Here is a 272,850-nt window from a genome sequence, read left to right as displayed (position 1 = left end):
GGACGTTGCTTGGAAAGAAGGTTTATTGATGAAGAGGATCACATGGCTTGAAAAGCTTGGCAAAAAAAAGGGAAGAGATGCCGAGTGTGCCTGGGTTTTATGCCCTCTCTGGGCTTTTGAATTTGAGCTTGTATTCTGATTGGTTGTCAGACTCCCATGGGGCCATGCAGGGGCAACTCTGTAGACTGTCCTGAGTCCCAAATTTGGTTGACTCTTCCTGGGTGATGATGTAATGAAAGGGCTTTCTTTTATGGCTTTGCCTGAAGGAGGTACATCTTTGTTATGTGGAATTGACCGGCAGAGGCCTTAATGGCCCATTACCAAAGGTGGAGAGGGGGCTGAGTTTCTGCTTCCCTTTTAAGGGAAATATTCTGCCCTTTTAATATTTCCTAAAATATTTCATTTTTCTAGGAGAGGGGTGGGTACCAACTTCCTACAGAACAATGCATATTCTTCTATTTATCCTATTTATTCTACTGGAATTCATCTGAACACCTAAAAAACAGGTTCCAGATTTCCTGGAACTATGTGTTAAATAGAAAAAATGTGTTTAGGCAAAAAATATCATCAGTGTTTACACTATTTCATCTGAAATAATTACTGTCTCTTTGTTCAGTGCACATAATCACTATTGTGGGGAAAATATCACCTTTACTTATAATCATGGCCAATTAAAGATGTGCACGGTTCACAAAATTTACCTTGAATTCAGAAGATAGCCCAATTTAACTCAGAGGTCACCCAATTCAATCTGGGGCTGCAGCAAAAATGAAATTTGTCAATCTGAAGTTTCATATCTCCCATTGCACCAAAGGGAAACTATAAAATAGCTATAATTTGATTATTTGTTTAGATTGGACAGACTTTGCAAATATAGTAGAACTTACTTAAGGGATAAATCTGCTATATTTCAGAAAATAGGATTTGGTGCTAGGTTTCTTCTGATTTATTTAAAAAGAAAGTCTTTATATTCCTTTTTGACAGAAATAGATTATACTTGCGGTTTCAATGTTTATTGTGTGCTGATAATTGATAATACATATAGACCTATGTAGGGAGGATTTTATGGAGGAGAAAATTTTTTGGTGTTAAATTAAGCTTTAACTTTAGTATTATTTCAGGAAGCAATTTCTATAAAATAAGCAGGTTCGTCTTGGTATGACTTCCACCAAATCAGTGGAGTTTTCCAGATGAAAACTGGTATCAGGACTTCAAAGTAACGACCATTAAAACCTGTTTTAATATTGGCAGAAAATAGAGCTACTACTGTGCCTGTTGAAAAGACTTGAAGGGTCAGTTTGGGAATAAACCTTCCCAGAGAAAATTTCTCTGTACCATATAGAGAACACCAACATCAACACCAACTTGATACATAATCATCAATCACATACACTAAGAGCTAGATTGAAACAAAGATATGCAGAAAAGGTTAACTCTTTCCATGCAATGGCTATACTTATTACTGTGCTTGAAGCAGACAACTCTGAACAACTTGCTTCCTACATATGTACATGGACACATGTCCATGTGACCGGTAGCCACATATGTACATGTAGTTGTATTTTTATATTATACTAAAGGCATGGCTTGTTTTAATCATTTACATAAAAATAAGAGGAAGCCTTATTGACAAACTATATATATTTATAAACTAAGGTAGCTTTAATCAATTCTTAATCAAGTTCTTACCTTTTCAGTTGCTTTTGTGTAGATTTCCAGAATTGATTAAAAAGTTTGATCAGGGCAGAAAAACAAATAAAGAATAGCCTAGAACTCATAAACTGAAATCATAAACTCTGCAAAATTATTATGTGGGCAAAGCTGGGATTTTTTCTCTCTCCATTTATTACAATATGCTCTTATGTGTTTTGTGTCTGCAAATGACAAGAAACTACACCATGTATTTGCAATGACATACTGGTAGTGAGAGAGGGCTCTGATCAGGGGTGAAATTCAGCAGGTTCTGATAGGTTCTGGAGACCCGGTAAGGGAAATTTTGAGTAGTTTGGAGAACCGACAAATACCATCTCTGGCTGGCCCCAGAGTGGGGTGGGAATGGGGATTTTGCAGTATCCTTCCCTTGCCACGCCCACCAAGCCATGCCAACAGAACCGGTAGTAAAAAAAATTGAATTTCACCACTGGCTCTGATGGATCGTGGGGAAAGGGGGGGGGTAAATTGAAGGTGAAAAGCTTGGTCACTGGCTACTGCTTTGAAACTAAATTGGAAAGGGAAAGTAAAACACAGTTTTTAAGAGAATGAAGAATAATGTGGTTTCTTACAGGTAGAAAAATGTATAGGGCACAAGATGTTTTAACTGCACACTTAAGCAATATAGAGATAAGAACTTAGGAGGAATATCTTTTGGAACTACCTTTTCCAATTAACAAATATTATTTAAAAGCCTACAGCATCCTGAGTTGAAGTGACCTGGCTGGACTGATCTGATCTAAGATTTAGATTGGGAAAAGGGGAGGGAAGAGAGATTGGTTTATATGAGGCAGATTGCTAGTATTTTATCAATTGACAATCATGTTTGTTGAAAACTTCTGATATTGCCTGAAACCTTTTGATGTATGCGAGTTTAGCAATTTTTCACTTTTCACTGATGGTGCTTTTAAAGTCCTGTTTTTCCAAAACCATCACCTTGAGGTCTGACATAGAGGGACCTGGAAGATTGAACTGCTTTGATTTTACTTTTTGAGTTGATTAGTTTTATTGCACAAAATTTGCCCTCTATAGAATCTAAAAGGGCATTTCTGACAGATGATGGTATATAATCATATGGAAGCACCTCTGATCTTGTGCCTCTATAATACAGTATACTTGCTGGTGCCTCTGATGGTGTTACTGGTGTAGATGTGGAGGGTTGATTTTATCTTTGTCTTTAAGATGCAAGGGCTATCAAACCACTAGATGGCAGAAGAATTATGTACAACGCTTTACCGCCATCTAGTGGTCATCTAGATATTTCAGTACAGCTCTGATTTTCTCTTTTGTGGGGTCCTTGGTGTTCTCTGAGATTGGTGGTTTTCTTGCATATGTTTCATTCCAAAATAAGTAACACCATCAGTGCACTAGTTGGTAATAAAATGTCTGCAAGCTTCCAAAGGAAGCACTAAGGACCCCACAGTTCAAACCTGAGCTACAAATATTCTGTTGTATTGGTACATTGCTTTTATTGTCACAGCTAACTAATAGAACTAACTACTTGTTTAAATTATTTTTAGAGCTGTTGCTTGCTAGTAAATTATCAAATACATTCTAGTTGCATTATTCAAAAATCAGTCATAGAAACACAGTCATGCAATTTTATGGCAGATGTGCTCACCTTGGAACCCAATGAACTATTTCTTCTGATCCAAATGCAATAACATTCCAGATCTGATTAGCTGTCATTCATCTGTAATGAGCTCTATTCAACATAGCTGGTCACATGGTCAAATTGTAGCTACAAAAGGATAAACATTCCTCCCAGAAAACAGAGGGAACATTTTAACTATTGGAAGATATGAATATCTATTAATTCTGAGATATACATCAGGAAGCTTGACTCACTGCAACCAACAGAGGATGTAGGGGTCTGTTACCTGTAGTCAAAATTTTATTATTCTTTATATTACTTATCATTTATCTGTTTTCTAAAAGAATCTTAATATTGTTTCTTTTCAAGAGAGGTCTCTATTCCCATTTATTCCATTTCCATTGAATCATTGCTTTTACCGTATTTGATTAAGAGATGTGGTGATGCAGTGGTTAGAATGCAGTACTGCAGGCTAATTCTGCTGACTGCCAGTTGCTAATGGGTCGGTAGTTCAAGTCTCACTGGCTCAAGGTTGACTCAGCCTTCCATCATTCCAAGGTCAGTAAAATGAGGACTGAAATTGGTGGGGGCAATATGCTAATTCTGTAAACTGCTTAGAGAGGGCTGTAATGCACAGTGAAGTGATATATAAGTCTATATGCAAATTGCTAAGTACTATTATTGTTGTTACATAATTGTAATTCATATGTTACGTGGCTTTCACCGCCAGTTGTATGAATTGTACACTATTTCTGTTATTGTTCGGAAAATCTATTGTAATGATGAAAATGATCTTATTTCAGCAGGTAATATTTTCAATTCAGCTTTTAGCCTCACAATAAGTGACAATTCACAGATTGAAATGTGGCCTGATGCCTGATGAAACTCATGACACATGTGTTACCGTTTGTCACTTCAGACATCCAGTGGTTTTTATTTTACTTTATTTTACTTTTTCTGTACTTAATTTTTGTATCTCAAATGTTTGCCTTTGCTAGTATATGTCAGAGGACTAACAAAACAGCAGAAGAGAAAACATTGCACATGAGATGTTGTCTTAAATTCCATCAGCCTTGACTTTGATCTTGGTAGCTAGAGCTAATTTGTGGTGCCCTAGAGAATATGGGTGTCCTCAGCTCAAGCACTGGAACAAGATGGGACAGTGGAAATAAGGGAGACATTTTCATTAAACATATGGAAGCAATTCCAAAGTTTGTTGAAGTGTTGAAGAATTTTAACTTTTTTAGCTTTTCCAAATTAACCACCAGACAAAAGACAAACAAGAAAATGCCATAAGGATTTTTCAGCTGGATTGCTTGCTCTCTAGCCTGGCTTGAGAGAAAAGAAATATGTGCAAAGGGGAAAACTTATTTTCCCCTCTTTCCTAATATAGGAAAAGCAGCAGTAAAACAAACAACCCAGAAGCTTGATTATACAACTTGCGCAAAAACAATTTTTCTCAGGAAATAATAAAACTATAGAATATGTACAGTGGTGGGTTCCAGATCCTGTTCCAACTGGTACAGTTGGAATGGGCCTGGTGGTGTCCACATGGATGTGTGCAGTGCGCGTGCACATGCACGCAGTTCATGCGTGTGTCTTATTGTCCAGCAATGCCTCCACGATGCTCCAGCTGCTCAGTGGAGCGTCATGCAGGCACTGTATGCATCATGGGTGTGCATGGAAGCGCCGAAGACTTTAAAGAGAGGTAAGGAGTGCGGGTGGGCGGGCGGGTCCTCCAGAGCACCGTACCAGAATGGTACCCGGTACTCCGGGCACATACCAGGGCGTACCGTTTGCAACCTAGCACTGAATATGTAACAAAATATAGTAAAGCTAAAGACACATTCTAGAGCAGTGGGTCTCAACCCTTCTAATGCGGCGACCCTTTAATACAGTTCCTCATGCTGTGGTGACCCCCAACCATAAAATTATTTTATGTTTTCTGTATTTTTTTGAAAATATGTGTTTTCCGATGGCCTTAGGCAACCCCTGTGAAAGGGTCGTTCGACCCCCAAAGGGGTCCCGACTCACAGGTTGAGAACCACTGTTCTAGAGAATAGTAGCATTATTACTGAGGTCATTGTTCGGATTTGCATGTTGCATTAAGCGATACCATAAGTTGCTTAGCTATAATTAATTTTTTAAATCATGATGGTTTGCATTTACAACACAGCCAGGATCATGGTTTCTAAACTAAAGTGTTGTCTGGAATCACAAGTATGAAGGATTTCATTAACTACTATGAAGACAAAACAACGAAAGTATACTGTGATGCTGTTTGACTTTGCCTGTTTAATTATAGTCAGTAACATTCTTGAACTGAACTCCCTTCAATTTGATATCCAGAATGGTGGATCATAATCATATTGTTCTGTGCTTAACATATAAGTAATACCTTTGTACTCTGCCAGGAAGTATAAATTAAACGACATATGAATATTATGCAAAGAACAGGTTGTATGTTTAGAAACAATGTGTTTAACAACTAAATTTCCATATGAGTAAAAAAGTTTTGATGCAAGAAACACACTTTAATTGTATATAGATTATGCTATTTATTTTAAACGAGCCATTTTTCCTATGGAAAAGGAGAAATTCTCTTAATCTAACGTTTAAAAGCCCTGTTTACATTTTAAATAAATGAATACTGATTATATTTTGTGCCCTTAAAATATATATAATAGGAAAGAGACTATACTTTTATTGCACATTTGTTTCACAAAATTCTAGGAATTCTAACCACACCCTGCAAAATTTGGTACTAAGAATTACGTCATTAGACATTGTCTAACTGCCAAATCAAGATTTTTAATTTAAATTTTCATGCGTACATGACAGTGGTGGGTTTCAAAAATTGTTCGAACCTACTCTGTGGGTGTGGCCCCCTTTGTGGGAGTGGCTTGCTGCCCATGTCACTGGATGGGTGTGGCTTGCCACCCATGTGACCAGATGGGAGTGGCTTGCCGTCCATGTGACCGGATATGAAGATGCCGACGACACTTGTCAGAACCACCTTAAATTATCTCACACACAGCACTGGCATGCATAAGAATATGATGTAAACTTGTTTTTTAAAAAACAAGGCATCTTTGGTTTGCATTAAAACAACTTCAACACACGCAATGTTCTGATTGCACCACAAACGCAGTAGTCATCCTTACCTTTCACAGAGGCACTGAGTTTTATAAATATGAGCATGATAGTGTAGAATAATCATATCCAAGGACCAGTGGTGGGTTTCAAAAAAGTTTGGAACCTCTTCTGTAGGTGTAGTCCACTGGTGGAACCTCTTCTAACTGGTTCGGTAGATTTGACGAACCGGTTCTACCGAATAGGTGAGAACTGGTAGGAACCCACCTCTGGTACATGATATATAAACCTTACTTTTCCATGCCACAACTATAGTTCCTAAGAACTACTATGTATGCAGTATATATAAATGTAATTTTGCGTACTGAGTATCAAAATAGGTTGCTAAGTAAGCAAAAACACAGTAGAAGTTATCTGTGGTTTCTGCCTACAGTTCACTCTAAGAATCTTGAAATAGTGAATCCTTCACTGTAAGATATGCTCACCAGCACAGTGTGATTGCTAGAACAGTTTTATTTTTAAATCAGACGTACATTGCTAAATTTTCATGTTTTCACATGTTCACTGGGGATTGGTTGCTCAAACCCCGGGAAGTTTAAACAACTGTCATTGACTGGCTGGTCTGCCGGAGCTCCTTAAAAGGCGAGCTCCAGCAGCCCAGCCAGCAGAGCGCAGTCACTTACTCTTGAAATAAAAAAGTGCTGGAGGGAAGATGGAAAGTTGGAGGGGGGGCGAAAGAAAGGGTGTATGGAGGGTCAAAGAGGTACATTGGCTTTCTATTTTTGGGGGTATTGTTGACAAGAGGAATGGCTGTGTTTATTGTTTAATGTTATATGGCCCTGGTTATGCACAGTATATATGTGACTGTACGAAAATGAAATGGAAAATAAAAACACATTTACGTTAAAAAAAGTGCTGAAACTCACTTACCCCCCCCCCCCATGGTACTGATGATCGACATCGACCCAGTCAGCCCGGTCACCACCAGGGACATCGCCGAACACACACAAAATGACAAGGGGGTGTGAAAGGTTCTGAACTGGGTATTGAGGGGGTGGCCACAGGAGAAGCTTAGGAGGAGTTCCAGAGCTACCAGAGTAAGCAGGCAGAACTATCAACTAGCAAGGGTTGCTTGTTGTGGGGCGAGAGAGTCATCATACCCCAGAGGCTGCAAAGGCGAGCCATGGAAGCCCTCCATGAGGGTCACCCAGGGATAGTACGGATGAAGGCACTAGTCTGGAGCTACATCTGGTGGCCCAATATGGATAAGGACATCACGGAGTGAGTAGCCACTTGCAGACCCTGCCAGGAGACACGACCAGCCCTCACCGTGGGCACCCAGGCGAGAGTGGGAAGCAGCCAAAGGACTGTGGTCATGCATCCACATTGACTTTGCAGGACCAGTGGAAGGGCAGACGTTCCTGATCGTGGTGTATGCTTACTCCAAATGGCTGGGGGTCATTATCATGCAATCAACCACAGCAGAAGCCATCATCAAAGTTCTCCGGAATCTTTTCATGACCCACGCCCTACCCAACACCCTGGTCTCTGACACTGGCCCACAACTGACCGCCAAGACAATGGAGGCATTCTTCACACAGCAAGGGATCCGGCATGTTCTCATTGCCCCATTCAATCCGGTGAGCAATGGACAGGCCGAGCTAATGGTGAGGCTCACAAAATAAACCCTCACCTGAATGGGACCAGGAAGCTGGCAGGAAAAGATCGACCAATTCCTTTTCACCCAATACATCACCCCCCATGCGACCACCAACAAGAGCCCAGCAGAGCTGTTGATGGGAGAAGACTGAGGTCCAGACTCGACCGGTACCACCCGGATTACCTTCCAGAGAACCCCCTGGATTCTGCTCAACCAACCTGGGAATTCAACATAAATGACCAGGTATTCACCCACAACTACACCGACTTGGCTGATGGGTCGAATTGTGGCCATCACGGGGCCAAAGTCGTACCAAGTGGAGCTAGAGGATGGACAAATCTGAGACACATCGACCAGCTCTGACACCGCCTGGGGGACACTGAATTGAGGAACCAGGGCGATTAGACTGCACCCACCAGCTCAGAACAACTCCTGGAGAACCCCAGGTCTCTGCCCTGCAGAGCATGCTCAACCACCAGCTGGGAAGCAGACAGACAGGAACAGGCCCCACCAAGCCAAGAGATCGAGGGATGACCATCCAACCCAAGCTGTGAACACATAGCTACGTCCGAAGTCATCCCCCAAAGAAATGGCATCTCAGGAGCTGAAGGAACCAAGCAGGAACTCGATTCGTGGGCCAAGGAGCTCTAGAAGGTTCCTTCCCAGGCAGCCAGAGGAACAGCAGGCTCAACCGCACCAACCGAGCTCCCAGGGACAAGTGAACTGTGCAGGTCAAGTAGGAGACCGGCTCGCCCCACCTACCTGAAAGACTATGTCACCTATGTAGGCTGGGGATTGGATATTGTTCATTCTAGGAGGGGAGGGGTGTTACGTACGGACGTACATTGTTAAATTTACATGTTTTCACATGCTCACCTGGGATTGGTTGCCCAAACTCCGGGAAGTTTAAACAGCTGTCATTGGCCGGCTGGTGCTCCGGAGTTCCTTAAAAGGCGAGCTCTGGCAGCCCAGCCGGCAGAGCACAGTCACTTACTCTTGAAATAAAAAAGTGCTGAAAATGACTTGTACCTCTCGCCTGCTGCTTCTCACTGATCTAACACATTACCATTTACCAACCATTTCATCATTCCTGACCAATCTTGGCAACCTTTAGCCAAAATAATATTTATTTTCAATTTTAGCCAAAATATTCTTTATTTGTACATGGGTTAATTCCTTTACCTTATCCTTGCTATTAAAAAATTAACTTATTAAATGAATGAATTAAACTGTCAATTAAATGGGATTCAGATATATTTTTCTCATAAGAACAGAGCAATTTGGAATGTTTTTTCATCAGCAGCTAGTATTACCAATCTCTAAGATGTGTGTAATTTCCTTTTCTCCGCTAAAGTACGCTTAAAAAAACACAAATAGTATATCTGTATCTCTTCTTCTGTTGTAGGGATGAGTCTTACCTGCTTGCATAAATACAGTGGCAGTTTCATACATGATATATAATTTGATTTGTTTGGTTTGGGCTTAATGCAATGTGTGTACCCAGGTTTTGGGTTTGTAAACTACAATTTATGTTTTTGCAGGATGTCTGAACTCAGCCAGGTGTGGATTATTCAAAGCATGGTAAAATAAACCATGGCAGCATCATATGTAAACCTAGGCAATAACTTTGAAGATGGAAACAAATATAAAGGTAAATTCTTATTAGGATTTCCAGCAAATGTTGTTTTCTAAGCATCTTATACTTTGGTCCTAGGCCTGAAGCAGTGGTGGGTTCTGGATTCTGCTCCAACCAGTATGGTACGGTTGGAATGGCCCCGGTGTCATCCACATGGATGCGTGCAGCATGTGCACACACCCGGGCAGCATGCGCATGCGCCATACTTGCCTTTGATGCTTCCGCAAGCCTCTGTGATGCTCCAGCTGCTCTGCGGAGTGTTGTGCAGGGGCCGTACATGCCATGCACATGTGCAGAAGCGCCAAAGGCTTAAAGCACAGGTAAGGAGCTCGGGCGGATGGGTGGGCCCTCTGGAGCACCGTACCGAAATGGTAACCGGTGCTCTGGGCAGGATCCGGTACGCCTGTACCAGGGTATACCCCCTGCAATCCACCACTGGCCTGAAGCCACATCCAACTCTCTTAGCAGATTCATCAGTCTCTTGTTTAATGAAGTTGTTTTGTTTAATTGGTATAAGCTTCTGAAATGCCTTCCTTCCTTAATCATTTTTATAAGATGAAAATCATTTCAGTTGGATGAGCTATCAAAAGAAGATGAGAAGGCTACACTCAGTATAGAACTGAAAGTAAGTATATGCTTCATTAACAATGTAGGAATAGTGATTTTTAAATCCTCTGAAGCAAGATCCCAAATCTTGATTTTTTCAAAAATCTGGGCAGCATAGGTTCCTTGCAAAAGGTAGCTAGATTTAAGCAAGCAATCCAAGCAAGATACTTTAAATGTTGTTTACAAGTGCAAAATTCTTTGGAGCTTGAGATGATTGGTATTTTGGGAGAATCCTTTGAATACATCAGATATCAATATGAGCAGCACAATTCAGTTGATTACCATCCACAAACCTCTTGCTAGAAGCAGCATCTCAGTCTGTCTCCAGACACCATTGTTTTGAAAAAGGGATTCAAGAACTTAGATATCATGGATATGTTACCTTCACTGCTTGTGTAATATAGCTGGAAAAAATTCAAGATAAAAGTTTATTAGCATCAAAATAAAGGCTCCATCAAACTTGCTTTCTAGGTTGTACTGTAGCAATTGGGAAATAAATCACTCTGCTTTTCATCATAACAGAGGAAGAGGAAATAGAAATGTATATATTTTTGTATTTAGAAGTTTTTATGGGATTTTTTGCATCAAATCCTTAAATAATTTTCTATATATTTATATATTTTAAATAAAAAATTAATAACTGTTTTAAACCAACATACCCTTATTATATATTTATAGTTGCTGTAATTTTACAAGAAACTAATTTTAAAAAGCACAAGCTTTTACCAATCCACTTGGAACTAAATAAAGTCAATAATATCTTGCAATTTCTTTCTGCAGTGCTTAATTTATGTAGCTTCCACTGCTGGACATACTTTTAGGAACAATGTAATTGGTTCCCCCACTGGACAGCTTTTGCAATCTTTCTAATGCTATTCTGTCTTTGTCAAAATAAAATAAAATTGAACAGTTTTATCCCGTCTCTTCCTGATTTTCTGCAAGATCAGCAATCTTTTCCAAGGCTTCTCAAGTAGGAACCATAAGTCCAAGAAGATATCAAATATATGAACCTATTATGAACCCTTCCATCCAAAGACAGCATTTGAATTGAACTTAAAGAGGTCAGTCACCAACAAACAAGAACTCAGTATTCCTGAAATTAATTTTGAACTTGTTTTAACACATCATAGTCTATATAACCTTCATGCACTTGGGCATCATTTCAATAACATTGAAATGCTATTATAGTATTGCACCTTGGGTTGGTAGCAGATAAGTGAATATAACGAATGTATAGATGATATCTCACCTGAAACTAATGTATGTCCTTTCCTAGAGGTTTCAAGTATATGTTGCACCTGCAAAAAGACTACCTTCCATGGGGACAGATAAGTCACTCACAAGCCCCGCTTTCCTCATTCTTATTTATAGAAAACTCACGAAGATAAAAATGGGGCAAGTATATGCCATTTAATATATTTTTAACATTTTAGTTGAGCTTTCCAAAGCTGATGTTTCCTAGAACTTTTGATAATGCAACTCAAGGATTTTCAACTGGCAGGACTATTAGCTAGTAATTTAGAAAATTGTAGTTCTAACACATATGGAAGTGCCAAATGAAGGAAGGCTGCTTTAGACACTTTAGACACTGTTTTAGATACTAATGGACTGAAGTACAATTTTAACATATTCTAACATATATTAATCTCAATTCTCCAGTATATGTCATCCATATTAGCAGACCTGAGAATATATCATCCAAACACAACATGTATAGCAATGCAAAATAATGTCTGGGATACAGAACTATAGAGTGAGAAATCTTAACTGCTGAACATGAATAGAATGTCAGCATTCAGGAAGCAGGGATAGAATGAATGGAAGAAGATTTAGCTGATTGGATAGATATATCTCTGAATAGAAATACATAATTTGCCTATCCCACTTTCTATATTTAAACAGTATCATGAATGTTCAACCAAAGAGGGATCCTTGGCTTTAATTCTATATGACAGCCTTCCTGAAGGTAACTCCTTCCAGATGTGCTCAAAAAGGCTAATCATATTTGGGATAAAAAAAACTCCAGGAGACAGAGAAAACTGTTTTTGCTTCCATTTCCTTCCATTTCTTTGTCATCCATATGACATATGCAGCCCAAATATTATTATCCTACTGGACTATAGTGTATTTTGTTTCCAGCAGCAAGCAAACCACACATCTGGGGAAGCCAATTTTGGGAAAGCTGATCAGGTGGTTGAGAGTATAATTTGTGAGCCAGAAAGAAATCAGATTAAATCTGAACTGCCAGAAATGTAGCAGAGGATTTTGGCAAACTTATATTTTGTTACTTTCATTTCTCCAGAGCATAATGAAATTGACCAGCAGAGGTTTACAATATTATGGAAATAACATACTGTATATGAAACACTTGGAATAATCTATGTCTTAAATAAAACAATCTTTTTTCTGAAGTTAGGTACATAAAGCTATATTATCAAACTGTGCTTTATTTTAATCATAGTTTGTAAATACACTACAACTACAGAGTTTACACCAAATGCTAAGTAAAACGAAATAAGCCACATAGTGTACAGCACTCTTCGGTACACAAGTTAAAAGCTCTGATGATTCAGAATCCAGGTTTTCTCCAGACGTTTTGAAGCATTTCTCCCACAATTTCTGGCCACTAGTCACAAAGCTGATCAAAGCTGTATTCCAAAACATTTGGAGGGCAACCAGTTGGAGGGAAATGATGAAGAAAAGACATGCTATTTTGTCTGTATGCCCCAATCACAGTATTTTGAGTCAGCATTGGCAGGCATTTGGTGAATGATTTTGTCTTCTGCCAAAGTCACCATGAACAACAGCAGATGTGTGTGTGTGAGAGAGGGTGGGAGAGGGATGGAAGGAGAGAGGGAGAAAATAAACCAAGAGGGAAAACTTTGGTTTACAAAATGCTTGCTGCTATTAGAGTTTAATTGAATATCTAGTAACATGCTTCATGGCAAAGATTATAGCTGTTCTAAGAAGGAAAACATGCCCAGGAAACATCTTTTTAAATTATATTTTTCACATCTCATGCTAAGCACATAATCACTTTTTAAATAGAAATACCTTGTTACCAATGTTTCCCAAAAGGAATTTAAGATACTCTTGTTTACTATCCTGAGATTTTATTCTCATACTGCAGTCTTCTTTCTTTTCTAAGAAACTTCGTAGTCAATGAGCTACAAGTTAGACATTATGTTTTATTTTTATTTATATATTCCCTATGAAAATGTCAGATCAGATGACCAGAACATTTGATTCTGAATATTGGATAGTCACAAGATCACAATGAAGCAGGCTTATTCTTTCATTGGCCTTCTCCTAGTCCTGCATCTTTATTCCCAAAATTGATAATTGTAACAGAAATACTTTCATTTCAGTCTAATGAGGAAGAAAGGTTTTAGAGCCACGGTGGCATAGTGGTTAGCTTGCAGTACTGCAAGCTATTTCTGCTAATCACCGGTTGCCAGCAGTTTGGCAGATCAAATCTCACTGGCTCAAGGTTGACTCAGCCTTCCATCCTTCCAAGATGGGTAAAATGAGGATCCAGATTGTTGGGGGCAATAGGCTGACTCTGTAAACCGCTTAGAAAGGGCTGTAAAAGCACTATGAAGTGGTATATAAGTCTGCTATTGCTATTGGAAGAGAGTTCTTATACTACAGTCAAAAGGAGAAGAATGATCATGCTTTTTGTTGCTAATCCTCTGCTTTGGTTTTCCTTCAGTTGCATGTCCCATTCCCTGGGGAAAAATCCTCAGGATTTAGCAAAAATATTGTATGAATTTAAATAATTATGCTGGCATTTCATCAACCCCCGCAGCTTCACTTTCCAGAATGTCTGGTTCTCTCCAGTGATCAAAACTTTGTATGCAACTATTATTTTTGTATAGTTCTTCTGGGCTACCTTTTCATTATATTTCATTTCTCCAGTAGATCCTTGTGTATTTTGTCTGTTATCAATAACAATAACAGCACCTTTTATTACAACCATTTCCCAATCAGTAAATATAATAAAATCCATGCCAACACCAGATTTTGAATAAATAAAATCAGCTTCACAAAAGGGAACAATTTTTTAAATACTTTTACCTTAATATTTAAAAAAAACTTTGCCACCATTTTAGTCATATAAAATATTTTATGGAAACTTTAGTGCTTGTGAACCTATAAGTTTCTTCCTGTTATCTCATAGAGTGTGCAGTTTATCATGGTTTTCAAGGCACCAGAATCCCAGAGGAAAATACCACTGGATACTTTGAGAATCTCTTTGTTTGTATTTTATCAGGCTTTGTATTAAATGTTTCTGTTGCTTTGATTTTTCAAAATAAAACTCTTATCCTTCCCATTTGGTTGTTATCCACAATTACCCTGTATTACTTATTTATATGCAACTCCTGTCTGTTCTTCTCTGGAATGCAAAGTTTAGTTGGGCAAATGTTACTCTGTTGCCTTTTGTATCCTATCTTTCTTTAAATATTTTGACCCCATTTTGCCTTCTTTTGCATTTGGGGATATTTTTGTTTCATCTTTAATAATGTTATGGACTTCCATTCAGACTTCTTCAGGCACTCCATTGAGCAACTCTCGCTCATTCATTTATTCTTTATCGTCACAGCACAATCATATGTAGCGCTGCACAGGTTGTAGCTTGCTAGTCTAACAATTTTGTCTTCTTTCATTTAAACTGTAATTCTGCAAAATCTGATTTCCGCTAAACATCAGGTCAATAGAAATCCTCTATTTTGGCATGCAAATTATACAGTCAACGAGTTCGGTCTTTAGTAATGTCCATATGTAGAGTTGTCTTTTAAGTTGTTGAAAGCTGGTATTTATTATAAGCATTGGTTTTTCTTGGTAGAACTCTGTGTCCTCTTTGTTTGGATACCAAGGCCAAATCTTTGCATTATTCCAGATGCATTCTATTCTCCTACAATTAATAAGATGCCTCTTTTGATGTTGTGTCAACAAAGTATTGCGAATCACCATAAAACTATTAAACTTCTGCTTTGAGTGTGGGATAGACATGAAACACAATAAGTCAGTTGGCTTGCTGTGAATTTCAATTAACATAATTGGGGGGGGGTGTTTGCACATGACTTCTAACTTTGTGTTTTTTTAATTGATGAGGATAGCTACTCCATTTCAAACTTCAAAGTTTTGAACTTTTCTTTTGTCTTTAGATACCTCAGCAGCTCAATGACTTTTCAGCTTTAATCCAGCCATATCAGAAGTACTGTGACCCGTCAAAACCGCGGTAGACAAAACCGCGCTTGACGAAAGCGCGTACCTGACGTCATCATCAGCGCGATGAAAAAAATTAAAAATAAATTAAATTGAAATTAAAATAAAATTAAAGCAAGCCGATTCACATAAAGGTAAGGGTTAGGTTTAGGGTTAGGGTTAGGTTAAGGGTTAGGGTTAGGTTTAGGGTTACGTTAAGCGTTAGGGTTAGGTTTAGCGTTAGGTTAAGGGTTAGCGTTAGGTTTAGCGTTAGGTTAAGGGTTAGGTTTAGGGTTAGGTTTAGGGTTAGGTTTAGGGTTAGGTTTAGGGTTAGGTTTGGGGGGGTTAGGGTAAGGTTTTCGCTTTAATTTTAAATTTACCGCTCACAGCGCGATGTTTTCGTCGCACTGTGATGATGTCACATACGCGCTTTCGTCGAGTGCACTTTTGTCTACCGCGGTTTTGTGGTGGAACCCAGAAGTACTTGTGGCCTAATTGTATTTGTTTTTCTGGTCTTTCCCAGTACACACTGCATACCTTCCAACTTGATGTGGGTTCATTGTCTAGTATAGGTAATCCTTACACAGTTCGTGTAGTGACCGTTTGAAGTTATATGGCACTGAAAAAAAGTGATTTAAGACTGTTTTTCACACTTATGACTGTTGCAGCATCCATTTTCAGACACTTGGCAACAGAGTGACGTTTATGATGGCTGCAGTTTCCCAGAGTCACGTGATCTCCTTTTGCAACCTTCTGACAAGCAAAGTCAATGGGAAAGTCAGATTCACTTAACAACTGTTACTAACTTAACAACTGGAATGATTCACTTAACAACTGTGGCAAGAAAGATCATAAAATGGGGCAAAACTCACACAACAACTGTCTTGCTTAGCAACTGACATTTGGGGGCAAGTAGTGCTCATAAATCAAGAACTGCCTGTATTATGTTCATTATGATTTTTAAAAATCCTCTCTCCCTCTGATTGGGGAACCTGACCTCTGAGTTGAACTAAAATCCTAGCTTTTGATGTGAAGCAAGGAAAAATTGTTGATGATCCCAGATTTAGTCATAGGCATTTTCCAGACATCTTTTCTAGTTTATTAACTAAATACTGTACCTTGCCTCCTGGGAGTTTTCATGATGCAGAAATCATCCCAGCTCTAATGTAAAAGACAGACAGTAAAAATGAGAAAGCATTTTCACCTTTAAAATTGGCAATTTACTATCCCAGCTAATACATGGAGTGTTTAGCTGTCTCTTTGCGGTCTATGCTGGGTTCTCCCACTGTCCTTGGATTCACAATTTCATTTCCATGGGAAAGTAGTGTAATTGGCCTTAAATAACTTGGCATGTATAAATTCATTCATTAGAGAGATTTTATTTCTCCCAAATCCCCCCTTTTTTCCAATAACAAGAATGCTATGGTAACTGTCATTCAGAAAGACAAGGCTTTTGAATATACATTTGCCATCATATTGGCTGCACAATTCAGGCTTAAATTGGAACTATTCAGTATGTGCTTGCAGCTATGGCAACTACACAGCCACTTAGAAATGCAGCCATTTACAATTTTACACTCAATCTCACCTACCACTGTGGCTTTTTGAGAGGGCTTCTTTCTCAAACCATTAGACGAATTTACTGATGATTGCAATCCATAATATAAGCTACAGTAAAATTATGCAAAAGAAATAATTTAAATTTTGTTCATCATAATAATAACCTTAAAGAACAAAGGAGGTAGCCAAGCTATAGATGCTGTTCTATTGTGACAGTAAAACAATAGTTTTTCACTTACAGCCAAGGACTGACTACTGTCAGTGAAAAGCTAATTAAGTTGTGGTGAAACCATATTCAAAAAAATCCTGTCATTGATGTCAAAAGGAATATAGCTGGCTGAGGAATTCTGGGTGTTGAAGTCCAAAAGTTTTAAAGTCGAGTCCCCTGCCTTAAAGGAAAGAGTGTCACAGTACTTCAAAATAATCCAAGCAGAAGTTACTAGAGCATAGGATGATGATCCATTCAAATACTGGACCAGGCACAGATGTAGAGAGTTTATTGAAACACTTTGTTGTTGTTAATTGCAAAGTCATGTCCGACCCATTGTGACCCCATGGACAACATTCCTCCAGGCAGTGTCCTCTACCATTCTCTGGAGTCCATTTAAGCTCAGCCTGCCACCTCATTGTCTGTCATCCCCTTCTTCTTTTGCCCTCAATTTTTTCCAGCATTAGGTTCTTCTCCAGTGAATCCTTCCTTCTCATTAGATGGCCAAAGTATTTGAGTTTCATCTTCAAGATCTGGCCTTCTAAAAAGCAGTCAGAGTTGGAAACTTTAGGGTCATTAAATCCCATACCATGTCTCCAGAGACAAAAGATAACTTTATGTTGCCTATGAACTTTAGATATATCTTAGATGAAAATAAAGGCAAAAGAAGTTGCTTTCTTAGACATATCTGTAGGGCAAGCAAGATGGCAGTATTTTGTTTACAACTCATTTAATTTAAATGATTCTGGACTAAGACTTTAAACACAAAGAATTAAAGGCAGTGAATAAATCCTGTAGGCAGACAGAGAACACAACTCAATGTTTGTGTATGGGGAGGGGGAGCAGAATTGGGTAGGTGGTTGCATGTGCTAAATACTAGGAGCCCTGACAGAATGACTCCACAGTGGTGCCATACGCAAAGCCTGAGTGGCAGCACTAATTACTTAAAGGTAAGAGGAAGGAAGCAAAATTAAAGGGGAAAACTCAGACAGTGACATCTTTTTTGCAAAGATGGCTCCCCTAATTACATCTCTACTGAACATCAGCAGCACCTCACATTCCTGCAGGCCCTGGCAGTCTCCCAGGAGGCACTGTGCCCAGTGGAGCCCCTCTGCCTGAGAGGAAGAGAGATCTTCATTCTGTGCATGAAGAGTTAGGGCGCACCTCCAGTATAGGAAATCTGGCAAGATCGGGAGACAGTCATTTTCTCATCTTGTTCCTTTCAAACAATTGCCAACACATCTCATCTGACCTCCTTTGTGCAGCAGGTTGTAATTTATATCATACCACAAAACTAAAGGAAACAAAACATAACAAAATAGTTTTGAAAAGATCTGTGTTCACTGCCTACCAACCCACACTGGACATTTCTATAGCTTGGTTAATTTATGGACAAATGCTTTTCTCATCTGTAATACACAATATCCCCATTGATTGGGATTTTGTAGTAACATTAGGCGGAAAGATGAGTACAACTCATAGCAAATGTCTGAAGTGGTGTAGGGTTTCCTGCCTAAGCAGGGGGTTGGACTAGAATATCTCCAAGGTCTCTTCCAACTCTGTTATTCTATTCTATTCTATTCTATTCAATAATAAAAGGAAACCTATTGCATGTGCGCTAACAATGATATTTCCAATAATCTGACAACTTTATGAGGCTTGAAACTATATTTAACTGCAGAATGTGCATCTGTTTCTTTAGCTCTGTTTGTACAACACATCTGATTAAGTCAGACACTGTCGCAGTATAAAGACTTTGCAGTGCGTGGTTGCCAATGAATCAGTCTACCAGAAAGGAGGTTAAGAAACTTATCTGATTGGTTGTTATGCCATCCAGACTAGGAAAAAGTGGGTAAAAATGCATAGAAGTGCACAAAATCCATGTCAGTGCAAGTAAAGGCAGAGTTGGGGGAGTTTCTCTTCCCATCCCTTTCTATCTTTCATCTTTGGTCCCACAAGGCCTTAAACTAAAGTAAGCACAAAGATAAAATATTTAAACCTGAGTGTATATCGACAGACTGCATACAACTTTGGTTGGTGCATGTGGGCCACAGTATATTGGTTTTCAAGATAATATTTAGAGATTGTAACTCAAATAGAATGGTATGCAGGCTTGGCATAGATTGGGATATTGTTGCATTTGAGGCATCCTGACTGAAATGCGACACTGATAGATTTTATCCTTGCTATTAAGGAATACTGTACATGGCATGGTACAACTATGACTGATAACCTAATCTTGCATTCTATGAAAACCTTGATTGACCAAAATCATGATAGGTGACAAAGATCAACCACTGTGGATCCATCTACTCATAACAAGGCACACTGAAGAGTGTGATTTTAAATATATGAGGAATCAATGGCAAATAAAAGAAAAAATAGATTATGGTAAGTATCTGTGAAACTAAAAGGGAAAAAATATCAGTCTTAATGAAAATAGTCTATCTTTTGGAGAAAACTAATTACTGTAAATGCACCAAAATGAAATATAAGTTTAATTGTTAATGAAAAAGCAAAAAAGTAAATGTCAGAAAGTATAAATTAGTCTCCTTTAAGTTCCTGAGAGGGTAAGAAAGTAAAAGAATCCAAAGGCTCATGATAGCTGCATGTGAATGGTGATAATGAAAGAACTAAGTTATGTTTGGGAGGAAATCATGCAATTTTATGTATAAATTAAACTGGAAGGAGGGGTGAATATTCCACTAGAAGTCATAAATGTCTGGGTGAGAATCAGAACAGGGAATATAGAAGGAACTGAAAGATTCCGAAATGCATGAACATAGTGACTGGTGAATATCCCTTTGGAAAAAAGGTATACATATGTAGTATAAGCATCAACAAGCCTAAACAATTAATTAATAACAATAACAATAATAGTTCAAATCCAGTCTGAACATCTGGCTGACTGTGCAACAGTCCATAATACTTCCAGTCAAATGGCAAAGAAATGAATATCAATTTGAAAACAGAATGCATTTGATTCCTTATGATGAAAGAGTAAATGAACAAGTGAAGGATGCTAGGATTATGAATGGTTTTTCTAAAGTTGGACAAATAAAGCATTTTCTCCCTGAGTAGATGTCAAGTAGATGTTAAGTAAAACTGAGCATTAAAGAAAAGGAGTGAATGAAATATGAATGAAAATGGAACAATTGTAGGAAAAATAAGTACAAGTGTTATATGAAAAGAAATTTGGAGATAGATCAATTTCCCACAGAATTGATGGAAAACTGTTGCAAAGAAAGAGGAACTGATAGCTGTCTACAACAGTTGAATGTAACTTTCACTGTTAACTAAAAATCAATTTAACCCCTACCTAATATCTTTCAATATTGTATTGGAATTTTTCTTTTGGCCAGCTCTCTTCAGCTGACATAGCCCACCTCCCTCTCATCTCTAAATCAGAAGCAATCCCTTCCTACAGTTCTTACAAGTACAGGGCGGGGCATAACCTTTTCCTAGGGGGTCACAGCAACACTTGTAATAACAACACAAATAATTCATACACCATTTGAAAGCCCATCAAAAACTGAGTTTATTGACACGATTTAATAGTCAGTATGACCACCATTAGCCCTTCGAACAGCATTCAAACGAGGTAGATAAGAACACAACAAATCTTCAAACAGTTCCGTTCGATTTTCCAGATTTTCAACACAGTTTCCAAATTCATTCTCAAAGTTTCAACCGAATATCGATTTTGACCTTGCTCCTGAATCATCAGAGCTTCCACTTCATCCTTAATTATGGCCCCAATGTTCTCTGCCGGATTGAGATCTGGCGAATTTCCCGGCCAGACGTCATTGCCCCAAAATTCGACATTGTTGTTGCTCCAGCATCGCGAGCCTCTCGAAAGGCAATGCATTTTATTCTGTCAATGATCCTTTGTTCTTCCGAATCGAATTTTCCAGCCATTCTTAAAGCAAATTTAACATTTAATAGCTCATTCAATTCAGTTTTTTATGGGCTTTAAAATGAGGTGTCGCGGAAGTTGTAAACTGCTGTCGATCTTGCTGTGACCCCCTAGGAAAAGGTTATGCCCCACCCTGTAGAATAAGCTATAATTGTCCCTGAAAAGCATCTGCACACTGCTGGGTAAACCAGGCTATGTAAAATTATCTAAAATGATAATTTGCAAGAAAGCTAGGTACCAACAAATAAGAACTTCTATGGAAGTCACAGCTTGGGCATAGTTCAATTTCCCATCGTCTCCTTTTCCCATTTTAAATAAAACAATCATTATAGCTGCTGTATGATTTTCTGTAGCCCCTTGGAATGAGCAGAAAAATAATTCATACCTTCCATTTAGTAAGTGGATGAAAAAAAAAACCTGAAATGCCTAATCCTATGTGTATATTTTTAAGCAAACATCTTGTCATTTGCATGTACACATGGGTTAAGCAAATCCATCGGCACGTAAATATATTTGCTATCTGCTGTCACAAATCCTGTATTTTAAGCCCTTTCTCTTTAGAGGGCAACCTAATATGCATAAACAAGTCTCAATATTTCACTATTCAGTGTTTTACTGAGGCCATCAAAAGAAAGATGCTGTAGTACACGCTGTTCTCACTGTTTTGGCTTTGTTATTCCTATTAATTCAGGCACAGTAGTTTTATCTATGTCTGGTAGAGCTGCAAACTTCTGTAGAGAAGCTAACCAAAATAGAATTTAGAGATGACAGAAATAGAGTAAAAAAGGTAAAGGGTTCCCTGTCCCAGGCCCTAGATTCTAGGGCACAGTACTCATCTGCATTTCTTGGCTGAGGGAGCCAGTGTTGTCTGAAGACATTTCTGTGGTCATATTGCCAGCATGGCTATATACCAAAGGCACACAGAACACAGAGCACTTCCCATTGAAGTGGTACCTATTAATTTACTTGCATTTGCACGCATTTGAGCTCCTAGGTGGGCAGAAATATATTTCAGATAGATAGATAGATAGATAGATAGATAGATAGATAGATAGATAGATAGATAGATAGATAGATAGATAGATAGATAGATAGATAGATAGATGATAGATCTTTTGACGATCATCAATAATAAATTCAAGAATAGATAATGCATGCTGTTTCCCAACTTGGTGACCTCTAGAAGTGCTGGTCTACAATTTCCTTCATGGCTTCCAGCTGAGAATCAGAGGGAGTGGACTCAGTACTCAAGAAAACTATTTAGTCAGCATATGCAGGGAAATCCAGCTGACTGGCTTAATAGGAATTCTGTACGTCATATATTCAGCAGTCATCAGCAGGCCCTTCATGGAAACAATGCAGTCATGAAAATAACATGCTAAAAAGCCATTCTTTTTTTACATGACATTTAGATCCCTGTATATATTTTCTGATGGATGCAGTGGCTCAGTGGCTAAGACGCTGAGCTTGTTCATTAGAAAGGTCGGGAGTTCGAATTTCTAGCGCCTCGTAACGGAGTGAGCTCCCGTTACTTGTCCCAGCTTCTGTCAACCTAGCAGTTCGAAAGCATGTAAAAATGCAAGTAGAAAAATAGGGATCATTTTGGTGGGAAGGTAACAGAGTTCCGTGCGCCTTCGGCCTTTAGTCATGCCAGCCACATGACCACAGAAACATCTTCGGACAGCGCTGGCTCTTCGGCTTTGAAATGGAGATGAACACTTTCCCCTAGAGTTGGAAATGACTAGCACATATGTGCGAGGAGAACCTTTACCTTTACCTTATATGTTTTGTGTTCTTAAAATGATTAAGAATTGGAAATATAAGGAGCCCTTCTTTTTCCTCAGAAACAGGCTAACCTGAATATGAAAATAAGGCTCCTGGGACCCAGACTCCAAGTGAACTACTCAAGTCTGCCTTCACATACCCTTTTAAATTGTAATGTTGATGATTGATATTGCTTTAGAGAACACTGCAAAACTAGTCATTGTGATTTATAAACCACAGTTTAATGGTTTACTGCCATGCATGAATCGTCCAGAGGTGCCTTATTCAGTCAATCATGGTGCATTATCATGGTGTGAATCTCTCAGCCCTCCCATGTTCTTCTATTGAACAGCTGAGGTTGCTTGCCATTTGTTTTAATCCTTTGGAGGCCTTTCCCCACTTGCTCCACAAGAAAAGAAGTCAGCCAAAGGCCGATCTTTTGTCTGTACTTTTATTTGGAAGTGCAAAAGATTAGCACCTAGAGGCACCGACTGGGGCTTGGCAGTGACTCATGCTTAGAAGTAGGACCATGGATTGATGTTGCTATTATGGTGGATTCCCTACCATGAGGGCAATTTGATTGACACATCTGCTGAATAGGGGCAGACGAATTAAGGCAGGAATTCCCCAAGCACACCTTCCCTTGAAGAGGAATGAACTTCATCACCCCTACCAATACACAGGGCATAAATCATTGACTTGTGAGCAGCCATACATTTCACACCAGGAAAAAAAAGTACTACACTGAACTCTATAACTAAATTAAAATATCACAGAGTCCCTGGTATTGCTCTGCCTTGCCAGAGCCTATTTTTCTATTGGTCTCCATACCCTGTTTCCCTGAAAATAAGACCACTCTGGATTATAAACCCAATGGGGCCCTTGAGCACATGCACTAAAATAAGCCCTCCCCCAAAAATAAGCCCTCTCTGAAAATATTACAACACAGCAGCAGCCATGATGTGACCACCGTCGCCGGCTCCTGCACCTGAAAAATAAAAAGACCACCCTGAAAATAAGGCCAAGTGCTTATTTCAGGGGTCAAAAGAAAATAAGACCCTGTCTTACTTTTGGGAAAACACAGTATCTACCTATCTTTTCCAATGAGTACAATTCCCAAAATTCAAGCTCATATATGAGATTAGAGAGTGATGCAAGGAGATACCTCTCTTCTCTATGAAGGTTAACGAGGATTCATGAAGATAGAAGAGTCATTGGAGTGTTCAATCTTGTGAATCTGTCTGAATTGAGAGCTTGCAGAACCATGTAAGAAATCCCAGAAAACTAAGTCTTCTGAGTTTTAGTGGGGCAAGAAAACTTGACCAAAATATTCAGTCCTGCTATCATCCATCTACAACCCAAAATGGTTCTGTTCAAAGTCATATTTATCTCCTTATCAGATTATTGTGAGACTTAAGTTTTAGAGTCATCTATCAGGACACTGAATAATGCTTTGGGAAGGGATGTCTATGCTAATCTTCTTTAAGTCTTTTCTCTCTCTTTTTCTCACTCAAAACATGCAAGTTAATGGATGCTTAGCAAAGTGGATGAAACATCTGAAGAGTTATAGGCCTGTCTTGATGCGGAATTTCTTCTTTGGGTGAAGCGTAGGCTTCCAGCCAGCCAAGTCCCTTAACGTGGAAAGAGGATACCCCTGAGAAGAGGTCAGCAGCCAGTAGAGGTAGACAGGAAGTGCCTCTGGCCCCTGGATGGAGACAGACAGATGAGGGCCCTGAAATTTCAGCTCTGCCCCAGACCTGTTGAAACATGCTGCAGGAATGTTCTTAGAGTGCCAGCAACCAGCAGGACCTCAATGCTGGGATCGTTCCTGCTCTCATGTCAGACTGATGAAGACCAGCAGTCAAAGGAAGAAGCCACATAAAGTAAAAAGTGTGACTGATATTCCTCCTCTAGTCTGCCTTCCTTACAAAACCTAGTGGCAGGGAGGTAGTTTTTTTTGTTTTTGGTCTTTTGAGGATATTTGTAGGAAGAAAAGAATTCATGCTGGAATTCATGAGGTAAACATTGTCTTTTGGCCTCAAAGTCTCTTAGGATGAAATTCATGCTTGTAAAGACATCAGTGGAATAGAAGTTTCCAAGACACTCAACTTCCCTCCCTGGAGGCTTTTGATCTAAAGCCAAACCATTCTCCCAGACAATACCGGCCTGCTGTAATGGTTCCAGACTCATTATATCCCCTGAGATCTAAAACATAAAGCTTCCATTTTACAAGGCCTGGACTCTTTCCTCCTCCACAACAGATGTGATGATTTCCAAGATCACTTTATATAATTGAACAAGATGTAATTGAGAGCTAGTCATCACAAGAGTACTGTTCCATCCAGTAGTTTCTGAGATGTGATAAAACCTGGATTGATTACAATTATCACAGTGTAAGAAATCTAGGGCTACTCTACCTGGCCTACAAAACCCAAGCTGGTCACTAGATGGCAGCAAAGAGATACAGAAAACTCTCTTTGCTGCCATCTGCTGTGATTCTTTGCTCCAATCTTACTATTTCTGTTTTCCAGATGTATAGTAGCCCAAATTATGGCTCATCACAATACCAGGAATGGTGAGCAACCACAATTGGTTCATCATGATAGGTGATCCAGCCTTTTGATCTGGATATAGCACAAACAGATGAGAAGAAAATTAGGGTTCCGATCAGCCCAGTCTGGCTCCCTCCCAATATGTGGATTTCAACTTCTGAAATTTTGAGCAATGGCCATGCTGACTGGGCAAATCTCGGAAACTGACTCAATACATCTGGAGGCCAGATTGTGAAAGGCTCTTTTAGATTTCCTGACGTCTGTTTTGAGCAGTTCCAAAAGGACAAATTAATAGTTTCCTTGATTCAAGTAAGCACTCCAGATCTTTGGAACATGTGCTGCAAAAAACATTCCTTTGCCGTCCACAGCTGGAAATTAGCTCCTGGATTAAATGGGTGCCCACTGGTCAGACCCAAGTGGACTCTTTTGCATAAGGAAAGCTAATAATAGTTAATAATTGCCCTGCTTTTCCAGACAAAAGAAAATGATCTTTCAAAATCTGCGAAAGCTTCTGATTGCTTAAAGACCAGGCCCATTCTGCAGAGTGCAGATTTCAAACAGTAGGTGGTTCTTTGTTCAGACACAAGTGGTTCATAGCAGCTGCACAATTAGGGTGCCATTTGCTCCGAGAAGACATAGAAAAGGGGTTCTCACTTGAGCACCTGGTTTCCGAGCAATTCCTCGACCTGACGTAACTGCAGGTGAATGCCCTGTGGTGCAGTTCTTGGACAGTTAAGTCACCTTCTGATTTCCAACCAGCGAAGGCATTGTGTCCTCCATCGTGTCCCCCACAAAAGTTCTTTAAGGAACCACTCAGCCTAGAGAGAGAGAGGGAGAGAGGGAGGGAGGGAGGGAGGGAGGGAGAGGGAGAGGGAGAGGGAGAGGGAGAGGGAGAGGGAGAGGGAGAGGGAGAGAGAGAGAGAGAGAGAGAGAGAGAGAGAGAGAGAGAGAGAGAGATTGATTGATTGATTCTCAAAGGTGGGAAAGGAAAGCAGCTGCTGCAGTACGGGGTCCAAACAGGTTGCTGTGTAAAATGAGGAACTTTTTCACTGGGCGACCCTCCTGCATGTCTGAACAGAGACCTCCCGAATCCTGAAACACCAACTCAATTAACAGCCAAAACAAGAAGCTGGCTTCCCTCTCCCACACACGTTCCAGCTTCTCTTGTTTTTGTTTCTCTACGTCTTCCCGCAGGAGATGGGCACCCATCACTTCGTTCCCCGCAGCAAGCCTCTGAAGCAACCAAAAAGAAGGTGCGAAATGTGGCAGAGGGGAACGTTTCACTGAGGCAGCCCCAGTGGTGTATTAACCATTAAGCAGAGTAAGCACATGCTTAACGCACTAGGCCCAAGGGGGGGGGCACCACAAAGTTGAGAAAGAAAAAAAACACTCAATGAAGATTTGTACAGTATGTATAAAGGAGGGAGGCACCAAGATTTGTCAGTGCTTAGGGCACCAGTGAGCCCTAATCTGCTACTGGGCAGCCTTTGTGGGGCCTCTGTGGATGTTGGGGAAGAGGGAGAGCGAGGAGGGGCGGGAAATCAAGTGGTGTCGAGGAGCTTTCCTCCTGGGCCTGAGGCTCAAAGGACCATACGAAACCCTTTATGGGCAATTTCCAGCTAGACACAGGTTCCGAAAATAGGCAGTAGGCTATAGACTTCCCGTTGCAAGTAGTCCTCGACTTACAACACTGTTCTGCCCAAATTTTTGTTGCTGAGACATTTGTTGGGTGAATTGTGCCCCACTTTGCGACTCTTCTTGGCATAGTCGCTAAGTTAGTAACATGGTTTGTTAAGTGAATCCGGCTTTCCCATTGATTTTACTTGTTGGGAAGTTGCAAAAAATGATTGCATGACCCACGGACACTGCGACGGTCATAAATATGAGTCAGTTGCTTAGCTTCTGAGATTTGGTCGCATGACCATGGGGATGCTGCACCGGTCACAAGTGGGACAAATGGTCATAAGTCACTTTTTCAGTGCCGTTTGAAGTTAACGATTTGAATGGTCGCTAAATGAACTGGTGTAAGTGGAGGACTACCTGTATCGTACACTGAAGCAGGAGACACAAGTTAAATTTCTCCTCCCCAAAAGTCTCCCTTCTGTTATGTGACCCAAAATATTGCCCCTTTCTGCAATATGCACTCGGCCTGAGTTGCATACAATATGTTGTCTTGCAGAAGCACTTCAGCCAATCAGTGTGGGAGGCCAATATTTGTAAATTGTCCTTGTTTGGCAATTGTAAATAAGCCTGAATGGGCAGAGGTAAGTTTACTATTGCAAGCAGGATCGCAGAGGTCAGGAAAGTGGGTGTTTGACTCTTTATCTCTTCACTGCATGTCCAATTTATAATCATTTTTTACTCGAATTTTCTTTTTACTCGGGGAGTGCTGGCAGAAGTGGATGGGAAAGGAAAATCATTCTTTTCAGCATTTTGCTCAAGGAGGGAGAACTTGCAGCCTGCCAGATGTTGTTGAATAATGACTTCCACCAATATATGTTTCTGAATAATGACTTCCTCCAGTAGTATCTGGAGGACAGTATATTTAGCATATGATGAAACAGCCCTGCGATTACTACACTATATGGTGCCTGCAAGTTCTGCAAAACTATCACATTGAACTGCATGTCTCTATGGGAAATCCTGATTGTTTACTGAGCCAAGTGAAGGATGACATGTAATTCCACAGCTTATGCAGGAGGTCCCCTGTCTTTCAGGCTGTTCTGGGCATGCTATTTGGGTCCCTTGGGGTGGATTCTGGGGGCAAATGTTTGTGCCTTCAATAGAGGAAGGAGAGCGACAGGTCCCTCTGCTCTACCTCTTCTCAATGCACTCTGCAAATTGACAGGTTCTGGTGAGCCGCCTCTGACTAACTGTATGCTGTCTACGTGCTGTTCTTGACAGGGTGGCTCAGTCTCAGCAGGTGGAGTCAGGTCTGCAGTGGGTGGGAGGCAGGCAGGTTACTGAATTGCTTGGTCTTATGTGAGCAGGAGCAGCTGGGCAAAGTACCAGCAGATGCTTCTGGACCTGTTGTGAAGATGACTAATGCAGTTCTTATCAAAATGTGTAACAAGGAAATTCCATACTTCTTCAGCTTAATTATTCGCCCCTGGAGGTTACTTTGGTTATAGATGGTAAAGCAATTAAATCATTTCACCCTGTTCTTGTTTTATTTCTTTACTTTTTTATTGGGGGGGGGGATTAAATGGTTTGCACCTTTTTTCTGAAAGAGAGAAAACTTCAAATGTAAGATGGCAGCGTTGTACGTAGGAATCGGCCTTGTGTGCCATCCCTTGCTGTACCGAACGTGAGATTGGTAGAGTTGTATGTTGTCCTTATGCAGGAGCCATATAAAATGTTCTCTGTACTGCTCCCATTTAATTATATAAGCCACCGAAACAATCTGTCATGAAAGGGGTCACTAGGGTTGATTCATTTGATCTCTCTAGCTAGGGGAAGCGTTGTCTTCCTTTCTGGCTCGATATACATCCCACACAAATGCCATGCTTGGTGGATGAGAATGATCAGATGGATCTTCTTATTCTTGAGCCATGGGCATATGAGCAATACGGTCTAAGTTGTAAAGGGCAGGTATGATCAGTCTTCAAGTTGAACCTACTTAATGGACAAATCCATGTAGTTTTCTTGCACCATGAAAATTCAGCCTGCAGTTTTGGCATTTCTGGTGATCTTCCATCCAGGTGCTAGTTGGATTCAACTATGTTGGCTTTTGAGAACAGCCAAGATATGTAAACTATTGCTACTTAGCAGATATACAAAGAGATTAAAAAAGTGTCACACATAGTCTGTGAATTTGTTGACCTATAGTGCATTTCTTTCTACAATAAGCACAATCATAAGAAAAAAATTGTGAATGTGAACATGAGTTCATACATGCCTATCTATATATATTTATCTGGCCACTGAGGGAATTGCCTTTCATATGTGTTTGAAGAAATTGTCAGCTGTTAAAGAATACATTTTCCAGAGGATACACATTCTACTGGATCTTATTCTAATTGGTTTGGGATAAAATTAAAATGGCACTTAAACTGCCAAAGCTGAGGAACAATGGCACCAAAATAAGGATAAAAATGAGTGACACAATAAAGCAAAATATATACCTGTCAAATATGTAGAGACGCCCATTTAGAAACAATTACTCATAGCATCATCCAAGCCATCTATATATCAATTTAATAGTAATGAGGAGAGGCTTTACAGCACTGATTGGGCGATGTTTTGAAGGTGCAGTAAATTGCTAGGAGGAGATTTTTGTATATAATACCATGTTGCCCCGAAAATAAGACAGGATCTTATTTTCTTTTGACCTCAAAATAAGCGCTGTCCTTGTTTTTGGAGAGGTATTATTATTATTATTATTATTATTATTATTATTATTATTATTATTATTTTAATAAATGTTTTTTAATTTTAATTTAAAACAGGTACAGCATCTTTCTTTACATCTGTAGAAAATGTGTCAATCAATTACAAATAAGTTTTGGTGCATCTCCTCCACAGTCAACCAACATAACTCATATTAACTCAAGCAATTATTATATATCCATTTTCATTTAACTGTAATTATTATTTAGAAATATTAATAAAAGTAATAATCTTGAACAATACCTGCCCACACCGGTGGGGGAAAAAAAAGGGCAAATAAAAATAAAAAATAAAAAATAAAAATAATACAAAAAAAGACAAAAACGACAAGAGACAAGGCAGGAAAACAAAACAAAACACAGGTGTCTATTATAAAAAAAAAAAAGAAGTATATCAACTGGTTACAACATGCTTTGGTGCTTCTCTTCCATTAACTCATATTAATTCAAATATCTTAACTCAAATATTTACCATATCAACATCATTATACCTCCAGTTTTAATTACCTATAGTTATTTAAACATCCTTCATCCTTAGCTATGCCAAAGAATTAATCCATAACACATGCTGACATTTCATTCACTTATTTGTAAAATCCTCTATTATCATCAAATCCTCATGTCCTATTTTAGCTGAGCATCCATAATATTTAATTATATCATATATCATAACATTTTCCCAGTATTGATTAACATTTGATTGTATGTATTTTATTTAGTTTTTTTAATAGTGATAATTATTGTAGTTAATACTCTTTATGTATAATCTAAAAATGTTTTCTCATATTGTTAGTTATCATATCAACTCCACATTATATACATTACTATCAATATCAATTATTATTCAACTATATCTGTTACAAAAAAGAGCAATTAGGTTTAGCTAGTTTTCAATTGTATTCTTCAGTCTATCAGCCAGTTCCAAATTATATATATTACTATCCATATCAGTCATTATTCAGCTATATCTATTACACATTAAGGTAATCAGATTTAGCTAATTTTAAATTGCGTTCTTCCATCTGTCAGCCAGTGTCTCTCCAATAGCAAAATCTTCTCAAACCAATTGCCACGCATTGGATAAATTTACCAAATGTTTTCATAAGCAAATCCAGACAAAGATATCTTCGCACCTTTAGACTCTGAATATCGGTGATGAAATAATAATGTTGTCCCGGGCTTGTAAAATTTTCCAAATTAACTTTAATTCTCAAGGGTGGATTTTCCATTCCTCCTGCACTCTGTCTCTTTAAATGAGTCTTCTTTATAGCTCCCCCCATCCTTTCTTCCTCTGAGATAGACCAGACACCATTTCTCACATTTTCCATTTGTATTTCAGGAACATTTAAACATTCAACGATCTCAGTTTTTACTTCATATTTTAAAATCAGATGATCCAATTTTCTTTCCAGCCTCTGATAAGAGTCAAAGAGCTCTCTACATGCGGAAAAAAGAATCTGAAATGAAATCTTAGAGGTATTTTGAAACACCATGATGTGTCGCAGTTAAAAATTGCAAGCTCTTTTTTTTTCACAGACTTCGAAGCACTTTTCTTAGTCTCTTGCAGGCTGTGCAATCTTATCTGATCGTAAACAGAGCCAAGTAATAAAGTAATAAAAATGTTGAATCGTGATGGGCTAATTAGTAGGAAATAAATTTTACGATCCACTTAGGGAGAGTCAGAGGGGGGAGAATGTCGAGGAGTTTCTTGAAGCATTTAAGAAGTAAAGTAGCCACCAGCCATAAATCCATTAAAAAAAACCAATTCGCCGCTAAATTTTTTTATTCTTTGGTTTCAGTTAGCTTAAGCTTTTAACGCGAACAGTCTCTCTTGGATAATAAAATCAGCTTACCAGATGACATCACTTCTACCATTCTTAGGGGCAACCTGCAGTTTCAGTTAGCACGCAGCTAATCCAGAAAGGAATTGGCACGAGGAGTTAATACACCCCCAGAGACTTGCGGGTGTCTCTGAGGTCCAGGGTCTCTCCTCACCTTCACTGTCGTCTCCGGGACAGCTAGAGTTCAAAGAACCCATCCAAAAATCCTTCGGTATAGAGGAATTTCAGGAGTAGCCTGAAACTCCATCTTTTCACTGCTAAGCCCCGCCTTCTTTTCCTAGAGGTCTTATTATTTTTGAGGTACAGGAGGCAGCGAGCAAAGTCATCTTATGGCTACTGCTGTGTTGCAATATTTTGGGGAGGGCTTATTTTGGGGGGAGGGTTTATTTTAGTGCATGCGCTCAAAATCCAATTGGGCTTATTATCCGGGGAGGTCTTACTTTCATGGAAAATAGGGCAACGAGAAGCATGTGGATCATAGTTGCCCAACCTTTTGGCTTGCCTGGGCTACACTGAATGAAGAGGCATCTTGGGTTGCATATAAAATATACCGAATAATTAGATAATGTACTATATATAAATAATACACTTCCTTTATATGTATGCTTTTATTATCTTGCAGGGTCACATTACTAGCTTGGTCCAGGGTCACATGTGGCCCATGGGGTGTTGGGTTGGACATGCCTGATGTAGAGTCAGAGCAGTGGTGGGTTTCAAAAATTGTTCGAACCTACTCTGTGGGTGTGGCTTCCTTTGTGGGAGTGGCTTGCCACCCATGTGACCGGATGGGAGTGGCTTGCCGCCCATGTGACCAGATATGAAGATGCCAACGACACTTGTCAGACCCACCTTAAATTACCTCACACACAGCACTTGCATGCATAAGAATATGATGTAAACTTGTTTTTTTAAAAGGCATCTTTGGTTTGCGTTAAAACAACTTCAACACACACAATGTTCTGATTGCACCACAAACGCAGTAGTCATCCTTACCTTTCACAGAGGCACTGAGTTTTATAAATATGAGCATGATAGTATAGAATAATCATATCCAAGGACCAGCAGTGGGTTTCAAAAATTTTTGGAACCTCTTCTGTAGGTGTGGCTTGCTTTCCGGGTCCACTGGTGGAACCTCTTCTAACCGGTTCGGTAGATTTGACGAACCAGTTCTACCGAATAGGTGCGAACTGGTAGGAACCCACCTCTGAGTCAGAGGCTTCAGGTTGCAGGAAATCTAAAAGTTCTCCCAAAGCAGTTGTTTATTCATCCAAGCATGAATTTTTTCATCCTGTCTTAATTCCATTCGACTTAGGTGATATATGATAAAATTCAGTAATAGCTATAGAGTATGAAATCATAGAACACAAAAGAACAGAAGAGAACATCACAATAAAACTCATCCAAGAGTCCATGTCTCTGCAATCAGTTCCCAAAGACTCTCTGGAAAAGCCAGACCTTTACAAATATCCAGAAGGCTATGAGAGTTGGGCAGTGGTGGGATCCTGCCAGTTTAACAACTGGTTCGATGATTGTGTGTTTCATGCGCAGGTGCAGTTTTACCAAAACTTACCTTCCACATTACTTCTTGGGGAGTAACACAGCTGAGGCCCGGCAATCAACTCTGCCAGGCTAATCAGCTGAGATGATACAGGTAAGTAAAGTGCAAGGGGGGCTCCACCTGATCATCAGAGTGAACCTGTTCGCTCTCAACTGATTGTTGGAGGTACCAGTTCACCTGAACCGGCTGAATCCCACCCCTAGAGTTGGGCGTTCTCTCACCATGATAAGGAAGAACCTTAGCAAGATCTCTAAGGCAAGCCGGCAGGTTCTATCTTACCTCAAGCCTGGTTACCACCAAGTTGTAATTATTATGTGACCAATTATTAAATATGGTGTTTTAAATAATAAAAATATTATATAATTTTAAAAAAGCCAGTTTGAAGGCGCTGGCTTAGAAATCAGGAGATGGTGAGTTTTAGGCCTCCCTTAGACATGAAAACCAACTGGATAACAGTCTTAAAAAATTGTTCATTTACTACAAAATATGAATTTCTTGATAAGTTTTTATTAGGCCCCCATCACTTAAGGCAGTGGTTCCCAAACTTGGCAACTTTAAGACTTGTGGACTTCAACTCTCAGAATTCTCCAGCCAGCAGAACTTCTGACTTAAGGATTGCCTGATTTTAAAATATGGGACATCAGATTCATATTTTTAAATAAGGAAGGAAAAGTAAGTACTGTAGATGGAAAACCTAAAACACTGAACGAGAACCTGAAGAAAATACAATATTGTTGCCTTTTTTTTTTGTTGCAACCTAAAAGTGACTCACTGGGCTGGAAGAAAAAATACTCAAAATTTGGCCCTTTCTCTGGATTGAATTGGCATTGCTTTCTGATGGCACATGGACCAATGGCCATACATTAGCTTTTTAACATGTTATGCCGTCCTGGTGAATCCCCCTCAGTCATAACCAATGTGACTAATAGTTATGTTATACGTTGGAATTGATGAAAGCTGTAATTCACCCCATCAGATTGCCAGAAAATTAGCAAGAGGAAAGGAAGAGAGATATCATCTCTGAATTGCTTCAGAGTGGCTGCATTCAGCTTCTTTGATCTCTTTCCATATGAAATCCTTTCATTGTTCATTCAGGTTTGGGTGGGCTGTGACTGGGCATCTGCAAGCTGATTCAAAACTTCTCAGATCATGTCAGAACACCAGTGTCCCACCAGCAGCAGGTCTATGAAGATGACTTAGCAGTCTCCTCTGAACCAGCTGTGCATCTTGAGGTGGGCTTATTCTTTTCACTCTATTACATTGTGCAGGCTGTTTTTCCTTTAAATCAGGGGTGTCAAACTGGGTTTCTTCGAGGGCCGGATCAGCATTGTAGTTCTCAGCAGCAGAGTGGCAGGGAGGGTGGGAAGGGGGAGACGGGATGGACGTCTCCTACAGCACCCTGCCAGCCAAAACAGGGCACGTGGAGGCTCTGTGAGGCTCCCTTGGGGCCCGTTTTTGGCTTGATCCGGCCTGTGGGCCTTGAGTTTGATACCCCTGCTCTAAATCCTCACTGACCCGGTTTGGCCCTCATACTGAGACTACAGTTCCATGCAAAGTGAATGAATGTATCTCCCTCCTCCTTCAGTCTGTACTAAAATCTAACTAGATTTCACATGAGGAAATTAAAAACTTGCACATTTTTAGTGATTCAATGAGGTGTTGCCTTTAAAAAAAATGAAATTTACATGTTTACATTTTTTTTATTTAGCCTAGGAGTTCCACATCATTGCTGGAGCCACTGCTGTGACTAGACCAAGAAATTACCATTAATTTTATTGTTTCTGACTTCACCAAAGATAGATAACAATTACAGCCTAACCTTGGACAATGCACAATAGTGTTGCTAATATAAATGTCAGCCTCTTCTTTGCTACTGCTTCGGCTGCCATTGAAATGGGGAGGGGGGGGCATGGTATTTGGGAGGGGAATCATTGTTGTGCTGGAGGAAGATTCTAGATTTTGAACTGACCACCTTACTGCGCATGTGGAGGAGGAGTGTTTCCTGCCAAGGCCAACGGCCCAGCATTCCATCCTGGTGATGCCTTTCGACGTTATCTCACACCTGACATTTGGGAGAATTATGATTGGACTGTATACGGGATGCCAAGGGGAGGGGAATGAATTATACAATATATTATTCGCTTTCACGCCTAAATAATCAGACTTAGCTTAGCTTCTATTCATTTATAATTAGTAAAAGTACACTTGATTTGGAGTCTGGTGGTTTTCTTTCCTGATTTGTGAATGAAGAAGGGCTGACAATAAAAGTAGACATTTTTATTTTTATTTTTCATGAATATCTTAGATTCTTAACACTTGCCAAGTTTCACTGAAACCCTCCTCATTGGTCACGTGAAATCTGAACTTGGCCTTTCTGGAAGATTCACAAAAAGCAGAACTCACATTGAACAATTTTAAAAAAACCATCTCATTTGCAGATATCTGAGCATTATTGCAGCTCTTCTGTTCACTTTCAAGAAACACCAAACATAGAAGTAAAAAGGAAAGGATGATAACATGCTTTTTAAAAAATGTAGGTCTAAAATAGATGAAGTGGTGAAAGAGGGTAACAGATCCACCCTTACTAACAGGCAGAAGAAGAATAGTGGTTGCTGTGTAGCAGTTGGAAGCACAGTATTGAGGTTAATAAAACTGTACCATTCAGTTCGTCTTGAAACCTCCATTAGTTTGAGCCCTCAAGTGTTGAAGTTGACATTTGGATCAAATGGTGTATGAGGAATGAAGATAAGGGGATTGACACAATCTTGATTTTCTCCTGTCTAACAAAATGTCATAGGGTAATTTGGGAAAGGGGTAGCATAATTTCCCCAACTCTGTTTGAAGAAATGCCATAATTTCTTACCAGTAGTCCATATTTACTGGTTCTTCATATTTGTGTCTATATTTCAATCCTCTTTATTTTCTCCCCAGGATGCCTCATTTTACCAATAAAGAGAATATCTAGCCCAGGTCAGGGTTGAACTGCGGAGTCCTTGGAGCTCTCTGAGCTTGGTTGTTCTCTTGCAGATGTTTCATTACCTGGCTGAGTAACATATTCAGTGCTAGAAGGGAGTGGTGTTTCTAAAATTAGAAGTGTTAACCGCCTTCTAACACTGATTTTACCTAAGGTTAAAGAGGACTCAGGATTCCACATGCCTTATTTTTATCACTCTGTAAATGCAAGCATCTTTAATGGTTACACTCTGCTGAAGATGTCCTTCCTTCTGAACCCTATGACATGAGGGGTTATACCTTTCCTTCTGAACCCCATGAATAGTTAACCTGTATTGGCAAGAAGAGCATGTGCAATAAACAGAACATACAAGCAGGGATCATCCACAGCAGATGTTTGTTAGACACCAGTAACACATTTTGTTAAGCAGATCCAGATGGTTCAAATACAGGAGCCAGCCAAGTATTACAACGAAGGAAATAAAGCTGTAGCCGATCTTGCCAGCTGCTGTACTTAATTTGTGGAGATTTTATTTCTGGTCCACAATATAGTAATTCCCTCTAAGCTTTGGAACCATTTGATGCCACTCCTGATTACTTCATCTCAGAGGTGCTCACTTTTTTTTCTCCTTTAGCCCTTCAGTCTCCAGGGAATCCACAAACAAAAGTTCTTTCTCTGGCACCGGAGAAAATCCTTTCCTTTCCCAGATTTGTAATGAAAGCAGGCTGAACTGGAGGTTGCTTTGGGCAATCATAGCATTAGTAGCAGTGGAGATTGCAGATAAATGGAGAAGACAGTTGCACTGCATTAAGGAAGCAGCTAAGCTGTGTCAGAGAGAGGGGTTTCTTTACTTGGGGCTCAGGAGAATGATCTGAGGGGGCTGTGGGGTGTGAAGACCTTGGCAAACAGTTCAAGAATTCCTGCTTTGAACAGGCAGGAAGGAAGGATTCTGCATCTGGCCGTGGGGTGACTCAAGATTTCTCTATCTTTAAAGTTAGGAACAGTAGGTCAGCTTGTATTTATGCTGTATGAGTCAAATCTGCATCCCTGTCTCCAAGAACACTTTACCATATGGTAGTGTTATAAACTCAGCTACAGCTAAAATCAAACAGAAACAGACCTCCCTATGTGGAGATCCGCACACACTTAGACCTGTACAGGCACTTTGTGCCTATCCTGATCAGTGGTGAAATTCAAATTTTTTACTACCGGTTCTGTGGGCGTGGCTTGGTGGGCGTGGCAGGGGAAGGATACTGCAGAATCTCAATTCCCTCCCCGCTCCAGGGGAAGGATACTGCAAAATCCCCATTCTTTCCCCACTCAGGGGCTATCCAGAGGTGGTATTTGCTGGTTCTCCGAACTGCTCAAAATTTCCTCTCCAGAACCTGTCAGAACCTGCTGAATTTCACCCCTGATCCTGATCCTCATAAATTCTTCTCCATGAGATTCCGGAACTTCTACCTGTTGTTAACCTTTTCCCAACCCTTATAAACTCCCTTGTTCCCAACCTGCTAATCATGTTGGATTGGGCTGATGGAACCAGCCTTCTAACAACTTCAGCCGAGTCAGGTCAGAAGGTTCACACCTATTCATCTATTGAAGTTTCTACAATTTTGGTAATATTAATGAAGCAAAATAGGTCAGTCCAGCATTTTTCCTTAGGCAGAATGGAAAGCTAATTATATATATATAGGTTTTTCAACTTTATTCCATGTTTCCTTGGGGAGTTCAAAATACCACAGCTGGTTCTCCCCCATTCTCCTCCCACAAACAACTCTCTGAGGTAGGCTCAGCTGAGAAACAGTGATTGACCAAAGGAAGGCTGTTAATATTCTTTCCTTCATTGTTTCTGACAGGTTTTCTGCTTCTTTTCTTCCTTCCATTTAGCCATGTAGGCAATGGGATAAAAAAGACTTGGGAAATCCTGCTTTCAGAGAATTAACAACCTCTCTCAACCTTTTTTACACAACCCAGCTGAAAAACTGCAGGCCAAGATTAAGTGGTATTGCTTAATTTTCAGTTAGTTGTACATGTTCTGGTCATCACATAATAATAGCCTTGCTTGACTCAATTAAAAATATATTATTTTTTTAATGGCTTGCAACCTGGATTGCTCTGAGCCAAATCTAATCTTTAAACCATTACAGCACCCTGGCTCTCTTGGTAAAGACCCCAAATCAAGATCCTCTAAATATATGTGTGACTGTCATACACACATATACATACACATATACATGCATACACACACACACACATATACATATAGTTGTGCATGTGTGTGTATGTTCCAGCATAACTCTAGAATGCCTTGAGCAATTTCAACCAAACTTGGTATACATATGACTTATTCTCTGAAAACAAATACTGTGGGGGTAAGCCACCCCTAAAATGCCTCAGGGTGTGTGTTCTGTTAGGATACAGCCTGTTGTGCCTTAAAATGGCTTCTATTGTACAAGTAGTGGAGTTGCCATGGTAACGGCTTCACAGTACTCCACAAGGGTACTCCACAAGGGTACTCCACAGTACTCTCTATGGTAAGGGGAAAAATCCAACATTAGAAATTACATTTTGTCCAGACATTTTTCTCCTATAAATAAATATCTGGGCAATGCTGTGTTATTGGCTAGTAGGCTGATAAAAGGCACAAAGAAGTCTTCTGAAAGGAAGGGGATTAGAGAGTCTTACAACAAAAAGGGAAATGAAGGTGGTTTGCAGTAGTTTAAATGTCTGCTGAGCTATCTTTCACTTATATTGGGAATCTGAACTATTCCTCAAATAGTGCTCATTTCCTTATTTGAAGAAAATGATCTCGGGCTATTTATACCTGCTGACATGACCTAGCCTGCTTTTCAGATGTGATGGCTATGCCCTGGCAAATCCCTAGACTGGAATGGAAGATTATGCTAAGTACGATTCATGTTAATAGATTTCAGCAGGCAGTCTGCACACCATTGGATTTCTTCTTGGCACTGCTATGAGGAAGGTGCCCAAGTTTTAAAGCCCTGGTCCCAGCCCTTCTCTTAGTAGCGATGGCATCAAGGTTTCTGCTTCATAAATGCAGAGTTAACTGGGAGAGGGGTCGTACCATTTGCTTGCAGGCCTTATTCTGAGCTCAGCTCCTCCACGGATTCATCTGAGAATGTAACTTTTTGAGGCACAAAATGGAAAATCCAATTTTTTTCATGCAGCTGTGGGAAACATATACTTCCCATTCCCATAATTTTCCAGTGCGTTACACATAAATGTTTTAAATGTCACTACTACAATCCAGATGTCATGTATGCAACTTGTTATCCAGCATTGGAAAGAAAGAGAAAGACAATCCAGCCCCCCCCCCCATTTATCGGATGTTTCTACTTGTATAGTTTGAAGTTACTAATTATCAGCACCAGGTTATTTTTGTTCCTTGGGAATAACACATGACTCATGCCTTGTCTGGTTTCCTACAGTGTTATTTATTATTTTGTTTGCTTATAGTAGACATATACATCTCCCTTTTTGAAACGTTCTCAGGGCATCTAGCAAAAGATTTAAATGATTGCAAAAATGTGTTTTTTAAAAAAAGATTGTCTATAATTAGGAACATTCTTACCAATTACCTTACATGCATCAAATCCTGGGCTTGTCTACTCAAATTCAATGGGACCTACTCCTAGAAAACAAGTAGTTTTTCCCAACATAACTATAGTGACTATATATATATATATTTGTTATATTTATGCTGATAAATAAATAAAGGGAGACTAGTATAGATCTATTTCAAGCTATTTAGCTCTCATCAGCTAGCCACACCCGTGTTGGGAATCGAACCTGTGCTCTATTGCCTCTTAGGCAGATGTGTTAACCATTGAGCTACACAGCTCGACTCCTTATCAGCCAGCCAGGGTGAGAGGTATATATTTAAAGTCACAACCCCTGGTATGCCCAAATATGGGAGGAAGGTCACACTTCCACTCTCTGTCTTCGGCTCGTCACAAGAGACCATCCAGACAGAAACCCAATATTTTTTACTGTTGCCTTTTTGTTACATTTGTTATATTTATGCTGATAAATAAATAAAGGGAGACTAGTATAGATCTATTTCAAGCTATTTAGCTCTCATCAGCAAGCCACACCCTTGTTATATATATTGTTGTTAAATATGTATATATATATGTATATGTATATGTATATGTATATGTATATGTATATGTATATGTATATGTATATGTATATATGTATATATGTATATATATATGTGTGTGTGTGTGTGTGTGTGTGTGCGCGCGCGTGTGCGCGTGCGCGTGTGTGTGTGCTGGTTTTGTTGTATTCGGGTCTTTTCCCATGTAAGATTAAGATTGTCTTGGCAACATTTCGGCGAGGTCTCACTCGCCATCTTCAGGCTGGTGTTTTCGGCTTTGTGTTTCATCCAAACATGAACCTTAATCTTATATATATATATATAACTAGCACCTGTTCCGCCACCAGCAGGCATGCTTCCTAGCCTCAACATGTCCAGGGCCAGCTCTCCCTGCAGCAGCCTCCGCCACTGCGCTCCGAGCATAATGTCTTCTCCGGTTCCAAACTCCAAAACTCGGCTGCCGAGTCTTCCAGCAGCAGCCGCTCTAGGAATGCGCTTTATGGTTGTGGGCTGGCTGCTGGAAGACTCTCTGTCCAGAAGACTCTCTTACAGAGAGTTCCAGCAGCCAGCGGGCAGAGCGCCACATGGCTTGGCGCCTTATGGATACCCTCTAGGTCAGTGAATGGTGCTCAGCCTGGAGAGGGGGGTTTGCCGGGGGGTTGCTCATAAGCATGGTCACTTCATGGCTGCTTTGCCTCTGAGGCTGTGCCCAGCTTTTTGGGAGCCAGTTCGCAAGGGAGCAGCCACCTGGCAACTCCCCCCTTCGGCCAGGTAGAATGCCACTCCCCAACTAAGCGGTATCCCGTGCCAAGCAATGTGAGCGCCTTTCTCCCCTTGACGCCTTCAGGATACCGCTATGTCGGTGAGCGGTGCTCTGCCTGGCTGGAGAGGGTGGGGTTGTCCAGAGGGTTTATTTTCAGGAGTGGGCTTATATTTTTGCCCATGCGAAAAATGTTGCAAGGCTTTAGTTTCAGGACAGGTCGTATTTTCGTGGAAACACAGTAGCAGTTCGAAAGCATGTAAAAATGCAAGTAGAAAAATAGGGACCACCTTTCGTGGGAAGGTAACAGCGTTCTGTGCCTCTTCGGTGTTTAGTCATGCCAGCCACATGACCACAGAGACATCTTTGGACAGCGCTGGCTCTTCGGCTTTGAAACGGAGATGAGTCAGGAACGACTAGCACATACGTGCAAGGGGAACATTTACCTTTTACCTAACTATAGTGACTCCACAGCCTGTGACTTGAGAATTATTTAGGCTGAAATATATGGATACAGTAGTGATTTAATTGGTAGAGAATCCTTCTAGAGCTGAATAGGCTCCTTACAGGTAATCTTCGTTTAACTATGGTAATTGGGACCAGAATTTCCACTACTAAGTGATGCATTTATAAAACACGATGCCATATCACTGAGCTATGGCAATTGCAACAGTCCCTAGTTACCACTGTTAAGTGAATCCCCAGGGGTCGTTAAGCAAGGAGCTCATGTAACTATATCTTGCAACCTTCCCTACTGGTTGCTCATTGATTTTGCTTGTGGGAAGCTGGCAAGGAAGTCACAATCATATGACCTAGGATTCTGCAACAGTCAGTACGTAGAGGGCTGGTTGTAAGTACCGCTCTTTCATTGCCCTTATCCATTTTAATGGACACAGTCCTTGTTAACTGAGGACTACTTGTGTTAGACTGAATCGTCTTCCCCGTATGCTAATCTGTTCTGTAAGGTTGAGAGAGTCTTCAGAATTCATTTAAGGGGCATCTGGAAGAACTGTTGGAGGAAAGAAGGTAAAGATAAGCTTCCTTCAAGCAACAAAAACTCTGCTTGCCTAAAGTTGAGGGTGTGTAAAGTTATCCCCACCCCAACCCCAACCCCATTCATTACTTATCTGGGAAATCTTATATTTCCTTCCTGGCAGGCAAAACATCCCCCTCCCCCCCATTAAAAAAAAATGTGTAAAGGAGATTTATCTTGGTTCAGTTGAGTATAACATGTAAATTAACTTGGAAGCCTGTAAACTACAGGCTTCTACATGCTATATCTGATAGCAAAAGTATGTAAACACGGAGTTGCTAAAGCAATAAGACATTTAGTTGTTTGCTGGTTCCATTCGTAAAGAAGATGTAAAGAGTAACTAGAGTAACTAGAATGCAATACAGGGAAAGCAAGCAAGATGTCCTACAGATGTTTGGGGACTCCATAGCTCATGAGGCAGGAATTTTCTCCTCTGAGGCAGAGACCGGCAAGTGGCTCAGAAGTGGGTTCTGACATGTTCTGGAGAACTGGTAGAGGAAATTTTGAGTAGTTCAGAGAACCTGTAGTGGAAATTTTGAGTAGTTTGGAGAACCAGCAAATTCCACCTCTGGCTGGCCCTAGGGTGGTGTGGGAATGAAGATTTTGCAATATCCTTCCCCCAGGAGTGGGGAGGGAATGGGAATTTTGCAGTATCCTTCCCCTGCCATGCCCACCAAGCCACGCCCACCAAGTCACACCACGCCCACCAAGCCACGCCCACCAAGCCACATCCACCAAGCCACACCATGCTCACCAAGCCACGCCCACAGAACCAGTAGTAAAAAAAATTGAATTTCACCACTGGTCAGAAGCTGCAATTTGGAGTATAATATCGTGGTTGGCTAAATCTTTCTCTCTTGCCCTCTGTGCCAAGTATTTGTTGCAGGCAGCCCCTTTCTGGTAAGTTAAGGACAATGCTGACACATGCCGTAGATTCCTTTCTTGCAGAACAATTTTGTCAGGTCCTGGCAGCAGCTCCCAGCATCACCTTTCCAAACCAATTCTTTTATTTGTTTACCTAACAATGTGCAGGGTCCCTGCTGCTTCCATTGCCATTTCCCCTCATTATGTGACACCATTTTCCACACCAGTTCTCAGCTCTGAGCTCCAGACTCTCTGTCTCCTCATGAGCAAAATTTTACCTGACCAACCTGGACATAACTTGATGCATAAAAGCTAACTAAATACACCTTCTTTTAATGGCGTAGGAAACCAAATGCAAAAACTCTTGCAGCAACTCTTGTGTGTGTAGCTGGCATGATACAGCTCGTCCTGGGTGTTCTCTTTTATTTGGCATATTTTGGATGAAAGCCTGCTCTAGAAAGAGAACAGACCAGATACAGCACCCACCCTGCTCTTCCAAGGTGAATTATTATCTGTTGCCATGGGAACCCTTCCCTATAAAGTCCCACACAGGCTGACTTCATATCTCTCCAAAATAGGTAGACTGCGCCACCCTTCAGCTGCTACCCATCTGCTTTCATAGGTTGGATGCGGGCATTTGGAATGTGGTTTTCTTATTCTTGTGAAATGCAATGATATTTGCTATGGGAAGCTGCTGCTCACAATATCTTGCCTTTCTAGTTGCTTCACACAGAACCTATCTCTCGAGCAAACAAATATTTTGGGTTTGGCAATCTCAATTTAGGTTTGTTTAAACAAATGCAAATAAAAAGTTTTTTTGGTGGCAGCTCCATTTTTTTTTGTCCTCCAACAAGGAAATAGACACAACTCCAATTTTGCTAGCCATTGGGAGACTTGTAAAAACATCTTTGTTCTAGACTACATAATTGGGGTTAATCTGCTCTGCTTTTCATTATGCTTTAGCCTGCCTTTCTTTTTTGATGTTTTCAAAATTTATATTTTGAAAATTGCTTTTGTTTTTATGTACTGTTAAACTATAATCTTTCTGACAGATGGCCTGGCAACTTTCTGGCATGTTTTAACCCTGCAAGAAAGCTATACATAGATTACACTAAAGTTATGCAAAGGGATGTTTAGATTTTACATACTTCATTGCCAGACCATGCACATTTGAAGACTACACACCACACACACACACACACACACACGAAAAAGTAAAGTAAGAGTGACTATTTGTCAAGACAGAGGAATATGCACTATCAGTAAGAAGCCTAGGTTGGTTTTTCTCTCTGTTACAATGCTGTCATCGTGTTAATATTGATGCATATTTTGGCATTAGTAGCAGAGAAACCAAAGGTGAAGCATATGGCCACAGCTCATAGAGCTGCCTTTAAAAACAAAACACCCAGGGATTACTGTAGTACTTTGGGGACGAGGAAAAATAAGCTCAACAAGTCTTAACTGCTCAGAATATTTTGAGAAGATGGAATTCGGAAATTCCACTAGGCATAAAAATGCAGATAGGGAACTTTCTACCAAGTTAGCATAACTTACTTATGTTCAGTTTTTAACATGTAACTTTTCAGTAACTTTTCTTCCAGGTTTTCAAGAATAATTCAAGCATGATGAATAACATCATATAAGTGATAAAAAGTAGCACAATCAAAACACATAAATAAATCACATTCAGTTGAAAATTCTGGAAAATGATTGATCCTTAACTATGTGCAAATAATATTAAAGTTGGCATCAGAAGAGCTGCTCTGGAGGATGTTTTTCATGGACAGGAAGCAATAACTAAAGTGTAAATGTTATAGGAGGAGAACTATGTTATTCCAGGGTTTCCAGCCCTGAAACCTATTAAAAGCTGAAATTAGGTCTATAAATGGAATTGTTCTAATCTTTAAGGAAAGGTCATTTGAAAGCAAGCAAACAAAGAAAAATTAACTCCAGTAGGTCTTCTTGGCTTCTAGCAGCTCTCTAAAGAAGACAGAGCTTTCTGAAAAGTGCTGTGACTAAATAGCAGTGGGAAATGATGGTGGGTAGTGATGGTACAGATTCAACAGTTCTCCCTTCCTCTTAACTTTATGGATTTAGGGATAAACACAGAAGTGCATGGCAGTGCCTTAAAATGCCTTAAGTGTTTGCTTGGAGAATAGAGGGGAGGGAAGGAAGGGATGCCAAGGAGTATCTTTAACCATTGCTTTGTGTGCTATTTTTATTCATTTTTCTTTATAAGACACAATAAAGCAACGGATTTTAAAATAAAATATCAGTGCTTATTTCCTTTTTACAAAATGTATCTTCTTGTTCCCGGTTTCCCCATATTTCTTTTACAACTGTTAACTTTTTTCATTATTGGTGCTAAGCACAAATGTTTTTCCATGTTGAGTATACCTAAGATTGATAGGCTACAAATTAATGTACTTATTTTGTACATTAATTTGTAGCATATCAATACTCAATATCTACATTATAGGTGTAGTACCTAAGTTTGATAGTTGATCCATTTTTCTTGATAGTCTGTCCTTTTTGCTGCACATTTTGTGTATTTCTACAAAAATGGAGAGTTGCTAAACACATTCATTTTGGCCATCTTAATTCTCAACTTTTTTTAAGGTCTGTTTCTGGCAGCCCTTCTCCAAATGAGTTTGTTATCAGAAAGATTTATAATAAATTAGAGTACAGATTTGCATAACATGTTGGTCATACTGATAAATTATAATTTGTACCTGTATATCCCATACAAATATTATATATACAGGGCAGGCTTCATAAATAATTTTTTTCACTATGAAGTGATAACTTTTAAAATATCTCTTTCATATCTCTGACAGAAAGAATACCATTAAATCTAAATATTTATTACGGTATGTAAAGGTCTCCTCAAAAAAATTCCTTCTCCCAATGTTTAGGGTTCACCTGATTTTTTAAAAAGAGTGACACATTATTCCAAAGGAATCATTTGTACAGGCTTAATTTGTAAAGTTTCAGATACACAATTTGAGCTCTAGATATTTTACTGGATTGGAAAAAGTTGCACTAATCACAGGGTAATCTAGCCTAATGGCATTCTTTTACTAGCAGTCCAGACAGTGGTGAATAGATGAGAGATGAGAGATGACAAACTTATTTCTCATTCTATATACAGTATTCATTGCCCAAGATCCTAATCAGAGGACCATTTAGAAATTTGGACCATTGTTTATATTTTATATGTTTAATTTCCTGCTTTTTCTATTGTTATGTAAAATGTTTCTGATAAAATGGCAGAAGGTAAATATATTCATAATACCAGTTATCAAAATGACGAGTATAAAAGGGACATGTGCTTTTTCCTTTTCTCCATTTTTTTTTAAAAAATATCTTTTTTTCATAGGCAAATAAAACAATCCTATCAGGCAAAATGTTCACTCGGCACCTGCTATTAACTGAAACTGCTGCCCCACATGCTGAAACTTGATGAGAAGTGCGTTAATTTGCAGCAGAACAATATTAATGTGTAGGCAACTGGTGATGGTGAGGAGTTCCTCCCTCCCCACCTGTGTTTCCCACCAGCAAGTAGCAATCTCCAGCAGGATCCCTAAGACTGGATTTCAAGCTCTTTCCCCATGCCACAAGGATCCTGTCCAAGGGCTCTGCTTCCCAGCTGCTCTTGTAATCTTCGTAACATGAGTTAAACCCTTTGCTTCCCGCAGAGTTACAAATACAGCCCTGTGTGCCTACAGTCTGTGAGCATGTAAATAAGCCAGCATAGACTGAAAGGGATCGGAGCCTTCTGGAATCCTAGATCTAGGCAGGGCTGGGAGCCAGGCGAAGCTCCCCTGGACTCATCCCAAAATGAACCTATAGAAATTAAGAAGGAGCACTGACATCCTTTCTGGTTGAAAGGTTTTTTGAGGACAAGCAGGGCTTTGTGCCTCTCCTTAGCATGGAGGGGGGCAGTAATTTAGTGCAGGTGAGGCAATTACAGTCAATTGGCTGCTACAGCATGTCCCTTGGCAAGAGAAGTAAATTCCAACCAAGGGCTTCTCATATATCAAAGGAGTGAGCTTGTTCCAAAAGTAAAATACTCCCTGCTCCGCAAGGCCGACAACCTCTAGGCTGGGAGCAGAGAGTAATTCAGTTCCAGTGGAAAACCATTTACTTTGAAACAAGTTGAAACAAAAGCTGCTTTTGAGATTTCCAACTTGCCCAGATGGCCAGGTTTCCTTCCCTGACTTATTCCGGGTCCTTTGCTCTTGGCAGAGAGGAGACAGGAGAGTCAATTGAAGCCATAGAGCCACCCAGGAGGTAATGAACAACAAAGAAGCAAACTGATTGTATAAGAGGCCCAAGGATTCACATGTAGAGAGCGGTGGGAAAGCTGTCGCTAGATGTATGCAAATGACTTCTATCATATGCTGGGAGATATCCAAGTGTTATTGGGGATGCGGTGGCTCAGTAGTTAAGACGCTGACCTTGTCGATCAGAAAGGTCAGCAGTTCGGTGGTTCGAAACCCTAGCGCCGCGTAACGGAGTGAGCTCCCGTTACTTGTCCCAGCTTCTGCCAACCTAGCAGTTCGAAAGCATGTAAAAATGCAAGAAGAAAAATAGGAACCACCTTTGGTGGGAAGGTAACAGCGTTCCATGTGCCTTCAGTGTTTAGTCATGCCAGCCACACGACCAAGGAGATGTCTTCGGACAGCGCTGGCTCTTCGGCTTTGAAACGGAGATGAGCACCGCCCTCTAGAGTTGAAACAACTAGCACATATGTGCGAGGGGAACCTTTACCTTTTTATGCAAGCATTGGACAAAAAAAAAGTCTGAACTATTATTCAATCAGAAAGTCTGTGTTTAGAGAAATCAGCTTAGGGAACTAGCTAAGTTCAGAGCTCCACTAACTTTAGGAGAGAAAGATGGAACTAGTCAATAAAAGAGCCTGTTATAAGTGAAATGGTCCTTCTGCTGTAAAGCACATTTACTCTTATGGCTTTACCACAGATGTACGACTGTAGGTGAGAAACGAAAGAAAAAGTGGGCAGGAGAGAGCAGGTGGCCTCGTGTTTTCTGAGTAGCAGTGTGCAAGATAACATAGTCAGGCAAGGATATGTCTTTTTCCAGATGGAAGATTTGCTTGGATAAAAAGCTGCTCTTGAATGAATGGTGGAGCTGATCTGGGCTGCTAATTTAGCAGTGGCTTTGTGCCAGCTGGTTTCATCTTTCATGTCTTCCAGGCAGGCAGTTCTTGAGCCAGCATTGCAAGTACATGGCAACCCAGTGACTCAGCAACCCACTAAAATACGATCAAACTACAAGCTCTTTGTAAAGCTCCAGGCAGAATTCCATTACAGTTCCATTTCTACACCTTTAGCAACTTCTCTATGGCCCTAGTCAGATTCTAGTTCATATATGCGGAACATATATGTTCATATATCTAGAAGAATTCCTATAATGCTATTTCCAGAAATCCAGCAATTCAAGGTGCTGGTTGTCACCTTTAGACAGAGGTGGGTTCCTACCAGTTCGCACCTATTCGGTAGAACCGGTTCGTCAAATCTACCGAACCGGTTAGAAGAGTTTCCACCAGTGGACCCGGAAAGCAGGCCACACCTACAGAAGAGGTTCCAAAATTTTTTGAAACCCACCACTGGTCCTTGGATATGATTATTCTACACTATCATGTTCATATTTATAAAACTCAGTGCCTCTGTGAAAGGTAAGGATGACTACTGTGTTTGTGGTGCAATCAGAACATTGCGTGTGTTGAAGTTGTTTTAACGCAAACCAAAGATGCCTTTTAAAAAACAAGTTTACATCATATTCTTATGCATGCCAGTGCTGTGTGTGAGGTAATTTAAGGTGGTTCTGATAAGTGTCATCGGCATCTTCATATCCGGTCACACGGGCGGCAAGCCACTCCCATCTGGTCACATGGGCAGCAAGCCACTCCCACAAAGGAGGCCACACCCACAGAGTAGGTTCGAACAATTTTTGAAGCCCACCACTGCTTTAGAGCTCTTCATGGCTTGGGACCAGGTTATCTGAGGGACCGTCTCTCGCTGGTCACATCTACCCGACTCATCAGAGTGGGAAGGCAGGGAATGTTGTGGGTCCCATCCCCTAGGGAGACACACCTCGTGGGACCAGAAAAAGGGCCTTCTCCGTGGTGGCGCCCTCTCTCTGGAACATCATTCCCCCAGAGATTAGAATGGCCCCCACTCTTAACATTCTTCCAGAAGGCACTGAAGAACTGGTTCTGCCAGCAAGCCTGGGGAACTCAGAGCGGGATTAAATGGCTTGTATGATGTGCTGTCGCCGGGGTGGGGGGGTAATTTTATTATATTATTATATTAATTTATTTGTTTCTTTTTTACTTTTTTATTAGTTTTATTGTTTTAAAAGAAGTTTTACATTCTGTAAGCTGCCTTGAGTCACCATGTGCGAATAGGCGGCAATATAAATTCAATAAATAAATAAATATACTCTCAGTATGTCAATATATTGCACATATTACTAGTTGATGGAATATGGCCAATATGTTGGCTTCCAAATTCGTCTATGAATTAGAGATCCTGATGTGAAAGAACAGGGTAAGTTTGGGGTAAAAATGGGATATACCATATTTTTCAGAATATAAGATGCACCTTCCCCCCCCTCCCCCAAAGAGGGTGAAAATCTGGGTGTGTCTTATACACTGAATACAGCATTTTTAGCCTCCTGAAACCCTACTCCCTTTGCAAAAATATCCGTGCATAGCCTTTAGGAGGCTTCCAGAGTGCTCCTGAGGGCTGGGGAGGGCAAAAATGAGTGAAAAACAGATTTTTTTGCTTGTTTTTGCCCCCCCCCAGCCCCTAGGAGCACTCTATAAGCCTCCTAAAGGCTATGCATGCCATTTTTTTAATATAAAAAACAGGCCCGTTTTTGTGACAAACGGGCTGTTTTTGGGAGGTCTGCAGAGTGCAAAAACTTTTTGAAAAAAATTTGCCTCTTCAAAATCTTGGTGCATCTTATACTCCGGTGCGTCGTATACTCTGAAAAATACAGTAGTTGCATTAGGGCATATTGGCCACAATTTACCAAAGGCTACCTACTTTTGTTTCCATAACATTAGCAGGCACTAAGGCTGGTAATCTAATCATTTTGTCTATATCTTACTAAAATATTAATTGAAAGACTTCTCAGCAAAGCCATGCTGGGTGATGGCAGTTAATATTCATGGCCATCTATTAACCATCATTGTATATGAAAGATATATTCTTTTCCACTGTCCAGCCATCAGTTTCCATGCAATAGCTATGCATTTTCAAAGAAAATTATACAGTATGTCTGAAATATCAAGGCCTGTTATTAATTAATGTTTATGGCTCCCATCTCAAATGCATGACTTTAGGTGGCCAACAATAAAAACAGAACAAAAACATCGTAAAAGCTACCAAAATTAAAAACAACAGAAATAACAATGCATCAGTTGGGAACACTTATTTAACGATCATGACCAGGAAACAGGCTTACTGTATATACTCGAGTATAAGCCTAGTTTTTCAGCCCACTTTTTGGGCTGAAAAAAGCCGCCTCAGCTTATACTCGAGTCAGTGAAAAATTTGCCCGAAATGGAGGAGAAAAAGGGGCGGGGCCATGCCGCTGGGTGACACTCGTGAATGGCCCAGTGCCCCTGTGAGTTTCCCCTCCCTCTGTGTCAGTTTGCCGCGCAGCGCGCACCGCACCATCCCCCCTCCTCACGTTCTAATGTAATGCAGGGCTGTCTTACGATTCCCCTTCCTCCCCCTCCTGCCGCTCTGCAACGATGTCCCACCTCCTCCTTGTTATGGCAAGCAGCCACATAGCGATGTCCCACCTCCTCTGGTACAGTGATCCAATGATAGGAATCACTGTGCCGTGTGTCATAGGAGGCGGGACATCGCTCCCGCGGCTGCACGGGACATCATCATCACAGCGGGACATCAGCATCATGAGGTGAGTGAAGTATTTCATTGAATACACCGCTAGTTTACTGTTTTTCTTTGAAATAAATATTCAAAAACATTATTGGTATCTATTTTTATTTTTGAAATTTACCGGTAGCTGCTGCATTTCCCACCCTAGGCTTATACTCGAGTCAATAACTTTTCCAGTTTTTTGTGGTAAAATTAGGTGCCTCGGCTTATATTCGGGTCGGCCTATACTCGAGTATATACGGTACTTGTGCTATGAGGGACCCAGGCTTGATGGGAAAAAATAACGGGTTTCTAATGTCTTGCAAAAGCCAGCAAGGTTCAGGCAAGTGAGATCTCTGGGAGAATGCCAGAGGGTGGGTACCACAGCAGAAAAGGCTGTTCCTGTACCCATCAGATGGAACTCTCTTGTGGACAGGAATCGGATCATGCTACTCCCGCTAGATCTAACAGGATGGGTAGACACCACAGGGGACAGATGATTCTAAAGGTTAATACTTCTTCCCAGCAATTAACATCTTTAGGATGTTACAAAACAAATGCTTTAACGAACCATTATTGTTATGTCAAATAACACAGATTTACTCACCTGTTTTGTATTTAAACAGGACAGGATGCAGTAAGTTTGAAATATGAATATGGTCTGATATTACCGAATGAAGCTGATGAAGGTAATCACAGGAAATGAAAGTTTAGGTGTAATTCTAAACAATAAGATCAAAATCATTAGGCGCATATTTGTGTCATTTAGGCTGTTGTGGGTGTTTGGGAGAAGTGTATGGCAAAAATGAGCAAAATCTGGCAAATGCAGTGTGAGACAGGGGTGGTACAGATAAAAATTTTGTTTTTTGGTAATCACTACAATATTTATGAATGTGAGAACATTTACTGTAGATTTGATAATTCAGAGAAAGCATATGATAAAGTAAATAGGCTTGAATTTTGGAGTGTGTTGTAAAATATGTTAAAAGTTGCTTGCTAAATAGCATAAATATGACATATAATTCACATAAGTAAAGAATTTGTAATAAATGAATGCTTTTTAAATGGTTCCATACTCAGCAGGGAATAGAATAAGGATGGCTGATGTCCCTTTGGCTGTTTACTGTCTGTATGGATCAAGACATAATATAATCCATTAAGACATATGTTTCTGTAATAGAAGTTAAGAATGATGGAAAAATGGAAACTTGAATGAAATAATTGGTTGGCCCATAAATATTCAGATAGAATGGAAGCTTATATTTGGAAGTTCAGTGGAGATTCAACAAGCCAGAGAACCAGCTTCATTACAAATTACAGCAAAAAACTTGTTTCAAATGTTTGTAATATCCTATATGTTCAGACATTCTGTAAATGAAAACTCAGATTCAGAATAAATGGCTTTATATACTGAATTAATCTAAAGCCCTCTGACTAATTCCTGAAACTTTGGCTATTATTTCAAAGTTTCTTGAATGTATAACCCAGGGTTTATATGCACAAAAATAGATTTTGAAATACTCAGGATGGAGGAATAGCTGATGAAAATGACAGAATTAGCAGAGATGGCAAAATTGACTTTCTTGATTAGAGAAAGGATCAGAGGTGGGCTGCTGGTTCAGGTGAACTGGTAATTCAAACCAGCGGCTGGACCTGCCCATTTGCCCTGGCGCTAATCCATCTTTATATCATTGCTGTGTCTTTGAAGCCGTGCACATGCTCACGTTTTCAGTTCTGGGCGAACTGGTTGTTACATTATGTGACACCCATCTCTGGAAAGGATCATTGTATTTATTAGGGACTAGAAAGTTCTTATGGACTTTTGTTGAAAAAAGAAAATGAACTTGTGATTTATGGGTTTGATGATTACAAAGGATGGACTATAGAAAGATGGATTATAGGAAGATGGAAATTATATTATAATCTTAGAGAGAAAGTTCAATTTAAAGGAACTGTTTGTAGCTGCTAAGATTGGAAGCCACTACTTTACAATTTTTTTGTTTTCTTTCTTCTTACAATTTCTTTTATTTCTTATTCACTATTTTTGTGTTTTATTTCTTTTTCTAAAATGTGTATTGTTATTTATCTTGCTAAAGACCTTTTTAATAAAAATTGCATTGCAAATAGACAGAATTTGGAGTATAGCCACCTATAGCTGGCATCTTCTTTAAACTACTGCCATCTTGTGGGGAAATTTTTTTGGGCCATATTCACAATGTAGGTTTAAAAAGCACAATGTAGCACAGGCTTGAGCTTTTTAAATGTGATAATAGTGGTAGTCCTCAATTTACCACAGTTCATTTAGTGTCTGTTCAAAGTTACAATGGCACTGAAAAAAGTGACTTATGACCATTTTTCAGTTACCATCTTTGTAGCATCCCCATGATCAATTTCAGAAGCTTAGCAACTGATTCATATTTATGACTTGCTGTGATCATCTTTTGAGACTTTCTCACAAACAGTCAATGGGGAAGCCAGATTCACTTAAAAACCAGGTACTAACTTATCAACTGCAGTGATTCTTACAACAGAGGCAAGATTGGTAGTAAAATGGGGCAAAACTCACTTAACAAATGTCTCATTTAATAACAGAAATGTTAGGCTCAGTTGTGGTCAAGGACTACTTGTATATTCCAAATGGACTATAGAACTTTGTCCTTTATTTCTATTTGAAAGCTTTTAATGCATGCACCTCCACATACACTATATTGCCAAAAGTATTCGCTCAGCCATCCACATAATCAGAAGCAGTTGTAAGCGAATACTTTTGGCAATATAGTGTATATTTGAAAAACCACAAATAAAAATCGCTCAAGAGCTCCACCAAAAAAGGAATTCTCAGGATTCTTCTATTTACAAAGCTTGCTTTACTATTACTATTAATCTTCTCATCATTCCCATCATCCATCTCCTCCCACTTATGACTGTAACTTTGTTGCTTGTATCCTTACGATTTATATTGTTTCCTAATATGATTTGATTGCTTACTTGCACCCTTACTTGTACCCTATGACTATCATTAAGCCTTGTACCTTATGACTCGTGATGAATGTATCTTTTCTTTTATGTATAGAGAGCACATGCACCAAAGGCAAATTCCTTGTGTGTCCAATCACACTTGGGCAATAAAGAATTCAATTCAATTCATTTCAGTTCAATTAAATTCAATTTTCCACTTCCCAAATTCAAAAGTATCAAATTTCTCTCCTAGCTTCTTCGCAACCAAACTTTTATTTCTACAGTGCATCACAGGAAAAATCCACTGACTATATAATTTTGATCTTTATAGCTCTAGATGTATCAAGGCATCCAAACATATTTGCCGGGGTGTTCATTGCTACTCTACTCAGTGCTAGCCTTTTGACTTCAAAGAACATCTTTGTCAGGCAGTGTTAATCTAAAACAGATTCTGTAAAACAAATGGTCAAAAAAATGATCAAAAAAATGGAGAGTGAAATAAAACATAGGCAGGGTTTTTAAAGTTTATATTGGAAATGGAATTATAATTAGAAAAAAAAACCCAATATGGATCAGAAATAGATTTGTCCATCCCCCCCGAGAACTCTACATAGTATTTCACAAGAGACTCTGTTATTTAAGTCATTGCACATCTTACTTATTTATATGATTTACCCCCAACAGTCAGAAGAACTTGCCATATCAATCTATCAATTCTATAGTGATGTAGAACAAAATCATGGTGTAGCAGAGTCATTCCATGCTTATTTCTAAGAAAAGAATCTGGGTTATTCATTATTGGACATATGGTACAAGGACTTCTGCCCACTATTATCAGAAGCTTGTAATTATATTACATTAGAGGGCAGTATAAAAAAAAATGAAGAAACCCAACTACTGCTGCTCCACGCTTTCTAGGGATTCTTTCCTTTCTCTTCCAGTTTCTCTTAAAGCCTGCTTCACAAGCAGATTGCAGGTATCCTGTATGCAACTACTTGCAAAAATAATTAAACCTTGTGCCCAGTTCTGTTCCACCACTGACCTGCTAAGGTTTACATAAAGAGCATGCACATCTTTCAGGGATGGGGAATCTTTAATGGAACCTCCCACTAAATAAAAGGGCAAAACAAACCAATTTCATTTGTTGGTTCCTACCGCAGTTGCTGTTGTGGGTATTGCTTTTGTCTAGAGTCTGAAAGTAGATGTAGGTCCTCTGGCTACAGACAAATGGTGTGTGTGTGTGTGTGTGTGTATATATATATATATATATATATGAATGTATATAGTCCTTGAATTAACTGGTCACTTAGCTACCATTTGAAATTACAACGCCCCCCTCCCCCAAAAGGTACTTATGACCAGTTTCTGGCATTCCCACAGCTGTGCCCCCATGGTCACATGACTGCATTTCAGGTGGTTGGCAGTCAGGCCACATTTATGGCCATCTGCAGGTGGCCATAAATGTTACATGAATGGATTTGCATTTTTTACCAAAATCTAGTGTTTGCTTCCGGTTTCTGGCCATAGCGAATGTGTTGAATAAAGACAACAGTGTTAACTTGACCATGACAAAAGTAGACTTGGGTCACTCCTGTAATGACTCACTTTAGGAGTGTCACAATGTATGGCCATGTTGTCAGGCTTAATTATGATTCTAAGTCGAGATAGTACATTAGATACATTAAAAAAAGTATTCTCCATTAGAAACATCTGCTTAGTATTCTGTAATCTTAAAAAGTTAATGCAACAGAGTTCTAGGGGCAGATGGCAAGACCAACCTGGCTCAATGAAGCAGTGTTATTTACCAATGCAAAATTGAGAGATATCTCTAGTTGTTTAAAACTCCTTTTGTATTTCATTTTAAATTAAGGCTATTGGAAGGCCAAGGTAAATATGCAGTTCTCTATTAAAGAATTGAATATCTATAAAGGTAAAGGTTTTCCTCGCACATATGTGTTAGTTGTTCCCGACTCTAGGGGGAGGTGCTCATCTCCGTTTCAAAGCCGAAGAGTTAGCGCTGTCCAAGATGTCTCCATGGTCATGTGGCCGGCATGACTAAACACTGAAGGCGCATGGAACACTGTTGCATTTTTACATGCTTTCGAACTTCTAGATTGGCAGAAGCTGGGACAAGTAACGGGAGCTCACTCCGTCATGCGGCGCTAGGGATTCGAACCGCCAACTGCCAACCTCTGATTGACAAGCTCAGCATCTAAGCAACTCTGCAAAAAAAGTTGCAAGCATAATTCCTCGATCCCCAACATTCACTTTTATTCCCTCATTAACATAAATACTGGATACCAACTCATTTAAATTTATTTTGCTCTCTGATATCACTTACATAGTTATAAAGCATTTTATACAGAATGTATGGGATCCATTTTGCCACTGGGACACAAAAGACCACAAGAAAATCTAGATGACCCAGAGGCTTTCCATCTTGCATTGGACTGTCTAGTAACGGTTCAAATATGTCCAAGTGCGGTTGTAGTTGTAATCCAGAAGTTGCTCAACAGGTCCTGAAAAAGAACCAATTTGTTTGAGATACTGTAAAGAAACCCGTGGCATTTACTTGATAAGCTTGAAAAGAAGAGCTAGATAGAAGTTTTATTGGTTTTCTATGAACCATTGTCAGATCAAATGTAACAATACTTCTCTGTTCAATGTTTCAAGTAGCCTAAACCTTTTGAATATAAATTAGATTCAATAATGTATCAAAATTCAAGTCAGGCATTTTGAGAAAAGTTGGTGTTTGAGGGCGAGGAAGATTTTATCTCCTATTTCTTTGGAAACTGCTTTCAAAGAGCTTTGCTTAAAAGTTTCAGACAGAATCTTAACAATTGCACTGGATGATGGGGGAAATCACCAGTGGTTCTAAATCATCTATCTGTTCAGGCAAGTTTCAAGAGAAAGCTTTCCTGGGCTGACAGGTAAACATTGAAAGGTACAACTACAAGCAGATAATTCATGTCGTAGGATAAATTTGATCTCAGAAATAACATATTCACAAACATTCTTGGTGTCCAATTTCATTATGGCTGTCTTAGAATGGGATTGTAAGAATGGTGGCATGCAGATCTGGTATTATACTGAATTCAGTTTTGTCATAAATAACCAGAACATGATTTGGGAAAGTTAATCTGAAGCATTTTTAACACACCAAAATAGACAATAGATTGTTTCCTCCTTCCTTAGCAATCAGAACTCAAAGCCTATCAACTTACCAACTCCTGCAACAACTGGACATTTGTCATATACGTATTTACTGCAGACATCCTGAACCATTTTGGTATTAATTTCCTAGAAGACAGAAAAAATTAGATGTACTTTCAGAAGAAAATTAGACAATTTGCTAATTACATACACTGACTACCAACCAAAACTGAACGTCATTAGCAAAACTCAAATTGATATTGCTCTCATCTACTTGAGTGTGTTCTAAGAATACAATATTCTCTTCAAAAATACAGAACACCTTCATAGATTACTTCCTTCAGTGATTACCTGAATCAGAAACCAGCACCCCAACAAATTAGAACTCCATGAACTTCATGAGAAACACCTCAAATTTTCTAAGGATTTTTACATGTTGCCAGATAGGCTCCAGAATTGTAGAAAACTGACATACCATCCTTGATATTGTAGTACTGAGTAGAATGCCATGTCTTAACACTTATCAAATAGTAATGCAAACACTAAACAGCACCAGTTCGATTGGAGCAATACAAAAATAATTGGCCATGCTACCATTGCCACACTTCTGAGTTCATCAAAACCTGGCACTCCACAAGCAATTCCATCAAGAGACACACTGACCTACAACCAGCCTATGAACTGCTCAGAATCCAAATCAACCACACAGAGACACCACCAATCCTCAACCAACGCATGCAACCCTCCCCCGCAGTTCATTCCCTAATGGCTCTGATGTAATCTCCTTATTACATCCACCACAAGACTCACTGCTGACTCACAGCTGACCCATCACAAGACCCTCACTTGACACACCCACACCTGAAGCTCTTATAAACAGAAGAACACTGACACTGATATGCCCTAAACTCTGCTGAAGATATTACCTAGTCTAGTTACGAAACATTTGGAAGCCAATCCACAAGCTCTCAGAATGAACCTTCACCCTCATCTTATACCTGAGCTACAGATATTCACCATTATTGCAAAATAATGCAAATAACTACTGTTTCAGTTATAATCTAGTAATGCAAGAAGATTAGTGAAATTAAGCTTCCTCTTTCATCAAACAAAACAATAATACTTACAGAAATTCTGGCATCCCATTCTGCCAAAGGTATCCGACGACCATAGCTCAGCATCTGGGTGGCAATACTCTCACACATTGGAGTAGTACCTGAAAAATAATAGTGGATTGTCAATGGAGTCATTAAGTATCTTTTCAAGAAGTGAAGCAGATTCCACAATACACAAACAATTATATATTATTATTTCTTCAACCTGCAGCTAATGAATACCATTCAAAAATTCTTGTAGTCAGGTATTTCATATAGGGCGTTACTAGTATGCAAGCTTTGAAGTTCTTCATCATCAATATTACCAAAAAAGCAGAAGATGAGGAAGAGCTGATGTTTGGGCCAGATGTTTGAGTCAACCACCTGCCTTTGAAAGCTAGTCTCAAAACATAAATTGTGGACTGAATATTTTTTAGAGGTAGAAATTATTAGTATCAGGCTACACCTAGCATGGAGGGATAAAGGCAGTGGTTGCTTCCAACTCTAAAAATACACCCTGTCTCTTGTTCATGGGAAAATGCACAGAGGGAAGTAACAATGAAATACTTTTCATAGTAACTTTGTCTTACCCTACCAATGCAAAAAGAAACTGTGTAGATAAACAGTTAACTAAATCAAATTGGTCTACAGTTTATTGCTTAATAGAGAGTGTCAAACTTTAAAATTATTTCTTCACCCTGCAGCATACTATGCATAATCGAGCACCAATGATGCCTGCCGTTTATTATTATTGTTATTACTATTATTGTTACTATTATATTTTCTATTTGGAGATTTAATTTCATTGCTAAAATAGTAAGCTTAGAAAAATAAGATTAGATGTAGTAAATGAGACATGTTTGCATTATTTGTGTAGTCACATTGTTATACACATGTTATAAATTTCCACAATAACATGCTTATCTTCTGCAGAATGGTCAATTTAGACATTAGAATGTGCTGGGTGGCACAGAAGAAAGACTAGTAAACATTTTAAATAGAGAGGAATTCAGGAAAAATGTTACTTTCATTACACTTTTCACAAGAAAGAAAAACCTGCTCGGGAGGTGTTAAAATTAAAACTGCATTAGGAGACATACCATCTAGTTGGGCCACCAAGTTCCTTCGAAGAACTTTTTTGCCTCTCTCCAAGTCGTGTTCAGGCAAGTCAGTGCAAATGCGCATCCTAAATAACCAAGAGAGTTGAAGAAAGATATTAACCAAATGTAATACATCTTTAAATGACAATTCCCTTCCAATTTAGGAAACTTATGCTTGTTGATAGCAAGGAAACTAGGTTTGTTATCCTACATCAGGGATGTCAGACTGGATTTTCTTTGAGGGCCGGATCAGCATTGTACTTCTCCTCCGTAGGCTGGCTTGGAGGGCGGGGGGGGGGGGGCAGACAGGACAGATGCCTCTTGCAGTACCCTGCCAGTCAAAACAGGCCACGGGGGGAGGGGGAGAGCACACGGCCCACTGTGCCCCATTTTGGCTGCCAGAGGCACCAGAGGCCAATCCTTTGCTATTTCCAGGCTGGCCCCTGGAAATAGATTTGAATACCCCACGGTTGAGTTTGACACCCCTCTTCTACATAAAAGCTGAAGGAAGAAGATCATCACAACAGAAACATATAGACAGATGAAACAGAAAGAGTAGTATACACTTGAGCTAATATTTAAATCAGAACTCTCTCATAGAGGCATAACAAATACAATTAGATTCTGATATAGACGCTGCAATGCACTATATCACACTAGAATCTTTCAGAACAGGTTTTGAGACTATTTTGCTTCTGCTTTATTTTCCCATTTGCAAATATTTCTTTCCATTAATCCTTGGAAAGCTATTTCCTGAAGTCCATTTACAGACCCATATAGCACCATTTTCTTACAAAATAAAAATAACAAAATAGAAATGAAACCATCCTTACCATTCATATCTCCCCCAATCACTTGAGTGTAAAATATTGAAACGACCACTGACAAAATAAAAACCAAAAAGTCCTGTATCAGAGTAGGAAAGGTTGAAGGTCTGGAAACTTTGACAGAGGTCATGCTCCGCAAAATCAGCAGCCATTTTGCTATACAGATTCTGTAAACAGATAGTTAAGATTTACTATGCAAAAATGAAGACATAGCTCATTACTAACAAATTATTCATTCACAGTAATTAACCTTGAAATAGCCATTATTCAGTTATATCAGTACATTAATCACCTAAGCCAGACAAGTGATGAAGCCTAACAAAGTCATTAGAGAATTTCTTAAACTTAACAAGAAAAAAAATCCTTGCCACAGAATTTAAATACCATAATGCAAATCAGCACCTGTCCGACAAAATTGAATTCCTAGAAAAAATAAACTGAATGCAAAAAGGGACTTTACTTAAACCAGAATATTAGCTATGCTGTTCATCTGTAACATTAGGGAAATTAAATCAGCAGTAGGTAAGTGTTCCCGATCAGAATGGCTTGTTGGGAGTTCGAACAAGGAATTCTCCAAGTTGGCAAAGATTCCTGAAAATTTCAGGCACGGTCAAGAAATGAATCATTATACAAGCCAACTCAGAGTTCTCACTCAAGGCATAAAATATCAAGTACTTTGGATACATTATGTAAAAACCCAGCTTTCTGGAAAAGGCTCTAGTGCAGGGAAAGATGGTAGATAAGAGAAGAAGATGACCAATAGCAAGATGGATGGATTTAGTTACAATGGACATGGGTGCACTAAAGAAGACTTAAAGGACCAGATTAGGGACAGATTGTCATAGAGGAAATGTATCTATGTGGTTGCTAAGTGTCAACATTGACATCATAATCGATCAAAACAACATGCCAATCACGATGCCTTACCTTACTTCCACCAAAGGTAAGGTCATAGCGTCCTATGATTGAATTAATTAACAGAAGGACAAGGTTGTCTGGGCTACCCCAGCCAGGCCCCTCCACTGCGAAAGCAACATGAGCCAAAGGTAATTCATCATCTCTGACTGTGACCTAAAAGGTGTATGAAGCAAGAAAAGAGAATAAAAAGTCCAGTCTTATCTTTTTGCAGATAACATTTCCCTTTTTATTTATTAAACCAAAACCAAAACAGAGAATTCATCTTTTATTTTTAAAATATTTTCATCCCACTTTTTTAAAAAAAATAGTGTATCTTGTATTGAGAACTTGAGAGTGGCTGTGATAAACATGAACATTCAGCCTTCTTACTGCTGTGATAGCCAAGAAAAGTAGGCAAGGAATTTAACTGAAGAAGTGAACATAGCAATAGCAATAGCAGTTAGACATATACCGCTTCATAGGGCTTTCAGCCCTCTCTAAGCGGTTTACAGAGTCAGCATATTGCCCCCAACAACAATCCGGGTCCTCATTTTACCCTCCTCGGAAGGATGGAAGGCTGAGTCAACCCTGAGCCGGTGAGATTTGAACAGCCGAACTGCAGTCAGCTGAAGTAGCCTGCAGTGCTGCATTTAACCACTGCACCACCTCGGCTCTTTAAGAAAGGGCCAATATTAATACCTTAACCTGCTTCAACATTAAATGTATTTCAGATGTAAAATAAGTAGCTACTTCGCAGGGAAGTGTTGAGTTGCTAAAAATAGCTATACTATGCGAGGAGAATATTCAAGGCCAGATACACATTTATTTAAATGATTTATATGGCCGCTCACCTCACAACAGTGACTCTGGGCTGTGTACAAGAAATAAAGTAAGAGCTACAATCAGTAAACCACGATGCACAAGATAAAGCAATATAACTTAATGACAAAAACCTACATCAGCAGCAGAGCTTGCTTAACTTTCTGGCCAAAAGACCTGTGTGTATGTGTGTGTGTGTGTGGGGGGGGGGGGAAGAGGGTAAGGGCTATCAGAATTGCCAGAGGGAAGCTCTTCACTACCATTTATTATGGTATATACTACAATAAATAGTATACGACTGTAGAGGGGCCCAACAAGATGACACCATTCAATAGAGAAGATCCACAGCATACTCTGATAGATCTGGTAGGCCGAGCAAAAACAATGGAACAGCTGGTCCAACAAAGACCTTGGCCTATGCCATGTAGAGCTTTAGAGATCTGACTTCCCCAAACTTTCTGGCTTTGCAGACCAGTGTGTGGGATGAGAGTGGATGGTTCTGTGCGAGCAGCGGGCACACATGCCCACCGCTTGTGCAAATGGAGCGCCCACAGCTGTGAGTGGGGATTCATATGTGTGTGCTCACCCAGCACTTCCATGGCCTGGTTCCAAAGGGCTCAAGGCCTGGTAGTGGACCATGGCCCGGGGACGTTACAGATGATAAGCCTATAGGTGATAAGCAACACCATGAATGAATAAATACCATATTTTTTGGAGTATAAGACGCTCCGAAGTATAAGCTAGGTATAATAATAATACCTAGCTTTTGGGGAGGAAAACAAGAGAAAAATATCTGCCTCTGCCTCCCAGCAATTTTCCTCCTTGCAACAAACAGCAAACAGTACAGACAATATAAACGTGTTACATTTCAGACTATACTTGTACAGATGCTGTTAAAATTGATGTGGCTTTCTGGAAGTATAGTTATTCTCTGCTATTTAAAAGAAGATACAATAGCACTGGGCCTCTTCAGATCAAGCATTTATTTTAAAAAGCTTCTTCATTTTGTTATGCTGTCTAGAACAATAATAAAGCAGTCTTTAAAAAATAAGTCTAATAATTTGAGCATTCTATAGGCACTTATAGTTATTGACTTACCTCCTTGCAGCAAACAGCCTGATCAGCACAAGAAAAGAAAAACTATCTCTGCCTCCCAGCAATTTGCCATTTGGAGCAAACAGCAAGTTTCACTTTCAATTTCTCTTGATCATCAGCTGTTTGAGGCTGCAGGGATTACTATAGCCTCTTGCAGCCTTGCAAACCCCCCAACCCCCCCCTTGCTGCAAGGAGCTAAATTGCTGGAAGGCAGAGGCTGGTGGGTGGGTGGGGCTACATTCAGTGTATAAGACATACCCAAATTTTCACCCTTTTAAAGGGGGGGAAGGTGCGCCTTATACTCTGAAAAATACGTATTCAGAAGCCTATTTTCTTTGCCACTGCATTCTGGGAAGTCCCATATAGAAGGCATTACATTAATCAAAATGGGAGGTGACAAAAGCAATAGTCACCATGGGCAAGGAACACAGTAGTGATTGTCACAGCCTCATCAAACAAGATCTGTCAATCTAGGCAGTGTTAAAGATAGAAAATATCCAGAGCAGCAAATCAGTCTTGTCAGGATTGAGCCAAAGCTTTTCTCCCCATTCAGACCCTCATAGCCTCCAGGCACTGGGAAAGCACTCAGTGTCATTGCTTGGTGAGTTGAGGGTGGAGATGTACACCTGGGCATTATCACCATACTCATATTCAAGAAGCCAGTTTAAGAAAAAAACGATCTACCGTGTTTCCCCGAAATTACGACATGTCCTGATAATAAAACCATGCTACATTTTTCATGTGGGCAAAAATATACCCCCTCCCCCAATAATAAGCCCCCTGGACAACCCCCCCTTCAGCCAGGCAGAGCACCACTCACCAACCTAATGATATCCCGAAGGTGCAAAGCCCCAGAAGCCGGGGGGGGGGGGGGGGGGGCAAAGGTGCTCACATTGCTTGACGCCTTTGGGATACTGCTAGGTTGGTGGGTGGCGCTGTGCTCAGCTGGAGCAGGGGGGTTGCCGGGCAGCTGCTCACAAGCAGCTGCCCGGCAATGCCTTTCCAGTCGGGCAGAACACCACTCACCGACCCACTAATATCCCAAAGGTGATAAGCCGCGTGGCGCTCTGCCCAGCTGGAAAGAGGTTGCGTGAGCACTTGTTCTGCCTCCAGCTCGTGTGCCTCCCAGCCTCACCGTGCCCAGCTCTCCCTGCAGGGCTGGGCCAGGGTGCCGCCGCTGCTGTGGCCCCGCCACCGCTGCCACCATGCTCCGAGCATAACTGGCTTCCAAACTCTGGAGATCCGCTGCCGCTCTGGGACTACGCTCTACGGTTGTGGGCTGGCTGTTGGAAGACTCTGGTGGGACAGAGTCTTCCCGCAGCCAGCCCACAACCATAGAGCATAGTCTCAGAGTGGACGCTGCTGGAACACTCAGCAGCAGATCTCCGCAGTTTGGAAGCCGGTTATGCTCGGAGCTTGGTGGCGGAGGCAGCAGGGCGGTGGTGGCGCACTGGCCCAGCCCTGTAGGGAGAGCTGGGCATAGTGAGGCTGGGAGTCACGTGAGCTGGAGGCAGAACAAGTGCTCGCGCAACCCCTCTTTCCAGCCGGGCAGAGCGCCACGTGGCTTAGCGCCTTTGGGATATTACTGGGTCAGTGAGTGGTGCTCTGCCTGGCTAGAAAGGGGGGTTGCTGGGCGGCTGCTCATGAACTTGGTCACCTCAAGGCGGCTTTGTTGCGCTGCTGCGACAGTGCAACACAGCCGTTTGCCCCTGATGCTGTGCCTGGCTCTTCGGGTGCCCGCTTGCAAGAGAGCAGCCACCCGGAAACCCAAAACCAATAAGCCTCCCCCCGATAATAAGGCCCAAGCAAAAAAATTTTTTTTGGGGGGGGGGAGTCAAAAGAAAATATGACCCTGTCTTATTATCGGGGAAACACGATAAGTCAAATTTCTATTGCATTTATTTCCATGCACATTTTATTTTATGATAATGCCAGGCCAGGAAGACTCTTACCTGACTTCCACTGAAACGACTTTTGGATAAAACAGGTATGTTATCACCTTTGTAATTAGAAGGAACATTGCCGAAATGCTGCTGGGCAAGATCCACCAGCTCTTTATGACCAACATCTATTAAAAAACAAGGCCATATGAATATTGTTTCTTCCAACAGGAGCTGCTAAAAGAGAAATCTTTGCTAAGCAGCTGCAAACTATTCTTCAAATTGATATAAAATTAAAACATCCCCACTCATGACTTTTTCTGAACATATCCAGTGAAATCTCTCTGGATGACAGCCCATTTAACAGAATCTACAACTTAGATCGTGGCTACAGGCAGTAGTAGCAAAATCTTAAACGTCTATTTTTACTCTCCTCCCTCTTAGACCCCAGCAAATAACAGTACATCCAGTCTGAGCTTCTTTCGCATTCTGTTTCTTGGGCTTAATGCATTTTCTATCATTATTTCTGCATAGTTTCTGAAAGTCAAGCTCTGTGGCTCTCTATACTAGGCCTTTGGCTCTATTAGAAATGGTGGGAAATATTTGTAGCTCGGGTGGTAGATGTTGGTGGTGGTTTTTTTCTCCGAGCTTGTTTAGAAATTAAATAACAAGCTTGGAGAACAAACTACCACTAACTCATTGGTTCTATTGTCTATTCCTAGTGATAGCATTTTTTTATTGCCTTCCTATAATTTCAGTCCATTATTTGGGGTTCCTCAGTAGAGCATTTTGATTCATGCACAGAATGAAGATATTCTAGATAGAAATTATCAGGGGAAGGGGGGAGATAAGGGAGAGAACAGTGAAAACGCCAAAGATGTCAGTGGTAGAGGAAGAGGCCACTCCTCTTACAACAGCCTATTTCCCAGAGAAGTCCATCCCAAACTTTTCCAGTGCTTTGCTTCTGCCACAATAGAAATGTGTATATTCCTCTTAGTTTAATTTTTAAGGGTTGGATCTGACTCGATGTCCTTCATTAGTCTAAACATACATCTTTGCTTGTATCATAGAGTCGTAATTACACTCCTATAGCATTAGAGCTTATTTATAAAAGATGACATTAAAAGAAAACCAGCTTACACTAACCTCCAGCAGCTACTAGGACCATGCGAGGTGCTTTGATATGAGTTCCCATGTATTCTGCTATATCTGAACGAGTCAATTTCCTAGAAGAAATAAAATACTTTTAATAATTTACAATTTGAAACAAGTATGGTTTTGTGTTGAATGTGATCTCTGTGAGCTTAGAAACCTACTGTCTTTTCATTTTTTAAAAACATATATGTTATTTAGTATAATCTAGGGCTGGGCACCATATTAAAATCGAAAGGGGCAAAAATCTTTTTGAATGTCCGAGAGGACTCTTCAAACGAACTGTTTTCCTTGGATGGCTCTGCATCTGTGTAGAGAAGCCATGAAAACACTGAAAAAGACACAATAACTTTATGTGCCATCTTGACACACTGCAGCTGGAACTGGAGTTGATTTTACAAATTGGGAAAGGTTTCAACTTTGTATTATGTTGGTTCTAATATTGGATTTACTATTTTGCCTTTTTTATGTATGCTAACTCTTTGCTCCAATAGGATTTTTCAACTTAAATGTGTCTGACAAACATTTTACAAAAGCCATCAGGTGTCTCTTTTGTTTTATACCAACTTCAGCAGTATGAGGATAATACTGAACTAATTTCAGAAATACTAAGTGAAGAAAAAAAAAACAGATTTAAAACAAAGTTCAAAGATCTTCCTCACATATTCTCTCTGAATTTGATGCATATGTATGTTGTGCATACACCAGACATTTCCACAGATGTACACGGAATCTGAGTAATTAATTTAAAAAGTAATCATGCCTGGAGAAGACCAGTTTCCTGCAAAGCTCTTTTATCTCATTTTGCAGAAGGAACTGAGACGGAGGAGAAAAGATGGAGGGATATGAGTTTGCAATGAGCAAAGAACTGCAATTGTGCGACTGTGTACTTCTGTTTGTGTGATGGGGAAATGTCAGCTGGTCTTACCTGAACTGTATGTCTCAAAGGTGGCATGGGAGTAGTCACAGCTGGGTATTAACACGGCCCATTTGCCTGGAGACTGAGGTACCTCTGCTCCTCCTCCTGACTCCCCCAGATTAGCCAATGGTCTCGTTGAAGAGACGCCTGGGAAGTAAGGGAACAGCGCGCGCGCACACACACACACACCTCCCTTCCCGGTCCCTGACTGACCCGAACTAATTACTCAGGCTCCTAGGCGCAGAGCACACCTAACGGGTGGGAAGTGACTACTCCTACACCACCTTCGAGACATGCAGTTCAGGTAAGACCAACTGACAGTCTCTGAAGTGGGGCATGGGAGGAGTCACAGCTGGGACATATCAAAGCAAGATGTCCATGGGAGGGATCATTGGGCTGAGTCCCCCGAGAGTCCAGGACTCCCTGCAGAACCCTCCTCCCGAAGGCAGCCTCTGCAGAGGCATCCAGCCGGTAGTGTCTGATGAATGGTGAGGGCGACGACCAGGCAGCTGCTCTGCAGATCTCCTTGATGGGTGCCTGGGTGGCCCAGGCCACGGAGGTGGCCGCACTCCTGGTGGAATACACAGTGATGCCCTCTGGTACCTGGAGCCCTCGCGCCTCATAGTCCTTGGAGATGGCCAGTCTGATCCATTTGCTGATGGTGGCCGGAGAGACCTTAGCTCCTCAGGTTGAAGGTTGGAAGGAGACAAAGAGCGCCTCCGACCGCCTGAAGGCCACCGTGCGTTTCAGATATATGCGCAGGGCCCGTCTTACATCCAGATGGTGCCAGGACTTTTCCCTTCCCCTGGAGGGGTTCGGACAGAAGTCCGAAAGAACTATCTCCTGAGCCCTATGAAAGGGAGAGTTGACCTTGGGCATGAAGGCAGGGTCGAGTCTGAGGATGACCCGGTTGTCGTGGAAGGAACAGAGATCCGCCCTGCTGGAAAGAGTTTTAAGCTCGGACACCCTCCTGGCCGAGGAGATTGCTACAAGGAAGACCACCTTGAGGGTCAGGAACTGTAGGCTGACCTCCCTCAAGGGTTCGAAAGGCGCCTCCAGCAGTGCCTGGAGCACCGTGGGAAGGTTCCAGGTGGGAAAGCGGTGGAAAGGGGGTCGAAGGTTCACTGCCCCTCTGAGGAATCGTCTTATGACCGGGTTCTGGGACAAGGAACGGAAACCCACCTCCCCAAAAAACTGTGGCTAAGATTGAGACCTGCCTCCTGAGGGTACTGTGGGCCAACCCATTCTCTAGGCCATCCTGGAGGAAGTCCAGTACCTGAGGCATGGAGGCAGAGGTTGGGTCTATCCCCGCAGCCCGGCACCAGGTCGCAAAGGCGGCCCAGGACACATTGTAGATGCGGGTGGTGGAACCCTGTCTGGAAGCCTCAATGGTCCTGATGACCCTGGTGGAGAAGTGGGCTTCCCTTAGCTGCTCCCGCTCAAGCGCCAGGTGGTCAGATGGAGCCACTCTGGATATGGGTGTTCCAGAGTCCCCTGGCACAGGGCCACCTCCCCCTGTGGGATCCTCCAGTGGGGTAGCTTCGACATGTCCACCAGATCTGCGAACCAGGGACGACGGGGCCAATAGGGGCCAGTAGGACAACCTCTGCCCTCTCTACTACTAGCTTCCTCAGGATCCTGGGGAGGAGGGGAAGGCGTAGAGGAGGCCCGCCGGCCATCTGCAGCATAGGGCGTTGGTGTCCACTGCTCCTCGAGACGGGAACCTTGATTTACCTCAGTCTCCGGGCAAATGAGCCGTGTTAATACCTAGCTGTGACTCATCCCACGTCCCACTTCAGAGACTGAAAAGTATAAAATACAAGGCTGGAAGTGAGAGAGGATCTTATCCTAGTGAGTCTGGATTGGGAAAGAGGGTCAAAAGCAACTAAGTGTTTTAAGCTGTAGATTTTTAAGAGCGGTTTCTGAGTGCTTAAGGCAAAGTTTGAGAACCCCTGTTTTAAAGGATTGTACTAATAAAGATTTAGCTGTAGTATGTAACAGCGAAAACTTATTTCACCACTGTATATGACACACACACAAAAACATTCAAGCACTACTAGTGACTTACTGGCTTTCTTAAAAAAAGCTGGTGAAAGAAGCCAAGCAACAGCTCATTAAGGGTCATAGCTTCTTTTGTAGTATGTGTGTATATGTGCACGTATGAGTTATCTACAGGCAATATTTTATAATTATGCCTTAGCCATGTGGGTATTAGCATAAGAGCTAATACATTGGATTTGAATTAAGACACGATCTTCCATCCAGGACATGGCATATAAGCAATGCTTGACCAGGGTCTGGGATGCTACACATCCTCTCCCTGACCAGTTTTCTTTGTTACTTTCTGGGAGGAGGCTTTGCAGAACCCGAAGCAGAACAAGTAGATACTGTAATAGCTTTATACCCATATAGTAGCAACCTTGCTAACTCTTTTTTCTGCTATGTATTCTAAATAGTCTGTGATTAATAATATGTTTGTGTACAGCATATGTATGTGCATGTATATGTACAGTATGTGATCATGAAACACCAGGCAAGATCTTCTACGAATCTTCTTTTTCAGCCTCTCCCAAGTTAAATAAAAATACTTGTTTATTTTTTAAATAAAATATTTTTAAATATTTTGAATTATGTTCTAGAATTTTTAAAAAATCGAACTGTCACTGTTTTTTCCTTTTCAATCTATTTCCCCACCCCACTAGTCATAGTTTATGTAGACAATATTTTTGAATACATAGAACACATACACATTTACATTAACTACTAAGAGATATTTCCTTAGAAGCCAAAAAAAAAACAACAAAAAAAAAACCCAGTAAGCAAGTAGAACTGTGTATTTCAGATCTGTATCATAATGCTTGCACCAGGTTGATATTGCTAGAGCAGGAAAGGCAAACCTTTCAGGCTTGGCATGTCAAAAATTCAGAATATGCCTAACCTGACTCTTTTGGACCTCAATTTGTCCTGGTGCTACCGCTGCCACTCAAAAAGGCCACCTCATGCTGTTCCTCAAGGGGTACAAACCTTGGAAATTGGTGCAATTGCCCCATGGCTCAGAGCTTCCCAAAATTGTGTGAGAACTGAACGTTCTTTTGACAATCATTGTTCTCAGATGTTGGTAAATGTTGGCTGGTCATCCCAAAAGTGGTGGTGTATCACCTTTGGCATGTGTATAATAGGTTCACCATCACTGGTATAGATTCTTTAACTGTAACTCCCAACACTCAGTTTCTCTAATGTATATTGTAGTAATTAAGATAAATGGCTGTTTTTTGTGTGTGCAAATTGTTGTTTAGACATCTGCAATTTAAATGAGACTTGTATTTATCTCACTCTTTATTTCAATTAACTAACTAAAATCTGTGTGTCTTAATCATGTCACTTCTGTTCAACTCACTTTATATTTGCTGTTGTCCCTTCAGCAGTCTGGGCCAAAGATGTGCCTTGATAAGCCGAAGCATGAAGATAATTGAAGAGGACAGCAGACAGACAAGAATCGGATTCTTTCATCTCCTGAAGGATGACATTCCGCTCCTTTTCAACCTGAGAATCTTCCAAGCTGCAGTTTTGTGTTATATCAGCCAGAATCTCAATTGCTAAAAAAGACATGCTATTGAATCATCAAGTCAAATTAAATTAAAAAGTTACCATGACATTCCAAAATGAGAAAAAAACAAAAACAAAACTAGAGAACATTTATGGCATTGCAAGCCACAGCCAATGTCAACCCTTTTGTATTTGTATTTATTATACTTGTATGCCCCCCTATTCCCGGGGGGACTCAGGGCGGCGAACAAACACATGGGGAAGGGGGCCATACAAAAACAAACGAGACAAACAGGATACAAAGACAAATTAAAAACAACACAACAATCAGCAATTCGAGTGGGGCTGGGAATTCATCAGCCCCAGGCCTGCCAGAACAGCCAGGTCTTGAAGGCTTTGCGGAAAGCCTGAAGGGTGGTGAGGGTCCGAATCTCCACGGGGAGATCTCCTGCCCCTAAATGTATTCCTCTCCTAGCCTACTAATTGTCGTCTTCTGCAAATCTTTTAACTTCAAGAACCCATCTCCTTTGCTTCAGATGCCAATTGCTGAGGAAGTATAAATTATTATTACAATTTATGGAATAACAATAGTAATAAAAGAGAATAATAGTATTACTACTATTGTTCAATGAAAGTAAACCTGCAAACAAAGCAATTTTGTCAAACTCACAGACAATTGTATTACCTTTTGGCAGATCTTTGGGTAGAATTTTCATGTAGAAGGCTGTCTTTTCACGAGAGTAGTAGCTGTCAAGATGTGCACCAATGCCTTCCACTTCCTTTTCAAATTGGGCGTGAGGGTATTTACCTGTGCCCTAATAAAACATCAATAATCAATGCTGTGTTTAGTGCTTGCAGCAATTTCAGTATTTACGAAGTTCATATTATTACAAGGATTTTCTTTCTATAGGGTCTGTGGCCACATCAACTAAGTTAGAATACATGCTCTGGTTTAAATGAAGACTATCTTGCAGTGGCAAAGGGTGAGATGGTCTTACATTCATCTTAATAGACACATTCAAAGAATCAAAATTCTAGTTTTCAGCCAATAAGATGTCCCAGAAAGCTAATGAGCTTCTTCATTAGCTCATGAGAAAATAGGGAGAGGAATATGAGTTTGTCAGGAAGTTCAAGAAGACATCCCTAACAAATATTACCCCCAGGTGTCATAGCTAGATTGAGCAGAAAACAAGAAATGAAAACTTTTCTAAATGCATTTAAGAAGCAGAAGTGAAGGAACATGATTCTGCAGTCCTGATCTGCTGTGGCAGGTTCGTGTTCTTACACAGAGAAAGTTAGAAAGGCCAAAGCTCAAAATGAACCATACTTGGTAAAGGATGCTAGAACTACTGTGTTTCCCCAAAAATAGGACATGTCCTGATACTAAGCCCAATTGGTATTTTCAGGGCATGGTCTAAAATAAGCCCCCCCCCCCCAAATCACAGCAAAAAAAGCACCTGTCCTGCCTTGCACCCCACCTGCCACATGATGTAAAAAAACACTGGAAAGACAAGCTTTTCTTCCCTCCCTTCTGTGTCTGTCTCACTCTGAAATCTGGAAGTGAAGCTTGGGAGGGAGTCGGAAGTGCTTTCTCTTCATGTTGGGAGAAGAACTCGATCCAGGCCGCAGGCAGGCAGATAAGAGAAGGCCTTTCCTTTGAGTCCAAGTCATCTTGGATGGTCTTAGCCTGGGTATCCACTCTCTCCTCCCAGCGCACGGCTGATGTGCATGAAGATGGGGTAGATTTTCTACCCTGACTCCTTTTTCTCCAGCTACAGCCAGGACTACAAGGCACTGAAGTCGAGCATGGCTTTGAATTTGTCGGCTGAATCGTTCCACAGCCTGAAGTCCCAGCTTCCCCATTACCTTCATGGCCAACAAGACAGTCCCACTGGCTACTTCCCGGGCTCACTTCAGCAACAATTGGCTGAAGCAGTGAGCTCTTCACTTAAGCTAGCTGCCTCTGAGTTGGAGCGCCTTAACGTTCAGAACAGCAACGGTGTGATCACCACCACTTCCACGCCACCGGGACAATGCTACTATCCATGGGAAGCAGGAAGGCTTCACTGATGGTTTCATCAAGACGCTGAACAAACTCCATAAGATGAACCACATGCCACCTCCCAATGTCTCGAATGGTAGCAGCTTCATTGGCCAGCAGTGGCTACGGTGCCTCCCTTCCCCAAGAACCATCTCCTATCTACACCAACCTGACCAGCTATAACTGGCGCCCTGAGTACCATGTCCAGCTTCCCCAGTGCCACCCTATGCTACATGCCACAGCCTCACGGCCTCGCTTTACCCCACCCCACACGGGGCTTCAAAGTGGAACCCCAAACGGTGCCGGATGTGCAAAGCCCGCCCATGTCTCCCATTAACATGGAAGACCAGGAGTGCATCAAGGTGGAGGGAAAAGGCTTCGCAACCGCCTGGGCGTCACCAAATGAAGGAAGAGGAAGCTGGAGTGCATCGCTCGGCTGGAGGACAAGGTGAAGAGTTTAAAGAATGAGAATGTGGGATTGTTTAATGCTCCCCACCCACCCTGCCCCATCTGCTACCCCCCAAATTGTTCCCAAGTGTGAGATGCGTGTCTTACCCTTCCAGCTCCATCGCGTCTCTCGGCCTGTCTGTGCAGGGAAACATGTTGTTGAAAACCTTCTTACCGCGCATCTTACTGGAGACTGGCAGCACTGTTGTGTCCAGTAAAAAAAACCCTCCCGCGAGAAGTTTGATTGAACTCATGAGGTTTTTTTTTACGTGTTTCCCTGAACACAACAGTGAGGAACATGACAGAGCTGGAAAGATAAGACACGTGTCTCGCCCACCTCACCTGTCAGAAAATAAGCCCCCCGCAATAATAAGGCCAAGGCCATATTTCGGGGGTCAAAAGAAAATAAGCGACTACCTTGTCTAGGTACTTTTTTTACAATATCTCTATTTTCTTTCAATTCATACATATAATGAATCCTATTGGATAAAATCATTTATATATATTTTTGTTAACTGAAAATGATACAAGAATTTTAGTTCCTTTAATTTTTTTTAAAAAGCTGTAAGCTGAACAAATATTATCTATATAATAGTATTTGTTCCTTAATCTTTTTCATTTAAATATAATTCAACTCATACTCATTAGAGGGACATACATTTAAATTTCAGAGTATCACGGCATACAAGTGCACTAATGATGTTACCTAGTTTGGTAAAGAAATGTCTACAAGAAAACCACCAAGTTCAGACAGGACCAAGACTCCACACAGAGAAATTTCTTAGGAGTAAAAATGCCCTAAATAAATTTAAATCATACTGGCAAGTGACATAATAATGACTAAAAGTCTGTTTCTGAAATATGGAAAGCCTTTTAAAGTTTCTCTGGATTCAGAGCAGTAGATAGCACAAATGTAGGAAACAATACAATTCAATCATATTCAGCTCACCTTGAACGCCAGGTGTTCCATAAAGTTCCCAACTCCATTATTCTTCTCAGTTTCATAACGACTTCCTATGTTAATCCATACTCCAACCTGATTAAAAAAAGAATTTATTAAATATATTAAATATCAGCTTCATAGGAAATAATCTGATAATGTATTTACATTTTTGTACCATTGCTTTTTTCTAATTTTGTTTGATAGCCAGTGTCAATGAGTTGGGCAGACATACAAATTGAATGAATTATAATAAACTACTGAAAGCAAGAGCTTCAACTACATAGAGAATAATCACCCTTAAATCCCTATTGTTGTATATAATCTTGCCATTTAAGTAACTTTCCTTAATTTGCCTAGAAATATAGAAACTGTATGTGTCAGTACCAAGACAGGCTTCTTTTCGGTCAACAAATCAAAATCTATATTGATTTGTTGACCAGTATTTGGCCTAAAAACCAAAGGGAGGACAATCCTATGCTGAGGTACATGAGGTTTCAGTAAGCTCCCAAAATGTGCGTGCGACAGACTGACCTTCCTCTTGACCAATTCCATGTGGAAAATTTCCCTTCCATATCAAGAGTATGGCAAGTCATTGAGAAGGTTTCAGATCCCAAGTTCCATCTCTGAATATTGCTGAATTGTATCTCATAGCTACCCCAGTTAACATGGCCAATGCATTCAACAAATCCTATCAAATCCCAGTCATTCAACAAATCCTAATGCAGTCCTGAACCTGCATTCCTTCTAATACTTTTAGATCTTGTATGATTACTATGCCTTTTAAAATATTTTTTTTACATTAACTATAGCTGCACTATATTATAAGCATACTTCGTTGATATTGTGGATTGAGTTCCAGACCACTGTAATAAGGTGAGTATCACAATAAAGCAAGTCAAAGAATTTTTTTTGTTTCCCAGTGCATATAAAAGATATGATTACACTATACTATAGTCTAAGTGTGCAATAGCCATACCTTAAAAAGATACATATCACAGAGATGCAAAAAAAAAGAGAAAAGAAAAACAGGGGAAGAAGAGGGGAAGAGGAAAAAGTGCAAGAGAAGAAAAGCACCGACTCTGATTCTTTTTGGTGCAGTAAAATAAGGTAATAACATACAACCTCAATTTGTTACTTTTACATAATAATATATATTAGCCATTTTAATAACAACCTAGCTAATTAGCAAAATGCAAAATCAAGTTTCATTTTTTTCCCTATCTCAAGAACAAAGTAAAAAAGTGATTTCCAAATAGAAATGAAATTAATTGTATTCGTTAATCAAAACAATCAATTTAGCCATCTCTGCTAACTTCATCAATGTTTGCAGCCATTCAACCATTGAAGGAATCAAAGTATCCTTCCAGTTTTGTGCATAGTCTTTCTGGTATCAGCATATACAGTATAACATCATAGCTCCATTTTTTTCAACTTCTTTATCCATTAAGTGAAAAAGAAAAGTTTTATCTTTATATTCACTTTGAGTATTAAGATGTGAATACTACACAGTAGTACATTCACATTTCCAACATTCATTTGAAGTATCTTTATAGATTCTTAACAATTTATTTGGCGTTAGAATAAGCAGTTTGAATGTTACTGAAATGGTATTAATGTAAATTTTAAACCTGTCCACATGGAAAAACATTTTTCTCATTGTTCAAGCATTGTATTATATCCAAAATTCTTTGCCCACTGAATCATACAATGCTTCATATACTCATTCTCCAAGTTCAATTTCAATAGCAATTTATTAAGCTTAACAATAATATGTTCAACAGACTTTCCAATAAAATATTGGAAATTTTGATATTCTGCACTGAAAGAATTCTACCAAAGAAGACCTGTGCTAGCAGAAATTTCAAAGTAACCTAAAGCATGCTACAAATTCACAACATGAAATTGCAAGTCTAGCTGAGCTTTGTAACTGCTCTATCTGAATTGAAAATTAATTATAGAATACACTCACTAGTTAGACATTAAGAAAATAAAAGCAGGAATTGTAGCCATCTACAGGATAATGACCAAGCTCAGAGAACTCCATAGTGATCATGTTTCAAAAATCTTTCTGCTATCTTGGCTTTTCTACTGTGGAATCTCTGACTTCTCTAGAATAAAAAGTATAGATTATATTTCTCTGAATAGCTTGGAAGCAATAAAAGATTCACCTGGGACTCTGCTATTCGTTAAGTTGGTTTTAGAACTTTCAGTTTAAGGGAAAGTTATTTTATTTTGGAAATATATAAATGTAATCAGTCTAGCCACTCTATGCATCTGATGAAATGAGCTGCAGCTTAAGAAAACATACCTTTTAATAAAAGGTTTTACTAATTTCCTCCCATTAAAAATATCAAGCCTGAATTGAGTATAGACCCAATTGAAAAAACAGGAATTCCAACATTAAAAAAAAAAACTTACTGTACATGTAGGGTGGTTTGACTTTTCTGATGCTATTTGTAAGCCATTGTCTAAAGTAGTAACTTCTGTCTCAGGAAGATTGGCTAGCACATTAGCATAGGTTGCAGTACTTCCTCTTTTCACCAAGCCCTGCAAGGATATCTAAAAAAATATTTATTAATTAATACAATATAAAAGAACAAACATATATATTAAAATTATAGAATACCTATAACAAATTATATTTTATTCTGGGATTATATATTTCAACCACAGTGTCTTATGCGTAAAGTTATGACACAAATCAAAAGAGTAAGAAAAGGTTTTTTTTTAAAAATTCAGGCACCAAAGTCTATGGAAAAGGAATACATTAACTAAACATTAATAGCACACAAATATATGAGACTTCAGAAGCTATACAATAAACTGCAATTATACTAAAAAGTCATAATTATTAAGAATGACTTTGAGAAGAAAATTAATGAATATTTGAACACAATCTTGTATTTCTCTCTGATGAACAAAGGACAATTGGAAAATAATTTTAGTACATATCCTCCTGAAGCAAACCAAAATAAAATTCACCTTACAATGCAGAATAATTTGCAGAATAATAATTTAATGCAAGAATATTCACTAAAAGTAATCCTTTCAAAACAAAGATCTATATTTCCAAATTGACACAAAAATATAAATATATTATTCAAAAATATGAACACTATATGGCACAAATATATGAACATAAACAAATTTGCACATTTCAGATTTTTTTATATAATTGCTCTGATACTTTCCAAATTAAATAATCTAATAATCTAATCTAATGTAGGATAAAATATTAACAAAGCCTATATGATTGAGTTTGGGTTCATGCAATGTGCTAAAACCTTGCTCATTCATTTATTTGAATGACTAAAGCCACCTTGGGTAGATTCAAAACCAAACGTACAGATTATACCTTACAGTATGTTGTATGTTTGTACAGTACAAATAGTTCTAAGATTCCCTAACAAGATTCATATCCCAATTTTCAAATCAATAACATATCCATATATTCCTTAATACCTCCTTGATAATAGCTGCAACTTTTTCCAGACCGAACTGTCTGACCAGTAAAGGCTGAATTAAAAGGGGCAGAGATTTTATTATCATCCATTCCTTCTGCTATTGCTGACTGCTGGCTGCCAGCAGTTTGGCAGTTCAAATCTCACAGGCTGAAGGTTGACTCAGTCTTCAATCCTTCCGAGGTGGATTAAAATGAGGACCCAGATTATTGGGGGCAATATGTTGACTCTAGAAACCCATTAGAGAGGGCTATAAAGCACCATGAAGTCTAAGTGCTATTGCTACTTCAAAATTTCTACTTACTGTATCTTTTCAAACAGGTCTTCGGCTAGAAATATGTGGCAATTAGGCCTGAATTCAACAGTGGAACAAAATAAGGCAGCATATAGAGAAACATTAGCCTTAAGAAATAATGTCCCTTGGCTGTTTCCTCCTATGTCCAACTCACCCACTTGAGCTTTTATTTCCATATTCTTGGAATTGTAACACCAGCAGAAACTTAAATTGTCCTATAATGTACAGACAACAGAAACCTGCTTGAAACACAATAGCTGTGTTGCGGCAACTGCTTTTCCCTTGCCTTTTTTGCATCCCCAATAGCCTAATAGATTTGAGCTGCAGTCACTATGATTTTCACAGCCCGGCTTTAATATTACTATCCCATGCTAGGATATAAATGAACAATAATAGTGATGAGCTGGTCTGCAGGCTAAGGGGGTGAAAACTGCCCCCTTTCAACATTTGGAAACAAGTCCTAATGTCCCCATTTATTCGAATCCATTTCATGAATTCATAACCATGTTTATACTTATATCTGTTATCTTATACATGCTTGACAAATAAATAAATAAATAAATAAATAAACACTACTCCTCAGCTGCAAAAACAAGCTGCCCCACATGCTGGAGAGGGAAGGTGGGATGCTTCATCCTTAAACGGGGCCAAGGAACTTGGCCGTCTGTCCAGTGGCTCTCATTTACCACGATCTGCTTGGCCAAGGAAAAGCTAAAACGTACAAGGAAAGGCTCGTCCCAAAAGGTGCCATTTTTGGTCCCAAAGCACCTTTGGGACACCCTGGATGGCTGAGAATCTCCATAGAGATGCTGAACTTGTCGATCAAAGGTCGCCAATTCGAATCCCTAGTACAGGCCTCCTGCATGAGCAAGGGGTTGGACTAGATGACCTCCAAAGTCCCTTCCAACTCTGTTACTGTTTACGTTAAGGAAAGGCTCGTCGCATTACCGCCCAAAGGGTAAACGCTGGAGCAGAATGGCTCAAAGGGCTTAAATATCTGCCCGTATTTTATTTTTATCCGGAGAATGCCCGTTATTCGGACCGAGGAAGCATTTCTCCCGACCGCCCTTTCCTTCCTGTGACCTTCGCGGACGATGAAGGAGGCGACGCAGACCCTGGCGGACTCCGCCCGTCTTCCCCGATCGGCTTGCTTCCCCCTTAGGCACCCCTCCTCGCCCCTTTGCCAGGGATCCAACCGGGCACCGACTCACCGGTGCGCAAGAGCCCCGAAGGAGAGCCCGGCTAGCAACACAGCCCAGAGCCCGGTACACCGACCTCGCCGCCATCTTGCCCCTGACAGGAAGGCCAACCGCGCCTGCGTACTGCGTGAGGGCCAGGGAAGCGCAAGCGCAAGTTCCAAAGGTGGGGGGAGGTGGGCGGTCCCTAAGAGGAGGAAGAAGCCTCTTGTGCTAAGGCAGAGGTCTTCAAACTTGCCAACTTTAAGACTTGTGGACTTCAACTCCCAGAATTCTCCAGCCATCATCATCATCATCATCATCATCATCATTAGAAGCGCGAGTCTGTGAATGGTTATAATTCTATCATGCTGTAGCTCCTCCTGACCTTGGTGACCCATGAGATCGTTGACATTTTTGAATGAGAAAAACAAAGTGGATTCAATGTTAAATCAGAACTGTTGATAAAATCTAGGATAAAACTATTGATAAAATCCCCCTCAAAACAAAACAAAAAACAGAAAAAACATCAAAGTCAGCGAAGACATGATTGGTCACTCTTGCTAGCCCAGTCTATATTTTCTATGATTTTTTTAAAAAAATATTCTTCCTTGTTATTTATATGCATAGATTTTAAAAAAATATGAGTTACTTTATCTGGGCTGTGCTAATATTTCACATAATCTTTTTTTTAAGAACTTGTCTACCTTTTATTACAGAGGTTTTCAACCTTGTCAACGTTTTAAAAAAATATTTTATTTTATTTTTATATAAACAATCCATTTCCCATTAAACAGTGTGTTGTCTGGGTACAAATATTTTGTGCCAACATTTAAAATTTACAATCATATTCATTATTTAATCTGTTCTCAGCTTAATTTCCAATATCTTAAATGTCTTATACTATAACAATCCTCATCATGATTTATTTAAAATCTCTTAATTATATTAACTGTTAATACATTTTCTATACGCAACTTCTTTTACTATGTACTTCACATGAGCTTGATAGTATTTCTCTGCTGATGCAACCTAAGAATGCATTTCCTTTTTTGCAGCAAACGGCTGGCTCATATTTATTTGGTTGTCCACTAGGACTTTTAGATTCCTGTCACAGTTATGTACTACGGTTAAACCAGGTACCACCTATTCTATACCTTTGCATTTGGTTTTTCTTGCCTAAGTGTAAAACCTTACTTTGATTGCCACTGAATATTTTCAAAAAAAAATTAACATAGAAGCTTCTTCACAGACTGCATCCTTCACCACAAACTACCAGTCAAGCAAATAATAATTTGTCTTCCAGAGCCTTGGGGAAAAACAGTGACATTATAATTAATTGTAACCCTCCCAGAATGCCTTCAAGGCGAGATGGACAGAAAACAAATTTAATAATAAAAAAATAAGGAGAAACAACGGTCATGGTTTGGAATGATGAAGAATCTAAGAAGAATGTAAGAGTCCATCTTATTCATTATCAATATTTTAGATTACAATAGTCTTGAGCGAAAAATCTCCTACAGATTTGCAGAATTAACTCAGTATACCATATGTATATCTTACACACCAGGAATCTTATTTTTTCTGGAATCTGTGTGATTATAGTTGGTGTATATAAATTCCATTTTGTCAACACATGGCAGTGTCATTCTCAGGTTTGAAAAGCTACAGTACTCCTTATTTAGTGGCCACAATTGAGACCAGCAACTTGGTCCTTGAATGAAGCAAATGCTAAATGAAACTGTCTGAACCAATAATACGTCAGCTTACCTTTGCTTTACAGACCTGTGAAGATTGTAATTGCAAAGATTGGTTGTAAAGTTATTTTTTTCATCACTGTTGTAACTGAACGGTTGCTACACAAAATAGTCACTCAATGATGAGTACCTCTATTGACTTCTGGGATAATGAAGAGTTCATTGTGAGCAACAGACAAGTGGTGTTACACCGGTATATCAAGGCATACCCATTACTGGACTAACTGAAGCTTCTGGGTCATTTTCAAGGGCAGCCCCATATACTATGGTATCAGTGGTGGGATTCATTGTTTTTTTACTATGGGTTCTGTGGGCGTGGCTTGGTGGGGATGGCAAGGGAAGGATACCGTAAAATCTCCATTCCCACCCCACTCCAATGGAAAGTTACTGCAAAATCCCCGGATCAGCTGGGACTTGGGAGGCAGAGAATAGATGGGGGCGGGGCCAGCCAGAGGTGGTATTTACTGGTTCTCCGAACTACTCAACATTTCTGCTACCGGTTCTCCAGAACTGGTCAGAACCTGCTGAATACCACCTCTGTATGGTATCCATTACAGTAGTCACACTGTGTGATGACTAGGGTTTAAGTGTTTGTCTAAAGCAGGGGTAGTCAACCTTTTTATACCTACCCCCCACTTTTGTATCTCTGTTAGTAGTAAAATTTTCTAACCGCTCATTAGTTCCACAGTAATCGTGATTTATAAAGTAGGGAAGTAACTTTACTTTATAAAATTTATAAAGCAGAGTTACAGCAAACCCCTACCGCCTACCATGAGAGCTGAATGGCCACTAGTGGGCGGTAGGGACCAGAAAACCACTGGAAAGTGCACCTGATCTAGGAAAGGGCTATACATTTTATATATAATCTGGTAATCATATTTTATTCCTTGTTTATAGATCTTTATTGGTAGGCATGTATTTGAGCATAAGCAAGCTGGCTGCCCACATGAAAACAGCTCCTTATCATCAACCACAGGCCTATGTAACAAATCCAAAGCTATACGGGAAATAAACCTAGTAGTCCTTGCAGTTGCCAACTCATTTCTCATATCTATTATGGCAATGCTGTGACAAGACCTAATAATGCAGTCCATTGCATTAGGGTTTCATGCTCCATGCTCCTAATATGAGATAGATAGCAGATACAAAGTTACTAATAAGGGAGAACATTTGTAGCTCATGAGGAGTCCTTGGTGCTTTTCTTTCATTTCTTTCATTACCCAAACTAGGTAATGTCATCAGTGCTAGTGTATCAGTATAGCACTGAGGATGTTATCTAATTTGGGTAATGAAACATCTGCAATAAAACAGGCAAGCTCACCAAGGACCCCTCGGAAACAAAATTATTCATCAGCAATAATGTAACCAGTCAGTTCTACACATATATGCATACACACAAAAAATGGGGCAATTCTTGGCATCAGAAATGACAATTTTCAAAAACATTTGGAGAACCTTGCACCTTCAGAACTGTCTGTTACTGATTTGTACATGTATTCATCCTCTCATCAGACCAGTAACCATGTTTCTTCAGGGCCCCTGCTCACAGAATGCTAGAAGATATGAGTGGGAAGGTGAAGGGTCTCCTCTTGCAAGCCTTTCAGAAAAGTGTAAAATCCGATCATAGCTCTCCTTGGTCTTCTCATTTGTAAGCTTATCAAGAAAAGAGAGAACAATCCTTAATAAAAGAAGGAAACCCCCAAGTTTGGTTTTATATTTCCCCACATCCAGCCACAGATGAGTAAGTGTGCGTGTGTGTGTGTGTCTGTTGGTCTTCGCTGACAACTATTGCTGTTATAGAATCATGTGAAGTGTTATTACCTCTTTATAATCAGAGGTGCCGAGGTGGCGCAGTGGTTAGGGTGCAGTACTGCAGACCACTTCAGCTGACTGTTATCTGCAGTTCAGCGGTTCTAATCTCACCGGCTCAAGGTTGACTCAGCCTTCCATCCTTCCGAGGTGGGTGAAATGAGGACCCAGACTGTGGGGGCGATATGCTGATTCTGTAAACCGCTTAGAGAGGGCTGAAAGCCCTATGAAGCGGTATATAAGTCTAACTGCTATTGCTAACTGCTATTGCTATAATGCCTTGGTGAAGACCACACTTGGAATTCTGCATCCAGTTTTGTTCACCACAATATAAAAAAGATGACTCTGGAAAGAGTGCAGAGAAGAGCAGCAAAGATGATTAGGAGACTGGAGGCTAAAACATATGAAGAACGGTTGCAGGAACTGGATATGTCTAGTTTAATGAGACATACCCAAGGGTGACACGATAGTAGTGTTCCAGTATCTAAAGTGTTGCCACAAAGAAGAGGGGGGTCAACCTATTCTCCAAAGCACCTGAAGGCAGGAGAAAAAGCAATGGATGGAAACTAATCAAGGAGAGAAGCAAACCTAGAGCTAAAGACAACTTTTCTGACAGAACAATTATCAGTGAAACAACTTGCCTCCAAAAGCTGTGGATACTCCAAAGCTGCAGATTTTAAACAAGAGATTGGATAGCCCTTTGTCTGAGATGATACAGGTTTCCTGCTTGAACAGTGGAGTGGACTAGAAGACCTCCAATGTCCCTTCCAACCAGTGGTGGATTTCAATTTATTTTACTACCAGTTCGCTCGTACGCGCTTGTGCGCTCACGTGTGTGCGCAACACTTCTGCACATGCTCAGAAGCGTCCGGGGTGGGTGGGCGGAGCCTCCTGCCGCCGCCACTACCCACCCCTGCTTCCAACTCTGTTATTCTATTATTCGCATCTGTTCCTAGAATAATTTTCTGAAAGTATCTGTCCTTTCTGTAGTTGTACACTAGAGGGTGGTGGTTTTCTTTCTTCTGCCAATTCCTAACCTATTTTAGATGAGTTGTGGCTTTTATGTAATGATCAGAAATAAGACTCTTGTGAAACAGAATATTCTCAAGCCTCAATTTTAGAAAACATTTGTGTTTGGATTGATTAAGTGCCATCAAGTAGTTTTTGATCTAGCAACCACATAGATATTCTCCACAAGGATCTGTCTTTTCACATCTTCTAACATTGCACCCATTGCCACTGTAACTGAGTCCATCCACCTTGCTGCTGTTCATCCTCTTCTTCTCTTCCCTTCCACCTTTCCCAGCCTCAGAGCCTTTTCCAGATATCTGAATCTTTACATAATGTGTCCAAAAATAGGATTATTTGAGCCTTGTCATTTATGCTTTGAGTGAGAACTCTGGATTGATTTGACTGATGAGCCATTTGTTTCGGTGGGAGTTTTTTTGCGGGCTGTCCATAGTATTCTCAGAAGTCTTCTCTAACATCAATGTTCAAAGGTATCAATGCTTTTCCTATCTTGCTACTTCAACGTTGTGGAACTTTAGTTTCCACATAATGTCTCAGGGACTATCATGAGTAGTACTATTCTTATCATTGTATAGAGATCTCATATTTGAATACCTTTTCGAAGGTCTTTGTGGCTGCTGTATAGTACCATACCAACTATTAGTCTGCAGCATATTTGTTGACAGCTTGTTCCTTTACTGTCAATGGTTGATCCTAAAAGGCAGAAGCTACACTACTGTAGTATCTTCATTGCCAATTTTAAGGGTGGCTACTCTACCTGTTGTCATTAGTTTCGTCTTTTTTATATTTAATTTTAGTTCGGGAACTTGCAGATCCTTTGCCTTTTTGGTTAGCAGGACAGTGTAATCAACATAGTGCAGTTTATTGATGTTCCTTCCTCCAATTTTAAAACCAGAAACATCTTTCAATTCATCCTCCATTACTACGTATTCAGTGCAGGTAGTCTGTGCTTAATTACCATAAGTGGCACAAGGATTTCCGTTGCTAAGTGAAAGACTCATTTGGTAAAACATCACGTGACCACATCACTTAGTGATGGCAGTTCTGGCAATCTCAGCTGGGGTAGTTAGGCCAGGACCTTGCCACTAGTAGGCAAGGGCCTCACATTTCTCCGCCTGCTGTGTTCACCCCCACTTCAACTTTAAAACTTTAAAAAATAGCTTATTTATATTTCTTGTCAAACCATACACTATTCAATGTCAAAGGAGACTATAGAAGCCAGAAACTGAGGAGCAACCTTGGCAAAATTATCAATATTTATTTTGAGTGTAGACAGACCACAAGACATATGTTTCTATCAGTGGTGGGTTTCGGATCCCGTTCCAACCGTTACGGTTGCATCTTGCCGTCCAGCGATGCCTCCGTGAGCCTCCGCGATACTCCAGCTGCTCGGAGCTCCGCGTGTGCGGAAGCGCCAGACTTTAAAGATAGGTAAGGAGTGCGGGCAGGTGGGTGAGCCCTCTGGAACACCGTACCAGAGTGGTACCCAGTGCTCCGGGCAGGCTCCGGTACGCCTGTACCGGGGCGTACCGCCTGCAACCCACGACTGGTTTCAATGTTAAATTCCAAACAAACAAAGAAAAGGGGGATATCTATTCAAAGCAGGAGAAACAGTAGTACATGAAATGTAAGAGTTAAATAAAGACATATATGCTGATCAAATGAGGGTATATCTGAATATTGTGAATTCTTGCCTGATTATAGGCCTGAATATTGAACAGGTTGGCTTAATGTTTCAGGGCAGGTTGTGTAACTCAGAATTCTCTAACACCTTGCAGCCTCACCTCACGACATCTGCTTCTGGAGATAGTTGATGCATTTTTATATCCACGGAGCTGAGCAGTACACGTGTTAATAGGGTGTTAATGTTACTTTAACATAATGTTCATGTTCATGTTAATAGGATGCCTGCCCCCAAAACCTCTCTCAGACCAGACCTCTATTTTATCTTTTGAATCCAACTCCTGCTCCTCCCCCAGAAATAATGATTTTATAACTCATACATATGTTGTTTCTTACAATTTGCAATAAAAGTCCCATTTCCTGTTTCCTATGCATTGTCTCAGTAAATTGTAATCAAATCTACTGAAATCAAGCAATTTTAGTGAAAGAAGAATCAGAGGTCTTCCCAAAGGTGCTTTTTCAAGAGGCAACTGGACTTTCTCGTTTTTCTTTGAAGACGAATCGCTTCTCATCCAAGATGTTCTGAAGAAGCTTCTTGGATGAGAAGCGAAACATCTTCAAAGAAAAACCAGAAAGTCCAGTGGTCTTGTTCACCTTGTTTACCAGTATCACTGACCTTGATTTATGCTGATTATCCAGGATCTTAATCACAGGTGTTCAACTTTCTTACTGTTTGCTATCTAATACTTCTAACTGGAAATATTAGGAATACTTTATGCAAAGCATTTGGGCTAAAACTCCTTCCTCTGTATTAAGGCATCCAGGCAAGACCAAAGAAATTCAAAGTATGAAAAACTTACTTTCCAAGACCTGCTATTAAAACTCCAGTCTAAGAAGGAAGGAACAAACGTGAAGAGTAGATACTTCTGTAAGGGACATGCTCTGCCTTTCCTTATTAATCAGGACCACCCCAAAGGCAAAAACATGCTGTAAATGCCTAGTTTTCTCACTAAATCCAATCGCAGATTGAATGGAAAATCCTTATCCCAAGAGCAGGGATAGCAACAAGTTCCAGTACCTGAAAGGGATTCTTTTTTAATGCATGAAATATTTTCTCAGGAGAACTAGAAGAATCAGTGCTCAAAAATCCAGAACAAAAGCTTCTCAGCCACAATCAGTTCTCAGTTCCTCCAAAGTTGAGTCTCCAGGAAAAGGCATTCCCAACTTCCAGTTTTTAAGCATTTACAACTGGTAATGGTTCACTTCTTCTCTGGATTTGTAATGGTGGTGAATCATATCTCATGAGCAACACAGTTTAGAACATCATCTTGTTTTCTGCTCTCAGGATTACATGTTAGTGTTGTAGTCAACCTACAATGATAAGAGATCGAGCATCTCATATTAGCTGTACATATATATCATGCAAGGAGCTATCTCTGTACATGTTCATGAGACAAAACACCAAGGAAAATACTATCCAAGATAGATATCGTATCTGTTTATAGCCTCCTTTCCATGGAAGATCATATTTCTAATTCTAAACCCACAATACCTTGACATAATTTTTAACTGAATTGCTGTGGAGATGCACATACGTAGAGTAATCCCCCCCAATACCTAAAGAGAAATCAAAGCACTTCTTAGAAGAGCTCAATTTGTAGTCCTGCTTTATAAGGTAGTCTGAGAAATGAAGGCTTATCTTATCCAATCTAGTGAGTTCATGAGAGGAGTCATTTAACCTGGTCTACATATTAGCCAGTCTGGTGTAGTATACTGTAGTTTTCTATACTGCCCAGAGTCCACTGGAGTTGAGCAGTCAATAAGAATGAATGAATGAATGGATGGATGGATGGATAGATAGATAGATAGATAGATAGATAGATAGATAGATAGGGCACCAGAACTGTCCCATTTAGGCACAAAGTCAGCTAGTGGCTTCAGATCAGTCACTCCGTCTCAGCCCTAGGAAGAGGAAATAGAAAATTTTAATTTCTGAAAATCTTGCCAAGAAGACTGCAGAATCTGATCCAGGCAGTTGCCAAGAATTAACACTAACTCAAAGGCACATGCACACATTCACACAATTAGGCCTACCTTGATGCAATAGGTTTTCAAACATTATTTTAAACTATATAAAATGGGGACGATAAATTATGATTTGGCATGGGGAGGGAGAATCATCTTGGCACATGAATCACAGTTTTCCCTTTACAGGGCTGTATAAAGAGTGAGTATAAATCCTGCGGTTTAGAGAAGAAGAGGAGTACTGATCTGGCATGGAAATACAATGAGATCATCAAGGAAAGTGAATAGTTTAACCCTGCTGTTTCAAGAGATGTGCCTGGTGGCAAAATAGCACCAAGGCAGTCTACTAAACCTGCATGATCCCTGTGAGGAGTCATTATTTTTCTGAGTTAAGAAGAAAAAAATTGCTTACAGTGTCAACGTGTGGCATGCTCTGTTCTCGGTTCCTGGCGATATAGGTAATTGCATCGTGTACTGATGCAAAAAGGTGGTTCTTGGTTATGGTTTCATTGAAAAAATTGCCTCTTTCCAGCTGGGTAATGACAACGCCTGCAGAGAGAAGAGCAGTAAATTGCCTGACAAGACCATACAGGAACCCATCTACTATTTGTGGTGGGAACACTAGTGATGAATCCAATCAGTGTCACATCTCATTCAGTTTAATAAATCTGGATTAAAGCAAGACTGGGGAAAGCTATCTGCCCATTTTAATAAGGGCAGGCGAGAACATTTATTTTGCGAGTTTCCTGCTTGTTTTTCTTACTAGAAAGTCTCTTCAAGACTGGGAACTCTTACACCCCCTTAACTTTGTACTCTCTTTCCTTGATCAAAATTACTTCCAGTTGTCATTACATGCTACATGCCTCCCCCAATCCAGGTGCATTGAACTACCATTCTTCTATTTCCAGCTGGTGTTGCACAATACAACCAAAGGTCACAAGCTGGGAGAGGCAATGCTATGGGCCTGGTGGGTGGCATTCTATGGGGAGACTCATTTATTCTTTTGCTTTAGCAGAAATTTCCACAGGGGTTGAGTTAAATTTAGGGAAAAAAGGTTGATTTTTCCCAGGCTATCCTCATGGGACTCTTAAATAATACCAAACTATGATATATGTATATCCTAGCTTTTAGTCTGATTGAATCTAGGCTGCAAAGGTATAGATTAATACTTAAAGGCAACAAATAATGTTTTGGTCTCTTCACAGTATTTGCAGCTCTATCCCTGCAAGTGTGGCCTTTTGCTGAAACTCATACAGGTAGTCTTTGGTTTAAGACTGTAATTGAGCTGGACAATTATGGTCACAAGTCTTGATAGTTGTAAAGTAGATCATCAAATGACTGGACCCAATTTTACAACCTTATTTGTGGCAGCCATTAAGCAAATGTGGAGGTTGTTAAGTTAATGTCACAGTTCCTAAGTGAACCCACCATATGCCATTGGGGAATTTTTGCTGGAAACCGGAAGCAAACACTGGCAAAACCATAATAAATCATGGCCATGTGATTGTGGGGTATTGCAAAAGGCCATAAGTGCAGGCTGGTTGTTGAGTACCCAAAATGTGACCATATCACGACAGGGAAGGAGCTGATATAGGAACTCTGAAAACAGGTCATAAGTAGCTTTGGGGGAGGGGGTGTGCATGGTAACTTCAGCCGCTAAATGACCATTCATAAGTCAAGGGCTACCTGTGATGCCAAAACTCATAAATGCCCATGAGACAGACTTGGACTGACACACAAGAGCCAGGGCCTGAAGCCAAAAGAGGAACAATTAATTCAAGGTACACCCACTCCCAAGGTTAAAACTTCCCGGGTCTTTCTTACCATGGCAACCAGCAAGTAACACCTCCACTTCAATCTCCTGGAAATCTTTAAATATCTGCAGAAGGCAACAAAGCAGAAACAGCAGAGTTGAAATACCAGAATAAATATGTGCGTTTGCCCAGTTGGCCAATTTAGGCTAGGTAAGGAAACTGCTAATGGAGTTCTCCTTTAAGGTACCATGATCCAGATGTTTTGCAGTTGGAATTCCATTATCCCTGAGAGCACGCTAGAGGGAGCTAAAGTCCATCGCAATGGGAAGATGCACAGTTGAAAATAATTTCTGAGAAAGTTATTTCAACAAAGTCATATTCTCCCCCTCCATTTGTTCTTTCAATCCTTTTAAGTTTAGCGAAGCAGCTGGGACTCGGGAGGCAGAGAATAGATGGGGGTGGGGCCAGTCAGAGGTGGTATTTACCGGTTCTCCGAACTACTCAAAATTTCTTCTACTGGTTCTATAGAACTGGTCAGAACCTGCTGAATACCACCTGTGGCACAGCCATACATCTGAAACCTTCCCTTGTCCTTACATTTTTTAAGGTCTTTACAGAGACAGTGTCCACAAAGGTGACAGAACTGAAGTCCAGAATGATTGTGTGGATAGAAGGTTTTTCCAGCCCCAGACTATTTAAACTGGGGTTGCCACAAGACTGTGGCTGATGGTTACTTGGGGGATCGCAAGCCACCACAGTCCCATTGCTCTCTGTACCTGCTGTGCCTTCCTCTGGTTCCTGCAAAAAAGGAGAAGCAGAATTGATTACTTGGAGGGATTCTCCAGGGGCTGCCTTTGAGTAGGTGTGGAGTTTGTTTATGTTTATGTTGTTTATGTTTATTATACTTGTATGCCGCCCTATTCCCGAGGGACTCAGGGCGGCTAACAAACAAGTGGGGACGGGGGAGATACAAAAAACAAACAAGACAAAAACAAGATCCAAAAAACAGATTAAAAGCTACACAACAATCACAACAATTCAAGTGGGGCTGGGAACTCATCAGCCCCAGGCCTGCCGGAACAGCCAGGTCTTGACGGCTTTGCGGAAAGCCTGAAGGGTGGTGAGGGTCCGAATCTCCACGGGGAGATCATTCCAGAGGGCCGGAGCAGCCACAGAGAAGGCCCTCCCCCGAGGGGTCGACAATCGACATTGGCTAGCTGATGGTATTCGGAGGAGGCCTAATCTGTGGGATCTAATTGGTCATAGGGAGGTAATTGGCAGGAGGCGGTCTCTCAAGTACCCTGGAGTGTGAAAGGTATGGACTGAGTTCTGCTGGAAACGGGAAATCCCTTCCTGTGGACAGATCATAATCATGTGTTGGGATCTCACACCTTAACTTAGAACCCAGAAAAATATTTGGAATGTCAGAATGCTAGCTTTTGGAGACAATGAACAAAGGCATATAACTGTGATGGTGAACCTAACATGCCAGAGGTAGAATGCAGAGCCCTCTCTGTGGGCATGCACACCATCTCCCCAGTTCAGCCAGCTGGTCATCGGGTTTCCGAGATGCGCATATGTGCCGGCCAGTTGGTCATTGCGCCCTGGTGCATGCGTGCATGAATGCACGTGCACACGCCTTCCAGTTTGGGCACTCTGTACCAAAAAGGTTCGCCATCACTGACATAGGGGGGTATGCAAATTTCCTTAGGAAAAAAATATGAACAAACTTGGTGAAAGAAACAAGAAGTCTAAAGCAGTGATATCTCCTTGTATTTATCTTAGCAGTGGTTGTATCACGTTGAAAGTACTATCATGACAACTTACTAACCTAGTAAAAAGCATCTCACTACTTTTTAGTACTTGAGAGTAATAACGTCTCTCTGTTTGCATGTGAGTGTGAGTGTTTGTGCACATAGGGTGCATGTGCATAGCTGTGTGAGCACAGAGGTACAATATATCAGAACTGCATTTTTGGTCAAAATGCATCTGTCAAATGTCAAAAACCTATTGTGAATATATTATATAGCTACAATTATTACATAGCTAACTGCACAAATAATTCTGTATATGATCAGGCACTGCTTAGAATAATGAAAATTAGGTCCATACAAATCAGTGAGAAATCCATTTGTGGGAAGGGATTGTCTAGATCAGCTTAATATTAGGACTGTAAATATAAAGTTGCCTTAATGGTAAACATAAGTATGATTTCATCAGGTGCATCTCTATGAACGGAACGGGATAGCGGTATCTCTTTAGTCTCTACCTAATGACATCCCTCTCAACTCCAGGTCTGATCTGAAATCTCAGATCTTTGAAAACTTTGGCTGGAGAAAGTATCACTTGTAAATCCATATTGACATAGGAAGCTCAGCAAAGACTTACCACTTTTGTTGCATGGTTATTGAACATTTAATCTCTACTTTGCTGAGTTTTGAAGCCAAAGGTGCTCATTTACAAAGAAATACATACATACAGTGTACAAATGGATTTACTCAGGTATGGTAATGTCCTAAACGCCTGGGCAATATTGTTTGCACTTTCTCTTTTTAAAATGATTGTACATGGTACAGTACTTGTGATTTTGCATCCATCTCCATATCCTCAAATCCAGGGTTGTTTTCTCCAGATTTTCTAGCCGTTTTCTGTTACCAAAAACAAGAGGAAAACATTTATGACAATGATCACAGAACTCTTTCTTCATATGACATTTTAAGAAACACTGAATTAATTTTGGATCAAGGAAGAAAATGACAAAAGTTACGACAACGGTAGCTTATTGCACATGCCATAATTAAACCAAATCAGAGTTCAGTACAGTATGGGAACAAATAATGATGTGATACCCAAAGCTGAATAAAGACTTTGTTTTTCTCCACATAAACTATTGATATGGAACTGATAGGGATATTGATTTTGGCTAAACCTGACTCTTAGGATTTTTGTTCTGTTTTGTGTCAATAAAGCAGAGAGTTGTAGTCCTGCAGTGCTCTGAGCATAAGAGTTTTCAATATCCTGTATGAAAATATAGCAATGCAGCAGTACAATCCAGCCAGCCAGCCAGACATCTTTATCCATGTCTATTTGTAAATAATGAGGATGTAGTATACAAAATATCTGAAGAACTCCAGGTTAGTGAAGGTTAGTTTGCACCCCTTCTTCCTTTTCTAATTACCTATAGATAAACCAGATCCAGGTATCTTTGTGGAAAATCTTCTGCTCGGAATTTAGAAGAAGAAAAAATACTAGTCAGAAAAATGTACCTTGGCTTCTTTTTTGTCTTTCTTTTGCTTCTTTTTCAGAGCTTTCATCTTCTTTTCAATGAGATGACACACATCAATGCTACTCTATAAAAGAGACAAATTCTTAACAGTGTTCCAATATCTCAGGAGTTGCAACAAACAAGAGGGGGGGGGGTGTCAAACTATTCTCCAAAGCACCTAAGGGCAAGACAAGATGCAATGGGTGGAAACTAATCAAGTAGAGAAGCAACTTAGAACTGAGGAGAAATTTCCTGACAGTTAGAACAGTTAAGCAGTGGAACAACTTGCCTCCAGAAGTTGTGAATGCTCCAACACTGGAAGTTTTTCAGAAGATATTGGATAACCATTTGTCTGAAGTGGTGTAGGGTTTCCTGCCTGGGCAGGGGGTTGGACTAGAAGATCTCCAAGGTCCCTTCCAACTCCACTATTCTATTCTATTCTATTCTATAGAAATAATGGACAGCTGCCAATGTTCTGGTGCATGATGGGTTATGGGGGAAAAGTCAAGATGGAGACACAATGGTGAGGTTGAAACTCTGCCTGTTTTTCATATGTCTTGCATATCATCAATATCATCAATTTGATGTGCATCAATGCATATCAAAACCAGGCAGAGCTTTGTTTGTATTGTTATGTTTCCCATGTTGACTTTTTTTTTGTCATATCCTACAGATGTTCTTGGAAGACACCAAGATCCATTTTACTCATTTTCATTTCACCAGGCTTCTAACAGAGGCTTTGGATGGTGGAGTTTACACACTGAGAAGTATAAGTTCAAGTATAAATTGATATTTGAAATAATGTGATGGATTGATATCTGGTAAGAAAAGTTTCACTAAAATAAAAAAGAGTTATTTTGCACTTTCCCTTACACCAGTTTATTGGGCCACTTCAGTGGGTAAAATGGTGGAAAAAATATGGTCATAAAGTACCAAAAGATGAGTGGGTAAGGGCTTGCACTAACCCATTATTTATTTTACCAATTGTTTATTTACTCAGTGCTCATTGATTCTTTAAAAGAGCCGAGGTGGCGCAGTGGTTAAATGCAGCACTGCAGGCTACTGCTAGATCAGCAGTTCAGCGGTTCAAATCTCACCGGCTCAGGGTTGACTCAGCCTTCCATCCTTCCGAGGTGGGTAAAATGAGGACCCGGATTGTTGGGGGCAATATGCTGACTCTCTGTAAACCGCTTAGAGAGGGCTGAAAGCCCTATGAAGCGGTATATAAGTCTACTGCTATTGCTATTGCTATTTTACTCATCCAGAACTGACAGTCTTTTTGGAGAGAGAAAGCTATACATGTCAGGTGAGTTCATGATTAGATTATGCCATTATAAGGGTCTGCTATGAGGACAGCCTTGAAACAGAATGTATTTCAAAACAGAAGATAGGAGCTATTAACTGGCACCAGTCATTGATTAAGAAAAACTGTTGATCCGTGATAAAGACCTTTATTTGTTTTTGGTCAATTTCTGAATACAATTCAGGGAGCTGCTATTTACTTACACAGCCTGGGACAGACTGTGGGTGGTTGGGGAGTGGATCGGAAATGGCTTTTCTTATGTCCACTTGTCATCATTCACAAAGATCTTCCTCAAAGACCCCTCTGGGTGTCTGGGAATGTGGCAGAAGATTTTGGGGATGGGAAGAAGGTTTCTGGTGAAGACGACTGCCTGCAAAACTCTCATTATCTCTCATGCATGTGGCAAACACAAATTTGTTTATCCCAGCTTGTAGCATCTCTCACAATCCATTCATTCACCAGTATTATTTTCTTTCTTATCATCAGTTATTGCTTACATAAGCTGTAAGCTGTACACAGGGAAAGTAAACTCTGAATTTAATCAGAACAGCAACATTGAGATGGCTGGGCAAATTGAAGTTCCTATAAAAATTTTCTAGTCTGAATCATCAATTAAAATTTTATTTTACTCCAAGAGAGGAAATGTATGTATGTATGCATGCATGCATTTATGCATGCAGTGGTGGTATTCAAATAATTTAACAACTGGTTCTCTGCCCTAATGATTTCTTCCAACAACCAGTTCACCAAATTGCTCAGAAAGTTAACAACCAGTTCTCCCGAAGTGGTGCAAATTGGCTGAATCCCACCACTCTATGTATGTATGTATGTATATATGTACGTACGTACACACACACACACACACACACACACACACCCTCTTGGGAAAATTGGTATCAATTTTGATGTGCCTGAATGTGGATTTCGATAAGAAATGCAGGTTGACCCTTGCGCTGCTTTTAATGTTGCTGCTTTAATTCAGAGCTTTTCATCATTTCGTAACAGCTTTATATTTGGAATAAAAATGCATAAAGTGAAGCATTTGATCCTGTTTATTTCAGGTCAATGATTCAAATGCACCACAAGGGCCCTCTCACACGAGAGTTGAAAGGGCATCTGTCTCTGGATTCCTTCTCAGTGGAATACAGCCCAAAGCTATTTTACAGGTCGTAGATTGCCATGAATGAGCAACCAAGCAAATACAAGAGCAAACTCTAATTTTTCTCACCTTTTTTCTCAGGGCCTCTGCATACAGTTCAGCATTAGCAAAATAGATAGTAGCAGAGGAGTGGAAAATTTTCACACCTGGTATTTCCTTAGCCTGTGGCGGGAACGGGGGGAAGGAACCCAAATGTTAAGAAAAGAGAATTACTATTCAAAGATCAGAATAAATAGAGCTCGATCAGAAACCTGTTTATTTTTAAAGAAAAATCAGGAACGTCAGGATATGTATAAAACAGGATCTAAAGACGGTAGATAGATAGATAGATAGATAGATAGATAGATAGATAGATAGATAGATAGATAGATAGATAGATAGAGTGATAGTGATAGTGATAGTGATAGATAGACAGACAGACAGATCGAGATAGATAAATAGATAGATATAAATATAGATATAGATATAAAGATGATAGATAGATATAAATATAGATATAGATATAAAGATATAGATATACAGATAGATAGAGATAAATAAATAGATATAGATAAAGATATAGATAAACAGATAGATAGATATACTGATAGATAGTTAGATATATATATAGATGATAGATAGATAGATAGATAGATAGATAGATAGATAGAGTGATAGTGATAGTGATAGTGATAGTGATAGTGATAGTGATAGATAGATAGATAGACAGACAGACAGACAGACAGACAGACAGATCGAGATAGATAAATAGATAGATATAAATATAGATATAGATATACAGATGATAGATAGATATAAATATAGATATAGATATAAAGATATAGATATACAGATAGATAGAGATAAATAAATAGATATAGATATAGATAAAGATATAGATAAACAGATAGATAGATATACTGATATTATATATATATATATATATATATATATATATATATATATATATATATATAGATGATAGATAGATAGATAGATAGATAGATAGATAGATAGAGATAGATAGATAGATAGATAGATAGATAGATAGATAGATAGATAGATAGATAGATAGATAGAAATATAGATATAGATAGGTATAGGTAAAGGTATAGGTATAGGTATAGACAGACAGACAGACAGACAGACAGACAGACGGGAGACCAGCCTCCACAAAAGAAGCAGAAATATTGGGCAAGAGGATTGCTCTTGATGTAATCACAGCAGCCTTATTGATCATTCTCTGTTGTATTGCTGGGCACATAATTTCTCAGAGATCACAGGCAAGAAGTGTCAGTTGTGTCATTTAAACCCAACATAATAACTATAATTCTTGGCTAGAGGAGGTTTCCCAGAGGATTAACAAGCACAATATGGACTTTTCCCCTGCAGGGATCGGGGCCTAATTGGGTGTTCACAGTGGTGCTCTGTATTTGTGGAACAGCTTGCCCACTCCGATCTGCAATACTTCTTCCCTGGTGGGTTTTCATAGGACTGTAAAAACTTGACTATTCAATAAGACCTTCAGGAGACATTATATAGCCCTGCCCATGGATGTTATTTATTACAATAATGTTGCAATAACATAAGCAGGGATTTACTCCAGAGGAACAATCAAGGAGAAAATAACATCCCAATCAAGGAACTACCAAGGAGAAAACCACATTTCCACCAAAACTGGCATGGCAAGCCACTGCAATTAGAGAGTAAACCCCATAGTCAGTACTACTGATGATGTTACCTACTCAGGTAATGAAATATCTGCAAGCAAACACCGAGTACTTCACAATATTATTTGCTATGTTGCCTGTTTTTTCAAAAAAGTATCTTTGATGTATTGCCTTGTAAGTTGCTCAGAGCCAAACTGGGAAGAATGGCATAGAAAGTTTAGTAATAAACATATCTATATCTATATCTATATCTATATCTATATCTATATCTATATCTATATCTATATCTATATCTATATCTATATCTATATCTATATCTATATCTATATCTATATCTATATCTATCTATATCTATATCTATATCTATATCTATATCTATATCTATATCTATATCTATATCTATATCTATATCTATCTATCTAATCTATCATCTATCTATCTATCTATCTATCTATCTATCTATCTATCTATCTATCTATCTCTATCTCTATCTCTATCTCTATCTCTATCTCTATCTCTATCTCTATATCTATCTATCTATCATCTATCTATCTATCTATCTATCTATCTATCTATCTATCTATCTATCTATCTATCTATCTATCTATCTATTTCGATACAGTTCCTGACAATCATCTCCTTTAATCATTTTGATATACTTACTTTATGATACTCAGCAATGTCTTTGTAAATTCCTGTGGTGGACACTTGCCCCAAAATGGAATAATAAGGCCTTAGGAAATGTGATAAAAGAGAAAAAGGACTAGCAAAGGGTTTGATCTGCTCTCACAATAGGAATGTGACATATATATCTGGAATTCCTCATGGAAAAAGAAGCTGCTTGCTTTATATAGTTACATATTAACATTTCTTTACTGGATTTTGTATTAATTGTTTATATAAGTAATTTTAATATATATAAGTAATCTATCTATTTATCTATCTATCTATCTATCTATCTATCGCACTTAGACTTATATACCGCTTTATAGTGTTTACAGCCCTCTCTAAATGATTTACAGAGTCAGCATATTGCCCCCAAGAATTTGGGTCCTCATTTTACCCACCTCGGAAGGATGGAAGGCTGAGTCAACCTTGAGCCGGGTGAGATTCGAACTGCCAAACTGCAGGCAGCCGGCAGTCAGAGGTAGCCTGCAATACTGCATTCTAACCTCTGCACCACCATAACTCATGGTTCCTGTTTGTGTGTGTGTGTGTGTGTGTGTGTGTGTGTGTTAGTTAGCACAGTTCTGCCTCTCAGTTTCTTAAAATTATCCTATCTTCGAACAAACCAATCTTTTGAACTGAATCTTTTGAAATGGGGAAGAATATAAATGCCTTATATAAATGCCTCATATTGCTGCACTTTAGAAGTCTAGCAGAAAACAATTCCCAAACCTTTCTCCCATCCTCTTACTAGCTGGTGCAATACTCACATCTGAGTCCGGAAGATGACAGTGAAGAGTGAAAATGCCACAGCTGCTGCCAGTCCCAAGTCAAGGTTCAAGAGTAGCGTAGCAACAAAAGTTACAAGCCAGATAAGCTGGAGGTATGAGAATGAGAGAATAACAGTACTGAAGGCATCACTGGAATTGCCATTCAATTTTAGAAGAGGGAGACATTTCAGTAATTATTAGTTTTGAGTTATGTTAGCACATGTGAATTGGTGCAGAATAGCATGCCATTGCAGCTGGCCAGTGGTCCTACCTAACCAGTGGTGGGTTTCAAAAATTTTTAGAACTTCTTTTGTAGGTGTGGCCTGCTTTGTGGGAGTGGCTTGCCATCCATGTGACTGGGTGGGAGTGGCTTGCCAGCCATGTGACTGGGTAGGCATGGCCAACTTGTAAAATGTGGTGAAACTCACTTAACAACACTTAAGCTCTTGCTTAGCAATCAAAATGTTGGCTCAGAAACTCTGGCATTGGAAGCACACAAGTCTTAAAGTTGTCAAGTTACAAGATCCTTGCACCCTTAACCCTTTAGGAAAAAAAAAAACCCAGGGGTGTTCAAACTTGACAGTTTTAAGACTTGTGGACTTCAACTCCCAGAATTCCTCCTCTCGATCTTCATCTTGATGATGTGTGGATGGGCAGGGGGGGGGAGGGAGCTGGAACCAGTTCTAAACGGCACTGTAGATTTGTGGAACCTCTTCTATAGAAGAGGTTAGAACTGGCAGGAACCCATCCCTGTGCCTAACCTTGTTGACCCAAAGGTACATGGACAACCATGACCTGGATGACTGAGAATCTCCATAGACAACTAACCTTGTCTAAAAATTTGAAAACAATTGGGTTTATATCAGGTAGGCTACTGATGGTGCAGAGATGCTTTTTAATAACCCTATAGGACATTGTTATTGTTCTATTATATCTTAGCTATGGAATACATAAGCATGAAGGAAAAAAACACCCTATTGCAAAACCTATAGCATTAAAGAATAACATGGAGGTACAACCACATCAGCAAAGATATTAAAACAACATGAAGAATTCTGAAATCTTCTCTGTTGGAGGCAATAGAACAATGATATGAAACATTCAGTGCAGTAGATGCTTTGAAAATACAAATTACTTTGCAGTGAGATTACTGCCACACTCTCTTCAAGGTTTTTTCCCCCTGTTGGATGCTACAATTGGTAGAAATTGGTTTCAGTCAATTTGCCAACCTAAGGGAGCAGATCCAGCCATTGAACACCAATACTGCATAACCACATGATTACTGATTTACTCCCAGAATCCATTCAGACTGCTTGTTATTTATGTTAAAGCTATACCTAGTTTGATTCTGGGGGTTTGCAGGACGATCTCGACTTTGACCTGCCTTGTGTATTCTTGCTGAAAAGACCATGTGAGGTGGGTGTTGTAGCTTGGGGGAAAAAATTTGCTTTGGACTATCTTAATCATACTTCCCATCTTTTTTTAAAAAAAATGTTTCATTGTAATGTATTTGAATGTTGTGAGGCTGTCCAGAATTGTTGAGATTTGGGTAGCATACAAATTTAACAAATCATCTTCATTATCTCACCTCCCAAAGTATGGAACACATCCAGTCTCCTTGCCTTTGGGAATCAATGTGTAACAGCCTCAAATCTATGGAAGTAAATGATCTATAATTTATGCATCAAATAAAGTAATTACTAAGTATCACTCAAGATATGAAGACTCTTATATCCGAATGTCCTTTAATTATGACATGATTTTAATCTTGCCACAGAGAAAAAAAAAGCTGGCATGTCTTGAAACTAGTTCTAGAATATCATTTTTCTAAGTATGTTCATATTGCTTTGTCCAAGTCTGCATTATCATTAAGGGTAAGTAGCCTCCCAAACTATAGGATAAAATTGTATGTGACATTTCTTGCTGCCCTCTAGAAACAGCAATATTTCTCTTAAATATAGTGCAGGACACTATCGCTAGTAGCAATGTTGGATGATGGTGGTGATGGGAGGATAGAAATCAGGGTGGTTTTTTTTGCTATTTTATTTCTTTATCTACTTGTTTCTATAATGTTGAAAATTAGCACATTTTCACTGGAATTTTCCCCCAGATATTCCTTACATAATACTGTTATTCTTTGCTGTTTCTGAGTGTGAGAACTGTATCATGCATTCCTGTTGCATGCATAATCTAAATTATGATAGCTCCTTGTAGAAAGCAAAATTTATGGTCATCCATCAGTCTCTTTCTGCCCTCGGATTCCTCTTGAAGTCTCCTACTTACCAGGTCGATGAAATTAGATCTCCAAAGTGCTGGAATATCTTTGAACTGTTTGAACATGCCTTTCAAATTGACGATAACAATGGCAGCTAAGACAGCCTAAAAGAAAATGGCAAAGATACTGTTTTACACTATCTAGAGTGCAAAGTTTTAATTCATGTAATGGATAAGAATAGAAGAACCTTCGCGTAAATATAAAGCTTTCCAATTATATTTACTTTTTTTTTTTTAAAAAAAGAACAGCCTAGTTTTGGAACATACTTTGGGTAGTTCGCGAAAAAGCTCTCCAATCTTCAAAATGGTTGCCAGGATGATGAGAGAAGAGATGACTGTAGCCATCTGTAAAGTAGAAAACAGGGAACAACTGCAGTGGTGGGTTTCAAAAACTGTTCGAACCTACTCTGTGGTTGTGGCCTCCTTTGTGGGAGTGGCTTGCTGCCCATGTGACTGGATGGGAGTGGCTTGCCGCCCATGTGACCGGATATGAAGATGCCAACGACACTTGTCAGAACCACCTTAAATTACCTCACACACAGCACTGGCATGCATAAGAATATGATGTAAACTTGTTTTTTAAAAGGCATCTTTGGTTTGCGTTAAAACAACTTCAACACACGCAATGTTCTGATTGCACCACAAACGCAGTAGTCATCCTTACCTTTCACAGAGGCACTGAGTTTTATAAATATGAGCATGATAGTGTAGAATAATCATGTCCAAGGACCAGTGGTGGGTTTCAAAATTTTTTGGAACCTCTTCTGTAGGTGTGGCCTGCTTTCCGGGTCCACTGGTGGAACCTCTTCTAATCGGTTCGGTAGATTTGGCGAACCGGTTCTACCGAATAGGTGAGAACTGGTAGGAACCCACCTCTGAACCACTGACTACAAAGCAGGCTTCACATAGCAAGAAAATAACGTCAAATTTTACTTTCCTCCAGCTTCAGCTTATCAGGTTTTAAAGACAGCAGATGGTAGCACTTGGCTGACTTTAGGTCCCAAAACTAAGCAGTGGCAGGCCTGGCTATTACATGGATGGGAGACCCCAGAAAGTTTTAGAACTGTGAAAAGAGGAAAAAGAACCTGGGTAACGACTGATTGGTCAGTATGATACTGAGCAAAACATTGGAACAGATTATTAGACAGTTTGTGAGGATTCAGAAGACAATGTCTTGCTTGGCAGTGCAGGTTTATCAAGAACAAGTCAGGCCCATCCAATGTGATTTCCCTTTTTTACAGAGAGACCGGTTTAGGAGATTGCCGTGTTTTGATGTCAGCAAAATATTTGAAACCCATGCGATTCTAGCAAAGCAGGCTGGACTATACTACTATTAGAGGAATATAGAAGTGACTCAAAAATTGTAGTTAATAAGCATGGTTCCACCACAAATCCGCGGTAGACTAAAGCGCGCTCGATGAAAGCGCGTACGTGATGTCATCACAGCGCGACGAAAACGGCACTGTGAGTGGTAAATTTAAAATTAACGCGAAAACCTTACCCTAACCCCCCCAAACCTAACCCTAAACCTAACCCTAAGCCTAACCCTTAACCTAACCCTTAACCTAACACTAAACCTAACGCTAACCCTTAACCTAACCCTAAACCTAACCCTAACGCTTAACGTAACCCTAAACCTAACCCTAACCCTTAACCTAACCTTAACCCTAACCCTAACCCTAACCCTTACCTTTATGTGAATCGGCTTGCTTTAATTTTATTTTAATTTTAATTTAATTTATTTTTAATTTTATTTGTCGCGCTGCTGATGACGTCACGTACGCGCTTTGATCGGGCGCGCTTTAGTGGACCGCGGTTTTGACGGGTCACGAATAAGCATATGTGAATGATTTTTAAAAAATCAAACTAGATACACAAAAGTGTCAAGTAGTGTACTGCAGGCTTCATTTTAGGCCTGATACTGACCCATATATTTAAAAATGAGTTGTATGAAGAGATTTAAAAAGATTGTAAAATTTGCAGAAGATGCAAAATTAGAGAGAATAACAAACCCTTTAGGAGATTATGTGGGAGATCCTTGACAAGCTGGGCAGAAAGATGATTATCAGCATAGCTGATAACAAAGTGTTACATTCTGGTAGAAAATGTCTTGGGGATAAATATAGGATAGGGGGACCACACAGTGGACAGTGCTACATGAAAGATGATTTGAATTTATCACAATCTGAATGTAAACAAATAGTGTGGTGTAGGTGCAAACACACACACACACACACAAACATCAATATTAGGCTGCATCAGTGAATGTGAAAATGTGGAGAAATCCACCCTCTCTACTCTGTTTTGGGTAGACTGTAAACTAGAATATTTTGAATGGAATATTGGCATCTCCAATGAGAATGTTGCATCCAGTTCTAGGTACTGCATTTTAGGAGGTATTTGGACAACTGAAGTGAGTCTAAAAGAGAGCAATCATGATGATCAGGGTCTCGGAAGAAACAACTTGTGAGGAATGGTTGGAGGCAATGGGTGTGTTTAGTCTGGAGAAGAGAAGGCTGCAAGAGGAGTTCAAGTATCAGAAGAGCTGTCATGTAGCATACAGGGCAGAATTGTTCAGAGATGTTTCTTAAGACGGGAAAAGAAAGAATAGGTTTAAAATGTGATTTAGTTGGACATCATTTAGTGAGAGCCAACAGTGGAAGAGACTGACTTGAGAGGCAGTAGACTCTCTTTTGATGGGGATTTTAAAAGGGATGAGATGGCCAACTTAAGGGGATGCTGAAATAATTGATTCCTGCACTGGGCAGGAAGTTGGACGAGATGATCTCCAAAAGTACTTTCTAAATCTCACAATTGATGATACTATAACTGGAAAGTAAAAAGAAAAAAGGAAGTAAATGGCAAACTCTTTCCATATCATTATCAGAAAACTGCATATATTTATCCACAGTCAATGGATGTCTGTCTCAGTTCGAGACATACTTACTTTTACTGTTTACTTAGTCTTGAGCTCTATTTCCTGTCACTCCAACTGTCTGAGCAGTCTGGAGATAGAGGGAGTCATAGTGCAAAAAGATCTAGAAACATTAGGTGTAGAAAACTGCCCACTTTTGTGGTCATGGTGGACACTGTTTTTTTTTAAACAGGAAGCCAAACAGCCCTCAATAAGTTATTTGTCTCATGCATTCAAAGAGAATAGTGATGAAACAAAGTTTTGAACTCCATGTTAATTCCAGTAGCATACTCAAGGCTGCTTAATATTTGTGGACAGATACATGGCCCAGTCAAGCACTAAACACTAAAAAATAGCCTAAATGTATTTTTAAAATTATATTTCATAATATAAATAAAATTATCTTCTAGGGATAAACAAGCTCGCCCTCAGTTCACAGCAAGAGTAATTGATGTAATTTCTAAAGCTAACTGTACCACATCATTCATCAGTGAAGAAAGTGTGATCTTATCTATCCCTTTAAATTAGTTCTCACTGAGTTCTCTGCAGGTCTGTTCTGCTATCCAACCATTTGATCGATTCCAACTTCTTCACAATTCCTTCCTCCTATCAGAAAAAGGCTACAGGCTTATCTGGGCTTTACCTGGCTGTGTCCTCCTGTGCTTTCTTGTACTAGGGAACGGGACATGGAGCAGCTGATGCTGTAGCAATGGAAAAAGCTACCAGTGATGTTACTGAGCCCCAGAGCTATCAGTTCCTGCAAGAGATTTGAGAAGAGCTCAATGTATGTTTCTTTATTTGGAGAGGGGAAAAAAAGTTTGGAGGAGGCTGCATGCCCATCCTTTGACTTAGAAGTAGAGTACAGGTAGTTCTCGACTTAGGACGATTATGAAGCCTGCCCATTAAAGTCGTAAGTCGTAACAGTTATAACACAGGTCACCCACATGACTAATCTGATTTTACAACCTTTTTTGTGGCGGTTGTTAATTGAACTGCAGTCACAAAACAGTTCACTGCACGTGTTAAGCAAGCACCGCAATTGTTTAGTGAATCGATGGTTTGTTACGGAGCAGTTTGGCTGAAAACCTGAAATAAATGCCAGGTTTTGGCAAAACCATCATAAAATGTGGTCATGCGAATGCAGGATGTGGCAAATAACCATAAATGTAGGCCAGTTGCTGAGTGCCTGACCTTCAGTCATGGTACTGTGGAGTAGGTGGGGTGGGAACAGCCAATGGAATTTCAGAGCTGGGCTATTAGTATTCTTGGGAGGGTTCTTCATAACTTTGAATCATTGCTAAGCAACGGTTGTAAGTTGAGGACTACCTGCAACAAGAGTAGATAGATAGTGGACAAGGCAATCAAGAGAGAAAATAAAGTCAAGGCAAAGAGGAAAGGGGAGCCAGGAAGCCAAGATAAGGAAAGCATAACAAATGCCTTACTTGGTTGCTGTCCACACTATAACCATGCTTGAGTGCGAAGATTTTCCCAAGGGAGATGCAAAGGACATAGCTAATAATAGCAATGGCAAAAGCATTCCCTATCACCTGCCCAAAATAGCTTCCATTGGGGACTTCAGGAGATCTCAAACTACAATAAAGAAACATAGATGCCACAAGGCAACACTACTGTACAGGTATCACAAGGCAAAAGAAGAGAGGAACAGGCGATTTCCCAGGGCTGGGGTGGGAAGAGGAGTATTAACCAAACAGGAAGGGAAACTTCAATTCGTGCAGTCCAAATGAGACCTCTGTCAGTTTTGAAACCAATTAATGTGGCATATTATGGCTCTGAGATCATAAGTGGCCTACTATGGGTTCGCCCGGGTTCGGGAGAACCCATAGCTAATGTTATGTCCGGTTCCAAGAACCTCCAAATCCCATCCCTGGCTGGCCCCGCCCACCTCCCTCTGCCCCTCCCAGGAGCCTCCACGTGGCCTATTTTGGATGTGAAGTAAGTGCAGGGCCAGCTTGGAGGCTCGGGGAGGGGGGAAAATGGGCCTCCCAGAAGTTCAGAAAGGCCAGAAACGGGCCAATTTCCGGCCTCCGGAGGGCCTCTGAAGCCTGGGGAAAGCAGTTTTCACCCTCCCAGAGGCTTGGTGCCATGGTGCAAGAGGCTGACTAGGCCATGCCCACCATGGCCACACCCATCCAGCAACCTGTTGCTGAAATCTTTGAAGCCGATCCCTGTCTGAAACCAATGGATTTGTGGAAGCAGCCAAGAACACTTACCCTTTGGGAATATCCCCCACAACACTAATCCCAAATTTGTTGCTCAGGCTGGCACCATAGCAGATTCCCGTGGAGACAATAATCTGAAAAAAGAAGGCAGTAGGAAAAATATTCTTTGGTAATTTAATGCTGCTCAGGAAGGGCCCAAACGAAGGAATTTAATAGGTTGCAATGTCTCTAATGTGATGGCCTCATTCTTATCTATTGGGCCAGAATTTCCCAAATGCCAGCTAGCATGAATATCTCTAAAGGCCATTAGATTGGGGAAGGTTGAGCTAAGCTTTCTTCAGATGCATAATAAGAGCGGAGGAGACTCATTGCAGCACTCTAACCCTTTTCTTTTTGGTCTCAGAAATGGAGCGTCAATGACTGCTGACAAGAGAGGCATTGCAGTGATCTCTCAGTTTGCAAAATCTGCCAGTTTTGCTTAGTTTTTCATTTCGTTTCATTTTGTTTTAATCTTAGGTTCTTTTCGAAAGAGTGTATAAATTGGTCAATTGTTGTTATGAAAAAATCAAACACAATCCTATTGTATTACAAGAATAACTACAGCAAAACATCATTGGCATTGAGACTTTTGCTCAGAACAGCTTATAGCCTGCCATGATATCCGTAACCCCATCAAACATATACATCTGCCTATCCCATGTCTTTGGGAAAGACTCAATAGGTGGACAAAAATACCAAATCCAGTCTGAACAACCGGCTGATGGTGTGATGAATCATAGCAACAATAAAGCAGCAGTGTGTATAATTAAAAACATATCCTTCGGCAACTTAAAATCTCATAGAGATATTTTTAAAAGAGAAAATTACCTACCGGTAAACTAAATGATATTATGAGCTGTGGTGGTGCAGTGGTTAGAATGCAGTACTGCAGGCTATTTCTGCTGACTGCTGGCTGCCTGCAATTTGGCAGATCGAATCTCACCAGACTCAAGGTTGACTCAGCCTTCCATCCTTCCAAGGTGGGTAAAATGAGGACCCAAATTGTTGGGGTCAATATGCTGACTCTGTAAACCACTTAGAGAGGGCTGTAAAAGCACTATGAAGTGGTATATAAGTTTAAGCGTTCTTGCTATTATCAAAGTAATTAACCATCGGTCTCTTATTTTTAGTAACAGGCAGTTCAACAAGATGACAGGTCATCAAAATCCTTGGCCTTTTGGCTAAAATCAAGTATAGTTGAATGCTCAGGAATTGAGACCTAAATTTTAAGAACCAGCTCTCTAAACTCTGTTTCCAACTCTTTCAATTTCTCCTGCCTTTCTTTAAAAAATAAAATCATCATTTCAATGAAAAGAGTATATTTTTTCCTAGGAAACAGGATACAATTCTTATTTCTCTCTACCACAATGTAATAGAAGGGATGAAGCTAATTCTAATTCCTTCCAATAATTGCTTGGAAACAAATTCCTTCCAATGATTGCTCTTTAAAAAAAAAAACAATTAAAAATTCATTTCACCCAAACATTATTCCCAAAGGGTATTTGGTAGGTATTATGCTAGTTAGTTTTTTCTTGTAATTTTAACAGATTTAACAGATTATGTCAAGACTTCTGCACTGCTGGTTGTATTTTGTTCCATTGTCATTTTAGGGGAAAAAAACCAAGCAAGCCATTGATCTTAGAACATCGAGAAACAAATTACCGTGAGAAGTTCAATGGGGATAGGTGCTGGAAGCTTCTTATCAAATTTCTCATTGAGTAGCTTGATGAGCAAAAGGACAACCATGGAGATCAAGGCAGTGACCATAGTACCAGTGTGAGTGCCAGGTAATTTTGAGCAAATCTCCACAAAAGTCTGTGGGAAAAAGCAAGATAGAGAAGTCATAATTTGGAGACACAAGAATACTCATGAAACACAACTTCTGTGTATCTACTTGTACTTACATAGATCATTGACAATGGTCCAGATTTCTCTTCCAGGCTGATTCCAAAGACATACTTTAGCTGGGAAACCAGCACATGGATTGCAGCAGCTGTGGTATAGCCTCGCACCAAGGGCTCTGAAAGATAGGTGGCCACAAATCCAAACTGCAGCAGGCCAAGGGCAACCTAAAAACAGATCATTGGTAAAGTTACATCTGCCGAAACTCCCCTAGGATTTTCTAGCGCATTTTTCTTAACACATCATTAGCTCAGAAAGCTAATGACACTGGAAAAGTGAAGAGATTCCTACAAATGAGAATGTGATCAGGAAAATGTTAGGATGTGCAGAAATGAATAGGTTAACACTTGCAATTAAAGAGAAGGAGCAAACCGAATATTATAGCTTGCGGGAACTATTTTATTGATGGTTAGAGAACAAATATGTAAGTTAGAAATGAAAGTAGATTAGTGAAATATAGAAAATATATTAATAGAATTAAATAATTCAAGAAGAGGATTGTTATAGTATCAGATATGTTATGTATATCAATATTAAGTCATGAGCAGATAAACAATGAGTATGGTTGTAAATTCTAAATGTTATTGCACAAGATATTTGTACCCAGATGTCACACTGTTTAATGGAAGATGGATTGTTTGTATTAAAATAAAATAATATTTTTTTTAAAAAGAAAGCTAATGACCCAGGAAGTAGATCAAATGCTTAACCTTTGCTAAGCAGGTAAGCAAAGTTTCGTTAATTTGGAAGCCAGTGCATTCCCTGGGATCAAGCTATTTATTAATTCAGACTGCTTACTTAGCAGAAAGCACCTACCCACTACTCAGTCACCCACAATGGGCAATCAGCAGCTCTTAGAACATGCACTTATTAACTATTCAGGAGATGGTATGTTTCATTCCTCACAATTCTCTGCATTTTCATCATATATCTTGCCTGTTCATTCTTCTCTTTTCTTCCTGTTGACTCCCTCATCTCCTGTTAATTTGCTCTGCAAATAACTGCTTTCCAACGTACCTATATCACTGTCCAAATTAACTGCAGCTACTACCACCCTGCCTAATAACAGTAAGACCGACATTTTCAGCTTTAGTACCAAAACAAATTCAATATTTCTTACTTTCAGATTTTAGGTATTGATTCAGCTTACACCACCAGGTTTTTACTGCATGCTTATCTCTCTCTTACCTGGAATAGACCCATTAAGCAGGTGACTGCAGTTACCAGCTCTACTCGGGCTGCATCCCTCCTGATCTCATTGACAAATGTTTTATTGGTGCCATTGATCACTTCCAGGTATTTTCCATTTGGTTCTAGTGACTCTGTCATACTTCCTAACATCACTGAAATGACAGCAAATGGACCTGCAGGAAGAAACCCAAGGTTTTGTCTCTTCTTCTGGTTCAAAAGATTTTGGAAAGAATGTCTATTTTCTTAGACGTGTTAATAAACATAACATGATACAACAAGCATAAATCAATTGGGCATATAAATAAATACGTGCAGCAAAATTTGTTAATAGAGATGTACTATTCAGTATTATGTTTAGGTGTTGCCAAATTTAAGGGGGGAGGGGATGACAAGGTACTTTGAAGCTCCTGCTGTCTCATCTTCCATCTGTGCTATCTGGGCTGCCCTTGAAGAGTATTCGGAGACTTCAGCTTGTCCAGAATGCAGCCGCGCGAGTGGTGGGTGCACCTCGGTACACCCACGTGACACCTATCCTCCGCGAGCTGCACTGGCTACCTATTGGGCTCCGGACAGGCTTCAAGGTGCTAGTCGTTACTTTTAAAGCCCTACATGGTATCGGACCTGGGTACTTGAGAGATTGCCTCCTGCCAATTACCTCCCTAAGACCGATTAGATCCCACAGATTAGGCCTCCTCCGAATTCCATCTGCCAGCCAGTGCCGACTGGCAAATCCCCGGGGGAGGGCCTTCTCTGTGGCTGCTCCAGCCCTCTGGAATGATCTCCCATCACCACCCTCCAGGCTTTCCGCAAAGCGACGAAGACCTGGTTGTTCCGGCAGGCCTGGGGCTGATGAATTTCCAGCCCCACTTGAAATGCTGTGACAGTTGTTGTTTTTTAACCTGTCTGTCCTTTGTCCTATTTGTATCCCCTTCCCCCTTTGGTTGTTAGCCATCCTGAGTCCCTCGGGAGTAGGGTGGCATACAAATTAAATAAACTACAACTACAACTATTTGTCTCCATCCCCACTCCTCACTTCTTCCTGCTGTTGTGGCCCTCCTCACTTCCCCCCTATTGCTCTTCTCCTTGCAAAGCTTTTTCTGCTTAACGTGTAAAAAGTACTGTGTCAGCCAATTGGAAAATGCAGCACATTTTAAAAATGAAGTCTAAAAAGAATATCCGTGCAGCTACGGCTTCCAATTGTCCAAATAAGTGCTTTCTTTAATACTTTTTCTGTAAGTCTTTTGAGGGCTTCCCAAACTAGTCCTATGGTTCACTGCTAGTAGTGCCATTGGTGTTCTACCTCTAGTAAATGTCAAGCATCTAAAACTTACCATATTCTCTACTTACCAACGGAGATGTGTCTGGATGTCCCAAATAAGAAATACAGCAGAACTGGATAGAATGAGGAATACAAACCATGGACTGGAGGCAACCCTGCTAGGAGTGCGTATGCCAAACCTTGGAAAAATAGAAGTGGAAGTTATCTCACATGTCATTAAAAACTTCATTTTTATTTCATGTATTCTAATTGTATTTACTCATCAAGCATTTGGGTAGGAAATATTTATGGCCTCTTATAATTTCTCATCAACTTGCTAATGTGTCTCAATTACTTTGGACAAGAGTAGGCAATTCTGCCTCTCCAGATGTTTGAACCATAATTCTCACAAGCCCAAGATCAATACACCTTACATCTGCAGTCCTTCCTCATTAAAAATCATTTTTCCCAAGTGGTTTTTCCATTAAGCAAATCATTGTTTCAAAAATAATGTAAAAGCCAAGAGAAATTTTCAGTAGGTTTTCCTATAGCAGAAGTGGACAGTCTTCTAAGATAATGAGCTACAATTTGATCCTATAACCGCCTGGGAAGCTACAGGTACCCTTAATGGAAGAATAAGGTAGGTTTATCAGGTTCCTAGATTTGGCATGATTATTAGAAGGAATGAGAACAGAAAGCCTCTGGAAAACAAATTGCCTTCATTTCCATCCTTAAACAACCTTTTCCAAAGAGCCCAAATCTCAGTGTGGAAATTTAGAAATAATTCATTGAAATCACTGTGGAGAGAAAGCATGATGTGTGAAGGTTTGTGTCCAGAGGCTTCTTACAATTTCTATAAAAACCAAACCAAGTTCAGTCTGCTGAGGTCAATCCTATTGCTACTGAATTTTGACAGTGGAATCTTTCAGGGCCAGGGTACAGCTCTCCAACTTCTTTTCTGTGCCTATTTCTACCTATCATTCATTGATTACTATAACTTTAGCATCAGAAATTCTCTAACTGAACCTGTCATTTCATAGAATTCCAACTGGCAAGATCATGGAAGAGGGCCAATGGTTGGTCAGAGGCAGTGACGTGTGGTGAGGTTTATGGCTGGTGAGGCAAGCGGGCAAAAGCCGCCCTGCCGCCCTGGCATCCCGCTTCTATGTCAGACATATCACCAGGGCAGCAGGGCGGCTTTTGCCCGCGTTCAAGAAAGCTTTCTTGAAAGCTGGCAAAAGCCGCCCTGCCGCTATGTCCGACATAGAGGCATCCCGATCTTGAAAGTGAGGAAAAGCCACCCTGCCGCCACGGTGCTAGAGGCAAAAACTTTCTTGAAAGCGGGCAAAAGCCGCCCTGCCACCCTGGCAATATGTCCGACATAGAGGTGGGACACCATGTCCGACATAGAGGCATCCCGCCTCTATGTTGGACATAGCGCTGGGGTGGCGGGGCAGCTTTTGCCCGCTTTCAAGAAAGCTTTCTTGAAAGCAGGCAAAAGCCGCCCTGCCACCCCAGTGCTAGAGGCAAAAGCTGCCCTGCCGCTATGTCCGACATAGAGGCATCCCGCTTCTATGTCGGACATAGCACTGGGGCATCCAAAAACCCTGCCGCTATGTCCCAAAGCCCTGCCGCTATGTCCAAAAGCCCTGCCGCTATGTCCAACATAAAAAAGTGCCAGCCCGCATGCCAGCAGAGGCGGGTAAAACACATACACACACACACACACACAAATTACTTACAATAATACAATTACTTACAAATTACATTAATTTTGAATTCCTCCCCCTCCCTCCGACCCACATACCTTTTCCAGCTGTTTCACAGAGGATTTCAACTCTGCTCTTGTTTGCCATGATGAAAATGTAAAAATGTAAAAGGAAAAAGGCAAGAGCTGCTGAGGTCAGCCTGGGCTAACTGCTGCCAGAGTCCCCAATGGATGACTCTGCTTAACTATTTAAAAAAAGCCTCTAAACAAAACGCCCTCTATAGGAGGAGGCAATAAAACCTAGTGCCTCATCTACATAATGATTTTTTCAGCTTTTAACCCTTGCTTAACTCTACTCGAGTGATCATAAAGATAGACTAAATGAGGCACGTGGTTCTCCCGCCTCCTCCTGTAGAGGGCACTTTTTAGAGGCTTTTTTAAACAGTTAAGCACTAAGCAGAGTCATCCACTGTGACTCTGGCAGCAACTACCTCAGCCTTTATCCTTTTACATCTTTTTTCTTTTCATGGTGACAGTGGTGAGGCCCTGCCTCCCCTGTCTCCCCTGACTGTACGTCACTGGTCAGAGGGTATTTTTGTTTTTCAAGATCCCAGGACTCACAAGAAGATCTCAGATAACATACCCTGTGGGAGATGCATAATTCCCACACTGAATCCTGAGATGATGTCCCCTAGTAACCATTCTTTGACTGGGTAGCGTGGCAACCACCTAAGGATGGGCAGGAATCGAAACAGCAAGCTCTTTGCAGTTGATCCTGAGCATCTGAAAAAGAGGTGGACAAAGGCCTTTGCAAGAGGAAAGCAGTGTCTTCAATTTACATGGAGTTTGAGGGATGTTGAGGAATGAATGAAGCGGGAATCTGTTCCATTCCATGACGTAAATTTGTGCATCGCTCCCACAACCTATCATAGATGTGCACTCAAGGAGAAAAAAACACAATGGCTATGCCACATTATCCTGCAGTAAAAAAGATCAAATTCCAAAGTTGCAACATTGGAATTCTAGATATTTTGAAGGTTGAAAACAGAGGTGGAGCTGCCCCACCTACCCCTAACTAATTGTATGCAACAAATGGCCACAACCTTTCTACCTCTTTCTTTAATTACTATCTAAAAGTGCAACAGGCAGCTGTTAGACAAGGTTTGGCTCCAGCCCTTGGCAAAAATAGTTAGCTACAATCCAAAGAATCATATTTTAAAAAGGAAGGGAGAAGCTTAACAGTGCTAGTTTTCAGATGCTGGCCCATATGATACTCCAGGGGTGGGTTCCTTCCAGTTCTAACCTCTTCTATACAAGATGTTCCACAAATCTACAGTGCCGTTTAGAACCGGTTCCAGCTCCCTTCCCCCACCCGTCTGCACATCATCAAGATGAAGAGCGAGAGGAGGAATTCTGGGAGTTGAAGTCCACAAGTCTTAAAGCTGTCAAGTTTGAACATCCCTGGGGTTTTTTTTCCTAAAGGGTTAAGGGTGCAAGGGTCTTGTAACTTGACAGCTTTAAGACTTGCGTGCCTGAAATGCCAGAGTTTCTGAGCCAACATTTTTGTTGCTAAGCAAGAGCGTGGTTAAGTGAGTTTCACCACATTTTACAAGTTGGCCACGTCCACCCAGTCACATGACTGTCAAGCCAGTCCAACTTGGTCACATGGCCGGCAAACCACTCCCACCCAGTCACATGGCTGGCAAGCCACTCCCACAAAGCAGGCCACACCTACAGAAGAGGTTCTAAAAAAATTTGAAACCCGCCACAGGGATACTCCCACCTGTGGCAGTTTCATCTCTTCATATAAAATCCAACATACTTTTCCAGACCTTTTAAGCAACAAAGTTAGCCAGAGATATACAACAATTATGAGGAGAGATGAAATATTACCAATATAATGAAAAGAAGAAAGTAAAGACCGAAAGAGAGTGAGAGAGCGAGAGAGAGAGAGTGAGTGAGGAGGGGTGGGTTGCGGCTGGCTTTACTGCCAGTTTGCTCATGTGTGCACTTTGCACATGTGCTGGATGCACACTGCTCACACATGCGCAGTTCAATTAAAATTGTGCTGCGCATGTGCAGAACCCAAAAACAAGATGCCGATGGTGGCAACTGGGGAACCAGTTCGGGGGCGTGGCAGGCCTGGGTTGCTGCCAGTTACAGTGACTCAGGCCGCCATACCACTACCGGTTTGGCCAAACTGGGCTGAACTGGTAGGAACCCACCTCTGATATACTATAGAGAGCAGATACCACCTACCCTTCATTTACTGATTAATATGAGTTGTATATGGGGACAAGGGAACTGTGTTATATAATTTAGAAGGATTTCAGATCTGTCTATAACTGAAGAAAGAAGATTGAAGTCGCTTCTTTTAAGTATTTTTTCTTTTTAGCTTGTTGTTTAGCTTGTCAACACCTTCCTTCCTTCCTTTTATTTTCTTCTATATCGTTTTAGATTTTTTTAACTTTGTAAAACAAATTGTATATATATGTGCGTGCCAGCACACACACATATATGAAATTTATACACACACACACACACACGCATATATAATGCATGAGGAAATCTGACAAGTTTGAATGTTAGCAGACAGAAGAAGCCTTGCAAGAGGGGATTGAAGAGAAAGTTAAAACCTTTTTCTGTTGGTCAAAAATCCCATCTCACATACTCTTATATACAAGCTTTCTAAATATTTGGATGTGCCAAGCGATTCTTTTTCTGAGGCATGTTCTCTATGGAGCACAGTCTGGAACATTGCAGTATGAATAGTGATACGTTGTAGGCAGTATGCTCTGGAACGGGCGTACCAGAGCCTTCCCGGAGCACCGGGTACTGTTCCGGTACGGTGCTCTGGAGTGTCCACCCGCCTGCCTGAGCCCCCTACCTGTCCTTTAAAGCCTTTGGTGCTTCTGCGCATGGGCATGGCACGTACAGCACCTGCACGAGGCTCTGCTGAGCAGCTGGAGTGTCATGGAGGCTTGCGGAAGCGTCACTGGCAGCTACAACGCATGCGTGCACTGCGTGCGTCCATGTGGGCAACGCCGTGCCCGTTCCAATTGTATCAGTTGGAACAGGATCCGGAACCCACCAGTGAGTATGAAATGCTATATTAGTGTTCCCTGTTCCAGTCAGTCCACAATACCTTCTTTCGTGATGCATACACTTCTCTCCAGTTCAGTTTTCTCTACCCCATGGTCAAACCACCTATTCTAGAAATAGTTTTTGTTTGCACAAACTTCAAGGTTTCCCCAAATTATGGAGGTCTTGAGAATTGATGGGATAGTTTGGATCACCTAAGCAATAGCACAAACATCTAAACCTAAAAGAGAGACTAAAGAGTTTCATCGATGGGAAGCCATTTATGTGCTATGCAGTGTTTTTCAACCTTGGCAACTTGAAGATGTCCGGACTTCAACTCCCAGAATTCCCCAGCCAGCATTCGCTGGCTGGGGAATTCTGGGAGTTGAAGTCCGGGCATCTTCAAGTTGCCAAGATTGAGAAACACTGTGCTATAGCATTGGCATATTGTTTTTTTTTTGTTCCCTCAGAGTGGAGGGCAGTGTGTTCCTTTGTCTTTGACTTACGATCATATAGGTAGTCCTTGATTTATGACCACAACTGAGCCCAACGTTTCTGTGGCTAAGTGAAACATTTGTGAACTGAGTTTGCCCCATTTTACGACCTTTCTTGCCAGAGTTGTTAAGTGATTCACTGCAGTTGTTAAGTTAATAACACGGTTGTTAAATGAATCTGACTTCCCCAGTGACTTTGGTTGCAAGAGGTGATCACCTGATCCCAGGATACTGTGACCACCATCATAAATATGACTCAGTTGCCAAGTGTCCAAATTTTGATCACATAATGGTATAACGGCCGTAAGTATGAAAAACGATCATGTCACTTTTTTCAGTGTCGTCGTAACTTTGAACAGTCACTAAACGGACTGTTGTAAGTCAAGGACCACCTGTATTCTGTCATCATTTCCCTCCAAGCATCTGCCATTCAGAAGCAACATGTTCCCCAAGGCCCTTCCTCAGTCATCTTTTCATAATCTAAAACATGCTTTCCTGATTTTTCACGCTACGAGAATGGATTAGCAATACTTTACCTTATTTTCCTGATCTGAGTAGAAAGTGAAAACTGTAAAATCTGTTTTCTCAGGCCGATCTTTTCTAGCTCAGACTCACTCAGGACTTCACCTGCAGTTTCTGCATTGGAGTGACCTGTCTCTCCATTTGCCTCCATGCCCACCTCAGGAAGCCCACCTGTTTTGGGGTTCAGCCTTGGGACTAGGAAGAGAAGAAGAAGCGCCATCAATACTAATGTTCCAGAGGTGGATCTACCAAGATTTGGTTGGCTCCAAACGTTCTGGCTTCTCAGAAAACCATAAAAACTTGGAGGTTGAAGTGAGTGGAGCCTGTGAGGTTGACATTAATTTAGCAATGACTGGTGTTACCTATTGTAGCTACCGCATTTATGTGTGTTTGTGTTTACACAGCCATGTGTTTTAACAAACCCACGGGTTCAATGAAGCCACGTGTTTTTAACACAGAATAAAAATGTGATTTAAAAAAAATTGGTCATTTTCTATTCTGAGTTCTTAAATTTTACCTTTAAACAACTAGAGTTTGCGTTGCAATATAATTTAAGCAAAGGAATAAAATGCATAATAAACATGATCTGCTGGTTTGGGGGGGGGGAATTGAAACCAGTATCCTTGAATTTTTTAAATAAAGGGCTCATTAAAAAAAATAGAACCTGACGTTTTAAAATCCTGAGATATGGTTTAAAGCAACTGGTAGATATCCAAGTAGTTATATAAATGAAATGGCTTCGGAGAAGAAAGGTTTTTAAAAAGGAAAGAAGAGGGAGGGCTGAGCCATGCTTGCTGCTTGGCCCATTGCCAGTAGAAACCACTTATCGCTCCCTAAGTCCAAGAAAGGATGATGTCATCATTCTCCCATCTCCAGCTCAGGGCAAATGCCCCTGTCTTGTGCTTTCCAGCTCTGATTCAAAACTAGCCTTGGCTGACCCCAGCTGTCTCAAATCCTTCAGAAGAAAAACAGGCTTTGTTCTATTCTAGCGACAGCCTCACCTCCAACTGGCTGTACTGCTTGGCACACCCCCTCCTGTTTCCTGAACAGTCACTGCAACCTTTTCCTCACCCAATGGACACTCTGCCCAGCTGGGGTGATGTATCTTCTCCTTGCTTTCCCACCACCACCCCTGTCCATCCATGTCCTTTATTTTATTGTTTTACAGAAATCTGATCTGTAAATTGCAATTTAGGGACCCTGCAATTTTTCTTCCTATAAAGCTTAACTACCAACCCTTGTGTGCCACAGAGCTCACTTGGACTATGAAAGATCATAAAAAGGAAAGTACAATATGTTATTTTTATTTGTTTGTTTATAGGTGGTATCTGTTTATGTTACCTTCCCACCAAAGGTGGTTCCTATTTTTCTACTTGCATTTTAATTTACGTGCTTTCGAGCTGCTAGGTTGGCAGAAGCTGGAAGAAGTGATGGGAGCTCACTCCATTCTGCGGCGCTAGTGATTTGAACCGCTAAACTGCCGACCTTTTTGATCGACAAGCTCATCGTCTTAGCCGCGAGCCACCGCTTCCCTTGGATCCTAAGTAGGGTCTCAGTTAATATTCTGATCTCATTAATTATTACCTTCCAAACTGAGCTGCATTAGATATGCATCCCTGCAAATATGTGGAGTTTGACCAGTTCCAGCAACCAGAAAGGGACACTCAATATGATTAAACACCATAGAACTCAGGGGAGAAAAACCATTTTGAATATTAAAAAGGGCAAAACATATCTTTCAAATGCAAGCATTAGGCAAACCCCTCCCAAAAGTACGTCTTGCTAAGTTGACAGACAACTGGGACAAGTAACGGGAGTATTACTCGGCACTAGGGATTCGAACCATCGAACTGTCAATCTTTCTGATTGACAAGCTCAGCATCTTAGCCACCAAGCCACCGTGTAGTCATAGTCATAGTTAGCCATAGTAATTCCAATTAGCTACTATGGTGTGGGGTAGAGAAGCCACCATCTCCTGGATGGCATCAGGAGATGAACATTTCAAAGTTACACCCTGGTAAGTTTAAACTTCCCAGCTCAGTCCTCTCTATGCTGGGGCCAGAATGTGATGAAGGACATTTGGGACATGAGTGGGTCAATGGCTCAAACATGTTTTCAGACTCTTCGTAGCCTAACCTCTGTTATCTTCAAGAGCAATATGATAGTAGCATCAGTAAAAATGTCAAAAGGAAGAGAAGATGGTTTGATGAAGGGATTTCCCTCTCCTTTGGTTTTTCCCATGATAATTATCAGTCGAGAGTAGAAAAATCTGCTATCAATCTTTGTTCTTTTTTTCCCAGAGGAGGGGAAAAAAAAGATTTTATGCTTTCTCACTAAAAATAGTTGAGGATGGCTTTTAATTCTCTTAAATATGAGTGCAAATCAACAAACTCCTTTCTTCAAAACCTATGTAACTGCATTCACAAAAATGCAGACATTTGCATGCTGTCAGAAGCAACAATCACACACTCCAACTACTCTTTATCAAGTTGCTCTGGGGGCTTCACCGAGGTTATCCTTATTACAAAAAGTGGGAAAGGCGTTATCTCTTCCGCTTTGTTGAGTCCAATAGTTGACTCGATAAGGCTGCACATATCCTACATTTGTCTCTCATGGTCAACAATCCTGTGTTTGCTTTTTGTATCACATAGAAATTACCAAATGTAGGTGTTCTAGGACCCTTTAGGTATTTTTACATGCTGGGGCTACATTATCGGAGGCTACATACTGTCCAGACCCTTGGTCATTGTCCCTGTTTGGGTTTTTATTGATTTTTTTAAACCTAATACAAAGAGCTGGAATTATCTCCAATTTTCTTAATGTAAGATTGCCCATGGATCTATCGCTTGATTCCAGTCACCAAAACATCCACATATTTCACTAAGGGATAGGATTTTGACTGGAAACAACGTCCACTTTAAAAGCTAGATTTATGTTTTGAAAAATGGAAGCCAACAATTATTTTCTTACTTCAACCCCAGAACCCCAAAAATTCTTTTCACTCTTCTACTTGAGCAGATTGAGTGTTCATATTTGCAGACCTTCCTCTAAAGCTGTAATCTGATAGGCTTGGACACCAGCCATATGTTATCTCTTTTTTTTAAACATTCTTTTTAAGATTATTCTTAATCGATTGACTGAAAAAGGATTTGGCAACTTGTTCATTATTTTATAAACCTTCCCAAGTCTTAAACATGCTTTAGTTTTGTCAGGCTTCCCTTAATCTGAATATTGTAATCTTTTCTTTCTCATGGTCAAAAATTGTTTTTTGCTTTTTCCTGAAAATCTCATGCTATTTTAAAGTCACCAAGAAACATAATACTCCTTTTATATTAGATCGTTGCTTATCCTACAAGGTCAGAATTAGATTTTTTTCAATTCTGTGATGAAAACTGGGTCTATATGTCAGCTACCAAGGGAGAAAAGTATGCGCAACATGCACTCTCTCCCTATAATTCACTGAGATTGCTAAACAGCAATTAAGGAAGATCCTATCTTACTCCCTACACCTCGTTCAGGAACTAATTAAATAATATAGTAGTTGCAAAAGGAAAAAACGATATTTAGGAAAAGTAGCCTATGACGAATGGCACAACCATTCTTGGCAAGCCGGGAATGGTGATTAAAACTGACAAGGGAAGCCTGGAAATAAAATGGGAATGGGAGCAGGAATGATGGAGCATCTGGGATTATGGCATGCTACAAATATAACCTGGATTGCAATATTTTATGAATCCCATTCGTACAACATTCAACATAAGTATGCAACACAGTAAGCTTTAGAGTCAATCCCAACTCTTCAGACAGGTGGCCAAAAGTTCTGGTTTATAGCATTAACTTTTAACATTTCTGTAACTAAACTCAAAGGAAAATAATTTTCAACCTTCAAAGAGTTACTAAATTCTTACCTCAATCTCAGCTCTTTACCACTATCTCAATTACCCCAACAGAACTATCAATTTTCTGCTTATTTATCCGTTCATTACAGCTCTGCCTTTTCTCAGGAAACGTAGAGATTGCCCTCTCTTACCTGAGAGATGTCACACACGACTGCTGAATTGATGACACATGTTGAAGACAGACAACTTTATAACCTTGGGCTCTGCTTGGCTCAGAATTAATCCCTGACAGTGATCTTTGAAACACCACTCCCTCCTTGCCTTAATGCCACTACACTGGCCCTGCTGCTTCTCCGCTTGGTTGAGGTTCCAGGTTTGTTCTTCTTGGATCGGAGCCCTGGCCTAGGGACTCTGGGACTTTATCAGAGTCAAGACAAATGGATGAGGGAGGGTGATGAAATTTGAGAGGCTGCCAGTTCTTTCCCCCTGTTCTTTTAAAGAAGATGCAGGCATTGTGCCTTTGGCTAGACGGGGCCATCCAGATACCTTTCCCCCGATCAGGGATAGACTGGGCTTCTCATCGCTAGCACTGATATTACTTAATTTGGACAATGAAACAACGGCAAGAAAACAACCAAGCTCAGAGAACACCAAGGACCCTTCATTCTCAACCTTTGCTTGGGTAAGACCAGTAAGACCAGCTTTAGGGTGAGGGAGGAAAAGTGACAGATCACCTGACAAAATAAAGCCTTTTCCGGAGCCAAGGCAAAATTCAAACCTTGCTTAGAAAGAATTAAAAAGAAGTATTTTGAGGGTAGAAGCAATGGGTGGAAACTAATCAAGGAGAAAAGCAACTTAGAACTGAGGAGAAATTTCCTGACAGTTAGAACAATTAATCAGTGGAACAGCTTGCCTTCAGAAGTTGTGAATGCTCCAACACTGGACGTTTTAAAGAATATGTTGGATAACCATTTGTCTGAAGTGGTGTAGGGTTTCCTGCCTAAGGAGGGGGTTGGACTAGAAGAGCTCCAAGGTAATTTCCAACACTGTTATTCTATTCTATTCTATTCTATTCAGTCATAGATATTCAGGATCACAGCCATTTTGATTCAGAAGCCTGCTAGGGACAGGGTCTGACCAGAATTCTCTTCCAGAAACCTGAAAGATGTCAATTAGGGGAAATAGTTGTCTGGAGATTAATGGAATGGAGCAGGGAAAGATCAGTAAAAGAACACCCTCCTCGAAGCAGAATGGAAATGGACTTGGGTGAGAGAAGGAGGATTTAGAGCAGTTCTCATTAATCAGGGTGCCGAGAGGCAGAAGGAGAGATGGTGGCAGTAGGGGGCAAACCACCCTTGAGGAAGAGTGATTGGCTTCAAATATTTATGGGACAATCCAGTCTTGATCAGTCTTTGGCATATTTCTGGGAGGGTTCCTTACTTCAGCTAAGAATCAGCATTCTCAAATATTCCCATGTACTGTCAATCAGGGCAATACAATACATTTGCTAGTCATGACAGTGGAGTACTATCTCAGCAAGAGTTACTTATTAAATTTATATGCCACCTATCTCGCTATCCAAAGTGACTCTACGCTGATATGTGGAAGGCTAAATTACATTTATAACTATCCACGAGGAAAGGCAGGCAGCACAATAAAATTTACCCACCTTGACTTTTTAGCAGATGAAGAAGGAAAATGGGATTGTTTTATGATTTCCTTTTTTCCTATTCCACCCCAGGTTTTTTTAGGGCATTGAAGCATCCCAACAAAAAAAAAAAATGGAGCAGATATAAACTATTATATTCAGTTATCCTGAATTGCCTATTGACTTCCCATTGCTATTCTTTATCTGCTTATTTTGTAGATTAAAGGCTGCCTCTGCCACTTAAGCAAGATGGAAACATCTCTCAACTAAGCTATAAAAATGAATGTTGCAAACTCAGAGTGAAACTCAACATTTAATCTTATCTCTTTCCTTACTCTTTCAACCTCTCAATATTCTTCACTGTTATGTCATACTCATTTATCCATATATCTATACATCACCTTCAGACATCTTCTCTAGTCCCATTTATTTATATAAATGTAAATTGCAAACTCTGTTCAAGTTTTGACCATCTATTATTTACTTTCGCAACTGTTGCTGCTATATAGCAGCATTTCCTTTGATGGCTGTTTTGCTACTCAATTGTTTTCCATATAATTAATACTTTTAATAATTGATGTTCTGAGTAAAATTGCTAGCAATACATTGAAAAAGCTCAGTTTGATTGCAATATCTAGATCAGGGGTGTCAAACTCAATTTCATTGAGGGCCGCATCAGAGTTATGTTTGACCTTGTGGGGAGGGGAGGGGGCATGGCCAGGGGGGAGTGGCCAGCTCTACATCATTCTTGTTGGGGGCGCCTGTGGTGGCCTGAGTGCTCTGCCAGCGAAAACAGGCGCCCAAGTTCCATTTTTGGCTGTGATGGCCTCCTGCAATGGAGCTCCGTTTTCGCTGGCAGAGGCACCGCGGGTCAGTGCATTGCTGTTTCCTGGGTAGCCCCACAGGCCAGATCTAACCCCCCTGTGGGCCAGATCCGGCCACTGGGCTTCGAGTTTGAAACCCGTGATCTAGATAGTTACTACCTGTGATATCTAAATGATTTCTCCTAAGTCCTACTTCTCTTAGGTTTTAAAAAAAGCTTGGCCTCTTGAAGTGCTTCTGTAAGCACTTTGAGATATTTGGCTGGCTTTTGTTGGAAATGGGACAGAGATAAGTAAAAGTTCTTGTAATCTGTTCAATGTGGAATAAATAGTTTAGAATAATTTACAGAGTAATGGAGGGTGGATTGCTGGCCTGTAATAAATATTTTTCCTTTTTTGCTATCAAAGGGAAGCAAAAACCCAGGCTGGTAATTGAACCCTAAATAACACCCCCCCCAGTTTTACAGCTGTTATTACTTGAGTTATCTTTTTAAAGGGGTTACAGAGTTTATACACATAACAAATATTACATTTATAAAATATTAGCAATCAGATGCTTTTATTCACATTTAAAGTGGCATTTCTAATTGTGTTTGTTAAAGTGAAAATTGTACTGGAACAAATGAACATGGTTGCCTCTGAATAACTATGAGGGATCCTAGAGGTCATCTAGCCCCTCTGACCAATGGAGGATCTGTGATGTGGAATGCCTTAACAGTATTCCTGATGCACAGCTTTTCATTCAATATTTCAAGCAAATAAGAGTACTCCGTATTCTTCATATGGATTCATAAATACTAAAATAATTTGCTACATCTCTGGATGTAAATTGTTTGTTTGCATGGCCCGGTTTTTGGCATGCCATGGCCTGGTGCCAGTCCAGGGACCAGGGTTTTGGGAGACAACTGATGTATCTGTTCTTTGTAACTGCAGCACAATCTGAGGAAGCGGAGTGCTTGATTTTAAGGAGTTGCCAACAAAGGGTTCCAAAATGCCCTTTCCCCTTTGAATCTCAAGTGCTCACAGCTTTAATAATTAAGATCAAACATAGACTGAATCATGGAGAAATGTAAAATGTAAAATGTAAATGTAAGGTGACCAGACGTCCCACTTTTGGCGGGATAGTCACGCTTTTTCACAATTTTTCCCGCGTCCCGGTTTTTTTTAAAAAAGTCCTGATTTTTTTTAAAGTTACGAAAAAGCCTCCAGCCGCCGAGGCTCTCCTAGCAACTGGGAGCGTATATTCTTCTTCGAGATGAGTGCATTCCTGCCCGCGCGTCCCTGGGAGCTGTTGCCAATGGCTGAGGGAGGAGAAGACTTACTCCATGTGGAGACCGCGGACTTCCCTCACAGATTTTTTCTTTTTCTGTTGCTTTGAGCAGCCCCTCCCTCCCCCCTCTCTCTTTCTCTCTCTCTCGGAGCTAGTAGCTGCCTCCAAGGCTGTCCAAACTCAGCCCCTCCCCCCGCCCCGGACTGCTGCTTCTCCTCGGCTGCTCGGGGCTTCTAAATTGGCATTGCATGTTGTTGTTTGAGGAGGGAATTACTGTGCCATAGAAACACAGCGTGTGTCTCACGTGGCTGATAACCTGGTCTCTACAGAAGAGGTAATTTTAAAAACTTCGGAGTGAATCCAGAAAGAGGGGAGAAAGAGGCTGAAGGAGTGTGTGAGGAGGGGGGATTTCCTAAACCCCATTGAATCCAGAGGAGGGGAGAGAGAGAAAGAGGGAGTGTGTGAGGAGGGGGGATTTCCTAAACCCCATTGAATCCAGAGGAGGGGAGAGAGAGAGAGAGAAAGAGGGAGTGTGTGAGGAGGGGGGATTTCCTAAACCCCATTGAATCCATAGGAGGGGAGAGAGAGAGAGAGAGAGAGAGAGAGAGAGAGAGAGAGAGAGAGAGGAGGGGGGATTTTCTAAACCCCATTGATCCAGAGGAGGGGAGAGAGAGAGAGAGAAAGAGGGAGTGTGTGCACAGGAGGGGGGATTTTCTAAAAGTCCCATTGAATCCAGAGGAGGAATGTGTGTGTGTGTGTGTGTTTGTGTGTGTGTGTGTGTGTGTGTGTGTGTGAGAGAGAGAGAGAGAGAGAGAGACTATCACTAAGTGTTGTAGCTTATGATTCTTGATGAATGTATTCTATTTTTTTTAATGTACACCGAAGACAAATTCCTTGTGTGTCCAATCACACTTGGCTAATAAACTATTGTACTCTACTCTACTCTACTCTACTCTACTCTACTCTACTCTACTCTACTCTACTCTACTCTACTCTTCCAAGAGCCAAGGTGGCGCAGTGGTTAAATGCAGCACTGCAGGCTACTGCTAGATCAGCAGTTCAGCGGTTCAAATCTCACCGGCTCAGGGTTGACTCAGCCTTCCATCCTTCCGAGGTGGGTAAAATGAGGACCCAGATTGTTGGGGGCAATATGCTGACTCTCTGTAAACCGCTTAGAGAGGGCTTAAAGCCCTATGAAGCAGTATATAAGTCTACTGCTATTACTCTACTCTACTCTACTCATTTCTATTTCAATTCTAATAAGGAGTTTAGCTTCTCTCTCTTGAAAATGTAAGCTAGCATAATGCAAGCTAGCTTTAGCATTCAAACAGTTCATTTAGTGACCAAAGTTACAATGGCATTGAAAAAAGTGACTGATGACCATTTTTCACACTTAGTGACCATTTTTCACACTTAGCGACCGTTGAAGCATCCTCATGGTCACGTGATCAAAATTTTGATGTTTGGCAACAGATTCATATTTATGATGCTTTCAGTGTCCTGGGGTCATGTAATCGCCTTGTGTGACCTTTTGACAAAATATAAAATTTTTAATCAAGCCGCCCCCCCCCCCCCCCCCCCCCCCCCGGTCAATGGTGTCCCTCTTTACCAATCTGAAAATCTGGTCACCTTATGTAAATGTAAAGAATCGTAGACAATCCTTCTTGAACTCTGTGTAATAAATAAAAAAAATATAATCTCTGGTTTAACTATATATGCATATAGAAAAATTGGGAAAAAAAGAATGCTGCTATAGCAAGGCTCGAGGGACACACAATAGGACTTTTACATTCAGCACATGTGCTGTTTAACAAAAAAGAAGCATATTGCTTGGCCCAGATTTCTACCCTCTCCCATGTAGGACATACATACAATGGCTATAAAAATGAGATACCCACCTTTTTAAGGGATTGGTGAATAATGATTGTTTTTCTCCAGTCTGCAAGGAGCAACTCTGTTCAAAGGCTACAGTGACCCACCTTTACTCCGAGATTGAATGGAAGACTGAAAGCCCTTTCCCTCCCAAAACTACAGACTATGGAATACATTAGAGAATAATTAAAAATTTTCCCCTTTCTCCTTTTTTTGTGGTCATGGCAATTAAACCAATTGAAAGGATTCTGTGAGGAGTGGTGGAAGGAATTGATGTCATCCACCTCTGACAATCGCAAAGTGTAAAAATTTATAGTCCCCAGTATAAACATTAAGTCTAATTTGTTTAACAATTAAGCTTCAGAATTCTATCATTACAATGCAACAGTAAATGGAGTAGCATTACTGCTGCAAATGAACAAGTGCACACAACCAAGGAAGGCTGAAACTTATAGTCAAATCATTACATTTATAGTTATAGTTCTACTGTAAGTTGGGTTCTCTCAGAGCTGGCATTCTAGACAACCATTCCGATAGACATGTTGGTACAGCTTCTGTGCACGTCTGGACTTCCTCGGGTGGCTAAATTGAAAAGCTAAATACTCTTGTGAAGTATTTGGAAATAAAATACTTTAGGGCAATGGTTCTCAACCTCAGCAACTTTAAGATGTAAAGACTATAATTCCCAGAATTCTCCAATCAGCATGATGGCTGGAGAATTATGGGAGTCAAAGTCAATACTCCTTAAAAGTCACCAAGGTAGATAAACAAATTCCCACCCTCAACTCCCCCTCCCCAATTTTTTTAATTAAACATTTATGACTGGTTAGTTCATATTCAGCCATGAAAAAGCCTCTTTGTATGATTATTGGTATCTACTCTCTGATGTGAAAGAGGAAAACGGGAAATGATTTCAGAACCAAACCGCAATTCTTCTCAAGGAAAGGTCACACATTCCATATTATATAATTTGTGTAATGGAAAAGAACAAATGTATTGTTGACTTTCTGGTCAAATTATGTCTCCATGATAGAAACCAGAGGAACTAATTAGAGATGATAAATTTACCTCACTGGCATGTTATGATAATCTACATTTGTGGTTCTGGCAACTCTCCAACAGAAGAGTCGGAGCTGAAGAAGATAATAATTCAGGAGTAATCTGAATAGGTACATAGTATTAAGCTTTTATTGCCTATAGTGTAACACCTTCATTCTCCACAACACAAGTATGCTCTTTCATACTGCACAGTAGCTTTCATTACTGTATTCACCTTTGTGACTTGGATGTATTCACCCTAAGTAAACTTCATTATCTTGGCCCATTCCGGGGTGGTTAAGACTGAAGTACTCTCTTGAGGAAAAAGAAATAAATTCATGGTCATTGAAAGTAGCAGTGGTGAAAAATAAAATGCAGAACACCAGTTTTAATTTCTTTCTCTTTTTTTGCACCTCTTTCATTTTAGCTGTAATATGCTAGGAGTGCACTGTGCAACAACAATTTCTTCTGTTACAGTAATACAAGGAGATAACCATCAAAAGTTGACTTTGGCTACAATTCTTATTTCCTCCTTGGTTTTTCTTTTTCAAATAATTCTAAAGCCAAATCAAAACAGGTTCTTGAGAGAAATATAATTTCCTGAAGCCTCCCGAAATGCATTTGGTTTAGAGCAGAATGTATTTATCCTTCTGGAAAGGGTATGGATATAACTATTTAAATATTTAGTTTGTTTCACACAGGAAATTCTTTCAGTCCAAAGAATCAACAAAAATAAATTGTGAAAAAGCACAGAGAAGTTTATCCCCCCAAGACATCTTTTTGAAGTTAATGTTCTAATGATCCCTATTTAAATAGTAAGAATCTCAGCAGACATGGGTTATTTCAACAATATACACCACTGCAATGTGTCAAGAATCTTGGCCTGGGGGGAAAAGGGGGGGACATTATTTAAGGTCTCCTTTAAAAGAGGAATTTCTTCTTTCTTCATTGGTGAGACGGGGCATGCAAGTATCCAGGAAGAGTCAGATAAACTGAGATTCTTTGTACAGGAACTCCTCAATATACAGCCATCAATTTAGTGACTGTTCTAAGTTACAATGGCACTGAAAAAACTGACTTACAACCAGTCCTCACACCACATCCCCATGGTCACATGATCAAAATTCAGGCACTTGGCAACTGGCATGTATTTATGACGGTTGCAACATCCTGGGGTCCGGTGATTGCCATTTGCTTCCTTCCCGGTCAGCTTCTGACAAGCAAAGCCAATGGGGGAAACCTGATTCGCTTAACAACTTCATGATTCATGTAACTGCAGTGATTTGCTTAACAGTTATGACGAAAAAGGTCATAAAATCAGGCAAAACTCACTTTACACCTGCTTTGCTTAACAACAGAAATTCTGATCCCAATTGGGATCATACATTGAGGAATATCTGTACGGAATGTTGACCCCTTGACTATTCCTTCAGCAAGATCCCCATTTAAAACAGCAAACTGGCATGTATTTACTGGCGGCCATTTTGCTTATACATTGAAGGAAAAATCCCAATCTTACAGCTCTTTGCTGATTACAAAAATGCACCAGCAAGGGGGGAAAACTCAATGACTGTAGCTTCAAAGATGAGTTCTACACACACACATACGCACACACACACACACACACATGGTTACCAGATGCAGGCATTTGTTTTGGGGGTAAAAAGTTTGCTAGAGAGGAGAAGGGAAATAGACCCAAATAAAGAAATTATATATTTTTTTAAACTTACTTTCATGTGTGTTTCACAGACAGCATCCAGTGCCAAAACAAATTTCAACTAAGGCCAAGTTCAGAAATATGCCAAATTCCACCCTGCTAATACAATGGACACTCCAAGGAGAGTATCAATACAACTCTGTTAGAATATATAAATACATGAGGTTCCCAAAATGTGTAATTTTTCTAGCATTAGGAAGTATACAAAGCTGTTTCAGGTCCCAGGCTTGTTAGACTGGGGATATATGACAAAGCAAATGAGATTTTAGAGCCCAATTACAAATGCACTTACTTAATTTAGTAGTGAGAATACCCTTGTCCCAGCACAATACTTGCCACTTACTGCTGGCTCATGAGGAGATAAGATATAGACATTCAACAAGACCAACCTAACACACAACCTGAAAAAAGTCTGCAAGAAAAGGTCCCTCCATTTTTCTGCCTTGAGCCTTACCGCGAAAGGCCGCATAACATTGCCTCATGCCACAATCCAAAATGCTTCATGGACAGCTAGAAAATAAGATCAGCATCACAGCAATGGGAACAGAAGAACCGTAAAAATAACCATAGAAATTTCTCTTCTCTCTGATTACAAAGATACAAAAATGTATAAAACCCTTCCCGCACCCACGTCTTGCAGCCATCCCACCCTGTCGTGTTTGCACAGAGTACAGAAAAACGGTTTTGGAAAGGAAGATTTCAGTTGGTCCAGTTTGGAGATGCTATTAACGGTGAGTTTCGCCCATGGTGTGGCATCTCCCCTCCTTCCCATTGGGGTGTCCCTTTGAATGGGGAGAAGGGCCCTGTAGCACCCAGACACTTTTCTTCCACAGTCCAGTGAGTCTGTCGTGCTGATTCTCATCCCACCAAATTCTCCACCGCCGAATGCTGGAGGAGAGGCATAGTTGGTCTTGGCTTCCACAAAGCCTCCCTTCTTTCTTTCTTGTAGGCCCTCTGAGGGATCCTGGTCCTCTGCTGGAAGTGCCTGGTCCTGCAGTGCCTCTTGGTTCTTCTCACAGCAGCTGGGCCCCTCAGGAATGGCCCTCACTTCTTGTTAATCTTCTCAGGGGAAAAAAAAAACAAAAGCCATAACTGAGACAGCTACTCCTCTTGAGGAAGTTAAAAACAAATAAATCAACACTGCATTCAGAATCAGCTACAGTGACTAGTGAGGATGCAGAAACACCCCTCCACTCCCACACAAATGTGGTGACAAACATGGCGGGAAGATATTAAACAGAACTAAAGAAGAATTAAATTAAACATGCTGTGGGGAAAAAAACCGGGGCACTAATTCTTCCCCAAACCACATGTCAAAATAAGACAAAAAAAATTACATTGTGCATTGTCAATGTGGCTTGAATGACAGTCAAATGGGCTGAAATGCACAATAGCCTCAGACAGTGGAGAACATAAACTCAGCAGCCAAGAATGGCCAGAGAATTTTCTTTTTCTCATGGTCCAATGGAAGGACATCCTCTCTTCAATCACATCTACCCTTCCATCAGGCAGGAGAGGCATGCTCTGAGTCTGCCAGGGACTGTTGTCTATCAGGATCAAGAAAGAAGGATTTTTGTGCTATGGCATCCCCCCCCCCCCTGAAAATCATCCTCCTAGGAATCCAATTGGCCCTCCTCTTGCTTGCTTTCCAAAAGCTCTGAAAATTGGTTTTGCTACCAGGCATGGGGATCTGGGAATTAGGGAGATAAATCTAGTTGTATTGTTGGTTTCTCATAGATGTTAAAATAGCCCAGCTATGAATTTTGCTGCATGGTTTGTATTGTAATCTAACGGTTGGGTTGGCAATATATAAATCATGTAACAATGCCTGTTTCTTTAAATCATGCTGTAAATGTGATTGGTTGCTGTTTCCTCAATCAGCCATAAGATGGAGCCAGAATCACTGTTAGATGCTGATCTGATCTGAGTGTTTTGGAAGCTGGCTGCCGTAAAGTGATCAGCGTGAGCTATTGTAAGTTTTGCAACTGCTAGCAAACTATGTGTACTGGACTGTTTGTATGATTAAGAACTATGTTATTTGGATTATCCCTTAACTGAAAGATGTTGATGACTGTCTTAACTATGTATGACTTGGACTGTTTGATGGACTCTGATACCTCTATTTCCACGAAAGTAAAAGCCTATTTAAACTGCAGTGTCTCTGTATGCTGGTTTGTGTGTTCTCCAACAACACTCTCACAACGCTTCTCTGAAAGCACTCGCTCTCCCAACAGGGAGCTTACCTAACAGTCTAGCAGGGTCAAGAAAGAAGGACTCTTGTGCTATGGCATTCCCCCACTCCCCCAAATATCATCCTCCTAGGAATCCAATTGGCCCTTGTCTTGCCTGCTTTCCATAAGCTCTGAAAATTGGTTTTGCCACCAGACATGGGGATCTGGGAATTAGGGAGATAAATCTAGTTGTATTGTTGGTTACTCATAGATGTTAGAATAGCCCAGCTATGAATTTTGCTGCAAGGTTTGTATTGTTCTTCAATCATTATTTTTACATTATTTTGGTGTTTTATTTGTTATTTTGGTGTTTTGTTTTGTAATTCTTTCTGAGCCACCCAGAACCATATACTGAAGATGGGCAGCTATAGGTAGTCATTGAGTTACAACCATAATTGGGATCAGAACTGTGATTGCTAAATGACGGGACATAAAGTGAGACATCATGTGACCACATTACTTAGCAAGTAGAATCCAATTGTATTGATCATTAGCTGAGGTCTCTCCCCAATCCAAGCCATTTCAAGCTTGGGTCCTCCCAGCTCCAAGAGTAAGGTAAGGGATTGCCTTCCCTCCAACTCCCCCCACTCACCAACCTCTTCCCCTTTTTGGCTGCCCTGCATCCTGCCTTGCCTAGTCCCAGCCACCATTGCCACCCTGCATTCTGAAAAATGGGGGGAGCCAACTCACTGCAGGCAACGTGCCATGGCCAACTCATCACAGCCAACTCACTGTGGGACAACACCCCCCCGCCCGCCACCTTGCTGCAAGACAAATCGCAGCAGGACAATTTAACAATTCAATTTAATTATTTAAAATAAATTTAAAAAACATTTTAATTTTTACCATTCACATTTCATTCTGTCCCTCTTTTTGCATCCGTTCTTTAATGATTCTATTCCACCATTTCTTTGATATTAGTGTAACTCTTTTCTATAGAAAATTGTCCCGTGGTGAGTTGACCATGGCAGGTTGGCTGTGGTAAATTGTCATAGCCCTCTGACAGGCTGGGTATGTCTTGTCAGGGGCAACAAGATGGCAAAGCTGAGCTGGGGCAGTGGTGCACAGAGTGGCAGGGGGTTAAAGGGCATTGATGGGTGGGGGAGATAGATGGATTGGGGGGGGAGTTGCGGCACCCATGTAGACATAAGAGTGGGCAGGTTGCCAAGTGCCCACATTTTGATTGTTTGGACATATGGGTGCTACAATGGCTGTAACTTCAGGCACAGGTTGTAATTCCCTTCATTCAGGACTGTCATTAATGAATGGTTGTAAGTACAGGACTACCTGTAAACTGAATGAATGAATAAATAGATGACCAAGTATTTCAGCTGCTTTGAGTTAATTTACATCCATAATCATAAACAGGTAGGTCTCAGAATTATCTCAGGGCATTTTAAGATTCTAAGGATGATTGGTCTATTTTAATTTATCAGTGAGATTTACTATCAATGTGTATGCTGGATTCCTTTCTAGTATTTGTTGCCAACTACTTTTGGCATATGTCTATGGAGATTCTCAGTCATCCAGGTCATGGCTGTCCCAAAGGTGCTGTTTTCAAGGGGCAACTGGACTTTCTGGGTTTTCTTTGAAGACATTTCGCTTCTCATCCAAGAAGCTCCTTCAACTCTGACTGAACCCTTCCATACCCTGCCATCCAGTCACAGCTGAAGAAGCTTCTTGGATGAGAAGTGAAAAATCTTCAAAGAAAAACCAGAAAGTCCAATTGCCTCTTGAAAAAAAAGCATCTCTGGGACTACTTTTGGCATAGCTATATTAGTTTGAGGGAATTTAAAACTGTGGCTGTAGATCTACACAGGAACTGAATTGAGGTTTTATGGATCAGCTGGCGGAATTATTGAGCATCTTCCATTGTGTCAGGTCACAAAGCCTTGCAGTCAAAGCAAGAAGGAACCAGGAGCTGGCATGATAGAAAGTGCTCAGCAACAAGATAGACAGAGTGGGATTTAGGGATCCACATAGAGAGGAAGGAACATCTAGTAATGTCTCAACTATGAATCCCTTGAAGTAGTCCCTATGAGCTGCAGTTAGTGGTGCTGGAGTTTAGCATTTCACTAATTATAATTTGCAGTATTCTTTGGAAGATGCTATGACAGATGCAGTGAATTATAAACAGTTGACATTTACATTGTACAGTTTGCTGACTGCTACTGGTTGAAAATTCCCACCAGCAACTAAGATAAGTCATGTTTTGTTTAATTTGCTTTTATTCCATTTATGCCATTTTATAGACATTGGCTGCCAAATTATATCACTTTCTGAAGGACTGCCAAAGGGAAACTTGGCAGTACCATGCCATTCTCCCCATTATGATGCAGTAGCATTAGTCTAGTATGTTCTGGAGGGAGTAAATAGATTGCATCCATAAAGTGGAACACTATAGAAGTAATGACGGCAAAGGAAAAAAAAACCACAGTGCTGCTATATGCTCCTTTGCATAATTTTGCAGCAAGCATCTGAGGAACCATCTAACCCCAATGGGACTAGTTTACCTCACTCGCACCAGTGAAAGAGGCCTGCTATGGACATCTTGTACTGAGGAATTCCATTGGACATGGTCAAGGAAAAGAGATTTTCCCGCTGTGGACCCAACTTTGTGGAACACTATATCACTGGAGGTGAGAATTTCTCCCCCTACTTTTGGCCTTCTGGAAGGGTATAAAAACTTTGTTTGAGTGGTTGGCTTGGGCTCCAAATTAGTGCTTGCTGCTGAAGGGGATTTTTGGAGTAAGAAGACCTCATTCCTGTATTGTCTCTTGGTTCTGATTTTTTGCACAGTTTTAAAATTCTAAGTTGCTTTTCTATTTATCTTTTCATGATCTATAAGCTGAAAGCTTCCCAGCAAGAACTTTCAGTCAACCCTAGTTGACGTCAGACAACTTCAGATCATGGTGAACTTCAACTATGATCGGCATACTGAATACAGGACACACACAGAGAGAGACCTATGATAACACCAAAGACCTCTTGAAATGCAATTACCTTTGCAAGTCCTTCAACCAGGAAATGAAGCTTCTTCTAATTCAGCAAGGCTGTCCTTCAACAGGAAGGTTTAAATTTCTAAACATAACTCATTTTACTTGGGTAGTTAGTAGAGGGGAAACACTTACTCAGAATCTGGTGACAGCTCGGAAATACTGTGGGATGTTGCAGACCGAGGTGGTGAAGCGCATGGCATGGAAGGTGTAGAAGATGCCTGTGCCACAGAAGGGGTGGGGGTGGTCTGTGGGCCTGAGGGGGTACTGGATGACTGCACTGAGGACAAAGCCGAAGAGTTAAAAGAGGCTAGGATAGAAGAAAGGATGTCTAATTGCTCTGTGGAAGGGTGACGGCTAGGGATGGCTTCTAGATTTTCTCTAGAAGTCAGTCTTCTGGAGAGAAGTTCAAGATTTTCTCTAGAAGGTTGCTGCCTAGAAAGAGGCTCAATGTTTTCCCAAGGAGCCTGCCTGCCAGGCACTATGTCCAGATGCTCTCTTGAAGTATGCCTAGCTGATGTTAGTTGGTCCCTTGAAGGTTGCCCTCTAAAAAGCAGATCCAACTGTTCTCGAGAAGTATCTCGGGCTGGCAAGGTGTCCATTCGATCTCTAGAGGCCTGCCTAAGAGGCATTGTATTAAGCCATTCTCTAGAGATTTCTCTTACTGCCCCACCGCAGTCTAGCTGTTCTCGTGACCCAAATCTACAGGGTAAAGAATCCAGATGGTCTCTAGATGTCTGCCTTCTGGGTAGAGTGTTCCTGTGATCTCTTGGATCACGCTCAGTAGCTATTTCACCTATATTCTCTCTAGACCCATGCCTGCTGGGTATGCTTGCAAGGTGTTCTCTAGATCCATGGTGATCGAGGATTGTGTCCAGGTGCTCCCTTGACCCAGGCCTGTTCATAAGGGCATCCAATTGGTCCCGGGACCTGTGTCTGCTTGCCATATTTTCTAGGCATTCTCCAGAGGTGTTTCGGCTCAGCTGATCTCTGGACATCTGCCTTCTCATCAGCAGATCAAGCTGCTCCCGGGACGAGTAACGACTTGCTGGCTGTGAGAGGCTGCCTGTTCCTGAATAGATTCTGCCATAAGAAGCAGCCGGGACCGCCCTGTGACCCAAGGTGGAGGTTTTGTACCAGGAAAGATCATTGGTCATTCTGCCCACAGATGACAGGCCTTGCAAAGCTGGAGGGTACTGGAGGCGATTCTTCAGGATGCCTGAATAACAGAGTAGAAGCAAGTGAGAAGTCTAAGTCCCTCTCCTCTTGGAATTATTTCCAGGTTTTTTTCATTGATGTGATACACATCCCTGCAACAATTCTTTTTCTGCCATCTCTATAACAGCACTCTTTTCCTCCTTATTCTGGATCAACTTTAGTCTGAAATGCATACATGTTTTTCACTGATTTCCTCCTCCTCCTCCTCCTCCTCCCCCCTCATCTTCTCTCTCTCTTTCTACTTTTCCCAATCCTTGATATCAGTCAGTCCCAATCACTTTTTCTGGCTCTTGTTACCTTGTTTGGAAGACAATAGCACTTAGACTTATATATACCACTTCACAGCGGTTTACAGAGTCAGCATATTTTTCCCAGCAATCTGGGTCCTCATTTTACCCACCTCGGAAGGTTGGGAGGCTGAGTCAACCTTGAGCCTGGTGATCAGAAATAGCCTGCAGGACTGCACTCTAACCACTGCGCCACTGTGGCTCATAGTTGCCTTTTCCCAAACAGTCTGTTTCTCTCATCTATTCAAATCCTTCTTTAAGACCTCCTGCTTTAACAGCATTTCTTAAAGATGATTCAAACCAATATCTATTCCTTTGCTTCTCTTCCTTAAAAAAAAACAACAAAGGTGAGGAGGAAGGAAGAGAAAGGAAAGGATTCCTTGTGGATTTTACTTCGCTAGTCATTGCTGACTATAGAGTGTGGCAATCATCTCCCACTGAAGGTGAAAAGGGAAAAAACAATAAACCCACCCTGATTTCTTCCTGCTACTTAATCAACAAATGACTATTGCTGTCTTGCTTTAATATCTCAATAAACATAAAACTATTCATTCAGCCATTTTATATGCAAAAACATCATTTTTTAAAAAAAAATCAGAACAAGCATTTACTAAGGAAGGAAGGAGCAGTAGCATGACGATTCAGAGTCTAGATTCTAGCAACTTGACATAAGAAATTTAAGGAAGCAAGGCAAAGGGGAAAAAAATGTTGGTGCCTATTTCCATATCTGAGGAAATGTTGTTCTGGAGCTTCAAGCTATAAAGGAAGAGTGCTTTTCACAATGATGCAGTTCAGAAGTAAAGCTCATATAGCACCTGGTAACTTTATACATTTCTGGGGAGGTACTAGAATGCACTTTCCCTTCCATATAAGTAAACCAGAGGTGGGTTCCTACCAGTTCGCACCTATTCGGTAGAACCAGTTCGTCAAATCTACCAAACCGGTTTGAAGAGGTTCCACCAGTGGACCCAGAAAGTAGGCCACACCTACAGAAGAGGTTCCAAAATTTTTTGAAACCCACCACTGACACACACACACACACACACACACACATGCACACACACACGCACACACGCACACAGACTCACACAGAGAAAGAGAAAGAAAGGAAGAAAGAAATAAAAAAAGAAAAAAGAAAGAAAAAGTGAGAGAGAGATGAAAGAAAAAAAGGAAAAAGGGACAGAGAGACAAAAGGAAGGAGAGAGAGAGAGAGAGAGAGAGAGAGAGAGAGAGAGAGAACGAGAACACATGGCCGGCAAGCCACTCCCACCAGGTCACATGGCTGGCAAGCCACTCCCACAAAGGAGGCCACACCCACAGAGTAGGTTCGAACATTTTTTGAAACCCACCACTGAAGTAAAAGGATGTGCCAATGGAAATGAAGGACTAGTGTTCTGCATCTATGGGCCTCTGAGAAGGGGGATAAGTGAGCATTGTTCTGCAAGACCCCAAGTGACTAAAGTAGTCCTTATTTAGTGACTGCTTTGTTTATTGACCAGTTATGACAGTGATGAAAAAATAACTTTTCAACCAATCGTCCTCTTTCTTCACACTTCTTTGAAGAAAAGCTAAAATAAGATTATAAACACAGTCATAGTTTTACTTAGCAACAATTTTGGTTGAATTGCCGATCCTGACTGTGGTCACTAAATGAGGACTACCTATAGCATGAAAATCTATTTGTTATACGAATGCTGTTTTCAGCCACTCCTTCCGCATACATACCCACCTGAAGCAATGGCTCCAAATGTGGAGAAACAAAACAACACTCGGTGGAATCTCTGGTGCCAGAGCTCTGAACATATTCACTTGCACATTGTTATATGCTACCAAATGTAAATAAACAATGGTGTTCCAAAGAATTGTTTTGGAAGCACCTTTTCCATGCTGGGGTGGGGAGAGAGATCCTGTGTCTGATGCCTTGTTTTCCTAGGCCTGGCTGTGTTTTCTGGATGTCAGGGAAGAACCAGAAGTAATGTTTCTTTCAAGTTCCACCTGAGTTATCTTACGCCACCTATGGTATTTGCTGTGAGAGGGGCATTTGTCTCCTATGCTGTTGCTTTTCTTCCTTTGTTTGGTTCTGAAAGATACTTTCAGACCTTCTTGGCAGGGAGATTGGGGTAAGAGGCTATTAGCCTGAAGGGAATGGCTTTATAGCCATGTGGAGACACATAGTGGGGTTAGGCTAGACATCAATGAAGCTGATGAGTATACAACTTGGGGAACATGGAAGATTGTCAGAAGGGAGGGAAACTTCAGGGACAAGCACCTCAAGAGAGAAGCTTGTAAATTTTGATGCAAATCATGACTTGGATTCCTGTGTCATTTCCTCCCCTTCCTCTCTATGCCCTCATTGCTGTCTGCTCCACGAATGGGGAAAGGGTGCTGATGTCACGAAACCTTGTCAGTGTTTACCTGGTCCAACGGCTCATGGGAAAATCATGCATTGTCTGGAGAAATTGATGGGGGTTCTCCATTCCAAGCATAGTAACTTGTTACTCTGTTGATGAATGACTGATAGCTGTTACTGAGCTGAATTGTGTACACAGGTTCCTTGCCCACACATTTGCAGCCAGCACACCTGCAGTCATGGTCACTGCTTCAAAATGATAGGTGTGATCATGTGACTGAGTGGCCACTCCTTTTTACCTGAAAGTATTGCCTACCTCAAAATTATCCTGCAAACAGCCATGTAAAATAGGTTAGTCTAAGAGAGAGTGACCCGAAATTAATTGTAGGCTGGTTGTGCTTTAAATCATCTCACCTTTTCTCTGCCGTTGGGTCTGAGTGAGAGAGTTCTCATCCCCACTGGTTAAAGCCAAGTCTGGCTGGTTATTGTTGGCCGTATCCTTATTAACATCAAATCCAAGCTTCCTCTCTGAACCCCATTTCTGGAGAGAACAGGGGTGTACCTCACATTCTCCCAGGGCTGGCCAATAGGACATCAGATCATTGCCATCAACATCTAGGGAAGAACATTGCAGATGTATAGAAGGAGAGCACAGGACATCTCATAAATTAACAAAACACTTTGCCACAGTATATTCTCATTTCTTGAGTTGATCAAGTTGTTTTCAATGAGTGGAGTGAAATTATTAGGGCCATAGCCCACTGGCATGTTATGCTTCAGAATTACCAATTGCCCAACTGTATATTTCACACTTATACTACAAATAGTATATTGGACATCTCCTTGAGAAGATCATAACCTTTTTTTTTTGTAAATTTCTATAAAGTGTTTATGAATTCTATATGCAGAGGAGCCATACATTTATCAAGTTTATTTGAATACATACTTATATTTTACTTTACAATAACACGGAGTTCAAAACGATCTGCTTGTGAAAAATATACTTATTTTTTTAACACATTTCCAATATATATTATATATTTTAATACATATACTCTTAGCCAATCAGTTGAGAAAGTCATCATTCTTTCTGATTCTCATGTGATGTTTTGCAAAATAGCCCCATAACGCTAAAAGGAGCGCCAAACAAAGGGCTTTGCTTCATCATAAATGCCAGAAGTGTCTCTGATACATTCTAGTGTTGCTTTAAACTAGGGGTGTCAAACTCAATTTCATTGAAGGCTTCATCAGGGTGTGTTTCACTTCAGGGCAGGGCAGGGGGCATGGCCACTTCAACATCACTCATGTTGGAGGCAGCTGTGGTGGCCTGAGCGCTCTCCCAGTGAAAAACGAAACCAGAGAGTTGCAGGAGGACAAAGCATCTGAAAACACAGGTCGGGAGGGCCGTGCATGGCCCCTCCCGAGTTCCATTTTTGCTGGCAGAAGCACCATGGGCCAGTCCTTCGCTGTTTCCAGGGAGCCCCCCCCCCCCCAGGCCAGATCTAAGCACCCTGTGGACCAGATCCGGTCCTGGCCCTTGAGTTTGACAGCCTTGCTCTAGGCTGACATAGTATTGGTTTAATATTCACAGAATTGTAAACAGAGTGATTTAAAAAAGGACAAAGAAGCAAATGTGATCTTGAATTATGAATTCCAAAATTTTGGAACCTATCAAAGTATGAAGAACTTTGCATTTATTGTACTTGGGCAGTAGCAGCTAAAACAGATGTTTGCTCCAGTGGAATACCTAGTCACATCTTCTACTGTATATAAGTTTGCTTCCTATCAATGCTCTGGGAAATACGATCAATGGGATTTGGCTGAGACTGTTTAAGACTTGATGCTATTGTACTATTTACTCAATGGTTCTAACACGTGTCATCTTTTAATTTTCTTTTTTATATTTCTTCCTTTGCTTTTTGCTCTGCCTTTTTGTTTTCTGATTTATCATAAATATACTGTGTTACTGTTTCCCTTTTCTTAATAGATGAAAAACATATAAACATGTAATTATACCTATATGTTTGTTTGTGTGTATTGTTGTTATTGTAAAATATAGAGATCAAAATGTAAAAGCCTCATGCAACACAATGAAGTGAAATCCAGATGAACAAAACACAGCTCCTGAGTTGATACACCATGCTATGTCTGAACAGGTCACTTGCGACAAGAAGCTAAGGCAAAAGGTGAATTCCCACAATCAAGTGAACCTTGACCTTTCTACTCTGATGTTAGCTATGTTGTGTCAACCTCAGGCTCTGGCCATCCTGAGCCCTGCTCCCTCCCTCCCACCTCCCACCCCCCCACTCCCCCATGACTCAGCATGTTTTCAGAGTCCTGGGACTTGCCTTTGGGTGCAGTGTCGCTAGGGTTGGTGAGAAGCCGCTCACTGTGGGCTGCCCTTTTGAACGGCCTCTGGAATCTGCCCCGGAGATGCACATTCTCCTCACTCTCTGAAGAGGGAATTGAGAGGCTGCGTTCTTCATCTAGCGAGAGGTCACTGTCGGAATCCGAGTCTTGATCTGGATAAGAAAGGGGATATTTGAAGAGGGGGAAGAAGAGTAAGGAGGAACAGATTCCCAGGATATGAATCACCCAAAAGTTAAATAGCTTGCAAAATGGAAAGGGTGGGTTGACCTTACAATCTCCGCTATAATCAACATTCAAAATCACAAAGCATGTCATCAGTCACAATGATGCCACTTCAAGCCAGTGTGCCAACAAGATGTTTCAATAAGAAAGATCTGGTTAGGCATAAACCTGTCCTTCCTTAGGAAAAGCTGTGGATACTCACAGTCTTTGGCATCAGAAATATTTGATAGGCAGCATCAGTGATATTTTTATGTCAAGTTGGGATCTCTGCTTTAGATCCAGGAGCAAGAAACCTCTCTTTTATATCTATGAGAAGCTACCCTTACCTGGACCTGCATCGCGATGGAACATGGCTACGTCAAGGTCAGTGGGGCCAGCATGGTTGAGCAAATTGTGATCCAGAGCCGAGCCTTGATGTGCTATCATGTTCTCTCTGAAACTCAAAACACAGAACATACCTAGATCCACTGAGATCAGCCAAAAGCCAAAGTCCCAGGCACTTCTGAACAGTTTCAGAGCCAGAATCTATTCTAAGCCCTGAAAAACTGCTGTGCCTTAGATAAATACTGTTCAAAACCAGCCGCTACCAATCCGTCAGAACAGGGAAGGCTGGTGTGAGGAAGACCTCAATCTTACCTCTGCTGCATAAAAAGCAAAGGAAGTTGATATGTAGCACCAATGACTCTGATGTTCTTCATGAATAGGCACTGCAATGCAGGACCTGCTCCCTTCCTCCTTCTGAACTCTCATCCTGCCCCTCTTGGGGAGGGTGGAGGTAGGCAGACAATTGGGCCATATTTTAGGTACATAAATATAATCTTTTAGTTTACATTATAAAAAGGCAGTGCATATCATAATACCACACACACAAATCCCATTAGAAGAACAATTGTATCTGCATCAGTTTTCAAATGACCAGGAGTAAAAAGATCCTTCAATTTTAATGAATATTCATGTGTTTTCTTTCTGGAGAGAGATGTCTATGGAGATTGCCAATCATCCAAGTCATGGTTGCCCCAATGGTGCTCGGAGAAGTGATGAAATTCACATTTTTTTACTACTGGTTCTGTGGGCATCACTTGGTGGGCATGGCAGGGGAAGGATACTGCAAAATCCCCATTCCCACCCCACTCTGGGGCCAGCCAGAGGTGGTATTTGCCAGTTCTCCAAACTACTCAAAATTTCTACTACTGGTTCTTCAGAACCTGTCAGAACCTGCTGGATTTCACCCCTGGCTTGGAAAGAGGACATGCCAAAGAAAGGGCTCTTTTCTTGACTGAAATCAAGTACAGAGTCAAAGGATGTAGAGCACGTGACATAGTTTGGGGAGCCAAATCCTCCAAATTAGAGATTACAAAGATCTATATAGGGGATGGTAAGACATTCTCTTGAATTCCAGTCCTAAATTGTTTAGGGATTCATAAGTAAATGTCAAATACGTAAATGTGACATATTTGTAAAAAGGGATTATGGATATGGTGATTGATTTAAAAGGAGGTTTATGACCATAATCATGGTCATAAAGCTACCGATGGTTACAGAAGAGTAAATTGACTTACTACCTTCAGGGGCTACCTGACATTTTGTATAAATTGATGTGAAACTACAGCAGGAAAAGGTTGCCCCTCTGCTTATTAGTTTCCAAAGCCATCCGGCTGGTTAGTGCAGGGAAATGAGATGATTCAGATAAGATCATCTTTATTATCTTTTAAAGCCTGAAAATATATGTGAATGGAGTGGTGGAGAGCTTTTTTAAAGCCATTGGGTCAGAATCACAAGGATTACTTCTTTGTACAATTCATCTCCCTCTGTCAACATCCATTTTGTATACCCACTAGGCCTCAATGAAACTCTAGCTGAACATATTGGGGAATGGAGGGAAGAACAACCAATGGGACTTATAATGATGAGACTTGTACATTATTACCTAAGTGGCTTTCATTCAGGGGTGAAATCCAGCAGGTTCTGACAGGTTCTGGAGAACCAGTAGCGGAAATTTTGAGTAGTTCAGAGAACTGGCAAATGCCACCTCTGGCTGGCTGCAGAGTGGGAATGGGAGATTTTGGCGTATCCTTCCCCTGCCACATCCACCAAGCCATGCCACCAAGCCACACCCACCAGCCACACCCACAGAACCTGTAGTAAAAAAAAATTGAATTTCACCACTGCTTTCATTCCTCTGCTCACACGCAGGACACAATGCATTATTTAAGGCCCAGGAGACTGCAATGGACCCCAGAAGAAATGGTACCCTTGCCACAGACAATTCTCCTCAGATAAATTTATTTATTTCCTTATTAAAACTTATCCCACCTTTCCATATGAAAAACCAAACCAAGCCAAAGCATGCATTCAGACGTGTAGTGGATAAGCTTCCTACCTGAGGTAGCCCCGCTGACTAGAATGAGTACGGCCTGAGCGCACACTGCTAACCGACGAGATTGTGGAGGCTCCCAAGGTGATACGAATGAGCCCGCTCTCCTCAAACAGTGCTGTGTTGTTGTAGGCGTTGTGGCCCTGACATGGAAGAAGAACATAGGAAAGCAACAAGATGGATGTATTTGACTGTCTGTAATATTAAGATGATAACCTGTCATGAGGACCGGCTTCAGTACTAGGAAGAAGGCCTCAGTCACTCAAATATATCAAAGCCCTGGCCTATAGTAGTGAAGTGAATAAATAGAATAAAGTGTAAAGAATAAATAGTAATCAAGTGAATACATAAGGCATTGCTTAAGGACTCATTAGGGGAAAGGTCTATTTGAATGGGGAGACTTGGAACAAATGAACCTCTTTTTATCTTCACCCAGTCCATACCTGGCCACTTCTGGGGGCTTCTTCGCCTTTCTTGGCCAGGCAGGCCCCTTTCCAGGCTTCCAGGAACTCCTTATTCAACGCGCAGAATAGAATCAGTGTTGCCAAACCCTGCAGAGAAAAAGAGAGAGAACCACTCTAGATCATGGGAGATACTTCCAGGAAATGGCCTCCACTGGATGTTTCTCGTCTATGGGGATTCTCAGTCATCCAGGTTTGTCCCAAAGGTGCTTTTTCAAGAGTCTTCTTGGATGAAGTGAAAGGTCTTCAAAGAAAAACCAGAAAGTCTAGTTGCCTCTTGAAAAACCACATTTGGGACAAGTATACTTCTCCCCACCTCTAGATAGATTTCTTTAGATAGGAAAAGATTCAGGAAATACATGGGAGAAGAAGACATGATTTTGTTTGAAAATAAAATAGCGGACACCCTAAACCACTAACATAAAGTATCCAGATCAGATTGCCTGTATCACCAGTCACAGGGCCATGTATACTCATGGCAGTCATTCTCCAGAGTCTAAAGCCAGGATTTAAGCTTAGTTCAGCCTTCCAGCCAATACCATTCATGAGATACAGAGGTGGATTAACAAAAACTGATCACCTAGCATCCCATTGTATGAATGTGATAATCAAATCCTTCCTCCCTATTATATAATCCACATATAGGAATAAGAAAACTGTAGCCCTCCAAGGGTTGTTGAACTCAATGCCCAACAGCCAAAGATGAGCATAGACAATGGTGAGAAATGTTGAAATTGGTAATTAGGCTGTTTCCAGAGGGCAACTTCCCATCCCCATGAGTTTAAGCTGTGTTATTCTTAAATCCTGTAGCCAAAGGAAATGTAATGATTTATTTTCCACTAGAGGGAGGAATTGGTTTATTTATGAACAATACACCAGAAAAAAAAAATCAGAGCAGAAGCATCTTAATCTACTATATGCCCTTAGGACTCAGTAGAGCCAAAGAAAGTCTTAGTAAATTAGCAAATGAACAGTCCTGAAACAAATAGGCAACCGGTAGTATCAAGTAACTTACTGTAAACTTCAATGTTTACACTAATAAAGGCATAAAATGCCAAAACAACGAAGTAAATACAAAAAGTCAATACAACAAATAAGAGTGCAATAAAAATGCAGATGAGTGTAAATAATGGCATGCTTCAATCCCTAAATGTCCTCTGAAATACTTTGGTATGAATGATTTTGGGAATGCCGACAGAGAGGGTGCTAATCTAGTTTCAAGAGGGAAGGTATTCAGAATATGGGGACTGCATCTGCAAAACATTGTCTCATTTATTTCAGGAAACCTGAGGACTTTTCTGGGGTACATGCAAGAAGTGCGCTGTATAAGTCACCTCTATAGGGAGAAAGAGGTCCTGCAATTAACCAGGTTCCAAACTACATAGGGTCTTATAGGTTAAACTCAGCACTTTGAGCTACACCAGAAATATCCTGGCAAGCAATGCAGTGACTCTACAGTACATTATAGGTGTTATATTATTATGATGAGTCTGGTCTAGCAACATACAAGCCAGAGGTGGTATTCAGCTGGTTCACACCGGTTCAGCAAACCGGTAGCAATGGCTGGCTGGCCATGCCCCCGAACTGGTCCCCCTGTTGCTGGTTGGCCACTCCGCCCACCTGGTCGCCACTTGGTCGCCCCAATACCTTGCATAGTGACTCTCAAAGAGGCAGCAGTCTGTGGCCAGCTGCCGCTTCTTTGAAAGCCACTTTGCAAAGCAGCTCTCAAAGAGGTGGTGGCTGGAGGCTTCTTTGCCAGCTAGCAGCTTCCCAGTAGCGGCGGCTGGCTGTGGGCCACCGAAAATTCCAGTTAACTTTCCTTCCGGACTCTGGACCAGCTGCCAGGGAAGGGAAGCAACCAAAGAGGCAGTGGTGGGGGAGGAAGAGGGGAAATGGGAGTAACTGGTGAAGGGAGGGCAGGGGTAGATAGGGAAAAATCCTAAAAATTTTCCTACCTTTTCCTGTGGGCATGGCTAGGTGGGGGGCATGTGACTGGTGGGCATGAGTGATGTCAATTTGGCCACACCCACTCAGTCATGTGCCCCCCACCTAGCCATGCCCACCGAATCAGTAGCGAAAATTTTTGGAACCCACCACTGAAACAAGCCACTGCATTTTGGGCCAATTGGAGTTTAGAGTGAACTTCAGAGGTAGCCCTCATATATACAGTAGAGTGTAGTGCAGTAATCCAGCTAGTGGTATTAAGTGCATAAGTCACTCTTGCTAGGATTTCCTCTGGTGCACCAACTGAAGTTGGAAAAAGCCCTCTTGACCACAGCTTCCACCTGCCTATTTAGCAATAGCTGTGAATGCAGGATGAATCCCAAGTTATGGATCTCCTGTTTCATAACTGGAATTTATAACTGGAACTTACAGATAATCCTTCTGCATAAACAATAACTCTGCCTTGGTTCATCCCCATCAGCATTCAGATATAAAGTCAAAATTTCCAGAGCATTTTCAGCATTTTATGGGATGAAGATGTAACACTGTGTATAGTCAGTGTGCTGATTATGTCTTGCCCTAAATTAATAGATGATCCCTCCCAGCAATCTCATATAGATGCTAAACAGGAGAAGAAAGAGCCCACATGTGAACATTGGGCTATTCTTTCTTTGCTACCAGCTGGAATTGTGTCCTCTCAGGAAGATGTGAACCTATTGAAGTACAGTGCCCCCAGCTCCAAGGTTTCACAGGATATTCTGGTTGACTGTCTCAAATATTGCTGAGAAATCTAAAAAGATTGAAAAGGATGCCCTCCCTCAAACCAGAACCCAACAAATATAATCAACTGTACTGACCAATGTCATATCTACTCTGGCTTGAGTCTGAATGTAGACGGATTCAGTCCAAATAATCTGCTTCTTCATATCTGGCTTCCCACTAAGATTACAAATTGGAGACCAGACCAGAATTGTCGAAAATTGGTGGCTCCTTGGAGTGATCCTACACATTCAAGGAAGGTGGCAAATCATCATCCCTCAAAGAGTGTTGGCTACTTTGTGGCCCACACTTATTACATTCCTCCATGGTACTTTAAAGGAGCTGCAAGAACATGAATCAAGTTTTTAAGTGGCAGTGGACATAACACTAGAAAGCACCCTCTTCACTTCATTATACTCTATGGGCTGAAAGGAATTTCAGGCAACATTGCAACAACAGATTCTGTTGATAAGAGTCGATATTAAGTGATTGTGAGCAATTTTATCACCACAATATAGTCATGGTGACCTGGCTGCAGATCTTTCCAGCCATCCTCTCCTAATAGAGAATGGGCAACCCTAAACAAAGCTACTGGGTGCAATCCACAGATGAAATAAAAATGGAGAAGCATCTGCATTTTACCTTTCCTATTGTCAGGGTGCAAGTTCAAGCATGAATTCATACCCACATTCAGTCAAATTCACTCTTCATTTCCCCCCCTCTGGCTTCTGCTAGTTCATCTCTTAGAAATTATCCATTATGGCTGTTAGATTTATAGATTTGATTCTTCCCTTTCTGTTCACTTAATCCTTAATTGCTCTTTCTAATATAATTAAATACTATCTATCCAGCATTTTCATTCCCAATTGATAGACTATCATCCTTCATCATCCCATTTGCTCTGTGATTGGTGCTTATTGTCTAATGATACTTATGAAGTTAAAAATAATAATAATGTACTTCTTGCTGTCTTCTGCAAATTGGTTATACTGTATACCATTAGCGCAGAAAAATGGAGCAGTCAGCCTAGCTCAGCACAGAAGACTACCCATGAAAGCATGCAGGGGGATTTGTAGACCCGGTGCCTTGAATCAAGGAATATTTCAATATCTTTAGCATAAGTGAAAGAGAAATGTTTCTCAGACAGCAGCTTCAAGGTTTGTCTGGAGAACTGCTGAGGGTTAGCGAACTCTGCAGGATAGTTGCCAGCAGAACAGAGACACCTTCCTCTCTGATGGCTCCATAGTTTTCACCCAACCATCAACCTAGTCCAGAGAGTTACCTGAAGACTGCAGAGGATAGTGTAGAGGTAGTGGAAAGCCAGGACACTGTTGTTGATAGCCAAGAGACCAAAGAGCCAAGCAGTGCTAATAACTAGAAGCAGAACGAAGGAGCTTCGCATCGTCATGCTGGAGACATACAGAGAGAAAGAACCCCCCAGAGAGGCAGACATGGAAGTTAGAATATATGGTTAAACTACAGGTTGAGATACTGTTGCAGAAAGATCAGTAGCGTTAGCCATCATAGTACAGACATGGACCGATAAAACATGCCAGAAAACACCCCCAACATACATGACTCAAGCAATAAGTGAGCAGTGTTAAGATTCACAGTTCCTGCCTCCAGCAACATCATTTTTGAAGAGGCAGAGGACATCTGGAAGACTGGAAAGCAGAATTTCTCAAGACTGACAGTAGGCAAAGTGTTTTTATTTTTAATTAGAAGAGGAAAAACACTTAAGGAGAAGGTGAACATTGATGAACTAATGTTTGCAACAAAGGTTAAGCTGCAGAGCAAGTTTTTTGCCTTAGCAGATCATTGTAATGACTGTTGTTAATACTCACAGCACAGCTTTCTTCTTCGCTTCCTTTTGTCCTGGCGAGCACAGTATCTTTGCCACCAGAAGAAACATAACCCCATTCATCTGGAAACAAACTCAGTGGTTAGTAACAGTAGCTCTGGCACTAAGCAAAACAGATTGCTCACCAACTTTATCCTCCCTATGCCATTCCCCTCCAGACATACCTTCCTTCGAAGGATAACTATCTGGTATAGCTAACATGATCAGATTCTGAATACAAGCCTTCTGTGCACTAATTCCTTTCTAGAATTGTGATAGACCCCAAAAAGTGCAGAAAGCACAAAAGAGGAGTTCCCCAGCCCTTTCAAAAGATTCAGGAGTAGCATGAGAGAGATGCTAAAAGGAAAAGAAAGACAAAATAGTAGAAAGTAGAAAAAAGAGCATGGTGTAAAAGCCCACATAGTCATGGCAAAAAAAGGAAGCATGGGGATGGCAAATCAGAGAGAAGATATGCTGAGAATGGAAAAGGAAGGGCTTCAACCTAGCATCTTGGCTAAGCAACTGGACATTTGCATGGCTCCAATTATTCAGGAGTTTTGCAGAACAGATTAATATAATCAATCATGAGAAGTGCTTACCAGAACAACAAGAGCTATGGGCCCTGCAAAACTCCAAATCAGTTTGTCATGGATGGAAATCCAGCAGAAATCTGGGTTCCCATAGCCTTCTGGATCCAAACCAACTGATAATCCTGATTAAAAAAAAAGAAAAGATAAATTCTATACTATAATTTCCATGCCCCTGATCAAGATTAATTGCCTCTGGAAATGCTCTTCTCCCCTTTGGATTTTCTTGGTTCTGATGAAGAAAAAGCTGGAATGTTGCAAGCAAAACTATCCACAAGGCTTACTTAAGATTTCATTTATCTGCATAGTTACTGAGAATCCTTATCCCTGACATTCTTCCTAATCACCTCATAAAAGTAAACTGGATCTTGAACTGTGAAAGTTGAGAATACTTATACGATAACAACTTTTGGCATATTTTAAGGACTGGCAATCAATAAAATGTAATTTGGGAATTAAGGATTATATACAGGTTCTCCTAAATTTGGACAGCTTTCCAGCTGCAACAACACACACACAAACACACACTCTCTCTCCCTCTCTTCCTGCAATGCACCTTTTCACCAAGTTAAAGGTTACAGACACAAGAACTTTAGTAGCTAAGAGATCTGTAGAGTGTGCTGGAGAAAGCAGTTTTGTTTTAAGCACATCTGTACTTACCAGTGATTATGGCAGGGACCCCCCAGCCAATGGCATAATAGAACCTCATAGCTCCATAGTTAATGTTGCGAGCTTCAGTCTGCATGCGGTAAATATGAAGGCCTTGCACAAAGAGCCAAGCGAAAGTAGAGAGAAAGAAGTAGTGCAGCAGGATAGCGATTACAGTGCAGAGGAACTGAAAAAGTAAAATCAACATCATCCAAATAACGTCCTCTAAACATTATGCTTCTAGATGACTGATTTGTTCTGGCATTAATATTGCAAAACACTTTTCTTAAATTCTTTGCGTTCGTGTGTGTGTGTGTGAGGGTGTCTGTCACATTGCAGTGCCACATTCCTTCTGATTTAAATTGTTTCATTGACATGATTACCACTGGTGCACAGAGTGTGGTGTTTGGCACTGACATCTACAGAGGAGAATCAGGAGCTAGAGTCATTTCTGGGGAGTATAAATTTGCTAAAATAATAAACAAGTAAATAAAATGATCAGACATGTATCGTGACTTACATCCTTGTATGTCAAACATCAAATTGCAAGTACATAATTGCAACATTTATGCGTGATATCACCATGAATATCATCTTTTGGACATCACCACAGCTAGCTGCAGAGATTGCTGGATATTGAATGAGGATTTCAAAATCCTCATTATTTTCATCCTCATTATTTTTTATTTTCAAAAAATAAGAGCCAAGGTGGCGCAGTGGTTAAATGCAGCACTGCAGGCTACTGCTAGATCAGCAGGTCAGCGGTTCAAATCTCACCGGCTCAGGGTTGACTCAGCCTTCCATCCTTCCGAGGTGGGTAAAATGAGGACCCAGATTGTTGGGGGCAATATGCTGACTCTCTGTAAACCGCTTAGAGAGGCCTGAAAGGCCTATGAAGCGGTATATAAGTCTACTGCTATTGCTATTGCTATATCCGATAAAATGAATGTCTAATAAATTTATATCCACAATCTGGGATACATTTATATGGGATACATTTACATTCGAATATATGAACAATTTGCCCAGTTTCAGACTCACTAATTTCATAACCCCAATTTCCTACTTTTCAAGTTCTGGGACATAAGGTCTTCTTAGGCCTACTATTTTCCATCCAATGAAGCTCCCACTTGATTCCTAATATATTACCCACCAGGGCTCTTACTTCTCTCCTTTGTCCCATCTCACCTGATTTTCAGTACGATTGATACCCAAGAGGAACAGCAATTCAGAGAAGAAGAGAGTGACAGAAATATTGCAGTGGATTCCCCGAGTATTGGACTTGAGACCTTTCAGGCATATCAGAAAGAAGAAGGTCAGCAGCAGACATAGAAGAGAAAGAGATGTCAAGGAATAAGTCACAATGGCCAGCGTCTCCAAGTCACCTTCCAGTTGCTGTAAGGAAAAACCAAACACAAGAGGATAAGTCAGGTAGCTTGTTGGCATCATAGATGTCTATTACACCAACATCTTAAAATCATTATCCCATCACAATGAAGAAAACCGTGCATCAAACCCATTAAAAATAAAGGTTTGTATTAAAAGATAATGCTTCTTTCAAGTCAAGTTTGACTACTGGTAAGTTTGTGAACACCTCCATGTTGTTTTCTTGGCAATTGTGTAGCAGTGGTTTGTCACTGGCTTCTCACAGGGGTGTCTTTTTTATCAGCCTAGCTTTTAATCTTGATGTTTCCTGGTAGCTTCCCACCCAAGAACTAACTAGGCTTGAACCAGTTCAGGGAAAGGACTGAGGAAAGGCCAGGCAGGTGCTGCCACCTGCTGAGGCATAAATCCATATATATTTTGTTTAAAATATTTCTATCTCTAATTTCTGCCTGATAACAACTCTGAAAATGAAAAATACATATGCATCGCATAGAATGATAAATGGTGATGGATGCAGCGAGTAGAACAAAAGTGTCAGTTATATCTTTCTAAGAAGTGAACTACACATGACAGAGTATGCATTGTATACTTAGGTATATGTCCTATTCAAGAATGACAAACAACATATATAGTTAAGACAGATCAAAACACACACACACACACACACACGCCTCAATTTCAAAAGAAGAAAACCCAGGAGAAAGTCTAATTCCAGATTTAAGTTTTGATAAAACAAATTGAGCAAATGTGCTAATACATCTCTTATTTCTCCTCATAATGATAAGGCAAAGTTGCATGCAGGTTTTCCCCCTCACTTACGTACATCTTCCTTAAAATTATTTTGTTAAACTGTCACCTATCTAACTACCAGTATGTCCTTTTTTCAGCTCTGTTCTTTTAGGACCAAAAGAGATGCAACATAACATTTATATATACAGCGGATACACAAAGTTCTGATTTTATAACTAAAAGTTAAAATTGTGAACAGAAGTGAATTCTGTTTTGCCCAATGATCTTAAACAGCAAATGTTCTTAAAGGGTTTTTTCCCTCCTCATCCTGTAATAATGTAAATAATGTTATGGGGTGAAAAAATGATTCCATATTACATGGTAAGAGGAAGAAGTTACATATTCTCTCATCCTATGTAGTAAATGTAGTTCAACATCTAATCAACAAACACATAAGGGGCCAAATATATTCTATGATTACAGGTAGACCTCAATTTATGACCACAATTGAGATCAGAATTGTTGTTGCTAAGCAAGGCAAGTTGTTAAGTAGATCATGGCCGATTTTATTATCTTTTTGCCATGGTTGTTGAGTGAATCATTGCAATAGTTAAATGAATCATGCAGTCATTAAGAGAATCGGGCTTCTCCCATTGGCTGCTTGTTGTGAGCCAGTTGGAAAGGTTGCAAATTGTAATCATATGATTCTGGGATGCTGCAGCCATAATAAATACATGTCAAGTGCAATTTTGACCATGCAACAATGGGATGTTACAACAGTTATAAGTGATTGTAATCACTTTTTTCAGTACCACTGTAACTTTGAATGGTTGTAAATTGAGGTGTACATCTACTGGGCATTTTCTTTCCTGATGTCTTCACCCCTACAAATTACTTTTTCATGTGCTGCTAAAGAGCAGATGCTCTTTGTTTGAAGAAACCCAGTTACCTCTCGGTGGGAGCTGTCCATCAGCACCCCAAAAGTACCGAATTGGGAGCAATGGCAGCGGACATGAGTGGTGTTTCGGTGCACAAGTTCACAATCCCGTGCTGTCCAGAAGCCAGTGGGCTCAATCCTGCAGTTACAAAGAGATCCGTAAAAAGATGGGGTTCAAAAGAAAGATTGTTAATGTTTGGGTTTTTTATTTAGAGACAAGCATATATCACAATACAGATACTGTGATGAATGTAAGATGATGACCGTATTTATGCCAGATGTGGCTTCCAATATCATAGGTTAAGCCAGTGTTTTTGAACCATAGCAACTGGGTAGACCTCAATTGGCTGGGGAATGCTGGGAATTGAGTTGAGGCCTCTAGCAGCAGATGCCTGAATTTGATTAATTTTATTCTCAACAGAGTGGATTCCACAGGCGAGACCAAAGAAAACCAATTGCCACTATGCTATCTTAACTGACTCCACACCTATAGTCTATAGGAGATAAAATTCCAAAACACACCTTTAAAAAGATAAAAGAAAACAAATCTATCTCCTTTTCTGTTGATAAGTAATTGTTATTATGCAGACTGAAATAAAACTCAATTTTCAATTTAATTCATTATGTTAATTAATGAGTTTGAAATCTGTACAGACATTTCCATCTGCATTCCAAGTGAATCGTATAATGTTGCATTACTTCTCTGGTTTAAATCTAGAAGCCAATAACTTGTTAGAATTCTCTCCCTTTTTCCAAAATTGTTTTCACGTTCAGTGCAATCCAAATTGTTATTAAAAACTCTAAACAGATCAAAGATCTATATCAGTCTGGAAACAGATAAAATACATAAAGGGATTATAATTTTTCATTTTGAGATTCAGACTCCTTAATTTTGTCCCTACATACTTGGCCTGACAATTTGTAATCCTTAATTATTAGTGTCTGTTTTATATTATATACAGGTAGTCCTAAATGTACCACTATAATTGAGCCGAAGATTTATATTGCTAAGTGAGAAGTTTAAGTGAGTTTTGCCCCATTTTATGACTTTTCTTGCCACATTTGTTAAGTGATTCATTGCAGTTGTTAAGTTAATAGCCTAGTTGTTAAGCATAAAAATACAAAAGCTGGTGATTAATAAATTCTGAATCAGTACATCTCATTAGCCTGAATTCCAGAAATATTTTCCATTGTTTTCGTTTCTTCAACTGATAAAAGTTTTCTTGCCAGATTCCCACTATTTCTGGAAAATATTTCAATTGTTTCAATTGTTCATCATGGAATTGCCTCATCTTCTATTTGTAGTAAACCTGTGTAGTAAATGACCTCACTGGTATTTTACTTTAACTCCTTTTGTACTTATCCATGTGTTTTCAACAGGATTCCAATATTCAATGATCTGTATTTTTTTACAGATACATAGTACCTTCACCTACCATGCCATCCCACCTCCTTATATCTTGGGCCTATATTTTTGACAGATAATATTCTCTGTTAGTTACAATTCCAAGTAGTATCATAATTCCCATCAAGTTTCTGTGATATCTATATGGCCAAATTGTTTCTCCCTGTTGGGATTTCCAAGTCCTTATCAGTAAAATGTTTAGAATGTTTGGAAATCAGAAATGATACTGTTTTTACTGTGAGTCCCAATACATAATGGTTCTCATTCTTTGGAGATTATTCAAATGTAATGGTTTTTTTTTAACTTGGAAGTTATGAATTACCTGAGGTCACTGCATAGAGGAGAACTCAGTGAAAGCATTTTCCATAGACTTGCTATATCATACCCATTCAATATAGCAAAACCATTCAATACAGCGATCAATGAATTAGCTGTGAGCAATGGGATTTGCAGTCCAAGTTATCTGGGAAAGACCAGCAGGGGGAGCAACAGAGTAGAACCTATGTTTTCTACCTTGAAGGACCACAATCTGGGCCATGGCTTCCAGAAGCCTTTCCAGAAGCCTGAAGATACCTGGATACATGGCTCCATTGAAGAGGGACTTGACCCACAGTCAACTTACTGGCTAGAGTGATTCCATTGAACACAGAGGGGCTTGCTGCGGTTAGCTGTCTCCAGCAGGCGGAATTCTAGCATGAGTGGCTCCTCCAAACTGTTCTGCAGAAAAGTGTGGTTGCTGAACAGAGATACAGTCACAATGGGGGAGTTCATCACAGGGTTTTTGGGCAACCTGTATGGAACCAAGAAGCATTGTTACTTGCCAACACCATCAAGGCTGGATTGTTTCAGTCAGCGATACTGATATCCAGTGTCCCAACAATCCAATTGTGATCTTGTTGATCACAAACAAATTGCCTTTATCCGTAAAACGATTCACAGGCATTTAAAGTTGGTAGGAACATGCCAGGCTGCAAAGAACTCAGTAGAGAAGGAAGACTAATACCTAAGGTTGCGCCGATCCACCTGGTAGCGGGCAGGCAAAAGTCCACCAAGGGTGCGATAAATGATGAGAATGAGGATGGTCACAGCAGGCTCAGGTTCTTGCAGAGAATGCTTTGGGGGAGGACTTTCCATGGTGACATTGGGCTCAGTATTAATTAATGCAGCTATTGTCATGGTGGGAGCTGGAATCAAGACAGCAAAACAAGAAGAAATCAATAGAAACAAGAAGTTGCCTTTGAAGAAAGATAAAGGCCAAGGAAGGAAAGACCTGAGACTGTGTTATTTCCCAAGGATCTTAAATCAACCTCCCTAATCTGCCTGTTCCTGATGTGTTGGACTGGGGATGATGGAAGGTCTAGTCTAACATATCTGAAAGGTAGTTCCAGATGGAATAAGTTGATTGTATATTCAGATCTCAGCTATATCCTGGGAGCATAAGGTAAAGGCAAAGGTTCCCCTCACACATATGTGCTAGTTGTTCCCATTTCTAGGGGGCGATGCTCATCTCCATTTCAAAGCCAAAAAGCCAGCACTATCCAAAGACGTTTCCATGGTCATGTGGCCGGCATCAGTGGTGAGATTCAAATTTTTTACTACTGGTTCTGTGGGCATGGCTTGGTAGACGTGGCATGGCTTGGTGGGCGTGGCAGGGGAAGGATACTGTAACATCTCCATTCCCACCCTACTCCAGGGGTAGGTTACTGCAAAATCCCCATTTCCTCCTGATTAGCTGGGACTCAGCTGGGATTCAGGAGGCAGAGAATAGATGGAGAATAGCGGGCCAGTCAGAGGTGGTATTTACCAGAACTACTCAAAATTTCCACTACCGGTTCTCCAGAACTGGTCAGAAGCTGCTGAATACCACCGCTGGCCGACATGACTAAACACCAAAGGCTCATGGAACGCTGTTATGTTCCCGCCAAAGGTGGTTCCTATTTTTCTACTTGTATTTTTACGTGCTTTTGAACTGCTAGGTTGGCAGAAGCTGGGACAAGTAACGGGAGCTCACTCCATTACGCAGCGCTAGGGTTTCGAATCACCAAACTGCCGACCTTTCTGATTGACAAGCTCAGCTTCTTAGCACTGAGCCACTGCATCTCTGGGAGCATAATAGGCCACACTTAGTCATTCTGAAGTAAAATGATTCCCCCCCCCCCCCGAAAAAAAAAGCCTCTGGAAAGCCATCTTGTCAAATAAATGCTATAAGGCTGAGTAGGTGGGACTTCCCAATCAGGGACCAGAAGTTCAACTAGGCCCTTCTCTAATGGCAGACAAAGCTTCTGGCTCATGAGCTATTAATCACCGATGCAAGAAGTTAAGTCACAGCTCTTTCAGGGTGTCCAAAAGAGACACGAAAACCCTCAACCTTGCCTTTTCTTTGCTCTGTGGCATCATTCAAAGAACAGCGAAAGAAAGAAAGAAAGAAAGAAAGAAAGAAAGAAAGAAAGAAAGAAAGAAAGAAAGAAAGAAAGAAAGAAAAAAGGAAAAAAGAGTTGTTAAAGCACATTTTGGGAAGGATGGGAAAAAGGATGCTATTTTTTTCAGGTTTTTTATTTTTTTGAAGCAGGCCTGGGGGAGTTCAGAAAAAAATTGTCACTTACCTTCTATTTTGTGGGGGGTGAGGATGGAGTGAGGGAGGACTATATGTGTATGGGGATCCCACATGGCCTGGCCACGGAAGAGGGTACTGTGATAACGTGGATAGCGTCTTCTGAGATGGGTGTGATTCTCCATGCGATCAATGCTGAGCACTGCGAGGGGGAAAGGAAAAAAGAGGCCTCAGGCATTAGGTCTGACAGAGACAGTGCCGTCTTCTGATTTAAGCAGAGCTTAATTGTATCTAAAGCTGGGGGTAGAAATGGCTGGCTTCTTTCCTTTATGAAGAACAGGTAGTCCTTGCTTACGGACTGCTTTGTTTAATGTTCAAAGTTATGCCGGTATAAAAGAATAGCTTTGCGACCAATTCTCACCTGCAGTCACGTGATTTCCATTTGCAACTGGTATGCATTTACAACCACTGCAGCATCCCAAAGTCATTTGATTTGTGTGCCTTGCAATTGGCTTGCCACCAACAGAGTTAACAGAGAAGGCGGAAGTAAAATGTAAAGCTTTGGGTCCGCTTAGCAACCAAAGGGGAAGTGAAATCATAAGTCTCTCACAGCCATGTGATGCAGTGGTGGGTTTCAATTTATTTTACTACTGGTTCGCTCATGCGCGCGTGGATGCTCATGCAACAGAAGATCCGGGCAGGTGGGCAGAACCTCCTGCCGCCGTCACAACTGGTTTGCCCGATCCAGGGCAAACCGGCAGAAACCCTGATGTGATGCTTTGTTTAACAAACACAGTGCTTATCAACAAAGTTGCTGGTCTCAGTACTGGCACTAAGTGAGGATTACGTACATATTTTATGTTCTCAGGCTACTTTTCAAAGTGCTTTTTTGATAATAGAGAGCCATACAAAGAGAAAATTCACTGCATCAGGATCATTATACAAAATAACATACCTAAAATGTAGATGGGAACACTGAACTGAAAACTGAACACCAAATTGAAGATGAAGGTGTTCATTTCAAAGCTTACCTATTCAGTTCACAGCTCCAAAAATAGGAGAAAAATGTCATTTAAAAAAAAGTGGCTAGAACAAGAACTTTCAAGAAGTGTGAAAAATTGCACAAAAATGTTTATATTTCAGAAATTTACATAAGCATGTGTATGGATATTTGTGTTGATTTTTTAAATGGGCCAAACGGAAGTCAAATATGTATTTTGATAAAAATAGAAATGAAAGAATTTCCAGTCTGTTTAATCCTCTTTAGGCATTTGTCCAAGCCTATGGGGAGAGGGAAGGGTCACGCACCAAGCCTGTGCACTCTAATAATCTCGATCTCCATGTGTTCAATGAAAAGTCTAATGGATAAGAGTATTTGTACTGCTTGATCCTGAGGATAGCTTTCTGCTCAGATCGCAGAGTACAGTGGAGGTATTCATGTTCACAGAAATTGCACATTTGCACAAGGCCAGGGAGAGTCAGGGACAGGGATAACATTTTTTGCATAAGATTCTCGTGAGACACTTTACATATGTGTATGAAGTTACCCCTGTAAGTTATGAATTTGTACACGTCTATATTTAAAAATAACTTGGGAAGTGACTCTCACTTTGCAGAAGTTTGAACCACAACATTAAGAAGAAATATGTTATTGTGCAGCTTAAAAGATATGCCCATCTCTGATCTCAACTGATTGAGTTTTATGTGCAATGACAGAAGCATCTATAGCCGTGATAGCGAACATATGGCACACGTGCCACAGGAGGCACGTGGAGCCATTTGTCAGGGCACGCGAGGCGTTGCTCTGTCATCTGGCCAGCTCACATGCGCGTGCTGACTTCACCCTTCTTTTGAGGCTGTTTTTCGCCCTTCGGAGCCTTCAGGGGTCTTCAGGAGGCTTCCCAGAAGGCTCAGGAGGGTGAAAACGGCCCTATGGACAAACCAGAAGTCACAATTCCCAAACTTCGGTTTGTCCGTAGGTCCGTCTTTTGCCCTCTGGAGGCTTCAGGGAAGCTCCTGAGGCCTCCGGGGGGTGTCCAGGAGGGCAGGGAGGCTGTTTTCACCCTCCCCAGACTCCTAGAAAGCCAAAAGCGGGGGTGCCAAAAGCGGGGGTGGGTGATTGCTGGTCATGCGCGCATGCGCACACAGGGGGGTGCCCCTCTGTGCTCCCCTCACTTTTGGGATGGGAGACAAAAAACATTCGCTGGTCTACAGGATTGGAAGCATTCATCAAAACCTTGCATCACTCTAATGCAATCTCTGCTGCTTTCATGCATGTGTGCAGTACCTCAATGCCAACACAAAAGGAGTGGCATTTGCATTACAATGGTACAGTGCAGAAGTGGGTTGCTCCCGGTTCGGCCCGGATCAGGTGAACAGGTAGTGGCGGTGTCAGGAGGCTCCGCCCACCACCCGGACGCTTCTGTGTATGCACGAGCGAACTGGTAGCGCCGGGATTTGCAAACCACCTCTAGTTCAGTGCTGCATTTGTCATTTGGCTTCCTTCCCTCCTCCATGGTAGATTCCCCAGGATCATGCCATGAATTCAGGAATGTATCATCCATCCCTTCTAAATGAGGGATGCATCTGACTTCCAGCTTCTGAAATCAAGCATTCTTGTACAGGTCTGGGGAGCAATTCCCTAAAGCAAAGGGCAAGCAATACCCCGTGGAATCTATTTATACAACATCACTTTGCAAATAATCAGGCTGGCAGCCTCATGTGGACCAGCATAGCCGCAAATTGTAAATTAGTATCTCTGCTCTGTGCCAGCTGACAGGAACCATCCCCATTTTGCTGGTTATTGTATAGAAAGGGTCACTTTTCCTTTCCTGCTTCTCCTCCTGAATGTCTTTTTCAAGCCCTTCTTCCTCCTGAACGTCGAACGGCCCCTTCATCCCATGTGCTAGAAACAGGCTGAGATGCTTCTTCTTTCCAGTTCCATTCAAATAATAATCCTGACTGCTCGCTTTTGACAAAAATGCATGAGAGCAGAGAATCCTTAATAATACTTTTAAAAGTCCTGTTGTATCCTAGCATTGAACAGTTCAGCAAACAGTTCCATAGCTGCCTGGCAGCCAAGGGTTTGACAGTCATGGATTGCTAGAGAAGCACGATCAGTTCATACTGATCTCAAGAGGGATCCATGAGGCATTCTTTCAAAGTTATGAGGTGAAGAGTTCCTCCTGGCTTTTACTTACCAATATTGGGGGTCACCACACCAACAGGATTGAGGTAGGTGAGCTTCATGTTGCTGGCCAAAGTGCCCGAGTAGTCCTTCAGTTGTTCCATCAGAGCTGCAGTGCCCTGATCATTTTGCAACAAGGTGTCCCAGTGCTCCTGGTTTTCCAGTGCAAGCACTGAGCTGCCAGCTTGGAGGAGGTTCTAAAGAGAAGATCAACGTTTAGGTGGATTTCAATCAGTATAACTGTTCTGACCTAGGCGTCCCAAAATCACCGAGCAGACTCCTTGTCCTGACAAAGCCCCTTTTTATAAAGCTAATGTGAATTCCTCTCATCCAGCAAAGTCCCGGCAAACAGACTTTCAAAGGGTGAATTTACAACCACAGAACTTATCAGGCTTGGAGAGCTGCCTGGTCAATATCTTCCAAACGCAACCCTGTACAAGAAAATACTTGGCAAGGAGTCTCTGAGAATCCTGAACAAATCTTCACACTAATTAAACAAACAAATTGTCTGCTGCAAACTCCACTCCCCTTTTGCTCCTCTTTATTCCCTATAGGAGGGGTCATTCACGGTCCACCTGTGCCTTCACTCCTGAGACGGCCCTTGTTCCTTAACTGTTCCCCTCTCCTGGCAGGTCTGCACACGCGCACATTGGGAATAGGCTTCAGGTGTTCTTCTGCCCCACTGATCTCCCACTCCAAAGATAGCTGATAATTGTCAGAGTGCCCTGGCTCCATCTCTGCCTCTGATGCAGAGCACTCCTCAGAGCCTTCCCCAGATTCCAGGACTGGCCCATGTTTTTTCCCAACCTCCTCACAGTCTGAGTCTGCCACCAGCTCCATTGGCTGCTGGCGGGCCACAACAATAACCCCCTTCTGCATCACCTTTAATCACACATAAAAACACAAAGACAATACAGACCAGAGTTTTTCAACCATGGCAGCATTAAGATGTGTGAACTTCAACTCCCAGAATGCCCCAACCACCCTAAAGAAGTCCACACATCTTAAACACTGACATAGGGAGATTGTCTTAAAAAATAAATAAATTATAACATCTTTGTTTTATGAGGGTGCCCAGGAAGTTGATATAATCTTAAACTAGAAAGAAGAGGCCTTCTGGTCCTTCCGACGCACCCTAAAAAGTTGGCTTTTCCAGCAAGCCAGCCTGGCATGAACAGAATAAAATAAATGATTAATTTAATTGTTAATTTTAATCTAATTTTTAATTTTTTATTGTTAATATTAATTGGGTTTGTTTTTGGATACTTTATTTAATTTCCTTTTAAACTTTTGTAATATGTGGTTTTTTTATGTTGTACACCGCCCTGAGTCCTTTGGGAGAAGGGCGGCATATAAATCCAACAAACAAACAAACAAACAAACAAACAAACAAACAAACAAACAAACAAACATCCCACAGATAAGCAAACCAACAACCCAAGCTATCAAGGCATAGTGTTTTTAAATAATCATTTCTAATTGCCTAGCCATCCTTCTCCACACCTATAGATATTTATCCTGAGGCTTTGAAAAGTATGGAAATCTAAAGCTACCAGGGCTGATCTGTAAAAAGCAAGCTAGCCACTGCTACATAGATGAAAGCAAATCAATAATGAAAAAACAAACTATTCTTTAAAGGATTTAAACTTGGGATCAGGGTGCCTAGTCTGAGCAATATTTTCTTGGGTTTCATTCCAAGTCAGGCGTAGAATGAAGCTACAAGATAAAGAGTGTGAAATGTCTTTTCATGAGTTAATTTGTGGCACCTACAATATGCTTGGGATGGGGCAACAGGTATTCTTAGCTTAAAAAAAATATGTTCTTTTTAGATCTCCTATATAGATTTTGCTATTTGGGTTTTTCCTTGGTTTTACACTATTTGGATTTTAACTGCATTTTATATTTTTATATGATAAACTACTCCAAAACTATAAAAACTACATTCAGCAGCACAGAAATATTGTTTGCAGGAGAAAAAGCTGGATGTTGGGGAATCGTAGGGCAGCAATGGCTGTAGCTAACGACCACTAGTTTAATATCACACAGCAGGGGTGTCAAACCTGTGTCATCATATTGCCATTCCTCCCCCTTTGCTAAAACAGGGCTGGGCATGGCTAGTGCTTAATGCATCTGGTCCACAGGCCATGAGTTTGACACCCCTGTCATACAGGATTCATCTGTGGATTTATACGTATATAAATAAATATTATCATAAGCATTTCAATGCAAATCAAAAAAGGTATTTTTTTTCCTCAAGGATTCTTAAGGCATTAGAAATAACAGCACACAACAACAGCCCTAACCCTAACCCTAATCCTATCAGCACATTATTCTGAATTCCTAGAGGTGTTCAGTAGCATAGCCCGGGCTCACTTTACTAAAATTCTACATAAATATTCACACTGTTCTTCAAATTCGAATTCAATTCAAACCTTTGTTGTCAGAATACAACATGTGTACAATGAGATTGGCTGAGCCTCCTTTCGTGCACCTCCCCCAACACACTATAACTCACAGTGAAAGACAAAAAAATTCCCAGCCCAGTGATTCCTACTAACCCAGTCCTACGGCACCATGCGAACTTCAAGGGAAAAGCCTAGTTAATTGGATTCTGTGCCACTTTTCACAATATCACAACTGAAAATGGGTCCTTACCTCATTGAAGTGAGCATCCTGGGTAGCAGTCAGCCCAAAACCATGTTGTCTGCTCTCAAAGGCCATCAAGTGGGAAAGCAGGCGGTAGGTAATATGAATATCATTGCCAAAGTAGGACTCCATCTGTTCTGTCACTGCCCGTAGTTGATGGGCCAACTTTTTTGCTTCTATGGTGTTCAGTTCCGTTTCATTCTTCTCCAGGCTTTCCAGCTATCAGAGCAGAAAATAAGAAGAGGGTACTATCTCTTTGCCTCTCCAAAGTGAATTTTTGTCTCCATCTCTTCGGTTAAACATGGGTACATTATACAGAGATAAAGGAAACTTCTCAAGTTACTGATGGAAATCTGAAATCTGGATTCTGGCCTCCAATATATACATCGTTGGCAGAAAGTACCATGGGAACTGCACTTATTATCAGTTGGTTTCTGAGATGTTGGCCATCACTTTTCAAGCCTTCTATTATTCAGGGCCTGAATATCTTTGAGACCTCATCATCTGAGCTGAACTTCCTTGTCCAGTAAGTTATGGGACAGATAGTTTGATCATGGTCCCACTGTCAAGGAGTACAACCAACAAGGACTCTGTGGTTGAACCTTCTTGGTAATAGCCATCTCTGTTGGAACCATCCAACAGATAGATAGATGGGCCATGCCTTCCTGCTACCTTTTTGGAAGACCATAAAAAAATTCTTCAGAATGGAATTTAGGAGGAGTTCCAGCATCCTCATGGTCATATGATCAAAATTCAGATACTTGGCCACAGACTCATATTTATGATGGTTGGAGTATCCCGGAGTGATGTGATCACCTTTTCCGACCTTCTGAAAAGCAAAGCTAACAGGGAAGCCAGGTTCACTTAACAACTGGGTTACTCACTTAGCAACTGCAGGGATTCACTTCACAACTGTGGCAAGAAAGGTCATAAAATGGGGCAAAACTCACTTAGCAAATGTTTCACATAGCAACAGAAAATTTGGGTTCAATTGTGATCGTAAGTTGAGGACTACCTTCATTGCTATTAAATACACTTATTTTTGTTACTCTGGCCCTTCCTCTTACTAATACAGTAAGCATCAATAAGCTAACAAATGATACATATGGAGTTAATATAAATATTACACTTTCAAAGGGTATCCACAGATAATCATTTCATTGTGGGAGCTAAATTCCCCCTTATTACTCAAACACTCTCATCCAACATAAATATCTGGCTAATTATACAAAAGAAATAGAAGAGGCTCTCTGCAAGGAGACAGTTTTCCGCTTTCCTAATTTCAGATTAACTGCCTTTTGGGACTCAATTGAGTGGTGAATTTGTTTTCCCAAGAAGACACAGTTTATAGCCTCATTCATTTTAATCTCAAAGACAAGCTTTGTACTTTGAATGCTCTCTTTATACTAACAACCACGGCTTGGACTGCTAATAGAACTGATTTGCCCACTTTCCCCAACCTTGGTTTTACAGAAAGAATTTTCACGTTTCCTACCTAAATTTGGGTGGTTTTGTATTGAATTTTCAGTAGACCATCTCATATAAATAGCACAATTCGAGAAAAGCATGGTGTGAAGGAAAACAGGTGAATGGAGAGAAGGAAGGAGAGAGGAGAAGAGAGGGAGGGAGAAAGAGAGAGATGTACCAATGTTGAAAGCTCCTTGAAAGCAGGTGAAGTGCAATTGAACAGATCCGGTTCCAGCCAGCCTCTCTCCTGGTCACAATATCGAACCGCTGCACCTGAGTCAAGACAAAAGGCCAACTTAAAAGTGAAAACGTACAAGGGCTAATTGGAAAGGCTCTTTTCTTGTGGTTATTGCCCAGGATAAGATAGTCAGGGCTCAGACAACAGTACTAGACCAACAGGGTGGTTTTACAATGCCATTTTGGCAATTTCACTAATCCTAAAGACCAACTGATGAAGGGAACAGATTACACACTTCAGCAGCAGCTGTGGGTTGCTTACTACGATGGCAGCTTTGATTTCATTTCTACTAATTTAGGTTTTATGAGATTCCCCCAAATGCTGGGTTTAATTATTACCATGCCTGGGAGAATTACTGAGAAATGAACTTATTCATCATGTTACCAATATTGTGTCTAAGATATGATATGGCACAATACCTTCTAAGTATTTGGTGTCAAAATAAAAAAATAAAGAACAAATATCATGTGATATGTGAACCTGCTATTTCCAAAAATCTCTTTGAAAACTGCTGGAAGCTTTACTGAATACGTATCTTACTTGCTATTTTTAAAATCAGTCTGAATGCTACCTTTCTTTTTCCAATTTGTGTACGCTTGAGAATGAACTGTATCTTACTGAAATTGGAATTGCCAAAAGAAAACCTGCATGTTCCCTACATTTAGATCAAGGTCAAGTGTTAACTGAAATACAAAAACACATATTCCATGGCAAAAATCTTTGACTGGAATGTTTTGTTAAAATAGCGTTAGCAATATTTCATTGCTGATGTAGCTCAGTGTAAATATGGTGAACACTCTCTTGATTGAAACTTAATCTTTGTCTAAGAATGAGTAAATTCAAAAGGAACTGTGCAAGAGGGTTAGTGGTGGGTTCCAGATCCCGGTAAGGTGCAATGGGGCTGGGTGTCCACCACATGCACACAAATGCGTGCAGCACACGTGCATACTTACTGCCTGAAATGCTCTGCAATGCCTCTGTGATGCTCCTGCTGCTCGGCGGAGCGTCACGCAGGTGCTGTACACTCTGTGAGCAGAAGCCCTGAACAGCTCAAATACCAGTAAGGAACACGGGTGGGCAGGTGGGCCCTCCAGAGCACCGAACGGAACGGTACCCAGTGCTCCAAGCAGGCACCGGTACACCCGTACTGGGCGTGGCACGACAAAACCGCGCTCGACTAAGCCGCGCCCGATTAAACCGCGTCGCTGATGTCATCAACAGGGCGACAACAGCGAGCGCAGAGAAAGAAGGGCACTTTAAATAGCGCTTTGAAAGCAAGCCGATTCAACTTAAGGTAAGGGTTATGTTTAGGGTTAGGTTTAGGGTTAGGTTAAGGGTTAGGTTAAGGGTTAGGTTAAGGGTTAGGGTTAGGTTTAGGGTTAGGTTAAGGGTTAGGGTTAGGTTTAGGTTTAGGTTTAGGATTAGGTTTAGGGGGGGTTAGGTTTAGGTTTAGGGGTTAATTTTAGGTTTAGCATTTACAGCGTGCTTCTGTCTCCGCGCTGTTGTCGCCCTGTTGATGATGTCAGCTACGCGGTTTCGTCGAGTGCGCTTTAGTCGAACGTGGTTTTGTGGTGGAACCATACTGGGGCGTACCGGTTGTAACCCACCGCTGAAGAGAGTGCTAGAAATCTGTCTCTAGATGTGCATAGCTATAGGATTTTTTAAAAAAGAGGGAAGTGTTTTCGTGCATTCTAGACAAATTCACAACTTCTCTTCCTATGAGTGCCTGTATCCCCCTACCTTACTATTGCTGTCATAGCATGTTGCATCAGGTGGCAAGATCTGAAGAGGGTTATATTCACTTTAACATGGATAGAGTGCCTGCTGCAACTACCAACATCACTAGAGTTCCTGAGAAAATGACTCCAGATTCTAGACTTTGCCACCTAATGTAGCAAGTCCAATCATTGCACAGATAAGACAGGTGCACATGACATGTTAGCATCCATACTGTGAGTGCAGCCTCACATTTCCATCCACAAGTATAAATGATGCAATAGAACTGGACAATTTGAAGCATAAGATGTTAAGCACAGAAAGGTTTAGCATGACTTGTTTTTCCCAGTCACTCTTGCCAAATCATGATCCCTGGAAGTTGTTTTTTACCCCACAACAACATTACAACAATGAATGGTATTTATGAAGGATTTAGCCAAACCAGTGCCTGCATTCTTCTTTTTCTTTTTTGAAAGGGCTTGACCATTCTACGGATTCAGTATTTATGAGTCTAAAACAAAGAAAAGTGACAGTCCCAAATATTAAGACATAGGACGCAAGGGTGCAAGTGCCCATATCTGTGACATAGGCCATGCAGCTTTCAAGAATATTTAAACACCACCAGGATCACAAAAATAGAAGAGATGCATCCATAAAAGTGGCACGGGTGCCTAATGGGAGCACTGTGGCATTCTTAACGCTAAAATCACTATCAGAAACAGCAACATTTTGTGCATGAGCTGCACCATCTGCTATCCCATCAGGGGTGCTAGAAGTGTGTTTGGCAATGATCTGGATGGGAAAGATATTTATACAAGGACAGTTGAATTCTTGTTAATTCCAAACACGGCAGGTCACTTTGCTGCTTTACAAGTTGAAATATGTATGTTCTGCTAGGGTCAAGCATGATGGCTCCAAACATATACTTAAAATGATGAATTTCTGCTCTCATATTTAAACTCTGTTCAATAGACTATTTAGCAGACTAATCACAAACCAAATCAGGAACATTGATTTATTGCTACTATTCAGGGGTCCTCAAAATTTGTATGTGGTAGCAAGCTAATTTTGCATGGTCAGGATCTTAAGTTACATCTTGTTAAGATGATGTAAGGTTTCCTGCCTAGGCAGGGGGTTGGACTAGAAGACCTCCAAGGTCCCTTCCAACTCTGTTATTCTATTTCTATAGATAAACTCAGAAAGCTCTCTTTTCAAAGAAATAGGATAGGGCTGTTTTGTTGAGGGCTATATCAGGGCTGTGATTGGCCTCAGGGGTCTGGGTGGGCAGGGCCAGCTTGACGCCACTCACTGAGCATGGCCAACTGGATGGGTGTAGTGAGCTTGATGCCACTCCCCGAACTGCTGGCTGCTTTGCATTGGGTAGACCAGGCTGAAACCACGTTGGCCTGATGTTTCTTCTTTGCATTGGGAAGACCGGTCCAAAGTGACATAGGTAGACCGGGCTGAAGTGACACAGGTAGACAGGGGTGAAGCAACATGGGCCGGCCTCTTACATTTTCCAGGATAGCCCCATGGGCTGCATCTGACCACATCATGGGCTGGATTCAGCCCACGGGCCTTGAGTTTGACGCCCCTGAATTGGAAATATGTTTTCCCTCTATGAGTGGCATTTTTTTAAAACATGCAGAACTGAATGAAATAAGCCAATACTATCAGAACCAGAGTTCTAAATTGATGTGGAAATCTAAAATGCTAATCATCCTCAGCTACCATGCTATTGGAAGAAAGTACTGGATTCCACGTTCTTGAGGAGTCCATGGGATATTATGTTTACATAATATCAGGATACAGAAACTCATTATACTTAATTTAATTGCGCCTAGGATGCAATTATTTTCAGCAGCAGACCACTGTAGAAAGATATTTTCCACATTTTAATGAGATGCAAAGCCACCTTCATAGAACTGATAAGCCCAATTCTGGGATTTTACAGAATCAAAACTTGCACTGCACAATTTGGTCACAAAACAACCCCCAACAATTTTTAAAGAAACTTTAAAGGGTCAAGAAGAAAAAGGTTTTCAGCAGAAAGGCATCATCCATCAATAAGCCAGCCTGACTATCTAAAGAAAATATCCCTGTGGTTAAAAATATGAAGGAGATAATAGTGTTCAAAACTGAATTTACAAGCAAGCAGAGCCGCGGAGGTTAGAATGCAGCACTTATGCTGACTGCCAGCTGCCAACAGGTCAGCAGTTCAAATCTCACCAGGCTCAAGGTTGACTCAGCCTTCCATCCTTCCGACGTGGGTAAAATGAAGACCCAGATTGTTGGGGGTGAGATGCTGACTCTATAAAACCTCTTAGAGAGGGCTGCAAATCACCATGAAGTGGTATATAAGTCTAAGTGCTATTGCTATCAGACAAACTTCTATTTGTTCTTGCAGGGGAAAAAAATGTCAGTGTGCAGGCTTGTTTCACCTTTTCTTTCTTTCTTCTTCACTAAAAAGTGGCACCTATGGCAGTTTCATTTGTGATTTTCAAAGGTAAACCCTACAGCAGGGATTGGCAGCATGTATAATATTTTGATATAACTCCTTTGATGAAGGAAAATAGCAATTTCTATATTTTTCCTAATCAGTTGAACTCAAGGCAGCCAATACTATAGGAAGGTGTTCACTTCTTCATGAAAGCCTTATGTAGTTTCTTCATCAAGTTTTCAATAACATTTGAGCACCAAATGCCACTCTTCTCTTAACCAGAGCCCATAAGCAAGTAGGAGAACCAAACGCATCCGCCACCAAAATATGACATCCATCGGTTAGAACGCCAGACTTCCCCACCCAATTATCATTTCTCTAAATCCATAAAAAGCATCAAGGCACTACAAATAAGCGTGAGCAGGTTGCAGATGACTACAAGGGATTTTCTGCAGATTAGTGTTATGTGACAAGGTAAAGAAGCTGAAGGTCAGGCAGGATTACAAAGAAACCAGAGCCAGGCAAGGCAATCAAAACAGAGCCAGCAGCCCGTGGAGCATCTGAGGGAAATGTGGATCTGATGGTGCTTTAGGCAGGAGCAGGGAATGGAAAAGCCACACAGAGCAGTGCTGACAAAGCAGGAGGGGAAAAGGCCTTACCTGAACCTCGCAAACCTGCACAAAAGAAAAACGTGGAGAAAAGGGACAATATTAAACGCTTTTAAGCAATATAATTGATGGAGAATGACCTTCCCTGGAATGGGTTTCTGTACTGTAGGAAATTCTGACTTCTGTGTAACGTTTAGTGATGTGAACCAACATGGGATTCCAGCTCCCAAATATTTCTTGATTCAAGCAAGCAGTAGGTTAAATGAGATGATTATGCTGTCTATTCTGTGGGGAAAATTCTGAAGAATGTGTGTTTTGGGAGCAGGGGGTAAAATATCATGTCCTTGGGCCCAACAGACCAAGCTATCCTAAGGAAGTATCAACACATCCAGATTTGGAAATGCACATAATGTATTGTCCAATTGTCCAATTAAGTGCAGCCCAGGAGCCGTGGTGGTGTGGTGGTTAGAATGCAGTATTGCAGGCTAAGTCAGTTCAATGCCAGGAGTTTGATCCTGACTGGCTTAAGGTTGACTTAGCCTTCCATCCTTCCGAGTTCAGTAAAATGAGGACCCAGATTGTTTGGGGCAATATGTGTGGACTCTGTAAACCTGTTAGAGAGTACTATAAAGCACTATGAAGCAGTATATAAGTCTAAGTGCTATTGCTATTCCCCCACATCACGGCTAAGAACAAAAAGGAAGTGGCTCAGGAAGTGAAAAAATGTGAAAATTTGACCCATGTAGAGGTCAAGATGGCATCATGTTGCCAATAATAACAGCATGAATATAAAAGAGCTTAGGGGCCTCCCACTAATAAATCCTTTTACACCAATCTTCCTTGTGAATGGCAACCATGGCTGGTGCAGTGGCATCTTACTTCTGGCTTCTCAGAGCAGTAAGGTTAGAGAAGAAGGTAGTTATGGTAGAATTACCTCTGCTACTGAGAGCTTATTAAGCTATTAGTTAAATTTAATCCCTGTGAGGTTTAGGATGAGTTCATAATCAACAATATGGTACCATTGACTATAGCAATCAATCAAATAAATAAAGGAGAAGTCAGCATTCTAGTTGGACTAACTCTAAGCTATTTCTGCCTCACTAACATAGTTCTTGGTTTCCTGCTGTTCATTGCCAGGAAAACGCCTTGGGTTTTACTTCACAAACTCCAAGGCCTTCAAACCTATATTAATAATATTAATTGCTGACAATCGGGCCAGTGCTGAAAGAAGAAGCTGTGTGAAGAGAAGAAAGACATGGAGTGCCTTAGTGAAAAAGGAATGTATATTGTAGTTCCTTGACAAAGCTGAAATCCAATGGGATTCAGGTCTTCTGTCCATAAACTTTGTTACAACAGGAAAGCACTTACCTAGTGAACCTTTTGGACAAGGCAGTATAGCTGGCAGGCCAAACTTGGTTTGAGGCCACCATACTCCAGCTTTCAGAGACTTAGGACAAGCATCATAGAGTACTGTGGAATGAAACAGAGAAAGCAAATAAGTTGGGATCCATAGAATAGCATTCGATGAAAGGTCTCCCACAAGGCAGGGACACAGAGTAACCTCTTCAAAATCAATTTCTGTTATACCTAAAAAAAGTATGGAGACCTTATGATTAAATCCAAAATTTATTTGGGAAAGATTTAGAATACATTGAGTAATGATTAGGATCAGAGGTGGGTTGTTGCAGGTTCGGCCCAGATCGGGCGAACCGGTAGTAGCGGAAGCTGGAGGCTCCACCCACCCACCTGGACGCTTCTGCGCATGCAGAAGTGAGGGCACCCAAACTGGTAGTAAAAAAAATTGGCAACCCACCTCTGATTAGGATGCAAAAAAAGGTGATGTGTTCTACTTTGGAACAATGTATAGAAACATAAATGTTGTATGTGTATATTTCTTGCAGCTAGAACATGTATAGTAAGTGAACTAAAGGATGAAAAGAATCTTTAATACAAATGAGTTTTTCAAAAATAAGACTGTTGGGGACATGGTTAAAAACAATTAATTTAAAAGAGAGGCATATATTACAAAAACACTGAAATTTTCTGTAATTTGGCCTCAGGCAATGAATATACTGATTCGATACAGTGTTCTGTGTTATCTTTATTGAAAATACATGCTGTCTCTGTTTTTGAAAATCAGCGTTCTATTTTAAATCATTCCCATTTTAGACGTGTGGAACTTGTAGCCTCTAAATGTTGCTGAACTCCATCTCCAGCACACCTTTTCTTGACTATGCTGGCTGAGATTATCTGGAGTTATAATTGAGCTATCTGTAGAGAGTTATCAGTTTCTAACCTTTGCTCCAGCTGGTCAGTGCACATTATTAGTCTATTTACTAGTCTAACAAAGAGAAGGACTAGACCAGTGATGGCTAACCTTTTCCATCACCGGGTGCCAACCTGCGTGCTGGAAATGGCATGCAAAACCATCCCGCAAGGAATATGCAGCCTATCTGGCTGTGCATGTGGGAGCTCAAAAGCCAGAAGAGCATCGGCATCCAAACTTCTGGTTTCTGGCATGGGCGTGCACCCAACAAACAGCTGGCCCACATTCGGAATGGAAACCCGGAAGTTTGAGTGCTGGTACGCGCATGCACGACAGAATGCTGCTCTTCCAGGTTTCAGAAGGCCAGCTGGCCAGTGCATTTGTGTGCACAGGAACGTGGAAGAGGAACCAGTGCGGGATGGCTCTGAGTGCCATTTCCGGCATGCTTGCCATAGGTTCGCCCCCACGGGATTAGGGTATGACATGTTAGCAATCTTCCCATATTTGAGGAGCTGTCCTTAGAGAGGAAGAGTCAACCTATTCTGCAATAGGGCAAGACAAGAAGCAATGTATGTAAGCTTAGCAAAGAGAGATCCAACCTAGAATTAAGGAGAAATTTCCTTGGAGCGAGAACAAAATTAGTGGAATGGTTTGCCTCCAGAACTTGTGGCTGCTCCATCACTGGAAGTTTCTAAGAGACTGGATTGTGATTTGTCTGAAATGGTATAGGGTTTCCTGCTTGAGCAGGGGGTTGGACTAGAAGACCTCCAAGGTCCCTTTCAATTCTGTTATTCTGTATTTTAAAGATTCCCAAAGAATGGAGAATAGGAGGAGTCTCAAAGCCCTTCATCAACACACACACACACACACACACACACACACACACACACACACACACTACTTGCACATCTGAGCAGGTAGGTATCTTATTACATTCATACATTGTATTTTAATGTCAGTTATAGCAGTTACGTCATATGTATGTCCATCAATGTATTTTTTTTAAGTTTGGTTTTTCAAATTTGAGGTCACACAGCAATTCTGGACATCTTACAGTCCTTCTTTTGGGTATATTATGTTTCTTTTTTTTACTGACAATGTGTAAATAGTCTTCACCTATATTAATTATTGGGCCTGGTTTCCAGAAAAATGAAATACTAAAGACAGTACATCAGATATTTTAAACTTAAAGGGGAATAGTTGATCCCTAAGATTCCTTCCAACCCTTCCATTCTATGTTTTTAATTTTAAGCCAAATGACTAAAGCTGTTCTTGTGAAGAACCATTCTAAGATAGCTTGTGTGGCTCTACTATTTATATGTGCCAGAGACATTGGCTCATGAGGGGAAAGGAACCACGCACTGTTCCTTCTAGAGACCTCTACCAACTATTAGGTCCCAGTTCTTTTGTCCACTGATATGGATTTCTATCCTTTAGGTCATAATGTTAGATGTTCAATTTCTTGTTCCAGAAAAAGTATAGCAATACAGAAGGTGGAGCTGCTGATTTGATAAACTCTCCTGTTTTGTTTGATAGGAAGAAAGACCCACTACCCTACTGCAATAGTCAGTCAGTCAGGCAGTCAGTCAGTCAGTCAGGCAGGCAGGCAGGCAGGCAGGCAGGCAGGCAGGCTGGTCTGTCTATCTGTCTGTCCGTCTGTCCATCCGTCCATCCATCCATCCATCCATCCATCCATCCATCCATCCATCCATCCATCCATCTTCAGTGCACACTCACCCCGGCAGCCACTGGGAGTCACTTCTGCAAAAGGATTATCACAACTGTTGCATTGTCGGCCGATCACACCTGGCCGACAGTGACACTGGCCCATTTCCTGATCACAGGACCGTGAGGAAGAGCCAACGGGATAGCAGTCGCAAGGCAGGCAGGTGTCGCTCCCTTTAGGGTGGTAATGGAATTCCTATTGGAAGAAGGGAGAGGGGCGGGGAAGGTGGTTAGAGAGCTGGGTCATAGGAGGAGGAGCAGTAGGGAAGAAGGATTGACAAGACTGCAGGCAGGGGGAAAGGACCAAAACAAGGAGCCTAGTGAAACAGCAGGAGAAATGGGGAGGCCTGGTGGGATAAAAAGAGGGCCATTATTAGGAAAGTAATGATAGCCAATCCAACCAGTAAGATTAGGAAGATATAAAAAGCAGCACAGACAGATTTTTCTTATATTACAAAAAAAAAAAAAGTCGGTCCCTTGGAGCTCCTACAGCTCCTTTCAACTATCTTCTGCTATGGCTCTTCCCCGTCCATCACTGTTTTGAGGCATCAGAATGAAAACCATTTCCCTAAGGATTCATTCCCACAGGACACTCAACCACTTTAGACCTCTGTTTCTGAGTCGTGCGACATTGGACTGAGGACAAGGAGTAGTGTGCTGACATGGCAGAAAGACAGGCTGGGAGAAAAAGGAAGAAAGGAAGATGGATGAGAACCCATTGAGCAGAGCCCATATGGGTTCTGGAAGGAGAGCCGAGAAGAGACAGAAAGTAGACATCAAGATGTAGACCCCAAAGCCAGGTATGAATGGAAGGTGAATGAAGAGCCAAGAATGGAGGTGAAAGGCAATACTGCAGGTGATGGGCAGAATGTTGCATCAGAATCTATTGATGGCAGAGAGTTCCAGAACAGGCATATCTCTCCCCTCACCTTACAATGACATTGCCCGTTGGTTTTATTACAGTCCGGGTCAAATCCCTTGGCCGCATCGCAGTTGCAGGGCCCACATGTTGGATTCCCCCACCAGCCCTTGGGACACTGTTGATCCATCCTGCAGGGAAAAAAGTCAGGTGGATGGATGTTCGCATCCAGGCCACTAGTTCATTGTTGGTCTTGCAGCGTGGAAATATACCATACTATGATATGCTTGCGATGGGATGTTTGATAAATTTCAAAGTTTTGATTATTATGGGCATTATACTTTAGCAAGCTTCTAGAATGCAAGGGTGCATGGAAAAAAATATCCCTCTGTATTTGTCTGAAGGGAGGGAAGCAATCACAAAAAATGCTCTGTTGAGGCCAGGAGTTCTCAAACAATGTGGTTCTATGATCATGTAACATTTGTGTGACACCCCCAACCCAGAGGTGGGTTCCTACCAGTTCGCACCTATTCAGTAGAACTGGTTCGTCAAATCTACCGAACCGGTTAGAAGAGATTCCACCAGTGGACCCGGAAAGCAGGTCACACCTACAGAAGAGCTTCCAAATTTTTTTGAAACCTACCACTGGTGCTTGGATATGATTATTCTACACTATCATGCTCCTATTTATAAAACTCAGTGCCTCTGTGAAAAGTAAGGATGACTACTGCGTTTGTGGTGCAATCAGAACATTGTGTGTGTTGAAGTTGTTTTAACGCAAACCAAAGATGCCTTTTAAAAAACAAGTTTACATCATATTCTTATGCATGCCAGTGCTGTGTGTGAGGTAATTTAAGGTGGTTCTGACAAGTGTCGTCGGCATCTTCATATCCGGTCACATGGGCGGCAAGCCACTCCCATCCGGTCACATGGGTGGCAAGCCACTCCCATCCGGTCACATGGGTGGCAAGCCACTCCCACAAAGGAGGCCACACCCACAGAATAGGTTCGAACAATTTTTGAAACCCACCACTGTCCTGACCACATGAAAAAAGCTAGTGATGGGAAGGGACTAGGATTGGACAAGAAAGCAATGGAGGTAGTCCTCATTTAGCAACTATAGTTGGCTCCAGCACCTTGGTTGTTAAACTGCCAAGTGAAACTGCAACTGTGTTTATGGTCTCGCTTCAGCTTTTGTTTGCTTTTTACAGGCCTGTGAAGGTTAAAAATGTGAGGACTGGTCACATAGTTTAATTTTTCATCACCATTGTAAAACTGTGAAAGGTCGCTAAACAAATCCCAGCTAAACAAGGATTACCTGTATACTTTTCTAATAACTGAAACTGATATATCAGATAAACCAAGGATGGAGCGTAACAGTTTTATGAAATATTTGTTCATTAAAAACTAACAAAAGCCATTAAAATTCAAATCATATTTGAAGAGTGACCTTGCTTAGTTTTTCATAATTCCTACAACATGGATTTTTGAGATGCTCCTATGCCCATTCCATATTTATTTTGGGCTGATAACTATTAAAAAAAAATCATGATTTTACAGGAAAATTGGGAGCGACTTCTGAAAAGGATGCAGCACTGCATGTGCAAGCACAAAAATATCTGCAACTTCTATTCACATTTAATCATAACCTCTATGGGTTGCAAACTACAGTTTGAGAACCCCTGCCTTAGGCATTTTTAAGAGTTTATGTTAACAGAACAAAAATATCTGCCCAATCCAGAATTAATTGGTTTCATCTCTATCTTTGTGATGTCGTAATGAAATTAATTCCTATTTGTTGCATGTTTCTCAGGACTGATAGCATCACTGTGGAACCCACAATCAATGGATGTAACTACTCTTGGTTTTTTTAATCTCTTGACTTTGTTTTTGAATGGTGCAGAAGCAACAGAACACTGGACAAATAATAGCACTAAGCAAGCATTCTTAGGGGAAATGCTTCAGTCTTGCTCAAAGCATTGTTTTTGTTCCCAACACAAAATGCAGACATTTGACAAAGCAGCAAATAACAGCAACCATGTACTCCTTGCTCTGTCTCTGGGTCAACAGAAATTGGGGGTATGGTCCATTCAGTGGCATGGACGGCAACTCCAAGGGGATGGCTCCCTGAACACAAAATTTCTTTTTCAGATAACTGCGTATATTCAGCATGAATAAAGACACATGTCATTGGCTTTCATTATTTTTCATTAGTATTCCCAACTTTCTCCCCATCCTTCCATTACACGAAACAATCACCCAAGAAAGACAAGTATTCTCAAAACAATCCCTTAATTTTGCTTGTGACAACTAGGCAAGAAGGTGATGAAGGATGATAAAATGCAAAGACCAGTTTGCCTGTTGCCTTCCTTATAAGCCTGTCATCATGTCTTTTATTACCAATTATGCATATTGAAAATACTGGCTTAGGGGGGGTATACTATCAAACGCAGGAAACATTTTTTTTAGCCAAAGGTTTATAGATGTTTAAGGTCTTCTTTTTTACATGACAACTACTTTCATCTTCCTTTATTTATTTAGTTATTTATTTGTTTGATTTATATAGCTGCCCATCTCACTTTTATGCAACTTTTACATCATGTCATAATATCCAATCTTTACTCTACCGCAGGATCTATTAAGCTGAACACAGACCCCTGACTATCAATAGCTTGAGACTCTTCTGTTTTTGCTATTTTGGGGACACAGCTACAACAAAGCTTTCAACGTGCAAATTTATCGTGTCAAATGTTATCTAAGTCAGGTGTTAGATGGGAAACAAAAAGATACCCAGAGAGAAAATTTTATGATCAGAGGCTAATTTCCCTATCATTCTGCCCCTAACTACTAGTGACACAGAGTCCCCGGAGTAGAAAATTCATTCTCAACATGAGAATAGCATTTCTTAGATCCACAAGAGGCTAAAATCCACAAACTGTCCTTGATCTCACCTGTGCTCACAGTACTGTCCAAAGTGATTTTCTCCACACTCACAGATATAACCATGGGGAGTACCCAGCTTTCGCTTACACATTGCTTTGTTCTTGCAGGGGTTCAGCTGACAGGCATCCAGACAACTCCCACCATAATATCCTAGAATACAATACAGAGAGTCACATCACAACATTAATACCTCACATCTCCATCACAAAAGGTTTTTACAGAGGCACCATGAACAAAGCCTGATTTTTAAAAATTAAACTGGGTCATAACAGGGCATTGTAAAGCCTATATCCATTCTCTTTCCCTTTTCTCAAATTCATCATCATCTTTTAATTACCCCATAATCACTTGTGGGGTGAGGTCTGGGCAACTGAATGGAGCTAGCAGAGTGTTAGCCAGATGCCTTTCCTGTCACCAATGAGGAGTTTTGTTCTGCAGATATAGTATATTTACATTGTGCCAGGGGTGAAATTCAGCAGGTTTTGACAGGGGCGAGGTGGCGCAGTGGTTAAATGCAGCACTGCAGGCTACTTCAGCTGACTGCAGTTCTGCAGTTCGGCTGTTCAAATCTCACCGGCTCAGGGTTGACTCAGCCTTCCATCCTTCCGAGGTGGGTAAAATGAGGACCCGGATTGTTGTTGGGGGCAATATGCTGACTCTGTAAACTGCTTAGAGAGGGCTGAAAACCCTATGAAGCGGTATATAAGTCTAACTGCTATTGCTATTGCTAGGTTCTGGAGAACCGGTAGTGGAAATTTTGAGTAGTTCAGAGAATGGCAAATATCACCTCTGGATGGCCCCAGGAGTGGGGAGGGAATGGAGATGTTGCAGTATCCTTCCCCTACAACACCTACCAAGCCACGCCCACAGAACCGGTAGTAAAAAAAAAATTAAATTTCACCACTGCATTGTGACCAGAGAGAGAAATATCTGCCTCTACCTAGGATTGAAGTTCCAGCCTCAAATTACACTTATATTTTTTTTAAAAAAGCCAAAGGCACAATAGGTATGTTATCTAAACCTGTTTAATTTGCATATTTTGGCTTATTTGATCACTGAATTGGGTATTCATTCTAATTTCAGAATGCCTAGGTGTCATGTAAAAATCTTGGGGAAATGAAATTATTGGGAGATGACCAAAAGGAGGATCATGATTACACATTCAAAACTAAGTAGATATTTCCCTCGTGCTGCCAACCCGACTCCTCATACTTGATTCTCTGTAATTCCTGGTAGATTTTTGCCCAAAGCCAAGTTTCTGAAACTACTGTATGTTCACACTGAGAAGCAAACCCCATTGTGGAATAAGCTCTTTATGTCTACTCTTTTGGGTAGAGATGGGTGGCTTTCGTTGAGGTCGCAGGGAGAATCTTAGGGAACAGCAATAAAAGGAAAGACAATGTGGTGGGTACAAAAATACATGATACAAAATATACTGAAAAAGACCACAACATGGAACAAAATAGAACAGGGAAAAAAACAGTGGGGGAGGGGGAATAAAGACCAAAACAGGATTTGTAGTCTGGGATGTTTATCCATCTCCTACCTGGCTTGCAAACACAGGAGAAGCTTTGCCACTCATCCTGACATATACTGTTGGCCGGACAAGGGTTGGATGCGCAAGGGTTGGGCACAGTACATCCTGCTTCTACGTTCACAGTGCTGCTGGGCTTGGGCAGTGCATTTCCCGTGGCCGTGTCACCTAGGTGGATTCCCTGAAACCCAAATGAAAAAAGGAAAATAAAGCTCAGGTTTGCCCCAAAAGGTTTGGATTTCAATGGAAATAATTTCAGAACATTGGATTATTTAGACTCACATAGCCTACCAAGAACATTTTCTACTGACTTTTTAGCTCTCCCTTGCAATGGATGATTTAGTCAACATCTCCAAGTGGGGGCAACAGGGTGGAGAAACTACGATGCAACTTCTGCAAAAGGTTCTCATGGTTTTCTGCGTGGCACGACAAAACCGCGGTCCACTAAAGCGCGCCCGATTAAAGCGTGTCGCTGACGTCATCAGCAGCGCGACAACAGCGACCGCGGAGAAAAAAGGGCGCTTTAAAAAGCGCTTTGAAAGCAAGCCGATTCACGTTAAGGCAAGGGTTAGGTTTAGGGTTAGGGTTAGGGTTAGGGTTAGGGTTAGGGTTAGGGTTAGGGTTAGGGTTAAGGGTTAGGGTTAGGTTTAGGGTTAGGTTAAGTGTTAGGGTTAGGTTTAGGGTTAGGTTAAGGGTTAGCGTTAGGTTTAGTGTTAGGTTAAGGGTTAGGTTTAGGGTTAGGTTTCGGGGGGTTAGGTTTAGGTTTAGGGGTTAATTTTAGGTGCTTTTTTCATCGCGCTGTGATGACGTCAGGTACGCGGTTTCGTCGAGCGCGCTTTAATCGAACACGGTTTTGTGGTGGAACCGGTTTTCTGATTATTCAAAGCTCTTAATTATTGTGAAGCAGAGACTCGTCACTATTTTAAAAGATAGGAAGAAAGGAAGGAAGGAAAGAGAGAAAAAGAAAAAAAGAAAAAAGAAAAAGAAGAAAAAGAAAAGAAGAAAGAATCTATGGCAATTGTTGCCTTTGGCTTCGGAAGGGGGTTTAATTTCCTTAAGTGAACAAATTAATCAGTGGAACAATTTGCCATCCAGAAGTTGTGAATGCTGCAACACTGGAAGTTTTTAAGAAGATGTTGGATAACCATTGTTCTAAAGTGGTGTAGGGTTTCCTGCCTAAGCAGGGGGTTGGACTAGAAGACCTCCAAGGTCCCTTCCAACTCTGTGATTCTATATACAAGTGGATATTGCTCATCTCTGAACAAAAAGAAAAAAAGGGGGGGGGGAATCTTGACATTTGAACTCACCTGGATGCAGCCTTTGAAACCATGATGCACTTTACCAGATTCTAGAATTCCCCCAACATGGAGATGTTTCACCTTCAGGCCTTGAAGTTCCTTGCCAATGACTACAGTGTCCTTTAGAAAAGAAATACAAGGAATGGGCATGTTACGTGCTCACCACTGTTTACTTGGATCTACGAGTTAACCTTTTAATTCTCTATCATCCATACACTGTGAAACTATGGAAACAAAATTTCCTCAAATGTCACCAAGAGAAATGTGGACTAAAACAGGGGACATCAGCTTTGCTGCCAAATAGATAGGTAGAAAGAGAGTTAATTGTCAAACTGAGGGGCCTGAATCTATCAAAAACCCTGTTGGAGGAGGGAGAATGTAGAACTACAGGGAAGAATGCAAGCTCTAATCTAGATAGTTTTTCTCCCAGTGTGGATAATTTCCCCTTCAGCCTCAAAGCTTACCTGGTAGAATCCGAAATCCAGACTGAGGGTGATAATGTAACGTGCCTCATGGCCGCTTCGAGCATCTTGTAGATGAAATTGGAGGTCATGCCATACTCCATCATTCAATTGCATTTGATCCAGAAGAATCTTGGCAGTGCGTCCAGGTCCCCTATTCACCATGAAGGAGAGCAGGCCGGAATCCAGCTAAAGATATGGCAAATTCTGTTTTATGAGTAAGGTTATGACCAGGAGTGGACTTCACAAACTTTAGCAGGGGTTCTCTGCCTGGTTGCTGGGTGGGTGTGGTCATGTTGGCCTCCTGCACCATGGGGAGGGGGCATTTTGCCCTCCCTGGGCTCTGGAGGTCCTCTGGAGGTCAGAAACGGAAGTTTCTGAACTTTCAATAGGACCGTTTTTCACTGAGCCTACGTGCGCGCCCTGCACTTACCTGCATTTAAAATGGGCCGTGTGGGGACTCCTGGGAGGGGCAGGGTGAGGTGGGCAGGGCCAGCCAGTAGTGGGATTTGGGGGTTCTCCAAATTGCACAGAATCTTAGCTAGAGGTTCTCCCAAACCCCTGCGAACCCCCAACAGCCCACTCCTGGCTATGACAATTAGGGCACTTCACATAATTCTTCACAAATGCTCTACAGACATATGGTGAATTCTAGTTAATAATAAGCCTTTCTACTCTAACACTAAATAGAGCAGTGTCATTAAATAGGATATTACACATCTGGGTCCCAGTATTCTGTTTCAAAAGAGAATGATTGCTGCTACACCTGTTCCAAATCTGATTCATCAAAAGAGCTCAGTTTAAAAACAACAGATAGGATTGCCTCGCAAGGAACATCTGATGCAAGGATTTATAGCAGCACAGATCCAGAGCAGCTACATTGTAGGTACCTGACAGAGTATGGTGGTGTACTGGCCAGCATTTGCCTGAAGTAACACTCCATTTGCTTGGCGTGTCCGGAATGCTAGGCCCATATACCAAGGTGTGGAAATCTTAACTTCATTCCTGAAGTCCCAGAAAAGAATGCTGTTGCCATGGAAATGGTGGGGATGATGCATAGCTAGAGAAAAAGACGATAGAAGATGCTGGAATTCAGTGAAGCAGAAAGAAGCTCAAGCTGGGGGAAGCTTGGAAGTCCTTACTTTTACTGCTAGAATCCTTTTACCTTCCCTTCAGAGACACATGGTATAATCTCGCTTAAAATGCCCAGGCTCCTGCAGCAGGAACTGAGGAGCATGAAATACAGATGCGCAAGGTTTTGTTCAATTTGCATTTTTAAAACAACCAGCAGATTGGCACATTTCTAATTAACATGCAAACAGATTGGAGCACTGTTAACCCCTCAGATTTCACACCTTTGCATTTTGCGATGTAGTTCTTAGCTGAAAATATATACCAAATTGCATATAAAAATGCATATTTTAAGATGAAATATGTTCAGAAAGCTTGAGAGAAAATACATTCAGACTATGTGTTTTGGGAGAAAATACTTTTTTAAAAAAATGTGTGTTTAAGTACTATTTCTTCAAATGGCAAATTACTGTAAAAATGATGGAATTATATAATTGTTTAGAATTATAGACATGAGGCGAGATACGAATAAATAAAAAAAAAATAGGTGTATGTAACAGGTAAGAAATAAACTGATCTGCCCACTCCTTGTAGAGAGGCAGAGTCATAGGGAATATATTTGAAAACCTACAAAAAAGCTTTTAGAAAGTTCAGACCGTACAGTTTCAAATGACTGAGATATTTTTTTTTGTCCTATATTTTGTACATGCTTATGAATACTTAAGTAAACTACCATGTGCCTATTTGGTCTACAGGAAAGGGCACATAAATAGGTTGAATTGTGCTTTCTTCCTGCTTCAAAATGAAATCCTTTATGAGCCTCTAAAGTTATATCAAGCAACCAATTGTAAGCCTTCATTGATGGACTGAGGTGATGGGAAGCTAGAACTCTTTTCTATCCAAGGTCTGCATTAGTTGTTCAAAGAATGAGTCCAGATAGAGTAGGAATTCCAACGTTCACAAAATGAACTGGGGGTTTAGTAGATAAGGTTTTGTATGTAGATAGACTCTATTGATGAAACATCTAGCACAGTGATGGCTAACCTTTTTCCCATCACATGCCAAAAGTAAGGGGAGTGCAGAGGGGTCATGCGCAAGCATGCCCACACTCATAATTCCATGCATGAGCCCCGCGCGCATGCATGCATGACACCCCACCCTCCCCCCACTTTGGGTGCACAATGGACCCATTTTTTGCCCTCCCCAGGCTCTAGAGGCTTTCTAGGAGCCTGGGGAGGGCGAAAACAGCCTCCCTCACCCCTGGAGGCCCTCCGAAGGTTTCAGGAGGCTTCCCTGAAGCCTCCGGAGGACGAAAAACAGCCGAAAATGAAGGCCAACGCTGTCAGGTCAATGCCTCACATGTCCTAACAAATGGCTCCGCGTGCCACAGGTGCCATAGGTTCACGATCACGGATCTAGCAATTTATAGAAGACTAACTGTGATCATGAAATATCCATTGGAACTTCAGAAAATATTCAACAAAGCCATTTCTTTTTGGCCAATTTCAAGAACACGATTAACTATCTTTCTCTGAAAACTAAGCTGTTGGTCAACTGGCCATTTCCTTCCTTTCTTAGGGCTCTATTTCTTTTAGTTTATATTCCAATTGCAATGTCAAACCATCTTCTCCTATGCTCAATCGTCCATTCAGCATGCTCTGTATTATACTCACCATGTCTGCAGTCCTTGCCTCCAAAGCCGATGGGGCATTCGCATATAAAGGAAGACCAACCCACAATACAGGTGCCACTATTCTTGCAAGGATTTGAATCACAGAAGGAGTGCTTGGCATGACAGCCTGCAGACATGACAGAGGAACAGCACAAAGTGGATACAAAGGACCAAATAGTTAACATGGAATAATTTCTCTTTTAGCCTTCATTCCTGACTTTTCGAGTAGGAAAATATGCTTTGGAATCTTCAGCTTGATGATAGGCAGAAATAATTCCTCTTATCAGAAATCCCTGGTGTGAAATATTACCTTTCTTTCCAATTGGAAGGATCTATACTTAGTTATACTTAGTGTAGATAAACTGCAAACAAGCAGCAGAGGCCTCTAAGGCAGAAACCTAAGGATTGAGCTGGTCATACACTCCTGATTTGGCATAAGAAGTATGCGATTCCCAAGACATTCATAATGGAGATGGAGAAGGTACAATTCACACTAGATGTCTGGATAAGATACAGTGTCTTTTGCCATTTGGTCAACTTTTCTCGTGGCAGAATTCTTAGTGAAAGAAGACAGCTAAGATGGCTTTGGTCTAAGATGATGACTTGGGGAATCACAGTTGTTGTTTCTTTATTCCAAGAATTTTTAATCCAGGTATTAGTGATACTGGAATGGAAAAAAGAGAAGATGTAGAAGAGGAAAGGTCATGTATTAAAGATGATTAAACAGTTGACCTTACCTATGGAAGTCCCATTGTTTGCGATATAGGAAGCCAGGTCAATGTGTTTACTGTCAATGTACAAGTCTCGCATACAGCCCACAAACTCTCTGTGCTCCACTGGAAAATTTTCAGGCAGATTGGGGACCCCTCCAAGCAGCAAAGGCCCTGTAAGGTCCAGAGATCTGGAGGGAAAAAGGATCCCAGAGTAGAATTTGTAGCAGTTGCTCCACACACACACACACACACACACCAATGCTACAAAGACATCATAAATCTGTTTTTGCAATGTTGCATTTAAGTCCAAAATTGAAAAATGTGGTCAATCAGCAGTTTTTGTTTTGTTTGTTAATGCTTATTGAAAGACAGAATCCACAAAAGCTGGGGTATATGAAGAGGCTACTGTCCATCTTTATTGAGCATACATAACCAGCCAGCTGCTTCTGAAGTGCTTATATTATAAGCCAGAGATGCCGATGTATTCCTCTCCTGCCACTAACAATTGTTAACAATTGGGTGGCATAATAATTTGATAAATAAGTTCCAACTTCCATTTGGGGCGTGCTAATTCTGACACGGTGATAACGCCTCAGGGTAGATAACCCTTGACATACCTCTTCTTTTATCTGATTTCCCTTGTCAAATCATCCACATTAGTGGCTCTTATAATGTCTTCTGACAACAAATTCCACAAGTTAATTAAGCAGTGTGTGAAGAACTGGGGTTTTCTGTCAAAAAAACTTCACTGGATATCCCCTAGCCTTGGCCTTTTGAGAGAGGAAGAGCCACTAATCAATACTGGCAAATTGGTAATGTTGGGTGAAAGTATTAGAGCGTTTTGTTGTAAAATAACTTTTTCTCAACCAGCTGAAGTGTTCAAGCACAATCAAGTCCATTGCCCCACCAAGCAGGATGTTTCAAGATTATGTGCTTGACAGAATTGCATATTTCCCCCCCCCCCTTGGCAGGTATGCAAAAGCAATTCAAGAAAAGGTCACCAAAACTCAACTGCAGTTGCTTTGCAAGCTTCCTTAGTTAGGCCAGGGCTGAATAACTGCTTGCAGAGAGCAAGTATCATATGAGTAAAGGCGAAAACATGGCTCACCCTGCAGAGGTTACATATTATGAAGCTTCCTTTTTCCCTTTTCCACGGCTCATTTGAGCCTGAACTAGAGTGAAGCTGTGAAAAAAAGATGTAAAGGAAAAATGGACAGCACAGGACAGGGAAATGGGCTCAGCACTTTTTTTTTACTTTAGCTGAAAATAGAGAAGACTCACTTTTTGGAACTGGACTGTACTCCCTCTGCTGCACAGGAATAGTTCCCAATCTCGTTGCCAAACTGTAGTGCCAGAGATGTATCACATTTGTCCACTGTTAGAATGGCCACTTTGTCTGTGGAAGGCCCTTGCACTGAACCCAGGGAGTTTATTTTGGGCTGAAATGATAAAACCAGGCTGAATAGGCATTGCCTTAATACCAATGGTACATTTCATCTGGATTAAGGTTCGTTCCACTAGCACTATTCTAATTCAGAATTCAGATAGATTATACCTTTCTACTTAAAAATATATTTTTAATAACCCTATACTTAGAGGACTAGCATACAAGCACACACCGGTGTTTCTTGATACCCCATAGGAAGAGATGTCGCCATGTTTGTTTAATCATTCAATAGATAGTCAGTGTGGTGCCAAGTTTCCACCAAAAAGGAGAAAGCTTTATACATGGTTGCCATTCTCATGGGAATGAAAAGTCTTTATTCTCCCTTTCTTGCTTTAATACACACGCAAAAAAAACAGAAAACACAAAAAGAAAACAGAAACAATAAAAACATTCAGGAACTCATTCAGCTTATTTTAAAATAAATCATAAATAAAAGATATCATTAAATCTTGATCACATTAAAAATTATTAATTAGTATTTCCATTTCATTGGCAAAGAATCCACTTTTTTTAAAAAAAAACAACCCTAATCTATCTGTGAATTTGGATTGTACTATTTTTCTAACATTGGATGTACCTTCTTTGTTGTTCCCCAGCCCCTGCTTGAAAATCTATATTTTTTTCCCCAGATAGTTATATAAATGTAAGTATATAATTAAAAAATGCATTTACATGTTTAAACTCTGTTGATCTTTGGAATGCCATACCAACACACTTAAAAATGTTGCACCTAAATCTTACCTAAATGAGGACAAGCCCAAGGTGAGATCATTTAATACTATGAGATCACTACAATGCACTTTCTCTCACTCCTAGCTTTGGGGTCCAATTGCCCAGTGACAGCAAAACCTGGAACACTGAAGGTGAGCCTATGACTCACATCTCAAAGGTGACACACCACAAGGTTTTGGAAGACACATCAGTGTTCACCAACACCCAACTGTTATTGAAAGCATGTCCCATTCTCACATGGTTTTCATGGGCTACAGAAGCCATCCAAGAATGGGGTATACTCTCAGTTGGCTTCTGAACCCAGTGGAAATTATGTGAGAGACTGTGCTCTCACAGGCTTCCAGACCCTCCAAAAATCACACAAGATCAAGGTGTATTTTCATACAGTTTTCAGAAGCTGCAGAGGCCAAAAAAGAGTGTTCTCCAAAGCTGCTTCAAGAAGGAAGGCCTTGTATGATCTGAAGCAGCCTTAGGCAGAAAGAGAACATTGCCTGAAAGTAAGTGGCATATTACAGATCCTGAGGAATGCTGGGCTGCAAGGGGAATTACGCCATTCCCCAAGGTTCACATGCCTTGGGGAATGATGCAAGGCAGACTTTTGGGGTGTCAGCAGTGGGGCTAGGGTTGAAGTTGAGGGACTAGGGCTCCCTAGCCTCTACTTCATGCCCTGCCTTGGAGTTGTCCCACTGTTTGGGGTAGCCCAGAGGAAACAAAGACAATTCTATTTGGGGATGTGTGTGCATGTGTGTGAGAGACAAGCTAGCAGAGTCAAGTTGGGTATTTTCTGATTTTTAGAAATACCGAGCACAAAAGATTCACCATCATTGATCTGGAAGAAATGCAAAAAGTGCCAGTGGGGAAGAATTTGATGGAGTGCTACTGTTTTCTTCACAGCATTGTGCCATTTGTAATTTGTATGTTTACCAACTATTTACTCTATTTACTTATCTCGTTTACATCTCACTGCCTCCTGTGGAAATCATAGTTCCAAAAGGGCATACAAGCATTTTTCCCATGCTAGCATTGGCCCAAACCAATCTGACTTATCTTTATCAATGTTTTTACACCGAATATACCTCAGATTTCGCTTGAGAAAGCAGCCCTTATTGACCTGGCTTAGGTTCACCCATCTGCTAAGTCATAACCAGGTTTACATCATTTTGCTTTTGTGTGTTTTGTGGACCCGGCCTCAAATGAGGTCTTCTCATTATGTGTCAATGGTTTGTCCAGCAAAACAAAGTTTAGTGCAATGTTGAAGGCTAGTCACTTTGTATGTGACAAAAGAATTTGGGAGGTGTCCTGGGGAAAAAAAGAAGAAGACTGAGCACATGGAAGACAATGTGTCCTCCAAATGCAACCAGGGTGAAGAAGAAAACTACCACAACACGAAAATATTTGTGCCTACCTTGTTGTAATAATGAAGTTGCATCGTATGCCATTGACCGTCACTAACCCCTCCTGGTACAGATGGAGAAACAACAGTGCTTGATTCCCCTGCAAGGCAGAGGGATATTAGACCCACAGTAAGTAGATTGGGGTGACATTTGTGTCTATGGAGATTCTCAGTCATCCAGTTCATGGTTGTCCCAAAGGTGCTTTTCCCAAGAAGCAACTGGACTTTCTGGTTTTGTTTCACTTCTGATCCATGAAGCTTGTTCAGAAAAAACAGAAAGACCAATTGCCTCTAGGAAAAAAAATGCTTTGGGACATGTGTGTTCTTCATTCTCCACTCATGGGGGAACAACCAAGTTCAGAATTGTAGCCGATAAGCTGTTAAAAAAGTCTTTCCTATGTAGGGCAATCTTGACCCTGAAGATGATCCCAAGGAAATTTTAAAGAGGGATTGTTTTTTTTTTTTTAAGAATTCCCTAAACCCACAAGTTCTTGTATAAATTCAATTCATTTGGCTTTTTGATTAATCCAAGGGTGCTACATAGTAATAGCACTTAGACTTATATACTGCTTCATAGTGCTTTTACAGCCCTCTCTAAGCTGTTTACAGAGTCAGCCTATTGTCCCCAACAATCTGGGTCCTCATTTTACCCACCTCAAAAGGGTGGAAGGCTGAGTCAACCTTGAGCCGGTGAGATTTGAACTACCAAATTGCAGGCAGCAGGCAGGCAACTGAAGTAGCCTGCAGTATTGCACTCTAACCACTGCGCCACCTCAGCTCTTTAATGGTACATACATTAATGTTTGGCAGGAACGTCATCTGTCAAAATGTGTATTATATAAATGTTCATAAGTCATCACCAATACTAGCGTGATGACAATACTACCAATACTAGTGTAAGCCAACCTTATAGGGATGCTCTGTAGACACACACACAAATATACAAGGGAAAAAAAAGAGGATGCTTGGATACACAATACTCCTTTAACATTTTCTGCATTAAAAAACCTAGAATGCTGTGAAAGAAAGCATATTGATTTTACATTTGGTATCAATATTTATGAGCATTACTCCATCTGGATTCATTAAGGAAAGTAACAGAAATGCCTTCCTTATTAGTGTTGGCTACATTATCCCTGTCCACCAAATTGTCCCCTGGATAGTGCAAAACAGAGGAAAAGCACCTGGTGTCTCACTTTTCAGCTCTATTCAGCTACTTTTGTACACATAAATGGGTTATGTATGGAATAACCAAGGGCTACCCTCTTTCAGATTGTTTGTGCTAGTTACAGTACTGTTTCCAAAGCCTCTGAACCAGGGGTGGGTTTCTCACCCCGTTCCAACCGGTTTGGTTGGAACGGGGCCGGCGGCGTCCTCGTGCACGCGGTGCATGCATGCGTACTAGTGTCTGCGCGACGCTCCAGCTGCTCCTGGAGGATCGCGCAGGCGCTGTATGGATCCTGCACATGCGTGGAAGCGCAGAACTCATCAAAACCGGGTAAGGACCGCGGGCGGGCGAGCGGGCCCTTCGCCGTTCCCGGAAGTTACTTACTTCCGGGTTCGCCGACCAACCGGTTCGCAGGGACCGCCGCGAACCGGTTGAAACCCACCCCTGCTCTGCACCCTTTGAATGAGATTTTAGAGATATCGAGGTAATGTAAATTCTTGCTGTTCCTTCCTGCTCCCTCTCTTTTGCAGTTAACTATGTTTGATGTCTGATAAATAAAAATCAAGGTATATTTTTTCACTAGCTGAACTTTCATAAGGATAACTGTAGCTCTCCACTTCTTAACCGATTCTTTTTCTTATTTGAAAAGGTGAAAACACAACAAATCTGTTTTTTTTTTATTTTCTGCAACTAAGCAAGGAAGAAGGCTGCAGTAATAAGAATGGAAAGGCGAAGCGGCAATGCCAGTCTGCCTTACTGACGTTTTTAACACCTTGAAAATGAAAGCCATTTCCTGTAATACAGTAACTATATTCAGGTGGTTTCCATTTTGGACCTCATCTTTAAAGTTGAAAAGTCTGTCATATTTTTTCTGCATAATCAGACAGAATCTTGTGAATAAAGGACATGGTTTGGAGTATTACTATGTCACATGACATTAAAGGTTTTAGACGCAGCTTAAAACAGAACATGGCTTCCAGCATTAGCATTTGTTCTGATAGCACTTGAATCTTTGTAACCTGTAGACCCACAGTATATGATATGTGGGCATATAAGCAAGTGAATTCAGAGCTGCACGTATAGATATACTATCTTGCCACCTTCTATGTCTTTCCCCCACTGGTTTAGTGGTTTAGTGGTTTATTAGTGGTTTATTAGCATTTGTAGGCCGCCCTTTTCCCTGAGGGGACTCAGGGCGGCTCACAGAAAACCAGGGAGAGGGGAATACAACATTAAGACAACAACATATAATAAAAATAGTAAGCAACATTCATTCATCATTCGGGCGGGGTAGCAATTCTTATCCCCAGGCCTGACGGGCGAGCCAGTTCTTCAAGGCTATGCGGAAGGCCTGGACGGTGGAGAGGGTACGAATCTCCACGGGGAGCTCGTTCCAAAGGGTCGGGGCTACTGCTGAGAAGGCCCTCCTCCTTGTAGTTGCCAGCCGACACTGGCTGGCCGATGGAATGCGGAGGAGGCCTAATCTATGGGATCTTATAGGTCGTAGGGAGGTAATTGGCAGAAGGCGGTCTCTCAAGTGTCATGTCATTCAGGCATATATCTGTATGTTGATGTACATATCATTATAAATTTTTCTGGGTTATCATCCCAGAATCAGTAAGATGACCTAACTAAAGTACAAACTGGCATTTTTTGTACAGATCATCCGATGCAAATTTAATGGGTGCGAACACAGAATCTGGTATATTAGCCTACAGACTACGGTAATTCTCTGCAACTCTTGCGATTGATGAAAGCAAACATTCATACAAAGATGAGCAAGACCTGCCAATTACAAATGTGCATAGAGAAGTTTTCTGCAAGTTGAATTATGGATGACATTAGAAGTTGCGGGCTGAAGTGCTTTTTTTGAAATGAAATACCTGAAGGTTCCACCAACCACCGAAGCTCATTGTCTACAGCAAATGACTATTTAAAAAAAAAACCAGGAATGTTGAAAGAGTGTCTAGTGCAAAATACAATATTTTGGGCGGCGTGCGGGTTGTGTTTGCCTGGCTACTGGTATCTAAATTTTCCTGTGGTTGGAAATGTGACTACCACTTTGTAATAAAGGGCTAGTCCTGTGATGGCAAACCTATGGCATGCATGCCGCAGGTGGCACACGGAGTCATATCTGCTGGCACGCAAGCCATCAGCATATGCGCACAATGGCCAGCTGATTTTTGGGCTTCGGGGGGGGGGGTTCTTGGCGCCTGGGGAGGGCAAAAACAGCCTCTCCCGGCCCCTGGGAGGAAATACCAAGCTCAGCTTGGAGGTGAGCAGTTCAGCACGCATGGGGGGGGGAGCGTGGGGGGGTTGTGCACACTTGCGCATGTGGGGGCACACTTTGCATTATGGGTTCCGGCACACACATGCCCACTATTGCACATTTTTGGCACCCAACAACAAAAAAGTTAGCCATTGCTGGGCTATTCTATTTGGCAAGGGACTTTCAAAGATCCCAAGTGTCTTCATTTGTTGCATTAGAAGATGTTTCAGATAATTCATCAGTAGCTACTAATTTTGAAAAAAGTGCAGCTTCTATAAGATTCTCAACATCAAAAAGTCTGTTTTATAGTAAGTACCCTTCTTTCATTATAACAATGGCAGCTTCTTGAGGACATCAGTGAGGAAAGCATGGACCCATCTGCCACACTCACCTGTAGAGTACTTCAGCTGGACCTGCCCATCAACAATCTCTACAGCCAGAAAGTCATGCTTCTCATTCAGACGTCCATTGTAAATTAAGAGACCGCCACGCTCTACAGTGGCAAATCTAGCGATGAAATATAAAGAGTTAGCATTTTCACACATAATTAAGCAAACTAGATAATTTTTTTCCACAAAGTTAGGATTATAGGTGAACGATAAATAAAATAAAAATAAAATAAAGGTGATTTTTTTGTACAATTTTTCCTGATAGCATACTCAAGTCAGCTGGTGTAATTGCCAATCGGTATTATGACTGCAGAAAAAATTATATTACTATCAAATCATCAACAAAGAGTAGATCTGTCACCCCACCCCCACCCCCCGAACTGACAAAATAGGTAAAGGTTCCCCTTGCATATATGTGCTAGTCATTCCCAACTCTAGGGGGCGGTGCTCATCTCCGTTTCAAAGCTGAAGAGCCAGTGCTGTCTGAAGACATCTCCGTGGTCATCTGGCCAGCATGCCAAAGGCACACGGAATGGTGTTACCCTCCCACCAAATGTGGTTCCTATTTTTCTACTTGCATTTTTACATGCTTTTGAACTGCTAGGTTGGCAGAAACTGGGAGAAATAACGGGAGCTCACTCCATTACATGGCACTAGATATTCAAACCACTTAACTGCTGACCTTTCTGATCGACAAGTTCAGCATCTTAGCTATGACATCCCCATGACAAGATAGAACCCAACTAATCACTGTACCACACTTTGAAGAAACCCGCACTTGTTGAATTTCTGCTTGGTTTATATTTGAGCATTTGTTCAAGGAAAGTGAAAGTTGCCAACAATTGTAATCATTCTCCTAGTAATTTTTTTTAAAAAAGTCTGACACATTGGAGATACTCAGATAGAACTAATATTTTGGGAATGTTCCCCTCTCCAATATGAGAGAGAAAAATCTAACTTGAAAGCCAGGACAAGTATATAATGGAGTTCAGCAAGCTAAAATTCAACACCATCAATTGCAGAAAAAGGTAGTTCTTGCAAAGCTGCTTCTTAGGAGAACTTACGAAAGAGAAAGGCTCAGGTGGAACCTCTGGCGCAAACCTCGAAACATGACAAAAGATTTGGGAGGGAAAGAGCGTACAGATACTTCACAGAATGGTTTTTCAAAGCCCCCGGGTGGACATTGACATTGGAAGCCTCCATCTGCAGAGTTGGTACAAGTGCCTCCATTCCTACACACGCCAGGAACACAACGTCCTGCCCGGCTATCCACTTCACAATTATCACCTATTGGGAGAGAAGAGGAGAAGAAATGATTAGAGGGCCTTTGAGACAGAAGAAGGCAAAAGCCACAGTAAAAGAAACAACTGAGATTCCTGTCATATACATAAGCAGTGGTGGATTAAGCCTCAGAGATGCCCTAAGCACTGAAAAATCTTGCTGCCCCTCCTTTGTACATAGTGTACAAATCTTCATTGGTTTCTTTCCCCCTCAACTTTCTCCTGCCCCCTTCGGGCCTGGTGCCCTAAGCATGTCCTTAGTGTGGTTAATGGTTAATACACCACTGCATATAAGAAGATACTACATTATATTTGTGCTGTGTTGATTAAGTTATGTTAAATCCACACTATGCCATATTTGTATTTCTGGTGAACTCTCAATGCTCTCTACACTGTCATAAATGGGTCATCATTTGGGTAAATGGCTATATCTCATCTCTGTAAAACTACTGGATCTACTAAGGTGGTTGTCTGAAAAGGCTGTTAGATCTACAAGGATTCCCAATGGCCTAGGAAGGTTTGTGATTAATCCTACCAAAGTTTCTGTCAATACCCAAGTTGTTACATGGAATAGGGTATTTGCTGAAGAAATTGACACTATCACTCCCAGTGCCCTCTCCAGTCTGCTTTAGAGGACTTCAGGAAATTGAAGTGATAAGACAAGAGTGTAAGTGGACAATAATGTGGTTCACATTTGATAAGACAGCATGAAGCCAATTTGAAATAATAAACTTTGATGAGATCTGCAGCAAAAAAAAAAAAATAACCCATTATTTCTCTGTGCTTATTGTCCCTGTTTGCAGACTGTTGAATCATTTCAAGTTGGGAGAGAGCTGATTCACACTACTAACCACTTATTTCCAGAATTTGATCCCCAAATTCTAATAAGTTAGTTGTAATTTATTTTTGTGTAAGTGTGTTTATTGGCATGAACTCTGTTCTGTTCAGACCATCCTGGTTGCTGCTAGTGAAGAAAAGTGAATAATGGGACTGTCTGGTAACTTTTTTTACTTAGAGTATTTTTTGGAGTATAAGACGCACCAAGGTTTTGAAGAGGCAAATTTAAAAAAAAAGTTTTTGCACTCTGTAAACCTCCCCAAAACAGGCCCATTTTTTTTTTCAAAAAAAAAGGGCATGAATAGCCTTTAGGAGGCTTGTAGAGTGCTCCTGGAGGGGGGCAAAAACAAGTAAAAAATGGCTCATTTCTTGCAAAAATGGGCCCATTTTTGTCAAAAAAAGGACATGGATAGCCTTTAGGAGGCTTATTGAGTGCTCCTGGGGTCTGGGTGGGGGGAGGCAAAATTGTGCAAAAAACGGCCCATTCTTTGCTCATTTCTGCCTTCCCCAGATCCCAGGAGCACTCTGAAAGCCTCCTAAAAGCTATGCTTGGCCATTTTGGTGAAGGGGGCGGGGTTTCAGGAGGCAAAAAATTCTGTATTCAATGTATAAGTTGCACCCAGATTTTCAGCCTCTTTTTTGAGGGCAAAAGGTGCGTCTTATACTCTGAAAAATACGGTAGTTACACTGGATCAATGTGAGTTTTTGACACCCAAGAATGTGGCCAAGTTGTTTGGAGGGCATGTTCTAGTATCATTGCACAATGCAGCCTGTAACTTATAGACAGAAATTGTTGAAAAATCCCTTTGTGAGCAAAAGCAGGATGCCTCTTTATCTACAGAAAAAAAAATCAGATTAGATTTCCAAAAAAGCCTGTGCCACAACACCTTGCAGCACCAAAGTGACTTTGGCTTGTGATGAACGCTTATTAAGGTCAGGCATGGTTAGAATTGGATAGAGAACCACTGGGATGTTCCAGAATGGCAGTCTAGAATATAGAAAAACAATATTCTGTATACATTCAAAAAATATATACAGAAAAATATATAGAAAAAGTCAATGGAAAATTATGTCCATATTATTGTCCACGTGGCTACATGGATGTTACATGCAAGTACACATGAAATTACCAGCAGGGATGCTTGACTCAAGGGATGTGTACTTTGAAAAAGCCTGTAGTAATTAGAGATCGATATTCAAACATCCACAATTGGGTAAAATGATTGAAAAAGTGATGGTAATCATGGAGGAAGTGTTGCAATTCAAGTGGGATTTCTCCTGATTGATGGCCAAGTTTCAGAGCTGGCTGCTCTCATAATGGATGTCGTGGATATTTTTGTTTGAGGATTGGGTACCAGAGCTTGACACCAGATATGACGGTCAAAAATTTCTCCCTGCTCTGAATTTTAAAGTACATATACTGTAAAAAAGAAGTTAATATATACAGTAGTAATATATTTAGTGTGGAAAATTAGGTACTCATATATGTAAAGAAATTCTCCAGTTAACAGCACCGGAAAATGGAATCATGATTTTTGTATAAGTTAATATTGAGTTTTAAATCCTGGGCCTCTTCCTTCTGCTATTTTAACTCAATAACTATATGCCTACTTGTGACTATTCTAACCTATTTGGGTCATCAGTCCCTTGTTTACGAAAAAATCTTTTCTGGTTGGAGAATCAACGATTCCTATTTCACCAGTTTCAGGCTTATACTAATGGAGAAACTGTTTCTTTTTCAGTCTTTCTTGAATTAGTGGTTTTTGATACCATGGCATCAAGGTATAGCATGCTGATGATACTAAATTGAAAGATGTAGCATGCGGATACTAAATTCTACCTATGATGATTTTGTCATCATCACTGCCATCCTGCATAAATGCAATTGTGAAAAGGGATGGAGAGAACTATGAGATTGTTGGGTAGTCCTAAAAGGTACCCTTTTCAAAGGCAATATGTAACAGGACAGTCATGCTTGTGGACTGTATAAATAGCATGATTTGTTTCTGGCATCGGCCATTAACAGTGATACAGTTAAACTGTAACTGCAATCTACAGTAAATATATAGTTTCTGGGCAACTGTACCATATGAAGTGAGACTGTATGCGGTGGAGCTAAAAACTCCCAGAATTCCTAGTCATGCTGGCTAAAAGGCAACTCCAATATATGGAGGCAACTCCAACATATATAGGCAACTCCAAATGGTTGGTTAACCATTTGTCTGAAGTGGTGTAGGGTTTCCTGCCCAGGCAGGGGGTTGGACTAGAAGACCTCCAAGGTCCCTTCCAACTCTGCTATTCTATTCTATTCTATTCTATTCTGTTCTGTTCTGTTCTGTCCTGTCCTGTCCTGTCCTATCTTACCCTACCCTACCCTACCCTACCCTACCCTACCCTATCCTATCCTATATCTGGAAGGTGTCAAATTGGGGAAGATTGTTCTAGGACAGTGATGGCGAACCTATGACACGCGTGTCAGTGCTGACACGCGTAGCCATTTGGGGTGACATGCACAGGATTTCATGCGATTCATCCTCGGCTCCTGCACGGCCGCCGAGGATGAAAGAATCTGTGCTGGAGGAACGGGGGGGGGCGGGACGTGTGATCTCCCCCGCCCACACTCACTTACTGTATCGCCGCTGCCCCTTTCTGAGTGCAGGGGCTGCTGGTAAGGTGTGCGTGCCGTGCGCACACACGTCATCAGCGCGGCGAGGAAGGACCCGCAGGAGAGGAGCGCGGGAACAGTGCGCGCTTCTCTCCAGTCAGGCCGGCACAGAGAGTCTACTCCTGGTTAGTTAAAGAATTCGCCCTCCCCCTCACTTATCTCAGTTCACGGCAGGGCTGTGGAGTCTGCTGCTTCCAGCTCCACGTCCTCATCAACATGCCGCTCCGGCCCGCCCCCGCTATGAATATTCATATTCTTTGCCCTCGTGTCACTAGGAATATTCATAGCAGGGGCGGGCCGGAGCGGCATGTTGATGAGGACGTGGAGCTGGAAGCAGCCGACTCCACAGCCCTGGTTCACGGCACCCCAAACAAGTTCAATAATATCAAGGGCAACATACGAAATCGACTGATGAACAAAGAAGTTACTAAGCAGGTATGTTAAATAATTTGTTTTTGGTTTATTAAATACAATTATATATTGCAATTATACATTTTTGTAGTTTAAACTATAAATTGCGCAAAATTATGTTTTTGTCGAAGTGACACACAACTCAAGTTATGCTCGATTTTTTGCCGATTTTTGACACACCACGCCAAAAAGGTTGCCCATCACTGTTCTAGGATCATTTAGCCCTGTCTTTATCATTTAGCCCTGTCTTTATTGTCATTTGCCTGAACAGCCATGTGATGGCACTATTTACCATTCAGCATATGTGGAATTTGCAACCAAACTATCAGCATTCAACATGCATCATTCTTCTGGCAAAGTAAACAATCTTCACCAGTATACGGTATGTCAGGTAACCTTGCCATATTTCCTTTCAATAGGAATAAAGAATGATAGCAGTTTTCTTTTTGCAAGCATAAAGTGTTGGTACAGTGTCAATGGACAAAATCAAGAAGGTGGATTCATTTTGGCAGTCTAAAGTTTGATCTGGACAGAAAGAGAAGGAGGAGAAAGAGAAGGAAAAAAAGAGAAGAAGGAGGAGAGGGAGGAGCACAAGAGACTAAGGCTCTTTTACACATCTGAGATTTCATTCTTTCAAATCATATGCTGGAAAGCTTCATTCAGCATAGTACAGGTGAGGTCAAACAAGTGTTTCAAATGCTAAAACTGAGAGCTTAATCTTCTTTAATTAACCTTACGTTTAACTGAATCATACTCATGATTAAAAATAATCTACACAGGATAGCAAAAACCTCAGAACTGCATGGAAATTCAACACAGCTCTAAATCCAACCGGGAGAGGGAAGAATGCCTGCCTGCCAGATTTTATCCTAGAAAGATAATCAGATAGTAAATGCAAAAACTCTTCCTCTTTACCTTCCCTGAAGGAATTTTGCCCCATTTTACAACTTCTTTTGCCACAGTTGTTGTGTGAGTCACTGCAGTTGTTAAGTTAGTAATGTGATTGTTAAGTTAATCTCTCTCCCTCACTGACAGTGAATGTCAGAAGGTGGCAAAAGGCGATCACATAACCCCGGGACATAGCAACCATCATAAATATAAGTCAATTGTCAAGCAGCTGAATTTTGATTGCATGACAACAGGGATGTTGCAACGGTTATAAGTGTGAAAAACAGTCAAAAGTCATTTTTTTTCAGTGCCACTAAATAAACTGTTGTAAGTCAAAGGCTATCAAGGTTGACTCAGCCTTCCATCCTTCCGAGGTGGGTAAAATGAGGACCCAGATTGTTGGGGGCAATATGCTGACTCCGTAAACCACTTAGAGAGGGTTGTAAAGCTCTGTGAAGCAGTATATAAATCTAAGTACTATTACTAAGTGCTATTGTAATCATGGAAAGTCTAACCACAATCTCTTGGTTGGTTAATGTGTTTACTAAACCTTAAAAAAAATACCCTAAGCAAATCAGTCCTGGTTAATACTTGGATGGCAGAGACAGGAACTCTAAGAAGGCATCACAAGTCACTTTCATATTCTTGAGAAGAAAACCACATGGACAAGTCCACTGAGTAGTGAAATTAAGCTTGACTTAATAGCAATAGCACTTAGACATATATACAGCTTCACAGAGCTTTACATTGCTCTCTAAGTGGTTTACAGAGTCGGCATATTGCCCCCAACAATCTGGGTCCTCATTTTACCCACCTTGGAAGAATGGAAGGCTGAGTCAATCTTGAGCCTGGTGAGATTTGAACTGCTGAATTGCAGGCAGCCGATAATCAGTGGAAGTAGCTTGCAGTACTGCACTCTAACCACTGTGCCCCCAAGCTCTTAAGGGAGTATTAGAATATGGAAGGGACTAGTCAAGATGACATGAGATTTTATGTGGTTTTAAAGAGTCTTCCAGAGCTTAGAGACCACTATAAAAAGGCCCATGTATTTCCAATTGAGAGAATATTCTGCGAAAATTCTCCTTTAGATGTTCAGACAGGACAGGCAGAATCAACTTTGGCAAGGCAGTGCCTAGGAGTAATTCGGTTGATATCAATTTCCAAAGAAAAGTAGAAAGAGTAATGGGACCAGTTAATGTACTGCTGATTAGCTTTTCAGAAGCACTTAGCTGAGAAACAGTGATGGACTAGATGGGCCTTTAATCAAATCATGTAGACAACTGTTCTCATGCCCTTATATTAGATCATTTCTAAGCAACCTGCCCAACAGTCGCACCATATAAAGCAACTCAAATACACAGGCTCCCGGGACTGTTGGGTCATAAAACACAACTCTTTCTAGTACCTTTAAAAAAGGTGAAATGTTGGGTGTAATAGCTTTCATTCCTGTTTTGTACTTTTTTCACCTACAGCAGCTTACTCAGCATGATCCCACTGAGGATAATAGAAAAGAGCAGGTGATATGATCCAGAAAGGAACAGGAATTTATATGCCATGATTGCATTGTCTCGTACAGCTCAGTGCATTAAAGATGTAGTAAGATTTCCAAGTTTGCATCCTGGGAGGTACATCCTGGCAATTGTAAGAGTTTCCCTGCTGCTCAATAGCCATCCTTCCTGAAATGCAGCTAGATCTGGGTTACCGATGGGCTCTCCCAGGTTTACAATGTTGCAGGATTTAAAGCTATTAGGATCTTGGGATAGCAATAGCAATAGCAGTTAGACTTATATACCGCTTCATAGGGCTTTCAGCCCTCTCTAAGCGGTTTAGAGAGTCAGCATATTGCCCCCACAGTCTGGGTCCTCATTTTACCCACCTCAGAAGGATGGAAGGCTGAGTCAACCCTGAGCCGATGAGATTTGAACCGCTGAACTGCAGCTAACAGTCAGCTGAAGTGGCTGCAGTACTGCACTCTAACCACTGCGCCACCTTGGCTCTTATGGGTGTTCAAAGGAGCTCAGGATTTCATAGCTGCGACAATCCTGAATTTATCCCAGGTTATCTCAGCTATGTCTGCTAGAGATAGCAATAATAGCAATCACAGACTTATCCACTACTTCACAGTGCTTTAGAGCCCTCTCTAAGCAGTTTACAGAATCAGTCTATTGCCCCAAACAATCTGGGTCCTCATTTTACCCACCCCGGAAGGATGGAAGGTTGAGCCAGCCCGGTGAGATTTTAACTGCTAAATTGCAGGCAGCTGGCAGGCAGCAGAAGTAGCCTGCAGTACTGCGCTCCAACCACTGCACCACCTCGGCTCTTACAGATAGCCACTTGTTAGATCTAATGTTTACTTTGGAGCAGATGGCACATGATCTAGATACGGGAGGCATTGTCACTAATTCCTAACTGTGCTCAGATCATTTTCTAATTATGATGCCCATTACGGAAAATTCTGACCTCTGCAAGGATGATTTGGCCCTATTTGAACAGTCAGCCCCAGCTGTTTGATAGATCCAGATGGCTTTTTGAAAGTGCTTGGAGATTTTCGCAGCAGCCTGGTAAACAGTTACACTCCGCATCGGGAACAAGAAGTTAACCAGAGCACTGGATGTCATTGTTTCTCTCTTGGATGACTGGTCCTGAGTGGCAACCTGGGTTGATCAAGGAGTTCCAGCAAAGGAAATAAGTGAAGAGATGCTGATGATGGAAAAAGCAGATTCCTTTCAGACTGAATTCTTAGCCAGGAATTCAGCTTTCTCCATGTTGTTCTTGATGTCTTAAGTTAGGTCCATAGGGGGATGTCAGGAAGCGACAGGGAAGGAAATATATGAACCCTTGACCCCTTCTCTAAATGTATGACCTGAAAACCTCTTAAGGGTTCATTAGTGCTGATTTGGTTATCTCTTCATAAACCAGTACAGAGGCAAGCTTTTTGCTCCTGTCAGTGGCAATCTCGTTCTTCATTTGACAAGGGGAGGTACAGTTTGAGAAACTGGTCCCTCGTTTGCTGTTCCTCTCCACAAAGTGTATAATTTTTCCTTGTCTGCACAGTAAATGTGGGAAATAAAATCCCAAATGATGCTTCATCTGGTGAATGATATCTCAGTAGCTGTCTCTGCAGCAATCATAATTGAAATATGCTTCCTTCCCTTTCCCTAATGGTCAACATGTCTACTTTCTTTCAAAATGCTAAAATGGAAGAAATTCTATCTTTTTAATACCCTTTTGTGTTATTTTTGTCTTCCTTGAACATTATTAAAATATATATTTAGAATTAAATACAATGTACCATAATTTAGAATATGAGTGGGGTTTTCTTTTTTGCATTTTTAATTTAATCTACTTTGGTTTTTAAATGGATAAATTAGTACAGGATTTTTCGCTTTTCTTCTCCCCACCACACTATGTAGTTCTTTTTTTATTAGGTTTATATTATATATAAAACTCACTTTTGTCTTTATTTTAGTTGTTTAACTTTACATTTACATTTAATGCACAGTCTTTCACATTCATGTGAAAAATATGGAAATTGGATTGTTTTTTAAAAATACATTTACATATACTATAGTATTTGATTTTAGTTTTTTTTAAATCAGAATATGCATTTTTATAAAGATTTTCTTGGGTTTGCCCTTGAATTTTCCTTTTTTAAAGAATGCCTACATCAAAACCTGTATGTATTTTCATATTATATACTTGAATTTTTTTAGTGTTGCAGACATTTCCCCTGATATATGCCTCTTTGCAAACAATTTTCCCTAATGCATGTCTTTTACTATGCAATTTTCTCTTGTGTATATATTTTTGCACTTTTGTTTTGATGGGGAACTACATTATAGAATACAATTTACAGAAGGGTGAAAATGAATTGTACTGTATTGTACAATATATGTATTAGTTCAAAAGTTCAAAAGCAATATATATGCTAGTTCAAAAAGTAAAAATTGTATGAATGTGTTTTAACAGGCAAGCCAAATCGATTTTCCTTTCTTGCTGAAAAAGCCAATTGCCATATCAGCAGTACATATGTCTCAAAGAAAGAAAGATATATTTTGCCTTGATACAAATTATAACATATAATGTAATTTATATAGATAATTTTATATATAGATAAATTTCAGGAAATGTGTAATTGCCTAAACCCTCTCATTATGCTTATTCTTATGGGAAGATAACAAGATCAAGACTTTGAGAAAGTTGGTAGCTGAAATTCAGATGAAACTTTATAGCACTACCCAACAATGATATGTTCCATTTTCATTGTTGAATTGAAATTCTGGATCTTGTCAAAATTTAGAGGAATGATTGCAACAAAAAAACAGAAAAAAGTACTAATAATAAGATGAAGAAATGGCAGTTTCCTTTGGTAATTAAGCTCTGCAATCCTGTAGATTGCCTTAGAGTTAAGTAATAATTAATGGAATTAGAAGTTTGGCACTAGTTGGTAGAAATTTGGTAGGAAAGATGTATTAGAGAAACTTCAGCTTGCAAAGGTCTGTACCTAGAGGATCTCAAGGGATAAGAACAACAGAATTGGAAATGACCTTGGAGGTCTTCTAATCCAACCCCCATCTTAAGGAGGAGACAAATGGTTGCCCAATTTCTTCTTAAAAACCTCCAGTGTTGGAGCATATGCCTTCTGGAGGCAAGTCATTCCACTGATTAATTGTTCTATCAGGAAATATCTCCTTAGTTCTTGGTTGCTTCTCTCCTTGACTAGTCTCCATCTATTGGTTCTGTCATGTTTTCAGATGCTTTGAAAAATAGGTTGACCCCCTCTTCTTTGTGGCAGCCCCTTAGATATTGCAACCTATCACCCCTAGTCCTTCTTTTCATTAAACTAGACATAACCAATTCCTGCAACCATTCTTCATATGTTTTAGCTTCCTGGCCTCTAATCCTTGTTGCGCTTTTCTGCACTCTTTCTAGAGTCTCAACATGTTTTTTATATCCTGGCAACCAAAACTGGATGCAATATTCAAGTGTGGTCTTACCAAGGTCTTATAAAGTGGTATTAACACTTCAGGTAATCTTGGCTCTATACCTCTGTTCATTCAGCCTAGGACTGTGTTGGCTTTTTTGGCACACTACAGCACACTGTTGGCTCATATTTAAGTGATTGTCCACCAGGATTCCAAGATCCCCCTCATAGTCCTATTACTGAGCCAGATACCACCTATTCTATACTATGCATTTGGTTTTTCTTGCCTAAATGTAGAACTTTCTTTTCCATAGAGTTTCATTCTGTTAGATAGGGCCAAGCAAGATCCTATCAAGATCCTTCTGTATCGTGAGCCTAACTAATGGAATATTGGCTAGTCTTGTCAGCTTAGTGTCTGCAAATTTGATAAAGCATTGATGGAGATATTGAAGAATACTGGGCCTAAGACAGAGTTTGGGGTACCCCACTGCATACTTCCCTCCACGTAGATGCACTTCCAATAAGGAAAGAATCTGCAAAGAAATTAAGAGTTGGTGATACCTGTTGGGCAGTTTAGAGAATGTACGGAAATTCAAGTTATGAACTTCTGCTCAAATGATGTTTTTCTTAAGGAGCAGGGAGGCAGAAACAAAAATCCAGGAATTAATAAAGAGATAAAAATAAGGAGCTGTAGAGTTAAATGTCTGAGATACATGCCTTGGTGAGGGAAAGGGACAGAATGGAACAGAAGCCATCCCATCCCCTGCAGCTATGTCTGCAGGGTGTGGGATTGTCAGAATTAACCACTTGATGAACAGTGTGTTGTAATTCTCCCAAGGGTTGGGCTTGTATCATGATGCTCTATCACTTGGCCAATGGAGTGAGAAACAGAGGCTAGCAGGTTTTCACCTATAAGGAAATTGCCCAGTAAATTGATTGGGGGAAGGCTGAAGCTTGACTGGATGAGATGGACCAGAATAAAGGAGTCTGAATACAGAAGCCAAGATCCCTTAAGACAATGCTACAAGATATGTTTACACTACTGATGGGCTGAGCAGGGGAATTAATTTGTTTGCATCTTGTATTGAGCCTTTCACATCTTGAAGGTTCTGACAAGGGAGCACAGCTATTGTCTACTTTTTGACTGAAGAGCATTTCAATCCCTTCCCGGTACACTCTGTGGCAGACCTCAAAGTGGCTGTTTTGAAAACACGGGACTTTTAAAAGCACCATGGAGTGAGAAATTGCTGAACTGACAAACATTAAAAAGTTTCAAGCAATCTGAGATGGTCTCAACAAACACAATGGACTTTATCAATTGTAAATTGATAAGATACTGGCAGTCTGCCTCATATGTAATCTGCAGGGCCAATTTATTTCTGCTTCCTAGTTGCCTCCACCTTCCCCATATCTTCTCAGTGCAGCCACTCCATGCAGTGGGTAACATGAAATGCAGCTCATGGCAGCTGATGCCTCCTCATAAAATTTGTTAGTTGGACAAGGTATTACCAAACTCCCCCTTGGGTGGGTTTTTTTTTGCCACCATGGACTAATATGACTCTTCTCCTGTCTAGGATGGTCCATCCTCTTCCATTAAGGGCACAGTTTATGGAGCAGTGGGGGAGGAAGGGGACACTGGCCTAGCCAGCCTACTCAGTTGAATCAAGCCTGTCGACCAATGGAATGACAGATGTAGAAGCCAGATGATCTTCGCTTTAAAGAGACTGTTCAGTCTCTTCATGGGAGAGGGGGAGGAACCACGTGTGGGGGAGGGAAAAGGCTGCTAGTTTCTCAGTTTGGTAAGACTCTCAATGAATTCAATAGGTCAATAGCTTACTGTTGTTTAGTTCTTTGCCTGCCTTGGCTATACAACCTATTATATTCCTGTGTATTGTTTGTTTTTTCCTTGGCTTACAACGGGCAGCTATACAAATGTTTTAAATAAATAGATGCAAACAATGAAGTTCCTAATTAGAGGCTTGGTTTTTTTTCCCTTATTAGGTTTGCAAAGGTTGAGAGAGGAAAAATTGCCCCCTAGAGCCTCTCCATCCATCTGGAAATTAGATTTGTTTTAAATCAACGGCAAAGAAGTTCGTTTGCAGATGGTTATGGGAGCCAGTTTACTGAACCCAGGACAGCTGTATGATATTCTGCAAACGAAGCAGGTTGCCCAGTTCTGCTTGGGCCTCTTTGAATTGCAGAGTTCATTGCCGTAGGAAAATACATAGGTCAGACGCTACCCAGTTTCTGTGCAAATGCCACAAATAGTAAATTTCCTCACCCACCCACCCTCAGAAAAACAACCATACAGGATGATAGATAAAAATTGCTATATGTAAGGTAAAGGTAAAGATTCCCCTCGCACATATGTGCTAGTTGTTCCCGACTCTAGGGCATGGTGCTCATCTCCATTTCAAAGCCGAAGAGCCAGCACTATCTGAAGACGTCTCTATGGTCATGAGGCCGGCATAACTAAATGCCGAAGGTGCATGGAACGCTGTTACCTTCCCACCAGAGGTGGGTTGCTGTGGAAAGCCAGAAGTACAGTAATCTCATCAGGGTAGTTGGAAAGGCCATTACTGTTTATAGGTCCTACTTCCTTCCCACTTGCCTTTCACTTTCTTAAAAGTTGTGCTCGGCTGTCCTTTTGCTCTTCTACCAGCACTGGCTATTCAACAAACCTCATCTTCTTTGGGCAAGTCTAGAGGAAGCTTGTCACATTTTAAATGGATTTCCCCCCCACACTTTTTTTGTGGTCAAACAGCATATTGGCCCTGTCTTTGTTTATTCTTGCACTGGTGGAAAAAGATGGCAGGACAAGAAAAATGGAAAGATGGCCAAGTGGCCTCTTCCTTCTGTGTAGGGATCATATTAGTTAGTAGAATAGACTACACAAAGGCAAATTCAGAGTAAATTGGTTATGAATGCTGATAATGGCATTTTTCCTCTTTCATAAGAAATCAGCACACAGTGAACAAGTAGGTAAAAATAAACAAGTTTATGCCAAAATTAAAAAAAAAAAAACAATATAGCTAAAGACTACAGTAAGAGCTAGGCTGTATTGGTCCAAAGATTCAACTAAAGATCAGTCCTCAATGTATGACCACCACTGAGGCAAGACCTTCTGTTGCTAAGCAATGCAGTCACTAAGTAAATTGCACCCCAATTTTACAGCTATTTTTTTGCCGTAGTCATACACCACAAAATGAATTGCTATGTTGCACAGCAGGAATGCTGCAATGATATGATTGGTCATAAGCAGTGGTGGGTTTCAAATCCCATTCCAACCGGTACGGTTGGAACGGGGCTAGCGGCGTCCTCATGGGTGCACGCAGCACGTGCATGAATCTTAGCACCTCCGCGATGCTACAGCTGCTCCGCAGAGCGTCACGCAGGTGCTGTATGCGCCATGTGCCTGCGCAGAAGCACAGAAGCCTTTAAACACCGGAGCTTGGGCGGGCGGGTGGGCACCATATCTGGAGCTCTGGGCTGGCTCCGATACACCCGTACCGGGGCATACCTCCTGCAACCCACCACTGGTCATAAGTATTAGAACTGGCCATAAGTCACTTTTTTAAAGCACTCTGATAAATTGGAATATTCATTACATGAATGGTTGTAAATCAAGGACTACCTTTAATTCAATATTTGTTGACCAAATAGTGGCCAAGTTAGTCCTTAACTTACAACCATTCATCTGGGGTACATCTGGGAAGTTAAGGCATAGAGAGGAATGCTGCAGTGATATGATTGGTCATAAGTATTAGAACTGGCTATAAGTTAGTCCTTGACTTGCAACGATTCATCTGGGGTACATCTGGGAAGTCTAAGGCATAGAGAGGAAGGTGGCTATATTCCTCCCCAGCAGCTGCTATTTAAGGTCTGTTGGAAGATCTTATATCAACTGTCTATCGATAGTACTGCCTTGCTTGAGCTTTGCTGATAGTGCAAATTCTCATTCTTTTCATTCCTTATTTTTAGTTGTACTCCTGAAAAAATATCACTCAACCGAGGATTCCCTCCACCCACCCACCCCCAGGCAATACCATGTAAAGGATTAACTCAGCAAACAGAAACTAATTATGGGGAGCAGTTGGAATTTATATTGGCAACTGGCAGGTACTTTTGCTGTGAAACATGAGACAGGTTGCAAACTGCTGAAGATGCTTTCAAGGGAGATTTAGAAGTATGAATCTTACCCTGCTAACGATAGCATGAGTATTTCTATTCCTCTGGTACTTTATTTTCACCCTTGTAATAATGAATTACTCAGATTAAATAAAGTTGCTAAGATTTTGAGTAAAGACCACTTTGTCTTCCCCCCCCTAAGAGTAAAGCTAGTTACTTTTCCAGATCACAATTAACTCCTTGTGTAATTTAAGTACCAGCCAACCCTGCTCTGCCCACTATAATGATCCGAGATAAAATTAACTTATGAGGGCAGACATTATTGCTTCTTTATTGCTGGCTGGGTAGGGAGCACAAGTCAAACCAAAACAAAAATTAATGAAAAGAAATGTTTTACTTCTATCTTTCTGTTCTGATTTTTAAATCTGCAGAAAGTTATATTACAATCCTTGGCTTTTGTGGGATCGCTTTTATCAGGGTGCAATATTTGTTTTACTGCAGTATATTTAAACGGTTCCACCACAAAACCGCGGTAGACTAAAGCGCGCTCGACGAAAGTGCGTACCTGACGTCATCACAGCGCGACGAGAACATCACGCTGTGAGCGGTAAAGTTAAAATTAACGCGAAAACCTTACCCTAACCCCCCCAAACCTAACCCTAACCCTAACCCTAAACCTAACCCTTAACCTAACCCTAAACCTAACGCTAACCCTTAACCTAACCCTAAACCTAACCCTAACGCTTAACGTAACCCTAAACCTAACCCTAACCCTTACCCTAACCCTAACCCTAAACCTAACGCTTACCTTTACGTGAATCGGCTTGCTTTAAAAGCGCTTTTTAAAGCGCCCTTTTTTCTCTGCGGTCATATTTGTCGCGCTGCTGATGACGTCAGGTATGCGCTTTAATCGGGCGCGCTTTAGTGGACTGCGGTTTTGTCGTGCCACGATTTAAACAACTGTGTTGGAACCATGATTTGAGCAACGATTGGTTCTATAAGAGACTCCAAGGGACAGCAAGGAGGGGTTGGGATGGCTTGCGATAACTCCACCCATAATACAATACAGTATATCAGTGATGGCAAACCTTTTGGGCAACGAGTGCCCAAACCGGAATGCACGTGCATGTGCCGGAGCGCTGGAAACCCAAAGACCAGCTACTGGCATGCACAACCCTGCCTTTTGGTGGTTTTTTGATGGTTCTTTGGCAGTTTTCAGGCTACTTTCTGGGCTGTTTTTGGCCTGAAAATGGCTCCAAAATGGCCTGGAAAACAGCCCCCCAAAATGACCTGGCTCTGGTCATTTTATGGGTCATTTTGTGGCACTCTGGCAATGCTTGCGTGCCCACAGAGAGAGCTCTGCATGCCACCTCTGGCACGCATGCCATAGTTTCACCATCACGGCAGTATATTATGGTTCTTTAACTTGATGGCTTAAAAAGTGTCCTTAAAGACACCTCCATCAGTCCCTTCTTCACCACAAAATACCCAGCAGAAGCCAGTCCATCCCAGTACATCAATCTCTTTGCTTCCTGTAAAGTTTACCAATGTGACATACAAAAACATCAGCCTGAACCAACTATAGCAGCCCCTATAGTCAAATAAATAAAAAAAAGCAGAAATCTCCAATGGTCACCCTATCTGCTGATTTTAAAACGAGAGCAATGTTATCTGACAAGATTTGGTATAAGTGTATTCCCCTGTAGCCAGACTGTGTAGGAAGCCACATGAAAAGGATGCAGATTTCACTCAGCTAGGCATTGATCTGATCCTTTAGCCCAATTTCTCTTGCCATGCAATCTTGGACAGGAATTTTTATTTTATTTAACCTGTGGCATCTGCAGAGGTCATGCAATCACTGATATACAAATTTAGTTTAAATATTCTGTTAATGGATGGGTGGATGGATGGATGGATGGATGGATGGATAGATAGATGGATGAATGGAATGGAATGGAATGGAATGGAATGGAATAGAATAGAATAGAATAGAATAGAATAGAATAGAATAGAATAGAATAGAATAGAATAACAGAGTTGGAAGGGACCTTGGAGGTCTTCTAATCCAAACCCCTGCCCAGTTATCCAACATCTTAAAAACTTCCAGTGTTGAAGCATTCACAACTTCTGGAGGAAAGTTGTTCCACTGAAAAATTATTCTGTCAGGAAATTTCTCCTTAGTTCTAGGTTGATTCTCTCCTTGATTAGATTTTACCCATTGCTTCTTGTTCTACCCTCAGGTGCTTTGGAGACCAGCTTGATTCCCTCTTCTTTGTGGCAACCTCTGAGATATTGGAACAGTACTATCATGTCTCCCCTAGTCCTTCTTTTCATTAAACTAGATATACCCAGTTCCTGCAACCGTTTTTCATATGTTTTAGCCTCATCCCCTAATCAACTTTGTTGCTCTTCTTTGCACTCTTTCTAGAGTCTCCAGATCTTTTTTTACATTTTACAGACAGACAGACAGACAGACAGACAGACAGATGATAGATAGATAGATAGATAGATAGATAGATAGATAGATAGATAGATAGATAGATAGATAGATATAGACAGACAGACAGACAGACAGACAAACATAGAGAGAAAGAGAGATATAGCTATATAGTGATACAGAGATATAGAGATAATATAAGGAGATAATATATAGGAGATAATATATTAAATTAAAATAAAATCATAACAAAAACACCATAATATGGAGTCATACAATTGCAATGGGATAGTTGTTACAATTTGATATTTAAGGAAGCTAACCATCTAACTGCTTCTGATATGGCTGCAGTGATATCATCCCAGGTGCCTTGAAATTTCCTGAGGGGATGTTGGACTATTGAACTATTGGACATGAAGAGAAAACTAGTCTAGAAAGCAATCCAGAAAGTTTGCCCTAGTTCAAAATAAATATTTAGTGAATGTGATGCTTTTCTGAGTAAGACTGCTATGGGCAATTGCAGAAATACCCAATAAGACTGTCTAAACACAGAAACAAACCATCATGGAAAAACAAAACAGTCCTCACTACAACAACCAGTATCTGAAAAACCATGTAACAAATAATTCAGTTACAAATCATGAGTGTTGAAAAATTTCTTGACATGAAGAAAGTGATAGACAACTATGCTTCTTACCATGACTGCATTTTCCTCTTCATCAATACATAACTTAATTAGCTTCTGCTTATAGATATCTGATACACAGCAAAAACCTTCACTTGCTAATTGATTTTTGATCCCCTCTTTCCATCAAAGAGGGGTAAAGGTAAAGGTTCCCCTTGCACATATGTGCTAATCATTCCTGACTCTAGGGGGCGGTGCTCATCTCCGTTTTAAAGCTGAAGAGCCAGCGCTGTCCGAAGACATCTCCGTGGTCATGTGGCTGGCATGACTAAATTCCAAACGCTCACAGAACGCTGTTCGCTTCCCACCAAAGGTGGTCCCTATTTTTCTACTTGCATTTTTACATGCTTTCGAACTGCTAGGTTGGCAGAAGCTGGGACAAGTAATGGGAGCTCACCCTGTTACGTGGCAATAGGGATTCAAACCGCTGAACTGCCGACCTTTCTGATCGACAACCTCAGCGTCTTAACCACTGAGCCACTTAAAGAGGGGTAGAACTAGCTTATTTCCAAACTAGTTGCTGTAGAACTACCCAAAGCGAGCAGAGCTTCTCCTTAAGAGTGGGTGTGAAGTCTCTCACACCCAAATAGAGCCATTAAATAGGGAAGAAATTTCTGAAAACTTGTAGCCAATAGCCCCACCTCCAATCCCCGAAGAAAGAAGTCCTGACCTGTGAAGTGCTGGCGGCAGATGCAGGTGTAACCTCCTTCCTTGCGGGTGCAGATTCCGCCATTGAGGCAGGGGTTGGAATAGCAGAGGTTAATCTCCATTTCACAGTAGTCACCTGTGAAGCCTTGAGGGCAGCGGCAGCGCAAGCCTGTGATAGGGTGGATGGGTCGGAAGAGGGTGGAGAGGGAGGCGATGAAAGGAGACGAGCTGTCGAACCTGAGCACTGAGATGCACTTCATATAGTTTTGGCAGGGCTCGCGAAGGCAAACGTTGTCATCGAAGGGCAATACTTCCAGCATGGAGACTGAGGTGAGGGTCATGCGTTTCATGTACAGCTGTTCCTGAAGCTCTTCTGAACTAAAAAAGTGGCCACTCCGGGGCGACATTGCCGAGAAACTGACGTTCAGCACTTGTCCTCCGACGTCTGTGTCATTCTGGATGTTGAAGATGAAGACATCCTCCTTGGGTGTGGCCAGCACAGTAGCCACACCCTCTAGAAAGTTGGTGAGAAGAGGGGACAAGAAACGCTCCTCCCACATGTTCTCTAGGCGCACTGTGATGCTGTTTGCCAACATGTCTTCGGTGATGACAATGACCCGCAGGACACACTGGGCTGTCACACTGTGGATCCCATCTGCAAAATGGAGAGGAGAGGGGATTAAAAATGGTGTTCTCAAAAATGTTCCTATACAGGTAGTCCTCAACTTACAATAGTTCACTTAGTGACCATTCGAAGTTACAACGGCATTGAAAACGACCATTTTTCACAATTATGACTGTTATAGCATCCCCATGGTCATGTGATTCGAATGTTTGACAACTGGCTTACATTCATGTTGGTTGCGGTGTCCTGAGGTCATGTGATCAACTTTTGCAACCTTCTTGACAAGCAAAGTCAATGAGGAAACCAGATTCACTTAACAACTACATTACTGCAGCGATTACTGCATTACTGCATTACTGCAGCGATTCACTTAACAAAGGTGGCAAGAAAAGTCGTAAAATAAGGTAAAACTCACTTAAGAGATTTCTCACTTAGCAAGAAATTTGGGGCTCAATTGTGGTTGTAAGTTGAAGACTATCTGTAGTACAATTTAATATACAGGAACATGAAACGTGTCATTTGTCATTCAGCCCGCTGAAACGTTTGCGTTAGCATTCTTATGTGAAACCAATCATATGATGGGGAAAAAATATTATGCTAACCCCAAGCTAGCACCTTCCAGAGTGTGGAGCATTATTCAAACTCAACCATTTCAATTTTTGGTAGCTTTCTGATTGGTGATTATTGGAACTGTAGATGACTCATCAGGGCAGCTACCAAGTTGGAGAAGGCTGGCATAAGCTTGTCCTGACAAGTCCAGCCAATGCATGAGATGATATGGGCTTTATGGATAAAATAGTCAGGCTTTATAGTGTTGTAAAGTTGAAGTCATATGATAAGGTTAAGGTTAATCACATTTTCTTGCCTAAGGATTGCTGGTTGGAAATTATATTTAGGGAAGGGACATAGAATGTGCCAGGAGAGGAGAAGCGTAGAAAGTCAAACTAATTACTTCGGCAAAGGCATTTCTAAATTTATAAATTAATATGAACTTTGGATACATTAATTTAAAAGTCATATATCGTATATCACACTATAGTATATCACACTACACTATTTCAAACACTGAACAAACACTGTTTTGAAGACTGGCTTACTATGGAGAGAGATGTTCAGGATGAATTGCCCATATCAAACTGAGCTGAAATTGTTATATAAAATTTCTTTAAAATAGGATCACCACTAATGACCTTCTGGCAACGTTTCGGCAAGGTCTTACTCGCCATCTTCAGGCTGGTGTTTTCGGCTGAAAACACCAGCCTGAAGATGGCGAGTGAGACCTTGCCGAAATGTTGTCAAGACAATCTCAATCTTACATAGGAAAAGACCCGAATACAACAAGACCAGCATACCTACACCCATGAAAATCTACAAACACAAACACACACACACAAACACACACACACACATCAGCAAAAAAAGGAGGAAGTTTTTTCTTTTTTTCTTATTTTTTTCTTACTTTTTTTCTTAAGAAAAAAAAAACTTCCTCCCTTTTCCAGCACGTTAAAGCTACAGGACATGAAATCAATTTTGAAGGAACCAAATTAATCTCCAAAATTGAACACTTCAACAAGAGACTAATTATGGAAGCTATCGAAACAGAGAAACACCCCCACAACATGAATAAACATGACGATACCTCCTGCCTACCAGACATCTGGAAACCAGCCCTAGTTAACAGACGAGGCCCACCCACCACCCAGGCCGTTACAACACAAAACAATAAGGGACACACAGCCAGCACCAATCAGCACCAATCTACCAATCATGATACATCCACCGAGCCAATCAATCCACTTACTGAAACAAAGCCAGCACTCCACACACACTCCACCAAGATTTTAGAAAGACAGCAGATCCGACCATGCTTTAAGCCAAAAACACCAGCCTGAAGATGGCAAGTGAGACCTCACCGAAACATTGCCAAGACAATCTCAATCTTACACGGGAAAAGACCTGAATAGAACAAGAGCAGCATACCTACAGCCATGAAAATCTACAAACAAACACACACACACACACACACACACACACACACATTCTGCTGTATGTAAAATACCACTATATCTTAAGTTCTCTGATTAGAAGGATTGCAGAGAGGAAATATATCATAGAAAATGCTTCATCTTCTCAAAGGACAATATCATGAAACAGAATGCATTTTTCTAGATAGCATTTTGTGTGGATTGGCTCTTCTAATTTTCAGAGTCCAGTATTATGTCCACTATGAATTGTTGGTGTTAAAACTCTTTTATGGTGCTGACATTGCAACCCTATCATTAAATGGGGAGCTGTTTCTTAGGACGTGACCCCCCACATCAAAATCTACAATTACCAGACCAATGAAGATACACTATTTTCATTGATTTTTTTCCTGCCCACCTATGGACAGGAACATTGGTTCCAAGGGTCTACTTTTCTTCCCAAATACAACTCAATGACAGTCTAGCATATAAGAGAATAGAACAGAATAGTGAATTCCCAGAAATAGACAGAAGGTTGTTCTCACCTATAGAAGCAAAGACCATGGGAATGGAGGACGGGCACAGAGAGAAAAGAGTATAAATTATTAGCAATTCATTTTACAGTTACCAAACTGTCAACTCAAAATAAACTGACCCTGGCTTGCTGGGGCAAATTCTACAAAAATTCAGTTACAAAAGTTTGTGATCCTTCAAGTAATTTAAATCATAAGACATTTTTCATCTGTACATTTTTCATGGCAGGGGTATATTTTATTGATGCTCAGCAAAGGGCTGGGGAAATTTACAGCACTACAAAAATGTTTTACAGCAACCCTACAGGAATTTGCCATTCACTGCTGAACTGAATGCTCCATCTTCAGACATAGCAACTTGTATGCAGTTTGTCACTTGTCTTGTATAGAGAATGCTTCTTCTCCTATTCACATTTTCTTGCCTAAGGATTGCTGGTTGGAAATTATATTTAGGGAGGGGACATAGAATGTGCCAGGAGAGGAGAAACACACTATTTACTTCAGCAAAGGCATTTCTAGATTTATAAATTAATGTGAACTTTGGATACATTAATTTAAATTGATTGCATTTCAGACTAATATAAAATGCAAATAATCAGCCAGATGGTTTAGTTCAGCAATCTCCAAATTAAGAGCCTATGTGATATAGCAGTAAAGATAGCTAATGTATTAAATTAGGATCAAAGGAATGCATTTTCAATAACTGGTAGATAACATTATCTCTGGCAATTAGTCATGGTAGGTAATTACCCATGCCCAATTAGTCATTCCTTTGAGATGTATATTTTGAAAAATTCATGAACCTCACCCAACCATTTTTGACAATCCATCTTTAGTTTTATTATTTTTCTGAATGTACATTGATGTAAATTAATTCCCGTTGTTAACCACTAGGTTTGTTGTCAAAATAAAAAATGGAAAAACTAAAGCATAATTTTCTTTGAATCAAAAGTACTTAAAGATATGGAAAATTGCTTTGGCCAAAAAAATAAACAAAACAGCAAGAGCTTAAACATTTAATTAAAGATTGTTTTATTTCAATATGTTTTCTGCCAGACTAACTTTGGGTAGAAATATTTAATAGAGATGTTCAAAACATTTACAGGTTTTCCATACAAGTCCACCTGTTTGGATATGTAGGCATCTGTGTGTGCAGGTGCGCGCGCGCGCACACACACACACACATCCATATTGATATTTATTTTGAAATGAATATGTTGTTGTACATAAGACTCCATATAGTTATATTTTGTTTGCTCAGCAAGTAAACAAATGAGCAGGAATAGGAATAGCAAGCTGTGGATACACAGTGAATGAATGCATTGGAGAATGCTTCTTGGCCACTTTGGGGCCTTTGCTAGCTCTGCATCTCCATGGCTACCTTCTGCAAGAAAGACCATGGACCAAGCAGGCTCTGCCAACTAGCCTTTGCAGCAGTATATACAGCAGGGCCATCAAGATGAGCATTTAGGAGCTCTCCTAAGGTGTGAGCCCTGGCCCACCTTTGGGGTGCCACTGGAATAATGGAGCTGGAAAAAACTCCCTTCCTAAAACTTCTGCAGAGCTTAGGGCTGGCCCCAAAAATGTCATTGCTTGAGATGAAGAAACAAGCTGGACCCCTCCCTTAACTTTTGACAATGGAGTCATTTTTTTCAAGGCTAGTGATGGGACCACAGCTTTCATTTCTCTGAAAAATAATAGGCTATGTAGGTGGTGCAAATCATGTCAGATGGAACTGTCACCTGTCTTCACCCATACCTTGCTTCTCTCTACCTGCATCTGCTGCTGAAGTAGGGCAAATATAAAGAGAAGCCTAAATGTCTATGGAGATTCTCAGTCATTCAGGTCATGGTTTTCCCAAAGGTGCTTTTTCAAGAGGCAACTGGACTTCCTGGTTTTACTTTGAAGATGTTTACTTTCTCATCCAAGAAGCATCCTCAGCTCCGAGCTACCTAATTCTTCAGAGCCGAAGAAGCTTCTTGGATGAGAAGCGAAACGACTTCAAAGAAGAAAACAGAAAGTCCAGTTGCCTCTTGAAAAGGCACCTTTGGGAAAAAGATAAGGGTATTTCCTGGAGCAGCCTTAGACAGAAGGCTGGTAGTACATTAACTAGAACGTTGGTTTTACTTTGTTTGTAATGACTTCTGGTGTTCTTCCTTTGAGCGCCTATGGGCACAGATGCATCCAGGTCGCTTTGAGAGCACGTGACTCTTTCTTTGCTGGGTCCCCCTCTCAAAATGTTTTCTTTATGCCCATAACAATACCTGACATAAGTCATTGTGGGGGGGGGAGGAGGAATAGGATGGGGGTAGAAATCCAGGCCCAGGATGACATGCTTGTGATAGAACAGTCCCTCTCTAAAAAAGAAGTCCCGGAAGAGAAGATGTCCAGGGCTCCAAGCCATATATATTTACTTTTATACTGTTACTTAGACATAATTCTTTATTCTTCCCCACTCCTGCTGAGAAATGGAAGGATGGACTTGTAGCTATTGATAATCAAAATGTGAGTTCCTTTCAACAGTTTGGAATACTCAACTGGCACAACCACTGCATTATCAGGGCTCTGCAATCCTATATACCATGATGGCTAACCTTTTTGTCATCATGTGCCGAAAGTATGCGAGAGAGAGAGAGAGAGAGAGACACCCACGTGCCCGCACCCATAACGCAATGCGTGTGCAACTCCCTCTGCATGCCCCGCCCTCTGCACATGTGCATATGACACCCCCCTGCATGTGCACACAATCCTCTACACCCCATTTTGGGCCTAGTAGGCCTCCCTGCAGCCTCCTGGGAGCAAAAACAGGCCACAGGGGATCCCCCCCCATGAATGTATGTGTGACTCCCCCACCCCTCAATGCATGCACGTGCATCTCCCGCATGCGCCCAGCACTCCATGCATCCTCAGCAGAGACCTGAAAACCAGCTAGCTGGCAGGAGGCGCATTCACGATGGACCTGGGCTGGGTCGACAACGCCTGTGCCCGCAAGAGGGGTGTGCATGCCACCTGTGGCACACATGCCAAAGATTCGCCATCACGGCTATATACTAACAGCAAATTTGCATTTCTTGAGATGTGGTCTTAATGTAGCTAAAATGATGGTGTACATTCACAAGAGGGAGACATGTACAGGATTAAGAGAATGTAGAAGGAAGAGAGGGAGGAAGGAGGAAGAAGGGAGGAAAGAAGGGAGGGAGGGAGGCAGGAAGCAAGTCTAAAAGCAAAGAGAGGAATTCATTGACCTGATCTATCAGATCTTGATTAAAATTGAAAGGGGAAGAAAGGGGGGGGGTGAATTAAGGGAGAAGCCAGAATCTGCTCTCTATTGAAAGAATATTCATTAGAAAGTCTTGCTTCAAAAGAATATAGAAGTTAAAGGCCAACATATACAGGTAGCTCCCAACTTACAGCCATTCATTTAATGACAATTCAAAGTTACAATGGCACTGAAAAAAGGGACTTATGATAGTTTTTCACACTTATGACTGCTGCAGCATTCCCAAACATTCAGATGATCAAAATTTAGATGTTTGGCATCTGGCTCATATTTATGATGGTTACAAGGTCACGTGATCGATCCCCTTTTGCGACCTTCGGACAAACAAATTCAATGGGGGGAAGCCAGATTCACTTAATATCCATGTTAATAACAACTGCCGTGATTCACTTAACAACTGTGGCAGGAAAAGTCATAAAATGGGGCAAGCATAGCACCTGCCTTGCTCAGCAACACAAACGTTGGGCTCAATTGCCGTCGTAAGTCCAATTAATGATTATAATTGAGCCTGGAATCATGGTCATGCTGGTCGTTAAGTGGGTCATTACATGAACGTGTCCTGATTTTATGACCTTTTTTTGCAACAGTTGCTAAGCAAACATGGCATTTGTTAAAAGCAAATGTGGTGGTTGTCAGATAAACATCAGTCATTAAGCAAACCCATTTTTGACAATGGGTAATTTTTGCCAGAAACTGGAAGTAATTGCTGGTTTCTGACAAAAAAATATTGTTGTAAATTGATGTCACATGGCCACAGGTTGCTGCAAATAGCCATCAATGCAATCTGACTGTGAAGCACCCAAATCAGGATCATGTGACCATGGGAGGCGGGTAGCCACTGGAGTCTCAAATCATACTTTTTTTTTTTTGATTCGCTGTAACTTTGAATGTTCGCTAAGTGACTGATCCTAGGTCAAGGACTACCTGTAGTTGTAAACTGGGTAAGCTTAAGCCACCTTCAGTATAAAGTAATCTCAGTCTGGATAATGATATTTAAGGGGTGTTAGTCTGCCATAAAAAAATTCTCATTAACTTATCTATCTGTGTAAAAATATCTAATGGGGATTAACAGTGGAATCCCTCTTAAAATATACATTAATCTTCCTGTAATATTCATTTTAATAACATTAATCTTACCCCAGAGACTTAATAGAAATTTCAATCATCGAGTTATTTCTACTGAAATTGCATCTACACACTTAACCCATTTCATTCAACATATTGTGATATATTTCAGGAAAGATATAAAGCCAAGTATTTTATACAACGTGTCCAAATTGTGAATCCTAATCTCTTGCAGTAAGGGGTGGACTGAAAAATAAAGCACGTCATTAGAATTTCATAAAAGTAAGGAATTAAGGCAACAATGAAAATAAATTCAAGGCAGGCAACTGGAGAAAATGACCCACAAGACAAATGTAATTTTTTATGCACACACTTTCTGAAGCAAATGAGGTTCTTAATAATTGTAACAAATGAAGAATCAGAAAAACAAATAAACAAACTTGCATCTCCTTAAACTGTGATTGATAAACTGCAAAAAAAAAAGCAGTGTGGCATTTTAAAACATTTATCTAATTCCTAAAAAATGGCAATAGCTCAAGTCAACCTTATATATTAACTGGCCTGGTTCTTCTTCTGAGCAAGGCTTAACTAACAATCCTTCCTTTGCAGGCACAGGTTTTGTAGGTCTGGGGCAGAGTGGACACGCTTAAATAAATAAATGGCAACAAAGTGGTTTATCATCAGTGGATATTTAGGTAGCTACCTTTCCTATGATAAGATTTGCTGTATTTTAATTTGTCATATAATTACACATATAATTACATATTACATAAAATGTAGTACAGTAATTACTTCCTGCTTTGCATCCACATACACATGGACATTAGTTTCATTGTTAGTTTCATTCATTTCCTCCATTTTGCTGATGAATACAGGGCCATCTGAGAAAGTCATTTGAGTGAATGAATGGATAGGAACAACAGAATCTAAGAGTTTTGTATCTGGCACTCTCCCCTTGATTTTAGCAGTCTCTGAATATCAAGCAGAACATTCTCTGCACTACACAGCTGGAAAAGGCCCAAAGAAAATCTGTAAGTTTAATAAACATTTATGCTGAAATTAGTGTATCTAGGAATGAATCATCAAAATGCAGGTTTTTTTTTTACATCGAAATCTTTCTAAAGCAGCAGCCCTTCCAACCTGGTGGCCTGGCTGGGCCCAGGGCGTGTGTGTGTGAGTGGCAGACACATGCATGTGCACAGCTCCCTTTATGCAACTGGCATGCACGAGCGTCCTCCATTCTCATGAATGGAGCTTTGTGTATGAGTAGAGGGTGCTTGCGTTCACACATGAAGCTCCACGCGTGGAGCAGCAGGACACTCACACACAAAACTCCATTTGTGTGAATGAAACTTTGGGCACAACCGCAAGCGCTGTCTGCTCAAATGAGTAGAGTTTCATGCGTGTGTGTGCTTGGCCATCTCTCCTATGGGCCGGTTTCGACCAGGCTGTGTAATGGGCTGCAACGCAGGGGTTAGGGACCTCCTACTTTTGCCTCTATTGGCCTCCTCTTTTCTGTCACCTTCCCTATCCTGAATTTTAGTTTATAAGGGCTTAGGCAAGAATTTACAATCTTATTCTATGTTGTACATTACGGGCAAAATGAGCAACCATGAATGAAGTGACTATATTATTGCCCGTGTTTCAACATGCAACATCAACATGCTCGATGTGTAGAACATTGACCAGAGCCAGTATAGTCTAGTTTTTAGATGTTAGTCTAGGGCCGGGGAAATCATAACAGTGTATGTGTCTTACCTACGTTCTCCTTGTATTTTAGAGATGAAACTTAGCCATGAAATATGGCTTAAGATGAAGTCCTGGGTTCTGCCACCTATCTTTGTTTTCTCAATAGATTTGTGCTTGGAAAAACTCCAGGGTTATGAGAGTAGGAGGAGGAATATATTCAGGACAGCACAGCAAATCAATCCCTTTAGTTTTCCAGGCTGACCTTGTCTGAGCTCAGATGGTAATCATGGTTAAGCCTAGTTAGTACTTGGATAAACGACCTCCAGGAAACACTACAGCTAGGGAGAAACTAAAGCAAATACTTCTGTGCTGGTTCTAAGAAAACTGCACAGATATATTCATAAAATCTCCAGAAGAAAAAGACCAAATGTGGAGGAGTCTTTACCTCAAATATGGGAGCTGCAGAATGGCAAGGAATGATAAAGAGTTTCTCTTGATGCGCTGACAGAACCTAAACTGTGAGGCAGAACACGCAATTGTGTCCATTGGGGAAATGCACAAAGGGATTAATGCTTTGCTTGTCATCTTGGACAGCTCCCTTCAGACCCGACTGGAGTTGCAAGAGTGGTTCCTCTGGACAATTCAAAATAATTTTCCACGCCACAATGTGTGTGAAAGAACTCACACACACCGCCCTCCTGGTTTCAGAACAGTCTTTTTCAAGCACTTTCTTTGAACAGGAGATGGGTTACATTAGTTCTCCCAATTCCTTAGCCAACACAAAGCTATACCGCCTGAAGATTGAGGGTGGCCATAGGGACTCTTCAAAGAATGTCCCATGAGAGAAGATGGCCTTCAAGTCCCCTTCGGATTAAGATTCTGCAATTCTGCTATTAGTCAGGGGTGGCCTTCCAATCAGTGGAAGTTGTGAGAACGGCTGTAACAAATTAGGCCCAAGATATGATGTAAACCACCCTCTACTGTATTTAAGGATCTAGTGCAGACAGAAACAGCCTATAATGATTACTTTGGGGGGGGGGCAAGGCAAGCCTAATAAGCAAGGTTGCTCCCCTTTCAAGCTCTGACTGGAAACAAAAAGCTCTGACTGGAAATGAAAAACGGGAAAGGGAGAGAGGAAAAAAAAGAAACACTGACCCCATAGCAACCAAGTCCTGCTAGAGAACATCCTTCTCTGCCTGACTTACATCTGATTGCCTCCTTTTCTCTTTGCAACTGCTGGGCCAGACATCAGCTCTTTGAATTCCTCTAGTGCGTTTGTACTTTACGGAACACACAGATTTAATGATGGCTGCTGTTTTTTTGCCCCCTGCTGTTGCTACTGTTGTTTCTGTTTGATTTTATGTTTGTCCTTTAAAGAGTGATATTTCAACTCTGCAAATATCCAAAAGGATCCTCCTGGTGCTGACACACCAGAGACCCTGGAACTCAGGAGATAAGGCTGGGGAGGGAGGAGAATCAGAGAGAAAGCAGGAGCATCAGTGCAACGAAACAAGAGCTAATCTCTTTAGTAGCAGGCTGGGCTGATGGGCGGAAACTCAGAGAGCATCAAGGACTCCATATTTCAACCCTGAGCTACAGATATTCTCTTCTACAGGCTGATGTGCTTTGCTCTTTTCCATCTTCCTCTTTTGGTTTCATGCAAAGGATTGGGTGGCCTTTCTGACTCAGGGGACAAAGCTGGGATATGCATAGGTTTGAGCACAGAAATGGAGTCAGCTATTATTCTTCCCTGATCTGTGCCAGGATTTGCCGGAATTGGATTCCAAAATGACCAATGATCAACCAAAGGCCCTACGGCAGAGCATTTGAAAAACAGATTGAAGAATTTTTGAGCATACACAGAGGGCATTTTCCTTTTTAAATGCACAGAGGGAGAAGGATGATTTTTTTAAAAAATTGGTGTTTCGTGCATTTTGAAGCAGTGTATAAATCTAAGTGCTATTATCCCAAAAGTGCAGAAACTGGACTTTCTGGGTTTTCTTTGAAGACGTTTTGCTTCTCATCCAAGAAGCTTCTTCAACTCAGAAAAAGCCCCTTTGGGACAACCATGACCTGGATGACTGAGAATCTCCATAGACTCTAAGTGCTATTGCTATTGCTAAAATATTCAGAATGATTCAGAACATGACACTATCATTAGGATGACTCTTATGGAGTGTTTCCTAGAATCATGTCAGATTTTAGGCTAAATTCAAAATTTCAAACTATGAATTCAATACGATATCTTTATGCTTCACCAGAATTGAAGTGTTTCAATTGCCAGAATGCTTGGTTTCTGTGTCTAAAAAGGGAAAGGCATTGCCTCATTCTTCTTACGCATCCAGATGACTTGACTTGGCTCACCACAAGCATGGGGACAGTGTTACAAGTGATGCCCCTCCATCTGTGGAGATCAAAGCCTTTTAGAATAGCAATAGCAATAGCAGTTAGACTTATATACCGCTTCATAGGGCTTTCAGCCCTTTCTAAGCGGTTTACAGAGTCAGCATATTGCCCCCAACAACAATCCGGGTCCTCATTTTACCCACCTCGGAAGGATGGAAGGCTGAGTCAAACCTGAGCCGGTGAGATTTGAACAGCCGAACTGCAGAACTGCAGTCAGCTGAAGTAGCCTGCAGTGCTGCATTTAACCACTGCGCCACCTCGGCTCTCTCTAACACCTGATATGGTAGGAGAATTCACAGCCAATGTCTCTTGCTTGCTGATTCTTTCTGAAACATCCATAACTAGTTCCTATCCTTTAAAAGTGCAAAATCCAAGCACTCAGAGCAAGTTAATAGCAAGAGCTGTTGGAAACATATTTTCACTGATTAGGACATTTCAACAACATTTCACTGCCTTATTTCATCTGTCTTTTTATTGTTAGCCTCTTTAATTGCCGTTTGTTAATAAAAAAAACAATTTCCCATAAATATTGTTAAGTGTACATCCTGTAAATGACTTGTTTGGTTTTCGAGTCTGTTCAAAAGAGGAGGCTCCCAAAAAATCAAACCAGGGTTTCTAACATTTTAGAGGAAAGAAGCTATGGGACCCTGGCATTTAAGGTATTAAAATGTAACTTAAATTTTATACATAAAATTGGCTAAAAAGTAGGACAATTTGGTAGAAGTGCTGGAGAATAAGTGGAAATTATTAAGAAAATTAAGAAAAAGAGCAGCTCAAGATTCAGAAGAAAATTTGATCCATTCAAATTTGAACCTTGGGTAAAGGTAAAGATTCCCCTTGCACATATGTGCTAGTCATTCCTGACTCTAGGGGGCAGTGCTCATTTCTGTTTCTTTTTTAAAAAAATATTTTTTTTTAAACACAAATAATACAGACTCTACATATAACTGAATACAAAAAAAGAAAGACAAAAGAAAAAGAAAAAAACATATTACAGTGCACCTCCATCCCCTGGAGACTTTCTCCCCCTTATATTTCTTAGATATACAATATGTTCCAATTATGCCCTTATGCCCTCCGAAACAACATATATTCTTGAGTTTATTCCCTTTGCCTTCCACCAACACTGATTTTTATAAAATCTCCCCATATTTCATTACAATTATTTACTTTAATCATCCCTTTTTAAAGTTTAATGTCTATTGTTAATTTATCATTTGTTGCCATATTCCAAATTTCATTATACCACTCATTTCTTTGAATATCCCAATTTTGTTCCCAATATTTAGCCATCACTAATCTAGCTGCTATTATCAAATTTACAATCAATTCCTTTTTTGTTTCATTTATATCCCGTTTTCCCACCAGCAACAATAATGCAATCCTCAGTGACATCTCTAGATTTACATTCAACAGTGCTCTAATTTCTCTAAACATGTCCCATATTTTTTGTGCACTATCACAATCTCACCACATGATTGTATGGAACATATATTTCTTGCTCTTTCTTGCACCTCCAAAAAATACTTGTGCATTTACCATCTATTTGATTTAATTTATGTGGTGTTAGGTACCATCTCCATATCACTTTATATCCATTCCTTAACTCTAACTGATATATTCTTATATATTCTTCTATTCCAAATATTTTTCCAATAATTATCATTTATTTCTCCCAAATCTGATTCCCAAATTAATTTTAAACCTTTTGCTTGATCTTCTAATTCAGTTAATATTCTATATATTTTCCCTTTAGGGAAAGGAAGAAAGAATAGTGCTCAGCTTCGTTTCAAAGCCAAAGAGCCAGTGCTATCCGAAGACATCTCCGTGGTCATATGGCCGGCATGACTAAATGCTGAAGGCACATGGAACGCTGTTACCTTCCCACCAAAGATGGTTCCTATTTTTCTATTTGCATTTCTACCTGGTTTTGAACTGCTAGGTTGGCAGAAGCTGGTACAAGTAACAGGAGCTCACTCCATTATGCCGTGCTAGGGATTCAAACCGCTGAACTGTCGACCTTTCTGATCAACAAGCTCAGCGTCTTAGCCACTGAGCCACTGCGTCCCTTGGGAACTGATACAGAAATAACCCACTATGAGAGAATGATCTGAAAGAGTGAGAGTTGTTTCATTTGATATTAGATCTATTATATTTTAAAATCTGGTAGATCATTGTTGGCAGCATAGAATTACAATTTCATCTGCTAACCATGAACTGAAAATGGAGGAATTCTGTAACTCTATTATTCCTAGTCTGTTGTATACTGACAGATGCTATAAACCCCTGCAGGGGTAAAGGAATGGTTAAAATGATCCATCCCAATGATCCGATGGTGTCTAATGAATCCAGTTTTCTATATGCACTTGGGGAATTTTCTATCTTATCATCTAACAATATTGTTAAAGCATTGGCTGATCTGTGGAGAAGGCCTGGGCAGTTGACATTATTGGTCCTCAGTGCCTCCTTTCCTCTATTAAAGAGCTCAATTGCACATTGGTTTATCAAGGAGCTACAAGAAATGAAGCAAAACGCAAGCATAGAAAGGGAGGAGGCTCTTATGATGGGTTTGTAGGAAGCTAACACCCACCCCTCTCCTAGAAGAATGAAATATTCTAGGAAATATTATAAAGGCAGAATATTATATTTCCCTGGATGAGAAATGGAGAAACATGTTTTTTTAGGCAGGAAACAGGCTCACTCTTAATAGCCCCCAGCAGATCACTTAAGAGATAAAGAGATAGCTAGGTCTATTCATAGGCAAATGCCCTCAGCCAATATCCAACAAAGGTAGGATTAGCCCCTCTACCCATATAGCAACAGAACTCACCACATGCAGAGGCAGGTTCCTACCAGTTCCAACCGGTTCGGCTGAGTAGATAGTAACTCGGATGCCCACACCCCCAAACCGGTTCTAGCGGCGGAGCCTATAGAGGCGCCATCTTGTTTTTTGCTTCTGTGTATGCGCAAAAGCAATTTTTTCACTACTATACATGCACGCATGCCCGAAGTGCGTCCCTGAGTGAACTAGCAGTAAAAGAATCCGGACCCCTGGCCACATGGCACCTGGGAAGATTACTTCACTCAGCAAGCCTCAACCAAAGTTACCTCTGTATGGCCCCATGGGAGTCTGGCAACCAATCAGAATATAAGCTCAATTTCCCAAAGCCCAGAGAGGGCATAAAACCCAGGCACTCTCAGCATCTCTTCCCTTTTTTCTTCGCCCAAGATCTTCAAGGCATGTGATCCTGTTCATCAATAAATCTTCTTTCCAAGCAACTTCCATGAGTCTAATGTCTTTTTCCCCACTTGGAACTGAACCCAGATGGACATTTTTTCCAACAGGTTGAACATGGAATGGGGCCCTCTTGGCGTCCTACACTGTCATGGTGGGTGTAGAGAAAAGGGATACTTCTCTGCCTTCACTGTGACAGCACAGAATAGGCTGCTAATACTTTTCTATAGTGTGCAGTATCTCTTCCATCAAGATGCTGGAGGAGGGAGCCGGAACAGTTGGAAGCTCACTGTGAACAATTTATATCAATCAATCAGATTCAGTTTAATCTAGACTCCAGTGTTGGGTCAGGTCACAGGAAAATAACCTTGGCAGCTGCTTGTCAGGTTCATCTTAATTCTTTTCAGCTTGTAGATCTTACAGATGGAGACGGGGTACAGGGAGAGAATGGGGGGGCCCTCAATTACTTGCTCAGGCTTTACCCACCAGAGCTAATTTCTGCTACATTCAGGAAGGTGATTGATATCTTCTTCAATGCAGGATGTGTTCCTGCATACCTAAAGTTAGCAGCTTAAAAGATATCTACTGAAAGAGCCTTCTCCTGAACCAAAATAAATTGAGATGGGTGGCCATGTAAGTAAATTAATAAATACATTTGCTACTTCCTGTTGGGACATGCTCAAAAGGTGTGCAAGGCATCTACTCAGAGGTGGGATCCTACCAGTTTGGGCCAGTTCGGCCAAGTAGGTAGTAACTTGGCCTGCCACACCCCCAAACCAGTTCTATTGGTGGTGGCGCCATCTTGATTTTCGGTTCTGCATGTGTGCAGAACAATCTTCATTGCAAAAATGTATTTTTTTTCCTTTTCTAACGTTGTGCGCATGCGCAGACCTTTTTAGGTGTAAATGTGCACACGCGTGCAGCAAAAAGTTTTTGCGCCCCGAACCGGCAGTAATGCCAGCAGCAACCCACTCCTGCATCTACTGTTTTATATTTAGGTTGTTGACCTACCTATGGTATCTCTCAGGACTCTGTCTTGTCATCCTCTTTGCTGCTTAACATCTAAATGAAACTGCTGGGTCTAGTTACTTGGGAGTTTCTGAATGGTGCGCTATCAGTATGCTGATGACAGTTGTTTCTATTACTCTCTACCTTATAACTCCAAGGAAGCAATCAGTACTCCGGAAAATTGCCTAACTTAATAATGTGCTAGGTGAGAAAGAGCAAGATGAAATTTAATTCAGGCATGATGGAGGTAAAGGAAAAACTGGATTTTGGAAGTGTGGTTAAAGCTCACAGTATCGGCTGTGAGCTTTCTCAGAAAGAACAGTGTGTTTCTTGGTCCTGAGCTAGCCACGCTGCATGCGGCTGATATGGCAAGCATCTTATTTATAGCTATTGCAAGAACTTTCCTGTTAGACTTAGCAATGGTTATCCATGTGCTGGTTACAACACATCCAGATTATCATAACATGCATTAATTAAGGTGCTTGAAATATATCTGGAAATAGTAGTGGTCGCTAAATATGATGGCCAAATATATGCTGACTGTGGAAATTGTGGTATCACAGATGGTGAATATTGACTACCAGTTGCCTTCAGGCCTCAGTTTAAGGTATTGTTGATCTTTGTCTTGATTATCTCTAGGATCATGTTTTTTGCTATAAACTTGTTAGTTACCTACCTGTCAGTGGAAGCAAATCTTCTATTGCCAGAAGCTCAAGTTTCTTTTATACAAAACATGGTTTTTCTCTTGTTGTAGCTCCCAGACTTTAAAATGCACTCCCTAAGAAATATGCTGACTCCTTTCCCAATATGGTAAAAATACATGTATCTTTCATCAAGTTTTAAAATTTATTTTTATTATTTTAAAAATAGACTTTGATTTTGGTTTTATTTTAATCCACATTACATATAATCTGCATTACATTACATTGTAATTTGCATTTTTATTATTGTAAAGGCCAGCCTGAATGTTGTATTAAATAGAAAAGGTAGAGAAGAAACAATAAGTCCTAAATGTCATATTTCATATTCAGTGCAGAGATTGCTGAAAGTCATGGGATTCTAGCAGCATTTATGTATTAAAGAGACTGGGGCAAGTGTGTGTGTGTGTGAGAGAGAGAGAGAGAGAGAGAGGGAGGGAGGGAGGGAGGGAGGGAGGGAGGGAGGAAGGGAGGGAGAGAGAGAGAGAGAAATAGATGGATAGATATGGTGGCAACAATGAGAGAATTAAAAGCTAACTGATGTGATCATTAGCTCTCTTCCCTCTAAGGAGGCAGACTATAGCTTTTACTGTTACAGTTCTAGCTCTTCTCCCACTGATTTCTGGTTGTTTCATCTATTTTCATTGCTTATGCTAGCTAGGTTATATATTCCTGCATTATTACTTCTTTCTTTGGATAGGAAAATAAAATGTGCTTAGAGTTTCGTTTAGTTTGCTGTCAACCCTCTTTTTTTTGTGCTGTATGATTATTTGGACAGTCTGAATTCTAAACCTGGCTTTGTAATTTTATAACTTTACTCAAAGAAATAGTTAAGAACACAGTTATCAAAGATACCGATTGTCCAATCCTTCACATTAAGTGAACTGTGTAAATGCACAATAAACCATTTGCCATTTTCTTTGCCATGTCATTAGAGTGTGGCTATTAAACAAAATTCTTAACTGGGTAGCAGGTTGGCAGACATAAGCTCTTATTAAGTTTAAACAGAGGAGATGAAATAGCACACTTGGGGAACTCTCTGCTTAAAGTTACCTATACTAAGCACTGCAAAATACTGGTAGTCATTAACAAATGGTAGCATCTGACTGGCCACAGACTGTGAATCTAGGAAGAGTCTGGTCTTAGTTGGAGTTCCAAACAGGAAATATGAGAGCTGTAGGTCAATTAAAAAAACAAGCACCATACGAGACAGCAACTGCAAAACTATTTAGTATTGTTATCAAAAAGCTGGTATAAATACGGCCATGAAAAATTAGGCATTGAGTTAATTTGAAATTGTTGTACCGAGAAGCATCATAGTCACTTTTTTTTTATTTGGGGCCTGAAGATCAAGGAGCTATTTAATTGACTTCTTTTCCTGGAATGCTTAGAAACATGAATCATAAACCAAAGCTGAAACTCTCGTGATCACCTTCCATGGGGTTCAAGGAACCCACAATACTGTACAGGTTCAAGGGAGCATATTCAATGGGAGATCACAGTCTTAAGGAGAAATGCTGTTTTTGCCCCTGAAAGTTGGCCTTTAAGTTGGTGGAACATAGGACAGATTAACTGAAGGTAGAGGTTAAAAAGGTCCCATACATTTCTAGTCCTGTTTAGGGCTAATTGCGTACTCAAAGCCATCCAAGGCATTGCAATCACTATTCTTCTTTCTTGTATTAATGAATTGACATTTCAGATAGGAGAACTTAATCTAAACCAGATGAGATATTTGGAGGTAATATTACAATGTGGTGTGCAGTTCTGAATATTTTGGGGGTTCCAAGAAGTCTCCTAATTGGCATAAAAGACCTTGCTGAGACCTACATACAGTATTTTTTTTAAGCAACAGGTTTATGGACCTTGAGGTTATTGTTGACTGAAGAACATTGGAAAGAATGCTGCCACCGCTATGATTTCTTAAGCCGATTGCAATTCAAAATGCATTTTCTCCTTAGAGATTTGTAATAACAATCATGCCACATAAACTATCCTATTAAAAATATCAAATGACTAACAGTGACATTTGGCTGCAACTAGGGTTACTAAAATGAGAAAAAGATTTGGTGCATGCAGCACAATCCACCAGAAAGATCTCCCACTGAAATACATTAGTTGTGTTCAAGAGTCATTATGTATTGGACTTTCAAGGCTATGGTTCTTTCTATATTAGAGCCTGTTAAAATGCCTGAGATATCATTCTTCTGCATCAACTGAATGAAGAATTAAAATGGTAAAGGGAAGAATAAGTTAGAGCAAGTGAAGCCTCAGATTGTCCCACCAATTGATTATTCCTTCCTGTGATAAATGCCCATCAACAGGGAAAACTAGCATTCATTGAAAGAAGCCTAGGAAAGTCACATTTTTATGTTGAATTAGCATGACTGTCAAGCTTCAAAAGCCGCTTTTTGCTGTTACACTATTATCACTTCTCAGCTTGCTAACAATCTATAGGAGAGTGAAGGGGAAGGTAGAACTTAGGTCCTAGAAATCAAGATGCCAGGTGAGAGAACCAAGGACATTTTGGCAGGTGGTTATCAGAGCAAAAGACTTTCTCACAACAATATCAGGAGGCTCAATTGGACCATGTGATGAAATTGGAAGGAGAGAGAATCTGAACTTTGTCTATGTGGGTTTGTGTGGGAAATGGTCAGATCTGGTTTTGCTCTCATCAGTACCAAAATGATGTATTCAATAAAGTTTTGCATTAAGAGATTGGATCATCTCGGCCACACTTAGTTTGGTTGGGTTCGTCAGTTGGAACCTTGACAATGACATCATTAATATATTTTTATTTTAAGAAATTATATCCTTAAAAGAAGATATCATAACAAAAAAGCTAATCTTTACCTAGAAGTGTTTTGTTCAACAAAACCTCTCTTTCATTTAGTATTGGCTATTATATTCAGAATTGCCTTTTCTCCACCTGGAGTACTGCTTCCTCCATCTCTTATTTCCTTACTGTTTCTTCCCTAATCGGACAATAAATTCATGAAGTGAACAAATGACATTCAATAAGGAAAAAAAGGGCTAATATGAAATAACCTATTTCACCTTGGCTGTAAAATACTCTTACAAAATGGGGATAAATTTGTCCTAGTTTTTATACCAGAACACATTTCTTTGGAATTCAGGGACTGGAACATCCTCCTTAAGTCTGAAAACGAATGTGACATGAGAACTACACTTCCCTATTTGGATAATTGGTTTGTATAACAGACCTATAAGAGATGGGGGAGGGGGAAAGAGCCTTTCCTTGATGATGTTTTTTTTAATATCTATGATATCTTCTAAATACTTGCAATGCAATCCTAGCAATATCTCAAGCCTTTCAAGTAACGCTCAATCTGTTCTGTTAAAGGGCAGCAGATGGTTAAGAGAATGACCTTTCCCCCTCCACACTTTTCAACCTACATACAAAAGGCCCAACCTTGTCTAGAAGCATCAAACATGCCCCCCCACCCCAGTAATTTTAATCAGCTACTGTGAATAAGTGCAGTGCCCGACAATTGATGAAGAGGTGGAGCTGGTGAATATTTACACTTTCTGGTAGCCTGGAGATTTGCTCACATGTAGCTTTCAAGTGATAGCAGCAGTTGGTTTGGCACACAATAGTCAGTTTGCAACTAGCTTATCCCTCTTCCACTGTGAGTATTAGAGACACAAATATTCTGAAGCTTTCCCCCAGCTATCTGGTTAAGAGAGCTGGGGGAAAGTCTATTTTGTGGCTCTTTGACGGTGCTTCTCCCAGGAAGGAATCTCTTCTCTATTTTATCACATATTTCCATGTAGTGCACATAACCAGCTTATTCTCCACTCTGATATCTCTAGTCAACTCTTGCAACACTGAGTTAATGAAAACCAATTTCATTAACTGGGTAGGATCAGATGTATACCCAAGTAACATTTTAGTTATTTTCATGATGTGTCTGCAGCAGCTGGTTTAAAAAAAAACACACACACACAAATCCAATCATCAAGATGAACCTCTGGTCACTGATTAGAGTGGGCCCACCTGGCACATACTTAGTTAATGCAAATCCAGGGAATAGCATAGAGGTTGTGTGGGTGCATTATTTTTTCATTTTGCTTTAGCAAAGAATGATGCTCAAGTTGGAAATAGATTGCTGCTCAGCATCCTGACCAACAGCGTTTGGGAAGAGGTACTTGGGATATGCATATCTATTGATTGGCCTGGAAGGCACATCCAGGCTCATAGAATTTCTCAAAATATATGCACATTAAAAAGTAAGAAAGGTAGTTTTTTATTAGGATGGGAGCAAGGCCTCATATAATGCATGCTTCTGGGTAATGTTAGTATCGTACAGTGATTTTCTTGCCCCTCCGTGGCACGATCCCTTGTAGTCAGAGAGGGGAGGGCCTAACTCATGAGTAACACAAACACATCTGACACTAAAGATGGACAAAACCAGCTGAAATGTATTCTCCCCAAAGCCTTAAGATTCAGAGTCATGGGTTACAAACAAAACAGTCACTTAGGAGTGCCAGTAATCTAAGCCAAGCATACATAAGAAAAAAAGTTTTAAACCTAAAATAGAACAGGGAGCATTATTTGAGGCTTGATATCCTACTTCATACTAGTAGACGCAATTCAATTCTGGCAGAACAATTTATCAATGGAATAGCTTGCCTCCTGGAATTATGCGTCCTCCATCACTGGAGGTTTTCAAAAATAGACTGGGATTTGATCGGGATGGTATAAGGTCTCCTGCCTTGACCTTTGAGGTTCCTTCCAGCCCTATAGGTTGAATAGACACCCCAGCCTCAGCAAAACAGTGCATGCCTTCTTGTTGAAACTCTAGCCCAGGTGAATTTGCGGCCCACCAGCCAGATGTGTCCTGTGCTAGCCCCGCCCCTGCCCATTTTAGTGAGGGGGGAATGTCCTGATATATCATGTGATGACACTGTGACGATGCAAGTTTGACACCCCTATTCTAGCCCATGCCTTTCTTCACATAATGAATCCCAGTACAGGAACAAGCTCTATTTTAAAATATTGTACAGTAGTTAGTGCATGACAAATGAGCTGGGTCTGAACCAGCTAGCACAGACAAGTGGGGGATATGTTTATACAGGGCGTGATAAGGGAATTTCCTATGTTTCCTGTGCAGGTTTGTCATTGTCATTGTGCTCTAGTATCTGCCTTCTTTTCCCACCTTCTTTTCCAATCCCCACACCTGCCTTTTAGGTAGATCAGCCTTTAAACTTAGCCAGACCTGAGTCAATTGGCACCTGGCTTACGCAGAAGGAGGCTGATGTTTTCCCTTCATTTCTCTCTCCAATAATATGTCCTCAACTACTGATGAGCCCTCGCTACATTTATATCTGTATTGCAGGTATGAAGCACAAGTTCAGTCACGGGCCAAACCTTCCTAACCCATTCAGAAATAATTGCAGAGAAAAGTTGACTGGATTTAATCCTGTACAAATATTTGTACTAAAGGGTTCTTGTCTCTGCAGTTCACATGCAATAGCAATAGCACTTAGACTTATATACCGCTTCATGGTGCTTTACAACACTCTCTAACAGGTTTACAGAGTCAACACATATTGGCCCCAACAATCTGGGTCCTCATTTCATCCACCTCAGAAGGATGAAAGAATGAGTCAGCCTTGAGCCGGTGAGACTGGAACTGCTGGCAATGCTGCATTCAATTCTGCATTCTAACGACTGTGCCACCATGGCTCTTGCAAAAATCATTTGGGGAGATTCTGGTTTTGGGCCACCAAAATGTCCATATATTGAATCTGGTAAATTGTAGTTCACCCAGGACCACTGGACTTCATTCACCCCAAAGAAGATTCGATTCTTGATAAAGGAGTGCTCTTACCATGAATTTTTAGGAAGTATAAATACCTAATTGACTCCTAATATGGACGTTCTAGAAGGGAAGCACTCTAGAGGATAGATAAGTTCACAATGTGTTATATTAATTTAATTAATTAAAGTGCTTCCTCCCTTGAAACCTTAAATGCAGAGATTAAAACATTCAATCTGGGAACATTACCAAACACTAACTTGACTCACAGAGGTTGTTGTTGTGGGGAAAATAGGTGGAGGAAGGTATGTTGGACATGTTTACTCTCTTATTTGTAAAAATATTGAAGGTGGGAGACAAATAAATAAATAAAAATAAACAGCCTAAATAAATGTAATTTTTAGATGTCCCTGAAAATAACCATCCTGGAGCTATGATCATCCTACAAGGAGCAAATCTGAAAGATGGGACATCTTTATAAAAATACCTGGCAGAAGGTGAATTCAGGCCTAAAATATTCTGATTGATTTCAGTGGAATAATGCATATGGCTTTTTTGATGGCATGACAGCAAACACATGCTGGTGCATCTAAATACCTAATGATGTTTAGAGAATGTCAGCTGTTTTGTAATAAATGGAAATTCAAATGGCAAATCGTCGCCCCTCTCTGAGATATTTTCCTACTGTAATGGAGAATTCTAGCTGCAAAGGAATGTTGATGGCATGCTGGAATTGCTCGCAATTATTCAAGGGATCCACCAGACTTATTCAGTGCTCACAGCCACTTAGAGTTGATCATCAAGTTTCTAGCCTTTGCAGGAAGGACTCTATGAATGATTTGCCAGCTGGATGCAACATCTGAACAAGGAAAATATTTATTCACATTAACATATATTAACTCCCACCCCCCAGTGGTGGGTTGCTAATCCCGTTCCAACTGGTTCGGTTGGAACGGGGGCGGCGGCGTCCTCGTGCACGCGCGCAGTTCACGCATGCGTCTTAGCGCCTGCGCGATGCTCCAGCTGCTCACGGAGAATCGCGCAGGCGCTGTATGTGCCATCCAGCTGCTCGTGGAGAATCGTGCAGGCGCTGTATGTGCCATGCGCCTGCGTGGATGCGCAGAAGCCTTCAAAGACCGGTAAGGAGCGCGGGTCGGCGGGTGGGCCCTTCGCCGTTCCCGGAAGTTACTTACTTCCGGGTTCGCCGACCAACCGGTTCGCCCCTGTCTCCCCCGGTTCGCCCCTGTCCCCCCCGGTTCGCCCCTGTCCCCCCCCAAAAAGAATATAGGTGTTGTTGAGACATATATTTCTATCAACTTTAGACCAGTTATCTCACTGGTAAGCATTGTAACTGTTGTGCAATCAGGAACCAGTATAAGTACCACTTGTAACCAGAAGTCTACAACTATTTGCTTCTGGTTTCTATTCAGAATATACCATAATATATCACAATCTGCTTAGTCAGAGCCTGTGATACAACTGCCTCTTTTCTGACTCATCAGAGGTCTAAAAATGAAGGATTTCACATCCAAGGCCTACAATGTCCAAGGATGAATCAACAAGATATATCATATACCTATGGGTAATCTTTTATAGAACAGTTAGGGGGATAAAGGGACAAAACACCACTTCTTGTCATCTAAAATCCCCGGGAGAAATAATACATCCCTACATGTCATCCATGATCTTAGTAAGATTTGCTTTCCTGTCACAAGCCTCGATTGGGCTGCCTGTTCTATTTTTCAGACAGCTCCCCAATCTGAAGATGCTGCTCAGAATTGACAAGGGATGGCACTGAAGAATCAACAGAGGACATGGACTTTGTAACAGAACTAGAAATAACCTCTATCCCAACATCTATTCATCCTAAACCATTAAAGGATTGAATAAAGTCAGCTACAATATCAAGCATTCATCTTTCAATGTTATATATCATCAATTTATTTATTTCTTAGACATACATCCTGCCTATCATTCAGGAGCTCAAGGTAGTACACACAACAGCCGCGGTGGTACAGTGGTTAGTGTGCAGTATTTCAGGCTACTTCTGCTGATCACCGGCTGCCAACAGTTTGGCAGAGCAACTCCTACCAGGCTCAAAGTTGACTCAGCCTTCCATCCTTCCGAGGTGGGTGAAATGAGGACCCAGATTGTCGGGGGCAATATGCTGACTTGTAAACTGCTTACAGAAGGCTGTAAAGCACTGTGAAGCGGTATATAAGTCTAAGTGCTATTACTATTCCCTCTTTCATTTTCTTTCCCTGGGAGTAGGTTGGGCTGAGAAATTGCCCCAAAGTCACCTGATGGTTTCCTTGGCTGAAAGTAAATTTGAATCTGGGTCTCTGTAGTCCAGTTCAACTACTATACTACAAAATTGCTATTTGTGCCCTTCAGCACTCTACATATGAAGAACAGCATTCTCAATGTAAAACAATAATTGTACATAGGTTTGACAACAGAAATGGCAACATTCAGGGGATTCGATCAATGAACTTAAAGTGGATATCCCTTTCAAAGGAATTTTGAAGGTGAATCTAATAAAAACCTGCCAAATTTATACTTACTAAAAAGTTCCGTTCCATCATTTAAATGGAATAAAAAATATTTTTAATTCCATCATATACATTAACTATCAGTGCTTGGAAATTTATTAATGTTGAACGATCACTATAATTTAAAACATATATTTACTTATATTTGAATTGTTTTCTCCATTATAGTTATTTCGCCTTACTTTTAACACTTACATGAATCTTCCCTTTACATAGAAGTTTGTTTGTATGTATATGCAAATATAAATTTTGCATTGCAGAATATTAAATAGTTTTTAAGACACCAAAAATCTCTGCTGGAAAGATTTATCTGATACTACAAGTTTGAGCTTTAGGCCATAGGCTCCCCAAGCAATTTTCTTAATCACTAGAGATATCTGCCAAAGCCAGGTGGATGCAAAAGAAACAGAATTTCTTCACATCTTACAAGTAGCTGTATTAGTTAAAAAGGAACTGGATGTGGCCCAAGAATCAGAACCAGCCTTCCAGCCTTACTTGACCCAGCTAGATAGATAGCATCAGAAGCAGAACGGAGCTTAATTGATATTACTCTTGTGAAATAGATCAATATCCATATTAGCTGCTAACCACAGTAATTCTAGCTGGCACCAGAGTGAAATTGATGCCACATGTCCAAAGCATGTCCGGAGGCTAGAACTAATGAAGGGATTAAAAAAAAATCCCTTGACTGGAATTAAACCAACCTACATTCTAATATCAATATTGCCTTTTAAAACAAAAAATTTGACTGCATCCTGTTTTGCAAGCAAAGGAATATATTTCTGTTACAGTCTAAGACTATCATGGAGTGGAGTATACAGCAAAGCTAGGATTTCTGTCCATTAAGATCCATTTCACAAACTATCCCTTCTTTTCTTTCTAAGACCTGACTAATTGTTCATTGATTTCAACCATCACGTTGATCCCTGGTGCCACTGTACCAAATTGGAACAGAAACTGTTCTGTAGACAACTGAATGGAAAATATAGCAATAATAAGATATAAAAACTGCAAGCAATCAGTTGTTCTCCAAGGAAAGGGCCGAATAACTACTAAATCCAACCAGGGGCACAGGGCGGCCCCTCCCCTCCCTGCCCCTTCCCTATTCATAGCCGGAGGTGTGGTTTCTTTGCCTAATTCTCTTTCCATGCTTTTTGCTGTCCTGAGTGTAACCTTTTCTTTCCTCATTTTCACACTGGGAAAAATGATAACGTCCTCATTCCAAGAGCTGCGTTGTTCTGAGTGAATTTAATGCAAAAGCCTGAAAATGTGATTTCTTCCCGCCTTTGTGCAAGGTTTAAGTGCGTTCGGAGGTTGAGTTTACTTGAATGCACCCTGGCAGGCTCCTGGAAAGGTCAATGTGGCTCTCCAATCACCGGCCTGCATGCCTCTCCCTCCTCCCTCTGGGGGCATGAATATAATATTGCACTACCCTGCAGTTACAATTAACCCCTGAGGAACCCTAATCGAGCGTTGAGCCTGAGTTGACCGCCCTGAACATGTCTGCCTGGCCTCTCCCTATCTTCGGAAAGAAACAGGGGTTGCCTTTCCCCAACCATCTCCCCCTATTAATCTCATGGCAGGCAGAAAAAGGAGGCAGTTAACTAGGATGCGGAGACAGCCATGAATAATGCAAGTCTCCCCAGACACAGCTGAATAACTAAGGCTGTGAGATACAGATGCAACCTCCTCTCCTCTTTCTCCTTCTAGAGAACCTTCCTGTACATGCTTTCTACCCAAGGATCTTTTTTTTTTAACATCATTAGGGATCAGTTGTAAAACATGCCACTTAGTTATTGTTAAAGTGACATTTCCTCCTGCATTCTATAAAACATCTCAACATGGCTAACAACCAACCGTGCACATTAAAAATGCAACAGCATTTAAAATGTTTACACACCATGCGGTATCACAACTCTACCTGAAGGAAGCAAATGCTGGACTCATCCTCCATCCTAGCCCAACACTTACAGAAAAGGCTGGGTCTTATAGCCTTCCAGAAGAAGGAGGACAGGAGTTCCCTACATCTTGTGACATTAATGGAGATATGGCCTTATAGGAAGAGCTTAGAACTGGAAGACTTCAGGCTATTTAGATTCCCATTCTTGGCCTTTTACACATTTTGCTTGACTGTATTTGGCTACTGGTGTAAACCCTTCTGACTTAATGTAAGAAATGATTGTAACAGCTATTTCCAATGTAGGGGAATGTTATAGAGATATACTGTATGTATTTGCATAAATGCAGAGCTCATATATTGTAAAGATAATATGAGTTTCTATCAGCATTCCCTCCCCCAACCAAACCCTGATAATTTGTTGATATTTAGAAGAAGTGGTATGTAAAGCTATTTTCTAAATAGATTTTAGAAAAAAATAGAAAAAGGCAAAAGAGCAACCAACAAATGATTATTTTGCATGTAATGTGAAATAGAAACAGATGAATAGTGAGACTGAGCAGAGAGCAGAGGTGGGTTGCTGCTGGTTTGGACTGGTTTGATCGAATCAGTAGTGGAAGTCAGGCCTGGGTCGCAGAACCGGCAGCGACCCAGGCCTGCCACGCCCCCAAACTGGTTCTCTTGCTGTCCCTGGCCTGCCGCCATTTTGGATTTCAGTGACTGTGCCTGCGCAGTTCACTGTAAATTGTTCTGCGCATGCACGTAGGACAATTTACATTGAATAGCGCACATGCGCACCTGATGCGCACAGGTTGCGAACTAGTAGTAAAATCGGCAGCAACCTGGCAGAGAGAACAAAGAAATGATTATGGCCAAGACATAAATATTGACATGACATGGTAATCAGATCCATCACATTATTTAATGAACAAGGGCTACTTTAATTAAATCTAAGCAAGAAGCCAAACCTTGCTTATGGGATAGTTGAAGCCTAGGCTGAATCTGCTAAGAAACCTAATGGTGGAAACTGTTTCCTTCTTGCAGTATAGAAGAGTGATAATTCAAGCATTTGGCTCACTGGCTGAATCCACAAGATAGCCAAAGTAATATCCAATCAGTCATTGAGGGGGGGGTCATATTATCTTGCTTTTTTGGAAGATAAGATAAATAAAATGAAAGACAATGGCTTTTGAAAAATGCATCCAATACAGAAGCTTTAGATGTATTTAGCAGATATATCCAGCATTTCATTCTTAAAAGGAAATGCACTGGAGCTATAAATGTGCCTAGAAGTTATGTTGTATATCCCAAGAATCTTTGCTCCTTAAGTCAGATCTGTGACTCCTACTGTTTATTAGGGGAAAGAAACTGTCCAAGCTGAGACATTATCTCCATTATTAATTTATGTTTTGGGACTGAGCCTTTCTCTTTAAGGAATTCAAGGGGTGGGTTTCTGCCAGTTCTAACCTCTTCTATAGAAGAGATTCCACAAATCTACAGTGCTGTTTAGAACCTGTTCCAGCTCCTTCCCCCCACCCATCTTCCCATCATCAAGATGAAGAGCGAGAGGAGGAATTCTGGGAGTTGAAGTCCACAAGTCTTAAAGCTGTCAAGTTTGAACACCCCTGGTTTTTTTTTCCTAAAGCATTAGGGGTGCAAGGCTCTTGTAACTTGACAGCTTTAAGACTTGCGTGCTTCAAATGCCAGAGTTTCTGAGCCAACATTTTGGTTGCTAAGCAAGAGCATTGTTAAGTGAGTTTCACCACATTTTACAACTTGGCCACACCCACCCAGTCACATGACTGCCAAGCCAGTCCCACTCAGTAACATGGCTGGCAAGCCACTCCCACATGGTCAGATGGCCAGAAAGCCACTCCCACAAAACAGGCCACACCTACAGAAGAGGTTCTAAAAATTTTTGAAACCCTGAATTCAATGCAATGCATTCTCCAAATCATATCCTGCACTTTAATTGTCACTTAAGCAATGTGTTTAGGGATTCACCTGAACCAAGAACCTCAGAACTGTTCAGGCAAACCCCCCAAACACACTGAATAAATGGTAATAAATGTGCAGAATATGATTTTGGGAATACATTGCATCAATTTCCTTGAAGAGAAAAAACAAGTTGTAAATGGTTTTAAATTGATAAATCCTTTCATGCCGCCCACATACTTCAAGCCTCTGTGTGTGCGCCTCTGTGTGTGTGTGTGTGTGTGTGTGTGTATGTATGAGAGAGAGAGACGGAGAGAGGGAGAGAGGGAGGGAGGGAGGGAGGGAGGGAGGGAGGGAGGGAGGGAGGGAGAGAGAGAGAGAGAGAGAGAGAGAGAGAGAGAGAGAGAGAGAGAGAGAGAGAATATAACATCTAAGAACAAATTGCAAGTTTTCAAATCTATCAAGGCTTCTTCCCATCCAGACAAAGAATATTTAAGTACTAGGCAAATTACATCAATCTGCCTGCTATCCATGTGAAAACTCTGATCATCTTCATCAGCTAGTCCAGAGGCAAAACAGGGAAACATAATCCAAAATGGCAATTTTAGTTCAAAAACACTGTATGTTAATACTTCTCCCCCCCCCCCTCAGAATAATTACTTTTGCCTTTTCCCAAGTTCCAATTATTTGGTAGGCAGAGAAAGCAGCAGTCAGACAAACTCCCAGTTTCATCACTTGTTGCTAACTTATGCTTCCTCTAACTCAAACGCCGCAGAGGATCATTATAACTTTTCAAGGCTCCATATTTGGTTAGACTATCCCTGCTATGGCATGAAAAGAAACAGAGAAACAAAGCAGGCAGCATCTCCATTCTCTGTGCAGCAGACAGGTTTAACTTATCAATTTACATCCTTTCTCCCTTCCTTTGTGTGCACTTTAATCTAATTTAGACTGTAAACTCTTCAGGGCAGGAACTTAGCTCCGTCAAATATATTATGAAATGAGTCTGCCATGAGATAACAGGAAGCAATCAAATCTCGCTTCTTTTGGTGCCCACTGAGCTATTACACCCTAAAGGAAACTAGGAAAAAATAAATAAAAGATCTGCTAATATAATTAACTATCAAAGTCTCTCTATTCGATTGCTTTCTCCTGTCTCTGGCTTCCATAGATTTAGCAAAAGCAAACAAGCTGTTTTATTTTTTTTAGAATTCAAGGAAATCCAACTTTGATGTAATATATTGAAAAAATGGAAATCATCTTTACCTGTGACAGTCACCAACATGGAGGCCATTAAGGGACGATTGTTGTCCAGTTTACGGCTGAGTCTGAATTCCCCGCTAGTCTGGTTGACAATTAACAAGTGCAGTTCATTCCCACGTTCAAAGGTGTAAAACAGTCTATCAGACACATCTGGGTCATAGGCAGGGATCTTCCCTATCACACCGGAAGGAAAAGTGTTGGATTTGTTGGAGATGTAGTTGTTAAAGAGGATCTGGAAATTTTTCAGAACGGGACTGTTGTCATTCTGGTCAATGAGTTTGATGTGGACTGTCGCTCTGCTGACAAGGGGAGCAGAAGTGGCCTGAACCACAATGACATACTCAGGCTTGGTCTCATAATCCAAATCAATGAGGGCAGTGAGCTCGCCCGAAAATATGTCCATCTGGAAGATTTCAGGGATATTGCCTTCCACAATCTGGTACATAATCTGGGCATTGGGTCCTTCGTCTGGATCCAGGGCTGTGATCTGGGCCACGACAGAACCCACAATGCTATTTTCCTTCACAAAGATTTCAAATTCCTCAGCTGGGAAGACTGGAGCATTGTCATTAATGTCTTGCACCGACACTTGAATATGGACAGGGGTTCTTTGGGGAGGCATTCCCCTGTCCACGGCATAGGCAGTAAGTTCGTAAACAGGAATGCTTTCTCGGTCCAGCCTGCGGATGGTCCGAATAATCCCTGAGGTGGGCTCGATAATGAAATCCCCATCCCCATCTTCTCCATTCTGGAAGGTGTACTGCACCCGTCCATTGGCGTGGGCATCCCTGTCAGTGGCAGAGATCTGGAGCACACTTGTGAAGGGAGGGCTGTCCTCGGAGATGACGCCTTGGTAGTGAGCACTCACAAACTGAGGGGCATTATCATTGACATCGTTCACCATGATTTCCACGTAGGTGGTGTCTGCTTTCTGGGGGATCCCATTGTCTTTTGCTGTAATGGCCAGGGTGTAGGTCACTTGGTCCTCATAATCCAGCTCTGCCTGCAGGGTGATGGCACCCGTGTTTGCATCAATCCGAAACTGGGGGATATTGTCTTCCAAGTAGTAGGTAATCCTGGCATTTTCTCCAACATCATCATCCGTGGCACTGATCACTACCACCGTGCTACCAATTGGACGGTCCTCATTAACGTTTACTGAATAATGGGCACTCTGGAACACCGGCCTGTGAGTGTTGGCGTCTGTAATGTTGATGTGAACATGGCAGTTGTCGTGCAAGGTCCGGTCAGAGGCTGTCACTGTTAGCACAAACCGCCTCTCTTGTTTGTAATCCAGGGGCAAAGAGAGAGTGATTAATCCCACTCCTCCTTGAGTACTGATAGCAAAACGGTTCCGTGTGTTCCCACCTGTTATCTGATAGCTGATGGCACTATTCACATCCCGGTCAATTGCTGTTACGCTAAGAACACTAGTCCCCACCGTAGCATCTTCATTGAGGCGAATGAGATATTCTTTCTGGGTAAATTCGGGCCGGTTATCATTTACATCCATGACAGTAATAGTGACACTAGCAGAAGCAGATAAAGAAGGAGAGCCGTGGTCCCGGGCTTCTACCCCAAAAAAGTAGTGCTGAACAGTCTCTCGATCCAAAGGGCCACTCACAGTAATCCAGCCGGTGGCACTATTCACTACAAAGGGGGTATCAGAAGCAATGCCAGTGAGCTTGTACTCAATGCGTGAGTTCTCTCCATAATCTGCATCCACGGCCTGAATGTGGATTACTGAATGGCCCAAAGGGGCATTTTCTAAGACAGATATTTGAAAAGGGGTGCTGACAAAGATAGGAGCATGATCGTTAATGTCCACTACTTGGATGCTAACCATGCCGGTGTTATTGGACAAAGGAGGACGCCCTGCATCCTGGGCACGGATCCTCAAGGCGTATTCTCGCTCAACTTCAAAATCCAAAGGAGCTACCACCTGTATTTCCCCAGTCACACTGTCAATTGAAAACTGCCCCCTGCTATTACCACTGATGATGTTATAATGGACTAAAGCATTGTTGTCTTTGTCTAAATCAGTGGCGGTGACTCTTAAAATTTCTGAATGGGGCCTTATATCTTCTCTTACCTGGACTATATACCGCTTTTCACTAAATTGTGGGACATTGTCATTTTCATCAAGAACTGTTATGTACACTCTAACTGTGGAGGAGAGAGGGCCAGGCTCCTTACCTTGATCGTTTGATTCCACCACCAAGGAATACTTTTCCATTTTCTCCCTATCTACTTGCCCACTAGTAGTGATCAGCCCTGACCGTGAATCTATCTCAAAGACTGAATGAGCAGCTTGTTCGTTGACAAATCGATATCGGATATGGGCATTGGGTGGAGAGTCCACATCGGTGGCCCTCAGCTGCAAAATGGGATAGCCTTCTTCTACGTTTTCCCGGATGGTCTCTCTGTACTCACTCTGCTCAAATACTGGATTGTGGTCATTTCTATCTGCAACTGTGACAGCAACCATGGTGGTGGCAGAGAGACGGGGAACCCCGTGATCTATAGCAGTTACTCGGAAGTAGTGCAGGTCCATGTTTTCCCTATCCAAAACTTCGGTGGTACTGATGAGGCCATTTTGGGAATCAATGCTGAACAGTTCCAGAGATCTGCTGTTCATCAGAGCATCCATGGAATAGACTAGCCGCCCAGCGTCCCCGGAATCAGAGTCTTGGGCTGCCACCGTTATCACTGGCGTGCCTGAAGGCTGGTTTTCAGCCACCTGGACTTGGTAATTATACTGAGGGAAGAGTGGGTGACGATTCGCTGCCCTCCGGACCCTCAGCAAGGGCAGAGGCGCCCCTTCTCTTCCCCTCCTTTTCTTGCCCCACGTGGAATAGTTTATTTCACTGTGCAGAGCTGGATGAGGGGCTTTTAACGGCAGGGAGGGAAAGAATCCCGGGATGGATGGACTCCTAAAATTCACCTCAAAGCAAAGAGTTTGTAAACAGCCTTTGGTCGAGTCGAACGGACGGAAAGAAAAGAGGAGATCGCGCCTTTTCCAGCTGACGCTCGGATTGGCTCCCGGAAAAGCCCAGGGAGCTGTCCGAGCTGCTGAAACCGCCGAAAGGGCTCTCGGGCAGCCTTTTCTGGTCCAGGTACAAAGGCAGCATCGCTCCGGGCTGCTACCACAGCACTCGCCGGTGCAGCAGCTGCGGGAGATTCCACGGGGCACCGGTTGCCCCAGGCAGAGCTGAAGGCAGGTCAACAGGGTGAACCACCTGCAGAAAGGCGAACGGGCTCCCGGGCGGGAAAAGGAAGCCAGTCGCATAATCGGGAACCGGGAAGGCATGGGGGGACGGCCGCCTTTGCGCCTAGCTCGCGCGGACGAGCGCTCGGAGCGCTTCAGTGAGGAGCGGTCGGTGCAGTTCTGAAAGCGGCGAGATGGCTTTGTACACAGGTGGACCCGCCGGATGCAGACTGGAGTCCTGTTGAAACGGGTCGGATCCCGGCGATTTTGGGAGGGAGCCTTCATCCCATTGGACGCGCCATTGTCCGGCTGGCTCGAGCCCCTCCTAGGGCGTTGATTGGAAGGGCTCGAGTAGACGCCCATCTCCACGGAATCCACCCCAAGCACGGCGAGCCTCGCGAGGCATCCCCAGGTAGTCCGCGCACGGCTTTCTCCGACCTTCGCCGGACTCGGGGGATCCGGAAGAAGCGCGGAAGCATTTATAATCCACAAGCAAGAGGGAGCGCTGCCCGGCTCTCCCAGGGCGCCCACCGGGCAGCGGATGGTCCTCTTTTCCCAAGGTGGGGTCAGGGATCCGCCACGAGAAAAGCTGCTGTTCTCCTTCCCTTGCCCCGCCAGGGGTTGCGAGGGGGATCCCGCGCAGCGCCGACCTTCTTCCCGGAGCCTGGCGGACGGCGAGATTTCCTTTAGTTCCCCGAAGAGAGCGCAGCCCGGCCAACCACTGCTCGGCTTCTCCGGCTTCGCCCGGTGAATGCAGCCCAAGCCCCCTCTGCCCGCTGGCTTCCCCAAGCTGAAGCGAAACAAAGGGAGGAGCAGCAGCAGCCGCAGCAGCTCCAGGCGGCGATCCTGGCGAGGACGGCGCTGGTTTGGTCCCGGAGGTGGAGGCGGCGGTTCAGCCATGGTCCCTCGGCCCTTTCCCCGCCCCCCTGCCCGGCTGCCCTGGCCTGGCGCTGCTCCCCCGGCCCCGCCTCGCCTCGGGCTCTGCCGCCTTGCCAGCTTCGGCCGCCGCCGCCACCATCTATCTGGAAGCGGCGGCGCTGCTTTTCCCGTGGCTCTCACCGCTCCGTGGCGACGGCGGAGGCAACGGCATCGCCTCCTCCCGCAGCCTCAACATGGCTCCCGGCTGCCCCGATGGTCCGTTCCGCCCTCCCTGCTACCCCCCCTCTTGTCGCCCTGCCGTGGTAGCGCCCACCGGTATAGCGTAGACGGGTGAAGCAAACCCCTCCGCCATCTTCACTGTGGGCAGGTTGGGTCTGGTGGGGGAGGGGGGAGAGGCTGGGAGGGAGAGGGTCGCGATCGTCTCGCTAAGGCTGGCCAAGCGATGTGGATGGGGAAAGCCGCTAAGATCCGGAGGAGATTACAAGAGGGTCGCGCCTGGATTCCATAGGGGCGTTCGACCGTGAAAGGAGCTGTCCAACGTGTTGATTTAGAACTCCCTGGATCCAATCAGGGATGCCAAAGCAGTTGACGGGCGAATCGGTAGAAGAAGGCTGTGCGATCATCCAGGAGGGTGTTTGGTCGCATAGGCGTGTCCTAGAGAGCCTCTTCTACCCCTGTAAGGGTTGCATTGAAGAAGCACTGTTTGAATTATTTCTTTCATTAAAGCAAACATTTTTTTCTGCTTCACACAAAAGCCTGAAAATGACAGGGTACTGTAGTAGGAAAGGTGCAATGTCCACACTTGGGCAAAGTCTAAAATATATTTTTAAATCACTTTCAATGCTTGCATAATCTAATATATTCTGAGGTGCTAATATTGTGACAAGAGACAAGCATTGTCTCTTGTCACAATACTTAAGAGACTTAAGTATAGTCCAACCATTTGTTGTTAGTTGCGAAGTCATGTCCAACCCATTGCGACCCATGGACAACGTTCCTCCAGGCCTTCCTGTCCTCTACCATCCTCTGGAGTCCATTAAAGCTCACACTTACTACTTCGGTGACTCCATCCAGCCACCTCATTCTGTGTCGTCCCTTTCTTCTTTTGCCTTCAATCTTTCCCAGCATTAGGCTCTTCTCCAGTGAGTCCTTTCTTCTCATTTAATGGCCAATGTATTTGAGTTCTATCTTCAGGATTTGGCCTTCTAAAGATCAGTCAGGGTTGATCTCCTCCAAGACTGTTCAGTTCAATCGTCTTGTAGTCCAAGGGACTTGCAGGAGTCTTCTCCAGCACCATAGTTCAAAGGCCTGAATTCTTTGGCACTCAGCATTTCTTATGGTCCAACTTTCACAGTCATACATTGTAATTGTAAAAACCATAACCTTGACTATACACACTTTTGTTGGCAGGGTGATGTCTCTGCTTTTAGTATGCTGGCCATAATCTTGAATGATACATCCTGCAACTTCATTTGGTTCTGTTTTATTGTATGTTCTACTAGCAATAGTAAGATTTGATCAGGGAATCAGCATACTAAAAGCAAAGGGCAGTTGATATGATTCATTATTAATAATGTTGATTAAGTGAAGCAAAATTATTAAGATAGTATAAAACATGGAAAGAATAGAATGGGCAACTTAATGTGACTTTGATTGTTAGAAACCTCAAACAGCAACTTCTCTTTGACAAGTTCTGTAGTTGTTAAACTGTTTCTCCTCTGTTAAACACTCAAGTTTTTTCCCCAGAATGCTGGATAATAAGTTCATTCATAATTTGCTACCAGTATTGTGTGTGAGTTACTACTGCTTGACATCCTTGGAAATACTGTGACACCTGCTTCAAAGGAAGACAGAGTCAGTCTGCAACTCTTCTAACAAAATTAGGTTTCTCCATACCTGAAAAATATTTGTAATTTCCTTATGTATATGTACAGTGTATATAATAAGTTATAGCAAGCGTGCAAGCAACACATAGAAGGCTGATATGAACACCTTTGCTTTTGCTTTGAGTTAATTGGATTGTTTTTCTCTTTCTGGTTTGTTTTCAATATTAGAGCTACCTGTTGCAGGTTGAAAAACTCTTAAAGGCTGCCACATGATAGCAAAGGAAGTTTTATATTTCTTCAGAATTGTCTGGATTTTGCAGCCCAAATCTGACAGTCCTAGTAATATTCCTGTAATATTTTTTTCTGAGGCTGGGGAAAAGGCAGGAATTGTGGAAGATATTGAAGGTCTACAACATGTAGAAATTCCCCCCATATCTAGCTGCATCACTATTCATTAAAGAGAATGAAAAGAATTCCACCCATGTAAACTCAGAGATAAAGGGGTTCCTAAACATGAAAGTATTTAATTGTCAAGGGTCTTTGTGTGTGTGTGTGTGTGTGTGTGTGTGTGTGTGTGTGTGTGTGAATCTAGTATTAAGAGATATCTGAAAGATACCTAGGGTATTCAAATTAGCTTAGAGCAGATAACAAGGGTGGTGTTAAGGCAGAGAAAGAAGTATCATATTTTTCGGAGTAAAAGACATAGCGGAGTATAAGATGCACCAAGATTTCGAAGAGGTAAATTTTTTTAAAAGGTTTTTGCCCTCTGCAGGCCTCCCAAACTCTTTCTTGTAAAAAATGGGGCATGCAGACAGTTTGAGAGAATTGCAAAATGCTTCTGGGGGCTCGGGGGGCAAAAATGGTCTGTTTTTTGTGAAAATGGTCCCATTTTTACCAAAAATGGCATGCATAGGAGGCTTATAGAGTGCTCCTGGGGCTGGGGGGGGGGGAATAAGCAAAAAACAGCCTGTTTTTGCCCTACCCAGCCCCCAGGAGCACTTTGCAGGCCTCCCAAACCCTCTACATATCCATTTTTGTAAAGGGGCGGGGTTTCAGGAGGCCAAAAATGCTGTATTCAGTGTATAAGATGCACCCAGATTTTCACCCTCTTTTGGGGGGAAAGGTGCATCTTATACTCTGAAAAATATGGTATGTAGAAAGATGGACATAAGAAGATGGTGAAGAATAAGCCTACAAGGAAATGTTCAGTAAAGCAAACTGGGAAATGGATGCTTCCTGGTCATGAGCTGTAGGCTATGGGTGTACCAAAGTTTATTTTGGGTTACAGTGGCAAATGATGTTAGTTCCCATTAAAGAATTAAAGTACAATTCTATATTAAATTGTTTTTGCATCAGGAGCTGAGAATTAGGAAAAGGAACAAAGAGAAGCAAAGGGGATGAGGGAGGAATTTATATTCCTGCTTTTAGAAAAGGTGTTGAAAAAAAGTATAAAAAGATGCCTGTGCCATCTGAAAATAGTCCTGCAGATATGAGCGTAATTTGGCCAGATTTAAAGCAGACTAATTAAAATCAATCTATCACATTTGTAGACTATTCAGAATGACTCTGGGCAGCAGTCATATTAAAATCATAAATAATCAGTCCAGAAACTAAAAGCACAAAAAGGAAAAGATGCTCATAGAAAAAGACAATAGATACAATCAAACAGTAATAGCCACAAACAGCAAAATCAACCCACAATGGCCCTATACCATACATTGGCTCAATGGCTAAAGAAAAGTGCAGACCTTAACAATTATCTAAAAGAGAGAGAGTCCACACTCTTTGGTTTTCTGGGGGGAATGCAATTCAGTGCTAAAAAAAGTCCACCTTCTGGCCCTCCTCAAATGAATTGCTTTAATAAACAGCACTTGAATCATGGCAACTCCATCAGATATTATGAGATGGGTAGACATTATAGGAGAAAGATGGTCCCTCGAGTAATGAGGATTTATGTTATAAGAAGCTTTACAGGTGACACCAGCATTTGATTTGCACTTTGGAAGTCTATTAGTAACCAGTGTAGATCACAAAGCACAGGTATTCTCTGGGCATACCTGTTGTGGCCCACCAGCTGCCAGTGGAGCTGGCGGCAGACTCAGACAATAAGGAGGTTGGGGAGGAACTTGGGCGAGTGCTGGAGTCTGGGGAAGGCTTTGATGGATGCTCCACGTAAGATGCAGAGATAGAGCCAGTGCCATCCAACATTTCCGAGCCACTGGAGAGGCAGCTGCCTTTGGAGGTTGATATGAATGAGGAGGGAGCTGGGGAATAAATAGAAGGAAAGGGGAGTGGTTGTCATAGGAGACAACAGTTTGTATTTCTGATGATTTTGTTCATTGTATTTCGTGCCACAAAGACTGCTTTCCAGAACTTAATTTGCAGCCTTTCAGCTGAGAGCTCACAGCCTTGCAATTATTGCAAGGACCTGGTGAGGTCTGATACTACAGTTAGCTCCTTGAAGGGCTATTGCCTGGACTTTTTGTTGGGTGAATGCAATTAATTCATAAGAGGTAAATAAAGAGGGGTTTTTCGTGACCAGGAGTCTGTTTCTTGCTTCTGCTAAGGCTGGGTCAGAACAGTACCATAACATGCCCAAAACTTCTTGTGCCATTGTATTCTCAATGAGATGAAGTTTTCAAGTGGTCTTCAGGGCCATCACTATGTAGGGCAGGGGAGACAGAGAGAGATTAATAATCGCTGACCTTGGTTAACAAATGCTAAGAATTTTAATTACAGTAGTAAAAACTAATACAAACTAACCTGAAAGAAAATAGAATGGAAAGAAAAAATAAAAAGTTCAGGAAAAAAGAGAAAGAAACAATATAATAAAGAAAAAGAAAAGAAATATATAAAGAAATAGTTTCCAACCCTCATCACAAGAAGTATAAATAAATTTAGTAATTTAATCCCCTGTAAGGTTACAAATAGATAGCTCTTCATCCCATATCCCAACGCTTATCTATAAACTAATCCATAAAACATTAACTTTTAATCCCAATGTCAGCAAAAAGTCCATAAAGGGTTGCCAGAAAGTTGCAAAAAACGTATCCCATTTACTTTTAAACGTTTTAATCTTTAATTCAATCAAATAATTGGTGTATGGTTGATTTCTCTGAAATTTTTCTTTATCCCACTGCACAGATTTTTTTCAAGACTAACAAGACTCTTTGTAAATCCAATAAGAAAATATTTTCTAAGTCATTCTCTTGGTTTATCATTGGTATTTCCCTTTTAATTTTTAAATCTTCAACAAGTTCATTTTGTATATCCAATGAAGTGTCCTTTTCCAAATCATTCTTGTCTTGTCATTTATAGTTCCATATTCTGTAGTTTCTCTATCTTGTCACACAAAATTTGTTTCACATCTATGATTCCTTCATTAACATCTTTTAAACATAGTCTATCCATAGAAGCAGATATCACTACTGACAATAGTAACTGATTTCTGTAATACTGGCTGATATTGCAGTTATTAACTTCTGGCTCCATTCTTCAAACATGTTTTTTTAATATTTCTGATGTTATAATATTTTTTGTCATTTTGTAAGTCCAAGTATTAACTGACATCAAAACCATATTATTTTTTCCTTCTGCTTAAAATCTTTAGTTCTCTCTAGCATACAAGTTCTTAAGCTTGTAATTATTTTGTCTTTTCTTCAGAGTTGAAGATAAACTTACTTGATGAAGACTTTTCCAACAAACAAGGCTTTCTCTTGTTTCAAACAATCTTTCTTGTTTCATCTGCTGAAACACCTCAGAAAACCAAGAAGCCACCCAGGATCAACAGACAATGTGAGGTCCACAGAGAAGCATTGTGATCTATGATCTGTGTAACCATTCATTAAGACCTCAATTAAACTCTCCAATAGATTCTCTAGGGGAAAAAACACTACTTTCCTCTAAACCTCTTCTGAGTCCATTTAGTCACCTATAGCAGACTTATATAATACGTCTCATCTTTCTGTAGAGAGTGGGGAAGCAGCACTGATAAGCCAATAAGCAATCAGAGCATGATGTGATTGGGATGAAGGACTGAGGATTGCGTCCTTCATTTTCAGATCATGTCGAAGTTACACTAAGATATTTTATTTTATTTTATTTATGAATTACATAAATGTACAGTATAAGATAAAAGGTAAAGGTTCCCCTCACACATATGTGCAAGTTATTCCTGACTCTAGGGGGCGGTGCTCATCTCTGTTTCAAAGCCGAAAAGCCAATACTGTCTGAAGATGTCTCCGTGGTCATGTGGCCAGCATGACTAAATGCCAAAGGCACACGGAACACTGTTACCTTCCCACCAAAAGTGGTTCCTATTTTTCTACTTTCATTTTTACATGCTAGGTTGGCAGAAGCTGGGACAAGTAACAGGAGCTCACTCCATTACGCAGTGCTGGGGATTCAAACCGCCAAACTGCTGACCTTTCTGATCGACAAGCTCAGCTTAACCACTGAGCCACCGTGTCCCCCCTAAATGTACAGTATATAGCCACTCAACTCACACATAGGTGACTCGATATACCATTTCCATGATTTGTAGGAATCAGCCCTCAATAATCTGCGACAAGACCATAGTGGCTATGAACTCTAGAACATCACATAAGGACAAATGGAAGTCTTCCAGGATTAACCACATGATGGATTATTAGTAGGGCAGGCAGAGACATTTCCTCACAGCAGGGAGATTGGTTTAATAACAACAACTACATCTCCTCTTTAAAACTGAACTTCAATCACAGGAATTCACATCTAGTTATTTTGCGGGCAGGCAGTGCCACTGAAAGCTGTTAAAACTTCCTGATTGACAATTGCTGCTCTATCCCCTCGGCCTCGTGGTTGCAGCTGATACAATGCTTGAAACCTTAGTGGGCACATTTCATAGAAGGGAAAACTCTTCTGGTTCCACCAGGTCTTGGTTATAGACACCAGGTTATCTGTCTCAGCCACAATGAGATTGTGAATTACAACAAAACTCAGATTCAGCTCCACCACCTCCTGTGATGCTCACCAAGGCTGTGTTCACATGCTGTGATTAGTCACAATTTACTGAACCAACGTTTGCTCAATTAACCAATTTCCTGAGTTTACACAACATAAACCAAGTCAAATATTAAGCAAAGGCTCTGGTTTCAAATAGCACTCTTGGTTAAAATAGTTGACTAGTTTGTGGTTTTAACGTGCTGTGAGAACACAGACTGATATCTAAGACTGTCTTTTGCTATCTTAAAAATGCCCAATCTAGAGTTTATGATTGTGGTGATGTAACAGGATACATGAGGTGAGAAAACCATGGATGCTTGGAGGTAAAATATAATAAAGGGGCTTCAAATAAATTCTTGTTGCACATAATTAATAAATGTTGCTCAGTAAAGATCTCGATCTAGAGTGACATCAGACAGTTTTGTGCTTTCCAGATGTATTGGTTAACATCTTCCACCATGGTGATGTGGATGATGGTGGAGACTATCCTGCTTTTCCTGCATATTTCACATATTTAGTATTCCATCTGTCAATTTTTCCATACAACCATAATCTAGAGCACTGGTAGTCAACCTGGTCCCTACCGCCCACTAGTGGGCATTCCAGCTTTCATGGTGGGTGGTAGGGGTTTGCTGTAACTCTGCTTTATAAATTTTATAAAGTAAAGCAGAGGTGTGTTCCTACCAGTTTGCACCTATTCGGTAGAACCGGTTCGTCAAATCTACCGAACTGGTTAGAAGAGGTTCCACCAGTGGACCCGGAAAGCAGGCCACACCTACAGAAGAGGTTCCAAAATTTTTTGAAACCCACCACTGGTCCTTGGATATGATTATTTTACACTATCATGCTCCTATTTATAAAACTCAGTGCCTCTGTGAAAAGTAAGGATGACTACTGCGTTTGTGGTGCAATCAGAAAATTGCGTGTGTTGAAGTTGTTTTAACGCAAACCAAAGATGCCTTTTAAAAAACAAGTTTACATCATATTCTTATGCATGCCAGTGCTGTGTGTGAGGTAATTTAAGGTGGTTCTGACAAGTGTCATCGGCATCTTCATATCCGGTCACATGGGCGGCAAGCCACTCCCATCCGGTCACATCGGTGGCAAGCCACTCCCACAAAGGAGGCCACACCCACAGAGTAGGTTTGAACATTTTTTGAAACCCACCACTGAAGTAAAGTTACTTCCCCACTTCATAAATCACCATTACTGTGGAACCGCTGGGCAGTTAGAAAATTTTACTACTAACAGAGATCCAAAAGTGGGCGGTAGGTATAAAAAGGTTGACTACCCCTGATCTAGAGTCTTTCAATCAGCTTCTGTATCTGAAGGTGGATTTGAATGGTAGTCTAGTGAGGAGAAGGACCAGAGGAAACACAATAGCAGTTGTCCAATATTTGAGGGGCTGCACAAAAAGGAGAGGATCAAGCTATTTTCCAAGGCCAGACAAAGAATAATGGATGGAAACTGACCAAGGAGAGATTCAACCTGAAAATAAGGAGAAATTTTCTGACACTGAGCATAATTAATCAATGGAACAGCTTGCCTTTGAAGTTGTGGGAGCTTCATCACTGGAAGCTTTCAAGAGTGGACTGCCATCTGTCAGAAATGGTGTAGGATCTGCTTGGGCAGGGTGTGTATGTTTTGGACTAGATGATCTATAAGGTCCCTTCTAACTCTGTTAATCTGTATCTGAACCTGGATCTCCTGATCCTTATCCAACATCTTAACCACTACATCACACTGTCTCTCTCCCAGCATATTTCAAGAACACTAACCTGAGGAAGGCAGGCATGGAATATCCTCATGAAACTTTGGCACTTTTAATCTATTTTGAGTGCCTCTGTGCTGCCCAGTTTATTCATTCTTCTCCACCACTCCTTATATTTATATTTTGGCAAGCTAGCATGCAAAGAAGATGCCAGCCATTTCCAGGCAAACAATCTGGGTTTAACTGGAGCTTATCATTTTATAGTGCTGCCGTTGGATTTCTCTTCAAAATAGATTTTAAATCATCAGGAGAGGGAATGGGTAAAAATTAACTTTCCAGGGAGCTCATTTTTAAATTAAAACAGGGGGGAAATTGCATTTGGAATGATACGTACACAGTGTTGATTGAATATAGGAAGCACAGCATTTATATTTATTTTATTCCTTTTTGCTCACTAAAATTTATATTCAAAAGTAGACTGAAATCAACTTATTTGGCACTGTCTTTTTATGTGCATTCTACAGTTAACAATTTCTCTCCATCCAGAATGACAAAGGGAAAGATAAAAACTTGTGCGACTTTGGTGCATTGAAGATATTTCCAATATTTCTTACCCCAGGTAAGCCTGGTGCTCATGCAAGATTCGAAATTAATGCATACTTTAAGCCCCAAAATAAGGAATATAAATTAAGATGGAAAGAGAATAGAAAAACAATTTAGTTACAAAACAGAAATGGGACATCAATCAATACAATGAGCAAATGTTCCTGCACCCTTAGATAGTAATTAGAAAGCAAGTGTAGGGAGTTAGCATCCACCCCTCTCCTAGAAGAATGAAATATCCTAGGAAATATTGAAAAGGCAGAATATTATATTTCCCTGGATAAGAGATGGAGAAACATGTTTTTAGACAGGAAACAGACTCACTCTTAATAGCCCCCATCTTTGTCAATGGGCCATTAAAATGCCCGAGTCAGTCTATTTTACATAACAAAGATCCCCCTTCAGCTTCAGGGTGATTGGATTAAGGCATAGCAGTTAGTTAGCAGTTAGACTTATATACCGCTTCATGGGGCTTTCAGCCCTCTCTAAGCGGTTTACAGAGTAAGCATATCGCCCCCACAGTCTGGGTCCTCATTTTACCCACCTCAGAAGGATGGAAGGCTGAGTCAACCCTGAGCCGGTGAGATTTGAACCGCCGAACTGCAGATAACAGTCAGCTGAAGAGGCTGCAGTACAGCACTTTAACCACTGTGCCATCTTGGCTCTTGGCACCTTGGCACCTTGGCATGATAGTATTAGCCCTTTACCCATCTCACTACAGGGCACCTGGGAAGAAGCAATGATCAACCAAACTTGGACTCAAAGCACAGCCTAGATAGTTGCCCCTGTATGGCCCAATCTGGCAACCAATCAGAATACATTTCTTACACAGGAACAGGAAGCAGAGAAGTGGGGCCGAAAAGAGAGTATAAAAAACCCTGGAATGCTCAGCAAGCTCCTCCTCCTCCTCCTCCTCCTCCTCCTCCTCCTCCTCCTCCTCCTCCTTCTTTTCTTTACTCAACATCTTGAAGCATGTGATCACCTTTTTCCCCAGGACCTCAAACTATGTGATCCTGCCCACCATTAAACCATCATTCCAAGCAGGATCCATATTTCCAGTGTCTTTTTCCCCACTTGGAACTGAACCCAGAAAGACATTTCTTCCAACACAAGAAAATGGTCTTCAGAGTGCTTATCATTTTATTTAACTTGCCCAACATTTTGGAGCATATACCCTTTTTTATGGGGTCATTTCAAAAGACGAATGCTTCTTTTTTTTGTTTGAGAACTGGATTCTTATCCTTTTTCATCTATGGCATTTTTCATATTGAAATAAGAGGAAGGGGACTGAAGCACTCTACCTAAACTAGCTCAATCAGCTAAACAGAAAGGGAATTATATTGGTCTATATTCATCTAAGATCCCTCCTATTCATACTGGCAACTGAATCTTCATTTAGTTCTTATAATACCTTCATTGCTTTGGTGTGCATCAGATAACCAAGAAAACTAGAGGGAAACTAGAGGTTTCTATCCTGTATTTTGGAACTTCTTTTTGTCCTTAGCAAAGATCACCTCTTTCTGTTTTTCTGCATCTGACACCTCCCTCCGTAAAATATAGGATCATTTTTTAAAAATGTCAATAACAGTTATGGGGGAGCTCTATCTTGGTCAAGATGTGGTGAAGGGGGAAGAAGTTAACTATTTGGAATCTCAGTACAAATAAACCTCCAGCTGTGTGTGTGTGTGTATGTGTGTGTGTGTGTGTAGAATACGTTTTCAACCATCCTCTCCTTATTTAGCCTACCAAGTTCTATTCCAATAACTTGGTTGTTTAGTGAAATGGTCGAATATATCTCTGTCTCTTTCTGTGTCTGCCTCTGCCTGCCTGCCCCTCTCTCTCTCTCTCTCTCTCTCTCTCTCTCTCTCTCTCTCTCTCTCTCTCTCTCTCTCTCTCTCTCACACACACACACACACACACACACACACACACACACACACACACAATGAAGATCACTGGTAACTGCTGTCTCATTCAGCTACGATAGCATTACTCTCATTGTCGTGCATTTTTGTTAGGCATAAAAAATTTAGTCCTAAATGCATGCATTGGTGAGAAAATTATTTTTATTACCCATTGTATTTGCAGATCTAGGGGAGATGGGTGACATACAAGTCTAATTAAGAAACAAACAAATAAATAAATAAAAGCAGTGGAATCCCATCTATATCTTATTAGGTACAACACCAACCTAGGTTTTTTCATATCCGTGTGGCACTATGAAGAGCTCTCTTCCTTTTAATTTTCAAGGAACACTATCTGCTTGTTACAAGAATTAAATTTCAAGTTTAAAAATCAGGAGCTTCTTCTGGAAGAATTGCAAACTCCCTCAAGGCCACTGGAGACCAGCTTCATTTACTTTCACCCATCTTCTCCCTTTGCTCCGAATAGGAGCTGATCTTGGTTAATCACTACATCTGCTGACTCCTGCACAAGGGGGCTAATTTATGTATTATTCTGAGCTCAGGATTCAATGACATCAGATATTTCTTGGAAAAGGCCTGCTTTCCCTCCCAGACAAATTGCAGTATGAACACACCTCCTTCTTTCACTCTTGTTCCTAATACGGAATTTCACTGCTCTTTTGCAACAGCGCTAACAGCTCATTTGCTAGGTGCCAGCAACAAAACTACAACAAAAAAGCGTTGAAGAAAAATCAATTGAATAAAAGGCTCTATATGTTTCCTGAGCCATTGTTAAACGAATCAAGCGTTTGGGAAATCTCTTTCATTTATGAAACGTTTCACTTCTGAACAGTGATTCTGGTTTTATGAGACCTGTGCAGCATTTTTAAATTACTAGTGGGGATTCTGTTATTTGAAGATAGTTGGGTGCTTCAAATTTAAGGGCAAGTCTATTGATCACAGTGGGACCTACTCTGGAATCCTCAAATATCTACTCAACATAAAAAGGGTTTTTGAAGATACCTCTTCAAAAACATTCCTGGTGGTATGGTGAGTGACAAAATCTTTGAGTTTTGGATTTCTCATTTGGTAATTCAGATCCTTGTGGGCAGGTTGCTGGGTTGGGGAATCAAGAGAGAAATTAGAAGGTGTCCTTCATTGTAGATAGTCGTCCAATGGTTAGAAACAATGTTTCTGTAAATGCTCTAACCTGCAGATGAATTGCAGAATTGCACAACTTGGATTTTTAATCAATTTAATTAAGATCATAGAAATCAAGAGATTTTTCCTTCACTTCTGGCTTAACAGGCTACATTTTCAATCATTCAATTAGACTATTTCAAAATATATTAGGAATAGGTATAAGTAATTCAGTGTTTTTTCCCTGTGTTTTGCCACAAGTGCAAGATCTGTTTCTGCCTCCCCACCCCACAAACAGAGTGTTGATCCATTTGTTGAAACAGGAATTGATTGACCAGTTTGTTGATGAGTATTGTGAGCTGAGAGAGAGAAATTAACTGGCCCAAAGTCACCCAGTCAGCTTTCATATCTAAGGCGGGACTAGAACCTATAGTCTCCTGGTTTCTAGCCTGATGCCTTAAACACTAGGCCACACTAGTTTTCCTTAAATAATTCACTGTACATTTTAAACACAAATATATTTGCCTATAGGCTTCAAACATTGATCTCCTCCAAGTGTGTATTCAACGGAACATGGTTTAGATGGGCACAGAATCACCCTCTTATATACAGTAAGGAGTCTAAGGCTTAGAAAAACATAAAACTGTAGACCAAAAAGTGATTTTGGCTGAAAAGTCTCCCTCATTTGAACAGAACCAGTCAAAATTTTCCTTTTCTATCTGGCTCTTCCAGATATACTAAGTTAGAAATCTGATCACCTTTCTTGTTGATGGTGATGGAAGCAATAACTATTTAAAAGGCACCAGAATGAGAAACATTACACCTGCAGCTGAATAACAGAAAATCAGAAGAGAGTTCAGACATGCTAAGTCTTAGCCACTGATTCCTGGGTCTTTTTATAACGTTCCTGCCTCTCCCCGGCTAAGGCAGCTGATGAGATTGGATTTTGCCGTGCATGAGAGGGTTAATATTCCATTGCCAGTTCCAATGATGGCTTCCAATGGTACAGCCCTGACCACCCCTGGTTATGGCATGTGGATGGCATGAGCCAGTGCTCAGCTGGCTAATCAGATGCTGCTACAATGATTTAATAGAAGTCGAGCTTATAAGAGAATTCCAAGCAAAGGTTTATTGTCCCCATTACGACTGTGGAAGGGCAACTCTCAGATGCTCATTGTCTGCAAAACCGGGATTGTTCAATTTAAGGCTGGCTATTATTACAGACACACAATCATGTGAAAAGGCTTTGCAAGTTAATTCTCTATCATGGTCACAGGCAGGGGAGAAAACAAGCCTTCTTCTGAGTGGCATGTGAATACTACTACAAAATCAAGCTTTCAACTTTGCCGCAGTGGCAGTAAAATCTAATTATTTGCTCAAGTGAGATAATATGTAACAGGTCTCCAGCCTATTTAATCCTAGTTGTCACTATTACTTTGCATTTAGATTTCCATGTTTGAATAATGGGGTGATCTTGCCAACTTACAAAAATCCAATTATAGGACCCCGATAGAGATTGCTCTGCCAAAGGCCAGCCAATTAACACCGCACAAAGTTTAGCACCTGTTTAAACAGCAGGTCATTCAGAAGAGCAGAAGTCTACCGGAACTTTTCAAACGAGGGACAGGAGCTGCTTTCATTATTTCAAACAAGAGGAGAGAAAACTAATCTGCAGAAACGACTTCCCAAGTAGAACGTGATGTAAATAAGTTTTGCCACAGTCTGATGGAATGGAAATAAGGTTAAAGATGTCCCCAAATTACCCCCAACCTCAGCAGCTGATAATAAAACAAATGTTAACTAGAGTTTATTTAGCATGCGGTGCCTGCTTACGGCTAGCTGCTTGCAGAAGTGAAGCAATTACATGATGATAGACAAGGAACAGGCCTTACTGCTAAGTGATGATCAGAAAAGCAGGACGGAATGGATAATTAGGAGTTGGGAAGAATTAGCTAAGAAAAACCTGAAATGGGGAATGGGAAACTATGCCATAGGCTGTTGTTAAGGAAGAAATGACACAATAGAAGGCAGACTGGTGCTCATATATGTGAGAGAGGAGAAACGATGAACGTAGGAAAGGAAGATCAAAATAATCTGTGATGGGATTGGAGAGTGGACATGTGGGGTGGGGGAGCTGTGGCTTTCCAGAACTTCAACTTTCATTACTTTCAGCCCATGTACACAACAGTGAGAAATACTGGGCACTTACAAAACCATACCAGGTGGCTTTGTAATCCAATAGCAGAAGGTTACAGCTTTCCCATCCCAATCATTAGTCTCACTAGTCATATCAGTGACAAAATGTTGCTATTGTAAACCACCCAGTCACTTAGATGAGATGGGCAGTGTAAAGCAAAGAAATAGCAATAGCAATAGCAGTTAGACTTATATACCACTTCATAGGGCTTTCAGCCCTCTCTAAGCGGTTTACAGTCAGCTTATTGCCCCCAACAATCCGGGTCCTCATTTTACCCATCTCGGAAGGATGGAAGGCTGAGTCAACTCTGAGCCGGTGAGATTTGAACAGCCGAACTGCAGAACTGCAGTCAGCTGAAGTAGCCTGCAGTGCTGCATTTAACCACTGCACCACCTCGGCTCTCAAACAAAACAAACAAAAATAGCAGTAGTTGAATTAATGTAATAGTTTTATCTACATGTATAGAGAATCAGTCTGGTGAAGTGGTTAAGGCATCAAGCTAGAAACTTGGAGACCATGAGTTATAGCCTTGCCTTGAGCACAAAGGCTGTAAAGGTGACCTTGGGCCAGTCACTCTCTCAGTCCTGAGAAGGAGGCGTGGTAAACCACTTCTGAAATGTTGCCAGGAAAAATGCAGGGAGTGGTTCAGATAGTTGCCAGATGTCAACATTGGCTTGAAAGCACTAACTAACCAACTAGAAATCTCTACATTTAAAAGTCAGTCATTTTTAAGATGAGATAATCTTCATCCCAACCTACTTGAAACAATGATTTAACATTTAGTTCTCTATTCTTGAAAGGTATAGATATTTCTTAAATTTCTTAAAGTTTCAAGTTTCAAATAGGTCTTGGCTATTACTTTAAAACTGAATGTAATTTTCAACTTCTTGGTGGTAGAATGGCATCAGCAATACTATGGCCTGCTGCAGCTGCCAAAAAAGTCAACACAGCTCTAGGCTGCATAAACAGAGGGATAAAATCAAGATCAGGTGAAGTGTTAATACCACTTTATAATGCCTTGGTAAGGCCACACTTGAAATACTGCATCCAATTTTGGTTGCCACGATGTAAAAAAGATCTTGAGACTCTAGAAAGGGTGCAGAGAAGAGCAACAAAGATGATTAGGGGACTGGAGGCTAAAACACATAAAGAATGGTTACTAGAATTGGGTATGTCTACCGTATATACTCGAGTATAGGCCGACCCGAATATAAGCCGAGGCACCTAATTTTACCACAAAAAACTGGAAAAGTTATTGACTCGAGTATAAGCCTAGGGTGGGAAATGCAGCAGCTACCGGTAAATTTCAAAAATAAAAATAGATACCAATAATGTTTTTGAATATTTATTTCAAAGAAAAACAGTAAACTAGCGGTGTATTCAATGAAATACTTCACTCACCTCATGATGCTGATGTCCCGCTGTGATGATGATGTCCCGTGCAGCCGCGGGAGCGATGTCCCGCCTCCTATGACACACGGCACAGTGATTCCTATCATTGGATCACTGTACCAGAGGAGGTGGGACATCGCTATGTGGCTGCTTGCCATAACAAGGAGGAGGTGGGACATCGTTGCAGAGCGGCAGGAGGGGGAGGAAGGGGAATCGTAAGACAGCCCTGCATTACATTAGAACGTGAGGAGGGGGGATGGTGCGGTGCGCGTTGCACGGCAAACTGACACAGAGGGAGGGGAAACTCACAGGGGCACTGGGCCATTCACGAGTGTCACCCAGCGGCATGGCCCCGCCCCTTTTTCTCCTCCATTTCGGGCAAATTTTTTACTGACTCGAGTATAAGCCGAGGCGGCTTTTTTCAGCCCAAAAAGTGGGCTGAAAAACTAGGCTTATACTCGAGTATATACAGTAGTTTAATGAAAAGGACTAGGAATGAAATGAAGGCAGAGTTCCAATATCTTAGGGTCTGCCACAAAGAAGACGGAGTCAAACTATTCTCCAAAGCACTCAAGGACAGGACAAGAAGCAATGGGTGGAGACTAATCAAGGAGAGAAGCAACTGTTTGTTGTCAGTCACACGAAGCAACTTATGATCAGCAGAAGCCTTGTTCTCTTGAGAAAAAAAAATGTCATATCTCAAGGATCTGTCAACCTGCCCTGCCACTGGCAATTGTAGTTCCATTTTAAACAGTAAGATGGGTGTGTGCACATTCATATAATTGGCTTTATAACTTTACAAATTTGATGAAACATCAATTGTAGAAGCACTTAGTAACATATCTCTTTAGGTTTATCCATGTTTTCTCTTAGATTTTATCTCACTTGTAATTGCTGCTCTAGCCGTTTTTGTAGCAGGTTATATTTGCAGATAATTGTTTTGTTTGTGCTGTTACTTACATTTCTTAATTGTGCTTATTCAATTAATCAAATATTCTGGGTTCACATAACTATATGGACTAAATATGGCAATAAGACTGGACTAAAATGTCATTGCCTAGTATACTGTGATCACAGCCAAAATGCTAAAAACTCTAGACATACAAATTCCCTGGAGGATCAGTCTCTCTCAAAAGCTAATGGAAAGAAGGAGACATTCAAAATATAACTACGGTAAATTGGTAGACATGGATTGAATACTGTTAGGAATATAATCTAATGGTTGGGTTGGCAATATATAAACATGTAACAATGTTATGCCTTTTTCTTTAAATCATACTGTAAAATGTGATTGGTTGCTGTTTTCCTCAATTGGCCATAAGAGGGAGCCAGAATGACTGTTAGCTCTCTGTTTTCTTAGATGCTGGGCTGATCTGATCTGAGTGTTTTGGAAGCTGGCTGTTAGAAAGTGCTGTGAGCTATTGTAAGTTTTGCAACTGCTAGCGAACTTTGAGTACTGAACTGATTATATGATACTGGACTATGTTATTTGGATTATCCCTTAACTGAAAGATGTTGATGACTGACTGTCTTATCCGTGTATGACTTGGCTGTTTGATTGAGTCTGATACCTCTATTTCCATGAAAGTAAAAGCCTATTTAAACTGCAGTGTCTCTGTATGCTGGTTTGTGTGTTCTCCAACACCACTCTCACAACGCTTCTCTGAACGTACTCGCTCTCCCAATGGGGAGCTTACCTAACAAATACTATGTACCTATTTCTTCTCCTGCGACTTATCTTCTGTTTTAACTGACATGACTAGTGAATACTTCTTGAAAGTTCAGTTTAAAAAAACCCCTGCTTTCAGGTGGCTACAAAAGATACTGCCTTAATTTGAATTCTGGAAAGGATGTAATGCAGCATTTCTTAAGATGGGGAAAATTACCAATTTGCATCCATTTAGTTTTTTAAAAAAGCAAGCCAGCTGAAAGCCCTATATGAAAATCCCCCCCCCCCCCGCGCCCCCTGTCCAGCAAACTTTTGGAGATACATTATTTGGCTTCCCATTGTATCAGGTTAGAGAGTTAGAGAAAATGACTGCTTTTTATGGAATGAATGAGACTGTGAAGTCTGTTATGCATGACCAGCCCCTGCCTATCGAACCACTTGAATTGGGAAAAAATGAATTAAAAAATTCAAATATTTATCTATATTAAGATGTGTGTTCAGTCCACTGGTCTCCTTTTGTTCAACTCTATTTGTCCTCTGAACTGTAAACATCAGCAATTATGACAAAGATGTTTCTATTTTTTTTTTAAAAAAAAATGCCAGACTGTTATGGTGATATTGTAGAAAAGAAGAGATCATTTGATTAATCACACTGTTTTATAAATAATGCTGCTGTTTGCACATGGATAATGGAAGAGAGGGATCTCACTTAAGACACACATTAACCAGATTCAAATTACTGGCTTTATTATGTGAAGAACTTGCTCTCTTGAGAAGTTTATGATGCTGGGAAAAGTGAGAGCAAGAAAAGAAGACAACTAACAGAAAGGTGAATGGACTATATTGGAGCAGCACCGGCTCTCCCATCGGAAGAATCGAAGGACTAGGTCGGGGTCAAAGAAAATGTATCGATGTGATTGCTAAGAGCTGACACTGATTTGATGAGACCTAATAGCAATAGCACTTACACTTATGCACCGCTCCACAGTGCTTTTACAGCCCTCTCTAAGCGGTTTACAGAGTCAGCATATTGCCCCCAACAATCTGAGTTCTCATTTTACCAACTTCAGAAGGATGGAAGGCTGAGTCAACCTGGTAGGGATCAAACTGCTGGCAGTTGGCAGAATTAGCTTGCAATACTACATTCTATCTAACCACTGCACCATGGCTCCAATCAATCAATCAAGGCTGGAGGAAGCAATTTTTGTATTGCTTGCTTGACAGAGTTGTGAGCAGAAACCATTAAAATCCAGAATGACTTTTCAATGGTCAATGTTCAAAGGGTCCCTCCCCAATGTATTCTTATCCTGTTATCCATTCTGTTGCCCAACCAGGAGTCCAAGCATTTCATTCTTCTTCATTTATCTATATCCAGGGTCCCCAACCCTCTGTTCATGGACCAGCATGGGTCAGTGGCAGGTCAGAAACGGGTCTGTGCAAACAAGCAAAGCCCCATCCGCAGGATGCAGACACGAAACCAGCTTCCTCCGTTCCACAGAAAAACCTCTCTCCACAGAACCGGTACCTGACACCTTAAAAGTTGGGGTCCGCTGATCTATACCCTTGACCATTTTGACATTACCCAGTGAAAATGAGAAAAGGGGCCTTGCTGTTCGTGTAAACGGATGGCATTTCATCAAGGTAAAACACTTGGGATACACAGCACACTGGCTCCCTTAGAACTTCCATTCAGCTCGATGAGGTTGAATGGTGCGCTAGTGCAAAACCTTTACACTTCGCTTACATTCATGAGACCCTAAAGAAATTGCTCCACTTGGATTCAAATCGATGCACATCTCTGCATTGTGGTCCCTGAAGTGTCAGGGCATGTTGGCTGAGACTAAGGGGAATCGCACATCCACTCTATTTGAAAGGTATAGATTCTTCATACTTTTCCAAGAACTATGGATTTGGGGATATTTTCTATCAAGCTGCTTCCTGACTGCAATTTTGAAAGAGAAACACATGATTTCTACAAGCCTTAAAGCTGTAGGGACCAGATACAGAAACTCACAGATTATAAATACAGTATACATACAGGAAGAGTGATGGAAAATGATTATGAGTTTGGTTGTTGTGATGTATCCTTAGGGATAAGTGTGGGTGAAACTTTTTTTTAATGAAACCAACATGTTTGGCAATTCCCTCTATTGGCCTATTCCAATTTATTTTTCTTCCCTGTATCCCCCCATCCCCCACCTTTCCCCAAGTTCTGGACAGATCAATAACTTTCCACTGTTGTTGTTTCAGGTTAATTCTATTTTGGGATTAAGATGGATATATCCTAGAAAGAAGCAGGAATATTTACTTCCAGCAGTCTATACTTGCAAGATAATTATAAGTTCTGCATCATATCAGCTGCCTTGAAACTGATGTTTATTGCCATCAGGAGCTGGGGTTAGGCAGAATTTGTACATTTCTCTCTTCTTGCAGCTGTTGTGAAGAAAGCACCTGGTATTTAGCAGCCTAGTCTTAGGACAGTGATGACTAACCTTTTCTGGACCAAGTGCCCAAAGCATGTGCTTGTTTGTGTGAATGAGTATTTGTGCACCCAAATCCCCAAAATGCAACGTGCGCATGGCCCTCATGCATGCACCCCACCTCCCACCCCCACGCATGCATGCATAGCTCCCTGTATGCGCCCCCTGCATGCACAGGCTGCCCTTTTGCATGCCCCCTGCCCATGCACGCATGCCCCCACGCAAGCACCCCGCACATGCATGGCAGAGACCCGATGACCAGCTGGCCGGCAGGAGGCGTGTGCACATGTGTGGTGGAGCTGACCTGGGGCAACGGCTCGGGTGCTCACAGAGAGGGTGCTGCGTGCCACCTGTGGCATGTGTGCCATAGGTTTGCCATTACGATCTTAGGAGAATAGTTCTTTAAAAAGATCCATTGGCCCTTAAGGCTTTCACCTCTACACCCAGGAACATTCAGAATATTTCTATGTGAAGAAACGCAGATCCAAAGTCCTTCTGTGATAAATCCAAAACAAGATTAACCGAAGAAGAGGAATCTTAATGCAGACTCTTGGTGTCCTTGCCATGCATGATTTGGCTTATATGAATGCAGAGCCTTGATTTTTAATTTGATTTATCCTCTCCAGGGAAAATAACAGCCACGTACAGTATATTGCAACAATATCTTCAACTATCCTAGATCTTAGGGAAGAGTGAAATAGCACAAATGTTTCCAGTTCTTAATTTGGGGCTTGGAAAGGAGACAGCAATATTTTTCAGTAGTTGAGGTGAATGGCAATGTTCTCATGGCGTAAAGCTAGTTCAGTATCTTTCTATAATAAGGTTAAGAAAAACAGGAGTTTACTGGCTTATTAAGATTCAGTATTAGGGATCAGAAGACTACTGTCTTCTGTCAAAGACAGTATACTATCAAAGTCCTTAATAAAATTAAAAATAAAATAAAATAAAAAACAATGATCCATGCCAGGACAATGGGCTAATCTGTGTAGCAAGGGAGAGACTACTGTTAGAAAATCTAGGAAAAGCTATAAGGGGAGAAACATGGACGAAAGCTAACTGTATAGGAACGGGAAGGTATTACAAAAGAAAGCATTTTGTCCTTGTAAGCGGTGTGAAACAAAGGCATGTTAGAGGAAAGTAGCCAAGCTGGTGTGAGGCTTGTAAGTGGATGGGAGTCTAAGTTCGTGGTTGCTTCTTGCCTAAAAGGCAGGCAGGATATTTGGAACTGCTAGCTGGGATAATAGCAATAGCTCTGATTACCCCTTCTATTCCCATCTTTTTACATTCAGCACTCGCTTTTTCCTAATAACAGGCAAGCTTTGCCTTTGTCTGAAATGCTGGGAGATGGGTGAGCTTCAGTTAAAAAAAAACACCAGCTCCAAAATATGCAGCAATTTCAGTGAGGAAAAAAAAAAGAATCAAGGGGTTATGACCAACTTTTTCCCTCCACAGACTGATTGTATCTTATGGTCTATTAATTAGTTTAACGATTTTCAGACTCAGAGGGAAGATGGATATATCGTAGAAGATCTTCTAGCAGAAATAGTTCTTGAAAACAAGGGTCTCTTTTAAAAAAAAACAGATTTGATAGATTACATTAAAAAGATAAGCTGCTGCAAAGTTGAAAATGTAAATACGTTACATTAAAAACAATTATTTAAAATTCTGCCATGTACCGTATTTTCGTCGAAATCAAAGCCCCTTCATTAAAGAATATTAATGAATCTGAACACAGTTCACCACTGAAGAGGTTTTACAAGTGTAACAGAGAAAATGCAGTTTTAGTAACTAATTCTACCTCAGAAGCAATTTGGATCCTGATAATTGCTTTTTTAAAAAAAGCCACTATACAATTTGGGGAAGAAAAAAACAAATAGGTGTTAATGATTTACACTGGAACCAGGGCTACAGGTGATGATACTACAGCAATTGGGATCAGAATTCCTGTCACTAAATGATGCAGTTGTTACCCAAGGACCTAGCCCTATCCAAGCCATTCTACACTTGGTTCTTCCTGGGTTTCCATTCTTCCAAGGTAAGGAACTGCCTCCCTTCAATTCCCCCAACTGCCTATTTTCCCTCTCCCATCTCTGACTTTTTTAAAAAATAAATAAATTTCATTAATAGACACTTTTTTGAAAAACAGTGCCTAGTCAGGGTATACCATTTACAAATAAAAAAGAAAGACCAAAAAAGAAGAGTGGTGTTAAAGCTAATAACAACAATAATGATATATCGTATTTTTCGGAGTATAAGACACACCTTTTACCCTCCTAAAAGAGCATGGAAATGTTGGTGCGTCTTATACACTGAATATAGCCATTTTTGGCCTCCTGAAACCCTGTCCCTGCATTCCATTTTTGCAAATAAATGGGTGAAAAACAGGTCATTTTTTGCAAAAACAGAGGCGTTTTTGCCTTCTCCCAGCCCCCAGAAGCACTCTGCAGGCTTCAGCAGGGCTGGGGGAAGGCAAAAAACTCCCTGTTTTTGCAAAAAATGGTCCATTTTTTTGCCAAAACAGGGGCCTGGAGGACAATTTTTTTTCCCGACTTACCTCTTCAAAATCTTGGTGCATCTTATACACTGGTGCATCTTATAGTCCGAAAAATATGGTAGTAACAATAGTAATAATATAACCAAAAAGCTTTTAGCTCGGTTTCTTCTTACATTAAAGTATTGTAATTATTTACCTTCTTATTTTCAGTACTAACAGTTATGATCTTACTTTTCTCTCATTCCTACCTCATGCTTCTATCCATTCACAGAATTTATTCCAAATCATGTAACATTCTGTATCTCCTTGATCTTTAATTTTAAAGGTTAAACTAACCATTTTGGAAGAGTCAACATTTTTTCGGATTACAGCCTCCTCTGGTGGGGTATTCACATTTTTCCAATATTTAGCATATATGATCCTTGCTGCTGTCAGTTTGTGTAAAACTAAATATGTGGTCCCTTTATCATAGCCCTCTGGTACTATACCTAGGAGACATGGTTCTGGTTTCAACTCAATATTCTGTTTGATTATCATCTCTGCATTGTTATGGGGCTGCTTGCCACATTGTAGCTCACAAGCTTTTTGGTGCACCCTAGCCCAGATGCTATAAGAAGTTCCTAAGCCACAGCACGAATCTATGGCCACCCTTGGAAGCCTCAGCTGGGCCCAGGCTGGGACAGAAACGTGGTGCAAAGGGAAGGATGCATATATAGTAGAAGTTCTTCTAGCAGAAATAGTTCTTGAAAACAAGTTTTCTTTTTTTAAAAAAAATCAGATTTGATATATTACATTAAAAAGCTAAGCAGTTACAAAGTTGAAAATGTAAATATATTATTGTATTTTTGGAGTATAAGATGCACCTTCCCCCCCCAAAAAGAGGGTGAAAATCTGGGAAGAAGGCGGGGCTTAGCAGTGAGAAGACTATTCCTGAAATTCCTCTATTCCGAAGGATTTTTGGATGGGTTCTTTGAACTCTAGCTGTCCCGGAGACGACAGTGAAGGTGAGGAGAGACCCTGGACCTCAGAGACACCCGCAAGTCTCTGGGGGGGGTATTAACTCCTCGTGCCAATTCCTTTCTGGATTAGCTGCGTGCTAACTGAAACTGCAGGTTGCCCCTAAGAATGGCAGAAGTGATGTCATCTGGTAAGCTGATTTTATTATTCAAGAGAGACTGTCCGCATTAAAAGCTTAAGCTAATTGAAACCAAAGAACAGAAGAATTCAGCGGCGAATTGGTTTTTTTTTAATGGATTTATGGCTGGTGGCTACTTTACTTCTTAAACGCTTCAAGAAACTCTTCGACATCCTCCCCCGTCTGACTCTCCCTAAGTGGATCGTAAAGTTTATTTTCTACTAATTACCCCTTCACGATCTGACATTTTTATTACTTGGCTTTGTTTACGATCAGATAAGATTGCACAGCTTGTAAAGAGACTAAGAAAAGTGCTTCGAAGTTTGTGAAAAAAAAAGAGCTTGTAATTTTTAACTGCGACATATCATGGCGTCTCAAAATACCTCTAAGATTTCACTTCAGATTCTTTTTTCCACATGTCGAGAGCTTTTTGACTCCTATCAAAGACTGGAAAGAAAATTGGATCATCTGATTTTAAAATATGAAGTAAAAGCTGAGATCGTTGAATGTTTAAATGTTCCTGAAATACAAATGGAAAATGCGAGAAATGGTGTCTGGTCTATCTCAGAGGAAGAAAGGAGGGGGGGAGCTATAAAGAAGACTCATTTAAAGAGACAGAGTACAGAAGGAATGGAAAATCCACCCTTGAGAATTAAAGTCAATTTGAAAAATTCTACAAGCCCGGGACAACATTATTATTTCATCACTGACATTCAGAGTCAAAAGGTGCGAAGTTATCTTTGTCTGGATTTGCTTATAAAAACATTTGGTAAATCTATCCAACGAATGGCTATTGGACTGAGAAAATCTCACTGTTGGGACACAGGCTGACAGATGGGAGAATACAACTTAAAATTAGCTAAATCTGATTATTTTAATTTGTAATAGATATAGCTGAATAATAATTAACATTGATGGTAATGTATATAATATGGAATTGGCTAATAGACTGAAGAATACAATTGAAATCTAGCTAAACCTAATTGCTCTCTTTGTAACAGATATAGATGAATAATAACTGATATTGATAATGTATATAATGTGGAGTTGATATGATATATAACAATTGGATATGAGAAAATATTTCTGAATTATACATAAAGAGTATTAACTACAACAACTATTACTATTATAAAAACTAAATAAAATACATACAATCAAATGTTAATCAATACTGGGAAAATGTTATGATATATGATATAATTAAATATTATGGATGTTCAGCTAAAATAGGATATGAGGATTTGATGCTAATAGAGGATCTTACAAGCAAGTAAATGAAAGGTCAGCATGTGCTATGGATTAACTCTTTCGCATAGTTAAGGATGAAGGATGTTTAAATAACTATAGGTAATTAAAACTGAAGGTATAATGATGTTAATATGGTAAACATTTGAGTCAAGATATTTGAATTAATATGAGTTAATGGAAGAGAAGCACCAAAGCATGTGGTAACCAGCTGATATACTTCTTTTTTTTAATAATAGATACCTGTGTTTTTGTTTTCCTTTCCTGCCTTGTCCTTTGTAGTTTTTGTCTTTTTTTGTTTTATTTTTTCTTGCCTTTTCTTTTTTTTTTTTTTCCCACTGGTGTGGGCAGGTATTGTTCAAGATTATTATTTGTATTAACATTTTTAAATAATAAGTACAGTTAAATGAAAATGGATATATAATAATGCTTGAGGTAATATGAGTTATGTTTGTTGATTGTGGAGGATCTATAATCGATTGATACATTTTCTATAGATGTAAAGAAAGATGCTGTACTTGTTTTAATTAAAATTAAAAAATATTTATTAAAAAAAAAAAAGAGGATGAGCAATATTATAAAGTGTGGGACTTGTTTTACCAATGGTTGGATAAAAAAACACACCTGAGAATGAAACTTTACTTATGTTGTAATAATTTTTTTCTTTTTTGTCTTTTTATATTTTTTCTGTTATGATATAGAATACTGCTTATATGATATATAAAAGACAATAATGTTTTTAATGTGTAAGAGTGGGATGATTTGAATACTTTGGTATAATTGTATGTAGTGACCATTTCACATTAGAAAGATCTTTGTATATTAAACAGATCAATGATGATGTAAGGAATAATTGATATATACATGAATTGAAATACTTAACCACTGTATGGATGAATAATTAATAATGGGAAACCATTCTTGGAATTCTGGACGATTTGAGACATTATGGTCAATTGAAAATATGAATGCTAAAGCTTTATTATAAACCAATGGGAATTCTTTGTTCCAATCTTCGCTTTCACTCTTTAGAGATAGGTGATACTATAATAGTTTAAAGACTCATTGTTATTTGATAGATAATTATGAATTCAAGAAAAAAAGATTGTTACAAATGAAATGATATTAATGGTAATCCGAACGTATAATGCTCAATGACAGCGAAACATTCAGCTATGTTTAATGTAAACCAGTGATGTTGATCCTAAATTTAAGAATTGATGCACAAAAACTTGTAACCAAACGACATGCTTGATGAAATGGAGGAAAGTTGTTCTTCTTTTCCTCTCTTGCTTTGTTTTGTATGTGTTGTTTTGTTTAAAAAGAATAAAAATTTATTTAAAAAAAAAAAAGAGGGTGAAAATCTGGATGTGTCTTATACATTGAATACAGCATTTTTGGCTCCTGAAACCCCACCCCCTTTGCAAAAATGGACATGCAAAGGCTTTGGGAGGCTTGCAAAGTGTTCCTGGGGCTGGGGAGGGCAAAAAACCTGCCTGTTTTTTTCCCGTTTTTGCCCCCCCCAGGAGCATTCTACAAACCTCCCAAAACATATACATGCCTTTTTTTTTTGCAAAAAGGACCAGCTTTTGTAAAAAAAAAATGGGCCTTTTTTACTCATTTTTGCCCTCCCCCAGTCCCCAGGAGCAATTTGCAGGCTTCTCAAACTCTCTGCATGCCCCGTTTTTCACACATGCAGGTGGTTTGGGAGGCCTGCAGAGTGCAAAAACTTTTTTTAAAAATTTACCTCTTTAAAATCTTGGTGCGTCTCATACTCTGGTGCGTCTTATAGTCTGAAAAGTACGGTATGTTTAAAACATTGGAACACCATGGCTCTGGGCTGCAGAAACCCCTAAGATGCAGCACAAAGCCCTTCGCAGTGCAAAATGCAGCCTGACCTAGCAGTGTGGTGCAAAGCCCCATTTCAATTGCCCCATTTGAGATGCAGTCAAAGTTTCCCTCAAACATCGTACTCCGAGGCCTCTGCTGCCACAGCTGACGTACATTGTCCTTTGCTCCTGCGGCTGAGGTATGCTTGGACTGGCACTTTATGAGGCAGCTGTTGGCTTTGGGTGGCCATTTTCCCCAGGTGTCATGAAGAAACAACCATGAGTGATCTGGGGAAGAAAGCCTCATATGACCAACAACTGCCTCACAAAGAGTCAGGCCAGGCATACCAGCAAAAGGAGCAAGAAGGCAAAGGGCAGATAGGGCAGAAGGCACTGGGGAGGGCAGGGAGCTAAAAAGGCAGAGATATGGCGAGGGAGTGGAAGTTGAAATGCCCGTCAGGCCTGGGGATAAGGATAGTTACCCCTCCCGAATGATGAATGTATGTTGCCTACCATTTTATTACATGTCTTCTATCTTGATGTTTGTATTCCCCCCTTCCCAGTTTTATGTGAGCCGCCCTGAGTCCCCTCAGGGAAAAGGGCGGCCTACAAATTCTAATAAAACTAAAACTACAAAACTACATGTGGTTGACAAGTGCCAAGCACCCAAACTCTGAATACAAACTGGGAGAACCGCAATGGCTGTAACACTGGGGAGTGGTTGTAAGTCCCTTCATTCAGCACTGCCATAACGTTGAAGGATTGCTGAAACAAATGATTGTAAGGACTACCCATATACACACCCTTGAAAAAAGGTATCCGCCTCCTCTATAAATGTCAACCCAAGTACAAATCGTTCTGGAGACTCAGATAACATAGAGCAGGCTTTGTCCATCGACTACTAAAGTATCAAAAATTCCAAAGTGACAAACTCCTTTCAAACAAAATCCCTTCATTTTGTACATTAGAACTGTTGGAAGAAATCTCCATCTGGGTTCAGTTCCAAGTGGGAAGAAAGACACTGGAAACAATGGTGGCTGTTTGGAAAAATGGTTTTAATGACAGACAGAATCACATGGTTTTGAGGTCCTGGGCAAAAAGGGAAGAGATGCCAAGAGTGCCTGGGTTTTATGACTTCTCTGGGCTTTTGAATTTGAGCTTGTATTCTGATTGGTTGTCAGGCTCACATGGGGCCATGCAGGGCCAACTCTGTAGGCTGTCCTGAGTCCCAAGCTTGGTTGACTCTTGCTGGGTGATGATGTAATGAAGGGGCTTTGGGCAATTCCTACTAGGGGAAATATTCTGCCCTTTTAATATTTCCTAAAATATCTCATTTTTCTAGAACAGGGTGGGTGCTAACTTCCTACAGAGCAAATCTTATCTGTGCTCATTTAGCACTTCAAAAATTTCCCAATGTATAAAAGGTATAAATTTTGCAATGACAAAAAGGAAATCAAGATGTAATGGTATATGTGTGAATGACCTTGGGAGACAGGAGGAAGAGCTGCAGACTGGACAACCGACACGTAAAAGGTATCTCTGTCCATAGAAGGAGAGAAGGCATAAGAAGCATTTCAGAAGGGACTTCCCGTAGTTTCCCAGAAAAGAAAGGGGGAGAGAAATGCTTCAATCTTGCATTGCTATTGTTGATTTTGTTAATGTAACCTTACAATAGAGGTAGAGTTGGTACTCATTGTTCTGCTTCTTGTTTGAACTTCCTCAAAGAGCTAACATCAAATGACATCAAATGGCTAAATTACACATTTGTGGGCGCAATGGTGGCTGAAAAACACACAATTCATGTGTGCAGAAATATATAAAAGGCACCTTTATGTGGATAGCATTTAGCTTTTCTGTATGAAATTCATTGAGCCAGCTCAAGAGTTAACAGCATCTTATGAAATGCCAGGCCTGCTCTATTCTGATCAAATTGTTTGGCAAGTTGTCTCCTTTGCTTTCTAACAGTTACAAAGGCATTCATCAATATATAAGCACTTGGTTAAACCTTTTTGTTCAATAACCTTGAGAAGCCTTATCAGGCACTTCGGCAATATTAGCTCCTTCTCAACTGGTTGAAAATATTTTGCAGACACAGAGGCACCATGGCTGGCAGACAAGCACTGCAGGACTTAGCCAATTTTAAGCGCTAAAAGAGAATAAAGGTGGGGAAAGGGGGGATAGTAGTTGCCAGCTATTTCAGTATTTTATTTATTAAACAAATTTATACTGTTGCCAAACACACACACAGTGATTCTGTGTGCCTCATCTTCTCCCCTCCCCATGATGTCAAACACAATCAAACAAGCCACTTGATTGGCTCTGTTTCAATCCAGGGTGCCCAAGCCCAGTGGTCTCCAACCTTGGCAACTTTAAGACTTGTGGACTTCAATTTCCAGAACTCTGAGAGTTGAAGTCCACAAGTCTTAACGTTGCCAAGGTTGGAGACCACTGCCCAAGACCACTGACAGAACCATATTTTCAGGATCATTTGAAAAAGTAACAAAGCAGGGTGCAATGTTGTGCGTGGGGAGCAGACAAAGGAGCCTGATTCCAGCAATGCTGTTTATTCAAGTTAAGAGCAGACTATAAACCAACATCAAGCTCCGGGCTGACAGCTCCTTTTAGGGAAAGCTGTAAAGCCGTTAACCAATAACTTTAAAATACATCCTGCCTCTGCTCGTGCTTACGTGGACATAACATAGGGGACCAATCTTATGTCTGGGATAATGTTTCATAGGGAAGAGAGCTACTAGAGAAGTCTTTCTTCTTGGACCCAGAAATGTATTTCTTTTAATAAATGGGATCCACAACATGTCCTGCACTCTGGGTAGATGCAACTGGGGAAAGGCTGTCTTCAAATAACCTGGCCCCAAGATATGCAGGGCTTTAAAGAGGATAACCAACCGCTTGAATTACACCCAGAAGCAAAATGGCAATCAGTGCAGCTCCTGCAAGAGGCAACGCATGCAGAAATTTGGGCTTTGGCCAAACTGCGTGACCCACTGCATTTTAAGCCAACATTTGAGTCAAGTTGATACTCTTCAAAGGCAGCCTAGTGGAAGTTGGGACATAATGGCCAGAGTGTGGGTGACTATGAGTAGGAATGTGCACACTATAGTTGTGCAAAAGCCCTCTTGGCCATGACTGCCACCTCCCCGATTATGCACATCTGTCTGAGGCAGTGCAACCTCCTCCATGCCCAAAGAAGGTAATTCCCCACAAACCAAAGAGCCTCAACACCCAAAGCTCCTCTGACTTGCTAGGTTCGGTTTTAAGCTTTGCTCCCCATCCATACCTCAACAGCCTTCAGGCACAGAGAGAGGGCAACTGTAGATTCGCTTAACTCACCATGGATAGAGTTGTACAATTGAGTATTGTCGGTGTACAAATGATATATCTCACCCCTGGATGATGGATGATCTCAACCAGCTGTTTCATGCAGGAATGGAGAAAGCACTGATCCCTGCGAATCTTTTGCTCCCGATCAATACACACTGAAAACAGTCTTGGAGGAAGGAACTAAACTGGGGCAATACTGTGTCCTCCTGCTCCTGGCTCCTGAAGCTGTTCCAGAAAGATACCATGGTTGACAGTATCAAAAGCCAGTGAGAAGTCAAGTAGACCAAGGATGGATGCACTCCCCCCATTTTGCTCCCACCAGAGACCATCATACTCAGTAGTAGCTGCTAACATTGTGAACCAATTTCTTAAAGGGAAGAACTGGCACAACAGCAATTGGCCTGGAAGGCAAATGCTTGAAATACTATATTTTGAGTGACCCAAATTCAAAGGCAACAGGTGTGCGTATAGCTTTATTTCGGCATGTGGAGATTGATTGTTATCTGCATGTTGAAATAAATTTGGGAGGAAAGGCAAGGAATGGAGTACTTCGTTAGTATAGCAATCTCTTGCAGATCTAAGCAGTTCCACAAGGATCTAGATTAATTTCTGCCAGGCAAATGGATAGGTCATTAGTTTGATTCATGGCCATTCCTTCCTTGCACACATTAAATCTGTGCAAAGGAAATGAGGAATTCTTTGGACTGGAACAAAATAGTATTCAGGATACATTATGCTACTCGTACAATAATGGTATTATGCTGTCCTAAAAATGTAAAAGTGAACATGTTTGTTCATTTGTCCACTTGGACAACCACTTAATAAGTGGTTAAGGCATTAGGATAGACCAGTGATGGCGGAACCTTTTAGCCACTGAGTGCCCAAACTGTCCGTGCGCACATACCCAAACTGAAAGGTGTGCACGAACATGCATGTGCATATGTGCAAGCATATATGTGCATGCAGACATGCCTGTACGCATGTGCAGCAGAGACCCAAAAACAGCTGGCCGGCGGGAGGCGGCCATCCCAACACTGTCAGCATGGTAAGAGGTAAGATCTTTTTCTTTTGTGAGTTTCTATTTCGTTGTTTGCAGGGAAACAGAAGCTCACGAAAGAAACGTC

General features: G+C 40.9%; 2 protein-coding genes and 1 pseudogene across 2 annotated transcripts; 1 reads left to right on the top strand and 2 right to left on the bottom strand.

The window, feature by feature from the left end:
* Positions 1–56,191: 56,191 nt before the first annotated feature.
* On the bottom strand, positions 56,192–78,890 carry LOC116503820 (cytochrome b-c1 complex subunit 1, mitochondrial). Its single transcript, XM_032210461.1, has 13 exons — positions 78,779–78,890; positions 76,230–76,370; positions 73,818–73,904; positions 71,066–71,195; positions 70,232–70,430; positions 65,910–65,989; positions 64,836–64,951; positions 61,000–61,143; positions 60,079–60,239; positions 59,246–59,331; positions 58,179–58,267; positions 57,123–57,198; positions 56,192–56,417 (listed from the first exon to the last, which is right to left on the bottom strand). Exons 1-13 carry the CDS (start codon positions 78,851–78,853, stop codon positions 56,353–56,355), a joined length of 1,449 nt encoding a protein of 482 aa, XP_032066352.1. The 5' UTR covers positions 78,854–78,890; the 3' UTR covers positions 56,192–56,352.
* On the top strand, positions 71,203–73,811 carry LOC116503821 (annotated as a pseudogene).
* A 7,362-nt stretch (positions 78,891–86,252) lies between the features above and the next one.
* CELSR3 (cadherin EGF LAG seven-pass G-type receptor 3) lies at positions 86,253–241,260 on the bottom strand. The gene is made up of 57 exons (XM_032239098.1): positions 237,693–241,260; positions 207,782–208,414; positions 189,921–190,143; positions 188,859–188,974; positions 185,043–185,131; positions 182,740–182,897; positions 181,483–181,646; positions 180,747–180,872; positions 178,893–179,062; positions 178,006–178,191; positions 177,551–177,661; positions 176,256–176,424; positions 174,718–174,859; positions 171,837–171,957; positions 170,920–171,103; positions 168,285–168,386; positions 162,093–162,187; positions 160,457–160,666; positions 157,815–157,998; positions 154,667–154,816; positions 153,067–153,247; positions 152,686–152,853; positions 150,671–150,797; positions 148,772–149,001; positions 148,001–148,025; positions 147,619–147,793; positions 146,971–147,083; positions 146,376–146,455; positions 145,814–145,940; positions 141,811–141,918; positions 141,374–141,510; positions 139,320–139,426; positions 138,750–138,917; positions 136,816–137,016; positions 132,682–133,765; positions 115,129–115,302; positions 111,661–111,800; positions 109,399–109,509; positions 108,049–108,224; positions 106,863–107,027; positions 106,621–106,773; positions 104,971–105,053; positions 104,182–104,329; positions 103,383–103,496; positions 100,093–100,170; positions 99,835–99,930; positions 97,552–97,658; positions 96,779–96,848; positions 94,536–94,628; positions 92,006–92,089; positions 91,607–91,615; positions 91,319–91,387; positions 89,337–89,537; positions 88,810–88,864; positions 87,398–87,534; positions 86,513–86,577; positions 86,253–86,331 (listed from the first exon to the last, which is right to left on the bottom strand). Exons 1-57 carry the CDS (start codon positions 241,258–241,260, stop codon positions 86,253–86,255), a joined length of 12,339 nt encoding a protein of 4,112 aa, XP_032094989.1.
* Between the last annotated feature and the right edge of the window lie 31,590 nt (positions 241,261–272,850).

Source organism: Thamnophis elegans, chromosome 2, assembly GCF_009769535.1.
Source record: "Thamnophis elegans isolate rThaEle1 chromosome 2, rThaEle1.pri, whole genome shotgun sequence".
NCBI lineage: Eukaryota > Metazoa > Chordata > Lepidosauria > Squamata > Colubridae > Thamnophis > Thamnophis elegans.
This window is presented reverse-complemented; position numbering and strand designations above follow the sequence as displayed.

Coding starts and splice junctions, on each gene's coding strand:
- LOC116503820 (XM_032210461.1), bottom strand. CDS start 78,853: ATGGCGGCGAGGTCGGTGTACCGGGCTCTGGGCTGTGTTGCTAGCCGG. Junction 65,990..70,231: donor GGGACAACAGCAAATATAAA/GTGAGTTGAACA, acceptor TATTTCTTCTAG/GAAATTGACTCGTTCAGATA. Junction 56,418..57,122: donor TCCAGTTGTTGCAGGAGTTG/GTAAGTTGATAG, acceptor GTTCTTTTTCAG/GACCTGTTGAGCAACTTCTG.
- CELSR3 (XM_032239098.1), bottom strand. CDS start 241,260: ATGGGCGTCTACTCGAGCCCTTCCAATCAACGCCCTAGGAGGGGCTCG. Junction 162,188..168,284: donor TTGTCCAAAAGGTTCACTAG/GTAAGTGCTTTC, acceptor GTCTTGACTCAG/GTGCAGCGGTTCGATATTGT. Junction 87,535..88,809: donor GTTACTTGCTGGTTGCCATG/GTAAGAAAGACC, acceptor TTCTCTCTGCAG/GCGTTGTCATTACCCAGCTG.